The sequence below is a fragment of the Phycodurus eques genome, chromosome 1, assembly GCF_024500275.1.
Source record: "Phycodurus eques isolate BA_2022a chromosome 1, UOR_Pequ_1.1, whole genome shotgun sequence".
Lineage (NCBI taxonomy): Eukaryota > Metazoa > Chordata > Actinopteri > Syngnathiformes > Syngnathidae > Phycodurus > Phycodurus eques.
Window position 1 is genome coordinate 6,348,701 of NC_084525.1, and position 288,358 is coordinate 6,637,058.

A 288,358-nucleotide genomic window follows, 5' to 3' on the forward strand; every position below is an offset into this window, starting at 1 on the left:
CTGCAATTCAGGTTTCCTCCAGACAGAGCAATGTACTTCCTGCACCAGTCTTTTAGAAACATCATAGCACAACCACTGCCTTTTGGATGGAATTCTTGAATCCTCCCTCGCATCGCAATGAGTTCGATGCTGGTGCAAGCCATCTTGACAATCAAGCTCGGCAGCAGCGAACGAGCCATAAAAATGTGCAATACTGTAGGTAGGCTCACGTGTTAGGTGTGCAGAATTTATTTGACAACAGAGAAGCCTTCAGGGACAATCACGGAGGAGTTTTTGGAAAAAACTTTTCGTGGTTTTACTTTTCAATGTGTTTTTTATGAGCTGCAAAATACAAATTTTGTTTCGCAAATCTGCTTATTTCAAGCCTTGCAGTGGTTCGGAATCACTGCGTTAGCTCATCATGATCATGTCAGCGCAGAAATGTCAGGGATTCTTTTGTCTTTTGCAAACTAGAAGCTCTAGATCGATCATCAAGCAGATCTGTGCTCCTGATCTTTTTCCAGATGAAATAGAAACATGTAACCCAACCCAGTGGACTGCACTTCTCATTCAACTCAGCTTCTGATGTGTAACGCACGGAAGAGCTACGAGATGTAACATCCATTTGTTGTATGTTTGTGTGTTACTGCATACATGAGTAAAGGAAGGAAAAGTAGTCCCAGCAGAGCAGTACTTCAAGGGCAGATAGGGGAGAAGTGAAGGAGCAGGACAGAGGGCTGAGCTGGGGAGAATGAAAGCGAATGTTAAAGAAAAACATAAAACCAGTCACTTGCTTCCTAGTGAGACTTCCTTTGCTTTCGAGAGGCAGATGGTGGGAATACTGGGTGAATCTTAACATCCGTCTCATTATTTATTAACAGCTTAGAGGGATAAGCTGCAAGCACTGTACATAATAGACTGCAACGAGAACCATTGTTGCTCTTGTGGTTTTATCCTTTTCTTTACAATTTCAGTGTATGTGCGTGTAACATGACCGTCATATCAACAAGGAGTTCTTCTGAATGAGTTACAGAGAAAGGGCCATCACAGTGTCTTCATTCACATTCCGCCAGAGTCACTGTGCAGCTGAAAGCCATTTCACAGTGGAAGCGATGATCTGCCTCAAAGCAGGACTAAGGTGCTTTAAGAATGAGCCTAAACTAAAGAAAACCGAGGGCTACGGGTGGACTGAGAGAAGATGCGGCGTGACAATAGGGTGCGAGATTGAACATGCAAAGGGAAGTTGAGCCAGGAGCTGAACAAAGTTAAGAAAAATTACTTTTTGGGGGAGCTTTGGGGGTGGGGGTTCATATATTTGCATTCATCATAGGATTATTGTTGTTATTATTATTACTACCCATTACATTTTTTTTATTAACAGTTGCTTCTGAGCCTACCTTTATCGTCAATTCACAATTCACAGGAATCAGCGTTAGGGACCTAAATATTCCAAAATATTTGTATTTGCTAATGAATTTTGTACTATTTAAATAAATACAATACACAGTCAGCAGCAACACTGAACAAAAATATAAACCCAACATTTTTGTTTTTGCTCTCATTTTTCATGAGCTGGACTTAAAGCTCCTAAGACTTTTTTCTATGTACACAAAAGGCTTATTTCTCTCAATTATTGTTCACAAATCTGTCTAAATCTGTGTTAGTGAGCACTTTGAGGAGATATTCCATCCACCTGAGAGGTGTGCAATATTAAAATGCTGATTAGACAGCATGATTATTGTACAGGTGTGCCTTTGGCTGCAAACATTTTCGCCTTTGGAGACGGTTTATGTTAGAGAAATATAAACATTCACTTGACTGGGCAACAGCTCTGCAGGACGTTCCTGCAGTCAGCATGCCAACGGCACGCTCCCTCAAAACATGCGACATCTGGGGGATTGTATCGTGTGCGATAAAAGAGCAATAATCACCTGTGCAATAATCATGCTGCGTAATCAGCATCTTAAAATGCCACACTTCTGAGTGGGTAGATTATTCTGGCAAAGGAGAAGTGCTCACGAACACAGATTTAGATTTGTGAACAACATTTGAGAGAAATAGGCATTTTGAGTACATACAAAACATTTTAGATCATCTCATGGACAATGCGAGCAAAAACAAAAGTGTTGTGTTTATATTTTTGTTCAGTATAATTTACTAAGCCCTGATCACCACCATCATTCCAGCGGCCATCGAATCAATCCTGTGTTCTTCCATCACAGTCTGCTTTGGTGCTGCTACAAAAAAGGACAAACTCCGACTGCAACGGACAATCCAAAGTGCTGAAAAGATTGTCGGTACCCCCCTACCCACCCTTGAGGAATTGCACGCTGCCATAACTAAGACAAGAGTGGGCATAATCCTCTCGGACCCTACACATCCCAGTCACCAGCTCTTCCAGCGCCTTCCCTCAGCTAGGCGCTACCGATAAATGCAAACTAGAAATAGCAGACATTCCAACAACTTCTTCCTTCTTGCAATTAACTTCTTAAACAGCTAACCTACAATTCCATTGCAACATGCTGCCAATTTGTTTGTCTTGAGTTTGTTGTCACATTTCTGTCAGGCCAATTATACATACTCGTGCACTCGCTGTAGTAGTTTCGCCACGCTGCCCTATTTGCACATCTGTTGTTGACCAATACTGGGCACTCATGCCAGAGTAGCATCTGCCTCACTTGCACACTGACTGAGGGGTATCTGCAACATTTGCACAATCAACATTGTCCCAGATTATCGCGCTACTCGTCACTTTAAACTGCATACACTCCTTGAAGTCTCAGCGCCCTTTGCACAATGGTCATTGCACCGGACTATTGCTATATTAGTCATTCAAACTACTCTAATTGCTAGAGGACCCAGCATCTTCTTGCACAATTGTCAAAAAAAATAAAATAAAAAATTATACCGGCATTACCAGATAACTAGCAACCTTTTATTGCTCAGTGACTGTTTTTCCCAATGTCTTCATGTCTCAAAAGTGTTCTCTGTCAATTGACAGGTCTGTTGTCGTACTAGAGCGGCTCCCACTACCGGAGACAAATTCCCTGTGTTTTTTGGACATACTTGGCAAATAAAGATGATTCTGATTACACGCTAAGTAACCCTTTTGACAATATATAATAATGGGCTTTTTAGTATTTAATAGCATCCTCTCTTCCTTGTAGTAGATTGTATGAGGCTATTTACAATATTTGTTTCTGAGGACCTAGTCATCTCGTTGTGATATATAAAATACAGCTACCCCTTGCCTACAGTATTCACAGTTCACTATTCCCTGATTCACCTATTTGCATTTCCCCCCCTGCTGAACCAATCAAGATACTTTTTACAAGGTACAAGGTACTTTTATTGTCAATTTTGCAACATACGTAACACATACAGAGGATTGAAATCACAGTACTCAAGGCCCCTCGTGCTACAAAAGACAGTACAAGTAATAACATCAATATATTTTTTTACAAACTATAGTACATACAGTATAAAAAAATATTAATTGAATGTGTAAATATAAAAGGTTGGGTGACGTGTGCAACCTAGTCAAGGTCAGAGAACCAAGACAAATAAGATAAGAGACAAATGTATAAAGTAGATGACAAAACCCCAATGCTGCTAAAGTGGCTGGTGCGAGTCTGAGTCTGGTGTGATTATGGGCGTGTCTGTGTGTACGTGTATTGTGTGTATGTTCGTGGGTTTGTGAGTGTGTGTGCATCTACATGTTATTGGGGCGTCAGAGTTCAGAGTTCAGATGGGCAGAGGACAGAAGAGGCCGAGAATTTGAGTCGGCTAGTCCTGGCCCGCAGACTCCTGCCTGATGGCAGCATACTGAAGAGGCTATGTGAAGGATGGGTGGCATCCCCCGCTATGCGGAGGGCTTTGTGGCTGAGGCGGGTGCTGTAAATGTCCTGCGGGTGCCGTAAATGTCCTGCAGGGTGGGAAGAGAGGTGATCTTCTCAGCTGCCCTCACTATGCGATGGAGAGTCTTGCGGCAGGATGCGGCGCAGGCTCCGTACCACACAGTGATGCAGTTGGTCAAGAAGCTCTCTATGGTCCCTCTGTAGAACGAGCACATGGTGGGCTCTGGCTCTTCTCAGCTTGCGCAGGAAGTAGAGACGCTGGTGAGCTTTCTTGGCCATTGATGAGGTGTTGCTGGTCCAGGAGAGGTCCTTGGTGATGTGCACACCCAGAAACTTGGTGCTGTGCACCCTCTCCACCGCAGCACCGTTGATGTTCAGGGGAGCATGCTGGGAGTGCGCTCTCCTGAAGTCCAAAACAATCTCCTTGGTTTTTTTTCCACGTTCAGGGAGAGCTGTCCATGCACCACCGGCCCAGGCGCCTCACCTCACTCCTGTAGTCTGTCTCGTCCCCCGTTGCTGATGACCACATACAGCTCCAACCAAGTGGTTGGAGCTGTATGTCGGTGTGTAGTCATAGGTCAGCAGGGTGAAGAGGGGGCTCAACACACAACCTTGAGGGGCCCCGATGTTCAGAGTGATGGTGCTGGATGTGTTGCTGCTGACCCGTACTGCCTGTGGTCTCCCTGTCAGAAAGTCCAGCAGCCTGTTGGACATCAAAGTGCTGAGCCACAGCTGGTCCAGTATGTATATCAGTTGTTTAGGGATGATGGTATTGAATGCTTAGCTGAAGTCTATGAACAGCAATCTGACATATGAGTACTTAGAGTCCAGGTGTGTGAGGGCAGAGTGGAGGGCGGTGGAGACGGCGTTATCGGTTGATCGGTTGGACCGATATGCAAACTGGAAGGGGTCCAAGGAGGAGGAGAGGGAGGACTTGGCGTGGTGCATGACTAGCCACTCGAAGCACTTCATCAGGATGGGAGAGAGCGCTACCGGACAGTCGTCATTGAGGCAGCAGGGAGACGAATTCTTCGGGACCGGGATGATGGTGGTGGCTTTGAAGCACGTGGGGACAATACCCTGACTCAAGGAGGTGTTGAAGATGTCCGTGAAGACATCTGTGAGTCCAGCTGCACAGTCCCTCAGAACACGACAAGGTATGTTGTCAAAAAAAAAAGAGATCTTTTCACACTGTCCTGAGTCAGTGTCAGCACTTGGTCACCAGGAGGGGGTGGAGTTTTGTGTGCAGGGGTGCTGTTGTGTGCCTCAAAGCGAGAAAAGAAGTAATTCAGCTCATTTAGCAGGGAGGTGGAGCTGTCACAGTTTTGTGGTGAGGGTTTATAGTCCGTAATGGTCTGAATACTGCGTCCTGGTGTCACTGCTGTCACTGAAGCGGTGGGTGATCTTCCTGGAGTACTCCCTCTTGGCCTCCCTGAAGCCACGGCACAGATTGGCCGTGGCTGTCCTCAGGCCCTCCTCATCACCAGACCTTAAAGCCGCGTTGCGGACCTTCAGTAGTCTGGAGACCACCCCCGACAGCCAAGGCTTCTGATTGTCATGGACAGTGATGGACTTAGTGGTGGTGACATCATCCATGCACTTGCTGATGTAGGCAGTAACAGTCTCTGTGTACTCCTGTGATGGAGTTGTAGGTGGCAGCCTGTTTGAACATGGTCCAGGCGTCTTAGTTATTAATGCTAAAACCCATGATTTGAGATTAATTGACTTGAAGATGTAATTGTCATTGTGCAGTGGTAAAGTCGACGCGTCGACAAGTTGGCCCCACCCCTAGCGTGTACACAACTACACGCACAATTTTGGGGCATTTCTTTGTTAATCAAATTATCGGTGGTCCATTTCTTTTCAAGGGTAATGCTGTAAAATGAGTTAGAAATTATATTAATATTTAAATGCTATACAGAAGGGATTACTTTGTATACAATTATTTTCTCCGGCCTAAACTTCAATATGACTTCGCTGTTGAAAGTTCAATCTGCACAAAGAGTGACATAATGGCCTTCCGTCAGCCATCTTGATTTTGATGAGTGAAAAAGCTTCTGGCCCTTTCTTTCTCGCTCCGAACATAAACTTCGGTGACAAAAGCGCTGGCCACTACAGGGCACTGTGGCTGCACAGATTGCTGCATGAAGCCAGCTTTGTTTAGAAAAAAAGAATCTTTTTCAGCTGATACCGATCAGCTAAAAAATAAATTACGCCATCAGCCACGAATTTCCGATCATGTGATCGGATCAGGTCACCTCATCTATCCACTGTTGTGACTGGCAAATGAAAAATAAAGGAAGACCTGGGGGATAAGAAAGATAAGAAGAGGTGATGAAGAGACAATTTTGCAATCATGTTTTAGCTATAACGAGCTGTAATAAGAAAAAAAGGAATTGCATTGGGCTTTCCAAAGGCAAAACACTATCGAGGAGGTCGGAGTCTTAGTGAGAATGGCCTGATACATTTGAGTGCTAATACAACAGCCATGCTTGGCCGTGACACTCTCCTCACTGTGACATCTTCATTTCCGTATAATTGAATTAACCACAACTGGCCTCAGGTGCAGCATTCAGCAGGGCTGGGAATCCATTTAAATATTCAACAAATGCAATTAATCGCAATCTGGCTCACTCTTCATCTGTTGCTTCATCTGCACAAAATGGACGTGTTAAATACTGTTGTCGACATAGACAAGCATACTACAATAGGCCAACATAAGCACTATTTTCTCTAGCTTTGGCTCTCCTGGCTCACTGTTACAATTATGCGCTGTCTGATTTGTAAACACAACATGACCAAAATAAAATTAACTGAGGCTCAACATGGAAGAACATGAGTTCATCCTCTCAGACTGGCTCCCATGTGTGACAACCCTCCCCAACAATTTTCAGCTGCCGTTGAACTGCTAAATCGATAAAGTGTATCATTAACAGAGCACTGTATTTACTAATCAATACATTTCACCTACTTGCCCAAAGGGACTCACATGCACATACAAGTGTGTGCACACTGAAACACACCTTGATGCATTGTGAAGAGCAAAATCAGATTAATTCCACTCCATTCTCTCTCTCACACCTTCGTGATTTCATCCAAGGTGATCCTCAAGACCCTATCTCTTCAAACGAGTGCTTTAATATTCAGGAGCTTTACTTTTATTCTAATTTAGCTATGAGCTGTGGCTGACAGCTAACCTATTATCATCTACCATGAAAAAAAAATTGCATCAAACGCCACTGAAATATAAGAATGAGATAAAATATGACTCCTGTAAGTGACTCATTAGATGTTTTTGTAATTTCTTTACATCTTTTTCAAGATAAACACAGTGGTGCCTTGAGATAGGAGTTTAATTGGTTCCGTGACCACACTCGTAACTCAGAACATTTGTAACAACATGTAACTCTATTTTATGCTTAGTTGACGGTAAACTTCCTGAGGGAGTGGCGTTAAGCAGCTCGAAGCCTCTTTTTTTAAAGAATTGTTCTGTTGATCTGCCAAACATCTGCTTGTTGTGAAATGAATTGAGTTGAGTTCACTGCCACCACACACCACTCGTGTGGAAGATATTATATCTTTGTCATTGCTTTAAACATCACTTGTACAATATTTTATGACACTTCAGCGACTATTGTCACACTTTGTATGCTCAGGGGTTGCAAATGTGTCGGGCAAGGTACCCATGCACCTCCTGACCTGAAGTTATGCGCTTAAGATAACAGATGGAAACTCCTCATCCGGATAAAGGAAAACAGATCCCGGAAAACGTCAGCTCATTCTGGCAGGACCCACACTGAATGACCTCCAGTGCACTGTACCACTTAATGTAGAACTGTTATTTGCTTAATTTAACACAATTTAATGTATTTCTAATCATTGACTCCCACCACAAACTTATCAAGAAAAGAACTGGAAAAACACGTTTATCAAAAGTTTGCTTGCTAATCAGAGCAAAAAATCGGCCGAACAATGGCTCGTATCAAAAAATACTCAGAAGTCAGGTCACTTGTATTTTAAGACACCACTGTATAAGATACCCTATGGGGGGCACTACCCAGTGCAAACTGTAGGCTGGTCCCAAGCCTGGATAAATGCAGAGGGTTGCGTCAGGAAGGGCATTCGGCTTAAAAGTTTACCAAACAAATATGAGCGTTCATCCAAACAATTCCATACATGATCAGTCATGGCCCGGGTTGACAACGTCCGCCACCGGTGCCGTCAACCTTCAGGGCGCCGGTGGAAATTCAGCTACTGTGGGTCGAAGTCGAAGAAGAGGAGGTGGAAAGCGGATTCTTCGGCAGAAAGAGAAGAGGAAAGCACAGAGCCTAGAACTGAATGTGGGGACTTTGAATGTTGGGACTATGACAGGAAAATCTCAGGAGTTGATGAAACATGATGTTTAGGAGAAAGGTTGATATATTGTGTGTCCAGGAGACCAGGTGGAAAGGCAGTAAGGCTAGAAGTTTAGGGGCAGGGTTTAAATTATTTTACCATGGTGTAGATGGGAAGAGAAATTGAGTGGGGTTATTTTAAAGGAAGAGTTGGTTAAGAATGTCTTGGAGGTGAAAAGAGTATCAGATCGAGTGATGAGGCTGAAATTTGAAATTGTGTGGTTAGTGGCTATGTCCCACAGGTAGGATGTGACCTGGAGGTGAAAGAGAAATTGTGGAAGGAGCTAGACGAAGTAGTTCTGAGCATCCCAGACAGAGAGAGAGTCGTGATTGGTGCAGATTGTAATGGACATGTTGGCGAAGGAAATAGGAGTGATGAAGAAGTGATGGGTAAGTACGGCATTCAGGAAAGGAACTTGGAGGGACAGATGGTGGGAGACTTTGCAAAAAGGATGCAAATGGTTGTAATGAACACTTTTTTTCCAGATGAGGCAGGAACATAGGGTGGCGTACAAGAGCGGAGGTAGAAGCACGCAGGTGGATTACATCTTGTGCAGACGATGTAATCTGAAGGAGGTTACCGACTGTAAGGTAGGGGTAGGGGAGAGTGTGGCATGACAGCACAGAATGGTGGTGTGTAAGATGACTCTGGTGGTGGGGAGGAAGATTAGGAAGACAAAGACAAGGCAGAGCAGAGAACTATGTGGTGGAAGCTGAGACAGGACGAGTGTTCTGCAGCTTTTCGGGAAGAGGTGAGACAGTCTCTCGGTGGACAGGAGGAGCTTCCAGAAGACTGAACCACTGCCGCCGAGGTGATCAGAGAGGCAGGCAGGAGAGTACTTGGTGTATCTTCTGGCAGGAAAGGAGAGAAGGAGACTTGGTGGTGGAACCTCACAGTACAGGAAATCATACAAGGAAAAGGGTTAGCTAAGAAGTAGTGGGAAACTGAGAGGACCGAGGAGAAGCAAAAAGAATACATTGAGATGAGACATAGGGCAAAGGTAGAGGTCGCAAAGGCCAAACGGAAGGCATATGATGACACGTATGCCAGGTTGGACACTAAAGAAGGAGAAAAGGATCTCTCCAGGTTGGCCAGACAGAGGGATTGAGATGGGAAGGATGTGCAGCAGGTTAGGGTGATTAAGGATAGAGATGGAAATATGTTGATTGTTGCCAGTAGTGTGCTAGATAGATGGAAAGAATACTTCGAGGAGTTGATGAATGAGAGAAGGGAGAGTAGAAGAGGTAAGTGTGGTGGACCAGGAAGTGGCAATGATTAGTAAGGGGGAGGTTAGAAAGGCATTAAAGAGGATGAAAAATGGAAAAAAAATAAAAATGGAAAGGCAGTGGGCCTGATGACATTCCTGATGACGTCCCAAATTCATTGGAATTGGGGTTGTACAAAGACACAAAGTAGGTACTTCTGACATTCTCTGTACTTTTCCATCAACATCCTCAAGGCAAATAACGCATCTGTGGTACTCTTTCTAGGCATGAAACTATACTGTTGCTCGCAAATACTGACTTCTGTCCTGACTCTAGCCTCCACTACTCTTTCCCATAACTTCATTGTGTGGCTCATCAACTTTATTCCTCTATAGTTTCCACAGCTCTGCACATCACCTTTGTTCTTAAAAATGGGCACCAGCACACTTTTCCTCCATTCCTCAGGCATCTTCTCACGCACTAGAATTCTATTGAACAAGTTGGTCAAAAACTCCACAGCCATGTCTCCTAGATGCTTCCATACCTCCACAGGAAGTCTGGAGTGGCAGAGAAGTATGTTAGAATAATACAGGACATGTACGAGGGCAGCAGAACAGTGGTGCGGTGTGCTGTAGTTGTGACAGATGAATTTAAGATGGAGGTGGGACTGCATCAGGGATCAGCCCTGAACCCCTTCCTCTTTGCAGTGGTGATGGATGGGCTGACAGATGAGGTTAGACTGGAATCCCCGTGGACCAAGATGTTTGCAGATGACATTGTGATCTGCAGTGAAAGCAGGGAGCAGGTGGAGGAACAGTTAGAATGATGGAGGCATGCAGTGGAAAGCAGAGGAATGAAGATTAGCCGAAGTAAGACAGACTATATGTGCATGAATGAGAGGGGTGGTGGGGCAAGAGTGAGGCTTCAGGGAGAAGAGATAGCAAGGGTGGAGGACTTGAAATACTAGGGGTCAACCGTCCAGAGCAATGGTGAGTGTGGTCAAGAAGTGAAGAAATTAGTCCAAGCAGGTTTGAACGGGTTGAGGAAAGTGTCAGGTGTGTTACGTGACAGAAGAGTCTCTGCTAGGATGAAGGGCGAAGTTTATAAAACAGTGGTGAGGCCAGCCATGATGTACGGATTAGAGACAGTGGCACTGAAGAGACAACAGGAAGCAGAGCTGGAGGTGGTGGAAATTAAGATTTTGAGGTTCGCTATAGGAGTGACCAGGTTGGATAAAATTAAAATGAGCTCATCAGAGCGACAGCCAAGGTTTGATGTTTTGGAGACAAAGTTAGAGACAGCAGACTTCGATGGTTTGGACACGCCCAGAGGAGAAATAGTGAGTATATTGGTGGAAGGATGATGAGGATGGAACTGCCAGGCAAGAGAGCACGAGGAAGACCAAAGAGAAGGTTGATGGGTGTCGTGAGGGAAGACATGAGGGCAGTTGGTGTTCGAGAGGAGGATGCAGGAGATAGGCTTACATGGAAAAGGATGACGCGGTGTGGCAACCCCTAAAGGGACAAGCCGAAAGGAAAAGAAGACTTTATAAGAGACCTCTCCAGAATTTGTTATGCATTTCTCGTGCACACCATTGGATTTCACACGTGTACATAATGAAGTTCCCACTGATTCTTTACTGTTACAAACATGGTGTTTTTATGCAACTCGGGTGTTTACGAAGTGCTTTTCCTTGAGCGCACAACAACGCCAACGTATCCCAGCCAGGTGTTTTAGGACATCTGCAAGCTGCAACTCTTCTACTCCCACACACGCCTACTTATTTGCCCCGGGCTCAACCAAATCAATACATCATTAGCCAGGCTCGACTCAGCCCCCGCTTGCCTTACCTCCCTTACATTTCACACACTGTATCTCCCTTTAGCTCCTCTCTCATCTTCACCCCTTTGGCCTCTCCGCTCTCGCTTCAGCTGTCTGTCCTTTGAGTATTTCTCTAGACCCAACGTTGATGTGCTGTACTGTGTGAAAGAAGGCTAAAAATGGGAGGGTTAAGGGTTGTGTGTGTGTGTGTGCGCTGGGGTGATGTGTGTCATATCGGGTGTGCAGCGTTAGGGAGGGCAGGCATTGCAGGTACACGAGGAGAGAGCAGAGAAAGGATGTGTGAGGGGGATGGGAGCCTGTCTGGCTGAAATTAATGTATAATTGCTTGTGCCGGGTAAAGCCTCGGCAGGCGAGTGAGTGATAGCGGGGGCCGTCACATCAGCAACAATGCTCCCTCCGGATAGAGCTGAGCCTGGGGCACCGTGGGAGGCTGGCGGTGTCATTGTAAGGTGTCAGCAGGTAGTAGCATCACCACGCCCATCTTCTATTGCCGGGATTCTGGACCACGAGAGCCATAGGTTAGACATCAGAGATACGACTGACTACAGCAGGGGTTCTCAGAATTTTTACACCAAGTACCACCTAAAAAAGTACCTCACTCTACAAGTACCGCCATCATGACCAACACTGAAATACAGTAGCGTAGTAGGCAAGCTAATTCCTAAAAGGTATCGTTGATATTTTAGTCAAGCCACTGTAACATGCACAGTTTGAACATTAATACTGAACTTAAATACAGTAAAATAAAAGGCATTTGATTAAAATGGTTTGCTCATAATAGTGCAAATTGTGCCTAAATAAATGTTTATGTCATGCGCCATCTTGTAGTACTATGGTTGGAGCCTGGGTGGCGCTTTGCTCCATCTCACCGTCTCTCTCTCCCCTCACCTCTCTCGCTTTCCAGCACCTTCCTCGGCCGTGCACCTGTCACCCATCAGCCCTCGTTACCACCTGCATAAAAGCCTGCCAGATCCTAGAAACTCTCGCCAGAGTATTAAAGCTTCTCCAGCGGTACAACGACACCCCAGTCTCCACGTAAGCTATGCAAACCCTTGTCATCGTTCTGCCCTCCGTGCTTTTCCTTGTCCTCGGTGTTTCCTCCGTGTCCCTCGCCAATTGAATTACTGCCAGGCCAGCCGCCTGTCCTCGTCACTGCCTGCCACACATTCGCTGCCTCAACAACCCGCCAGCGTATCTCAAGGACCATCTGTATTTCCATTTTCTATAAACTGTCCATCACAACCTCCGCCTGCTCTTGGGTCCAGTAACCATCCGTCCGCGACACTTTAAAAAGAAACAGTTCTAAAAGATTAAATGAAAATGTATCCTGTAGTACTTCAAAGATAAATACAACTGAATTGTCCTCAAAAAAATGTACTGTACATTGTTTTTTAAGTCTAAGCCACTGTAACATTATGTACAATTTCAACATTTAATTCACTTGTGGTTAGGGATGGGAATTGGTACAAATTTAGTGACTCCGATTCCATTATTGATACTGCTAATCGATGCGATTCCCTTCGACTGTCTTATTGGTCCTAATTGGGTGAAGGGATAAAATAATACAAATGGGTTTGTTGGCTTTAACTCTGTAATATCTTAAACTTTGGACAGAAGATAAAGCGTATCCAGTATGCACTCGTAATACGAAATGTCCTTTCAGGGGGGGTGGGGGGGGGAGTAGGGAATTTATTTCTCAAAGTGTGTCAACATAAAGCTTTAATGGGGGTTTTGCATACCATACAAGATCTCTTAGGAAATTGTCCAGTTCCGCTTTTATTGGTCCAATATTTGGGTATTTAAAGGACCTATCTAATACTGTGAATATTGGCACATATTCCATCGTTCTGAACTTTAAAAAGACGTCCAAAAAAGACACAGTAATAATTTTAGGCCAGCCCACGCTGAGGTTGAAAACCTGGATGATTGACATATCAGCCTGCTGACATGACACCTTTCATCATCACAATGTGAGTATTAAAGCAGTCGAACTAGTAAACCATATAAATTAATTTATTCACTGCCTTGGACACTGCCAACCGTTAACTGCCACTGACGTATACTGTATGTCTGTCAATCCCTGTAGATGGTGGCCTTGCATTGCTTTGGATTTATGATCACCACAGCTTTTGAGTAGACGATAAAAGATTAGCTAATAAAACTCGGATTGTCATGTTAATTATGACTGAGGGAAATGCCAACACGTTGGAAGTCCAACAATTTTAAGCTCCTTATATTCCAACAGAGTATGCATATGCACGCATGTTATGAACAGAGTATGTGTCGTGGTAGGCAGTAGAATTTGTGTGCTGCAATCGTGAGAAACGATGATGCAGTTCCTGGAGTGAATGCCAGTATGTAAAAAAGTCAATGACGTTCAACTTGAGCCATGTGGTGATACAGTGTCGCTCGCGGCGCGTTTCTTATTTGTATATCTGTTAATAAATAATTATTTTACCATTAGAACTCCTTTCTCAGTTTTGCAGTTCTTATTTCATAGTTTGAGATGGCACAAACGTGAAAAAATACTGTACTGCCAAAATCACTGTTCTGCTTGTTTTCGCCGCTTTTTTGTTAGAAACTGGCGTTTTGGGTGAAACCAACCAATTTCTACTGCTGATTACTAAAGAATGAAAAAGGGTAGAAAGAATATTCTGGTGAAAGAAGAGTACTATTTCTTGGTGGGTTCAGTGCTTATATTGTCCCAAACAATATTCTGTGGGTGTTGAAAGATCAGTAACAAATGCTCTAAAATGGTTGACAATACCAACTGTTTTTCATATACTCCATCATCCTTTCTTTCCTATTTCGTACCACCCAGAATAACACAAGGACAGGTGAGGAAATGACTAATTAAAATGGGGTCTCAGTGCAGTCAAATGTAACCAGCATCCTCCAACAGCAAAAGCAAATGAGTAGATTAAGCAAATTGTCACGCTTACATAGCTAATGTATTATTTCATCTTCGTCAGGTTCATTCATCCCAATCTGCATCACCCCGGGAGCCGAAATTTGATGTGCATTGCTCACAAACCACACGTGGTATTGAGGCAGAGGAACATCAAATCCCACCTCACATAGTGTGGTTAATGCAGAAAAAAAGAGGGATGGGCATCACCAGGGAGGGTGCAGATGGAGGAGTCACCTTGAGGGAGAAGAGGGGGGAGAACACATCTACTCCATTTTATAGTTTTGCAGGTCATGTATTTGTACACAAATAATTGCTCTGAAGAGTTTGGATTCCATCAACTATCAAAATAACATATTCTTGTAAAACCCACAAATGTGCTGATGAAAAAGAAACACAAACAAAACTCAAATATAACCGGATGTGGCTTTTTCTTAGTTTCTAAAACCCAAAATATTGCTATAATAAAAAAGTTAAAGCCTCGCGAGACTGAAGTTTTTAAGTTCTATAGCGAGAGATTTGGAGGGGGGAAAATGTAATCAAGAAGAACATATAAATAATGGCGATGCTGTGTAATTAGATGTCTTCAAAACAATAACGGTCTGTTCATGTACTATACATTACTGTAGTGTACTTGGAAACCCTTGCGCTTGAGCAGGTTGACAATAAACAGCAGCGCCATCTACTGGTCAAGTACAGACACTGAATGCAGCCTTGGATTACGAGAAATTGGGCAAGAGAACTAGTTACTACGCATACTACTCATATGTCGTTGACGTTTTTCTGATTCCTTTGACAAGGGGAAAAGCTCATTTATTATTATTTTATACTTCATTTACCATAACGTGTGGTTGTGTTAATTCAAGATATATGAGTGACTGGACTCGAAGGTGTTTTATACAACTACAAAGAAGCTTAAAAATGTAAGCATGTGAAGCTCAAAATGCCTTCCCAAAGAATGTTTTATTTTGTGAGTTTTCAACAAAAACATATTTACCAGATGTTGTGTTGCGTGAAATACAACCCCAATTCCAATCAAGTTGGGACACTGTGTTAAACATAAATAAAAACAGATTTAAATTATTTGCAAATCATGTTCAACCTATATTTAATTGAATACACTACAAAGACAAGATATTTAATGTGCAAACAGATTAACTTGATTGTTTTTGGCAACTACTCAGTAACTTAGAATTTTATGGCTGCAACAGGTTCCAAAAAAGCTGGGACAGGTGGCAAAAAGGACTGAGAAAGTTGAGGAATGCTCATCAAACACCTGTTTGGAACATCCCACAGGTGAACAGGCTAATTGGGAACAGGTGGGTGCCATGATTGGGTAGAAAAGGAGCTTCCCAGTCATTCACAAGCAAAGATGGGGCGAGTTTCACCTCTTTGTGAACAAGTATGTGAGAAACTAGTCGAACAGTTTAAGGAGAATGTTCCTCAATGTACAATTGGAAGGAATTTAGGCATTTCATCATCATCATCATCATCGTCGTCGGCGGCGGCACGGTGTCCGACTGGTTACAGCGTCTGCCTCACAGTTCTGAGGAGCGGGGTTCAATCCTGTGTGGAGTTCGCATGTTCTCCCCGTGCCTGCTTGGGTATTCTCCGGGCTCTCCGGTTTCCTCCCACATCCCAAAAACATGCATGATAGGTTAATTGAAGACTCTAAATTGCCCGTAGGCGTGAATGTGAGTGCGGATGGTTGTTTGTTTGTATGTGCCCTGTGATTGGCTGGCAACCAGTTCAGGGTGTTCCCCGCCTCCTGTCTGATGATAACTGGGTTAGGCTCCAGCACTCCCGTGACCCTAGTGAGGATAAGCGGCTCACAAAATGAATGAATGGATGGATGGATCATCTACGGTCCATAATCTAATCAAAAGGTTCAGAGAATCTGGAGAAATCGCTGCATGTAAGCGGCAAGGCCGAAAACCAACATTGAATGACCGTGACCTTCGATCCCTCAGATGGCTCTGCATCAAAAACCGACATCAATGTGCAAAGGATATTACCGCATGGGCTCAGGAACACTTCAGAAAACTAATGTCAGTAAATACAGTTCGGCGCTACATCCGTAAGTGCAACTTGAAACTCTACTACCCAAAGCAAAAGCCATTTATCAACAACACCCAGAAACGCCCCCGGCTTCTCTGGGCCCGAGCTCATCTAAGATGGACTGATGCAAAGTGGGAAAGTTTTCTGTGGTCCCATGAGTCCACATTTCAAATTGTTTTGGGAAATTGTGGGCGTCGTGTCCTCCAGGCCAAAGAGGACAAGAACCATCCGGACTGTTATGGACACAAAGTTCAAAAGCCAGCATCTGTGATGGTATGGGGCTGTGTTAGTGCCAATGGCATGGGTAACTTACACATCTGTGAAGGCGCCATTAATGCTGAAAGGTACATACAGGTTTTGGAGAAACATATGCTGCCATCCAAGCAACGTCTTTTTCATGGACGCCCCTGCTTATTTCAGCAAGATAATGCCAAACCACATTCTGCATGTGTTACAACAGTGTGGCATCGTAAAAAGAGTGCGGGTACTAGACTGGCCTGCCTGCAGTCCAGACCTATTCTGTTATTATTTATGTTTAACACAACATCCCAACTTTATTGGAATTGGGGTTGTAAATTGGGTGGGGGGGTAAGTGCAAACATAATTTATTTTAGACTAATTTTAGTAATTTGAGTTGGCCTGATGTGAATCAATTTAGGCCACTTAGTGTACTTATTTTACTTTGGCTGTATTTGATGAAAATGGGTTTGGCTGACTCAATTATATCACATTACACGGAATTACTAAATTTGAGTTGGAGTTCCACAAATAAAATGGATGAAAAACCTGCCCAAAATTTATTTGTGTTCATACAATGAGTCATTTTTTTGAGTGTATAGAACACCACCGTTATATATGTTTCCCCTTGATTTGTCTCGAGAGCTTTCCAATTCCTGCTTTTTAACATTCGTTGCTACCTTAAATTACATAATCCGGCAAAGAATCTACAATGGTCTTCTTTAGACCAGAGGCTTCTATGACTCCCTGTAAGGCTGCGTGTGTGGCAGAGGGCGTGAGCAAATGACTGACATCTGTTCGGTCATGCCTCCTGTCCCTACAGTCTCTGACTGGCTATTCTTGTCACACTGTGACCTGTTTTTAAAATACTGACTGAAATACAATTTTAATAATAGTCTACTGTCTGGTCATAGAGACAGTTTTAATATATGACAAAAAGGTTCTTTTTCTACCTTTAACTTTTAAGTACAATAAATTTGAATTTAACCTTTTATAAATGTTTGCTGTCAAACATTCATTTAGTTTTTTTTTGTTATTGATTATTATTTTTTATTATTTCTTTCTTTTTTAAATTTTCCTTATATTCAAGCGCATTGTTAACGAATAAAACCTCTGCCTCGTCGACTCGGGCTTACTATGCTACTGTATTATAATGTTGGTCACTATGGTGGTAGTTGGAGAGCCAACTATTTTTGGAGGTGGTACTCGATGTAAAATGTTGGAGGACCATTGTGTTAGATTGTTGGTGTACTTAATGTTATGGCCGCTGGGGTAGCAAAAAAAAAAAATGCTAACTCTTCCACACGAGGGAGACCTGGCGACTTAGTGCGTCGTGTTTTAAAGACGAAGACGGCTGGATTTAATATTTAGTCATCCCAACGCACGTTACGTTATAGTCAACATAACTTTGTCATTGTTTTAACCCAAAAGTACATTACCGTACGCTGTCAGTCGTCTCGCGCCGGGCTAATATTAGCTCATGCTAACTTCCGGTGGATACGCGCGCCGCTAGGCAACGGAAGCCGACAAGCCGTTTGGACACACACTTCCTCATCCGAAGCTAAACCACACTTCGAGTAAAATGTACGCCTGCTGCGTGCTGGGTTGTACAAATAGCCGTTCTATCGCTGGCAAACTGAAATTTTACAGACTACCAACCGCATACCGACCGTTTCAGGCCAACCGGCGGTGTTTGTGGGTAGAAGTGCTCCAGAAAGTGAATGGCAGCGCGGAGGAGCTCAAAGAAAATGCTCGCATTTGTGGCGCTCATTTCATATCAGGTAAAGCTTATTAGTACAGTTTCTTGCTTATTAGTACACTTTCTTGCTCTTTTGTCGCCTAAAAAAAAAAAATGGTGGAAGATACCCACAGAATGCGCGTGTGTTTACAGGACAACCGTCCATGGATCAGGACAATCCCGACTTTGTGCCTTCTGTGTTTACAAACGTGAAGAACAGCCCGCGCCCCACGAACCCAAGCAGAAGGCAAGACAAGCCCAGTTGTTCATATAACATGTTGACAACGACCCGTTTTAGGCATATTGACTGAATGTAGCCGTGCTGACGTTATAGTTGTGACGTCTGAGCCGCTAGTGTCTTTCAGCTCGTGCTAAACTTACAAAACACAAGCTAACTGTTGTTACTGCATAACAGACACGTTATTATGTGCATTTTCACAAACATTACCGTGTCTCATAAAATACAAATTCTGCTCTATTAACGATATTCGGACAACACAAACAGGAATCATTGCAATTTTTCTACAAGATGAAAGAGGCATGAACGCATTGACGTGACATCAATCCATCGCCTGAAGCAGATTTATGATATAATATTAGATGCTGGCAGATAATATTAGATGCTGGCAGCACAGTAGACTATTTGTTAGCACGTCCGCATCACAGCTCGAGGTTCGTTGTTCGAATCACCGCTGGAGTTTGCATGTTCTCCCTTTGCTTGCATGGGTTTTCTTCTGGTACTCCGGCTTCCTTTCACATTCTAAAAATATGCATGTGATCTGACGTCAGGTTAATTGAAGAGTGACTGGTCCATACGTGGGAGTATGAATGGTGGTATGAAAAGTCTACACACCGCTGTTTAAGTGCCAGGTTTTTGTGATGTAAAAAAAAAAAAAAAAAAAGAAAGAGAAATTGAGACCAACATAGTTTCCTCAGTCTGAAAACCTGTTTGCACTAATGATGTGACCTTTAACCGGTTCATCTTATTGTGGGGGGAGTATTTTAGGGAAGGGAAGTAAAAATAAACAGCTGAGATAATGTGGTTGCACAAGTGTGCACACCCTCTTGAAACTGAGCATGGGGCTGTGTTCGGAATTAATTCGTTCAAACTCATGTTAAATGGGAGTCGGCACTCACCTGCCACCATTTAAAGTGCTTTTTAGTAACCCCTAATAAAGGCAAGCTGGTCAAGTTGGCTTTTCCTAACTTTTTTGTTTGTTTGTTTGTTTGTTTGTTTTTCTAACTGAAGCCTGAAGGATTTGTGCTAACACTGACTGCAATTCGGAACTATTCATAATTCTTTCGAACTCATTCAAGGCCCCAAGGTCCAGCTATGGTGTTCATTTGGTGATAAGCCGTAAAAATATACCTTTTGGAATTATGGCTAAAAAGTCACCCTTGGTTTCATCAGACCATAACACAGTTTCGCACATGGCTTTGGGAAATTACTAGTTTTTCCTTTTCCTTTGTGTTTTCTTTTCTTTGCCACCCTACCCATAGCCCAGACATATGAAGAGGGGTGATTGTTGTCACATGTACTAAGCAGCCTGTACTTGCTAGAAATTCCTACACTTCCTTCAGTGTTATTGTCGGCAACTTGTCAGCCTCCCTGACCACTTTTCATCTTGTCTTTTCATCAATTTTAGAGGGATGACCCGTTCTTGGTCATTTCACTGTTGTGTCATATTTTCTCCATTTGATGACGACTGTCTTCACAGTGTTCCTTGGTATACAGTTATTAGTTGTCTTTGAAATTCTTTTCTACCCTTCTCCTGACTTATAACCTTTAAAACAATTAGATTGTGGAAGTGCTCTGTGAATGCAGAAATGTCAAGAAAACCCTACTGGAACATAATCAGAGAACTTTCAATAGTGGAAAGTGTGTGCTGACTTTAACATGAGTTTGAATTCGTTAATTTTGAACAAAGCCCCACCCCCAGTTGTAAAAGGTTGTCCGCACTTGTGCAACCACATGATCTCCATTATGTTTATTCCCCCTTTTTAAAAGATTAAAACAAATCATTTTATAGCTAATAGGTCATATTAATGGGGTGTGTAAACTTTTTATATCCAATGTACTGTAATGTGACCAGTCAAGGCTGCACCCTGGCTCTCTTGCTGGGATAGACTCCAGCTCACCCAAATGAGGACAGGCGTTAAAAGGAAATGCGTGTTTGTTAAATGCTATTAACTGTTTTATATCAGCATGCACACTCATTTCATGGCGCAATTTGCAATTGTTCTTATCGTTGTGTTTAAGCATTACACATTTAGCCATTTTATACCTTCCATCAATTGTATACATGTACTATTAACATTAATAAAAAATGCTGTTTTACAATATTTTCAAAGGATTTTCAAAGGACGTAGAAAACGCCACTGGGGTCACCGAAAAAACGACAAGTCAGAGGGAACGCCGACCAAAGATGTTGCGTTCTCGGTGCAGCAGCCTTCAATGGAAACTGCTGAACGTGAACCTTCACAAGAGATGCAGACCACAGCTTGTGCAATGGTAGAATATCAAAATGACATTATTACAGCATTTGAAACTACTTGATAAAAAAGACATGCTTTGTTTTCAATCCTTTCTTTGTGTGTTTTGCAGGCAGAAGAAACTAAGCGTGACACTGAAATGAAAGAAACCCCGTCCACTCCTTTTGACAAAACGCCGTCACCCTTAGTGACCGCGGGTAAAATCAGTCCTGTGGTGCTCCTTAAGCACATCGTTGCTCCATCAGGCGCTTATATGTGTGAGTTGTGCAATGAAAGCTTCTCTACGGTCGGACAGCTTGTCCAACATAAATATCAGCATGAAAGACAAAGGTCTCCTAGTGATGAAGGTCAGGATAAGATCCCTGTCTGTGTTTTTGCGGAACGAGAAGAGCCTTCCTTTCCATGCAACATATGCGATCGAACTTTCACCGATCGCCATAGTTTGAAGCGCCACAAACTGCTCCATGTGAAAGACGGCAGGAAGTGCCAGAGGTGCGGCGTGCTGTTCTGTCGGCTTCACAAACGCACGCTGTTGGTGGCTCAGCCGGTGCCCGCAAGCGTCTCGAGCGACTCAGGCGAGTGCGACGAAGTTTGTCCTGTCATCGAATCGCGGTATGTGCTTGAACCGGGCGAGGTTGTGGAGCCTGTTGAAGACTTCGACACTTCTTGGAAATTTATCCCCCTGCTAAAACACTCTATTCGTAAAGTCAGTGAAGCCCAAGCACCGGCCTCAGACACGGAACTGGAAATAGTGCCTGAAACGCCACCACCGCCTCTCTCTCTTCCCATTTGTCCAGAAGCCAATCCCTCTGAAAACACAGCTCCCAAACCACAAAAAGTGGACAACTCTGAATCCCTCCCACGACCTTGTCTCTATCCACACCCAAAGCTTCCCCCGGCACTACGGATGTTTTCTCATCAGTGCCTCACCTCAGCATTTTTCGAGGTTCAAAGAAACTACGAATATATTTTTAGCAAGGGAACGGATGTCCCAAGTGAGAGCGCTGTCAAAAAGGAGCCACCTGAGACAGTGGCGGATCTCCCTCCAGATGTGCCAAACGATGAGCCGCAAGTAAAGGAACCAACTGCTTTTGACATGCAGATTGTGCTCTAAACCTAAACCTTTCCAAACTGAAATCGGAAACTGAAATATCTTTGGCAAATGTCACAATCCACTGCTGTTATATTTTAAAGCTGCTACTTGTTGAAATTTTGACCGACTGCCGATTTGTAACCACTTGGTCAAATCATTCTGCCTGTATGAACAAAGACTATATTTACCCCTTGGTAATACAAGGCATTAACCAGTTCTAATAAATCATTGTGAATGAAATTAGTTTTGCCCTCTTCTTTAGATGTATTTGATTATTTAGCGCAGAATGGCTAGTTTGGTTCTCTTCAATGCACTCCTAATCTGGAGTCATTGCATTTACGTTTTATTCCCACTGCATGTGAATGGGTTTTAGGGCTGCTACTAACCATTATTTTGATAATTGATTCATCTGCCGATTATTTTTTTCGGGCGAATCGGCTGAAAAGGCCGTTGTTTCATGTCCATCCCTTTATTCAACAACAGGACATTTCAAATCGGCAGCGCAGAACATGCACAAACAATTTGATTGTAACTTCAACTGTCAAAAAAGGGGCTAAAATGCTGATCAGTTTTCCAAAGTAAACGCAGATGTTTCTAAATGTCTTATTTTGATTTACCAATCAATTTGCTTTCATGTAGAACGACAGAAATCTGAGATTTTATGTTGAGACGCTGAAATTCTGAGGATTTGGACAATTTTAAGTCAAACAGAGTTTCAACGATTAGTCTATCAATATAGCCTTCAATTAATATAATAATTGATTAACCGTTGTTGATAATCGATTGAATTGTTGCACCTCTAGACAGTTCCATAATGACAACGAACGTGGTTTTCGAATAATAGTCATCAGCCTCTTACATCAGTTCAGGTTCTCATTGTAATTTGATTTGAGTAATCTGCTACAGGTGAAGATAAAATAAATCCTTGGGGACATTTAAAAATGAACATCAGTTATTTACTCGTTCATGAGTGACCAGTACACTGGTGGCTTGAGATATGAGTTGAATTCGTTCCGCAACTATGCTCGTATCTTGAAAAACGTATCTCATCATTTGCCAGTGCAACTGATGTTTTGTTTTTTTTTCTTTAGAAAATTTCAATTCAACATTATTGGACTATAGAAAACACTACTTAAACTTGTTGCCCGCATAACCTGCAAACACAACTGGACCTAATATACTGTCCTTGTTCTTCCGTGGCGTCAATTCACGGCGCATTCGAGTCTCCAACCGATAATTGTCCTTCCACAGCGAGGAACCCAATGTGAATAGACAGCGGCGGGATGTTGCGAAGTTTGCTGCCGCAATCTAGCGGTGAAGAGCTGAAGCGCGCGTACGTAAGAGCTATTCGTCATTAGTCGCGGTCACCGAACACCAGTGTGTACAGCTACGTCTTTATGGGATTGAAAACAATAATAATAATAACTTATTTGGTTAGAGTGTTAGTGATTACTACTCCAGCTTCCTCGCACGTTCATATTAGGGTCACCCGCGACCCTCGTGAGGATAAGCGCTATGGATGGATGATTATTGCATTGTGGTTGTGCCTCGCGACTGACTGGCGACCAGTTCAGGGAGTAGTGCGCCTTTCGCGCGAAGTCAGCTGGGATAGGCTCCAGCACCCCGCGACCCTAACCAGGATAAGCGGTGTTGACAATGGATGGATGGATGGATGGTTTCCTGACTCCTCTGGGCTTGGTGGCACGCTGTACGCATCATTTTGGTCGACACGAGTTAGGATGCCTGCGCGCGAGTTGTGATTGGCCAAGGACGCTGTCACTCGCTTCCCTGATTGGCCGTCACTTGCAGGCGAAGGTCGCCTACTGGCCGACGAGTCTTCCCGTGGCTGCGTGGACGGCTTGGTGCTGATGCTGCGTGTCGCCGAGTTCTAAGCATCATCTGGACTGAGTGAACACGAAAACACGCGTGGTAAAAGTGAGTGGAGACGGGCGGAAAAGCAGGAAGGAGCCCGCAGCTGCCGCTCGACAAACGGTAAGCTTCTTTCCAGTACACAAACTGACGAGCGCGCGGCGACCTATTAGCCACGGCCGGCGTGTGAGGGGCTCGGAGGGCGGTCGACGTTTACAAGCGAGAGCGTCAATCCCACCGAACGCTGGGAGCAAGGTTTGCTAGTTCTTCACCAGCTTCTTTCAAGAATTGTCACAACACGCTTCGGGCGCCGGCGTTGGACGTCACGCCAGTGTTTTGTGTTCGTGGAGGTCGCGGATCGAGCAGCTGTGACAACTCGTCCCCCCGGTGCACTGCATTGCGGAGCCACAGCATGCCCTGCTGCACACCACTGTGATGCGTTCAAGTAGCCTACTTTATAAAGCATGCACACAAATTTAGACCTATAGTTGCCCTATATCATATTTTACACATCATAACGCCACGGTTACCGCACCCATTTGTTCAAAATACAGATGCATCATTTAATGTGATTTATTATTATTATTATGATTATGTGTGTTGTCTCCTTAAGCAAACGACATGTTGTGGACGACTTGCATGAGCCGGACGAAAATATTCACAGATAACAACAGAGTTGAACTAATTGTGAAATTTGATTATTATTTTTTTTAATTAAATAACCTGAAATTGATTAGTCCATATCACCATAAGGTTCCTTTGAGACTTTACCATTTCACCCCCAAAAGTTGAAATCGTCCCTTGGACTGAATATTCATTGTGTTAAGTCAATGCATATTGGTCAAGTTCCCACACTTGGGGGGGGGGGGGAAAAATAAAATTAATAAGTGCAAGCAGACACATTGTACATGTAAATAATAAAATACGTGAGCTTGTTGACAGAGTGGGCATTTTATTTTATTTTTTAAACTAATGTAGCCATTTCATGAGCACATGTTGGACCTCCATTTAGCAACATGATTCAGTCAGCAATCTTACTGTGTATATTTCGAATTTATGTAAAGTTTTTCATCTCAATACACTATGACAGAGTGGACATGTTAAGCTTGACAACATCCAATTACATACACAAAATGATGTACAATTACAAAACCACTGTAAATATTTACTCTACAATTATCCACAGCCTATCTTTCATTGAAGAAAGACAAAATGCTTGACATTCCATGCGTTCCGTGCAAAATGCTCATGAAAATACAACGTACAAGCTCAGGATGACTCATTCTATCAAATAACTTGTGTACAATAAAACCATGAAATCATTTCACCACATTAGACACACTTTAGGTAGCAGAGCAATGTGTGTTTGAGTTCACTGCCACCACGCAGGGCTCATATCTCACATTTGTGCTCTGAAGTCAAAGCAAGAAACGCCGCACTGCAAATATGCGGGGTTTTACTGCAAAGTCTTTGAACATCTCTCTGCCATTTTAGACTGGCAGCAATGGGAGTTTTCAGCCGCCGCCAGTTCTTCCAGGAGCTCGCTCACGGCTGCCTGCTGCCGACAGCCCAACAGGGACTGGAGCAGGTGTGGCAGCTGCTGCTCATCTGCCTTCTGTGTCGCCTTCTCTGGATGTTAGGTAAGTATTCTTTTTTTTTTTTCTCTGGATGGTCACAGTCGCTTCTGATTCCTTTTACGTGGCAGGCTTACCCTCCATTTTGAAGCATTTGGCCACAGTGGCGGGAGGATTCTACGTCCTCTACTTGTTCTTTGAACTGCACATGATCTGGGTGGTCCTCCTTAGCCTCCTCTGCTACCTCTTCCTTTTTCTGTGTCGCCACTCGACCATGCGAGGCACCTTTCTCTCTATCACCGTGTTTATCTATCTGCTGCTGGGGTAAGAATGCCGTCCTTTGACATACTGTAGAGTCAACTATTCACATAAAGTTAGGGATATAAAGTACATCTTTTAGTAGTGAAACATTGAACAGTTGGATGTGCATTAAAAGGTTTGGAACAGGTCAAATTAAGTTCACCTGGAAAGTTTATAGTGCATTTAATGTTCATTCTGAAATTTGCCCCAAAAGCCAAATATCCCTAACTTTGTGTGAGTAGTGTATCTTTTGTTTGTTTGTTTCATTAAATTAAAGAAAGAAAAAAACAGACAAACAAAGTATGACAAACAAAGCAGACTCTAAATTGCACGTAGGTGTGAATTTGAGTGCGAATGGTTGTTTGTATGCGCGGTGCGATTGGCTGGCGACCAGTTCAGGGTGTACCCCGCCTCCCGGTCAACAGGCAGCTAAAATAGGCTCCAGCAAGCCCGTGACCCGAGTGAGGATAAACGGGATGGAAAATGGATGGATGGACGTTCACATGAAAACACACAATTTGAATGAAAAAGAGCAGAGAGACGAATAAATCTTCTATTTTCTGCCTTTTTTGTACAGGAAAAGATTTACATTCCCTATTTCCCTTTTTGTCTCTCTATTCAAATAAATCCACCAAAGTCTTCCAAATGATTTTTAACTTATGGTATGTTGCGAACCGTTATCCTAATTCACCATTTTATGATTATTTAATTCTCTTGATTTAATGAGCTTTTAGAATATATTGAGCTTGACTCTTTTATTTCTTTAAGTTGTTCTATAACTTTACACCTTTCACTCCTGTATTGTACTCCTTTCCATCATTTTGTACTCCTTTCCATAATATTATATATGACATATATAAAATATTATACGTTACTTTAAATTTGTCAAAGAGTGATGTATGACGCTCTTATAAATCCATCCATCCATTTTCCATACCACTTATCCCTCACTTAGCAAAGCAAAACAAAGCAAATTTATTTATATAGCGCATTTCATACACAACTCAATGTGCTTTAGATGATGAAAAGGTTTTTTTTTTTTTTTTTTTTTTTTTTTTAAAAACCAGGAAAAAAACAGCTTATAAACATTTAAAAGAAAGAGCAAAAACAATTAAAAGTACAATTAAAACAGCGTACAGTGCAAGAAATAGCCTTTAAAAGTGGAAATACTCTAAAAAGCATGAGAAAAAAGAATAGTTTTTAGGGTCGCAGTGTGCTGGAGCCTGTCCCAGGTGACTCTGGGTGAGAGGTGAGGTACACCCTGAACTAGTTTTCAGCCAATCGCAGGGCACATAGAAACAAACAACCAGTCGCACTCACATTCACAAGTTAGAGTCTTCACCCAACCTACTAGCATGTTTTTGGAATGTGGGAGGTAAACCCGCGGCGCGGTGGACGACTGGTTAGAGCGTCAGCCTCACAGTTCTGAGGACCCGGGTTCAATCCCCGTCCCCGCCTGTGTGGAGTTTGCATGTTCTCCCCGTGCCTGCGTGGCTTTTCTCCGGGCACTGCGGTTTCCTCCCACATCCCAAAAACATGCATTAATTGGAGACTCTAAATTGCCCGTAGGCGTGACTGTGAGTGCGAATGGATGTTTGTTTCTATGTGCCCTGCGATTGGCTGGCAACCAGTTCAGGGTGACAGCTGGGATAGGCTCCAGCACGCCCGCGACCCTAGTGAGGAGAAGCGGCTCAGAAAATGGATGGATGGATGGATGGGAGGTAAACCCACACAGGCACTGGGAGAACATGCAAACTCCACACAGGGGAGGCCGGATTTGAGCCCGGGTCCTCAGAACTGTGAGGCAGATGTGCTAACCAGTCGGTCACCGTTCAGCCCGCTCATGTAAATGTGATATCATGTCGGAAGTACATTATCGCCTCCTCTATGAGCCACTTCGTAAGCTTGAAAGCAGTAATGCACATTTGTTTCGTGTAAATTTGACTTCATGTAATAACGCCATGGTATGATTAGCAATATGAGCAAAGAGCATCTTGCTCAAACCATGCCTTGTTGTGCTCGATTTGACCAGAGAACTGCACATGATGGACACCACCAACTGGCACAAGATGAGAGGTAAGGCGTGCAGCCTTCTGTCCTTTCATGCGTTGATTATTCAAGGCTCGTTCCAAGCGTTGCTGCGGGTGCCCAGGTTCACAGATGGTGGTGGCCATGAAAGCCATCTCTCTGGCCTTCGATCTGGATAGAGGTGTCGTGACCGGCGTACCCTCTCCCATCGAATTCATGGGTTACATTTACTATGTGGGAACAGTCATCTTTGGTCCGTGGATCAGCTTCAGTAGCTACAAAGAGGCTTTAGAAGGACGTAAGATGGTATGTGTGATCCAATAACCACTCAGTAGAAATGGTGACGTTGCATTGGAATTTTTAAAAATTCAATCTTTTTTTTTTTTTTTATCCTCAGAGCTTTTCGTGGTTATTCAAAGTATCTTTTAGCTCGGTTAAAAGTCAGATTTGCCTCGTCCTCTCCAACTGTGTGGCGCCCTACCTCTTCCCCTATTTCATTCCCATCTACGGAGACAAGCTGCTAAGGAGGTGAGTGGACCACGGAGGCCAGATGTTGGCTTATGCTTTTGTTTGTAGTTTTAAATTATCACGTGTCTCTTTACCATTTTCTTTTCACAGCAAAAAGAGGAGAAAAATCAGGTAGCAAATTATCAATCAAGACAAACATTAACAGCATTGTGTGCTCCTTTTTGCTTTACCGTGTTTGTCTGATGTCTGATGCTTCTCTTTTGGTTTATTTCTGCGCAGAGGTTCACTGGCAAAGTAAGTATGATGTTGAATTGTGCATTTACAGTATACAATGCCTTACCCATGGCAACAACTGTACTTGTTGTATTCCATCCATCCGTCCATCCATCCATCCATCCTCTGCACTTGATGATCCTTTTCAAGGTCATGGTGAACATGAATCTATCCCAGCAGAGTTTGGGGCAAAATGCAGACTTCACCCTGGACTGGTCACCGGCCAATCACATGGAGTATTAAATTCCATGTCCATATGAGTCAACATCAAAGTCCAGTATTCATTCTACAGACACACTACTGTATTGATATTTTGACCCACTCTGGTATTGTGATCACTGCACTGAAGATTTTGAGGCCTACCGCACAAACGAGCGTCACAGCCGTCTGAACTTTTCACACAGTGTGCGGGGTTCAGCAACTCGTTTTTATGAGTGGCTGACAGTCGGCTGTGATTGAAATGTTCTCTCCTCTCTCTCTCCTTATTCTCACACATTGCCTCGTTGTGGCCACACACGTCATCGTTGACAATCCAGCCATGTTTTTGTGGTTCAATAAAAAATAATACAGGACAGTTTATTGTATGTGGAGCCTCAAAACCTGACATAGGGTCACATTTCCATTGTTCAGCGCGCCAGTAGATTTGCGGCGCTCAGTCACTTGGTGTGAAGCAAAGAGTCAGCAACTGTAATTTTTTTCGAGATGGTCCACTTCAGTCGTGTCTGTACGCTTTGGTTGTTGTGCGGTGGGCCTTACACGCCTCGCATTTTGCACGGTGTACAGCCTATATTCATCCTTTGTATGTATTGCATTGCCTTAACTACACATCGATGCAAGGATTGTCATGTCCTCCAGTTTTTTACACACATCAATTCTTATTATATTTGGTAATAATCCCACATTTGCACTTTTGGTTAGATAATAACCGTATTGCATTTGTTGTATACACTGTACAATGAATGACTCTTTATGGGAGATATTTGAGTCCAAGGAACTTGCCTGAATTGACAAGCAACGGCACTAAATGGTTTTAACTCAACTTAAAAAAATTAAATACGTCCTATCTCTTTTTTTTTGCACTAGGTGGTTGTTGGCTTATGAGAACACACTGTCTTTCCATTTAAGCAACTATTTTGTTGCGTATTTGAGTGAGACCACAGCCACTCTGGCTGGGGCAGGCTTCACAGAGGAGAAGGAAAACCTCAAATGGTTAGTAAATGAATAAATGAAAGCTTTCTCATGGGCAGCAGGGCTTGTATATGACTCACTTTAAAAGATGGGTGTATTGTAGGGATCTGACGGTGTCAAAGCCATTGAGCATCGCGTTCCCTCGCTCGATGGTGGAGGTGGTCACATCGTGGAATCTGCCCATGTCGTGCTTTCTACATACCTGTGAGTTAGAATGTTTCTACGGTGTGTGCGTTGAGATGCAAGTTGAATTCATTCCATGACTACGCTCGTAATTCAAAACACTCAAATCATTCTTCCATTGAAATGAATGGAAATGGCCTTAATCCAAAAACTCCTTTCCTTTTTAAAAAGGAAACTAGCACTCTATAATACTGTACTTTATACAAACACAGAACATGTCAGAACATAATTAAATAGAATATAAAGATTTGAACAATTTGTGCATCGTAATGAATTCATTGCTGCTCCTTCTGGTTTGTGCGATTTGGCCACCGGGCGGCAGTATGACAAACAGAGAAGCGTTTCACTCAGTTAGCGTAAGTGACTCAGCAATCTGCAGTAATATTTGTCGATTTTCACAGAGGATAAAGAACATATGTCTGTGAGTATTGTTATATGCCACATGGATGCTATTCATCAGCCTGTCTATGGCGTTTCCCATTATGTGTTAGCATTAAGCTAGCAGACGTAAAGGCAAAGTTATGTGGTTGTTTAAATGACATAATGTGTAATTCTCATTGTTTCATGTTAACATTGACAGTAAACTTGAACAGCATGAAGTGTCTTTTTTAAAGATTATTATTATTTTTTTTTTTACTATCTGCCAAACTGCTGCATGTTGTAAAGTGAGCTGAGTTCACTGCCACCATACAGCACACGTATCTCTCTTTTTTTTTTTTTTTTTTTTGTTTCAAATCAAAAGCATAAACTGGGTCCAAAAAAAAGTCTGGTCACTCTTATCTCGAGGCACCACTGCATTTCTGATTGCAAGCAACGCTAAAAATACAATAAAATAATAACACTATTATTTTACAGATGTATTTCAGAGTGCTCTCAAATTTGGGGCTTTCTCTGCCATCATGGTGACATATGCAGCCAGCGCCCTTCTGCACGTGAGTACTAAAGCAGTTAAACTGTGCTCTGAGTTGCAAGTTTACTTTTGGTTGTGTCTGGCAGGGTTTGAGTTTCCATCTGGGTGCCGTGCTCGTATCTCTTGGCTTCATCACCTACGTTGAGCACAGTGAGACTCAGTCTAACGTCTCCTTTTCACACTTGATTCTTTGGCACTTAACATTGTAGCAATGGCTTAATTGCACCCGTCATTACACTTTGTTTCTGTTTCTGTTTGTTTTTTGTTTCTTTGTTTATCTTTCACTGCTGGGAGGAAGCGTTTTATGTTAATGCATCGGCCCTGTTTTCTGTGTCAGTGCTGCGGAAGAGACTGGCGGCCATTTTAAACGCCTGTATTCTGTCCAAGAAATGTCAGGAGAACTGCACTCACCAGAACAAAAAGGTAATGCTTCCTTCTCTTTTTTTTTTTTTTTTTATTATTATCTCCATGGCTCTTTGTTTACTGTTGATTAACATTGTGCAGTTTTGCAGCCTTCTTGAGCTTCTTAGATAGGTGTGATTACAACCTTTTTTCACAGCCTTTTTCTGTAACCTTTGAGCCGGTTGCAGTTACACACTGCTGTGTCTCACCAATGACTACCTGCGTTGTCATCCGAGCTCAGAGCAGAGAGAATATACATTTAAACACTAACAGGTGCTGGCGTGAGGATATCATTCAACAAAACTGAAAAAAGTTTATGCCAAATCTGTTATGTCACATTATGTCTAAAGGTTTTTGAACTTATCACACTTAATTGATGGTCTCCTCAAAACCTTCCAATGACGAATATTACAGTATAGTGCAGTGGTGCCTTGAGATACAGTTGAATTTGTTTCTTGATCACGCGCATAACTAAAAACACTCATATCTGGAATCATCTTTCCCTATTGAAATAAATAGGACTTCCATTATTCAGTTCCTGCCACACCCCCCCAAAAATGTTGTAATGTGTATTTTAATGAGGAGAAATCTTGTACTTTATACAAACATACAGTAATGGCATAATTAAATATAAAAAAAAAAGCATCAGCCGGCACGGTGGATGACTGGTTAGCACATCTGCCTTACACTTCTGGGGATTGGGGTTCAAATCCCGGCCCCGCCTGTGTGGAGTTTGCATGTTCTCCACGTGCCTGGGTGGTTTACCATCCATAAAGAAAATGGATGGATGGATAAAAAGCATCAAACAAGTTTTTCACACTGAATCAGTTGAATGCCCATTGTGCTGCTCCTTATGGTGTGCCTGTCTTGGCCACCTGGGGGCAGTATAAGACAGACAGACGGATATACTGTCACAAATCAGGTGTGCTTGGGTGTCCTGAAAGGCGCTAGATCAATCATTTTCTTTACCGCTTATCCTCGGACGGGGGGGGGTACACCCTGAACTGATTGCCTGCCAATCGCAGGACACATAGAAACAAACAACCATTTGCACTCACATTCACACCTACGGGCAATTTAGAGTCTTCAATTAACTTACCATGCATGTTTTTGGGATGTGGGAGGAAACCGGAGTGCCCGGAGAAAACCCACCCTGGCACGGACGGGGAGAACATGCAAACTCCGCACAGGCGGGGCCGGGATTTGATCCCCGGTCCCCAGAACTGTGAGGCAGATGTGCTGACCCGTCGTGCACCGTGCCGGTGTAGATCAATCTAATCTATTATTATGATGATGATGATGATGACTGATGATGATTATTATTATTAACTCATCTCTCAGCACATCAGTATGGCACTACTCATTGCCAACTTTTGTGATTAAGGGCTATACAAATAAACTTGACTTATATTAGTCTTTCTACACAGAGGATAAAGAATATATGACTGTGAGTACTGTTATATTGTCTTCCTACATGTGTTGCTGCACCGTATGTGTCCAATCGTTGCTTGAAGGTTTCAAGCACCGCAAAATGGAGGTTCTTTAGTATTAGCATTAAGCAAGCGGACTAAGTTGTTTTGAATACACAACGTGTAATTCTTTGTTTTATTTAGTTTGACAGTTGTGTTTTAATTCTAGAGGAAACTCACATCTGCAGCGGTTAAAATGCAGCAGCCTCAACAGTCTGCCGGGCCCTGTCAAGTGATTATAATTTAGAGTTAGCGTGTCTGGCAGGATGCCTAGCAAAAAGCTGTTATGCGGGATTGGTTAGACAAATCCTAAGCAACAGGGAGGGAGAAGAATGATCCCTGCAAACTAGAAAAAGCTTCCTGCATGGACTTTACATACATTACATACATATAGATGCAATGCTCCGATATGATGCTTACTGTATTGCCTCGTCCTCTGCAGGCACTATGGGTGTACATGATCAACATAGCATTCAGTGCTCTGGCAATACTACATCTGACGTACCTGGGTTCTGTGTTCAATTCCAGTGTGGACTACATGGAGGAGGATGAGGTGAGCTTGTAATCTACAGTATTTGAGTGCATATCGTCACTGTCCTATGTCCAAATTTGCCCAATTTTATATTTTTTCACAAATCGATACTAATGCTCAGTCCCATTGTGGGTCTGTTATTTTTACAAATTAACATGGCGCCTTGAGATACAAGTTTAATCCGTTCCGTGACCATGCTTGTAACTCAAATCAATCGTATCTCATATCAAAGGGGGGAAACGTATATAATATCTGTTTGTCATAATTGTTGAGTTGAATATAATTTAAAACATTTGATCACACAAAAAAAAAAAAACTCGGCGAAAACACACGTTCCCATGCTTGCATGGGTTTTCTCCGGGTGCTCCGGCCTCCTCCCACATTCCAAAAACATTCATGTTAGCTTCACTGAACACTCTAAATTGTCCTTATTTATAAATGTGAGTGTGAATGGTTGTTGGTCTATACATGATCTTAGATTGACTTGCGGCCAGTCCAGGGTGTATGCTACCACGATGACAGAGTAGCTGCCATAAACAACTACGATCCCCACACAATTCAAACATCTCTCATCGCCTAACTATGTGTGAAGAAAAGTGGAAATAAGACAGAGACTGTTTCACTTAATGACGTGGAATATTTGACAGTTTGGCTTACTTTAGCTAAAAAAAAAAAAAGCATTGACTTTGCCCAACACTCGCCTCATTGCTAGATAGCAGTTAGCATGGTGGGAGTCATCAAAGTATCCTGGATTTCTGATGTGTATGTACCTTTAATAAAACACCATGGTAACAATCGACCGATGCACAATGAAAGATATTTATCTTATAAATCAGTATTACTAAAGAGTACTGAATTAAAATGTAAACTTTGAAAATGGAGGTATGTACTCTATGTATCATGCATTTTCTAACGTTGCTTATTGTTAAAGATTAACTTCTACGAAGTGCAGAGATGGTTAGAGTAGCCATAAATTGTACTCAATTATGCGTACTGTTAGTTTAGAATAATTTGTCTAAAGTAAAAATAGAAAGTAATCCCCCAAACAATTACTTGTGGGAGAGTAAGTATTCAATAAAAAAACAAAAAAACCTGAGTAACCGGTGATTAACGTCTATTTTTTTAATCAAAGCACAAGCATCAACGAGACAAAAATATAAAATGGGAATGTACAAATTCAGATATTGCCCAACAATAACACTTTAACTGAAACAGTAATAAATAATTAAAGTTTCTCGGAGAAACCAAAATGAAAAAAAAAAACAAAAACAAAAGTAGCGAGCACAATGTAACTGAGTAAAAGTAATGTTTCTTCTTAACAGAAATGCTGAAGTAGAAGTAAAATGTTGCATTAAAACTATTCAGAAAAGTACAGTCCATCCCCCAAAAAATACTCTGTCCCTCCCACCTGTATTGTTGCAGCCAAACACTGCACAGTAATTCATAATTTTTTTGACCTTGGCTATCAAATGTATCTATCAAATCACTCAATAAGCACCACAACATCAACATCCAACATGGCAGCCGTGTGTCCAGCAGTGCATGATGTCACTGGAAAACTACCAATAGAAAACAGTTTCGAATCCTTTTTTTTTGAGCTTCTGTTTTACGTCTCACCCCCCTACAGGATGACATCAGCCATCACACCGTTCAGAAGTGGTCAGAGCTGAGTTGGACGAGCCACTGGATCACGTTTGGATGCTGGATATTCTACCGCCTCGTTCTTTAGAATAGAGAAAGGAGCCAAAGAAGCAATAATGAGGGTTCTCTTCCCTGTGACTATAAGAGAAGCAGTCGATAGCCAGGTTGGTGCCACTTGGCCTCTGCTTCATCTGTCATCTTGACCTGCTGGGGACTCCTTTTGATATCCTCACCACTCTCCTTCCTCCTTTTCTATGGACGGCATCCTTTTTTCCCCCCGAGCTCTCGTGTTGTGACAGCAGTTACTGATGTCTCCCTGCGGGTCACAATCGATACCGATCAGCGTGACGGAGATCCTGGCTTTTCCTTTCTCGGGATTGAGCTGTTATCTCTGCGCCAGATGTGCTTTCCATTCATCTCAAGTGTTTCGTTATCATATTTTCCTTGATATGATTATGATAATAATGATGATGATGACGATAATGATGATGATTGACGGATATTGCACAATGTGCTTATGCTCAGTGGTTCCCAAGAACAGTGACCATATTTGGAAACTTTTTTTTTTTTTTTTGCAATGTCATTATATCACCAAGCATCGCTTTCAAGTGTGTTTAGACGGTGAGTTTAGATCTTAATGAAAAGAGCACAGATAATGTCCAAGTATTTATTTTATCTGTAAATTATTTTATGTTTTGCGCATTAGTTGAAAATTGTTGCCCTAGATTAGGGGTGCCAAAATACTTTTTGTTGCGGGCCACGTTGTAGTTACGATTTCCCTCAGAGGGCCGTTATGACTGTGAAACCATATAAATGATTAATCGCCTCATATTGTTGCATATACACAACAAATAGATGAATAGCCAATTCTGAAATCAGAAGTCAAGGATACTACGGTGTTCAGTTACTGTAAAAACAAAAAAAGGGGGATTGGTAACAAAAAATGCTTGCAGTATCTTAACATTATTTATTACATATGACAATTTAAAATGTTGGTGCAGATTTTAGCAGGAATCACAGGAGTTGAGGCACATGATTTGCTTTCGCGGGCCACATGCAATGATGTGGCGGGCCGGATCTGGCCCCCGGGCCTTGAGTTTGACACCAGTGCCCTTGATGATGTCCTCAAATTAATTTTTGAGCCCGAAAAGCCACACGTGTATAGGGGAGTTTGCAATTTCAAGAAAAGAATCACTTTTTGTCATATTGGTTAAAACGGTCATTTTGAATTGCGCCCTAGCATTGTTATCCCAGAAAAGCACCTTATTGGTCATTTCCAGTCTTCCCCCCAAAAAACAAAAAATTTTGTCATGTGGTTTTTAACAATAAAACAATGTTTCACTATCATATAGTATTTTATTTAATATATATATATATAAATCAATAACATAATTAAAGAATATAAAGAATTAATCTTTATTTGTATTGTGCTGCTCCTTCTGCTGTCTGCGTCTTGGCCACCAGGGGGCAGAGTAATACAGACATACATGGAGACAAAGGTGCTGTCACAACTCCTCAGCAGTAATATTAGTCGTTCTTCACAGAGGATAAATCATATATGCCTGTGAGTATTGTTATATGATCAGTCTATGTGTTGCTCCACTATTTGCATTGAAATATTTGTTGATGAAAGGGTTGGAACACCACGGTTATGGATGCTATCCGTCAGCCCGTCAATGGCGTTTTCCTTTACGTGTTAGCATTAAGCTAGCGGACTTAAAGGCCAAGCTACTGTATGCGGTGTGTGTTTTCTTGTGTGTTTTAAATATACAACTTGTAATTCTTTGTATTATGTTTAGTTTGACAGTCAACTTCAACTGGGAGTGGCATTTAACAGCTTGAAGCCTCTTTTTTGAAGAATTGCTCACGAATTCTATCTGCCAAATTGGTGCTTCTTGTGACTTGAGTTGAATCACTGCCACTGTACACCGCCCCTAAGTTTATGGTTGTCAAAGGAAAAAAATTGGCCTAATAACGGCACGTACCTCAAAATACTTCGAGTCACTTGTATCTCAAGGCACCACTGTACTACTGTCAATTCATAATGACTGTTTTAACAAATATGACAAAAAGTGTTTTTGGGGTTTTTTTTTGTGGGGGGGGGGGGGGGGGTGCAAACTCCCCTTTTCGTTCTTTATTACAGAAAAGTAAACCAAGCATAAATAGTTGGTAATTACATGGATGCTTGACAACAATTTGATTGAGTAATCATTTTCAGATGTAGTCATGTCTGTTATTTCCTTTCGGGATTTGTAGATTTAGAGAGTCAACCGGCAAATGTATTTTGTGCGGTGAAGGTACAGTGCCGTGAAAAAGTATTTGCTACCTTTTCAAAGTCTCATCTTTTGCATAGTTTCTCCACTTTAGTGTTTAAAATCATCAATCAAATGTAAACATCAGACAAAGATAACTCAAGTAAACATAAAATGCATTTTGGAATGGTTATTTTATTTATTTAGGAGGGGAAAAAATTAAAAGCTACCTGCCCCTGTGTGAAAAAGTTATTCCTCCCCGTAATCCTAGTAGTACTAGTTGAGCCGCCCTCAACAGCTACAACTGAAATCGTCCATTTTCTATTGCTGGCAATGAGTCTTTCACATCGCTGTGGAGATATTTTGGCCCACCCTTTCTTTGCAGAATATTTTTAATTCAGTGGAGGGTTTGGACGGAACATGGACGGCCTTTTTAAAATCATGCCACACCATTTCAATTGGATTCAAGTCTCCACAACAAAACCATGTTGTTTTTAAACTGTTCATTAGTTGACTTGCTGGTGTGTTTTGGATCATTGTCCTGCTGAAGTACCCAAGAGCGCTTCAGCTTGAGGTCACAAACTAATGTCTGAACATTGTCCTTCATGATTTTCTGGTAAAGAGCAGAATTCATGATTCTCTTGATCACAGCAAGTCATCCAGGTCCTGAAGTAGAAAAGCAGCCTCAGACCATCACATTACCACCACCATGTGTTAATGGTGGTACAATTTTTCTTTTTCTGAAATGCTGTGTCACATTTATGCCAGATGTAACGTGACACACGCCTTCCAAAAAGTTCAACTTTTGTCTCGTCAGTCCGTAGAATAATCTCCCAACTTCAACTTCATTTTGTCAGACAGGTTTTATTTACGTGATTTCTTGATTGATAAGGTCTGGCGATAATCAGACTTGGGTGTGATCAGTGTATATGAACTCACTTTTCCAAAAAAAACAATTATTAGCCTTATTTTGTTATATAACAACGAAGACCATTTCTTTTTCACATAGAGCCAAGTACAACCACAATTCCAATGATGTTGGGACGTTCTGTTAAACATAAATTAAAAACAGAATACAATGATTTGCAAATCATGTTCAACCTATATTTAATTGAATACACTACAAAGACAAGATATTTAATGTTCAAACTGATTAACTTCATTCTTTTTAGCAATAATCATTAACAACACGTTCCAAGAAAGCTGGGACAGGTGGCAAAAAAGACTGTGAAAGTTGAGGAATCAGAATCAGAATCATCTTTATTTGCCAAGTATGTCCAAAACACACAAGGAATTTGTCTCCGGTAGTTGGAGCCGCTCTAGTACAACAGACAGTCAATTTACAGAACACTTTGGAGACATAAAGACATTGACAAAAAACAATTGTCCAAAAAGATGCAGAGTCCTCTAGCACCAAGAGCAGTTCGAATGACTAATATTGCAATAGTCCGGTGCAATGACCATTGTGCAAAGGGCGCCGAGACTTCAAGGAGTGTATGCGGTTTAAAGTGACGAGTAGTGCGATCATCTGGGACAATGATGGTTGTGCAAATGTTACAGATACTCCTCAATCAGTGTGCAAATGGAGCAGATGCTACTCTGGCATGAGTGGCCAGTATATGCAAATAGTGCAGCATGGCGAGACAACTACAGTGAGTGCACGAGTAATACATAATTGGCCCCACAGAAATGTGACAACGAACTCAAGTCAAAAAATTGCCAGCTTGTTGTAATGGAATTATAGGTTAGGTGTTTAAGAAGTTGATCGCAAGGGGGAAGAAGAAGCTGTTGGAATGTCTACTAGTTCTAGTTTGCATTGATCGGTAGCGCCTACCTGAGGGAAGGAGCTGGAAGAGCTGGTGACCGGGGTGCGGAGGTTCCGAGAGGAATTTGCACGCCCTTGTCTTAGTTCTGGCAGCGTGCAAGTCCTCAATGGTGGGTAGGGGGGTACCGGCAATCCTTTCAGCAGTTTTGATTGTCCGTTGCAGTCGGAGTTTGTCCTTTTTTGTAGCAGCACCAAACCAGACTGTGATGGAAGAACACAGGACTGATTCGATGACCGCTGTGTAGAACTGTCTCAGCAGCTCCGGTGGCAGGCCGTGCTTTCTCAGAAGCCGCAGGAAGTACATCCTCTGCTGGGCCTTTTTGAGGACGGAGTTGATGTTGATCGCCCACTTCAGGTCCTGAGAGATTGTAATTCCCAGGAACTTGAAGGTCTCGACGGTTGACACAAGGCAGCTGGACAACGTGAGGGGCAGCTGTGGCGAAGGATGCCTCCTGAAGCCCACGATCATCTCTACCGTCTTGAGCGTGTTCAGCTCCAGCCGCTCCGCTTCCTGTCGATATGCAGACTCGTCACCGTCCTTGATGAGGCCGATGACAGTGGTGTCATCTGCAAACTTCAGGAGCTTGACAGTCGGGTTCGCTGAGGTGCAGTCGTTCGTGTAGAGAGAGAAGAGCAGCGGAGAGAGGACACAACCTTGGGGCGCCCCTGATGCTGCGTGTGGATGAGGTGGCCTCCCCCAGCCTGACCTGCTGTGTCCTGCCCGTCAGAAAGCTGTAAATCCACTGGCAGATGGCAGGTGAGACGCTGAGCTGGAGAAGCTTGGTTGAAAGGAGTTCAGGGATGATGGTGTTGAACGCTGAGCTGACGTCCACGAACAGGATCCTCGCGTAGGTCCCTGCACTGTCGAGGTGTTTCAGGATGAAGTGCAGTCCCATGTTGACTGCATCATCCGCAGACCTGTTCGCTTGGTAGGCAAACTGCAGGGGGTCCAGCAGGGGACCTGTGACACTCTTGAGGTGGTCCAGCACGAGACGTTCAAAGGACTTCATGACCACAGATGTCAAAGCGACAGGCCTGTAGTCATTCAGACCAGAGATTGCAGGTTTCTTGGGGACTGGAATGATGGTGGAGCGTTTGAAACAGGATGGAACTTCGCACATTTCCAAAGATCTGTTGAAGATCTGAGTGAAGACTGGAGCGAGCTGGTCCGCGCAGACTTTGAGGCAGGATGGGGACACATGGTCCGGGCCTGCCGCTTTGTTAATCTTCTGGTGTTTGAAGATGCGTCTCACATCCTGTTCATGGATGGTTAACACAGAAGTCAGAGGTGTGGTTGTGTTCGCGGGTGCGGCGTGTGGTGTGAAACTGTCCTTTTCAAATCTGCAATAGAAGGCTAGTGTGCTATTGTTCTTAGCTTGGGGGGATCGTCGCTTGTAATTAGTCAGCGATTAAAACACCTGCTCATCAAACACCTGTTTGGAACATCCCACACGTGAACAGGCTAATTGGGAACAGGTGGGTGCCATGATTGGGTAGAAAAGGAGCTTCCCTGAATTGCTCAGTCATTCACAAGCAATGATGGGGCGAGGTTCACCTCTTTGTGAACAAGTGTGTGAGAAAATAGTTGAACAGTTTAAGGACAATGTTCGTCAACGTACAATTGCAAGGAATTGAGGGATTTTGTCATCTACGGTCCATAATATCATCAAAAGGTTCAGAGAATCTGTAAAAATCACTGCATGTAAGCGGCAAGGCCGAAAACCAACATTGAATGCCCGTGACCTTCGATCCCTCAGGCGGCACTGCATCAAAAACCGACCTCAATGTGTAAAGGATATCACCACGTGGGCTCGGGAACGCTTCAGAAAACCAATGTCAGTAAATAGAGTTTGGCGCTACATCCGTAAGTATAACTTGAAACTCTACTATACAAAGCAAATACCATTTATCAACAACACCCAGAAACGCCGCCGGCGTCTCTGGGCCAGAGCTCATCTAAGATGGACTGATGAAAAGTGGCAAAGTGTTCTGTGGTCCGACGAGTCTACATTTCAAATTGTTTTTGGAAATTGTGGACGTCGTGTCCTCTGGGCCAAAGAGGAAAATAACTGTCCGGACTGTTATGGACGCAAAGTTTTTTCTTAATAAGTAAAATCACCATTTAAAAACTGCATTGACTTTGGTTATCTTTCTCTGATATTTACATTTATTTGTTGATCTTAAACATTTAAGTGGGGAAACTATGCAAAAAATATATAAGAATTTGAGAAGGGGGCAAATACCTTTTCAGGGCACTGTAAATGGTGTTTGTGTTCATGTGGAGATTTCGACAGTATGACAGTTAAATCATTGGGTATTGCACATGGTTGCGTAGGCAATAATGTTTAAACCCCAAGTTAAATTTCACTTTTATTTTTAACATTCTTTTGTAGTGCAAAAAAACAAACAAACGATTATTACCGTAAATAATTAAACTATTATTTATTCCATAAATTGATTATAATTCAGTTACTGGCTTGGTCCACATGTCAGAAAATATGGATAAATGTTGATCATTGTTTTCCAAAGTAAAATTAGATATTTGCAAATGTCTTATTTTGATGAAACATAAAGATAATCAGTCTGCTTTCATGGAGGGCTACAGAAATTACAGATTATTTATTGTTGAGAGGCTGAAATTAGAGTACAATTTGAAATTAATGGCTCTAAATGATTAATCGATTTTCAAAATAGTTGTGGATTAATTGTTTAATTGTTGCAGATCTAAACTACAGACACCGTGAGCATATAAACAGCAGTCTCACACACACATGTAAGAAATAGTTGTTTATTTGAATAATTATTTACAAGAAAAATGTATGGACTGTTAAACAGTCAATACTCAGAGGTTCCATTGGGAAGGAGTAACAAACGGCTCGTGTTCTAAGCAATGACTTATTGTTGTAGTTTTTTTTTTTGTTTTTTTTTTTCTTTTAACTCGAGTTCAAGCATCCAGCATGCCGGCTAGACAGTGTGGGCACAGATAAGGGTGGGAACGGGGCGAAGGTAGAGAGAGCTGGCAGTGAATAGAGATCAGTTAGATTTTTCTTCTCTCTGAGAGATGAACAAATATCTTGTTGGAAGGCCACCCAACAACCCGGTTGGCAGGCTCGTGGGGGTATCTCAGCTTAGCCCTGCCTGCCCCGAGGACCCCCATGTTTGCGACGGCAGGAGCCCAGCAGCGTCTCCAATGCCATCTTCACAAATGCCTGGAAGTTACTGCTTCTCTCCCTTCGGCTGTCCTGCGAGTGAACAAAACACAGACAGATAGCTTCACTGGGGACACAGCACGCCTCGTCTTCGCCTCATTTCCGCACTTGACTCGTGCAACATACAGTATAGCGTTTCATATTTATGCTTACCTCCTTGCTTCTTGTTGTCATCTCCTTTCTGATCACCTTTCTTCGGCTGCTCTTTAGGACTCTGAGGTTGCTGCAGAAGCAATATCAAAGATGTCATAGAATTTCAGGAAGAAAGAAAAAGAAATGACGTCGCAGATATGTAGTAACCATTTTCCCACCTTGGTAGTTGACTTCTTGTCCGACTTGTTACCTGAAAACATTGATCCTTCACATTAATAACACTGGACTAGCAGCTCATCTGATATCTGTCATGTGGTTGTTTGTGTTAATTAATGTATGTTTACTCACCTTTCGTTCCTGGCATTTTGGCTGTGCTCCAGAGCTTGTGCTGTTTTGTTCAGAATGCAGTGCTAAATGTGGTGTTCCACACGGTCATTTATGGCCAGCGCTGCTGAATGGCTCCGCCACCGGGGCCCCCTCGAGAAAGAACATCGCCAACAAGCAAAGAGCCCTGTCAGCTGAGTGGCACACCCTGCAGCTCTGCAGCGCTCTGCTGAGCCAGGCAAAAACTTTGGCGCTGACCTTGTCATACTGCCATTGTGAAGCCACTGGAACTGTGGCACCTATTGTTCGTGTCGAAATAGTACAGGAAATAGCAGAGATAGGTGGTTGGAGTCACACGACTTGACTCGAGTTGGACATAAATAGCCAATTTTAGCACTTGGGACTTGCTTGACTTAAACTTAAGAAAGACTCAACTCGTCTTCAACTTGGTATTCACGAGACACTCTCTGATTGGCTATTATCACCCTGCTTTGCCCAGTTGTAAAATAATAAATACAATTAAATTAGAGGGATTGGATGGGGCCAGAGAGGGATGATCAAAAACATCAGTTTAACATATTCACTGCCATTGACGGCTTTAGAAGTCAAATATCCATGTTAAGTGGGAAGGCTGGCAGTGAATGAGTTAATATGAAGTTGGAATTTTCAGTTAAAAACACTTTTGTATGACAAAAGTGTTTTTAACTGAAAATTCCAACTTTATACCTTTAATTATTTGCAATTATAAAACATTATATATGTATATAGCTGGTGGCACGTTGGACGACTGGTTAGAGCGTCATCCTCACAGTTCTGAGGACCCGGGTTCAATCCCCGGCCCCGCCTGTGTGGAGTTTGGATGTTCTCCCTGTGCCTTCGTGGGTTTTCTCCGGGCACTCCGGTTTCCTCCCACATCCCAAAAACATGCATTCATTGGAGACTCTAAATTGCCCATAGGTGTGAATGTGAGTGCGAATGGTTGTTTGTCTATATGTGCCCTGCGATTGGCTGGCAACCAGTTCAGGGTGTACCCCGCCTCCTGCCCGATGATTGCTGGGATAGGCTCCAGCACGCCCGCAACCCTAGTGAGGAGAAGCTGCTCATAAAATGGATGGATGGATGGATGTATATAGCTGTCTATATACACACACAAATATATTTATATATATGTCATATATGTGAAGACACTGATCATGCTAATAGTTTCTTACAAATATTATCAACAAAGATTTACCAAGAAAGGAAAATAAGACAACTATAGGAAAATAAGACGACTATCAATAGAAATATCTTTTCAGAAACGTCACACACAGCCGGGCCTTCTGCGCGCTCGTGTGTCACGTGACTTACCCGGAAACGCGACGATGGAGAAACGCTAAAGAAGGTGCGTCCTATTCCAATTGATTTCTTGCCATTCCGTTGCTGTAGCCATCCAAGTGAGTCTTTATCGATGCGTACATGACTGACAAGCAACGAGCCCCTCAGTTCCATTGAAGCCTTAAACGAGTTTAAATCGGTCCTGTGTGTGTAGCTCAGTCGCGTTAGCAGCGCGAAAGCTTCGAACCACAAAACGAAAACAACCCAAAACACAAACGGTGGCGTTTCACATGAGATGAAACTGTTTATCTGACTGTGTCAATGCTGCCAATGGTTAACAAAATGTTAGTATAGCATTATTATGGTTATGGCTTTGAGCGTGCCCGTTTGGTTGTCCACCATCTTCTGTCTTGTTGTGGAGGGAAGGTGACACAAGTAGGATAGAACGGCCATTTGACCTGTCCTAATGAATCAGTCAAATCCTTTATTTAACCAGAAAATAAAAACCCATAGAGACCGATGTCTCTTCTTCCAGGGTGATCAGAACAAGAAGGCAGAGCACCATGCATTTCATAACAATACAATGTATAAATAAAAGAATACAGTACAAGTATCCTTAAAAGTATATACAGGGTGATTGAAAAGTAACTAATTTTTTTAATTAATTTTTTTAATAAATACATATTTATTCATATGTTGGGATAGGCTCCAGCACGCCCGCGACCCTAGTGAGAAGAAGCGGCTCAGAAAATGGACGGATGAATAATACCATGTAGAAATTGTTTTTTAAAAAAATAATAAAAATAAAAATAAAAATGTCATTGAAGGACCGATGGCCAAAGTAAAATAGGCTTCTCTTTCTGGCCTTAGTTCGCATGGACGGCACTTTAAAACACACCCAAATGCTGAATCTGAGATTCTTGGAATTTTAAAGCCTCACAAATTTAGAGCAGATATAACACATGAAAGCTAATCAAGAATAGCCGTTTATATAAATCTATACCAGTGCTGCAGCCTCCGTGTAGGAAGTGAGGACCAACCAACTAAGAAGAGGACAGTTATGTGTCCTATATGCTGAGTTTGAAATAAATCTCAAAGATATATATGGTAGAGTGGGTTAAGTTTAGCTAGGGCAGTGGAACAAACAAATCTATGAACTGTGTCACCATAATCTAATTGCGACAGAAAGAGGGCGATAAACAGTTGTTTGTGGGAAGAAGGAGAAAAGCGTGATTTTACCCAATAAGAGAAACCAATGGTGAACTTGAATTTCTTGACTAATGCATTGACATGGTGTTTAAAATCTAGGTTGTTGTCCTGCTGGAGGCTGAGGTATTTTTGCATCTCAATAAACTCTACATGTTCTATTCTAAGTCAAAGCTTATCTTAAAGTGCACACTTGACTGTGACCTTTGTTACTTCTATTTAGTTGAAATGTGTGTTTGTGTAGGTCCTGCCCTGGCAGTGGCTTCCTCTTTGCCCAGTGTGCTTGTCTAATGGCAGCAGTTTGGCAGCAGGTTTTGGCAGTGGACGCAAGGTGAGACCAGAGCAGACTTTGCAAGTCTCGACCGATCTACGAATTTATCCTACAGAAAGCTGTGGGAGCATTTATTCCATATCCTTCATATCCATCTTTTAAGAGCCATGTATGGCAGGCGATTTTAACATTTAACTGGATATGTGTTGTAGATATCTGTATTTCAGTTTGCCTAGTTGAAAAGAACATTTCAGATATCCGTAAGTGCATTCTTCCTTTCCACAATTTGCATTTCAGGTATCTGCAACATCCTTTCACAAAGACAAATTATGTCGGTTTTTCCTTTCATGTGTTTTGGGTTTGTCATTACAGACATCTACAATTCAGCTCCAGATATATGCAACAATTCAAGCTATTTCAACTGGAGTTATAGATATCTACAATTCAGCTGATGATATCTGAATTGGATATCAGCAACTGAATTGTACATAGTCCCTTCCAAAAGTATTGGAATGACAAGGTGAATTCCTTTGTTTTTGTTGCATACTAAAGACATTTGGGTTTCAAATCAAAAGATGAATATGAGTCAAACGTTTCAAATTCCATCTTTTATTTCATGGGATTTACATCTAGATGTGTTTAATAACTCAGGACAGAGCACCTTTTGTTTGAAGACCCCCCCCCCCCCCCCCCACACACACACACTTTTAAAATGAACAAAAGTATTGGAACATCCATCCGTTCTCAATACCGCTAATCCTGTTCAGGGTCGCTGGAGCCAATCCCAGCTGACTTCAGGTGAAAGGCAAACGACACCCTGAACTGGTCGACCGTCAGCCGCAGGGCACATAGACTATTGGAACAGACGTTATTAAATTAACTTTAAGTGAATAACATTTAATATTTGGTGGCATAACCTTTACTTGCAATAGGGTTAGTCTGCAACACATTGACTTCACGACTATTGCATTCTTCCTTTGAAATGCTTCTCCGGGCATTTATTGGAGCCTCTTTCAGTTCTTGTTTGTTTTCAGGGGTTTCTCCCTTACGGCTCCTCTTCAGGAGGTAAAATGCATGGGTTTAAGGTCCGGTGATTGACTTGGCCAGTCTAAAGGCGTCTTTGTACTCCCGCTCTCGCGCGGCCGACGGCACCCGCATTGCATCACGTGACCGACGCATTGGTCCGTGCGGCCCCTATGTGTCACTTGACGCGCACACGGCAAAAATTCTTGCTGCGCGTAGAATGCCGTGGAGATCATCTCTCGTTATTGGTACATTTTTGTCACATGCTGTGATGACATACTCAGCGTTCCTTTTGGTGCCACAAACCACCTACGCCGCTGCCTTCTTGATCGATTTTGTAGCATAATTAAACGTATCATCTAGTCATCTAGGTCCATTTGTTCTAGCAGACACTGTTCCACGGTCGCCATTGTTTGTTGGTTTGTTCCTTATTACTAGGAAAGTAAAAACGGCTACCCGAAATGGCAATAAATGGCGTCCTAGCCGATACCAGCCGTAGCGACACCCCCAACTTGGAGGTGAATGCAGTACATTTTCAAAACTGCACGTGGGTTGCGCTAGAGTATAAAGGCAAACTGCGCGTGGGATGACCACAGTGACGTCAGTGTGGTCACTGCCCGCCTGATCATAAAGAAGCCTTACCTTTCCCCCCTGATGAAGTCCTTTGTTGTGTTGGCATTGTGTTTTTGGTCATTGTCTTGTTGTATGATGAGGCTTCTCCTGATTAGTTTGGATGTTTTTTTATGTAAATTGTCAGACAACATGGTTTTGTAGACTTCAGAATTAATTTTGCTGCTACCATCATCGGTTACATAATCTACAAAGACTAGTGAGCCTGTTCCAGAAGCAGCCACGCAAGCCCAAGCGATGACATTACCGCCACCATGCTTCACAGATTACCTTCTGTCGTTTGGACCATAAGCAGATCCTTTTTTTCTCCATACTTTGGCCTTTCCATGACTTTGGTAGAGGTTAATTAATCTTGGCCTCATCAGTCCATAAAACATTGTTCCAAAACTTTTGTGGCTCATCTTTGAGTTTTTCTTCACAGCTCTCACAATGTTTCTGTCATCAACTGCTGTTGATACCCTTGGCCAACCTGTTCGAAGCCTGTTGCTCAGTACACCAGTAGTTTTTTTTTCTTTTTCAGGACATTCCAAATTGTTGTATTGGCTATGCCCAATGTTTGTGCAATAGCTCTGATCGATTTTTCCCTTCTCTCAGCTTCAAAATAGTTTTTTTCTCCCATAGACAGCTCTCTTGTCTTCATGTTTGCTTAACAGCAAATGCAGTTTTCACAGTTGAAACCCAAACCCAAAAACAAGCACTATCTAATGTTTAGGCAATCAATCTAAAAGGCAACACCTGAGCAACTAGAAACACCCACCAGTCACATGTTCCAATACTTTTGCTCACTTGAAAAGAGGGTAGGTTCATACAAAAGGTACTCTCTCCTGAGTTAACACATCTAGATGTAAATACCATGAAATAAAAGCTTGAATTCTGAACTTTTGTCTCCTATTCATCTTTTGATCTTTTGATCTGCAACCCAAATGTTTTCAGTACACAACAAAAACAAAGGAATTGACCTTGCCGTTCCAATACCTTTTGGAGGGGACTGTATCTGTAATGAGAATCCCGAATGGCAAAAGTGATGTAATTTGTCCTAGGCGATATGGCGATGCAGATATCTGAAATTCAGTTTTGACTCGGCAAAACTAAATTACAGAAGTGCCTATCTGTCATTTTGACTAGTACCAATTACGTTACAGATACCTTGAATGAAACGTCCAAGTATTTAAAATGTAATTACGACTACTCAGACAAGTGTTGATATCTACAATGGTAATTCCAGATATCAAACTGAGCTGTTAAAAGTTGCATCTGCTTGCCATACTTGCGTGCTCTTTGTCCTCACAAGTAAGACAATTCCACGTGCTAGTAGAATGACTGTTATGCACTAGTAATTTTATTTATTTATTATTATTATTATTTTTATTTTTTATTTTTGTTTTACTATGACAGTTCTTCACATTAGTAGGACGACTGCACTTTACTAGTGAGGCAATTTAGGCAAAACTGTGCTAGTTGAACATTCACTTCTAGTGAAGCGCTACACGTTAACTGTTACAATTTTATAATGGCACACAGTTGTCAACAAGTCCTTATTTTTGCCTCACTAGTAACGTAGTTATACTTCTAGTAGGGGTTTAACATGCTAGTCTCGGTGTTAACTACTCCCCAATGACGTTTAGCATGATGTCGACTAGTCGTTGATAACGTTTTTGGGTTGAAGAGGAGGCAGAGTCTGCTGAATGAAATGAGTCCATCACCTTATTGACTTAATTTGTTGTCTATTTCTGAATGTGTCACTTTGGTAAGAGAACCAGTGAAGGGGCGAAAAAAAACAGCCTCAAGCAGAATTTTGAAAAACTTTTCGGCCCACACTATCAAAGTGAAAGGAGCGTGGAATTATTTCACAGCACACAAAGATGTATGCGATTATTTGCAAGCACTGCACATTCCTACCATGCAGAGCCCGCTGCTGTGGTGGGCCCAGAATGAGGACAGGTTTGGCCAAGTTGTGCTAAACGTCATAATGCTGTCTCAGCAGCAAGCACACTGAGTGAGAGGATTTCTTTCCATCTGGCTGGAAATAGCATACGGCGTATGAGCTGTTTGTGGTCAGAGAATATAGATAATTGCAAAGCTTTTTTATTTATTTATTTTTTTTTTATTTCAGTACTAAAAAAAAAATATCAATTATTTCATCAGTGACTCATTAACGTCGTGCAGCCCCTACCTACTAGTGCTGGTTGTCCTACTACTGAAGTGAAGACAAGAAGCATATTTTTACATTAAGCTGGATGTTAAGGATATCGAAAGTCATTTGAGCAGTTATTTTATATCCTTGACTTTCAGCTTAAGGTCCATACACTAGTATGCTCTTTGTCAGTTCAATGCACGAGTAGAACGACTGTGTCTTACTATTTGTTTTTTGTCCCCTCCACAGCTGTATGACAATTCTTCACACTAGTAGAACAACTTTAGCATACTAGTAGGACAACTACATGATACTAATAAGGCAAAACTGCGCTAGTTGACAACTGGGTGCTACTGGTACTACTAGTGACATTATAAAATTCTACTACTTAACTAGCCCTTCACTCGTAACAACATACACAACGCTTGCAACGACTACTGTATGACATTTCTGAGCCACAACTACTAGTGGGAATTTTGGTGGTGGTAGTAGGATCTAGGAGGCTACTACGGTGTGACACATGCCTAGTAGTGTTACTAGTGCAACACAGTAGTTTAATAGTAAGGTTAATTGCAGACTAGTAGACCAAAATTGGAATTAGTGGTGGATAACAAACATTACTAGTAAGGCAGTCATTCTACTAGTGTGAACAAAAATGTATTAGTAGATGGAACTTTAGCTGGATAGTAAGGATCTATAATAAATGCTCAAATGGCTTTGCATTGCTCAATGATCACCTTTTTTCTGAATCGCTGTGTATGTGTGTCCTTCCCTTTTCCCCCTGCCCCAGGTACAATGCTTACCGCACGCCCACCTTCCCACAGTTCCGAACTCAGTACATTCGCCGACGCAGCCAGCTGCTCAGAGAGAACGCCAAGTGTGGCTTTGAGCCGGGGCTGCGCAGGCAGTATCTGAGGCTGCGCAGTCAACTGCTGGCCCTGCGCTACGGGCCGTTGTCCGAGCAGAGCAGCTTCAGGGCCAGCAGTGTGCGCAGCTCCCGCACCACACTGGACCGCATGGAGGTCAGACCCAGAGAAATGTAGAACGGGATTGTTGTTCTGATTTGGAACAGGGTTTTTCCGGGGCTCAAATTCAGGCAGAGCTGTTACCAAGCTGATCATTAATAGAATTGAGTATGCCGCACCCCCTCACTGGCTCAATCAAACACTTTTTCTGTGAAGTATTTACATGTACTTTATTTTTCTTTATTGGTTCGGAATGCACTCGTTGCCCTCTAGCCTTGAAAAATACTCTTACTTTACATCCTTTTTGGGAGAAATCACTTGTTTAGCTGTTTGAAAGTCCATGACATTTAAATTAACATTGGAAAGGGTCTATAAGTGCACATTTGCAGTGTGAAAGAAAATCTGCCATTCGCGGGTCTTCGAAGATTTGAGGAGTTTTGTCACTGTGTGAATGTTGTTTGTTTTAATTGTTGAAACTTTGTATTTTAAGCTGCTGTCGTGGCCAGGCTTCCCTTAAAAAGAGATCCTTGTGTCTCAATGGGACCGACCTGGTTAATTAAAGGCAAAATAAGTCAATCAATAAATAAATTATATGCAGGAAAACTCCCTGTGAAAAAATGAAAAAAAAAACATCCATTGCGGAAGCCATCTTAAATTGGAATCAACCCTATTCATAAACCTTTGTTGCACATATACTGCATTTCAAATTCGAAAATAAATGACACAAATGTCATTTGGGAAACTTTTCAAGTAATCGATGGCCAGAGTACAATTCAAATGTTTTCAAACAAAGCTTCCAATGATAACAGGATTCTTTGGAAAGCAAAAAAAAATTCAAATGCACCGTTCCAAATTATTTTGCACAACAGAGTTTCAAGACATTTGACAGGTTTCAAGGAACTGCAAATAGTCATTTATTGAATTAGTAGCATTAGGTCATATTTACTGAAATCAAAAGCTATTTCAATCAAAAAAATCTTAACAAGTCAAGTTACAAGGACCCCTTATTTGATAGCAACCTGACAATTCTTACATCCATTGTCACATCTTCAGAATCCCTCCGAGCTTGCCTTTATGGAACTTGCTTTGTGCAACGTGTTCCCACAAAGTTGGCAGCATTAAATTGTCTAAAATGTCATAGTGAAAAATTGATGTCCAGGGGGAAATTTAACCCAACTGACAATACAGTGATACCTTGACTTATGAATACGGCAATTTGAGTATTTTGAGTTGTAATGGTAGCTTTTCTTATTTTTACTGTTTGTCGCGAACATTTTAGTTAAGAACAAGCTTCAGATGCGCAACAGCGTTAGTAAAGTGGAGAAAGTGTAATGGCCTCGCAATCTGTTAGACAAACTGTCAAGTACACTAATACAAAATGATAACCAACTCTAGCTCCTGATATCACTTACTCGGCCAACCCCCTTAAAGCCACCCATCCAACACATGAATACTACAGTACGTGCAGTAGTTACACTTTATAAAGCCAGTTTATATCTGTGTGTTTTAATACAATACAGGGCTTTTTTTTCTCAAGTGAAAACATGTTCACAAAAGTGGTGTGTTTTGGTGACTGACTGATTCATGACATTTTAATTAATTTAAGTGGTGAAATTTGATTTGATACCCGAGAAGCTGAGTCGCGAAGTTGGTCACGGAATGATGTAATTTCTCGTGTATAATGGGCACCCATGTATAATATGCACCCCAAAAAGTTTACCTCAAAATTCTGGAAAACTCTTCTACCTATGTGTAATGCATTTTTACAATGCATTATTTGGCATCTACCCATATAATCAAAACATGAAGTATTATCTGTATTTTGTTAGTTTTTTTTCAAATAATTATTCTGAAGTGAAGCACTTTATTAGAACACGTAATACTTTATTTTTATTTACTTGCTCTTATTTTGAAAGTTCACAGCCCTACTTTTATTTAGTAAGTGAGAAAACACACAGTTGTGCTCATGTTTGATTACCCAAGATTTATTAAATGGGTACAATTCTTTAAAGAAAACATGAAGGGCCAGGCAAAACAGAATTTTATTTTAATGATTTTCAAATTAAACGGTCAAGCATTTCAGAAAAGCATTATCATTAAACAAAACATAACCATAAAGAAATTAATGATGGTTGTTGTTCAGTCATCAGTCGTATTTAAAATAAATAAATAAAATCAATAAATAATAAAATAAATATTTCACAAATTCTGCCAGGGTATGTAAACCCCTGAGCACAACTGAACATATATGCAGTCATGCGGTACCCCTGTCATATTGGAATGAAAATGTAGGCTACACCTTTTTTATAACCACTAGGTGGCATATGAGAATGAAAGCATCAAAACTGGTGGAAAATTTCTTATTTGTACTTTGACAGCTCCTGCATTTGTCTCCCTTTCTTGTCATCCTGAGCAGGACTTTGAGGAGGACCCTCGTGCCCAAGGGGCTCGTGGCCACCGGCGGTCCGTCAGCAGAGGCTCCTACCAGTTGCAGGCCCAGATGAACAGAGCCGTCTACGATGAAAGGTAGTCCAACCACTAGTTTCATCTAGGGATTATGATTTTGAAAAATAATCTAATTGCCAATATTGCGATTTGAAAATTGCATTTTGGCGTATTGCGATACCACAAATGCAATTAATTGTTCATCCTCCATCTCATCAAGGATTGCGATCTCGTCTTAATTTTTGGTTTTTGGTTGCAGTGTTGCAAATGTTTCCTACAGTGGCTGAAAGTTGTGGGATGTGTAGCATGCTGCTGTACTGACATTCTAGCACTCGTTCAATTTTGCAGGCCTCCGGGCAGTTTGGTGCCGACCTCGGTGGCAGAAGCGAGTCGAGCCATGGCAGGGGACACAACTTTGAGTGAAAATTATGCTTTCGCTGGAATGCACCACATATTTGATCAACATGTTGATTCTGCAGGTAGGCACATTTTGTTGGTTTTGTGGGTGTTTCATGTTAAGCAAGGGCGATGTGGTATTTAAAAAAAAAAAAAAAAAACAGGATTTCTAAATTTATTTTTTTTACCATTTTTTTTCTCACCCACATCTGATTTCCTTTTTTTTTTATTTTTTTTTATTTTTTTTTTAAAACAAACAAACATTTTTATTTAATCATGTTCAAGACAGTGCAATTGGGGTGAAGTCATCATGTTTGTTTTTTCTTTTTTTTTTTTTTACATCCCAGAAACATTCAAAAAACCCAGTATCCCTATTCCCTGTAAACAAACCTCCCAGAGGAACAACCAGAGGTGTCTGTCTAATGTTGTGTTTCTAAGGGGAAGTGTCTGGGTTCCCGTGTTCTTCCGAGTTGCGCGCAGAGCAGCAGTTCTCCCAATTATCTGCGTGGTCCCACTATTCCCTTTGGTTGCAACAGCCTTTGAAGATACTTACAGACTGCCTCTTTGCGCACTCCTCGATGCTGCAAACCTGAACCGAATCCAAATGACTGAGGAAACTGTGCTTAAGCTAGCACCTCTCTGTGTGTGCCCATTATAGTAAACAAAAATGGGACTGACCAAAGCCCGACATTGAGCTTCTTCTTACTCCATTTTCTGCCCTTGTTGCAGTACCACGGTTGCAGTTTGCCAATGACGACAAGCACCTTCTCGCTTGCTGCTCGCTGGACGGCACCTTGTCCATCATGACCCTGTCCCCTCCTCCGGTCAGCGTGAAGCTGATTCTGAAAGGCCACGGAGGCCCTGTCACAGACTTTGCTTGGTCCCTCAGCAACGATGTCATCGTGTCGACATCGCTTGACGGGACCCTGCGGATCTGGAATACCGAGGATGGCCGGTGCATCCGAGAGGTTCAAGACCCAGAATCCAGCGAGCTACTCTGCTGCACTTTCCAGCCAATGAATAACAATCTTACTGTGGTGAGTCTTAACCTGATACATGTTTGAATCCTGTCAGTCAGTAAAATGTTGGTCTTGGTTTTCTCTCAGTCTACTTTTCTTTTGCATTCAATGCTTTGTGTTCTTTGTTTTGCCTTTGGAAGTAGATTGGTCTTTCATGCAAGAGTGTGTGTTTCGTACTCTCCAGGCACGTAAAAAACAAAATCTTCAAGGAGATTGTGACATGTCCACTGGGCCGGCAGTGTATTATGTGGGCTCCCTCTAGTGGTATGTGGTAGAATCACTGCCTAAGTACAGTTCAGTTGTATTTAACTTGTATAACTTAACAATACATTTGCATTCAATTATTACGAACAGTTTGATTTCAAACAGTTATTTAGGGAAAACATTTATTTAACTTTAATGTGCAATATATTTTAATTGAATTATTATTTTAGTTCCGTTTTATTATTTTCCTATATGTAAGCGCAGGGTTTATTTTTTAACTGTGCTTAATGTTATAGTGCCCAATATCAAATACAGTGGCACCTCTTTTTTTGTATGCCCTAGTTTTTGTACGATTAATTTTTCTCATGGAAATTTTGCCCCCCCAAATTAATGTCTGGAATGGCTTAATTGGATTGAGTTTTAGTCCGAATTTTTGGAACAAATTAATCACAAAACCAAGAGTCATGATCGTGGTCCGTGGAGGTGGCACAAGTATTCAAATTTTTTGAATTCCTGATTTTGTGGGTTTTATGAGCTGGAAGCCCAAATGACATAAAAATAAACAATTACTTTAAATTGTTTAAATTGTGTGCCCTGAATCTATAATCTATGAAAGTTTAACTTTTTGAATCGAATTACGGAAATAAACTTTTCCATGATATCAAATTATGTATTTATTTTATTTTTTTGGAAAGGGTCTGTAGTCTATCTTCTGGCAGGAAATGAGAGAAAGAGACTTGGTGGTGGAACCTCAAAGTACAGGAAATCATACAAGGAAAGAGGTTAGCTGAGAAGTGGTACACTGAGAGGACCGAGGAGAGGAGAAAGGAATACATTGATGCGACGTAGGGCAAAGATAGAGGTGGCAAAGGCCAAACAAGAGGCATATGATGACATGCATGCCATGTTGGATCAGAATCAGAAATCAGAATCAGAATCAGAATATACTAACTATATACTAACGAAGGAGAAAAGGATTTCTACAGGTTGGCCAGACAGAGGGAGAGAGATAGGAAGGATGTGCAGCAGGTTAAGGTGATTAACGATAGAGATGGAAGTGTGTTGACTGGTGCCAGTAGTGTGCTTTATAGATGGAAACAATTCTTTGAGGGGTAGATGAATGAGGAAAATGAGACAGAAGGAAGAGTAGAAGAGGCAGGTGTGGTGGACTATGACGTAGCAATTATTAGTAAGGGGGAATGCCTGTTGTACTAGAGCGGCTCCAACTACCGGAGACAAATTCCTTGTGTGTTTTGGACATACTTGGCAAATAAAGATGATTCTGATTTAGAAAGGCACGAAAGAAGATGAAAAATGGAAAGGCAGTTGGTCCTGATGGTGTGGAAGCATCTAGGAGAGGTGGCTATGGAGTATTTGACCAGCTTGTTCAACAGAGTTGGAGCGGGTGAGAAGATACCTGAGGAAAAGTGTACTGGTGACCATTTTTAAGAACACAGGTGATGTGCAGAGCTGTGGGAACTATAGAGGAATAAAGTTGATGAGCCACACAATGAAGTTATGGGAAAGAGTAGCGGAGGCTAGAATCAGGACAGAAGTGAGTATTTGCGAGCAACAGTACGGTTTCATTCCTAGAAAGAGTACCACAGATGCATTATTTGCCTTGAGGGTGTTGATGGAAAAGTACAGAGAAGGTCAGAAGGCGCTACATTGTGTCTTTGTGGATCTAGAGAAAGACAGAGTACCCAGAGAGGAACTGTAGTACTGCATGGGGAAGTCTGGAGTGGCAGAGAAGTATGTGAGTGAGGTGTGCTGTAGGTATGACAGAGGAGTTTAAGGTGGAGGTGGGACTGCATCAGGGATCAGCCCTGAGCCCCTTCCTGTTTGCAGTGGTGACGGATAGGCTGACAGATGAGGTTAGACTGGAATCCCCGTGGACCATGATGTTTGCAGATGACATTGAAATCTGCAGTGAAAGCAGGGAGCAGAACATATGTGCATGAATGAAAGGGGTGGAGGGGGAAGAGTGAGGCTACAGGGAGAAGGGATAGCAAGGGTGGAGGACTTGAAATACTTGGGGTCAACAGTTCAGAGCAATGGTGAGTGTGGTAAGGAAGTGAAGAAATTAGTCCAAGCAGGTTTGAACGGGTGGAGGAAGGTGTCAGGTGTGTTATGTGACAGAAGAGTCTCTGCTAGGATGAAGGGCAAAGTATATAAGACAGTGGTGAGGCCACCAGCCATGATGTACAGATTAGAGACAGTGGCACTGAAGAGACAACAGGAAGTAGAGCTGGAGGTGGCGGAAATTAAAATGTTGAGGTTCGCTCTCAGAGTGACCAGGTTGGATAAAATTAGAAATGAGCTCATCAGAGGGACAGCCAAGGTTAGATGTTTTGGAGACAAAGTTAGAGAGCGCAGACTTTGATGGTTTGGACACGTTCAGAGGAGAAATAGTGAGTATATTGGTGGAAGGATGAGGATGAAGCTGCCAGGCAAGAGAGGTAGAGGAAGACCAGAGAGAAGGTTGATAGATGTCGTGAGTGAAGACATGAGGGCAGTTGGTGTTCGAGAGGAGGATGCAGGAGATAGGCTTAAATTGAAAAGGATGGCACGCTGTGGCGACCCCTAACGGGACAAGCCGAAAGGAAAAGAAGGTCTGTAGTGTAAAATGTTTGACAACCACCCGTCTATTGAGTTTCTACACACAGTGGCCACAAGTTTCTTTGTTTGCAGTGCAGACCATGAAGAATTTCTCCCTGACTTGTGCACAACAGGTGGGCAACAGTAAGCACCACCTGCAGGTGGTAAACATCTCCACGGGCAAGAAGGTGAAGGGCGGCTCCAGCAAGCTGACGGGCCGCGTGCTGTCACTCTCCTTCGACTCTCCAGGGAGGATTCTCTGGGCGGGCGACGACAGGGGCAGCATCTTCTCCTTCCTCTTCGACATGGCCACAGGTACCATCGCAGCTATTACATAATCTCCGAGGTCCACCACACACCGAGCGACGCGGCCGAACGTGACTTAACCTGCTGCGCAGTGTGTGGGGTTCTGCTACTAGTTTTCATGAGTGGGTTAGGATGGGTTAAATTTGTTGCTGTTTGGAAATTCTGACATTGTTCATTCTAGCCACTATTTCAGCCATTTTCCACACCACTTAACCTGTCCAGGGGACGAGTTTACGGGCACTGGGTACAATTGCATCTCGAAAAAAACTAGTTGGTGCTGATGATGATAATGAGGATTTTGATTTTAATTATGTTGATGATCCTGTCAGCTTGTTCAGCAATCATTATTTTAAAATGCCTTCATCGATTAAGTTGGTGACATTTTTCTGAATTGTTGTGCAACTGCCAAGTCACCAGTCAGGGTACTTGGTTTGCCAAGTAACCAACTCACCTCGATGAAAGAATTCCTCCCGAATCAAAACGACCCACACCTGCGTAACACACACACACCCCCCACTACATGAACATACCCTATTATTGTCAGAACTGAAAGTATGACTGTATTCACGCCTCCTGTCAAGGAGAAACAATAATTTGGTTTGGGGTCATTGACCCCAAAAGGGGGGATATATCGTAGAATGAACAAATGTGAACCAACAGTCGAGAGAGAGAGGTCATTTTGACTTTGGTTGTGTCAATGTACAAAAACCTGCTTACACTAGTGGAACCTTTTCAGGGAATATCTCCCCTTGTGGGTTAGTATTCTAAATGATTCCAAGAAAGTGGGCTTCCGGGAACTGTTGTCCTGAGCGTGTATAAAAGTCTGTCTTGAGTAAAGAGCAGATCGCTACCCACAACCTTTGTGTTAATTCTTGAGCATTGGCCATTTGTTCATCCACGACAATTATTACGTGACTGCCCTGACTCAGGGAAGCTAACCAAAGCCAAGCGTCTGGTGGTCAGCGAAGGCAGCTCCATCTGCAACATTTCTGCTCGCTCCTGGATCAGCCGAGAGGCACGAGACCCTTCCCTGCTGGTCAACGCCTGCGTCAATAAACTGCTGCTCTACAGGTCTGTTTGCTTGGTGCACATAAGCGCATTGTAACACTGTTGTCATTCATTGTTTGGGATGGCTTCTTTGTCCCCTTTGAAGGGTGGTGGACAACGAAGGTGGGCTCCAGCTAAAGAGAAGCTTCCCCATCCAGCACGGCTCGCAGCTCGTTCACAGCATCTTCTGTCCCCTCATGTCTTTCAGACAGGGCGCATGTGTTGGTGAGTTGCCCTGCCATAGGATTGCAACACAGGTCCTCTGTGACCAAAAAATACCTTTCAGTACCCCTAAAACCTTGACTTTAGATTTGTATTTGTTAAAATACTGCAACATTTCTTAAAATAGTGTGATATAATATTCAGCACATATCGCCCACTCCCAGTGGTCACATTTAGTGAGTGAGAGGTCTTATATTCCCTCAAAAGTCAATGGGGCTAAACATTGCTGAAGACGTGGTGCCCTTTTTTATACAAAAGCAGGCATCTACATGATTGAAGCATTTGACCTAACTGCTAATTTTGCCAGTGGCATACCTCTCCTGTATAACTCTACATGAGAAAAGAGTGTGAGAAATTTTGGACGCATGCAGGGATGTTAAATTAAAGGTAGGGAGGAGTAATTAGTTTAGTATGATCCTGCCCGATGTAAGATTTGCATATCTGAATCTGCACTCTGACCTCGAACTACTATTAATTCTAAAATGTGTCGAAATTTTACTTCATCGTTTGACGCTCCAGTTTGTGTGCTTACTGTGTGCGTGTCACCGACCTCCCCCTTGCCCCTTCTTCTTAAAGCGGACACACATATGCCGCCACACATCGTGCGGCATAAAAGACGAGAAAACCCAGCAAGTTGGCTCCCAATCGCTCCCGTCTTTCACTGAACAGCCAGCATTAAGAACTGAATCTTTCGTGACCTGTTCGCTCCAAATAAGATGCAAAGCATGCTTGCTTCAAGCTGTTTGTCACTGCCAGCTGAAGTTTACTAGAAAATGGACACATAAAAGAAAAGAGAATTAAACGTTGTTTATTTAAACAGCGAAATGCCCAACCAAACCACGTCGTTTCATGTAATGAAAATCAGCTAGTTGAATGCCAACATAAAATGTGAAAAATTGGCATAGATGTTATGATCAATTTAAACCTTCAAACAGTTGCAGTGCTGCTTGAACACATGGAGCAGCAATCGGTACAAACAGAGCATACAACAATACTCCAAGGCATATATTCTTTGCCAAATAGTGAACAATTTATCCAGGCTTCAAGCTGTTTAATGCCACTCCGAGTTGAAGTTTACTGCCAAACTAAACCTAAAACAGAGAGAACTACACTTTGTGTATTCAAAAAGGCTGGAACAGATGAATGGCATTTCCATTCATTTCAATGGGCAAAGATGATTTGAGATACATGTTTTGAGTTAAGAGCGTGGTCACTGAGCGAATTAACCTATCTGATGGCACCACTGTATACTGTAAAACCCCATTTTAAAAAAAACAAAAAAAAAAACAATTGCATAATTATCATCAATACACCCTCAGTGTTTGGTTAATTTCTCTTCACACTTGAAATGGTCCTCCACAGTGACGGGCAGCGAGGATGCCTGCGTCTACTTCTTTGACGTTGAACGCAACACCAAGGCCATTGTGAACAAGTTGCAAGGTCACGGCGGCCCGGTCCTTGATGTTAGTTTCAACTGTGACGAGAGTATGCTGGCCTCTGCTGACTCCACGGGCATGGTCATCATCTGGAGGCGGGAGCAAAAGTAACGCAATAAAAGGCTTCCATGTACAACCTGCAGAAAGAAAATGCTACTGTTCCTTAACTGTTGTAAATTTGTTTTCACTGTAAAAGGCTGCTTTTTTGACTTTTGTCATTCTTGTCAAGTGCAATCACAACACCATGCTGTGTAGGAGGTGAGTTTTAGAGAAGTCAGGTGGGGTTAGAGTGTGCGAGGACGCTTTTGCGTTTTAAAACATTTCAGCGCTCGTTTCCCCAGGTTTGACAGTGAGCACCTGCAGAAATATTTCCAACACTGTCCTTCTGCTGTAACTGTCTATTTGGTTTATTCAGGCAATATGTATGTAGTCAAAAGACCTTATTTTCTTTTCATGTGTGCTATGCCCTATTTGTGTTTGAGACCATGAGCATTATGCACATTTTAAGTTTATTTGTGCTTATCTCTGCATGTGTGTGTATTTACTGGAGATGCTTAATGAAATGCCCTGGAAAAATAAACTACTGTAACTAACTGACTTTGCGTCAGCGGTGCCCCGGGTTCAAATCCGGCCTCGCCTGTGTGGAGTTTGCATGTTCTCCCAGTGCGTGCGTGCGTGGGTTTTCTCCGGGTACTCCGGTTTCCTCGAACATCCCAAAAACATGAATGGTAGGTTAATTGAAGACTCTAAATTGCTTGTAGGTTTGAATGTGAGTGCGAATGGTTATTTATATGTTTCCCGTGTGACCTGCGATTGGCTGGCGACCAGTTTACCCCCAGTTGAGGGGGTAACACCCCCCCCCCCCCCGACCCTTGCCCGAAGATAGCTGGGTTAGGCTCCAGCATGCCCGCGACCCTAATGAGGATAAGCGGTACGGAAAATGAATGTTCCTGATGCCCTATTTCCCTTCAAATTCTGGCATTTCATTTCACCATTGTTGCCACCCATTCAGGCCACACAAGTAGCCAGCTGCAGCTTTCACCCTACAATCTCAAAAATATGAGGAAACACGTGTTCCTTGAATGGTCTTTTTTGAAAATGAATTAAAACAAAAAAACAGGACTTGTGTCCTTAATGTGCAAACAAAAACACGCAACACTGTATGACAGGAACAATGGGGAAAGGACATTGATAGCATTGCATTCCTTGCCGCTCTGGCTGACTATATTAACTAAATATTTGATCTATTCTTATATTACAAAACAAAATAAATTCCATATCATGACCGTGTGATCGTAGAGTGTGAAATCATTCTGATACAAATAATTTTCCAAGTAGTCAATTTTTGCAATTATGTACTGTGTTACAAAACCACTGAAGAACACATTTACTCCCATTTACACAGTGTCCCTGAACGCACCTCGCATTCTCACACAGCTGCGTGGTGGCTGTGGCCGCACTGAATCGGTTGGCAAATCCAGCGTTTATCCACCGATATATGAAGACTCTTGTAAATAGTGTGTTCACACTGGTTTGGCCTTCCTGGTCCCGAGCAAAACCTGCCACTCTTGAATGAAAATGAGCTTTTTCGAAAACTGTTCTTCGACGCCAGAATGAGCATGATTCTCAATTACGTTCATCAGGCAGACATGAACTAAGTTCATTTCACATCCATACAAAATATGAACTAGTTCAGGAACAACACTGATTAGGGACACATGAAAAAGAAAAAATATACAACTACAATAATCCCTCGTTTATTGCGGGGGTTACGTTTCACAATCCCCCGCGATCAAAGAAAAAGCATGAAGTAGAGAAAATGTTATGCATAATACCAATTATAAAATATGCATGTGAGGGGCAGGCTTTGCCCACTTGCCGGCCTCGCATTCCACACCTTTGTATCTGAGAATGTGTGTGGCTTTAAAAAGCAAGGCCTGGCCTGTTGAGTGACGGGGGTGTCAGCGAATGAAAGTGTAGAGTTGGCTGTCGGTGCCTGAGGTGACTTGTACATTTTTATTTTGTTACCGTTTGTTCAATAACGTGATTGTGTCTATCCGTGACCACCTATGGAGGGATTGCAATTTGTTCTAACTAGCGGTGGTAGGCTGTATTAAATAAAATAACAACGTGGACTTAACCATAAACCAGTTCTGGTTTGCAGTAGACACATTGGAGTTTCTCTTCCTTTTTTAAAGTGTGAAATAATCCCAAACTATGGACATTACATTTACGCACTCTTTACTCCTGGTTTGCACTTACTGCTACGTGGGTATGCAGTAACATTTGTCGGTGTGGTAAAATGATCACTGCAAAATCCCGCGATACTTTATACAATAGTGTAAATTACAAAACCTAAAATCAGATATGTATGATTTTAAAATTTACAATGCACTGAGACGGCAAAAAGTGAACCGTGACATGGCGAGGGAGGACCGTGTACTCTTTTCGGCGTGCCCCTACTGTTCATCTATGCTACCATCCTGCAAATACAGATGATATATTTTTTATTTGTCTGTTTCCCGTGAAGTCTGCCCTGCAGTGGCGCAGCCGTCTCCTCTCCAAGGCAACAAAAAACTGGGAATGCATCAAAAGTAGATTCTTTATTGATGAGTGGGCAAAAGAGCCACCTCAGCTGAACTGTACAGATCATCTCGCAAAGCAATGCCAGACTTAAAAATCAATGACCTCAGTTCACTTTTCACTTGGACTTTCTATATCATCATCATCTATACAAGTTAGCACCCCCTTACCCCGACCCCTCCCACCCCCGCCTTGGATCTGAAATGTCGTGGAATACATGCTAACGCAGTGCAAGTGGCCACATTCAAGATTTACTGCACACATGTATCTATGACTAATGTACTGCAGGCCAGATATTTGCGTGGCACCAATCTTAATTTGGAGACTCGACAACTTGACTCGATGCAGCGGGTTTTCCATCTTGGAGACTTTGATCCAGACATTCAAATGGGAGGGAAAACATGAGCAGGCCTGTCAACATTCAGTATTCTTTCCCACAACGACTTCCACTGCGCTTTGTAATTCAGGATAACATGGTAAGAGCATAGCGTTACTTTAAAACATTCCCCATCATCACAGATCTGCAAATATTTGTATATTTTTTGATACAATGTACATAACCATGAACTATTTCATACTGGTCTCTTCCTCTATTCTTACGATTCACATATGTTTTGCATTTAATGTTAAAAATCAGATGCCCTTCATGGTTTTGGAATCCATTTGAAGAATCTTGTTTCATATGCGAGCCACACTATTACATTTCCTGTTGGATTTTTAAATTTGTTTTTATTATTATTATTTTTTTAAAAAAACATCATTTAGCCAGCTCATATTTTTCTGACTGATTTGCCCATGTAGGTGTTAGTGTAAGGCCTGATATACATAAAGACAACCAGGCTGTTTTTGTCCCGATTTTTCTCTCCTTCCGGACCAAGGATGACAAACACCAAACTATCATATGTTATATAAGAATATCCTGTGGTCTGAGGTGTGTTAAGAGTGAATCTGTCCCGAGAAAAGGGTCAGAAACGGGTCGGGCCAACGACGACCAAAAATCTTGGTGTGTGTAGGGAAAGTCGACTTCTCCCAAGTTTTGACTCTCTGAATCAAGAAGTGACCTGACGAAGGAACAAGGAAACGGACGGTAATAAAAACGACCATGTCCTATCTGTAGGGTTGGGCGATTAATGGTGGGGAGGGAAGGGGGGGGGAATAAATCACTATTTAGATTGATATTGAACTGATTTATAAACACGATTATGCATTGATTTTTAAATTGGGTATTTAATCAGCTACCAAACCTCAGCGTCATAGATAACTTAAGTAACAAGGTAAAACAATAATATTTTAAAATAATAACAATAAAAAAACAAAACAGAAAAATAAATACCTGCTGTTCCTGCGGATTGTGCCTTTGCCTCTCAGGGGCACACATGGAGATGCAGTTACTGTATATTAAGATAAAAAGACTAGAAGACGAGATCAGCAAATTTTATCATATATACCTGTGAGTATTGTTATCTTACCTGTTTGTATGTGTTACTACAGTGTTTGTGTGCGAATATTCATTATTTGAAGGTTTAATCCCTCCTGTGTTGTCCAATGCTAATTCTTGCTAGCCGGTAAATGGGGTTTTCCATTGAGTTCGAGCATTAAGTTGACAATCTTTGTAAAACGAACTATGTCTTGTATTTAAGTAGACAATGTGGTGTAATTCTTTTTGTTGTGTGTTTAGCTTTACAACACACTTCAAGTCGGGTGTCAATAAAAGGGGGCAGAATGACAAGCAACACAGGGTGCTTTCACAACGCACGAATTTGCGTACACACGCCGCGTCATTCAGGCGCAATCCTTGTTCTTCTCTTCGAATGTTTTGATTATTGCGAGAAGCAAAAATGGAAATCATGATTAATTTTCGGTTAATCGCCCAGCCCTACCTACCCGTATTACTCGGATAATGCCTCCAGCCATTATCTTAATTTGAAAGACAACCTCTAGCTCGCTCAGTATATTATAAAGGCTGCTTTCACGCACTCCGGGATTTTTTATTTTTTTTATTTATTTTTTTAGTTTGGGATTTTCCCATAAAAAATAGTCCCAGACCACCGTCATTCTATGTTTCTTCTCCTTCGTCCTTTTTGTTAGATCACGCTCAATTTCTGTCTTGGAGGACTAGATTCTAGATCATTGGTGGAACAGAATCTTTGTGTTTGTGGTGTACTGTGTTGAGATTATCGACACACACCACATGCAGTACAATCAAAACTGTTAAATGCCCGATTTTTTTGTTGTTGTTCTTTTTTTTTTTAATCTTGATGTGTGGGGTCCGTAACAGATAAACAATCTATTAAGATTTCAAAAATTCTCATGTGTGTACCAGGCTTAAGTATGACACGGTAGGGGCACCAAGATGGCAATATCAGAGCAGGTTTACCCTTGCACACCTACACACAAATGCAATATAAAAACACACAAGCAGGAATTTACATTCCTGTACAGTCTATACAATATGAAATCAAGTCATATTTCAAAATAGTGTCATCTGCTTAACATGTATTGTTTACAAATAAAGGAAAACAGGCATTTTTTCCCTATGATACAAAGAAATGTAATGCACCCTAAATGAAGTCCAAAAGAACTCAAGCATGTTAGGGTTCATAACTGCTGTTTAAACAGTCCCTACAGTATCCAAATTGTCACCTTCAATTAGCACGGAAAGGAGTCCCGCATGGTTGCTTCATCCCTTCAACTCGTCAAATTCTTTGTGATGTCTTTCAAGTCTGTAGCGTTCCGATCAAAACATTTTATCCTGCGATTCTAATGCTCAGTTTTGTGCCTTGTGTGACACAGACACTGATGTGTGTCACTCTGAAATAAGGCAACATGATATTAAAAATGGCATCTGTCTAATTTTCCAGGCTGAGCTTACCTATTAATCCATCATGAGGAATACAAACAATTCAAGTATGGGTGAGTGGGTTTCTTGCACCCTGTCCAAACCTCTGGCACAAATATCGACATTCTTTTTGAAATGGCACCGTGCCTGCGCTGGCTGGCTCCAAAGCACATTCTTCTGGTGAGGACCCCTCCTCACATGATGCAGTAGGCCTCATCCTGGGGCAGGTGTTGTTTAGTCCTCCAGTAGGTGGGCAGGTGGGCTCGCAGCACTTTTCTCAGATCCTCGTTGAGCAGGAGACAGAAGATGGGGTTGACTCCAGCCTGGGCGAAGCTCATCCACACGGTGACGGAGAGGTACTTCTGAGGCATGCTGCATGACTTGACGAACACCCTCCAGAAGCACGCCACGATGTAGGGAGCCCACAGGACCAGGAAGAGCAGGGTGATGGTGTAGAACATGCGGCCCAGCCTCCTCTCGGACCTCACCTCGTCCATCCCCAGCAGCCGCCGGTGTTGATTGTGTAGATTTTGCCTGATTCCCAGCAAAGTGGGCGGCATGGGGCCTCGGCCGAACCCCGCGATCCAGTTCGCCGCCGCCTGACCGGTGGCGCCGGGACCGTGGAAGGTCCAGTTCTGGCTGATGGCCGGCACCAGCTGGACCGGTTTCATCTTGCGGTGCCTGTACTCGAACAGCAGCAGTTTGGCATAGAAGCCGTGCGTGGCCAGGACCACCACAGCCAGCATGAGCATGAAGCCCAGGGTGTCGTTGGTCTTCAGGTAGCGGTGTTCAAAAATGCACTGATCCTCGTCCCGGATGAACTTGTACGTCCCCACGTCGAAGACGGGCGGGAAGGCCATGGCCACCGCCAAAGTCCAAACCATGCAAATGATGGCGGCGCAGGTCCAGATGGTCATGCGCTTGGCGTAGAACCTGTGGTGGGCAATGGCAAGGTAGCGGGTGACGGCCACGCAGAAGAGCATGAAGGCAGCGTGGAAACAAAAGAGCACGGCCATGAACGCCACCACTTTGCAGCTCAAGGCGCTGTAAGTCCACGCCGAGCTGTTATGCACCGACACCAGTACGAACGGAAAGCAGGCGGCCGAGCGCACCGCGTCGGCCAGGCACAGATCCAGCAGGAAGAAGTACGGCGCCTTGTGAAGCGTCCGGTCTCGTAAAACCAGCAGGGAGACCAAGAGGTTGCCCGCCAGGCTGACGCAGATGATCAAGCCCAAGAAGATCAGCTTGAAGTACGCCGACACGTCTGAGGCCGAGATTCCTCCGCTGGCGCCGCTGTTGCTGCTGCTGCTGCCTCCTCGGGCCAGGCCGCTCTGCGAGGCCAGCACCGCCAGCAAGCTGCCGGGCCCGTCCATGGCGAAGCTCTGGTTGGCCATTCTATCGGCCTCCTGCCTGCGCACGGGCGTGCCTGCCTGCCTGCCTATAAGCTCCACTGATCCTCTTACAGCCGTCGTCTGCTTTACAACGAGAGGCCTTTTCTACATGTCATCTCTCCTCTTTTGTCCACAAGCTCGCCACCTGTGAACACACAGATGCACATTTTCATGAAGGGCTGCGTGCGCATGTTAAGCATACCCCCCACCCCCCTCCCCGCGCCACCTTCCGCCTTCCCTTGCAAGAGACGGACCGCCGTGGAAATCTTCCCTGTTCCACTTAAGGCTGGGATCAGATCAGCAGCTCAACAGCATGCCAGCTTCTCTGCTCTCTCAGTAATTACCTATCCCGTTGCTAAGATACAACAGCTCGCATACTTTGTGCAAGTGTGGGTGTTTGAGTGTATGCACGGGGGTGTACGAGGGGTGGGGGCGGGGGTTGGTGGAGAAGAGACTGGGCATGTCCAACAAACCAAACTGTATGCTTTGTGTGTCAGTGGAGGACATCCCGACCCCCGCACCCCACCCCTTCCTGCACCACACGTAAATGTGCACAGCGAGTGTAATCATCACGACAGGGAGACGTTTTCATTAAATGTGCTCGTCAGGGTGGGCCTCGTCAATTTAGGCCACGCACAAAAGCAATAAGCTCATATGTTGATCCAACAAACAGCCCTTTGCCACCTTGACTAACATATTACAAGAGGCCTGCCTGCCTGGGCCTTGTGGATGGAGTGGAAAACACACAAACAGGTGTCACAAACCCTAGCTGTGTGTGCGTGCATACATATACGTGTGTGTGTGTGCGCGCGACACACAGATCAATCCCAACCTACCTTTCATTTCATCCTTTTGCAAAACAACAAAAACAAAAAAAAAACAAAAAAAGGGGGGGGAAGAGGCCGTCGCTTTGTCTCACCGTCGCTTGCACGGAGAGAAAAAGAAGAAGAGCACACAATGAAGCTTCATGCTCATGTTGTGCACAACACCTGTTATGCATAAATCCATCCAAAGGGAGAATCGGGGAACATATGATCCCAACTCCCACCCACCCCCCCCCCACCACCACCACCATCACCAGCCTACCCCCACCAGAGACTCAGCATCTGATCAGACAGCCACAAGATGATGAAGATGCTGCCCTCATTTAGGAGCGACGGGAACACGAAGAACAGGAAGAAGACAAAAAATAACCCTCGCCAGAAAACAGACATATATCCACGCGTTTCGTTTGGAGCGTCAGCCGTGTAAACAGAGTCGGTGCGGCATCACGTCGAAGGTGGCTCTCCAGAGGACGAACGGGGAGGGTGGGTGGGGAGAGAGAAGAGGGTGGGGGGGGGGGGGGAATCTTGTTGCGTTCATTTATCCAAATGATGTCAGATTTTCAACGCTTATAATAATAAAAATAAAATCAAATAAAAAAATAAAGCCACCTACAGACGGCGGAATACGGCCGCGCGGCCCCTATGAGCGGGTTTGACGTTGATTTGGGCGACTGGCACCGGAACAATCAGTCCATACACACGAGCGCCTCCATAAATCTCTTTCTCCATCTTTCAGTGGGGAGGGGGGAAGGGGGGGGGGGGGGGAGACGGTTCAAATGCAGCCTTTGTTTTGCTGTCCAGCGAAGGTGGACGGCTGCATGCAGGGAAGAAGAGTCCGATATGAATAAAAAAGAACCCCCTCCATGACGCCGTCGAAATCAAACAGATTCACGGCCCCGGCCGGCGACGTCGAAATGACGAAAACCGTCGAGGGAGGAAAAATAAAGAACGCAAGAAGAAGAAGAAGGAGAAGAAGGAGGAGGCCGCTGGATTTGAGCGAATTATTCCCGAATAATCCCAATTATGGCTGCTCGCTCGGACGCAGCTCGTGCATTTGCGGGTTCTCTCGGTTCTGTTCGGAGAGCGGAGAGATCGGGGAGGGGAGGGGAGGGGAGGGAGGAGAAGATGAGTGTTTTGGATACAGAGAACCCCCGCATATTTGCGGTTGGCCTATTCGCGGATTTAAACAACAACAAAATAAAACAAATGTGTCTGTCATTGCTGATGCAGTACATTTGCGCACAGGAACTGGGACACATCCTTCAGTTGTACATTTTGGAAGTGTGGAAACCCGATTTATGTCTCACGTGTACCCTGGGCAGAGGTGGGTAGAGTAGGCAAAAATTGTACTCAAATATAGACCAATGTCATACTTTCTGCATTGCGAGTCCACAGAACACAGACTTTCTATGCGTGCGCAGTGGTTACACACATCATGGCTGCGCTCATGCGTGCGAATAATCCAAATACAGGCCACTGTGAAAGTGAAAAGAAAGTTCCCATGTTGTAATGTTTGGGATAGTTCACGTCTTGAGTCTTCTGGTTAAGACAAAAAGACATACAACCCCAATTCCGATGAAGTTGGGACGTTGTGTTAAACATAAATAAAAACAGAATACAATGATTTGCAAATCATGTTCAACCTATATTTAATTAAATACACTACAAAGACAAGATAGTTAATGTTCAAACTGATAAACTTTATTGTTTTTAGCAAATAATCATGAACGTAGAATTTTATGGCTGCAACAGGTTCCAAAAAAGCTGGGACAGGGTCATGTTGACCACTGTGTTACATCACCTTTTCTTTTAACAACATTCAATAAACATTTGGGAACCGAGGACACTAATTGTTGAAGCTTCAGCTGTTCAACAGTCCGGGGTCTCCGTTGTCGTATTTTACGCTTCATAATGAGCCACACATTTTCAATGGGAGACAGGTCTGGACTGCAGGCATGCCAGTACCCACACTCTTTTACTACAAAGCCACACTGTTGTAACACGTGCAGAATGTGGTTTGGCATTGCGTTGGATAAAATAAGCAGGGGCATCCATGAAAAAGACGTTGCTTGGATGGCAGCATATGTTTCTCCAAAACCTGTATGTACCTTTCAGCATTAATGGTGCCTTCACAGATGTGTACGTTACCCATGCCATTGGCACTAACACAGCCCCGTACCATCACAGATGCTGGCTTTTGAACTTTGCGTCCATAAGTCCGGATGGTTCTTTTTCTCTTTGGCCCGAAGGACATGACGTCCACAATTTCCAAAAACAGTTTGAAATGTGGACTCGTCGGACAACAGAACACTTTCCCACTTTGCATCGGTCCATCTGAGATGAGCTCAGGCCCGGAGGAGCCGGCGGCATTTCTGGGTGTTGTTGATAAATGGCTTTTTCTTTGCATAGTAGAGTTTCAAGTTGCACTTACGGCTGTAGCGGCGAACTGTATTTCCTGACATTGGTTTTCTGAAGTGTTCCTGAGCCTATGCGGTGATATCCTTTACACATTGATGTCAGTTTTTGATGCAGTGCCGCCTGAGGGATCGAAGGTCACGGGCATTCAATGTTGGTTTTGGGCCTTCCCGCATACATGCAGTGATTTCTCCAGATTCTCTGAAACTTTTGATGATATTATGGACCGTAGATGAAGAAATCCGTTGAGGAACATATAGGTTGAACATGATTTGCAAATCATTGTATTCTGTTTTTATTTATGTTTAACACAATGTCCCAACTTCATTGCAATTGGGTTTGTACAAAAGCAGGATTGAAGTGGACGTAAGGAAACTGGGGTTGTATAATACAGTTTCAAACATGATCCCCAAGTACACCAAAAAATAAAATACCTGCACTTCACATGCATATTTTGTGTTGATACTATGCATAAAGCTTGAAAATATATGTACTGTAAATACGGGATAGGAAATTTGAGTAGATTTAGTTGAATAATAATACATTTACACATGTAAGAGGGTCATGCAAATGGTGGCAAAAGAATAATATTGGTGCATTTCCAATTTCTTCAGCCCCCGGTTTCATGTGTCATCTGGGGAGGTTTGTCCACTTAAACAATGAGTGTGCACCTCCCGTTGGCATGACACCACGGCTTCAGAGAGACACATGAGCCTCGCATGCATGTCGTTTTCTATTTGCACATCAAGCAAAGCTGAATGCTCTCTGGAGGCCAGTCGCTAAAAGCACCGATGTATCTTTAATGGTGCCAGACTCCCTGAAAAGCCTGTGCTGCACCGTCATGGTAGCACATGAAAATGTTTCTCCTCAGAGGATGGGGACAGTGTAGAACCAGAAGTCACTGCAAAAACTTCCATTACTTCCAAAATGTCAACATGCACTTTAGTGGTTATGGGTTTTAGATAAAAAAAATATGTACTTTGAAGACAATACTTTTGAGATTTTGAGAATAAAGGGTGTGTGTGTGTGATCAATAAATTCTGAGAATAAAGTTAACATTTTTTCGAGATTAAAGAGTCATTTTTTTCTAAAACAGAACGCATATCATGGCATTTTTTTTTTTTTTTTAGAAAAAAAGTGCTAATCTCACAGAATTGTGAAAATGTTTTTTCAACATAGTCATGTTTTTTTTTTTTTTTAAATAATGAATTGTGACGTATCAGTGTGGCTAATTTTCATAATATCGGCCCCCACAGAGGCCATTACTTGCCAGCAAGACTTGATGAAGATCCGCTATTTTCAAGGGATGGCTGCAGTACATTGAAGCACTACCATGTTAAGGACAAAAGGTAAGAAGAGCTGCAGCGTTAGCACAGAATAGCGTTAGAGTGCAGCATTTTATCAGCGCTATTCAACCAAATTAAGCGGGGGAGTAGAGAGTCAATATTTCGGCACTTGGTTCAAACAAACAAAAAAAAAAAAAAATCATGTGGTCACTGCAAATAACGCCTTGTTACATCACAGCAGTGTCAAACTGGGTGGGCGTGTCTGTAGCTCACTCAAAACGCCTTCAAATGTGTCAGAATCACTCGCAAAATGCTGGCTTTTTATGGGAGCGTTGCTCGCGTTATTGATCGAGTATATCACAATTATTTTCAACTACTAAGCCAGAGAGAGAGAACAATATTTACATTATACAACCCCAATTCCAATGAAGTTGGGACGTTGTGTTAAACATAAATAAAAACAGAATACAATGATTTGCAAATCATGTTTGACCTATATTTAATTGAATACACTACAAAGATAAGATATGTAATGTTCAAACTGATAAACCTTCTTGTTTTTGGCAACTACTCAGTAACTTAGAATTTTATGGCTGCAACAGGTTCCAAAAAAGCTGGGACAGGTAGCAAAAAGGACTGAGAAAGTTGAGGAATGCTCATCAAACACCTGTTCGGAACATCTCACAGGTGAACAGGCTAATTGGGAACAGGTGGGTGTCATGATTGGGTATAAAAGGAGCTTCCCTGAATTGCTCAGTCATTCACAAGCAAAGATGGGGCGAGGTTCACCTCTTTGTGAACAAGTGCGTGAACAAAATAGTTGAACAGTTTAAGGACAATGTTCCTTGCAAGCAATTTAGGGATTTCGTCATCTACGGTCCATAATATCATCAAAAGGTTCAGAGAATCTGGAGAAATCACTGCATGTAAGTAGCAAGGCCGAAAACAAGGCCCGTGACCTTCGATCCCTCACTGCATCAAAAACCGATGTGTTAATGTGTTAAGGATATCACCACACGGGCTCAGGAACACTTCAGAGAACCAATGTCAGTAAATACAGTTCAGCGCTACATCCGTAAGTGTAACTTGAAACTCTACTATGCAAAGCAAAATCCATTAATCAACAACACCCAGAAACGCCGCCGGCTTCTCTGGGCCCGAGCTCATCTAAGATGGACTGATGCAAAGTGGAAAAGTGTTCTGTGGGCCGACGAGTCCACATTTCAAATTGTTTTCGGAAATTGTGGACGTCGTGTCCTCCGAGCCAAAGAGGAAAAGAACCATCCGGACTGTTATGGACGCAAAGTTCAAAAGCCAGCATCTGTGATGGTAAGGGGCTGTGTTAGTGCCAATGGCATGGGTAACGTACACATCTGTGAAGGCACCATTAATGCTGAAAGGTACATGCAGGTTTTGGAGAAACATATGCTGCCATCCAAGCGACATCTTTTTCATGGACGCCCCTGCTTATTTCAGCAAGACAATGCCAAACCACATTCTGCACGTGTTACAACAGCGTGGCTTTCATTGAAAATGTGTGGCGCATTATGAAGCTTAAAATACGACAACGGAGACCCCGGACTGTTGAACAGCTGAAGCTGTACATCGAGCAAGAATGGGAAAGAATTCCACCTACAAAGCGTCAACAATTAGTGTCCTCGGTTCCCAAACGTTTATTGAATGTTGTTAAAAGAAAAGGTGATGTAACACTGTGGTAACCATGACACTGTCCCAGCTTTTTTGGAACGTGTTGCAGCCATAAAATTCTAAGTTCATGATTATTTGCTAAAAACAATAAAGTTTATCAGTTTGAACATTAAATATCTTGTCTTTGTAGTGTATTCAATTAAATATAGGTTGAACATGATTTGCAAATCATTGTATTCTGTTTTTATTTATGTTTAACACAAAGTCCCGACTTCATTGGAATTGGTGTTCTATCCTGTATCGTGTCATTGTCTCCACGGTTAGTGCGGACTGTGGTTTCTGGCGGAGCCGTTCACTGGGTACAAAGGCTAAATGAGTTTGAGGTTTCAGGAGACATTTAAGGCAATCATCCACCTGTGCATACAATGTGCCATCAACAGATGGAGGCTCTTGGTCAGAGGGAGCAGATGGATGAGGTTCAATCTGTTAACAATCAACAGTGAAACAGCAGTGACAGCTAGCAGAGGAGAAAAACAAAGGCCAGTAATTTATGTTGCACATTACAGGGAAAAACATTTTACCGCATACTAATACTTTTCACCAAGATGGAGCCCTTGCGGGCAAAACAGACATTAAAATGTCTGTCAAAGAAATGCGTTTTATGTTCTGTCCTCGATGTGTGTTATTGCACTGTGGGTTTTTAATACAGTCAATTAAGTCATATTGGCACATTAAAATATATACAATATATGAAAAAAAGGTGTTTCTCTTTTGGCCTAAACACAAGCAGAAGCACTTCGACTCCATTTGTAACCTAAATTCTATAAATTTGTTCCATGAAATTGTATCGATTGATTACTGATAGGCTATTCTCTTCATTCGGTCCCATTTCTCTTGGCGGCACTACTTCCAATATCTAATGTGAATATTAGATTTATTTGTCCATTTGTCCACAGATTTCAGCCTCCGTTTGTTGCCACGCCAATGTAATCTGCCCAGGGCCTTCACAATCGTGGCCTGCCAGATACTTGATGAGGCCGGCGGAGGCTAAAAGAGGGCATACAATACGCGCTGTCGAGGGGAGGATTTGGTGCACAGGTCTGGGTCTACAGTCCAGTGAAGAAGAGAGGTCTTGCCCCCAAGCTGAAGAGCTACCGGATGGGACACCGAAACTGTCAGACCGTGTGCACGGACATGGGACAGCGGCCAGCCTTCCCCGACGTCAGCCTCACGGCTCAGGTTGTAAACAGTTCCCCTTTTATAAAATGTGTTCCATAATGTACAGTTTCTTATCTGAACTCTTGAGTGTGGGCCGTGAAGGACAGCGGCTGCTAACTGGTGGTTGTAACATCAGCAAAGATGAAAGCGCGGAGCTTTTGAGTGTTGGCTAAAGTCAGGGAGACTGTGAGTGGAGTGCTTGGGCGTGTGTTGTCGCCGATGGCAGCGCTTGTCTGAATGTGCATTCGGTTACCGCTCGTCGTAATAAAGTAACTGAAGTGCATCAGCGACTGACCGCGTACAAGTACAAGCATCGCAGTATTTTATCTAAATGTTTTATGTTTTCATCATGTTATGAGATACATTATATTGATCGTGGGTGTGGCTCCATCGATGATGTATTTGGCACGTGCTGTTATAATGAGTGGTATAATGTAAGTTGAATTTCCCCTTGAGAAATGATAATGAGTTCTGTATCATAAAATAAATATTTAAATACATAGTTATAGATGGACTGAAATAGGCACTGTATCATGTGTTTGCACGAGTGACCTATAAAGAGATGACTAAGAATTCCGCAATCAACACTGATGTTGGGTCACTGAAGCTCTCATTGACTTTTTCAATCAAATAAACGTAAATAAACTCTCTGATTTGCACCCATTGGCTGTGTGGTTAACTCTCCACTAGATGGCACCGCATAGTGACGTTTCATAAGGTCAACAAGGGCACTGTGAGTTTGTGCTGCATTTGGAGGCCACTAAATCCTTCAGTGCACTTTGAATCAAATGCAAAACTAAGAACACTGTGCAAAAATCCATAAATGGAGTTGACCCAAATGAGCGCCACTCTTGCTTTGGACTACGTACTGTATGTTAGTCAGCCCATTTAAAGCTGCATAGCTTCGATGCGAGTGTTTTAGTGATGCGCTTCCATCTGAAATCTTTACTCCTGTTACAAAAATTGTCTGTGTCATTTGCATGGCTTTCTCTTTGTAAGAAATGTGAATTCCAGTGAACATGAAGAATCCGCGAGTGAGGGCAGCCGGCGCCCCTTTGTCACTTCTAATTGACATTATCGATTTCATACGATGACCATCTATTTTTGTCCCAGCTATTACTGGGAGTGTTCAGACAGACCGAGGGCTGCTGTGTCACGATGAGCTACGACGCCTCATAAGAAATGACGTGAAGTATAGCTCCGAGTGTAACTGATCCTCCTCGTTGGCCTTGCTTCACTCATCCATCCATCCATCCATCCATCCATTTTCTGAGCCGCTTCTCCTCACTAGAGTCGCGGGCGTGCTGGAGCCTATCCCAGATTTCATCGGGCAGGAGGCGGGGTACACCCTGAACTGGTTGCCAGCCAATCGCAGGGCACATACAAACAAACATCCATTCGCACGCACAGTCACAATATGTAAAGCGTTTACATATTGTGCAGAAATAATAATAATAATAATAATACAGGTTGTCTCAATAGTCACTATACACTTCATTTTAACACCGCTGATTTTTTTTTAGTCATTCTTTGTAGAGGATAAAGAATATATGACTGTGAGTACATGTGTTGCGACACTGTTTGTGTTCAAATTTCTGTTGCTTAAAGGGTTATAATACTCACACATGGATGCTAATAGTTTCATATGGCATTTCCCATTATGTGTGTGTGTGTGTGTGTGCATTAGCATTAAGCTAGCGTGTGTGTTTAGCATTAAGCTAGCGGGCTAATGGCTAAGCTAAGTGGTTGTTTAATTACACGATGTGTAATTCGCTTTGTTTTATGTTCAGTTTGACAATAAACTTCAACTGGGAGTGGCAATAAACAGCTTGAAGACTTTTTGGAAAAATTGCTCACTAAGGCTATCTGAAAAACCGCCGTTTGCTGTGAAACGAGACGTGTCACTGCCACCATACAGCGCTCGTATCTCAAGTTTGCGCTCGCAAGTCAAAGCCAAAAGAAAAACGCCCAAACAACGGCTCGTGTCTAGAAAAACTTGGAAGTCGGGTGAATCATACGTCAGGGCACCTCTATACTATATTATCTAATTTGATGGGTTGTGGGTAAATAAACTGAGAGATTTCTTCCTCTCAGGTTCTTTTGAGTTGATGGTGATATAATTCAAACATTTCGCCTCCTCGCTCACATTTAGAATTCAGTTACTTGGTCCCCTGCTGACTCATGTCATATTCAAGTCTTAAAATGTCATCGATCACATATTATGGCTCGCCAAAATGTGACATTGATGAAAGTGACTATGCTCTTGACTAGCAAGTTTCAGGCACGCGTGCCAGACTTGCGACACCACGCCATCTTGAAGGGAACATTTGGACATGCTTTCAACTCAAAGGCTGATCATGGGCCCGTCATGATAGATTTATCATGTACTTTCTGTTCCCGAGAGCCAACTTTATCCACTTGATCTTGTTGTGTGAGGCCAACATTGACAGGGTTATCAAATCATCAGACTTATGAGGTTGCCATACACCAGCATCTGAAACTCAAGCGAGGCAGGAGATCAACTGTTGCTGCTTTGGATAATTGAGATGTAATTGCACGTCCAGATGTAATACCAAGTGTGTTCGAAAATGACCTTGGATTTGGCAAAACGGCTCAACAACGCGGATAAATGGCGGAGACCGGGGCAAAGCACCCGTAGGAACTTTAAACCTCCACACTGTCTTTTGTTTTACACAAGAAGTCTTCAAGAGCTACCCAAGATGAACATATTTTTTACATATATCATAACATATTTGTATGAATGATAATTAATTCATTGTAACTCCTTCTGGTGTGTGTGACTTGGCCACCAGAGGGCAATATAATGCAGTAATAAAGACACAAATGAAGAAGAACTACTACGACTCAGTAAACTGCGGCAATATTAGTTATTTTTATAAAGAAAAAGTGAAGAAAAGTATAGAGAAATGTTTCCTGCATGTATTGTTGTATTGTCACTCTGCATGTGTTAATGCACCATTTGTGTTCAAAGGTCAAGGGTTTTAACACCGCAACTGTTGATGCTATTCGTTAGCCTGTGTAAGGTGTTTTGCATTGTCCATTAGCGATAAGATAGCGGAAGGCTAAGTCGTGTGTTTGTTCTAAATACACAACGTGTATCTCATGTAACTCTTGTCCTGTTTAGTTTGAGAATAACTTCGACCGCGAGTGGCATTTACCATCTTGAAGCGTCTTTTGTTTTTATTTTTTTTAGAAATTGTTCACTATCAGCCAAACTGCTGCTTGTTGTGGAGTTGTCAGTTGAGTTCACTGCCAGCATACAGCACTCGCATCTCAAATTTTTACTTGCAAGTCAAGGCAAAAATTCAGCTGAACGACGGCTCAAAATCGGATATGAAGGAACCTCTCCGTCGTTCCAATTCAGGATTCAACTGTCCTGAATATGTTGCCATTGTTATCTCATCCCAAATAATAATTGATCATTTATTGTTAATGACGAGCCCCTTGTGCTTATTTTGTTTTGTATGCAAACATGATGATGTTCTTACTTCTGTCGACTGTTCAATTGTCTCTTCTCGGCCAGATTTACAGCAAAACCTTCATCGTGTTTGTGTCGAGCACACATGGACACACTCCTGGGCGACAGTCGCGTATCATGGGTCTCTTGATACCCTGCAGGGAAATTCATCTGCCGCTAAAAAGAGAGCAGTACATAACTGGCAGGGAGATGGACAGAGATCCATTTTTCAGCCCTGTTTTCTGATGCGGTGAAAGGAGAATTTACAGGCTGATGGCATAGTGGGACTCAGCGTATCCAAGCAACCAGACAGTCCAGTTGCTTACTCAGGAAAATACAAGACATGCAGACCACTGAGTGAATATATCATACTTGTACAATTCCAAAGGGGAATATGATTTTTTTAAAATGTATTTATTATGGTTGTTGTTTTTAACACAAATGCTGCTTTTTAATGTTTAGTTTACCTCATTTAGTTACAACCCCAATTCCAATGAAGTTGGGACGTTGTGTTAAACATAAATAAAAACAGAATACAATGATTTGCAAATCATGTGCAACCTATATTTTATTGAATACACTACAAAGACAAGATATTTAATCTTCAAACGGATAAACTTTATTGTTTTTAGCAACTAATCATGAACTTAGAATTTTATGGCTGCAACACGTTCCAAAAAAGCTGGGACAGGGTCATGTTGACTACTGTGTTACATCACCTTTTCTTTTAACAACATTCAATAAACATTTGGGAACTGAGGTCACTAATTGTTGACGCTTTGTAGGTGGAAGTCTTTCCCATTCTTGAACTTAGAATGTGCAGCTTCAGCTGTTCAACAGTCCGGGGTCTCCGTTGTCGTATTTTACGCTTCATAATGCGCCACACATTTACAATGGGAGACAGGTCTGGACTGCAGGCAGGCCAGTCTAGTACCCGCACTCTTACACTCCAAAGCCACGCTGTTGTAACACGTGCAGAATGTGGTTTGGCATTGTCTTGCTGAAATAAGCAGGGGCATCCATGAAAAAGATGTCGCTTGGATGGCAGCGCATGTTTCTCCAAAACCTGTATGTACCGTTCAGAATTAATGGTGCCTTCACATATGTGTAAGTTACCCATGCCATTGGCACTAACACAGCCCCATACCATCACAGATGCTGGCTTTTGAACTTTGCGTCCATAACCGTTCGGCTGGCCCGGAGGACACGTTCACAAATTTGAAATGTGGACTCGTCGGACCATCGGAACACTTTTCCACTTTGCATCAGTCCATCTTCAAGCCGGCGGGTGTTGTTGATAAATGGCTTTTGGTTTGCATAGTAGAGTTTAAAGTTGCACTTATGGATGTAGCGCCGAACTGTATTTTCTGACATTGGTTTTCTGAAGTGTTCCTGAGCCCATGTGGTGATATCCTTTACACATTGATGTCAGTTTTTGATGCAGTGCCGCCTGGGGGATCGAAGGCCACGGGCACTCAATGTTGGCTTTCGGCCTTGCCGCTTACACGCAGTGATTTCTCCAGATTCTCTGAGCCTTTTGATGATATTATGGACCGTAGATGATGAAATCCCTAAATTCATTACAAGTGTACATTGAGGAACATTGTCCTAAAACTGTTCAAGTATTTTCTCACGTACTTGTTCACAAAGAGGTGAACCTCACCCCATCTTTGTTTGTGAATGACTGAGCAATTCAGAGAAGCTCCTTTTCTACCCAATCATGGCACCCACCTGTCCCCAATTAGCCTGTTCACCTGTGGGATGTTCCAAACAGGTGTTTGATGAGCATTCCTCAACTTTCTCAGTCTTTTTTGCCACCTGCCCCAGCTTTTTTGTAACGCATTATGGAGCGTAAAATAGGACAACGGAGACCCCGGACCGTTGAACACGTGAAGCTGTACATCGAGCAAGAATGGGAAAGAATTCCACCTACAAAGCTTCAACAATTAGTGTCCTCAGTTCCCAAACGTTTATTGAATGTTGTTAAAAGAAAAGGTAACACAGTGGTAAACATGACCATGTCCCAGCTTTTTTGGAACGTGTTGCAGCCATAAAATTCTAAGTTCATGATTATTTGCTAAAAACAAGGTTTATCAATTTGAACATTAATTATTTTGTCTTCGTCGTGTATTCAATTAAATATAGGTTGAACATGATTTGCAAATCATTGTATTCTGTTTTTATTTATGTTTAACACAACATCCCAACACCATTGGAATTGGGGTTGTATATTAGAGTCCAAACATTTGAAACAGTATGATGTAGTGCCGTTCTGCGCCACTACAAACTCCAACCACAATCGTAAACATTTTGTTACTCACCTCTGACAGTCAAAACTGAACATTACCACCGAAGGCAGATTTTTCGATATGTTCTCTTTGAAACATCTCTCTAACATTTGGATACTTATCAGATTGTTATTGCTAATTACTATACTGGCATTGTAACTTTTAACAAAGTTTGATTGAGTAAGTGCAAAATTAATACAAAATCTGCCCGAAAAACCAAATATCCCTGAGAAGTGTCATTCTACATATTTTGAATGAAGTCAACAAAGAATCGAGACGTATAACAGAAAATATTTTATTTCAAGCTGAAGTGCAGAAAAATGTCCAGTAAAACAGACACATTTGTAAAGCAATATATAAGACACAGTATGTTAGCTGCTCCAAGTCCATTCATGATACATGAATGATACTAATAATTATCATGGGGACCACTTGGACCTCAAGTGGACGTCAAGCATTTGTCAGAGGCTACGTTGCAATAGTCCCAACAACAAAAATAGCTACAATCAAGAAAACAGACAGCCTGTGCGGTTGAAAATTCCCATGAGTTTTGCAACCCTGGACAATATGTCCGTTTTGCTTCTATCGGAGATTCCATTCATAGCGCCTCCAGTGGAAAACTGTCAACAAATTGGTCCGTGAGAAGCTTTTTTATTCTCCCAGATATACACAGCTGGATTCAGAACTAGCCCTTTGATTTGGGTCATCCATTGTCTTTGACTCCATGCGTGCTGTCTCACACCTTCCATTTAAAACGGAAACAAATCCATTAGAATTCTGTCCACGATGGGCGGTGGGGGGACCAGATCTTCTAATTTAAGGTAGAAGATGCGCTGGAGGCCTTGAGTGCACAGTGTCCTGAGCTCGGGCAGCTTCCCGAGCAGACTGGACAAATAGTTGGCCCGTGAGGAGGGACAGCCCGACACGTGATCTTTCAGGCTGCCGATGAGCTGATTCTGCAAATCTTCCACATGTTTTGGCTCGTGGAGACCATATCGTTCTGAGACGAAAACAAACAAACGAACAAACATAAATATGTCAAAGAAGAGTGCTGTAAACAACCCTGTCAAATTTGAATGATAAAAAAATTCATACAAACGAATCAAGTATATAAAATGACGGTTCAAAATCAATCTGCTCTGTCCGCGCTCGAATGCTGTGGGCGTGTCCACTGAATGCGCTGACATCACACCCTAATCAACTGTCAATCAAATACCACACACCTCTCTTTATGCACACATTTGAGCCGTGAAAATATATCCACTTGCAGGCGTGTCAAACTCATGTCACAGGCCACGTTGGAGTTACAATTTCCATCAGGGGGCCATTATGACTGTGTCTCTTTGCAGTCCATGGGGTTGTGTTATATTTTTCTCAAACACCTGTTCTGTCAATCCTCTTGTTGCATAACTCTCTTGTACGGTGCCCAGCAGTGAAACCAGAGACCTCATAAGAACGGTTGCCCTGGCAAATTGAAGGTCTGCAGCCACCCCACATCCTCCAAACCCCTTTCCCTTTTGAAGGTGTCAGTGCGTTAGAGGCTCTTACCTGTGATAATGACTAGCGCCGTGAGGCAGGAGAAGGAGGAGATGTCGAGTTTAATGCGATGGAGGCTTCCAGAAAACTCCAAGATGGAGTCGATCCAGTCCCCAAAGCCTCTGACGCACTGACTCTTGTGAAGCACTTTCCCATTGCAAAAGACCAGCTTGTTCGTTTCTGGATTTGACCTTGGAAACAACAACAACAAATACTTTCAAGTCTCAAGTTCTTATATAGTGGGAAGGAGGACAAAAAAAAAAAAAAAAAAAAATCTGGAAAACTGAAATAGTCAAAAAAACGTTTCACGCTGTATCTCCACAATTGAGTACTATATAGTTCTTTCTTTGCATATTTCCAGCAATGGTCTTTAAACATGTGTAATGTATTTGGAAATAAATCTCTGAATTCACTTTATAGGGTCTTTAATTAAGCAGCCAAAAGGTGGGTGGCTCACCGGTATGCAAGACGCAGGATGAAGAGTTCGACAAAAGCAGACTCCAGAAGCAGCTCTTGATCTGGTGAGCAGAAGTCTGAGAAACCCGGGATGCTCTTGGCCCACTTGCTGATGACCTCCATGGAGGCCGTGAGCAGGTCGTACAAATCTTGGACGTCACTAGCGTCCTCTTTCTGGTCTGCGCGGACATCCGTTTCTTCGTACTAGAATCACAGACGTTGGAGATGTTCAAAAAGATGCCCCGTGTGAGCGTAAGAAAGCAAATAACGTGTTATTACTTTGGAATAATTCAGTTGTTCATCGCTGGGGTTTGAGTCGATCTGAGCCCTGACTAGCGACGCGATCATGCTCACTGGAGACACTGCGGGCGACGCTTCCTGGACTACTTTAGGCTTGGAGGGCAAGCGACCTCTTCGGCCCTTCAAGTTGTCTGTCCTCACAACTGGAAGTAGGGAGAGAAACGTCGTGTCAAAACATTAGGCACTCCATCACGATGTAATCTCGATCCAATAGACGTTTTCACCAACACGTCACGGGTGGTAAAAGCTCAAGCATTCTCATAGTAAACAGACCCTTAAATGACAATTTGACATTTGACAATGGCTTGAATCATCATTTTAGCCTTCTTCTCTGGCACCGGAGTGCGACATTTACTTTAGTTTAGTTTTAGTTTACATTTCAGCAGGCTAAATTAAGTCAAAAATAGACTTGGATTAAAAAATTCAGACATAGCTAACATAATCATTGAATGATAGGCTAATTGCGCTAACTGACTTTTCTGTTTTTTTCAGAATAATAGCACGGATGTGCTCTTTTGACGTGGTCGTCTACTAGCAGGCTCGATATTTGCCACAGAAAAATTGGCATTGTCAGCTTTGTGAGGGCAAAACATTTTATACAGCAGTTATACATTAGATGCGTATTTAGATGGGTAAACACACAAGCTCCACATTGAACTTTACCTTCCTTCACCATTCCTACAGCCATACACTTCTGGAAACGGCAGAACTGGCAGCGATTCCTCCTCCTCTTGTCCACAGGACAGTCCTTGTTGGCCAGGCAAACATACTTGCAATTCTTCTGTACTGTCCGCTAGCCAATAAAAAGAAACATTTATCTAAATGAAACTGCGAGCGGCAATCAACGGGCTGGTACTCCATGGGATTTATTGCATTGAAAGGTTTCTGCCAATAGGGTGCACAATATTGAAAATTCAAAATGTTCACAATTTAACGTCACCTTATCTGTCTATTGCAGTGTTTCCCAACCTTCATTGAGTCAAGGCACATATTTTTACGTCGGCAAAGCTTCACGGCATAGCGCCCAAAAAGAAAGTCACAAAACGGCTTGTGTTCGAAAAGCTTGTATCTCAAGTCACCGTTGTAATCAAATATTTACAAAAACGTGAGCAGTGTAGTCACTTTTCTAAGATATGTAATTACCTTGAAAAAGCCTTTGCATCCCTCGCAGGTGCGAACCCCGTAGTGTTGGCAGGAGGCGCTGTCCCCGCAGACGGCGCAAGAGCCCTCGTTCCCCCGCTGGCTTTTTAGTTTGAGTGGTAACCTCCCCTCCATGTGGTCAGGGCCATCTGGGCCACACGGCGGCTCCACGGCGAGCGAGGACGTGTCAGCGAGAGCGTCGTGGTGATGTTGTCCCAAAGGAGACGTATCCTCCACGGTCCCTGAACCAAATGGGAAGGACGATGGCTCATGCGGTCCAGAGATGTCCTCAGTCGCCCAGTATCCTGGACTGGGTGAGTAAGAGTTCCAGGCGGCAGCGTGCTGACTTTGGAAGCCGGGGGTCGAAGGAGTCGAGAGCGATGCGGAGCTGGCGAAATGTTTGTAGCCACAAGGCGAGACGGCCTCATCCGGGTAAGTGAACATGAAGGTGCTGGGGTAGCAGCCGTAAACCTGGAGGTCATCCAGCTTGAACTGGCACGAGTAGGCGTCACAGTCTCCCGCCTGAGTGCCCGCCACTGAGCCGATGCTTGGCAGGGACTGGGCACACAGGTGGTCCCACGGGGTGTCCAAATCCACCGGCAGCCTGGAGAACAAGTCCGAGCTCTGAGGCTCCAAGTTACCCAAGTTGTTGTCGAAGGAACCGTGCTGCAGGGGGTGTATGCAAGTCATGGCTACAAGACTGAGAAAAGACAATGACAAATGTTAGAACGTTGTTTGACTCAACAACAAAAGAAGGAAGTGGAGCGAGAGAGAGGGACAGAGGGATTTGAACCAGTCCTTCTGTATGCGTGCCACTGCTCAACGGACAAACTAACGACTGTTAGAAAACTGCAGTTGTTTATTCCAATTAAAATGTGCTTGCAGCCAATGCGAGTGACGTCATGCACGCCCTCATAACTGGTCGTTGGTCAGCAGGGACTTCAAACATGTTCCTCAATGCCAATACGAAGGCAGCTCTTCGTGTAATCTTTCATGAGAGAAAAATATTTCTTTATTATTATTATTGTTTGTTTAATGCCTGGATCGGACTACAGGACAAATTTCGCCTCTCCCGATGGCAGACTACTGCCATAAAACCCTGCTGTGTCTCAGTCATAACACTGGCCACACTAAACGACATATATTACGATATCACCTTATCCCGTCTTCTACAAACATTGACAACTCAAGCTGTCGGGGGGGGGAGGCGGGATCGGAAAATGTGTCAACGCTACCGGATTAAACAGTTACCATAGCGCCAGCAACGACAGTCGCCGAGGAAGAGCCGCTAGTTTTGAATATAAATATATATTTTTTAAAACGTGTGTGCTGTCATCCGCGCGTGCTCCGGAGAGGACGGTTTGGGCTGTCTATTCTTCAAGGAGAGCTTGAGGTAATTGCGAAGATACCTTTAATACTGCTAGCAAGCACGCAACATATGTTGCTAGTCACCTTATGTACGTAGCTAGCTAGCTAGCTAGCTACGTACATAATGTGACGCGCTCACGATAATTGACACACGTGACTTCAAAAGTGCAGGGACGCTGCTGCCATTAAATTCACCGGTTTTCCTTCAATTGTGTTGTGCCACTCATCCCTCTTTCCCTTCGCCAGATATCCCCGAAAATCGAACATGCTAGCCTTTTAATTTTGACATCATGTGGCGTGTTTAGTTGTTCCCGCCAGAATATGTCGGCGGCGAATCGGGCAGTTAACGGGGCTAAAAATCTTGTCTGATCCAGGAATTAGGTATTTTGTTCCGTGTCACTTGTTCAAGTCTTATCTGCTCATTAGGTTTTCGTCTCCAGCCCTGCTCCTTGTTCCAACCAATCAGCTCCCTCCAGGCACTCATGTCATGCCCAGGTGTGCCTCGTTGAAATTTGTTTGTATTTAGTTCCCTATATATATTTTTTTCATTTATTATTATTATTATTTTTTTTAAAGCCTCCATGGACGATGACATGACTATCACATAGCCGATCACGTTTGGATCTCGATTGCTCGATTGAGATCTTGGGGTCGTATAAGCGACATGAAGGAATGTGAACCACTCAGAACTGATGACGACGCAACAGATTCGGAGAAGCAGGATATTCCCCATCCGTTGCCTTATTAAATTGTTTGTCTCTGGCTACAAGAAGAATAGGTGGCGTATGCATTGTTTCTTGTGCTATTATAAGCACCACCCAGCACCCTGTAAAAAACGATTTGGGAGATAAATATAAACCATGAAAATCATCTAAAATCTGCAGTTCCACCCCCTCTGGCTGTGGAACGTAATCAGATATGTGAGGCAAACCCAATTCATGTAAGTGCATGTCGCCATAGCTATGGATTTGAGATACTCTTCACCCATATTATATGGTTTACATTCACCAAATTCAAGTGTGCAAATCGTTTATTGCGTAAATGCTGCTGGTTGTTTTTGTACAATGCGGCTTCAGTGTTCAAATATTCTCCATCTAATCCGAAAAAAAAAAAAAAAAAACATAAACAAGTTATGTGTATTTTTTTTCAGTTGTTTTCATTGGCTAATTTAGATTTTTATTTTATTTTGTATTTTGTATTTTTGTTGTTGTTAGTCAGCACACAATGTTAGAATGATTGAACCAGCTTTTGGCGTTCTAACATTGTCAGTCTAATTATGACAAAAAATTTAAGAAAATAAAATAAAAAATTATCCTAAGCAATCAAAAATCAGTTCATGTTCGCAAAACAGCACATTTTGATAGCAGGACCAGTGGTTTGTGTTTCTTAAAAGAAGGCTTTTTATTTTCTTTTTATTTTCTGTTGTGCCAAGTAATCGCGACTGGTATTGTCATATATATATATATATATATATATATATATAAACTTTTACTTCAGTACTTCTCACATTATGTACTTTATAATTTGACTTATCAGTACGTCAGGTATCTGTACTTCTGCAGCGTGACTACATTGCCACGGCTGACTGCTAGCCCGACTATTAAATATGACAGATAAAGCATTGCCATTATCGCTTCTTACCGTAACAGTAACAGCGTGCTCTCCGGCAACAGCAACACTTTGTCATCGTCCGCGTTCTTCCAACTGAACAATTCCCGCCCGCTCGTACAGGTTTTATCACTAGTGGGCGGGGGGGCCTCGGGGGAGACTCCGTGACGTCACCGACACTTTCCATACAAGGCGGGGGGAGGTGGGCGGAGCCACGTCCGGACTCTGCCCAATCACAGCGTGCCTTCCGGAGACTAGCCCTGCAAATGACGCATTACGGGATTCCGTTGACGCGCGTATAGAACAACCGCAGTATTATGGAAGCGTAACCCACGCCCGCGCGCGCGCACACACACACGCACGCACGCACACACACACACAGACACACACACTGCGATGATGAAAACGTGATAGTGATGAATAGAGTCTATATTAAGAGCAGGAAGACAGTCACTCACCCACTTGCCTCTCGACACCGCACATGGTAAAACCTCCCCTCCCCCCCAAAAAACAGGAAGTCACAAGCATGCATGTTTTTTCTCATGCATGCTTGTGACTTGTGACTTTTTCTCAGGACTATATTTTTGCATCTGAAAAGCAGCAGTAGCAGCACGGGCACATTATTAGAGGGGCCCCGTTTCCTCTCAAGATTTACACTTTACACATAAATAAAAATGTAGACTACTTACAAAATTGTCGAAATGAGGAGACCTGTAAAGGTTAGGGTGCATTTTTTTGGTTCATTGTGAAATTTCAAAAGCCCAACATCCCTGACTTTTTGCAAGTAGTGTATGTGTTTGGAACTGTAACGCTTACAACACACAATTTTGTATTGCGTCAGCTTGATGTCGATCTTAACGACTACAAACATTTTTGGTTCCGTTAACTCTGTCTGTTGGCTGATTCATTGTATTACAGGGAAATATTGCATAACATAAAATTCAATCATTCAATCATCACATCAATCAGAACAAGTTGTCCAGGTCCTGAAGGAGCAAAACAGCCCAAGACCATCACACTACTACCTGGGAAAGTTCACCACTGTTCCATGTTTTCTCCATGTGAGGATAATGGCTCTCCCTATGGTTCGCTGGCATCCTAAAGCTTGAGTAATGGCAGACCGAGAGATGTCCATTGAATATTTTTGAGAGAAAAGCTGTAGTCTAGCAAAAATATAGTTTTATTTTAATGAAAAAAAATTGTAAGATTACAAGAATAGTCTTTTAAAAAAATTTTTTTTAAAGGTTATAGCGTAACAAGAATACAGTTATATTTTAAATGAGAAAAAAAGTTGTAATCTGACTTGAATCGAGAGAGATATTTTTGAGGAGAAAAACGATACAAGAATAAAGTTTTCTAAATCTTAAAAAAAAAGTTATAATCTCACAAGTATATAACCGTGTATTTTCAAAATTAAAAAAAAACATATACTCATGAAATTATACAAAAATTTTTAGGGGACAAAAGATATAATATTTTGACAATAGAAGGAAGTAGTGTGAAACCATGGGGTATTACTGTGTTTATGTGTATGTATGTATATGTATAGCTACATATGTATATACATGTATGTACATGCATCTATTTGATTGATTGATTGATTGATTATTGTTGTACAACGTACTATAGGGAGGTTGATTGTAAAACTGAATTGCCCTTCTGGGGCTAATAAAGATATCTGCATCTGAATCTTGTAGGGTTATACTTTGAGATTATGTTTAAAAAAAAAAAAAAAAAAAAAATTCAATTCAATAATAATTCAAATTCAACGTTTACAAGATGCAGTCACGCGATGTGGGAGGCGGGCCGAAAGTCACGCGTATGCGTGTGTGTCACTACAGCGTCTATGGCATCACATGGAGGAACATTGATGAACAGATTAAAATGTGGGTGTGAAAAAAAAAAAACTTTTGCTTGAAGAACATTGAGTGCAGATGTTATCAGGCCAGCGCTGTGGCAAATGATTGACACCGCTTATCAACATCACAACTTCTCCCTCTTCTCCCTTATGTCGGCAGTCGCGCAGGCAGGAATGAAGTACCAAAACTTTGTTGCATTCGTAAAGTAGATTTTTTTTCCATATATCTATGAGGAAAAAGTCACAATCTTACAAGAATGTCATCATATTTTCACAGAAAAAAAGTCGTAATGTTACGAAAATATGGTCATATATCTCGGGAAAAGAGTTGTAATCTTACGAGAATATTGTCGCGTATTTATGAGAAACAAGTTGTAATCTTTAGAATGCAGTCATTTATTTTCTAGAACAAAGTTGTAGTCTAACAAGACTATACAAGACGTATCTTTAAAAAAAAAAAAGGCAAAATCTGCAGTAGTACAATTACTTTATTACATTACTTTAGTAGATTTTCCAGGTATCTGCAATTTACTTGAGTATTTATTTATTTTTGATAACTTTTACCCAGTGGCTTTGAAAACAGATATCGGCACTTTTTACTCCTAATTTATATATACATATTATCACATGTGCATTGGCGAGAGCGCCGCCCAGCACCTGTTGGTGCTCTGACAGGTTGCCATTTTTGGATCGAGAAGATGCTTGCCATTGTGGAGAAATCCCTCCGTCCAAACTTGAGGCATTTCTACAGGACACTCTCACATTTGGTTAAACCACACCTCGTAACTCGTCTCATCCCCTGACAACTAGATTTTGGCCTGTTTTACTGCCACTTCTCTCCTCCCACCACCATAAATATGACTTGACATGTACAGTGAAGTTAACCAGCGTTTGCCGTTCGACTTCTGTCCTGTCGGTGTCGGTAGTTTTTTTTTTACATTCCAGACCCCTGTGATAAACAAAAATCCGCAAAGCAGCTGCATACCTTTACCTTGTTATTGATATATATTTTAAAGGTTCGTACATATAATATCAATACAACATTTGCATGTGAGGTGCAGGTATTATTGCTGTCCACTTGGGGTCACCATTCTCGTGTTCCACACTGTAGTATCTGTGACTTTGAATATGTGTGGCTTTAAAAGACAAGTGCCTAGCCTGTTGAGCGACGTGGGTGTCGGCGAATGGGAGTGAAGGGTTCGCGGTTGTTGGCTCACTGTTAAGTGACTAAGAAGTGTTTGTTTTCTTACGGTTTGTTCAATTAAGCAATTGAAAGTGCACTGGCAATTGCGCCTTTCCTTGACCACCTGTGGAGGGAAGTTGTTCTAACTATCAGTGGCACTTGCATTTGCGTAAGCCAGTTCTGCTTTGCAGTAGACACATTCTCACTTTATTTTCTAGTCCTTAAGTGTAAAATCATCACAAACTTTGGACATTCTCTGTCTTTTATGCGCTCTTTCCTCCTGGCTGTCACTTAGTGTTACGTGAATCTGCATTAACATCACTCAGTGTGGAAAAATGTAAATGCCGTGATATAGCGAAAACTCCGCGATATAAAATGATTTACACAGGATTTTAAAATCTGCAATACATTGAGAAAGCAAAAAGTGAACCGCGAGACCCCCCTTAAAATTTGCACTCTTTTTTTATATTGCAGCCATATGCTAAAATCATTTAAGTTATTTTCCCCCCCCCTCATTAATGTACACACAGCACCCCATATGGACAGAAAAAAACCCCAAAACAGAATTGTTGAAATTTTTGCAGATTTATTAAAATAGAAAAACTGAAATATCATTATGGGGTGCTTGTGTGTACATTAATGAGGAAAAAAATGAACTTAAATGATTTTAACAAATGGCTGCAATATAACAAAGAGTGACAAATTCAAGGGGTCTGAAAACTGTCCATACCCAGCTCATAATGAATTGATTAGATACAATAAAGAACAATAATCATTATTATTGGCAGAAATAGAGGGACCCAATATCAAATTTTGGAGCCATGTGCCAGAGCTCCTCAACTCACTGCAGTACGAGATACAGGCGCCCTCTAGTGGTTGGGAACATTTAGCATCGTAGTTTGCATCAGTGGTACAGGCGAGATCTTGCAAAAAACAAAAGTAATACAATGAATAAATATTGGTGTGAACGGTCTCATGGTCTCTGTTAAATGACCCCTGCAAGTCTTGTGTTTTTTTTGTCCACATTCTTAAACCAAACATTAGGGAACAATTATGGTAATGTGGGAATTTAGTATAGTGTAATAACAGTGAATAGTTGTGGGTTGTATGTTCCCATTCATACAAAATAATGCCTCAATTCCTGTATTGAGGAAAAACGTGCTTGGTAACGCTTTCTTCTTCTTCTTATTATTATTTTTTTTGTGTGTTGTAACTTTTTGATTGTGTACTGTGGTCAAGTTTGGCTTCTTGGACAAAAGTATCATGCCACGTTTTGCATTATTTTGTCGCATTACAGTTTCTACTCCTCCCGAGAAGTACAAAAAAAAATAAAAATAAAAAATAATAATAATAATCACTGGACTTTGCTGCAATCTAAATTCTGACAGGCTAATTGGGACTGAACTAACAACATTTACTACAGGCGTAAAACAAAACATAAAAAAATACCATATATTCGCTTATAATAACATTTTATAAAAGACACCTTGTATGCATTTTTTTTTTCAGATTAGAATTTGTGTACAGTACAAGTTGGTAGTTTGTAATACTTCGCTACTTCCCACTGCTGTGCTTTACTAATATTGCAATAGTAAAATGCTCGTGTCATTCATTTTCAGTGGTAGGAAATATAGAAATTATGTACTTCCTTGCTTTACCAAAGTAGATCATTTTCAAGAATCTACACTTTACTTGAGTATTTAATTTTCTGATGACTTTTTACTTTTCCTCCCTATATTTGAAAACACATATGTTACGTTACACTCCTTGCTTTGTCATAATAATTTTAATCATTTTTTTTTTTTTTTTAACAAACTCCGTGAATGACGATACAATGTAAATAGAGGTAAAGCCAACGGTGGTTGAGATTTTGGGGTATTATGTATAATCGACAGTAAAACCTTTATTTATTGATTGATTTTACTTCTGTACTTAAGTACATTTCAGAATCTGTACTTTCTTCTCTTGAGGAGTTGAATCATTACTTCTGCTTTTACCAGCCTTTATTTTGATTTATTATTTTTCTTCCCTCACAAGTATCTATCTATATGAGTGTGAGTACTTAAACGTGTGTTCATTTCTTCTGACTTGGAAAGGCCACTCGGTTCTTCTTTGCCACACGGGGGCAAAGTCGAGGCGCCTGCCCCAAACTCTTCCAGACTTCAAGAAGAGCTGAGCCACTGATGGATTTCACGGAAATGGGATAATGGGATAGTCCGCTTCGACGACATCATAAACGCTCACGCCTTTTTTTTTTTTTTTTTTTTGCATATTAGAAGAAGTGAGGTTTGAGCGATCCACTTTCAAATGTTGCGAGGCGTTGAGTGGCCCAAGGGTTCCGGAGGCCGCCTCGCAGACAGGTGGTGATTTAAAAATACTCCTGTCGTCACTCGATTGACTTTCTTTTGGGCATTTTGGAAAAAGCTATGGGTTCTTGATTGGTGTAACACGTTTAATCTCTTCTACTGTGATGTTTGTTCTACAAATAACTTTTCCAAATAACTAAAAGATGAAACTTATATGCCAATTGAAAGGTCACAGAGCAGTTTTGTTAGCGCTTCGAGATAGACATTTTTACCATCCAGTCAAATAAAATCATTGATATCCCACATATGAATGGGTAAAATAATAATTGAAATAGCGGGGTGTAATTTCAATGTAAAACGTGGCGCTCACAATAAGGGGGTAATCCTCGTTCAGTCTTGTAAAAGTCTATTATGAATGCTGATGCAGTGTATGTTTCATTCTGGTCCATACACAAAAGATCAACTCATTTGGCTTTGAAACACATCAGGCGCCGGATTGAGAGCTGCGCAAAAGAGTGGAAGCCCTTTTTTTTCCTTTTCCTTCCCCTTTGAATACTAAACGCTCACAGGCTAACATGACGCTGTGGTTGTTCTCAGTCGGCTCCCGGTATCCATTTTCTGTTTTCTTGTCTCCCACGGAATACACTCAACGCTGTTTTAAACCTCCTAAAAGACGCCACAGGCACAAACTGAACAGAATCGGCACAAACAACTGATAAGCTTCCTATTGGCATTTCCTCATTGCCTTATCAACGTTTATGCGGCAGAATGACGGCAAACGCACAGTGAAAACATCACACTTCACAGTGTTCAACACCACAGCCCAAATGCAACTTTGAAGACTCTATTTTCAGGAAAGAATTTCAAACATACATACATGTGTCACTGCTCAGAATACAACCTTGTCAAACAGGACTCTAAAACATCGATGCGTTAGCTGCATTTGTCATTGCACGGGGTCATTCCCAGATGTCAAAACAATGGGGCAACCTAGTGCACTCTCCAACAGGTAACACATAATATAGTGTCCCATCTGGCATTAATTCATTTGTGTATATGATTTGTATATCTCTTCTTACCTTGTCATTTTTTTTTAATGTAGAATCTCATGTGATACGACATGGAATTTCTGATTGACCGTTAACATCTGCGATGTTATGCCGCCGCCCATCTGCGGTTGAAACAAACCTAGTGCACCTGGCCAATGGTCAACCGCTTACGTTCTACTCGTTGTAGAACCCCAGACACTGCGCGACCCTTTAGTCGCGTTCGGCCGCGTCACTGGTGTGCGGCGGGCTCGAGACCTTTGCGCAGCACCCTATTTCTCTGCAATCTTTATCGTATTGAGATCCTATATAACTGCTCACAGTACACAGTGGTTACGGAACGCATTCAGACCCCTTACATTTTTCACTCTTTTTATATTATATTTAAATATGAAATATTTTTATATTTAACTTATATTGCAGCCATTTGCTAAAATCATTTACGTTCATTTTTCTCTACATTAATGTACACACAGCACCCCATATTGACAGGGAACACAAAAACGGAATTGTTTACATTTTTGCAGATTTATTAAAAAAGAACAAGTGAAATATCACACAGCCATAAGTATTCAGACCCGTTGCTCAGTATTTAGTAGAAGCACCCTTTTGAGCTAATACACCCATGAGTCTTTATGGGAATGATGCAACAAGTTTTTCCACACCTGGATTTGGGGATCCTCTGCCATTCCTCCTGGCAGATCCTCTCCAGTTCTGTCAGGTCGGATGGTGAACGTTGGTGGACAGCCATTTTCAGGTCTTTCCATAGATGCTCAATTGGGTTTAAGTCAGGGCTCTGGCTGGGCCATTCAACAACAGTCACAGAGTTGTTCTGAAGCCACTCCTTCGTTATTTTAGCTGTGTGCTTACGGTCATTGTCTTTTTTGAAAGTGAACGTTCGGCCCAGTCTGAGGTTCCGAGGGTCTTCGTCCATGAAATCCCTACACTTGAGCGCATTCATCTTTCCTTCGATTGCAACCAGTCGTCCTGTCCCTGCAGCTGAAAAACACCCCCCACAGCATGATGCTGCCACCACCACGCTTCACTGTTGGGACTGTATTGGACAGGTGATGAGCAGTGCCTGGTTTTCTCCACACATGCCACTTAGAATTAAAGCCAACTATTTCTATCTTGGTCTCATCGGACCAGCAAATTTTATTTCTCACCATCTTGGAGTCCTTCAGGTGTTTTTTTTTTTTTTTTTAGCAAACTCCATGCAGGCTTCCATGTGTCTTGCAATGAGGAGAGGCTTCCGTCGGGCCACTCTGCCATCAAGCCCCGACTGGTGGAGGGCTGCAGTGATGGTTGACTTTCTAGGACTTTCTCCCATCTCCCGACTGCATCTCTGGAGCTCAGCCACAGCGATCTTTGGGTTCTTATTTTCCTTGTTCACCAAGGCTCATCTCCCCCTGGTCAGTTTGGCCGGACGGCCAGCTCAAGGAAGGCTTCTGGTCGTCCCAAACGGCTTCCATTTAAGGATTATGGAGGCCACTGTGCTCTGAGGAACCTTAAGTGCAGCAGAATCTTTTTTGTAACCTTTGCCAGATCTGTGCCTTGCCACAATTCTGTCTCTGAGCTCTTCAGGCAGTTCCTTTGACCTCATGATTCTCATTTGCTCTGACATGCACTGTGAGCGGTAAGGTCTTATTTAGACAGGGGTGTGGCTTTCCTAATCAGGTCCAATCAGTGTAATTGGAACACAGCTGGACTCCAATAAAGGTGTAGAAGCATCTCAAGCACGCTTAGAAGAAATGGACAGCACCCAAGTTCAATATATGACTGTAACAGCAAAAGGTCTGAATACTTATGGCTGTGTGATATTTCAGGTTTTCTTTTGAAATAAAACAGGAAAGAAAATCGCCAATTCCGTTTTTTTCCCTGTCAATATGGGATGTTGTGTGTACATTAATGAGGAAAAATGAACTTAAATGATTTTAACAAATGGCTGCAATATAAGAAAGTGAAAAATTTAAGGGGGGTCTGAAAACTTTCCGTACCCACTGTATATGTGCTTTTGAGTTTATGTCTCAAGAACATATTGTGGATTTGTGTGCAAATATTACACTGCAATGCTTGCAGTTATAATTAAGATGCAATTTTACTGATAGGTGTCAGTTTCCTGTGGACGGGACAAGCAATTGAGTGCAGATCCAGGGAACAATTTTGTCTAGTTAATTAAATTTGTCATCCTTTTTTGTGTGAATAAAAAAAAAAAAAACACCTAAGTCCATGCATTTTTTTCAAATGTGGTCTTCAAATCATCATGGTAGTACAAATTGACACATGTACAATTGACCTGTACAGTGAGAGCCCATTTTATAACTTGTAGTCATTGTCCAACCTTACCCAAACACTGTCCATTTAAAGAAAAGAAGAAAAAAAAACCTTAAGACTGATTTCTTTTGCGTGGGCCGAGGCAGCATCAAGGAAACGAAACAAGTGTTCAGCTAATTCATTACAGTTAAGAATTGGGTCACGGGTTGATGTGTAGGACTATTCGGGAATGAGAAACCGTTGGCAGCGAGGCACAGTGAGAGGAATATTCTAATTTTAAATAATTTCATTGGCTTCAATAACAACACAAAACCAAAAAAACATTGTGAGGATTTAATAAATTAAAACACCTGCTCGGGTGTTGTGAGAGCAAGCTTGTGTGGTAGTTAAGGATTTAATAAAAGCTTTTTTTTTTTGCATAATGTTGACATACTGGGGGCATCATGAGTTGAATATTGACTCCTTCAGCGCATTCAGAGCTCCTCTAGTGGAAGCAATGGGGCATTCAACCATCCCGCCCTCCCCCCACTTTAGCACGGAAACTTCATACTGAGCCATTTCAGTCATTCAGTGTCCTTCAGCTTCTCAGTGGTCTGCAGAGACAGCAGCCTGACAGGGCCTCACACAGTCACACCAACAGACACTCAGAGAAGAGGAGCTGCTGCCGTTCACACAAGGCTTCTGATTTCCCTCCACATCTCGTTGAGCTCTGGTGCAAACTGCGGCAGGCGGGCAGGCAGGCAGGCCGTCTCACTACGACGCGGATGGCGACCTGCAGCAAGAAAAGCTATTTTTCGGCGCTTCTCGCTGTTACATTCGCGATGCGTAGGAACACTGAACAAACATGCGCCATACCTGAGGTGGCGACAAACGCCTCATGACAAAATGTGCACGAAGAGAATGGCCAAACCGACGTTGAGCAGGATGACCATGCAGATCATGATGGTGTTGGGGCTCTTGAGAAGGAAAGAACATGTGAGTCCATAGAGTCATGACATTGGGAGAACACCTCCGAAATGCTCCTCTACAAACCAAGTGAGAATGTTCACGATATCTGCTTACTATAAGAGACAAGAGATAGCTTTATTTTTTTTAGATTCCTATATGATGTGTTTGAACTTATTTTTCAGGGCTTTAGGATCATAGTTTGTGGTATATTTATGACTTGCGGTTATTCTCTATATGCAAACGGGCTGGGTCCCGACCGTCGGCGAATAGTGGAAGTTTGTTGTCGTTTGTATGATTAGCACGAGTATGTGACGTTGTCTTTCAAGAAGGCCTAATGCGAGACTGCAACCGGCTTGAGGATGATTGATTTGCCAACTAAAATGATGCAAATAAATGACAAAACCGAACAGTGTGAAAAGTCTGAATACAACAACAGCGTGAGCATCTCCCGTCGTTACCTCCTGCTCCAAAGAATCTGCAGTAACTTCAGTATTTGAATTCAACATTGGTGCCTTCAGTCGGGCTTCTGTTTTGGGATCCACTTTCAAGACAGGTTTGGCACAGTTGGTTTTGGTTTCCACATGCTTGGCCACTGTCTTAGGTTCATAATTGGTGGCAGGCTTTGGGGATGGTGCAGGGCTGGCTTGTCGTTTTGGCGGCAGCTTTGTTTCCACTTTGATAGAAGGCCTGCTCGCCTCCCTCAACTGCTCTCGATCGTGAACTGTCGGAAGTCTTTGGGGCTTGAGATCATTGGCTTTAGAATTTGGAGTGGCAGCTCCCAGGGCCACTTTGGGGCTGGTGCCCAGCTTTTCCTCTTCATCCGGAGCAATAAAAGAGTTTTTTGCAGATTTGGATGCAGACGTGGTGTCTGGAGTATTCACCTCTGCATCAAATTTCTGCAAGGGTTTGATCTCCAAATCAGATCCCTGCTCGTTCTTGGTGCTGTGGCGACTTGGGGTTCGGGAGAGGCTGTGACCGCTGGCGCCCTCTGGTGCAGTTGGAATAGGAACAGGGAGTGAAGGTGTGGTGGGGCGACTACTGGGCCTGCTGTTGGGCTTACTGCTACCTTTACTGCCACTGCCTTTACTAGCTTTATCATCATTCCAGTTGCCAGGACCTAAAAGTTTGGGGTCCTCCTTGATGAAGATGCCTGGACTGGGGGAGGGGGTGCGACCCGGAGAGGATCCAGGCATGAGGCTGTCAAGTTCGTTCACGATCGGGCTTTCGGGCGGGGTAGGCAGGGGCTCCTCCTCGGCCAACAGTGGCTCATGCATGACTATATCAGTGCTCTCACTTCCCTCCCCAACTTCCGGCATTTGCCTCTTCTTCAGATACTCCGGACCTGTGCGGGATCAGTTGAATTAACAGGTTACAGAACCGCAATAGTCTAAAAGGCTACAGATTTATTAGAGCAAGGACAAACAAACTCAAGAACATTTTTTTCCCAAAAGCCTATACCACCCTAAGCTAACACTGACAGTCAAAACCCTGACCCTACTGTGCAATATTCAAATGTGTTTGAAACTATAATGTGCCATATTTAGTGGATCTGTGGAATATTCACATCAGACATCCCAGGGATCTTGCTGAATGGCAACAGTTTTGTAAAGAGGACTGGTCCAACTTTTATCCTGATCGTTGTGCACATCTAATCTGCAACTACAGGAAAACATTTGCTTGAGTTTATTTCTGCCAAAGGATGGTCAACCAATTCAAATCCAAGGTTTCACTCCTTTTTTCCCTCCCTCTCCCATGAATGTTTTTTTTTTTTTCATTTTCAATAAAAATATGACAATATATAATTGCTTGGGTGTTATAAGTCGAAGCAGGCTTCTGCTTTGATGGAAATCAGAACACATTTTGTGACCGATTTATGCAGAAACGTAAGAAATTCTAAAGGGTGCACATACTTTTTCCTCCCACTGATGGTATGTTTATGTAGTGGTTGTCGGAAGCCATCGCTGATAGCATTGTTAGCGAATGCTAATAATCTGTGCATTCAACAACACTGCAGCTCAATTTGGCTTTTGGCTTTGAGGTGATAGTGGTTCAATGTAGTTTTGGATAGTCAGATCCTCACCTACGAAGATGTCAGGTCTTGGGTGGACAGCTCACAAAAAAAAACATATTTGTTTTTGTAATTACACACTTAATGAGTGAGCAGACACTCGAGAGAATTACATTATTACAAATAAAATGTCACTTTTTAAAAAACGTCCACTCTAAACGACATCTGCCAGGGTGGAGAACTTTTACTCAATAAGGATTAATCTACGTCTGATTTATGACTAGGATTGGGCTCTGTAAGCTGTTATGTAAAAGGATTTCCACAGAAAGTGTGTATGAAAATACGATAGGAATTTAAATGACAAGTTCGACAAATTCCTGTTTTTCAATTTTAGTTTTGTAAGTAAAAGAATGTCACGTATTCAGACTGTCCGTGCGTGTTGTCCTCTGCTATATACAGATGGGCTTAGCAAGACATTTGTACAATCGGACTGAGAAAACAAAGACAGTTTTGCTTTTTTTTCCCTCTGTGTGAATTTTCTTATTTTTACACTGCCTCACTTTCACACAGTAGGAAAAAAAAAAAAAAACAAGACCTGAAAAAAAAGACACTGCCACTTTTGTATGGATGAATGTTGTGTGAGTTTCCAGACGGGCAATGAAACTGATATGATCTCTGAGTCCAAATAAGAAGTCTAAGTCCTTTTTTTAGACATTCAAATGCGACGACCTCGGCAGCGAGCCTCAGCAGACGATCCGCCAGGTCAAGCTACAGTTCAGCGATACGCTGCTAAAGCGGTGAGAAGTTTATTTGTCAGCTGCAAATGATACGTGAACTCATATTTGTGCTCACATTTGCGTTCCACCAGTGTGGACCTCTGTTTGCATTTTATTGATATGGTCGCATAGTGTGGTAGGGACATTCTACAGCGAAATGTCAAGCCAGGCTGACCGTTAGGTTTTCAAGTTAACCTTTCATTAATGAGTTAGGGTTTCAAAGTAGGATTATGGTTTTCAAAACATTTGGACAAATCTTTCAAGGCCCACAGAATATTACGTTCTACGACGATACAAGCACCAAACCTACCGAAAGAAAACCAGGTTTTGGAAAAAGATTTTGTTACACCTCCAACTATACAAACTATTTGACAGCAAAATGATTTATTTACAGATACGCATCTGTGAAACATGCCGGGAGCGACGCTGACTCCCTGCATGGCTCCAGTTTAACGTCTGTGGCTTTTTTACATGGTCTTCGTCATTCACGCCATGTTATCTTTTCTCATGATCGTGACACACTCCCTTGCACAGACAGTACAGTCGATACTCTGTTCGAGTGGCGCCTAAACTTGCTTTACTTCCAACGTGTTGGCCTTTCTCTCCCTCATAATAGACATAACAAGTCGAGATTGACACCTTCATTTTGATCTTCTACTCAAAAGCTGTGCTGATCTCAAATCTGAAGCGATGAAACGCCGCCATCTACAGGGATCTGTTAGTCATTAAAGTGGTTTACAAACCTGAATTTCACAGAAAAGCTGGGCAAAACCCTCCTCAATGCCTACATCCGGAGCAGTGAATGCGTTCATTAGGTTTTCAAGACAGGGTTAGGATTTCAAATCAGGGTTTCATACCATACAAGGGCGGCACGGTGGCCGACTGGTTAGAGCGTCAGCCTCACAGTCCTGAGGACCGGGGTTCAATCCCCGGCCCCGCCTGTGTGGAGTTTGCATGTTCTCCCCGTGCCTGCGTGGGTCTTCCCCGGGCACTCCGGTTTCCTCCCACATCCCAAAAACATGCATGAATTGGAGACTCTAAATTGCCCGCAGGCATGACTGTGAGTGCGAATGGTTGTCTGTTTCGATGTGCCCTGCGATTGGCTGGCAACCAGTGCAGGGTGTACCCCGCCTCCTGCCCGATGACAGCTGGGATAGGCTCCAGCACGCCCGCGGCCCTAGTGAGGAGAAGCGGCTCAGAAAATGGATGGATGGATGGGTTTCATACAAGGTCTCGGTTATGAATGAAGTTTTTTTGACAGTGTTGGGGTTGAAGATGATTGTTATTGTTTTTAATTTGGGTTTCAAGATGGGAAACCATGACATTCAAGACCATAACGTTAAAAGTATTGTTAGCATGATGATGCTGTCCTCTGACCTGGCTGGTAGAAGGAAGGCGAGAGCTCTTTGGCCACCAGCCTGGCGATGCTGGATTCGCCGTTGGAGGCTTGAGCGGCCTGATCGGCTCCGTCTGACTTGGCTTTAGCGTGGGCGGACCTGAAGGGGACACGTACGGCGTGTTAATGCAGTGTAGACTCAACAGCAACATAACATTCACTCTCTTACCAAGAAAGAGAGATGTTCCGCATTGCTGAGAACAAAAACGGACCTAAAGGAAGACACGACTATGCTCCCTAACTTACACTTGGGCAGCTGAATACTGACCATTCGAGGCTACTGGTGATTTGTGATGATGGATTCAGTTGACAAAGTGTAACTTCACACTGAGCTGAAAATAGCCTCCGAGGCTGTGTGTTGCTTGGTGAGTCCCACTGGAACAATTACATGCTCCTGAGGTTCCCTTTGAGATGAGAGTAGTTCCACCTGTCCACATGCACTCAGCAAGTCTTCGCTTCACCTACTGTTGAGAACTCAGTCACTTTTTATGTATGACCATAACCAAGAGCCATCTGTTCTTTTTTCCAAGCCAGTGTTAGAATAAATCCTAATCCCCAATAACACCCGTACAGGGCTCTATTTACATAGACGGTGCAACTGTGTTCAAGCGTAAAAACCGGCGTATCTTGATTGTCGTGCAAAGCTGCAAGCTAACCTGCCTCCTCGTAGAGTTAACGCCACACGCAGCGCTGGATTTACGACAGTCACAAAAATGAAACCTGCAGACTCGTTTCCCGACAGTGGACAGCAATTCAAAAGTATTTTTCTTTGTTATACAGGTCCATGACTCTTGATGTCAACATTGCACATCAATCACGAGAGTGGGCACGAGTTGTGTCCCATCCCGTTCATTGCTACCAACTGGTCAGCCATTGAGAGTGTGAAAAAAAGTCCTCAAGACGACAGGATGGCCGTAGGAAATTCAGAAGTGCAACGGGAAAGGCAGTGGCGGGCTGTGGATTTGGTACCTGCGCCTTCAGTGGGCACTCACTTGACTTGACAATACTGTGAACAATCAATATTATCATAATGATCGTAGTAATAGTTCAACAGTTTTTTTCTGACCAACCAATCAGAAAAATTATGACATTATTTTGGTCCGGCTCGGTTGCCCTCTGATTTTAAATCTGATTGGTTAAAGAAAAACAAACAGTCCCATTGGTAATAAAGATGAAGTTACACGAGCCAGCGTTAGTAATTCTGAAGGCCATGGTCAGATTAGAAAGGCATAGAAACAAAGTGAGGCTAAAATCTGATTGGACAACATTTTTTCTTTTTTTCTCTTTTTAAATCGACCAACATGCACTGGAACATTTTCAGCCAAGAGAAAGGCTGCAAAATGAAGAGAATAGACTGTTGGGAATCAGTTCGTACAATTCCATGGAAGATATGTGAGAATTTAGGTCAGTGCTCCTGATTGAGTTTAGACCAGCAGATAAGGCCTTTGGAGTGATTTAATTCCTGGGGCGGAAACTGTCCACTAAAATAAACATTATGCACATCTTGCTATACAGTATGTGAACTGTTCATACCCATTCATTCCTGAAACCTTGTTGTGTTTTTGTCATAGATATTCCTTTTTCTGTGCTACACTTCGACACTGACTTGGTTTTGAGGAGTGTTGTTTGCACTTACTGTACAACAGAGGGGTAACACACCAGCCTCCATTGTGGTGCTGGATATGTAACTTTGACATGTAATTTGGTTTCATGTTTTTGCAATGCATTTAATAGTATAGAAATGTCATGGTGTTATTTTATTCATTGTTGCCCAGGCCAACCCCTGCCCCCCCCCCCCCCCCCCCCCCCAAGCTTCAAGAGTGATAAAGTCACAATTCCTGCATGCAAGCGTTTTGAAGACTTTGTCAGGGTTACTATTCTTTGGGCAAATACCAAGTCAAACATATTCATACTATAGGATTATAAAGCACAGAAAGTAATCACAACTGAGAAAATGGAACCAGCGGACACCACAGCAATTATCAGACTCATGGAAAAATATCTTAATGATCTTATATTTTTCATTTGTTCTGGCTGCATCTGTTTTTGTTCACGTGATAATGTAATAATGTTCTGTGTTTAACATTTGGAATTTCCATACAGTCATCCAAATGGCTAGTCGTGACATCATAAAGCAGGGGCTTATTGTATGGATAAATATATATATATATATATATATATATATATATATATATCTACCAATTTATCAGTAACCTTTATTTTGGTGAGACAAAAGTGACAGCACAATGATTTCTTCAAGTCATCCATGGAAAAAATACTGACAGGCCAGTTAGTCAAATGTTCATCATATAAGCAAGTAAAGCGTTATCAAATGTAACACAGTAGTAAATTCAACATTTCCCTTGAGCTGGATGATTAATCGATTTAATCGATAAACCTTTTTTTGGGGGCATATTGATTTTTTTTCAGTGACTCAAAAAGCAAAATTGAACTTGGATTTTTGGGGATTCCAAAAAAATAAGGGATTTTATTTTCAGACTACATTGCCCAGCCCTATCTTCCTCTCTGAAATGAAGAGCGGAGAATATATGACACATAAAACTGAACGGCGATTTGTATTTTTATGTATATTACTTGAGTAAATGTGTTGGCCACGCCTCTTGTTACTGAAGCAGGTCTCACACTGGCTGGGATCACATCCAATTTCACGTTTCGCATTTTAGAAAACCTTCAAGTTCAAGCTAGCAACGCTCACCGCAGATTTTATTGGCTCCCATGTATCAACTGTATCTAGTTCGTGATTTCCTCCAAACAGAAGATTGTGTTTCATAGCTGAACAAATGGCAGCCAGTTCATGACGGCCAAGAGAGGGTGGCGACAGATGGCCTCCTCCCGCGCGCGCAGCCTTCTACCTCCGAGCCGACAGAGGCCAATGTTACAATTCGTTATTACAAACATTATGCGTCTGAACAATGTAAAGTGCCAATAAAACAATCAAAACCTACAGTGTGAGGATAATGACAATGTTAAGTGCCAATTGTCACATTTCACACTTTCAGAGTTCAAAGATTTTGAGGTACTGAGGATATTTGAAATACCAGCAATGGTCATTTGCGGCATCAGGATGATTGTTCTTATTATTGTGTTACTATTTTGCCCAATAGCAGAATTATTCCTGAGGACCTTCGCTCTGCTTTTTGTGTGAAACTTAATGATGCCTTTCTACCAGTGACAAAAGGGAGCTGTGGGCTACTGCACATCATTCACATCCTCCAAAGAGAAGCCGGTCACCATCAAAGTCTTCTTGCCAGCTGGTACATAAACACAAACAAACTCACACATAGTGAAGCGGCCAGAGTGTGCGCACAACACAGTTGTGCAAGGCATTATAAAAAAAAACAACAACAACAAAAAAAACACATTGCATTTCTTAAATAGACTGTCAAGTTGTCAAAATGCGGGAGAGCCTTCATCGTTACACATAAACAACGAGTTCCTTCGGGAGTTAAACAGCAAATGGCAGGGATGCTAAATTTCATTTACAGTACATCCACATTTGAACCTTATAAAGGCTGTGGTTTACTAAGAAGCCCTTTTTGTCCCAGAGGGAAATTCTGTTAAAAGTAACACAAGAACAAGTAACGCACACAACGAGATTGTAAAGATTATAAAGTACCAAGTAATCCAATCCTTAATTGAAAAAAGAACACGTGGATGGATGGATGGCATAAGCATTCATACAGTCACAACATTCTCGTTCGTTGCGCAGCTATCAAAATTGAAGATTGCGCATTCTTAAAACCGATTACACATGCTAACTATTCTGCAATCAGCCCAAAAGACATATCAATAGTAAAAATGCATGATTGAGGACCATAAAGCAAAGGATGAGAGATGACCAGTTCGTCACGGTGAGAGTGAATGACACATTAACTACGAATTACAAATATGCTTACAGTATTTTCCAACCATCTACGATACTACAATACTCTGTTTAAATATGAAAACAACCCGCTAAAACCCCTAAGGCATAGGTGTCAAACTCGGGGCCCGCGGGCCAGATGCGGCCGGCCACATCATTTTATGTGGCCCGCGAAAGAAAATCATGCTCGTCAACTTCCGTGATTTTTGCTCAAATCTGTACCCAAATTCCAAATTGTCATAATAATAAACAATAATGTTGAGATAATTGCATTTTTCTGTTACCAAACCTTTCTTCTACAGTAACTTAAACAATACTTGTACAGACTATTATCCGTGTCTTCTGATTTCAAAACTAGTTATCAACAAATTGGTGTCGCAGTGTTATAACCTTTTAAGCAACGGATTATTTGAACGCAAATGGTGGAGCAACACACGTAGCCAAATTATATTACAATACTCACTGGCACATTTCCTTTATCCTTTGTGAAAAACAAATAATATTACTGCAGCTTACGCAGCTTAGTTGCAACCGTTTCCATGTAGTAATTATGTCTGTAGGCATGTTCTTTGGGGTTCTTTTCATTTCCATTCATTTTTCTCGTTTTGATCTAGAACGTGGTCAGTGAAGGAATTCAACTTGTATCTCAAGGCGACACTGCACTATAATACACAATATAATACTACACTATACTGTACTGTACTGTACTGTATGGCTGCAGAAATCCACCACTTATTACATTACTGTATACGATACTAATGTATCATCATTCTGATTCTGATTCTACTGTAGGATAGCACACTAAAACATGCTATACCTGTACTACCCTACGAGTACCTACTATACGGACTGTACCATATACCATACTTCTATATCATATAAGAGACAGTATCGTGATACAATAGGCTACACTGTACTGCACTATGCAATATTGTATGGCTGCAGAACTCTACACGACTAATCCATACTGTGCTATACTATACCACACTATACTTATGTACACAAATGTAACGGCCTCTTCTCACGGCACGGGTGATCTCTTTTTTTTTTTTTGTCGTGCTGCCTGTTGATGGCGAGATCTTCCGTCATTGTGGCATGTGCCACTGGATCTGTGTGAAGGGTCCTTTTTAACTGTGTGCAGAGCGGGAGCGGGCACAGCGAACGCGAAAGAGTGACTTACTTTCTATAAAAAGATGACTACATGCTCTAGAACATACACTGACTAACTGTGTTTGGCAAATGAAATATTCTATATATTGAGTGTTCATTTCATCCGTTATTTCAGCATTGCTTTGAGGTTAAATGACAGTGAGTTGCAAAGCATCTAATTACCCAAGAGTAATTTCTCCTCCGCATCAGCATTCACAATTAAAACTTCCTAAAATAGAAAGATTCTTGAGATGATAACATATAATGTGACAAATTCATTTTGTTACCAAATATTACAACCCACTGATGGTTCACCAGCATACAAATTGCCTCGATCAGCAGTACCGCACAAGCTGGGCTGCACAAGTAAGGCTTTGTGGGGTACGTTTACACTCTACTCATTTGTTACCTGAGTACTTGCTGATGAGGTGTGTCATATTTATATCCATGGAACCATTTGACACCACAACTGACGCAAGATGGACCTAGTTCTGTGGCCTGTAATTGTTAGCAACAGACAAAGCTGACAGCGGGTGATGAAATGAGCAAGCGTTGACTGGAAAGTTGTGTGCCTATTTTCTGGCTCTTAAGCCAGTCGATTTTCTCACCAGGACAAGAAGCAGCTACGAAAGAAAGGGCCACTGCAGTTGAGCTTAAGAAAACAGTTTGGGTGTGTATCTGCGGCAAGGCAGCAAAATAGGGGGAGGGTGGGGGATAATCAGCTGTTGCATTCCCCTGTGATTGTGATACAGCAAGAGTGCGCCTGTCCTTATTTAGTCAGGGTTCCTCCGTGACAACAGGGCCCCTGAGTGTGCGTCATTTACACCCCGTCCTGACACACAACACCCCTCCAGACGCCTGTCTGCCAGCGCGTACAACAGAACAATGTCCACACAGCGTCTGACCGTCAGTGAAATAGTTACAGGACTGGGGAGGCCAAGTCTGGCTCTCCAAGCAGAGAGCATGTTGAACATGTATTTTTAACCCGCCACCACTGACACTAGATTAGAGGAAAGAATGAGGAAACCTGGAACAGATGCGTCATGCCAGTGTGTCTCGAATGCATAACTGTAAAGTGTACTGTAGTTGCCATTGCTGTTAACTGTGCTGGTTTAATTACTGAAGGGCAGTGTCAAAAGGATTTCAATTAAAGCAATTCATCGTCACGTGAAGATTCAGTAGCTGCTACTAATTATAAAGCTTAGCGCTGGTACCAACGTTGGTCGTCGGTACAGCTAAAATGGGTTAGTTCAAGTTCTTTGATTTTTGAAATTGGTGGTCATTGGTGACGTCCGGATGTCGCACTCGGTCGGTTCTCTGCAAGGGCGAAGCCAAAGTGGTGTTTGGAGGTGCGCAAATTGAGCAATGACACTAACACCCGAACCACAGCAGCCCCTACACCAGCTCTGTGTGACAGAAGTACAAATGCGAGTCAGCAGTCTCCAGACATTGTCGTCGGCTTTTAAAAGCAACAATCCAATCAAAACTCTTCCATAACTCTTGTATCGTGCTTATACTTGAAAGGAAATATTTGGATTTCTATGTGCTGAAACGATAGTCTGCAGTCTGTCAGGGGAACTCATGCTGCTGTAAACACCAGGATCATTTCAGGTGCAGAAGATGAAAAGACCTTGTACGGTCACAGATGGATTGTGGATAGTAATAATAATAATAATAATAAGGTATATTTCAAGAGTAACACAGATTTCGCTGCTCAAATTCCGAAGTTTTCATTCAAGCAAACTTCCAGTATTTCTTCAAGACATAACGGTACACAATTAATGAATTCTCTCTGAATGACTTCACAAAGCCTCATATAAGAAGCTCCCCCTACCCCCTCACGAAATTACACAATAAAACACAGAATATAGCTCTATTAAAACAAAAGCTATCTAATGCTTCCATTAAAGGTTCATTTTAAGTGTTTGAGGATGCCATGGCGGGAAAAAACAAGGAACCATTGTCTTTAGGCAAAGAGCAGGTACATGTTTTGGATGTGTCCCATGAAGGTCGATGGGTTCAATTTCTACCTCACGTGCACAAAATATCCCGTAGAGCTGCTAATGTGACACACCAGATGATCTACCACAAAAATCTCAAGTACAAGTATGCAGGCACTATTCATAGGAAGGACAGTATTCATAAGAAGAAGCAAAACAGGGAACCCTTGAACTGCAGATTTTGGGCTTTTTGTAGTCTCTCTGTAAGGCAGGCACTAGATGCCACCAAAACCCTGGCTAATAGGAAACTAGCAATTGGTGTCAAGGAGGTATGTTGAAGTGATAAATCTCGACTGTTTAAGATCTTTGCATGTCAGGCACGAGCTAAGTTTAGCGTCAGTTGTTCACGGAAGTTCGTCTTCATCACAAGTTTATGAGGTGTGTCACAAAAGATATATTTCAAATCCAAACTACAATTTGATCCCTTGGAAGTAACCCCCCCTGCAGTCTCATGCACGTTCCCATTCTTCTCAGCCAACAACCTCATGCACTCCTGGAAGTATCTTTCATGGCATCCACTGTTAACAAACAACATACAGTAGTTGTCATTATTGCTTGACAATTGTGTTTGTTTACATGTTTGTACTTACCTGGAAGCTGCAATCTCTGCCTTCTGCTTGCCGATGGCAGCGGCCCGCTGAGCGCCCTCCACGGACCTCTCCACCTTCTGCTTGATCTTTGTTCCCTTCAGTTGGATCACTCTCTTCTTCACGGCCTTCACCAGCATGTTGTTCACGTACTTGCCCTCTTCTTTGCCACCCTCAGCAAAGGTGGTGCACCCGTAGCCATGTCTTTGGTTGTTCAGCCACTCGCCTTCGTACTTGAGGCCACTGGACCTTTCGCTTATTCCATATCCTGAGCGCTTGTCATTCTTCCATTCGCCCATGTAGACTTCTGTGGTGGTGGCATCGATGTCTGCCTCAACAGGGGGGAAGTCTTCTGCTCCAGCCAGGCTCTCGTCCCCCATGCTGATGGTGGAGTTGGTTTCACTGGCGTTGGAGCTCAAAGCCGATTCCGTCCTCAGGAAACTTATCTTGCTCTTCTGGCTGGACAGCGAGGTGCTCGAGTCAGATTTCTTCAGCTTCCCCAGCAGAGCGCTCCTGCGAAACAGACCTTTCTTCTTGGGTTTCACTGCCTCTGGATCCACCTGGAGAGTGAGGGCGAAGCCTCCTCGAGATGGTCCCAGTTGGGCAGGGTCGGCAACAGGAGTCTCCTCACCGGACACGCTTGTGGTGGTGATGATAGGGATGTCTTGCTGCAGGACTGTGCCATTGCTATGCTCGCTGCGTAGGGAGGTCAGGGAAGTCCGGAGAGGAGAACGGACGACTGCTGCCATGCCATAGGGGACGCTCTGACGGACCCCATAGCCATGCCGCATCCCGCCCGTGAACTGACCCTGGAAAGTACCTGAAAAAATACAATTGGGATTTGTTCATTATGTCCTGCTGAATCCCGCTATGAAAGGAAAAGTTAGTTGCTTGAGCTTACACTGTATCGGAGGTCTAATAAACTAAGCTTCAATTAACCAAGTGAAAGAGTAGGAGTGAGAACCCTTTAAGTATTTTAACCAAATGATCTTTACCCCAACTGAAAGGGAGAGTTTTCAAAAAACAAACAAGTTTGCTGAAACTGTCAGTATAAACTGACAGTATTACATTAGTCGTAGAAACAACCATTCACACTTACATTCACACCTACGGACAATTTAGAGTCTTCAATCAACCTACCATGCATGTTTCTGGGATGTGGGAGGAAACCGGAGTGCCCGGAGAAAACCCAAGCAGGCACGGGGAGAACATTCAAACTCCTCACAGGCGAGGCCGGATTTGAACCCGGGTCCTCAGAACTGTGAGGCAGATTTGCTAAGCAGCCGTTCACTGTGCCGCCCATTAGTAAAATCATCTGTGGGGGGAAAAAAAAGAAAAAAAGAATCTTCTCTGGCCCCATCTTGTACATCTTGATATTTAATTGTATATTCCAAAAAATAAAACCTAAAACCAATAAACGTTGTTTGTAGCTAGGGGTATCCCGATCCAATCTTTGAGATCGGCAATCGGTCCGATGTCAGCAAAAAAACAAGTATCGGATCGGACTGGATCTAAAATCTTCGATTTTACCACAGTTAAACAAGCACTCTATTCCATATTCTGCTCCAGCACTTTTATCCAGCAGCACCCAGATGGCATGCGGAGCCCACGTGACCACAACAACAGTGCTAACATCGTAGCAAGGAGTAAGAGTCAACGTTGCTTGCTTAAAGTTGTTTTTTATGGACACTGCAGTTCAAGTTTATTTTGAAACTAAACACACATAACAAAGAATTACACCTACTGAATGTTCAAACACATCACAGACTTGGTTTCTTTCCTCGTTTTTTTGTGCACAAAAATCGCGAGCTCAAAGCTAACACACAACAAATGAAAAACACCATTGACGAGCTAACGAAAATTAGCATTGAACTCTCTGCACTCGTATCTCAAAATAATGAAGATTGGTACACAAACACTGTGTAAACATATTAACAGGCAATATAACAATACTCTCTGGCATATATTCTTTAAACTCTGGAAAAAGTCAAGAAGTTCAAAACTGTACAGACACACACGTGGAGAAAGCAAATGCATTCTTATTTTTAAAGTTGATTTTATTTAGCCCATTGGTTAATAATAAATGGATCAGTTTTTCTCATACCTAATGTCGTTGATTATTGTTCTGTTTGAGGAATATAATTTGATCAAGCCTTTTGTAACATTCCACACCGCAAAATAAGTAATGATTATGTATGATTATTGGTGATATCGGATCGGACCGATATCGGCGTTGGTCAAACCTCAAGGCTGCAATATCGGTATCGGATAGGAAGTGAAAAAGTTGGATCGGGACATCCCTAGTTATAGTGAAACTTTATTATACGAATAAGTCACGCAGCCAACGTAGCAGCATGGCTAACATCGGCTTGTTTATAGCGCACATTACGTACAGTGCACATCTCATGCACATAAGTGAGGGGCGTGGCCTCCTCCTTTACCTAATTGTTTTGGGTTTTTTGCATTTCGTAAAATCATTGCTTCTTTCAAATGTAAAAAAATGAACACCTTGTACCTGATTTTGAACTGTCATCTTTTGGTTTTACATGTACATTAATCAGAAGAGGCTCAGTAAGTAGCTCAATCATGGCTTCCTGTTACCGCTGTGCGAACCTGCGTTGTTCTCGTTGTATCACTTTGATAGGATATTGAATTAGTGGTAGCAACTACTGGACGTGTATTAGCTGCTGTTGTGTTTTCCAAGCCATTTGAACTACTGAAGATAATTACACATATTGTCCGCCACACATTCTCCTTTCAATTTTAACATACTCATGCAGACTTTAATATATTATCAGATCTTGAGATTAGGGCAGGTAAGAGCGCCGTTTTGACCATCTGAAGCCGTGTCAACGTTCATTCCCTCAAAATGAAATATGTGTGAAGTGTGCGATGGTTGACTTATTTATGCCAACTCATGAGAAGTCAACTGGTAGTTCGATCTCATACTAAAATGGACATGTGCGTGCATTATAGTGGTAGCAAGGCAGCTGGGAGGCCAGCAGGGCACGCAGGGGGGGCTTTGGGCTATTATTATATGCACACATTTGGTACCATCGCTCCCATCCCCCCAATGCAATGTCCACCAAGCCTGTCCTCACTCACAGCTGATGAGTCAGCTGTGGCACGAGGGGAACCACTGCTGCTGTTTTATTGTTGTCTCTGTTATTTCCCACAGTCACATCACTGCATCACGTCATATCAATTAAAGTTATGGAAATGATAACTCCTCGAAAATTATTGACAGCAAGATGATACAGTACTAGATGAACTTGGAATGTAGACGATTTCAATGCCATAGCTTACTACTTTTTTTTTTTTTTTTTTTTGTGGAATTTTCCAGGTTACTTGAAGCCCACTAAAATTAATTTCACAGCTTAGGCTACAGACCCTTGAAATATTATAGGTTAACATAATACATCGCAAGACTGACTTCTACGTGGATATGAGGATTTTACTATCCTGTGTACTTCGCACGTGATGTTTGAATCCATCCATTCCTTCACTACACGACTTATCCTATTGAGGGTCACAGGGACCCGGACCCTATCCCAGCTGACGACACCCTGGACTGGTCACCATTGACTCACAGGTAAGGCAAGGCAAGGCAAGGCAGCTTTATTTATATTGCGCATTTCATTCACAAATAAACTCCAAGTGCTTTTCACAGTTCACATACTGTATGGACACAGATAACCACTGACATTCACACCATCCCTGAGTGGGAACTGAATACACATTTTGGTATTTTGTTGTGATCATTGAGGACCCAGATCAGGGGTGTCCAAACTTTTTCTTCCATGGGCCACATACAGAAACATCCAAGGATGTAACGGTCACTTTGACATTTTTCACCTTTCATTCGTTTACAGTAGCATGCTAAAACCAAACCAAGTGTAGGTAAAGATATGCGCGGCATTGAGATGTTACTTTAATATGTCTTCATTTTCAAAGAAAAACAGCTCCGAAATGACGCAAAAAGTCATGGATTTTTCAGGATCGTGGGGTGGGCAGCGGCCCCTGTATCCCGCTCGAATAGATCTGGTCCTGTGCTGATCAGCGGCAGCAGGGTCACGTCTCCATATTCAGAACCAAAAAAAAGGGAGCCAACTGTACTAAGCTGACCTTCACTCAGAGCAGAAAAGGGAGTAACAATCGCGATTCACACCATTTTGCTGCCTTAACTGAATTATGTTGATTTATCGGAGCATTAGGAATAGAAAGTGTTACTGTATTTGACTTGTTTCTGCAAATCTAGAAAAGCCGAATAGCAAAGTTGCCCAAATCATTTTGAACATAAATGGTACCACAATACGGCCACAATAACAATACAAAATGCCGGGTGTGCTTGCAAAAAAATTAATTTGTGTGTAGATTCTCAGTCATCCATGTTATGGTAATCTGCAAAGGTTGAATCGATGAAACTGAACTCTTGTTTGTTGAATTTGTTTTTTTTTTTTTTTTTTTTTTGGGAAAACGTTCAAAATTATGCTCTTCGGTTAATGATATGAATGGCATTGAATGGAATGCCGAGCGGCATTGTGTTAATAGTTACTAAAAATTATGTTTTTATTGTTCATGTTAATTATTCCCTAGTAGTACTCGTAGACATTTAGAATATGCCGCAAAATAAATCATAAAATAAATAAACGCTGGATGCAAATGGCCCCCTGGACACCTCTGATCTAGAATCTTCCGCTGCACTGGAAGTAATGACGTTGCGATACATCTGCATCTCTTACCTCCATCGGCGTAAGTTTCAGTTCCATAGCCGTCCTGAAGTCCATTGTTCCACGTTCCCTCATATTTCGCCCCACTGCCGACACTTATCCGGATGCCGTACCTCCCCTTAAAGCCGTGCGTCCATTCTCCTCTGTAAATCCAGTGCCCTTTGGTTTCGACCCCCAGACCGTGACGTTTGCCCTGCGACCAGTAGCCCTCGTAGGTGTTCCCGCTGGGCCAGGTGTAGACCCCCACCACCTCGAAGCCATAGTTCCAGGATCCGGAGAACTCGCCCTGGCCTTTGGGGCCGGTGCAGATGCCGTGGCCGTGCGCCTTGCCGCCCTCCCAGCCTCCGCAGTACGCGCCACCGTCATCAAACTCAAACCGACCTCCGCTCATCTCGGCCCGGACGCACACCCGAGAGCGACGCTTTGGAGCCCGTAGCCTGGCTAAAGATTAAAACCCCCTTCAGACCTACTTTGCCTTCCCCTGACATCAAAACTGCCTGGAGATATCCTGGGTGCTCAACTTGAGTGGGCCTCCTCGTCTGAGCGTGTCCATGAAGATCTGGAAAGAAACCTCTTCTCTACTTGAACTGTTTCAAATTTAGACCCGAAGGCCGATGAAGGGAATTGTACTGAGTGAGTTTTGAGCTTGTTTCCTGACAAGCCGGAGGTGTTTCATGGCTTTCCAGGTGGCCACAGAGAAAAGCCCCTCTCCCCCTGTCCCTGCCACCCAGCAGTCTCCTGACTCGCCCTGCTAGGGGAAACATTTGAGCGCACCTAACAAGGCGACACTCTCTCGCACACACACACACACACACACACACACACGCACGCCATTCCAAAAATACGACCCAATCCTTACTCTGCTGCCTGCAAGGAGCCATGCCAGAGATTTCCTCTTTGGGACGGAGGTGCATGCGTTTGCGGACTTTGAGAGCACTTCTTGCCTCGTAGGCTGGTGAACATGTTTGAAATGTCGCACATCACAATTATCGTATTGGCCTTATTTACTGTTAGTCACACAACACACAACCGGTGTTGAGCAACACACTCTAGTGATGATGCGTGTCACCTGACTTATGCGTTTTCTGAGATATGAGAGCCCTTCAGCAGTCTTGTTTTGTTTTTGTTTTGTTTGCATTGACTTGCAAGCTTAAATATGAGATAGGAGAGCTGTACGGTGTCAGGCGACTCAACTCAGTAACATAAACAAACATACAATGGGAAACTTTATAGGCACACAGGCTAACAATTAGCATCTCTGTAGCGATGTTGTTCACCCATAAGCAGCAGATCTATGAACATGAACGTTGCGAGAATACATGTAGGCAGAGCATTTACCAATACTTCTTAATCCTTCACGAAGAACGGTTAATACTAGTGCCGTACTGATGAGCCGGAGGAGTTAGATATCCCAATGAACAGGGTAGCCGTCTGCCTGTCTTATACTGCCCCGAGTTGGCAAAGGTGTGAACACTAGAATCAGCAGTGCAATTGAAGGCGAAAGAGTGACAAAAACTGTTTATGAAATTTCTATGTTTTTATAAGCTATAATAATTTAGAGTGCACTTGCCGTCATTAAAAAGATTTTTAAAAAAATGTTTTGTTGGGTTTCTTTTTGGGAGGCTGGAATGGATTAATGGCATTTCCATTCATTTCAGTAAGGAAAGTGTTTTGAGTTACGAGCGTGGTCGATGAAACGGACTCAACTCGTATCTGAAAGCGCCACTGTATATTGTAAAGCCAACATTTTAAAATGATAATAACGTGGATATTTACAAGAAATTATTCCGATGGTAAATCTCATCGACAAGATTTTTATCATGTCGCTCCAACTGACACATTGTGGGGTGGGTTAACCCTACATGCACACCCACCCTGGACGCCACTCTCTTTACTCCCTCTGCTGGACAATATTAATTATTACCTTCTGGATTCACTGTTTTGAGTGAAACAGTATTTGGTAGATAAATATGGCAGTAAATGCACTTGGAAGTATGAATGAATAGTTTTCCCGAGAGACACCCAATTAGGTACACTTGCACAAAATAAGGTAAAAAAAATAATAATAATAATTGTATGTTGCATATATCAAATGCTCATAAAAGTGACACATACTGCACTCTATGATTAAAGGGCTTCATTTGAAAGTACACATTAGTCAAAGTTGGATTGAAATGTCAGTCTCTTTGAAAGTGAGTAAGATAGAGTACTAGTATTGCACTGTACTGTACTTCCTCTGCTGGACAATGTCAATAACTGCATCTGCACCCACTGCGTCTGTTTTTTTTTTTTTTTTTTTTTTTTTAGTGTGCGTCAATGACAAACATCAGAATCACAATCATCTTGATTGGCTCGACATGTTCAAACACAAATTTCACCGCAGCAATCGGGGTCACTTGCAGTAAGTACTGCAGTAAAAACAGACACTATCACAAAAATAGACATTTAGGACATACACACAAATTCAGTAATACCAAGTGATGTTCAACAACAGAATTGTGCAAAGGCTCCATTTTCAGAAATGGAGCCTTTATTTTTTGGTTGAATAAACCATATAATTTGATTTGTCCATCTCTACCATCAAGAGTATATTATTATTATTATTATTATTATTATTATATTTCATTTGTCAGACGCAAAGATATTGCTGAGTAAATTCTGTACAAATGTATAAATGAAGTAAAATTTGACTTGATCACTGACTTAATTTTAGTTTGACTAAAGCGTTGCGAATCAATTCTAACGTTAGAAATTGTGCTCAAGAGTGCTTGCTAGCTGTGATAGCTACACGCTAGCCACTCCAAGTAAATCATATATTATACATATATCAATATGATTTTTTTTTTTTAAACGAAAGGAAACATTTGATGTTGTCTTTTTTCTGATAGCATGAGCAACAGGGTTGCATTGGTTTCGAGTGAAACATTCTATTTTGGCTGGAACCTGAATTTTTTTTTTTTTAAATTAAAAAAATATATATATATATATATATATATATATATATATCCCCATGGTCAGAACAATTACCTATCTTGATGTCATTTCTGCTTAGTTATGTACTTCAGCTCATTTTGTACACTTCCTCAAACCCATTTTTGTCGCGGGCCACATTGTAGTTATGGCTTCCCTCGGAGGGCCGTTATGACTGTGAACCCATATAAAATATTGTCTCATATAATGACATATACACAACAAATTGATGTATATCTAGATTTTAAATCAGAAGCCAATAAAAAAAAAAAATGTTCGACTAGTATTACATTTATTCCAAAAAAAGGTGATTGTCACATCAAATGCTTGCAATATCTCAACATTGCGCAAGACACCAATGTGGGTATTTTCACAAGAAACATGAAGTCGGCACACATGATTTGCTTTGGCTTTCTTCGTTTTTTGTTAGATTATGTTTGATCACACGAGGCTTCTGTTTGAGTGGATTACATTCGAGAGAACAGAATCTTTGTGTGCGGTGTTCTGGCTTGAGAGCATCGCATCGCAAGCACGCCTGCACGCAACATGACCCAAAATGTTAAAATGCCTGATTTTTTTTTATTGGTATTTTGATCTTTTAAAATGTGAAAAAAAAAAATCCTTATATGTGTGTACCAGGCTGTTAGCAAACAAGGAATGGGCATTTGATTTGATTTGATTTGAGCAAGACGGCTATTCAGCCATAGTTTCAGCAAAGCTCCTCAAGCCCATGGTAACGGGTCAGCGACGGTTTGTGACCAGCTACTTGAGTCTTCTGTCTCTGATTGGATGTTTTTTGTGGTTAATAATTGAATTTGAGGTACGAGATGGGTCCAGAGAGAGATGACAACACATTATTTGACTTAATGTAACAAAATGTACTCAAGTCAATAAATGTACTTAATGCAATAAATTGCAAACTTGCTCCTTCAAGGTACCCTTGGAATTTCCTCTTCTTCTTCTTCTTTCAGCACCGTCCGGATGCCGCATGGCCGGCGATGCTTGCTCCAGCTCCCGACCCCACCTCCCTCCATCCTCTCGCGATGCCCCCCCCCCCCCCCCCCCCCCCACCCTAAGCCCCCACCACCCGCACACCTCTCCCTCCTCGCTCCTCTCCTCCACACGCTCAAAACGCTCTGTCATGGCGTCCTCCAACAATGTTACCCCCACCAACTGTGGCTGGTGGCCCATCTCCGCCATGGACGAGGACGGCAAAATCCCAGACGGGAACGAGTGTGAAGACCCCACGGCGGAGCCCAAAGGCGTCAACAAAGACAGGCTCGTTTTGTACCACTGGACGCAGTCTTTCGCCTCCCAGAAGGTAATAAAAAATGGAGGTACCTCTCGCTTGGTGCTATGCTACTGTGTGTTTGTGTTTGTTTTGCATTCTCTATGTGTGCACGCAATGTGTCTGTGCAGCTGCGAGGTTTTTTTTTTTTTTTTTTTTTTTTTGGAGCGCCGCTGCAGCAATAATAAGGGGCTCGTTCCCTCGACGCGTGGTCAATATAGACTCTGTAGCGTTGCATGCATCATCCACCTTTTGGGGATTTCTGGCTCTTGAGACGCCGCCAACCTCCGAAGCTCTGACACGTGACAGGCTGAATAATTGATTCACGTGACGCGCAAAACAAACCCCGCTCTGCAGCTGTGTCCTCACATATGTCAACATGCACACTATATGCATGTGCGTGCGCATACAGACTAGTGGTGCAAATTGTTACGTTTTGGCAAATCCGGGTGAGTGGGGCGTGCAGGCTACAAACTGCAAGCAATGAATATGGAAAGGATTTGCTGTAGCAGGCTCCCCCAAGCACGGAGGGCGCCCTGGGCTCTTGTGAAGTTGTTTTTTAATGAGAAGAATGAACATCATAAATGTTCGGATAAAATACATTTTGCAGTTAAGTTTCAGTGACTAAACAGAGGTGGGTAGGAACACACTTTACGCCTTTCATACTTTACGTTAAATTGTACTTTTCAGAATAGTTTTAAAGCAGCATTCTTTTTACTTGAGTATTTTTTGTTACGAAGAAACGCTACTTCTACTAGGTTATATTGAATTACATTCCGCTCGCTACTTTGATTTGTATCCATCTATTGTTGCTTGCGCGATCTATATGTCTTGATTTGTCAGAGACTTCTGCTGTTTTATTAGCCTTTTCCTTTAACCGCATTCTTCAACCTCACCCTATTCAACCATATTCTTCAAAAGGTTCAACCTTGGTTTCATCACATCATAACACATTTTTGGGGGGATATTTTGTCTCCGGTTGGGGAAGTGGTATTGCTGTCGTAGTGTGAGTACAGACGTCGGACAGTATCGATACCGATAATGGTAGCAGCGTCGGCGCATCCCTAATATCGATTGAATGTTTGTATAAAGACACGCGAGGCATATGTTGTGATGGAATCTGGGACGTCGCGGGTTGTCTGGTCCATTATAAACTGTACTCACTCGGCACATGCTTTCGGTGTGATTCGACTCATAATCCTGTCTCCGAAATAACCACAAGAGCTTTGCACCGGACACCAACCCAATGAATAAGGACAAAGGAGTCACTTATAAGACCTTTCTCAATGCCGAGAAACTGTCATCGTCATATGCAAGAGGATCCGTTACGAGTGTGCGTTGGACTCAGCGGGTTCCCAAGGGGAGTGCGACTCCACTTTGCCGGAAGAAGGCAAAAAGTGGGCATTCATCCTCCTCATAATTTAGTGATGTCAGGTGAATATGAAAAGGACAGAGGGGGAAAAGGCGCATTTACTTTAGATCAGTGCGGCAGCATCTGAAGGAGCACGTGAGGAGATTTACACCTTTTTAATATGCCTTCTGTTACCTGCATAGTGCGCCACGTCATGATGCCACAAACGTCTCGGTCAGTCGTGGACACCTTTTGTTGGCGTTGTAAAATGGAAATAATCCCTGCAGCGGGACCTCGCTATCAGCCCTCGACAGTACGTATATCTTGAAGGCATCGGTAGTCGTAAAGGTCATGATGCGGCTCAATGTTTCGTATGAGCGGGACAGCAGCTGCCATATGAGTCAGATCCGCTTTCTCTTCTTTGCTCTCTAAAATAGGGTCTTTCTTGTAGGGAATCAAATTGTTTTTTTCTGGACCAATAATAATACTACAAAAGTGAGTTTATTTATTTTTTACTGTGCCTCCCGAGCAGCTGAACCACTTGGCACAATAACCAGTGACTAACACAATTGCATAACAAAGTGTTGTTGCAAAAGTGGCTGATTTGTTAGAAACCTCACTTCATCCTCATTCAGTCCAATGCAAGCATTCATTCAGTCCATTTTCAATTGGCAATAAAAAAAATATTTTAAAAAATGAAAACGTTGCTGATTTATCTTGTTTGTTTTTCAGGCAGCTAACACGCTACCCTATCTTTACCAAAATTTCGAGTCATGTAAACCGAACCAAATAAACGCTCAAATCCAATTTTGTCCTGTGGCTCGTTTTTCCATGTTGTACTTGCGATCTGAGCCTAAAATGTAAATATGAAAATCAGGCGTTTTGACTATCAATTGTAAAAGGAAAGGTGGAATGATTTCACCGCAGGGGCCAGAAGCATCTGGCAGTGGAGAGGTAACCCAATTGTTTTTATTTGACATTGCACCAATAGTCCCAGATTGAATTCCAACGGATTATCAGTCAATACTGCCTTGTGTGTACTTTTATTTCATGACACTTTGTCATCGCCACGTTTGTCGCAGAGGCTACCGTGTTTTCCCTTCCGATCGGCATAATACAGAACACGGTGGCGACTTCGGCTTCAGCTCACGCCGGGCCCGCTTGGTGTTGCAGGTCCGCCTCGTCATCAACGAGAAGGGTCTGGTGTGCGAGGAGAGAGACGTGAGCTTGCCGCTGCAGGAGCACAAGGAGCCGTGGTTCATGAGGCTCAACCTGGGAGAGGAGGTGCCCGTCTTCCTCCACGGCGGCAACATCATCAGTGACTACAATCAGATTATAGACTATTTGGAGGCCAACTTTGTGGGAGGTAAGATTTCAGGGGGTTTTCGCACGCCATGACGAGAGACACCAAGAACGGTTCTGCGTGTTCCCAGGGAAGCTTACGTTGCTGAAGATGAATGGTCCAGTTCAAATCATCCGTCCCTGGGGACCCCTTAAGAAGAGAAATGTTTCCATAATCCTAACACAAAAACAAGAAAATAACTGTCATGTGAGACACCTAAATGGAATAAATGATATATGTAGATTATAACCGGGATTCTCAAACATTTTACACCGAGGACCACCTCAAAAAGGCCTTGCTGTTGATCAAAATGAAGGCGGTTTTTAATGGAAATTAATCATTGACTGACGTTTACAGCCACCAAGGAATATATGTGTCAAGTACGTTTTCCAACAGGTAGGCGTGGAAGAAGGTCTCGCCCAGCTCGACTGTGAAATTCAGCTTTGTAAACCACTGTAATGACTAACCTAGCCCCGTAGATGGCGGCAGAACGTCGCTTCGGATTTGAGAGCAGCACAGATTTTGAGTAGAATATAGAGATGGGGAGGTGAGTCTCGGCTGGTTGATTACGGGGGAGGCGAATGCCAAAACGTTGGGAGTCGGGCAAGTTGAGGCACCTCACACGTGGACAGAGAATGCATTTGTATGGTATAAATAGAGTATGTGTTACAGTAGGTAGGAGAAAGTGTGTGTCGGGATAAAGCCATGCTGTGAGTCAGCGTCGCTCACGGCACGTTTCATAGTTGGATATCTGCAAAAGAAATGGCTATCTTGCCATCAACAGCCGTTTCTCAGGCTTGTTTAGTTGTTTTCTAGTTTGAGTTGTCACTAAAGCAAAGCATATTCGCATCAAAGTCACTGTGCTGCCCGCTGTTTCTTTTCACAAAAAGCTCGTTTTCGCTCCGCTTTTTTTGGGTCGGAATCACGTTTGTGATGACATCGACTCATTTTCTACCGCTGATTACTAAAAAACGGAAAATGCTGGAAGCAAACCTTTTCTCTGGTGATAAAAGAGAGTCTTTGTGAGGTTCGGGTGCTTCTATTGTCACTGAACTAGCTTCTGTGGGTATTGAAAGATCAGTCAAAATGCACTCAAACAGCTGGCAATATAGCGACCTGTCCTTTGAAAACAGTTGCCAGTGAATGAGTTAACCGAAAGGTTTGACGTTCTAATGGATTCAACGCTGCTGTTTTCTACTTAAAAGTTCAATACAACTGCCGTACTTTACAAATGTACTGTACTGGATTAAAAAACAAACAAAAAAAACCCCACTTCATTCAGTTCAGTGATTCTTTGTGTACCACTAGAGGGAGCCCACGTCCCACACTTTGAGCATCCTTGGTTTTACGATGTTGAATTTTTTCACAATATTTAAAATCTAAGATACTTGACATGTATATCGTAATCATTACAATGAACAAAAATGAAGACTAGAAATACTTCCAAATGTGTTTCATAAATGCGTAGAATGTACTGTATGAGTTTTACTTTTTGACTTAAACTCATAAATAAATGTACCGTACTCTTCTACGATTTTCTAAATGCGCCGGCATATACTGTATAAATTGGAGTCTGGGTATTATTGTTTGTCTCTATGTGCCCTGTGATTGGCTGGCGACCAGTCCAGGGTGTACCTAGCCTCCCTCTCAAAGTCTGTTGCAATCGCCTCCAGCTGTCCCGTGACCCGAACGAGGACAAGTGGTATCGATAATGGATGGATAATAATATATGCACGCACACACTGAAGCGTCATAATTTTTGTGCTGCAGCGTGCGAGGGTGGCCTCGCGTACAGTATATTATTGTCCATTCAGCTATTACGTAATGTTCTGGGAGCCTCAGCTCAGTAAAGATGGGCCGATAGTCTTCAACTACAGTTAGCGGCCGTGCACGAAAAGTGTAAGAGACACTGAGGGAAGTCCGCTTGATCCGCCATACAAACACTGAGCAGAGACCTTTTCATTCATTTTAAAAGATTCACAACACTGTTACCTTTCTTAAAATGGCGCGTGACGTCAGATGTCTTGAGGTCGTCTCTTGAAGACGTCACTGACACGAGTTGGAACTCTGAACCGTACTGGTGATGTGGTGGACAGTTTTTAATATATCGCGCTCAAACAACACCCTCAGCTACTCTATACAGTTGTGCCTTGAGATACAAGTTGAATTTGTTCTGTGACCAAGTGTGTTTTGTAATATGAAAAATAATAATAATATTGCACTCGTACTAAATCATAGAGTAAATGTAAATAATTAAACCATATAGATTACTCATCTTTTTGGAGTTATGCCATGAGGAGTGATACCCGGCCACACCCTAGAAATGTGTACATAAACGCTGCTGAATCAAAGGTCGTGGCCATATTGGATGTGGCAAAGTGGAGTGATGGGTGAAGATGCCTGCCACCTTCATTTGCTTGGGGATGGACCAACTCTTCTCAATTTAATGCCAGCTCTCATGAGATTAAGACTCAAGAATGGCTTTTGATTGCATTTATTTTTTTTTTTTTTTTTTTTTGCTAGAACAAAAAAGCAGTCGTCGTTCCTATTTAACTAAATTGCCCCAAAGTTTGTTGTTAGCTTATAAATTGTGGTTAGAGCAGTTGTTTACCTGATTGTTTTTCTCTCGTTATTCAGAAAAGCCACGTCACGTACACTTCAGGATCTGGTTATTAGTGACAAATTAATTCTTAATTAATAACATTTATGAAAACATTTGGAAATACATAAATCGGTTTGCTCCAAAACGTGTGTTTACAGGTACCCATGTCTTTAACATTGTTACTGTGATGATAAATGTTGAAATATATGTTGGGGTGATCATTAACAAACAGATTGAAAATTCAAATGTAAACTTTTGTGGAGACCAATATTTGTTGAGGGGGGGCTAGGACAATAAAACTTTTCCATGAACACATAATACCAACTATTTTGGTGGAGGCTTGTCAAGTTTTTAGGGGGGCTGGAACCTCCTAAAATGGGCCTAGCGATGCCACTGGTAAGGGAGAGTGGTGGTCTGTAGTCATGTGTTAGTCCTGTGACTGACAGATGTTCAGTCCCCGCCTCTCACGCCAAGTCAGCTGGGAAGGGCAATGTGTCATTTCAAAGTGTTTCTTCTGTGTTCTATTCTTTTTCTCACCTGCAGACACGGTGGGTCAGCTGCTTCCCGCTCCAGACTCGCCCGTTCACGAGCGCGTGCAGCAGTACCGTCAGCTGCTGGACGGTCTTCCCATGGACGCCTACACACACGGCTGCATCCTCCATCCGGAGCTCACCAGCGACTCTATGATCCCAAAGTACGCCACTGCTGAAATACGTCGTAAGTGAAGCCAACCCGCTGCATCGGGCTGGGATCATTTGTGTGTCTTTTTATAGGGTTGTAAAGGGGCGCAAAATTACCGGTACATCTCTGGAAAGTTTACGGCAAATTTCCATGAGAAGTTAACCTGGTCATTTTTTTAATGTTCCGGATTGGAAATGTTCCACTAATTGAGGGCAATTTAATGGAAAGGTGTCAAATCCAAGCATAAATATAAAAATGTTGTTACAGTTTGTGATGAGCCAAACATCCAAGCAAAATACATAGCGCTGCTTGCCCACATGCGAGGGCATTACACTACCTTAGGCATGGTACACAAAGTTTTTTCCACCCTTCAAATATTTTGCATCGGCAACAGACTCCAAACAAAGAGGAAAAAAAAATCAGGCATTCAACCATTTTGTGGTGTGCTTCGGGAATCTCAACACAGCAGGCCACACACATAAGATTCTGTTGTACCGCCAATCTCACGGTCTTGCGTGATCACATGCGAGCTCACAAAACCCAAGAAGAAGAAACACTTCCGGATACCTGCCGATGTTTCCCGAGTGTTCCTGAAGGTTGCCGGAGCCTTGTAAAATGGCAATGTTCTCCAAAAACGACTTGCTTTGGAAAATACATCTTACCGTCTGAGGACCCAACTTTTATACATAAAATGACATCGGGTAAGACAGTTTTGTTTTCATTTATGGCCGCTTCCGTATTCATCGGTCTTGAGTGCATCTTTGATTGGCTACATTATGTTCCATGTCACCATTCTCGGTGTCATGAAGTTGGCTTTCCCCAGACACAAAAAGAGTTTTGGTCGCAAATATTGAACAAGTTCATTATTTAAGATTGTCGGCCCCGACCTGCTTCAGCCCCTTAAATTTGGACGAATCCACTCTTAACACACATCAGATCGAAGGACAATATTATAGGATGCGCTTGTAAGACTTAAGATTGTCTGGCGTTTGACATGCTTGGTCAGGAAGGGGAAGAATCGGCACAAAAACTGGCCAATTGTCTTTATGCGTGTCCCGGGCCTTAATCGCGTCATCCCGTCTTGGGGAAAGTTACAGTATGTGCAGTCCATGCTGTAATTTTATTTTGTTTTCAGTCATTGCTGAAAATCCTGCTTCACAAAGATGTTGGAAATGGAAGCAAGGTACTCAGTGCTGGCCCTGCGATTGGCTGACGACCAGTCCAGGGTGTACCCCGCATGTTCCCCAATTTCTGCCGGAATAGACTCCAGCTCACCTGTGAACCTGATGAGAATAAGCCCAATGAAGAATGGAGAGTTTTGAAGGTTTCATTGCCTATACGCCGACTAACCTGCATTTTAAGTCGGCCTGCTGATATTGTCTCTTCAAGACAACGGTCATTTTCTTGGAAGTCAGAGACTTTTTCTTCTTTCTGTGTGAACCAAAGGACCCATGCTACCGGTACCCGTGCGTTAATACTCCATCATGAGACGTAATAAGATCAAGCCACTCCAGTATTTGTTTGTTGTGCATCTGTGACACAGGACATTTGGTCAACGCCGCGACAGAGCTGATGAAGTTGGACCACGAGGAGCCCCAACTGACAGAACCATACCTGTCCAAGCAGAAGAAGCTCATGGTCAGTTCAGTGTCTAAAGGCTTTAATCTTTATTTATACATCTTCAAATAAAAGAAAACTAAATAAAATAGGAATGTGAAAATTCAGATTTTCCAGAACAATAACACAATCTAAAACATAATACATAAAATATTTATCAAATAAAGTCTTTCTAAAATAACAGATTAAGGCTAATTCAGCTTCTCTTTGTTTCTATTTGTGAAACAGCACAATACTGTAGGCTCACCGGGCAGATGACAAAATCCGGAAAAAGTGCAGTGGATATAAAAAGTATACACGCAGGCTAAAATAAACAACTGAAATAAACTTAAATGTGAATTGACTTGGACTTGATTCACCTTCTTGCCCAGGTCACCACTGCAAAATAGACGCTCGGTTTTAACTGGTCTTTCACTTGGTTAAATAAAGTTTAAATAAAAATAAATCTGGTTGCACAAGGATGCACTCCCTCTTACAACTGTCATATGGCTGTGTTCTGAAGTAACAGCTCACATTCAAACTCGAACAGAACGTACCGCAGAAGTTATTTTTAGAGTTACTTGTTGCCATAAAACAGTGCTAATGTTCCCATATGAACAGCCAAAACAGCAAAAACATCTGCAACTGACTGCAATGTGTTTTCTCAAGCTAAAAGTGGGCTGAACTTTCCATGTTTGGGCAGTTACAAAACTACACTGTATGTCAAAGCTGATGTTTTTCTGAGTTTGTATTGTAAACACCAGTCACACGGCTGTCACAAGTCACTTTGATTGGCCCGCGAAGCCCAATGAAGACTGCGTGCAAATACAATTTATCCAAAATTGGACTTGGGTAAATGTAACGGAGCAAATGTAGCATGTTCCTACCCACCTCTGCAGTAGCCTACAGTTGTAAATTATTTAACCTCATGACAAATCTTTTTTTTTTTTAAGTGGCCATCTATTTGTAAACTTGCATATCATCTGTAATTGTGAACCAACTGAATGCTTAACATGTCAAGTTAATGCTTGGCATTTCGCTATTCATGTTCAGCGTAGCATGTTGCTATTCATGTTATTTAGTTAATAGCCCTTTTCACCACCTTCTTCCAGGTGGCAAAAGCTGAAGCATTCGCCGACTTCACAACTAGTTAACAATGCCTTGTCATTTGACCAACGCAAAGCAATTGAGAGAACAGGCTAAATGGCTTGAATGATTTTAGCCTTTGTAGTTTGAATGTGTGACAGTATCAGTCGAAAAGGAGATGTTACGTGAGGTAAATTGATCGAACGGAGCCGGAATGGCTGCTGTAAGTTACATTTCAACAGGTACGTTGGATTAATGGGGCAGATGTGCTCTTTTGACATTGAAATGGAGAGCACGCTGTCGTCTCCTTGCAGGCTAGCTATTATATTTTGCTGAATTACTCTGAAAACCCAACTAAACATTTTGCACATACCTGTGAGGAAATGCTTTCCACAAACCCCATGATGGATGTTTGGTGCCAAGTCTGTCCCTCGAGGCGTGGCTAATACGTCTTGCCGTCTTCGCAGAACTATGTCCAGTATTTGCAACAGCCACTCGATTTATCCTCCTCACAAGCTCACCCACAAGTTCTGCTGGATTCCTTTATTTGTTTTAAAACAAAAACAAAAATAAATAAAACATACAGCCACCATTCGGCGCATATATCATCTGGTGGCGCAACGCCAAACAAGTCGCTGGCATCCTTTTTACATGTTTTCAAGCCGGCGGTGAATCGCTTTTTTGCCACTGTGAAGTAGCCTGGCTCCTATTGTTTGCAAACATTATGAAATCATCTGTTGAGGCTTGTTTGGTTTTGAAGTGACTTTCTATATTGTGTTTGGCAGGCAAAGATCTTGGACCACGATAATGTCAACTATCTGAAGAAAATCCTGGGAGAGTTAGCGATGGTTTTAGATCAAGTGGAGGCTGAACTGGAGAAAAGGAAACTGGAGTACCAAGGTAGGCCGGCATGATGCCTCTCTATCTCGATGACAAACATCAGCAGCAATACAGTAGTGCCATTTCCCCCTCACAGGTCAAAAGTGTGAGTTGTGGCTATGTGGACCTGACTTTACACTAGCTGATATCTGCCTGGGAGCCTTGCTGCACAGGCTCAAGTTCTTGGGACTTTCTAAGAAATACTGGGAGGACGGCAGTCGGCCCAACCTGCAGTCCTTTTTTCTGCGGGTGCAAAAACGCTACGCTTTCCGCAAAGTCCTGGGCGACATCCACACGACACTCCTCTCCGCGGTCCTGCCCAACGCCTTCCGCATGGTAAAAAAGAAGCCGCCGTCCTTCTTCGGGGCCTCCTTTCTAATGGGGTCCCTCGGGGGGATGGGCTATTTTGCCTACTGGTTTTTAAAAAAGAAATACATGTAGTAAATGCTCTCAGTGTGTTCAATGTCTGTGTATATGTGTGATGTTTGAACTTTTCTGTAACATTTGAGGACTGCAGGAAAACCATATTGGATATAGGAAACACCGATACTTACCCGGGCGAGTAAACATGTGAAGACATTCCATATTAAGACTTGATTGCACATTTTCTGGTAGTCGCGGCCTTCATCGAGCTCACTTGCTCTTGTGTTTGACGTATGTTGAAGGCATGCAACCGGTTCACTTATACAGAATACTGTACTTCATTCAAACGTGTGCAGTCAGAGGAGTTAAGTGCCATTGGCATGCCCACCACTTGTATAGTCATTACTCATAGCGGCTAAAACCACTCAACCACAGGAAAATGTATTACTTCTGACACCGCGCTGTTTTCGGTAGAAGAATCAGGGCCCGTGTCCAAAACAAAAAGCAATCAAGAAGAGTAATCTATTTCTAAAGCGTCGAAAAACCTTTAAAGTTCTCCTAAACTAAAACATGCTAGGAGTGGGGAAGAGGACTTTTCAAAAGCTTAGGAGTTGTCTTAAGCGCTTGACAAAATGGCTCCAAGATAAGGAAAATACAGCTATGACATTGCTATAATTTCCATCCATTTTCTGTACCGCTTATTTTCACTCGGGTCACGGGTTGCTATAATTTCAATTAAATCAATTGTAGTCAGTTATCATTGACTTTTTTTGTTGGAAAAAAAAATCTAATTTTTCTCAAAATATTTGACTTGACTTTATCCTAAAAAAAAAAAGACCTATAAATGAATTCTCTCTAAAAAAAAAAAAAAAGAAGAGAATTCTATTCAGATTATGACTTTAAATCTGTAAAAATAAGACTATCCTTGACAAAGTACAATTTGGCTTCATAAGAGTACAAAAGTTTAAAAACCTTGTGTAATTTTATTTACCACTTTGCTAAAAAAAATTCCAGCTATTTCCTTGAAAATATTGCTGAAAAAAAATACTGTACAACTTTAGCTATTTTATCTGATTTATGACTTGATCCTTGAAAATATACAACTTGATACTTATACAACCATTACTTTTTTCGTCCAAAACTACTTATATGCTAAAAATGAATCTAAAAAAAATTATTAATCTGTTTATTCTCCAATTTATTCTTGACAAAAATTTTACTAATCTCATAAAATTACCACTTATCCCTCCCCAAGAAATGCTACTATTCTTGAAAAAAAGGCTTTATTCTCAAAAGTATGAGTTCTGATTTTTTATGACCATTTTTGAAAAGTACTTTATTCTCATAAGCATGACATTATTTCATTGAAAAAATACAACTGTGCTAAAAAAAAAAAAAAGAATATTTTGAAAAGTATTCACAATACTATTCTCGTAACTCAATTTTTGTGTCGGAAAAACTTTTATTCTTGAAAAAATTCGACTATTGTAAGATTTCCTCTTCTTTCACTCCACAAATTGGCTTCAGTCTTGTAAAAAATATTACTTTATTCTGAAAAAAATACAACTATTTGAAAAGTTTTCTCTAAAATAATGTTTATTCTTGTCAGATTACCAACTTTTTTTCTCTAAAAAAAATTATTTTTGAAAAATATGACCAAAAAAAGTGACTATATTTTAAGTTTATTCTCTAAAATAGTTTTCTCAGATGACTGTTATCTGTCAAAAAATGACATTACCCTCAAATAAATTGTTTGATAATTTTTTTTTCTTAAAAAAGTGCTTCAGTCTTGTAATGACTTAGTTCTCATAGTTTGTTGTTTTTTTTTTTTTTACTCCTTCAAAATCCCAAGTCAAAGTATTAGCGCCAAACTGCAATTAGTCTGCAAGAACATTTCACATCGTTATGGATACGGGCCCATGTCCTTTAGTCTAAAGAGGAAAAGTGACGTGTAACTCAATTCAAGAAATTTCACCAAATACACCATACTAATTTCACCATACTCGCACTTGGTTGGTTTGAGCAGCAGAGATCGCACAGCACACTGTCCGCTGTCACCAAGCAGGAATTCAACAGTTGTAACATCCCGAAGCCACGACGACACCGAGGTACTTGGCAAATGTTGCATCCTCTTCCACGTGTGTCAAAGTGTTTGGATCCCCAGCAATAATGAGCAGGGAAAGGAGTGGACTTTGCTGCTCCTTGTTTTTTTCTTTTCTATTTGACTGGAACAGATAAATGGCATTTGCATTCATTTTAATGGGAAAAGAGGATCTGTGAAATGACTGTTTTGAGTTACGGGCGTCGTCATGAACGGAACAAATCGAACTCATATCTCAAAGCACCACTCTATACTGAATTAACGATATTACTTTACTCACAAATTGACTTACAGTCATGCTAAAAAATATTGGCTCTCCCTGGGGTGTCAATATTTTTTGAGAATGTATCGTCAATTATATATTATACATATATATTTATCCAAAAAAATCTTCTCAGTATTCCGGCATTTACCAAATACAAACTATTTTGGTAATTCTAATGGACCTACAACAGGAAGAGTTTAGTCCGATTTCATGTCAGATCATCAAGAAAAAACAAAAACACATTTTTATAGTCATGCTCAAAAATATTGGTAACCCTGGGGTGCCAATAATTTTTTAGCATGACTGTAGTGTGAAATGTGGCCATGTTCTGTTAAACACTTTACTATTATTCAGATGTATGAATGGCAATAGATGAAGTTAATCTTGTGGAAGAGCGTTTAATTTTTTCCGTATACGTCGCAGGCATTGATAAATGAACAGAGATGCATTATTTGTAGACTAATGTGGTTGGGAATCACTGCTCTTCGTGACCTCTGCATCCACTTTCTTTTCAACCGCACTGACAAACTTTAACCAACATTTGGATAGCCGTGCATCCTCGCTCTTGCACGAGGAGCAGTGATCTCATGGCACAAGTGTGGTAATTTAAAGACGTTAGAGGAGGTTTTGGCTTGTGAGCGAATGAACATTTGAGTGTGATTTAACTTAGTAGCAAAATTACAGCTGTGTTCAGTATATAAATAAAAATGCTCAGAATCCCTCCCAAAGTGAATTATGAGCAGTGCACATTCTATCCCAACTCAAAACATGGAAAAACATTCATGTTATTCCTTTACAGAAATGAAAAAAAGAATGACACAATTAGAAAATGTGAGCTTTTGCTCTCCTGTGAATCACTGATTTATTTAATTGAACAAGCACTGTTCCTCAAGGCTGAAGTTTTAACCTTTGAACTTGGAATTGCTATCTTTGTTTTGCTATGGAACTGACTGCAGTGTTCCCACTGCGTTCTGCTTGAGTGAACGGAACTAAAATCTATCATGAGGACACCGAGTCACTTTATAAAACACACTGGCTATTATTGTGAACACAATGTTGATATTTGCATCAAAGCCCTCTACTGATAAAGGGCAAATGAGGAGAGTGCAAGTGAACTTACATTATTATGATTTCCTGGTTGGATTGTGACTCGGCCTCTCGGCAAGGCCTGGAAACTCATGCATCATGCACACACAATCAAGAAATTCTATTTGTGATTGTGGCCGTTATATCTCACAATAGTATTTTTTTTATTTTTGTATATTTCTAAATATGCATTTATTTATTTATGGTATTTTTATGATGTTTGTTCATAAGCCTTAATTTATTCAGTTGCCATCAATGACAAATAAATACTAAAAGAAAAAGTCCTCATTGCTTTTTTTAAATGTATATTTCAGTGCATGCTGATGTATTTCAGCACATGCTGATGTCACCAGTGTTGAAAGCATACTTTGTCCCTGAGAGGGCAATGTTTTCAGCTATGAATTATTCTTTCATTATTCTATACATATGCAGTAATTGAGTGACGTCTCATTAACGAGGGGTTCGTCCAATTATTTGCTAAACGTCATGTTGCTTTACAACAGTCTCTTCAAATTCCACTTTTTATAGTGTTGAGCTGGGCATTTTTATAAACCACTATCATTGATGTTTATTAAAATTGCAAAAGATTCTGAACAATTTCATTTCATTCAAACGTTCAATACATTTTATTGGCACGTGCTTGTGTGGAACAGGAAATGATATTCGTCAGTCTGATCAAGCTCTGAAAGTGTCACACAAACATTATTGCACTACTTCACCCGACTTTACCTATTTACATTATTTATGCAAGCTATTCTCTATTGCCAATTCCCTTTTTTTATTTATTTCTTTTTTAACTCTTTCCGAAACACCCGAAGAAGGTGTCAAAGCCCTGTCTAATACAAAACCACAGAAAGTCAGGACACTGAAATGTGCTGCCACAATCTTGTCACCCAGCTTCCCATAACGTCACTATGCAATGACATTGACTATTTCCAAAATGTACCACGTGTAAGGGATATTAATGCTGGGATTGGGGATACTGGTTGACCACATGGTGTCCTTATACCATGTGACATGGATTTAACCAATGACAGTGCAGTGACTTCAAAGCGTTTCCGCACTTTTGTTTTCTACGGCTTGGACTTAGTACTGTGCTTCTCAAAGTGTGGTATGCGGCTCCATTTAGTGGCGAGCGCCTTGATCACTGCCCAAGTGCACTCCAGTTGTATTTAACTTTTAAGTTCCATACATTTGCATTTAATCCTTAAAAACTGTTTAAAAACGTTTGATTGAGGTATTTTTTTATTAACCTGATACCTTTATTAACCTTGATATAGTTCAATTAAAAAAACTTACTTTATCCTCATAAATTACAAATGTTCACGTAATAACGACTTTATTGTTGTTTAATTTTGATTTTCTTGTCAAATATTTCACATACTTTTTGTGGTATTCCGTCTTTAGACTCGGATAACTTGATTTCTTTTTTTCCTCGTAATATTTCCACTTAATTCCTGTAACGCTCGGGGTGCTGTTTTTTAACTCATTTTTTTCCCTTGTATTATGACTTTATGTATCATTAAGGTTTTTAACTTTTGAATTTAAATTTTGACATTCTTGGAAAATTAGGTCTTTTTCTTCTAATATTACCACTTTAGGAACACAACCGCTGTGTCATTTTCTTGATAAATATTTAGGCCTACTCCACCCTTGAATGTGTGTATGAATGGGTGAACGTGAGGCTTTTGTTAAGCGCTTTGGGAACAGTGATGGTGTAGCTAAAGCGCTATATAAGTGCAGTCCATTTAGCATTTGTATTTTAATATTGGTCATTGTAGTGGTACTTGAAGAGCCAATAATGTTTTTGGGTGGTCCATGGTGTAAAATGTTTGTGGACCACTGGTCTAATAGAACTTTTCTATAATTTGACAGGGTTTTGGCACCATCTTGAAGCATTTTGATGCCATTGAACTACATTGACGTGCACTTTAGCACTCAGGGTGCTATTTTACCAAAATCATCTTCTTTGTATGGATAATGTTTTAAGATGACTGACATAATAAAGTGTTTTGGAATCCTAGATTTGTAGGCAGACTTTCGCTTTTCGCGGCAGGGCTTGGTCCCTTTCCTCTGCCACTATTTGTAGTGTCATATTCAGTTATGATCAAGACGTAATGCTGTTTAAACAGCAATACCTAGTTTGTAGCTTTTATAAAAACAGAGAAGCTGCAATACATTGGTCAGGAAAAGCATACTTTCAAGCCGACTTGTAAACCTTTGCATTTGTACCACACTGACAGTGGAAAGTCTTCCTCTACGCAATGACCTCTGTGCTCAGAGGGAATAACTTAAAACGGCGTGTAGTGCAGCAATGCATAAGCGCAGCTAAGTGTGCTGTTTCCGTTCTTTGAGCTGGCGCTGCGGCGGAAGTCCCGGAGACAAAGGTTTAAGATACCAAAGGCGATACGTCAGGTACCACGCCAGCAGCCCGCTCGCAGTCCCCAGCACCTTGTGAGACAGGTCGTGGAAGTAAACCGAGGTGCAGATAAACATCCACACCCATATGATTACGATGAGGTTCAGCGCCACATACAGAAGGTTGAGGACCACCCTCGGTAGCGTGGACATTCTCGCCGTCTTCAGGGAGGCCATGGGCGCAGTTTCCTCCACGATGAAGAGGGCCGAGTAAGTCAGGATGAAGGAGTGTCCCGAGATATCGTAGCCGTGCCAGTGGTAGCCGGCGCTCCTGCACTCAGCTTTGGACGTGAACAGGCTGCTCCTCACGTCCATGGAGTCCGTTTGAAAACACTCTCCGGTCACGTCCTCGATGTAGAAGAAGGTCTCGGTGCACAAGTACCACACGACGGTGGCCACCGCCAGCGAGAGGAGCCGTCTGCCCAGGAAGACGGCGTTCCTGCTGAAGGCGGTGTTGGAGAGGAGGAGGAAGGGAGTCAGCAGCAGCAGAGTCCAACCCCATGACACTTTGACAAAATACCTGCAAGACAAACAAAGGGATGCTAGTAGTCATCCAGCCCTCGTCACTCGGGAGGCAAAAGTTTCATGCACATTTTTTTTTTTTACATCAAATAATGTCAGCTCAAAGGCCACCAACAGCAGCAGTCAAGGCTAGAAATCCTGACTGACATACAGTGGATATAAAAGGTCTACACACCCCTGTTTAGATGCCAGGTTTTTGTGAGTTAAAAAAAAAAACATACGCTTGTTTCTCAGTCAGCTTTGGCTTTAGGCTTGGAAGCACATACCTTGGGTCATGTCAAAAGTTTCCAACTAGACTTTACACGATTTGATCGGCTGATCGGTATCGGCCGATATTTAGCATTTTATGCTGATCGGCTTTAATGGCATAATTCGCCGATCCGATCAATGGCTCAGCAAAAGACATGTCTGTCACTATGCCTCACTGGCATAAATAGAGGAACAAAGATACATTATTTATTGTAAATATAATTTTTGAGCAATTAAGTACACAAGTATATACAGTGAATGAACAGGTCATTTAAATAGACACATTCCTCCAACTTGTGATCGGACCGGTGATCGGTTATCGTTTTTTTAAACTCGCTGATCGGCCCTAAAAATCCTGATCGTGTAAAATCTATTTGCAACGTGAAAAATTAACTGCGCTTGGAATGTATACAGTGTATATAAAAAGTATACATACCCCTGTGCAAAAGCCAGGTTTTTGCCATAAATCATTTCGAAACATTTCCCTCCCATTAATGTGACTTATAACCTGCACAACTTAACTGAAAAAAGAAATATGAGAAGGGATGTAACAAAATAATAATAATATGGCTGCAAAATAATAACTGGGGATGTAGGATTACCCAATCACATTCAAACTCATGCTTATGGAAATCAGCACAAACCTGCCACTAAGTGCCTCTGATTATCCTAAAAAATGTTTAGCTGTTATCATAGGCTTTTCCTGACCTTGTAGTAAGGTCTAAATGAAAAATACTACAACCCCAGACTATTGAGCACCAGAGTATGTTTGTTTATATAAATGTAAGTGTAATTATAATAATTATCAAATCAATATATACCACACCAAAGCACCAACTAATGATCATTTTCAGTCAGTTGAAAGTAGACACGTAGGAGGTTGTGTCCTGATCTCGGCAGGCTAACAACAAACTAGCCAGCTTTAGCTCCACTCACACGTTGAGGACATTTCTGCTGCTGCTGAAGTAAGTCTGCGGGACGAGCTGGAACTCTTTGAGAATGGAGCCCAACACTGAAATGAGCAAAAACATCCACGGGAATTTGTGTCTGACGGCTGGTATCCTCCACAGAGTCACCAAGTTGCACACGACGACGTCCACCGCCGCCATGTTAAAACCTACAACCGGGACGGACTTCTTCTGCGCCTTGTTTGACAAGACAACGGCGACATCGCGCTTCACTGCCCCCTGCTGGTAAGGAATTTAACGTGGTTTATTCACTGCACTGCACACTACTGCACCCCAGACATTAAATAAACGTAAAACCATGGGTGGACATTTTATTATTATTTTTTCCCCAAAGAGGCCACATGACAAACTGGAACGGTTGCCGAGGGCTACGCCAACATGCCACGCCAACATGCTAACTTTTTAATTTGATGTGTGTTTTTTTTCAGAAAAAACATGTCGTCTTGTTTTAATAAACCTCTGCTAAGTAATACACATTTTAAACAAAATTATAAGCACTCATTAAAATGACATACATGGGCATTAGCATGATATCATTATTTATTCCACATTCACACAAGGGTTAGGTTTTCACAAAGTTTCAAGCCTGGTCTAATGTTTCAAACAAGGGTTAGCATTTTAAATTAGTGTTAAGTTAGTTAAATTTGACCAATGGCTTCCAAGACAGGTTTCGGGCTTCAAATTAGGGTTTCAAACAAGTGTTGGGGTTTGACGTTTGGGTTGGTTGGAGGAAGTATAGGTATTTAAAATGAGGGAAGGCCTTTGATGGTTGTCTGAATGGTACTGGACATGCCAGAATGTTTTTGAATTGTCCAACTTAGAAAAACATGTCTGAGATTATTTAAAAAACATAAAATAGAAATAACAAATAGAAGTTGTCACACTGCAACCACATGTGTTTGAATTCCTCTGACAAAAAGCCTCATGATTCTGCTTTATTTTCATTTGCTCATTCAAACTGCATGTTGTCTTCCATGTGGCACAGTTACACAACCGAGAAAGCTTCGCTTCTGTTTTTTGTTGTTGTTGTTTTTTTATTTTTTTGGTTGCTCTAGTTTTTCAAACTCCAGAGCAGGCAGGAAGTGATTAATACATGAGGTGCTTGGCTTTCGTAACGTGGGAAGCGCAATGTCCTCAGTATGTGTAGGCAGTGTTGACAGCCAATATGGAATGTGTCTATGGTTGAGTTAAGGATACACTGACATCCGACTTACCTCGGGATTTATTTACACTAAATCAACAACAAAACATTCATTTCATTTTAAATGCTGCCAGATATTAACCATTTGCTTCATGATCTTTTCTTGTTTATGATAAGGCAACGGAAATGATCCAGATAAAGTACAGATTTTCCCTTTTAGAAAATGGTCAGAAAATAATTTCGAATCATGGTAATCCAAAAGCTCTGAAAAATACAATCTGAAAGGTACAGATCTGAAAAATAATAAATTGTTGATTTGGTCAAGCCTTTTTTTTTTTTTTTAAATGGTGCACTCCAACAAAATATTTATTTACACAATCAGTAGTTGAATGTAGAGCATTTTTGTTTCAATTTCAAAGCAGAAAAAAAACCAAAAAAACAATTTAGTTTTATATTTCTTGTACCGAAAGAGTTGACCCCTGAAGAGTTTCACAGTTCCAAACATTAGAATTCACTCAAAAGAAACACAGTCCAAGCTCGGGAAAAGAAGAACGTCACGTCGAGATACAATATGACATGGACGACATTAACGTCACTCCAAAAAGAAACCAACTCAATAAATAAATAAAACATAGAAAGAAAAGCAAACTACAAGGTTAAATAGAAAGTGGTCACAAAACACAAAATAAAACAAGTCAATGGTGGATGCTTCCAGATGTTAACAGCACATACAGCACATACATTGCACTGTATGGGATTTTTTGATGGACTTTTGAGTCCATGAAATGAGGAGGGGCAATCAAATAACAGTTTAAGGCCATTTCATTTGATTTTATGCTGTTACCAAAGAGCCTGAAGATAGAAAAAGTACAAACATGTCAGATGTGGAAAAGAAACACAGTGGTGCCTTGAGATACAAGTTGAATTCGTTCTGTGACCACACTGTGACCAAATTTGAAATGAAAGGAAATGCCATTAATCTGCTGCGGCCTCATAAAAACCCAAGAAAATTTTTTTGCTTTTTGTGCTTTTAAGAAGGAAATGGCACTCTCTAATATTGTACTTTATAGAAACATAGCGTAAAAACATAATTAAATACAACGTAAATAAAGTTTGTGCATCATGATTTGATGCTTCAATTTAATTCATTGTGTCGTTCCTTCTGGTGTGGGCACCTTGGCCACCAGGAGGCAGTATACAACAATCATGCAGACAAACAAAGAAGATTAATCAATAAGATTAGATAAGATAAGTTTTTCACAGAGGAGAAAAAAATATATACGCCTGTAAGTATTGTTATATTATCTGAGTGCATGAGTTGCTTCACTGTTTGTGTTCAAATATCTGTTTCCGAAAGGGTAATAACGCCGCCACTATTGATGCCAATCGTTACCACAGCTATGGCATTTTCCTTGATGTGTTAGCATTAGGCTAGCTGAGGCATTTCTCAGGCAAAGAAGTTGGTTGTTTGAGATACACAACTTGTAATTCTCTTTGTTTTATGTTTACTTCGACACTACATTTGATATGGGCGTGGCATTTAACAGCTTGAAGCCTCTTTCTTGAAGTTTTGTCCGCTTTCTGCCAAACTGCTGCTGATTGTGAAGTGAGTTGAGTTCACTGCTACCGTGCAGCGCGTGTATCTCAAGTTGGAAGGTCAAAGCCAAAAAAAAAAAAGACGCCCAGACGATGGTTCATATCTCCAAAAACTTGTAAGTCGGCTCACTCGTATCTCAAGGCGCCTTGGATATTGTGCTGAAAAAATAATTTAATGTCTGCCCATTAAACCAGTAAAAATCTGCAAGATTTGACAAAGAGCTCCATGGCCCCCTCTCTACCCTGTGTAGTCGCAACACTTAATGAGACAAAGTCAAAATGTGTTACACATCAAAAAATTCAAGATTTCGGGTGCCGTGTGTGTGAGCATTAGCAGCTGAGTAGCAAAGAAAAAGAGTGCCAGGAAATAACATTGTGCAAAGGTTTGGCCCTCCTGGCGCGTCACCCGCAGTATCTCTTGATGCGCTGCACTCCGGTCTTCACCGAGCAGCCGTCAGGCGAGGTTCCACGCGCAGCGCCCGCTGCTCATCTCCCCACGTTCGGCACATTGGTCGTGGCGAACGCCTGCACTCGTCTCATCTCCTGGAGGGACCATGACTTATGGGAATGCTTTGGAAAAGGAGAGGGACAAAAATGTCAGTCAAAAGTTGCACACACAATTAACTGCGTCTGAGAGGGTGACGAGCTAACCTGAAGATGGAAGTCCATAATGCAAGCAAGTGGACCGAACTAACAGTTCTGCACACAGAGATGCAAAAACAAACAATTAGAGCACAACCGAATGAGAGCAGCGCGCCACATACATTGGTGTCTCGAGATACAAGTGACCCAACGTATGAGTTTTTCAAAATACGAGCTTGATTAGGCTTTTGCTTTGAGCCAAACTTGAGATACAAGCGCTGTTTGGCGACAGTGAACTCAACTCGCTTTAAAACAAGCAGCAGTTTGGCAAATAGTGAAACAAATTTGCAAAAACGAGGCTTCAAGCTGTTTAATGCTCGTTGAAAATCTCAAACAACTGAACAACTTTGCTTTTAAGAACGCCCTCGCTATCGTAATGCTAACACATAACGAAAAATACCATTGACGGGGTAAAACTTAGCACTGATAGTGACTGTGTTAGAACCCTTTAAGCAATGGATATTTGAACACAAGCGGTGGAGCAACACAGATATAGATATTAACACTATTCCAATACTCACACACATCAATTCTTTATCCTCTGTGAAAAATAACAAACATTGCAGCATCTTACTGAGTCACAGTAGGTGTGAAACTCTTCTTCGTTTGTTTCTGCAAGACTGTATGATTCTGCCCCCGGTGGCCAAAGCGGGCACACCAGAAGGAGCAGCACAATGTTGTTGTTTTTAATTTCTTTTATTTTTTGGGAAAATAAAGAACACTATTATATTATACAGTGCAATTTTCCTTATTAAAAACACATTCCAATTTTGTTGTTTTTTTTAGGCGAGGGTGGAACAGATTTCTGGTATTTCCAATCATTTCAATGGCTGGAAAGATGATTGGAGATATGATATTTTTGAGTTACGAGCATGGTGACGGAATGATTTAAACTCGCACCTCAAGGCCCCACTGTATACTTTAAACATTTCCATCATGACGTCACACGTACTCTTTTTCTGGGTGGCAAAAGCTTGAGCATTCTCCGAGTCAACAACCCATTTCATATAATTTATCCTCCACACCCGGAGGCTTCGCTGGCTTAGTTGTTTATTTGTTTGTTTGTTTTTTTGGGGAAAAAAACCAAAACATTTGGGTCAATATTTAGCAGTGTAAGCACAAAAACAAGTTTTTGTCATCACTTTTAGATGCAGTCACTCGCGTTTTGCAACCCGGCGGTACCCTGGCACCTACTGTTTACAAACATCATGAAACGGTCTGCCGAGAAGCAACGCAAAGCAGAATAAGACGGGGCCGACTCACCGATGACGACTGATGATCGTGAGGTCGCTCGAGTTTGATGCGGATGTCTGTTCCCTTCCCTCGCTCACTTTTACCAGGTCCTGAATGATTGGTCAACCATTTATCATTCATTCATGCTGATTTACATACAGTATAATAATATATAGATATACTGATTTATATGCTCACATGCAGTGCATAAGAAACTAAATAATTTAACAAAATAAAATGTGGAAAAAGTGAAGCGCTGTGATACTTTCCGGAATGCACTGTATGGCATTTTTAAACTAACCAAGAAAACTTAGTGGAACAAGCAACAGAGCACAGAACAAGAATATCATTCATTTTGAGTGACACCAGTCAGTAATTTATTATTATTGCTGAGCCACATGCGAAACAGCACTTAAATGAATGGAAAAGAAAAAACAAATTGAGTTTTGTGTTAACGGTGACAAAGCAAAACGTTATTAGTATTAATGTTATTACACAATGACATAACTTAATTATATAATGTATTCCATTTACTATGTATTTTATGTTTTATTTTTTATATAAAAATGCATGAGATATTGTGACATTCAACATAAATTTTTGTATTTTCTGTTTTAAATAAAATAGCCAATAGCTTTTGAAATTCAACTTTTGAAAACATTTCAAAATGTAGTGTTATAGCGTGTGTTATTGTTTTTACAATTTTAAATGAAAAAAACAACAGTGTGACAAATTTTTATGAAACTTTTTTTTTTTATTAAATTAAAATAAAAGGTGTGTACCATTCAATAAATTTATTTTCAAATAAAAAAATATGCGATATCGTTCAACACTTGAACTTTCTTTCTCGTGCCATGTTTTCTTTTAATTTAATGTTAGAATATGTACTTTGGATACTTCTGGTCTTGGGTAGAGTTACAATGCTGCATCTTTGAAGGCGGGAAAAAAAACAACGTTAAAACCAGATCCATCTTTCCAGCAATTGAACAATACTGAATAGGGAATAGGAAGTGGCGATGCGGAGAGAGTAGGAAACAAAAGCCACACACACTACATCCTCCTTTAAAAAATGTTCCCTCATTTGGCTCACACGTGAGCTCACCTGGGGAGCTTCCCCGGCTGTTGGTGCTGGTGCTGCTCATGCTGTCGTCCAGCCACGTGCTGTACGTGAAAGAGTCCCGCTTGTGTGGCGTTCCGGCAGATGACAAACTCTCCTAAGAGAAAGCAGAACACAATCGGCATGCGTGTTGAAAGGAACACACATTGCAAAGTTTCATGAATGTTTAAAATTGGAAACATTCCATGGGAATGAAGAACAATTTATGGAAATAAACCAGGAATTTACAACATCGAAGCACAGGCCTTAATAGGGAGCCTAAACATACGGAGTTGACAAAAATACATTTTAGGATAACCCTGCCTAAAACAAGCAGATTCCATGTAAATATCATCCATCCATCCATCCATCCATCCATCCTTCCATCCATTTTCTGATCCGCTTCTCCTCACGAGGGTCGCGGGCGTGCCTAAGCCTATCCCAGCTGTCATCGGGCAGGAGGCGGGGTACACCCTGAACTGGTTGCCAGCCAATCGCAGGGCACATATAAACAAGCAACCATTCACACTCACATTCACACCTACGGGCAATTTAGAGTCTCCAATTCATGCATGTTTTTGGGATGTGGGAGGAAACCGGAGTGCCCGGGGAAAACCCACGCAGGCACGGGGAGAACATGCATGCACCGGCCCCCAGAACTGTGAGGCATATGTGCTAACCAGTCATCCACCGTGCCGGCCTCATGATGCACAAATTGTTTAATTCTTTACATTATATTCAATTATGTTACTACTATGTTTTTATAATGTACAATGTTATAGAGTGCTGTTTTCCATACTAAAAAAGACGACAAATTCTTGTTGTTGCTTTTTTTGAAAAAAAAAGCAACAACAAAAGCAGCTGAAATTAATTAACTAATTAACTAGTTTTTTTATTAATTAATTATTAATTAATTAATAAAAAACTTTTAATTTATTAATTAATTAATTAACTAGTTAATTAAATTACTTAACTAGTTAATTAATTTGAAATTAATTATTTTTTTTGAAAAAAAAAAGCAACAACAAAAGCAGCTGAAATTAATTAACTGCATTTCCATTCAGTACAGTTAATAGAGTTCCAGTTACGTGTTAATCTGTTGAAATGTCATGCTTTTTAATTGTGTACTATTTTTTTTAATTGATGTCTGATGATGACAAAACCAAATGTTCATGTTTATACTTGAGTGTGATACCCTTCCCAAATTCCCCAGCTTAACATCCTATGGAAATTTACCAGACACATTGCCGAACTCTTCCACCACTTTACAACCTTAGGAAGACGGTACTCACCATGCCTGTGCCGTAGGCTTCCGCCGCCTCGTTTTCCTCCACCACGCTGGCGAAACTGCTGGCGTTGGAGGAGGAGCGGGAAAGGTCGGCCTCGGGGATGGATGGAGCCCTGCCACACAGACAAGAACTACATTGCTGGGTTACACCACAGGAGCTCACCAATCTGTCAGGTTTTTTTCCTTTTTCAGCTGGCAATCGCAAATAAATAATTAAAAAAAAGAAAATGTGACTGATTATTATTATTATTTTTTTTTCATAATTCAATTTTTGGCTGGGATAAAAAATATAATGTTGAAAAACAGTGGATTTTAATACTTGATAGGTAAGGTTTACGTGACCCCGAAGTTTGGCAACGAACATTAGTAAAGTTTTGTGAGTTTGTTAGCCGCCACAATCAGTCGAGACCTGATCACCATCCATCAAATGATCCGTCAACCATAGTTTAGCAAGTCAGAGGCAAACTTGAAATGATCGATAAAGGTTTCCTTAATTTAAAGCAAGTACGTATTATTGTCTTTATTCACATGCTTAAAACACATCCAAATGCTCAACCCATCATGAGCTTTTTTTTACTCCTCCCACCTCCCTTCTCATGCAGTGGACATCTAATTACTGCACATGTGTAGACTTGATACAGGAAGACAGTAGCGATGAATTTGTGAGGGAAATGAAGCGGGGCTGCCAAAATCAAAATTTTCCACTATGAAACCGGATGTGCCTAACCTACAACAGCAAGAGCCAGCTGGCTGTATTTATGTTAAGTGAAGTCAAAAAAGACTATCTTCATTTTTTTAAAAATTATTATTATTATTTTTTTTTTTTATAAAAAACATTTTTTTTTCAGGAAATAGCTTTAGTTCTAATTCAAAAGTCAGGCGATACATTGTTGACATTACTGTGGAAAATGCACTTCCCTAGACATGTCCGTCATTTTAATGTCGAGGCCTTGGGGTTGTCGGCAGCTGCTGAATGTAACTAATAAAGTAACTTGTAATCTAACTTAGTTACTTTTCAAATCAAGAAATCAGTAACACAACAAAGTTACATTTTCAAGGAGTAATCGGTCAACGTACAGTAACTGTGGCAACATTGCGTCAGACATTAAAGATACGCGTTTGCTGCAGTCAGAATACATTTTTGAACATTTTCCTTCTGTTCGGTCTTATTTTTGCCCCACTTCTGTACTTTGACTGAATTTCTCGGACCACACACTCCAACTTGAAAGAAAAAAAAAACATGTCGTCTCATAGGCCACAAAGTGTGATTGGACAGAAAAACAGTGGTGAAAGCACATCACCATGTAACGCATGAAGCCAATTACAATAACCCTTTAAACAACATTTATCCTTGCTATAATATGACTGAGTCACTGATGGTGTAGTGGTGCACTCGCCTGACTTTGGTGCGGGCAGCGTGGGATCAGTTCCCACTCAGTGACGGTGTGAATGTGAGTGCGAATGGTTGTCCGTGTCTATGTGTGCCCTGTGACTGACTGGCGACCAGTTCAGGGTGTAGTCCGCCTTTCGCCAAAAGTCAGCTGGGATAGGCTCCAGCGCCCTGCGACCCTAACCAGGATAAGCGGTGTTGACAATGGATGGATGGATAATATGACTGATGGTTCATTGGTGGACCGAACTGATCTCACCGGTTAAAAGTTATTTATTTTTATACGTGACCAAACGTCTGGGTCATGTAAATGGATTAAATAATACAATCCAATTCAGTCCTGTGGCCCGTTTTTCAACTTCAGAATTTTGATCTTAGCCAAAAATTGGAAAAAGAAAACTTTTTTTCAGTTTTTTTTGGTTTTGTTTTGTTAGATTTAAAAAAAAACAAAAAACAATGAAATAGTGAGTCAATTTTTGGTTTTTCATTTGCCAGTTGAGAATGGAAACAGCACATAACCAACTTCAGGAGTCACACCTGTTCTTGGCAGTGGTGAGCGCCTCAGGGGAGCTCTGATTGGACGAGTTGTCCGATTTCTGATCTTGAGAAACGTGGCCGCTGTCGGGCGTCTTTTGGGTGTTTGGGGAATTCTCTCTGCTGCTCCACCAGACATACGGAGCGTTAACACTTCTGTGATTCTGTTCAAGCCAATATACATTTTTCAAATTGCACCTTTTCTCCTGTACTTCCTGAATGTTTTCAATTCCAATGGCACTACTTCGCCTGGAGCTGAAAGGACCAGACTTTTTCCTGGTGGGGCTTTTCCCTGGGGTAATCAAAGACTGCCAGGCAAAGAGAGAGAAATCACAGTTAGACTCATAAAACATACAATACTCACTATTATACACTTAAGTTACAAATATTTAAAGATCTGCTCATTACAAAAGAGAGTCTATAGTGATTTTGACTTTTTACTCAGTTTTTTTTTAAATCATAGGTCAATTCGCAGTGTGTAATGAGATGCAATACAGTGGCCAAACCCCCCAAAATCTGCTTTTGATAATATAATTGTTGATGTGCACAAATGCAATGCATCAGACTGAGAAGTCTTTCCAAAAAAATTCTATTTCCATCTCATGTCGCTAAATAAGGCAACCAAAATATTCGACAAATGTCAAATAATCTATATATTCTTTGGTAACAGCTCATATTGACTATCACTGAATTGTGTCGCTGTACTGAATGTTGTGGTCGGTCAGTGTTTTACATTGAATTTATGGGTTAGCTCCGCTATCTCAGCGCTCAATTGAATGGTGTCAGCAGTGTCCCTCACGAATGAAAGTCTAGATTTCTTTTGTTATACAATATATATATATATATATATATATATATATATATATATATATATGGTGTTGTTTTGCATACTGTATGTATGTGACGACAATATAAGGCAGGACATCAACTTGCATGATGCGTTGTGAGTCAGCTCGGCTTCCGCCCGACAGCGACGTGCAGCTTGTCGTTGCTGAATATTTACCTACTCTGTATAGTTTTCGTCTCAAATAAAGCTGCTTAATAAGCCAGAGCTGGCGACTATACATCACATTTGCACAAATTCGGATTCGAGTAGATGGAATTTTTGAAAGATATTTTTTTTTTCGAATAAATACTTTGTAGATTTGAATAAACAGCAGCCGATAAAGAAGTTATGCACAGCCAAAATCGAAAAAGGGTTTTGACATCTTGGATTTAGCTCCCCTTTAATCTTACATTTAGGGTCTTTCAAGAAACATATTTTTAACATAGCATCCTTTCATTACAACACAAACTTGACTAGATTAGGTTAATAAAACAAGACTTGGCATGAACATGACAAGGACTTGGTCATGGTGCAGCGGTGCCATGCAGACAGACAGAACAACAAGAGTTAGTAGAAAAATAGTTAGAATTAAACATGAACCTCTTCTACTGATCCTATTCCTATGGCACTGCTTCGACGTCCATATTTACTGGGACTTTTGCCTGGGACAAGCAATGACTGAGCCACGCAGGAACAGAGAGATGGAGAGGGAGAGAGAGAGAGAGAGACGGGGAGGGGGAGAGAGCAAGATGATGACAGCCAACAAGGAGGGTAAAAACATGAGATATATATGAAACATATGCAATTCCATGCAGGTCGTGTCGTTCAAACACAATACAAAGCGTGCACCGGCTTGCTTCCGAGTGGCGCGACACAGGCAGCTGGATGAGAGAAAGAAAAGGTGAGCCAGATAAGGGAATCTGTGACGATAAGAAGATGCAAAAAAAAACAAAATAGTGCAGCAGAGGACACAAAGTAGCAGTTATACTGTACATTCAGATCCACACCAAAGCAATGGTTTGCTCATAGCCCATCGCTATTGTTAGTTTGGCAACCTGGAAGTGATACACAGTGATGCATGTTTTATGTTTAACGTATGAGCCTTGGGGCCTCTGGTAAGATTTTTTTTTTTTTACTTTACTGTGATATTGTGATGGGTCTTTTTTTATGAATGCGCTGTACGGACAAAAGCTGTGGGATACACGATGGTGAATGGATGAACCAATTCCTAATCTTACCAAAACAGAATAATAGACTATTGCAGTTTGTGTAAACAAAACGGGCCCACATTTCACACTGATTAAGTACATTTGTAAAAAATACATTTCAGTATAAATATACATTTTGTGACATTTTTGTTTGGTGGTGTGCTGTGAGAATTTTATAATGTGCAATATTTGACCTGGCTCATTGAAGGTTGGGAAAACACTGTCATAATGTGACACACACACATGCAAAAACCATACAAACACACACCCCGCACCCACATAAGGGATGCCTTCATCAGAATGCACGTGTAAGTGTTAGAAAACTCTCAGGCGCACCGTTAACAAGGTGCACGACATCACCTCACGCTGCTGCGAGTCTCTGCTGCTGTGAGAGTCGAGTCGCACGGGTTTGCGGTGGCAGACAAATGTGCGAGTCTTGTAAAGCGAGAGCCGAGCCCCGCAATGCACACGGCTTCAGTCAAGCGAGTGCGCCACGCTTCTCTGTGAGACGTTAGTGCAGCAGGCAAGTGAGGCGGGAAGGCGCGAACTCGAGTAGTTGTACGGGAGAAAAGAGGGGCCGAAGCGCAGCTCCCCAAAGACCAGTAGGAGCGGGGCTGTACTTACTATCCCTGGGAATTTGGGGCTCTCTGCGGGTGTGCTGTGGTTAAAGCTTCCGCTGAGGCTAGCGGACACCGTGTGCGGCTTCTTGAAAGTAAGACCCATGGCGTCCATAGACTGGCTTCTGCTGCGTATCACCCGCTACGGAGAGAGACGAGGAGGAGGACATGCATTGAGATGGCGACGACGGGGGCCTCGGGGCTGAACGCTGCAGGCGGAAAGCCTGAGGTTAATTCACCCTGACATACAAGGAGGCAACCGCTACGTTTTAGGTAGCCCACATGACTCGTTGTTTAGTGAGATCGTAAAGGAAGCGAGGGGCCCGGTGTGCTGATATGCAGGTGTACAACATAGTGGAGAAGCAGACACATCTGAAGGTGAAAAGCACACATAGAGCACGGAAAGCTTGGGAGTAAAAAGGCAGGAAGGTGAGAGTGGCGTGCCGCAGCGGGACAGGGCGTCTTCCGTCATGAAAGAACATCTTTACAGCCACAGAGGAGACAGAAAGAAGTTTCATGTGTCATCTTGTATCACAGCGATCCCCAACCACTGGGCGTGGGACTGGTCTCAGTCACGTGAGACTGTAGTACACACATACACGCACACAAAATAAAATATTTAAACAAAAAGTAACCCAAAAACTGTGAGCGGGGCTCCTCACAGTTTTTGGGTGGGCATCCAGTGCAATTCATTCATTTTAATGGGAAAGATGATTTGAAAGTCAGAAAACTCAGATCTCAAGGCAGCACTGTATGCTTTGCAGGAAACCGGTCTGTGATGCACAAAAAAAAAAAAAAAAAAAAAAGGTTGGGGACCGCTGCAGTGTTGTAAAGGAATAGTTCCTCATACAAAGAAAGCCATTTTGTTAGTTTCATCTCAGTGAGAAGCAACTCAAAGCACATTTCCAAGCATGCCAAACTATTCCTCCGCTTGGTGTTTTGTTTTTTCCACCGAGGCAGCATCATTTCAAAAGGAAGTGAGGCTGTTTGTCGGAAGCCTCTGCTGCTGCCTCGTTAGTTACCTTGAAGGACTCAAAGAAGCCCCCTCCTCCTCCTCCGCCGCCGTTCTCCAGCTTGTCCTCTTCTCCCCCGACGCCCATCATGGCCTGGCTATTGACGTGGAGCTCCTCGTACAGCGTTTCTAACAAGGCCGACCGCGTTCGCTCCTAACGCATGCACACACACAGGCGCAACGGATACAGTATTGTCATTTCTATCTGAAAAGAAAAGAATGAGACGAAAATGAAATAAGACCCACCTCTAACTTGGCAAACTTTTCAGCTTTATAGCAGGCATATTCAGCATTGATGAGCTTAGTGAAAAGGAATTCATGGAAATCAAGGCCCTGCAAGGAAAAGCTTGATTAAACAAAACCATAAAAGCGGGATTTGGCAGTACAAGTTGTCACTTTTCTTACTTTTTTAAAGACAGCAGGGTTTGGGAGGGCGGGACCGAAGAAAGGTACGTCATCCCGAGCTGTCACTGACACCTGCGAGTTTAAATGTGACGTATTATGCATTTCCCCCCACAAATTAAACTAAACAAATTCCCAAGAACAAAAAATAACTAACCCTCTGTCAACGGGTCAGTTCAAAGAAGCTGGTTTTGCGGGGAGGCTGGCCTATCTCATGCAAATGAGCCACTGCTCACCCTGCCCTCTCCACTGCGCGGGGGGGGGTGCCAATGCGAATACAGTTTGTGTTACAATGACGACTACTGAGCATGAAAGCTATGTTTTAGGACAATGAACATTTTTGTTTTATTCTACAAACTACTGACAAGATACTGTAACATCCACATTCCAAATGATTAATCATACTATGTATTTGCAGAAAATGAAAAATGGTCCAAAAAATGAAAATGATTCAAATTTTTTTCTCTTTTTTTGGCCTTATTGTTTTCATGAGCTGTTTGTTTGAAACAGAGTCGGACACGGGTGACAAAGGACGGAATGTGGATATTTGAGAGGCTTTTGGCAATGGTTGCCAAATTCATTAGTTGCACTCATGCATTTCAGTGACAGAGACTCCCTACGCTCCGCTTTTAAGCCGTAGGAACATCCATCCAACCATTTTCTTTTACCGCTTATCCTCACAAGGGTCGCCGGCTGCCGGAGCCTCACCCAGCTATCTTTGGACGAGAGGCGGGGTACACCCTGAACCGGTCGCCAGCCAATCGCAGGGCACATATAAACAAACGATCATTCGCGCCCACGTTCATACCTACGGGCAATTTAGAGTTTCCAATTAACCTACCATGCATGTTTTTGCGATGTGGGAGGAAACCGGAGTGCCCAGAGAAACCCACCCAGGCACGGGCAGAACATGCAAACTCCACACAGGCGGGGCCGGGATTTGATCCCCGGTCCCCAGAACTGTGAGGCAGATGTGCTAACCAGTCGCCCACCGTGCCGGCCCGTAGAAACATATTAAACTATAAACATAGTTATTATTGTAAAACAGAATTTAAAACAAGATGAAGTTGAACAAGTATTTATTTACAGGAAGCACAATGCAATATGTGAAGAAGGTTGTTTACCTTGTAGAGAACATTGTCCGAACACGGGTTGACCACTTGGACCACAACGTAGGCGTGAAGGAAATTGGAGGCGATCATATCTGGCACAAAGGGAGTATTTTCTTCTTGAAATACAATGGCCACAATGTCGTTCCCTATATGCCTCTTTCTCTGCAACTGTAATGCAAGAGACACACAGCAAGAGGATGGACCATTTAACGTGGACCTTTATAGAAGAAACAAATTACAAAAGACCCGTGGCAGGCCGTGCATTTGATATGTCGGCCTTCATGGGGACATATCCGACTGAACACCACCATTATGTCATAATTATACCACCCATCAATTATACACAAAAACGCGATCAAATCTCATCATCTGGAGCAGTTCACAATCAAAATTAATCCAACAACCTCACAAAAACAGTTGAATAAAATATCTATAGTGTACGTCTTACTCACCAGAGATGCTGATGACAAATTTAAAGGTATTAATGTATTATTACGTAAGTGTGCAGATCGCTACAGTTGTTTTGCTAGTTGAGTGCGGTTTGCTCAGACCAACCAATCAGAGAACACAAAATGCAGTCATTACATACATACATACATAAAAAACAGTTAAGTGCAGCTTTTCGGGTTCAAAAACTATTTTGGTTTATTTTGGGAGACTGGAACAGATTGCATTTCCATTCCTTTCAATGGGGAAAGACAATTTGAGAGTTGTCAGATACGTATCTCAGGGCGCCCCTGTATATGGCAACATATAGAGGCTGGAATCTGATTGGAGAAAAGCTGTTGGGAATAAATTGATACCATTTCTTGGAACCAATAATAAAATTCAGGTTGTAAATGTAGGCCAGTGCTCCTTCTGATAGTGTTTAGGCCAGCGGAGAAATCGGTGAAACACCACCAGGGAGTGCTGCTTCCCTGATAAACCGCTTAATCTGCTGATTAATGCTTGTGTGTATTGATGACACAGAGCAGAGGCTGGAGGGAGTGGGGGCATGAGAGGGAGTCCCCCACATCGGGCCGCACAGAAAAACTAAAAAAACAAAACAAAACAAAAACACCAGAATTATTTGTTTCCATTACTAATATCCTATCTTTGTGACGTGGGATTTTCTTCAATGATGACAAGCAAAACAAAACGACGCAGAGAAAATCACTTCGGGAATGAGTGAGCACTGTTGCTGACATTGGATTTCAAGCTGACGGCCGTGTATGACCTTCTTTGAATACAAACCGTCCAGCTGACACCATAAGAAAATACTGCACAGGGAAATGACACGTCAGCCATACAAAGGTGTGTCAGTATCGTATTACAGTACCTGCTGTGTGTCCCCCTCGGTGTAAGGCAGCTTTGTGGACACGTGGAACATGACCTCTTTGTTGCCGTAGTTGCAGTAGATGGATTCTGTGCCAGTCTGGCCGTGAGTCACGTCCAAGCCTCCGCGGAATCTAACATACACACACACGCACGCACGCATGCATGCACACACGCACACACACCACACACACACACAACAAGAGTCTCTCACCAGCTACAAAAGCAGTAATTCTCAAACTTTTTACACCCAGTGCCACCAAAAAGATATTCTCCAAGTACCACGGTGACAACATTAAAATACAAAAGTTTAGTAGGCATAAGCCTGAGCACTGCATTTAAATATATTTAAAAAAATACAAATAAAAACTACTTAAGTAATGATTAAATTAAAATATATTGCAAATGCATACCTGAATAGATATTTAAAACAGTTCTTAAAGCTTAACTTCAAATGCATTGAACTTAAAAATGAAATACAACCGAACTGTACTTGGCAATGATTGTACTGTACTTTATCGTTGCCAGTTAAGTCGCATTGCCTAATCAGTGATGTCATTGATATCTTATCAGTTGTCCACTCGCTGTCCGTGCAAGTATATGCCTTCCGCCTCCAAACACAAGCTCACGCTCCCTGCCAGTCGCTCATCCAATCACATTCAGACACCATCGCGGCCTCGCAGACAACGCCTACGCGTCGTTATTTCCCAATATAACCAACTTGGCGATGCAGTATGTAATAATTTGTGTTTTCAAGTCATTGTTAGAGCCGTACCCTTTAAAGTTGTGCAGTTCAATTTTCTCTCCGAGGAACTCCAGGAATTCGACAAAGGCAGGACTCTCTTGGCTATTGCCAAATAACTCCTCCTCTGAAATCTGCAACAACAACAACAAAAAATAGGGTCATACTGTAAAATTTATATTTAATGCCTGCACACACAAGTGATGTCTGAAAAACACGGTGGGAGGTGACCATGAAATGAAGTTGCTTTTTGACATGTCTGCGGTGGCCTCCCTTAGTTCAACTGTGAATGTAGCAACGGGTTTTAGAAACGCTTCGAAAACAATCCAAACTCCTTGTTATCTGTACAATTTTACAGCATCATGTAAAAGTGGGCTCCTCCATAGCTTCTTCAGACTTGTCTCTCTTTTTTTATATTAAGGAGAGAACCCTATTGCATTTTGAAAGGTGTTTGTATATGATTGCAAAGTTGCTACATGTGAAAATTTAAAGTGGGGAAACTGGAAATTGTTTGACTAAAGATTGCATTGGAATTAAATCATTTAAGAATCTCCAGGAATCAACGTGAATCAACTGTTAACCTGCAGGTTAGTCTCTCGGAAATATCGCAGCATGAGCTTGTGTAAAACAACCAGTCATCAACACCATTGTCAAAAGTCAGATATGTTTTTGAAAAACATATATTATGGTTAATGGCAAGTCTGCTTCCGACAGAACAAAATATTGAATACGATACAGCTTGTATGAATTACTGGACATTTCCAATCACCACTCATTTTTATCCATTCACAACTCCATATTGATTTTTTCCCATTTGAAGTTACAAGTGCTCTTCCGCCCCCGACAGACTAAAGAAGCGGTCGTGAAGGATTACTGAAAGCTGCTGCGCTGACTGAACGCCTTAATTAAGAGGGAAGCATTGAACGTTGCTTGAGGAGATGGAAAATTTGAATTTAAAACGAGAGCCTCAATCACCCCTGCATTGAATGTAATTCATACAAACAAGTTGTGCTTAAACATTTTACAAGTACTATCTAAAAACCGCTACAAAAGTAACACTATCATGACCAATATTAAAATACAGTCGCGAAGTAGGCCCAAGTGTTCATTAAAAAAAACATTATGCAAAGATAGTGAATCTTTCACGTAACACTGGCGCGGTACGCATAACAGAGTGGTATAAACGATGCGTCGCCACAGCGACTTCTCAAAGCATAACAAATACATTTCTTTAACTGCGTTTTCAAAGCATACTTCCCCATATTGGCAGTTATTTTATAGCATTTTAACTGATCTTTCAAGACCCACAGAATTTTGTGTTCTGCGATAATCTAAACACCAAACCTAGCAAAAGACAGTAGACTCTTCTTTTTTTCAGAATACAATTTTGTTTCTAATGTTAGGTTGTTTTTGTCCAAAGCACCGGCTTCTCACCATGTGGCGGAAAAAGAAACACCAAATGGTGACACCAGGCGGAATGGTGACTTGACTTAAAACAACAAAAAACAGACTGATAAATGGATAACAATTATGAACGTCAGTGGGCTTTTAGCATGCCGTTCAAAATTCACTCCCTGAACATCATTTCTCATGATTGCGACACACACTTTCTACTACCTACCGCGACACATACTCTGCTTATACTACACCCATACATACTCTCTGCCTGCCCATTGAAAAACGCACTTGACATATATATACATTGGTGGCAGTAAACTCTTGGATTCCAACTGACGTCCATAAACGCTCATGGCAGTGAGTGAGTTCATTCAAATTCAAACTTTATCCCTCACCTGGCCAAACCTTTGATAAATAACCCCAAACTTGAAGTTGTTGCTTATGACATGCTCATCGAAGGTCACAATAAGTCGTGAGGCCTGTAAAAAGAGCATCAAGGGACGTGTGGGAATGGAAAAGGAATAAGCAGCAGCAGCATTAGCAATTAAAAAGTTATTAACTTACTTTAGGATAAAGCACTGGGAAAAAGCGGTCCACGTTGACTTCCTCACAAACAAGCTTGGGATAAATAAGTCGGACAGGTCAGATAAACTGTTGTGGCCGGCCTTGGGAAAAAATAAAAACAATAAAAATCTAAAAAAAACTCACCTTGGCCATTTGGACCACATTGGGAAACTCAGTCAGGCAGGAGATGGGGATGACATCGTGGTACGTTTTTTGTTTGGTCCTGGCCAGGTCATAAAACAATCCGCATATCAATATGATGCAACATTTCTCAGATGAGATCGAGAGGATCCGGTAGGAGCCATTATCAAACTTCCCCACCCTTCCCCTCTCGCTCGCTCCATCCCCACCCACTCACTGGCCTAAATAGTCCATCTGTTGCCCTACTGTGGAAATGACGGTTCTGTTGACACTCTTTCATGGTTTATGACTTTTGTGATAACACTCTGTTAGAGTGGGATGTGTTGATGCACTGAATACTGAACATTTTAGGCAGCTGATTCGACTTCTTCTGTTTTGACCGGTTGAACCCGGACTTCTCTGCAACGTGGATGTGTTACCTAAGCATTAGCCGGAGATGCTCCTGGTCACCAATCACGTCGTACTTTAAAGAGAACACCAGATGTCCGAGGGCGCTGTCTGCTGAATAGTAATTAAAGTGTTCCTGAGGGCACAGGCAAGGGTAAGGTTACAATATATCATGCTTGGATACACACACAGCGTACACATCCTCAGCGTGCACATCCAGATCCGATTTGTTCATATTATGCGCTCACAAGAACAGGTGGTGAGCCTTCATGTATCTTCACTTGAAGAAGTGCATGAAAAATGCACATTGAGGCCATTTGCTGCCAGACAATTGCTTATCCATGACATTACTGTAATGAGCACAAAGTGAAATTGATTGTGAAGTCCTCTCTGAGGGGAATTGTGCTCATTTGAACGCATTGAACAGTTTTTGAGTACGGTGCTGCCTCAAGATATGAGTTTCATTTGTTTTCGAGACCAAGCTCTAAACTCAAAATACTCATATGTCAAATCATCTTTCCCAATTGAAGTGAATGGAAATGCCATTAACCGTTCTGCCTCCAACTAAACACAATAAACACTTTTGTAATGTGTTTTTCAATAAGGAAAATAGAACTCTATAATTTTGTACTTAATTGAACATATAGTCATAACATAATTCAAGAGAATGTAAAGAATGATGCAGTTTGTGCATCATGATCAATTCATTGTGGCTCCGTCTGTGACTTGGCCACCGGGAGAGCTTCACTCAACGACTGTAAGTGACTCAGTAATCTGCACTAATATTAGTGGGGGGTTCTTCGCAGAGCATAAAGAATATAAGCCTGAGAGTATTGTTGTATTATCTGTCCACGTGTTTTTGCACCATATTCGTTCAAATATCTTTTCTTTAAAGTGAAAAACTCATACGTCGGGTCAGCCGTATCTAAAGGCACCACTGTAGTGTAAGCTTAAAACACGTTGTAAAACCACTCAAAATAACAATGATCATTTGAGGCTCATCATTATCTTGAAATAAACATCGGTTTTTTTTAAGGTAGAAAATGTCAATGTTACAAGATTTAATTTTATTTTTAAAAGGAACAAAAGAGAAGCACTGAATGTTAGAAGAGATTACAGTAAAACTTTCGGCATTGTCACCGATAACAAAAAGTGAGTGTTAGAGTTTTTTTCCCATTTCAATACTTTTAACTGTTACGCAAATGCTGAGCTCCAGTATATTGGATTGGTTGTAGCATGTTTGACAAACTCGAGATAAAGTGACCCTCCTTTTCCAAATTTGGACATCACTGCAATAAAAGGTCACAAACCTGATTCTTGGTTTGGTTGCATGAAGTGAAAAAGGTCAAGTGATAACAAAAGTGGCCTAATTCTGTCGTGAACACTGTGACAAACCTTTGCCAGAAAGTGTTTGCGGTAGAGTGTTGCCGTTGTGTTACATTCCAGCTTTGTGCGGGTGTCCGGGGACAAAGTCTGAAGTGGCTCCAATGAGTCCAGACTACTACCCAGCTCATGATTTGTTCCCTCAATCCAGTAACCGCCAAACTGCGGCAGAAGGATGAGAGGAAAGGGGCTTTTCCTTCCCAAAACCTGTCACAAAACGTTTTTGTTTAAAAATATGTATTTTTAATTTTTTTTAGCTAAGACACAAAATTATTGATGGCGTCTCAGGAATAAGGTAACACGAAAAAAAAAAACCAGAATCATACACGAGCAACAGATGGAAGTGCTGCACCCTACCTCGTGGACACTTGGGTAGGGAATGTAGTCCTCCTCGGTCTGAAAATAGAGCTTTGGTTCGTCATCAAAGATTCATATCAAGATGAACAAGAACATGAATCGTGAATTGATTATTCATTATTCATGTTGCTGCTGTTACTGAGAAACTTGTAAACTTGCAGGTTAATAATGTTTGCACTGGGGTCACATTTGACTAAATGATAATAAATTGGAGCAACTCTTTGTAAAATAACTACAAGACTTGATGTACTATTAATGTCACAGTCGCATTGTATGATTAATATCCCGCTGTCTGCGTGGAGAGTCATACCTTGAGTGGAGGTGGAAAGGTGCATCGCTGCTCATCCATCCTGTTCCCCTGCGAGATGTAGGAGAAAAAACAGATGGGCGACAAGTCATTTATCAACCTGAACTTAAACAGAAAAGTGACACCAGGAACAACATGACAAGGTGGTTTTCTCCAAGGGTGCACAGCGGGCAACAAAGCGCAAAAAAAAAAAAAAAAAAAAAAAAAAGTTAGGCAGGGACAGGTGGAAGCATACAGACAGAGAGCGGTTAAGGATGGTAAAGAGCGAACGTTTGGGTGACAGAAGAGTCAAGAGCGCATGGAGCGAGTGCGGGCAGTGAGGCTAGGGGCATTAAAAAGATGACGCCTCCACGCTGAAGCATCTGTTGGAAGTGGCAAAGAGAGAAGGCAGGAATGCACAGGCAACTGCTATAACATTGGGAAGGGCTACGTTAGAAAAACTGTCATGCAAATAGCAATGCTCAATTTAAAGATGGTCATCCCTCGTTTATTGCGGGGTTTACATTCCAGACCAACCCTGCGATAGACAAATTCCGGGAAGTAGCGACATTATCTTTTGCTTTAAAGCTTCATGCATAATACCAAATACAATAAGAACGTGACGTGCAGGTATTATTTTTGTCCAGTTGGGGTTGCCACCTTTACATTTATGCAGTATTACATCTGTGACTGAATGCGTGTGACCTTCAGAGTCAGCAAATGCCGTAGTTGGCTGGCGGTGAACTGACTAAATCGTTTGCCAGTGTGTGTTGAGTGATTCGACGTCAGGTGTGGCAAACGCCAGGTCGAGTGTGAATGTGTTTTTTGTTTTTGTTTTTAGTTTTTTGTTACCATTTGTTTAATAAAATGATTGAAAGTGCACCGGCAACTGTGTCTATCCTTGACTACCTGTGCCAAAAAGTGCAATTGGTTCTAACTAGTATCAGTAGGCTATATTAAATTAGCTAATGTTTACTTTACCATACAGGTGCAGTTGTAAGCCAGTTATGCTTTGCAATAGGCTCATTGCTCTTTATCTTATTTTATTAAATATGAAATTATCCCAAACATTGTACATCCTTTGTCTTTTACGCACTCTTTCCTCCTGGCTCACGCTTGCCGCTAGGTGAGTCTGCAGTAACAGTCCGTGTGCAAAAATGATCACCGCAAAACCCTACAATTTAGCGAACAATCCACGAGATAAGTTCAATAAAATTAAATTTAAAAAAACACAATGCTGGGAAGCCGTGAAAAGCGAGGGACCTCTGTAATGTGTTACTTGAGAAACTGCTTTTGGTATGATGCAGTTGTTGCTAAGATGTACGCAAGAAGTGTTATAGAAATCGAAATCAATATTTCTCAGTCTACTACACTGGGTTGAAAAAAAATAAAAATTTAAATTGTCTGTTTTTTTCAATTGATTTCAGACAATTTTGTATCGCTGAATCCGAAAATGACATCCGTTTATGCTGTTCGGGTCAGGTTTTTATGCCAAGTTGTTAAAAGTTTATTAATCAAATGTCACAAACTTTGCTGACTGTAAATTGAATAGTAGACATTGACAAAAGTAAGTACCAGTAAAATCATCTTTCAAAATTCAGATCAATAACCTCTAAAGCTACCTGTACAGGTAAACAAACACATGTGGCCTTAGTTCAAAAAGTTGACCTAAGCAAAACCAATGTGATCTTTGGATTCCGCACTTCCAAAACTCTCTAAATAAGCTACAAAAATCGTAGACGATAAATTTGTTGTTATGAATTGAAACTGATTGATTGACTGCTTGATTGTTATTATCATTATTTTCTTAGAATCTCATTGCATTAAGTTGTCTAAGCATTTCAATACACCTCTTCTTAAAGAGGCCCGCCTCTCTTAAATATATTCAGTTACGCCAGATATAAAAGATTACCACGCAAGTAGTTCATTGAATTATTTGATGATGAAATGTTTGCCGACATATGAATTGATGACGCACAGACGCGGCAAAATGTGAGCTCTATTTTAAAACTCTTTATTTGTCATGTTCCAGATTGCTCGATTAAAACAAACATAGCTTGGAAGCCTTCAGAGACCAGGGGAGGTCTTATGAAGTAAGATAAAAAAATAAAAATAAAAAAACTGACTGTGCAGTGACAAACAAGGTTAACAAAGCAATGTCATCTAAACTCAGGAACAACCGCAATTCAAGACGGAGTAGAGAGGAGGCACGCTGATGCCGAGTTAGTAGCTGGGATGATTAAGAAAATGTCGCAACGGGCGCATCCCCTTACCTGCATCTTTTCAATCATTTCAAATAACTCTGCAGTCTGGAGAGAGGAGAAGAAATGTTTTGAGCTCTTCGCTTGAGTGCTGAAGTTAATTTGCTTCTCGCACTGACGTCACGCCGACGGTGATCACTCGTGCCCAAATCAGCTCTGGCACTGCCAGGCTGGCGCTGCCTCGCTGTGTGTGCACTCAACATGCGCTCTACCATTTGGTCCATCGGGTAGTTTATGTGTTGAAATAATGAAAACAACAGATTAGACCAGTACCTCGATGATGTCAAAGATTACAGTGGTGCCTTGAGATGCATGTTCCCCATTGAAATGAATGGAAATGCCATGAATCTATTCCAGCCTACCAAGGAAAACACATACATATTTTTGGAATGTGTTTTTAACAATACAAACAGCACTCTAAAGTATTGTAATATGAAAACATAAAGTAACGACATAATACCATGTAAAGAATGAAACTACCTTGGCCTCATTTTTTTGCTTCAATTCAGTGGATATTGTGCGGCTCCTTCTTGTGTGGCCACGTGTGTATTTACAGGCATACTGATATACAGTACACTGAAATGTCACAACTAAGGTCAGTAAGCCACAGAGGATATTATCTGTCTGCATGTGCTGCTCCACCATTTGTGTTCACCGGTGCTATTTGGTAGCCCTTCTCTGGCATTTTGCATCGTCTGTTAGCATTAAGCTAAAAAGGACTTTTCTACTCGTATCTCAAGGCACCACTGTATTATTCAACTTTTACCAGATACATTCTCCAATCTACAATACATCCGGATGAATTTAGACCAGAGAGAGCCGTCCTTCGGCGTAGTAGCGTTTCCTGTTACGACTAACTCTTTGTGTGACGAACAACTAAGAAAAGTTCAGAGTGATGTTTATGTGAATGCCTTATTGATGACATTTGCCAAACAAGGCAAACCCGGCAAGTCTATCTGTCCAAATTTCCACATGCGTCTGCTGACCACTTTATGACAGCACTGCAGTCCATGTGGGGTGAAGGCAGGCCAGCTCAGCCCGTTAAAACGTTAGTGTACAGAGCGATTGTGTCCTAGCTTTCAGTGTGAGTACACCTAAAGTCCTCCACCATGTGCAAACAATAGTCTGCCACAAGCTCTGAAGGTAAATAGAAGCTGACGTGCACCATGTTAACGAGAGATCAGAGTAACAGCGCATACACTTCATCTGTAGGCTGAAGCATGAGCCCTAAAGTGTTTGCCGCTCATTTAGATTTGCCTTTAAACCTCCGAGAATGTCGCCATGCAAAATAAAACACCTGACTTCAACGCTAACATATCTTCAGCCTGAAATCAGATCAGCAAATGCCAGCTGAGACTGTCGCCAAATTTCAACGACTGCCATCTCTGTAGTTATGCTTGTGAATAAAAATACTTACATGCCTGGGTTTGTTCCAGTGAGCCCGAGTCACCAGTGCAGAAGAGATACTGGGATTTTTCGCCATATTTCTTCAAACAAGCTCAATGCTTCAAAGATGCTGCAATGAAAATCGACCTTTCTATGAGACCACGGCCGTTAACCAGTTCACCGGCTCCGTGACCACGCGTCACATCAAACATTCTTATAGATCCACACTCGAAGCAGCTTGTCGGTTAGTCAAAGTTGATCTGAGGTTGCAGGCAACGACAGCGGTGTCCCATCTGAGCTGCTTTTGGCACGGTGAGTCACACCACCTAACTGAAGTTAGAGCACTCACGCCTACATCTACTCCAGAGGTGGAGCTCCTCTCCTCGTAAAACCTCTGACATGATCAACTGCCCAGGTCTTAGGGCATCAGTTCCTGTTTAAACATTGGGAAGTCTATCCAACTACTTTTTCGCAACACCAAAGCATGTGCTATTAATACAGAACATTTGACAAAAGTGCCCCAAAAATATTTTTACCTGTGAAAGGTTATTCCCAATTCCATTGTTGTAGTAAATCAAGTAAGTAAATTGGAAGCAGGGATGCCAGTAATTTACAGTGCAATTGCCGTAATGTGATTTTGACAGTACAGTAGTGGATTTTGGGATTGCAGCATTGTCACCGTGATTTACGTAACAGCGCGCCTTTATTTTAACAGTATATCGCCGTACTATGGAGTGCATCATGTTGCATAATTTCACAGTATTATGGTATGTTATAACAGTATGTTACCATAATTTAACGGTAAGTGTTGGTAATTTATTTAACAGTATATTACTGTATTTTGGATGACTGTACGCGACAGTAGGATAATTGTGGGTTCTGGAAATTTTGCAGGATATGCCAGTATGTTACTGTTTTTCGTAAAAATAAGAATGATCTTTTATTGTCATGAACACATGCACCCAAAATTCTTTCTGCATTTAACCCATCACAGATGTGGACATAGCAAATTTGCCGGTACAATCTGACCCCATGCATGCAGCAGAATAACTCATGGCTTCCAGCGAGTATATCAGCTGATTACTGTACTGATGAAGTCAATTTGTGAGTAAATTATTTCAGTCATCATACATCATCACACAATCGCAGGCACACATAGACAAATTCACACGCACATTCAATCTAGAAGTGTTCAATGAACCTAACATGAATGTTTTCGGAATGTGGAAGGAACCCTGGAGAAAAAAAAGCCACACTTAAAATGTGAGATTCAAAGGTTAAACCTCAGTACTGTGAGGCAGATGTGCTAACGACTTAACCATCGTGTTGCCCTTATTAAACATCTCACACATTATTAGAATAGAAACAATGAACACTATTATCTGGTGGTGCCCTCGCTGCCCCTAAAATAGTATTGGATGGGGGGGGGGAAATATTGTTGCCATGGTGACGAGCCGTGTGTGCATGCGGCAGTAGTTTTAATAGACAAAACTGACGAAACGCATGTAAGTCAACCAAGCGGCTTTGTTTTCCGTCAATGTTATGATGAATTCCAGATTTAAAGATGCAATAAGAACAATAAATAGAAACTCATCTCTGACACTGAAGTGGCCAGTAGAGAGCAAGTGTGTGATCCTCAGTGCAGCAGACAAGACAGATCATTACGTGATGTAACATGACGCAAGGACACCTACACTGTCCTCCAGCTGCTGATGTGATGTTATTTTAGGTTCAGCTGTTCGTGCCATGTAATTCCAGCAGGCTTATTTGGGATCGTTCATTCCAAGGCAAACCGCAGGCAGGATCATCTTTGTCATCACACTAATTGCGTGTTTTATACCCGTTCGAATCTGCGTGGCAATCACGAACACGTAGCAATTAAACGAGTTCATCACCAGGAAGTGTGCATAACGAGGACCTCTGTGTAACATTCGAGCATGAATAAAGCAGCAACCATAAGAACCGCTGGGGTTAATTGCAGATTGACCTGGTTTGCCGTCGGCTCTGATTAAAGTGATGTTACAATCAATGCATTCCATTATCTGTTATTATTGCGGTCTTTCCGCATCATCGTCAAATAACTATATGTATGTTGCGGCGAGGTCAAATGTTCCATGTAACGGCGAATGGTTTTAGTTGATGGAGCGTCTCATTTGTTTTACCAGGGTGCGCTCATGGGGGAGCGTAAAAACATTTTGAAAACCACGTGCAATCATTTGATGAAGTTGACACGCATTGGAAAGCAATGCACGCAGCCATTTTGGAAAAAAAATGAAAAAAACGGGGAAAATAAAGATTTCATTTCAGCATAAGGGTCAGTCTAGAGGTTGACAAAAACAAACACATCTCAAATTTTGCTTCGTGTATTTAAAAAAAGCTCGCAAGTCACGGACACTCGTATCTCAAGTTGCCATTGTATTTCTATTTTATTGGTTATAGCCCCTCACTGGAGAAAACTCCACCAGCCGCTGCTGGGTTGGAAAACGTCGCATTAGAGGTGTACAACGGCTGCAGACAGTCAGTGGAGTCATGCCGAGGTTACCTGCATTCAAACCAATCGGGAGAAGAGAAAATGGAGGCTAAAATCATTGAGCCGCACAACTGTAGCAAGAAGGCAACTCAGCTTAGTACTACACAAATTAAACGGAACTATTACATGATAGCTCAGAAAATGTAGGCCAAATGATAAATACCTGGAACCAGTCTGTAGACTACAGACACAACCCCCCCCCAAATCTTTCCCCTAAAGTCAAATGAACTGTCAGAGGAGGCTACAGATGGTAAGAAGTGCATCAACAACATCGGGAATGTGGAACAACTAGATCCAAATTCTCTTTTAATCCCTCTCTCTTCCCGGCGCTCTCCTTAGATCAAGTCAGTCGTGTAAGCCCCTTTCCAAAGTTGGAGGGGCCTTACGAAACCAATCCAACACGAATGCGATCATATCCTCTTTTAATCACCACGAAGCTCAGCTCCTTTCACTCTCGGTGCTCCCAAAATATCCCTGGCAGCTTTCCCATGCCAGTCACTGGTTATTAATGATAAGATGTTCTGTCTAGCGAGAACGACGAGGAAATGGATCAGATACGAAGTGTGACGGTGGAAAAAAAACAAAACAAACGGATGATCCAAAAGTATATTTATATAAATCAATTATAGTCTAAATATTATATTATCATAAAGAAAAAAAAACGTGAAAAATGATTAGCTGCCTCATACTGATGGGAAAATTAATTAGCTAGTAGCTTAGAACTGCATATAAATAACACTTTATAACGCCAATATAAAGTGACTCATCGTCACTGAGTTTCAGGTTTGCTGACTTTGGAATACAGTGGTGCCTTAAGCCGTGAGTCTATTTCCAAATGTGACCACGCACGTAACTCACCTTTTGAAATGAATGGAAATGCCATTAATGAGCGGAAATTCCATTCATTATTCAACATTAAAAAATGATTTTAATAAAGAAAAATAGCACTCTTTAATATTGTGCTTTTTAATATCAGAAAGATAACAGAATTCAATGGAATGTAAATTAAACAGTTTATCCGTCGTGATTGAATGTAATATTAGTCATTTTTCATAGAGGATGAAGAATATATGCCTGTGAGTATTGTTGTATTATCCACCTACCTTTGTTTGTGTTCAAAGATGTCGCATCTAGAACCACAACTAACAATGTTAAACGTTAGCATTGTTTGATAGCATTAATCTGTAGAAGCAGACTTCCCTAAGGCAAAGCTATGTGATTGAAGTGCACGTGTAATTCTCTTTGTTTTATGTTTAGTTTGACAGTAAACGTAAGCATTCAACATTTTGAAGCCTTTTTTTTTTGATGAATTGTTCACTATTAGCCAAAGTGCTGCTAATTGTGAACGCAGATGAACTGAGTTCACTGCCACCATTCAGTGTTCGAATAAGTTTACGCGAACAAGTCCAAGCAACAACAACAACAACAAAAAATAATAAAAAATCAGACGAATGACAGCGCATACCTGAAAAAACTCTTAAGATTGGTTACTTGTATCTCAAGGCACCACTGCAGTTCAAAAGAAGACTATCGTGTTCTGTTTGCATGTAACGGCCACCTACCTTGTGGGTTGGCACGGCGCTGTACGGGAGCTTTGGCTGGAACAGCGGAGGCTCTAGTGCGGCACAAATTCTGGGCTCACTCCCATCGTGTTTCCTACAATGGGAATGAGATGCAAGAGAACACGCAGTAAGCAAACGGCGCTCACAATGAGGTCAACTAAGAGGATACTGGTCTCTGATTGCAGCTGTCAGAAACAACCAACGAGCTCACAAGGTCATTTGTTTTGTCGTACCGCGAGATAAAAAGTGTACATCGTGGGATTAACCCGGAAGTCAAATATAAATTATACAAAAGGAAAAATAGCTAATGCCAATGTGGTATTACATAAAATACAACTTAAACTAAATAATTGTGCATTGTTAACATTGTGCAATGTAATGATTGCTCCATAATTGGACCTACTATGCAGAAGTCAGCGGGTCAACGTGCAAACCTACGTACAAGGTATAACCTATATTTGTTTCACAAAACAGAACGTTGAAAATCATTTTTAAAATATAAAGTGTTGCTATTCCACAATTTAGTTTTTTGTTTTTTTTTAATATATAATTGTTTTTACAAGGCTAATAAAATATTTTACCAATAAATATTTTTAAAAAACAAGTTTCAAAAAAGAGTAAGCAACTACAGTTTGAAAGGTACAGAAGTCTTTATAATACCAAGATTTAGAACCAAAGTGATGGAAATGAGTATATAGTAGTGAAATGGGTAATGTTCTCGAACAACCTCAACAAAGAAACGAGTCAATTAATATATTTAAAAAGCTCATTTATCAAATGTATTAAATAATTATGAAATGGTTAAGATAGCAGTCTGTGACATAGGTTAAAAATCATTACGAAGACCTGGACGGATTTATTTGAATAGAGAGGCTAAAAGGGAAATTTAGACATGAAACGTTATTTTTCTGTAAGAATGGGCAGAAAATAAACTATTCTTCTCTCGGTTTCGTGTTTTCATGTGAACATGTCTATTTTTTTCTTCTATTTTATGAAATGAAATACAATTGAAAAAAAGTGTCCGTCCAATATTTGTTTGTCCATGTATGCAAAGAAATTATGAAATCAACATATAATCAGCATAAGATCTCGCGTTTTCCTGTCACCAGTGAGCATGCATGCATCCTTTGCTCTCTATTCAAGATGTACCGTGATGGCTCTGTCACCACAGAACCACCGATCGATACCCAGTGCTCCATTGACACTGACAAAAGGGCAGTTTGCACAAAGGGCTTTCAATTTGTTCCATTGATTCAGTCTGTCTCAAACACGCAACGCGGTCGATCAGCGCGGACCTGGAATCATCTCGTTGTTGAGTTCACGCACAGCAGGGAATTTTAATTACTGCCCGTGCGGGTCCGAGTAGTCAATAATAAACCGAATGTGCATAACAGGCATACAAAAGTGGACCGATGCTTCATGTACTGATACACACTCCTATGCACTTTCAATAACTCAATGAGCCACAATGGACATCCTATGGACGGGCTGAAACAAACAATTTAGTCTCATTAGAGAGTCTTTTTGAGACTGTTTGGAATGTAAATAAAACAAGTTGCTCCTCAGAAAGCAGGTGACGAAGGAGCATGAATCTTTAACATGCAGCAGGCTGTTGTCCAACAAGTGGAGGTTCTGCTTCACAAATATGAACTATGAACTGCTAAAACCCGTCGAAACACTCGGTTGATTAAAATAAAAGTGCAGTAGAACCTCTGTTTTCGTATGACTTCACTTTTGTTTTCTTTTTTTTTTTTTTCACATCAAGATTTTGTTAGTGTTCATACGTCCGCTCGATATTCTTACAAAACTCGTTAATTTTGCGGGATTAATGCGCGTTCATCTGAAGCATTTCGTAAATTGTATTTCGCAATGTAAAATCGGTTTCACAAATACCGGCAATAACAACCCTCCCAGTCCGCTCGGCAACATTGGCGTAACACATCCTCTCAAAAGTCACACCTTAAAATAAAAGCATGAACATTTTGGAACAGCTTGCGAACTATTTTTTCACATTCCCAAAATTCCACACTTTTCAAACTAAAATTCCCATGTTTTCCCCAAACTATTCCAAATACATAAAAATGTAGGAGGTCCTTCACATATTTTCCTCCTCCTTCAACAATTCGATGAGCTGCACACCATTTCAGTTCAGCATTCACACGCCATTTAGAAATTGCATTGTCTCGTCTGCAGTCTGCCGTATATGTGTGAGCTGTATCCAAAATCTTAGAAGGAGCGCTCACTGAGATGCCGAGCCGTTGTTTGTACACAACTGCCGAGTAACCACACGAAACTGAACATAATGTGAAAGGAATGAACTGTCAAGAAAAACATCCGCATTTGAAGATAGAGGATACTTACAGGGCACGGTGTCTGCATCTGTCGCGCATTTGAGACACACATCACGTGAAAAGTAAGGGACGAAATGTCCACTGTTGCGCAGCACAGATCCCGCACTCCACTCCGCACACACCTGCGTGCGCCGTTAGCACTGTGCAACCTCCTGCAGCTCAGCGCTAAGCCACAGCTTCATCCCAACAACACAACAAATTACATAAAACAGCATGGTCCCGGCATGGCGTCTGGATGCGCTGACGTCCTCTCTCTGTGTGTATGTTTTTTGTGTGTCTGTGTGTGAGAGAGTGAGTGAAGTGGAGCAGCCAAACTTACTCGCGGCGTGGAAAGCTCCCTGGGAAGTGTGCAAGATGACTCACTGCCTCTGTCTCCCCTCACCGCAATTCAGCTCCTCGCCGGCGCTCGCACTTCTCTCTCCTCCCTGTAGGCGTCACGGCCGCACCTTCCGCTCGATTCCGCCGTCCACCTGCCGGCCTCGCTCGCCTCGCCAGACCGATGCTCGCTGCCGGTCAAGTGAAGCATCTCCTCCTTCCCTCCCTCTCTCTTTTTTTCCCCCTCTGTGCCCTCCCACTCAGTCTCTCATGTGCGCATATGCATTCTTCTCTTGTCACTTGCTCCCTCTTTGTCTGCTCCCAGCGTGCGGTCCCCACGAGCATCCGTCCCAAGTCTTATAGCAGCGCCCCCCTCCCCGTGTTCCTTTCATGTATCAAGTCTACCGCTCACAGTTGGAAAAGCGAGCGTGCCCCATTCAACTGACGGAGGTCGCCTCTGCCAGTCAGCTAGGGCTGTTGCCGTGGCAACCGCATAAGCCAAATGATGATGGGAGGGCAAAACACCCACATGCATGTTTTCTAATATTGTGACTTGCACAATATGGTCATTATGAGGAAGCATGTGCGGAAGTTTTTTTAGTGGTTCTCAGACTGCGGGGCTCTGTAAAATAATTTGCAATTAATGAGCATCATGATATCATTTGTTAAAGTCCATAGTACTGTGGTGCCTTGAGTTAAGAGTTTAACACTTTATAAAAGGATACAGTAAGGGCATGATCATTTAGAATTAAATTATATATTTGAAAAAAGTCCGTTTTTGTCACACTTTGCATCAATTGAATGGCCATCGTGCCGCTTTTTCTGGTCTGCCCACCTTGGCCACCTGGGGGCAGTATTAGACCGACGGAAGTATTGTACGTGGAGAAGTCTCAACTTGGCTCAGCTCGACTCCTCAGTACGGCATTAATATTAGTCATTCTTCGCCGAGGGTAAAGAATATACGACTGTATATATGTGTGTGCACGTGTGCGAACACTTGAAGAGTGCTAACTGGGGATTACAACATAATATGCACCAGTGAAAACAACACGATAATCTGCTCACTCTCCAAAGCTTTGAAGCGAACAGTATTACAGGGTAGACAGAGTTAAACAGCCACATTAGCTACAATCTGTTTTGTATTTGGGATTATGTGAGGGAGGCTAAAATGCTGTTTTGGATGGTAATCCCTCGTTCACAAACATTTGCTGTGTGATTTTGGGTACGTAACGCTTGCAGCATTTTACACTTGTGCTTATTCATAAAACGTCTGTCATCTGATAAGAGAAGACAGATTTTGACCCGATGTGCTGCTTAAATTCTGATTTCCACACAGTGGCGTCGAAACACAAGGATCATGGCAAATCAATGGCACATGCATTTAAAAGGAGGCCCCTGTGAATTCAGACATGATGGGAAAATAATAATAATAACAATAATAATCAGCAAGAAAGCTCTTGTTTAATTTGAACAGATATTAGGGCAGGAATTAAGAGCATCCACCCTCAGTAAATCCCCTCCAGCTGGCCCCTCTGCCACAAATTCCACAATGCATTAGCCTTCTCAAATTGGGCTGTGGTCACTCCCCTCGCCTGCCCAACGCCCTTTAACCCCTGGGGATCGCTGCTGTCCTCTCACCAGGTCGCCTCACTTTCTCTTTCGCTACTTTTGTCAAGACACTAGAAAGCCAAATGCAGTCAAATCAAGTCAAAGATGCTGTGCTTCACGACAAGTAAATCAATCACGGGGGGCTGCACGTGTGACACCCAGCGACAAAGTCACCTGCAACGTCTTGGCCGACGTGCTGAAATCTAGATTCCGAGACAGCTGCAATCAACACACAGAACAAAGCCATAAAATGCCTCATGCTTATCTTGGCGTAAGGTCGCCGTAAGGTGAAAATAAACATTTCTTGCAAATTTGACACGCAACAAAGAAGAGTGCCGTTGGCAAGCAACCCTGACAAATTAGAATGATTAAAAAAGAAAGAAAGAAAGAAAGAAAGAAAGAAAGAAAGAAAGAAAGAAAGAAATGGCCAAGTATATCAAATGCACCTTGAAAATCAGTGAAACATCAAGCTTTATTTTCCGCTCCTGAACGTTATCAGCTGAACGCTTTGAATAGGCTGAAACCGCACGCTGCTCAACTTTCAACTGCCAATCAAATTCCACCATTTCGACCTGGAAAAATGGATGCCATTTCGTCGAGTATCTTTCTCATGCCGACACATAACGACATGTTTGAGCCGCTAAAATATATTCTCTTAAAGCCTCCATTAACTTGACTATACTGTATTACAACACCAAGTCTCGTGGGGCTCCTCCACACCGCGACAACAAGGCGCTCTAGCCCCTATCCTTATGCAATCTGCCGAGTCAGATTTAAAAAAAGAAATAAATAAAAATCTCCCTTCCTTGCTCTTCTGCCTTTCTCTGCGTGACATCGGCGCACTTCATGGCTAACGACAAGGTGCGCTGAAACAGCCACACCAGCGGACGATGCAAAGGGGTGTAGGCATAGCTAGCGAGCCAACTGCGTCGTATAACCGTTGACGCAAATGAAGGCACTCAAGTTCTTACATAGTAGTGGGGCGACTCATACAGGGGCCCAAGTGTATCAATAGGCCATGTATTAGCCAGGCCCTCCAAAAATCTAGAAAACCCTAAATGAGGAAAAACAGATTAAGGCTATATCACCGCAACTGAGTATTACATAGTTCTCAGTTTTTTGTACGTAGAAATCATCTTCAAACATGTATAATATATTTGGAAACAAATCGCTGAATTCACTTTACGGGGTCTTTAATGATCAACAGCAACTGTTTGAAGTGCTTCTGTTTACAAGATGTGGCCAAAAAGGCAGTATGATTTTAAAAAAGTAAAAAAGGATACTTAAACATGAGTGTGAAGACACACTTGCCCAGACAGTGTTTAAATCTGGGCTTCCATCAAAAGGACAGCTATAGCAGGTATTTATTTGTTATTCTTGTGCATGTTTATTCTTCCAGGCGACTTACAATATCAGCCCACTCATCTCTAACAATATGTCCGGATTTCCTTGGAAATAAATCCTCCACCACCTTCATCACCACCTTCACCGCCCCTGGGGAAACCACAGCCATGCACATGTGCCTCTTTAGTGTTTTGTTTTAAATCTCACAGGTGTACATGCATGCTGTCAGTCAGCGACACAAGACACATCCGAACATGTTGACAGAGCTCATGGATAAAAAAAATATATATAGCTGGAGTCATAGGACAACTCTGAAAAGAAAAGAAAAAGCAGAGAATAAAGTTGAAATTTTATGAGAATAAAACGCTTAAAAGTTGAAAGATACGGTTTTGAGTTGGCAATCATATATGTACAGAGAGAGAGAGCCAGCAATAGCTTAGCTATTTGATAGGGGATTTTTAAAGTCACTTCTTTTAATGTGTATTTTTCCCTTGTTAACTCATTTACTGCCGTGGATGTTTATATTCATCAACTGGAATCCAAGCGTTTACTGCCACCGACGTATATATTCATCAAGTACATTTTTCAACTGATAGGGTGTGGAAGAGGGTCTCGCCCAGCTTGTCTGGGAAATTCCGGTTCGAAAACCACTGTCATGGATAACAGATCGCTGTAGATGGCGGTGTTCCATCACTCGAAAAATTATCTAACAGCATTCTGGCTTTTAAAATGGTTTTGTTTTATTTGTTTGTTGTTGTTTTTTGTTGTTATTCTAGTGAAGAAGTAATGATATGTACATGTCGCCTGGACACAAGGGGTCATTGTTGTATAAGGACTGGTCACTTTACATGGAAAGTAGACAATCTGATCGGTATGATCGGCATCGGCCCATAATTAGCATTGTATGCTGATCGGCTGATCGGTTGGGACAAGTGGCAAAAAGGGCTGAGAAAGTTGAGGAATGCTCATCAAACACCTGTTTGGAACATCCCACAGGTGAACAGGCTGATTGGGAGCAGGTGGGTGCCATGATTGGGTATAAAAGGAGCTTCCCTGAATTGCTCAGTCATTCACAAGCAAAGATGGGGCGAGGTTCACCTCTTTGTGAGCAAGTGCGTGAGAAAATAGCCGCCGGCGTCTCCGGGCTCATCTAAGATGGACTGATGCAAAGTGGAAAAGTGTTCTGTGGTCCGACGTGTCCACATTTCAAATTCGGAAATTCCAAATTCCATAACAGTCCGGAACCATCCGGACTGTTATGGACGCAAAGTTCAAAAGCCAGCATCTGTGATGGTATGGGGCTGTGCCAATGGCATGGGTAACTTACACATCTGTGAAGGCACCATTAACACTGAAAGGTACATACAGGTTTTGGAGAAACATATGCTGCCATCCAAGCAATGTCTTTTTCATGGACACTACTGCTTATTTCAGCAAGACAACGCCAAACCACATTCTGCACATGACTTCATAGTAAAAGAGTGTGGCTACTAGACTGGCCTTCCTGCAGTCCAGACCTGTCTCCCATTGAAAATGTGTGGCGCATTATGAAGCGTAAAATACGACAACGGAGACCCCGGACTGTTGAGCAGCTGAAGCTGCACATCAAGCAAGAATGGGAAAGACTTCCACCTACAAAGCTTCAACAATTAGTGTCCTCAGTTCTCAAACGTTTATTGAATGTTGTTAAAAGAAAAGGTGATGTAACACAGTGGTAAACATGACCCTGTCCTGCCTTCTTTGGAACCTGTTGCAGCCATTAAATTCTAAGTTAATGATTATTTGCTGAAAACAATAAAGTTTATCAGTTTGAACATGAAATATCTTTTCTTTGTAGTGTTTTCGATTAAATATAGGTTGAACATGATTTGCAAATCATTGTATTCTGTTTTTATTTATGTTTAACACAACGTCCCAACTTCATTGGAATTGGGGTTGTAGTATTATGACTTCATTCTTGTGGTAAAAAATTCTCTGCCCTAATACATATTCAAAAATAAAAGCATGCATAAAAAATAAGCTTGAAAGACCTTTCCACAATCTTTTTTTCTAGAAGCAGAGGATGCTTCACTTGACAGTTGACGAGGAGTGACAGGGAGAGAAAAAAACAAACCCAACTGTCTGATAAAAATAACATGGAAATGTTTCCTTGCCTCGTCATCCTTCCAACAAGCTGCTGTCACGTGGGCTCTATGATTGTTGAAGACATCTTGTGCTCTATAGCTGGATGGCAGGTGGATGCGAGAGACGGTCTGAATCCGGGGGCGCGCTTGTGACTTTGGTTCCATATTTGGTCTGTCGGCAGGAGACGCACACAGCAGACGCTCTGCTCTGACCGCCCTTGATACTTTGCTCTCCGCCTTGACACATAGAAGAGCGCGCGCAGGCAAGCTGACACCCGGCTTTGCAGAAACACGTGTGTATGTGAAGACAGACAGACAGATTCGAATGTGATTCTGAGTAACATCTGATGGTATTTTAGCGAGCAGGAGAGTCTGCAGTGTTTCGTAAGTCACCGGAGGATGACTCATCGCAACCACGGCCGCTGCCTTCACAGTGGTGGAGCGTCAGGTGAGGGGCACACTGTGTAAGGTCGAGCCAAGCACAGCCGCGGGCTCTGACGGCATCTCAGCAGGTTGGAGTCTTCATCAAGATCTTTAACGACTCACTGAGTCACGCCATTGTACCCTCCTGCCTGAAGTTCTCCATCATCTTCCCAATACCCAAGCAGAACACCATCATCATATTAAATGACTATGGCCAAGTCACACTTCCACCAATAATCACTAAGGGCCATAATCTCCTGTTTGCGCATAGGTCTTTTTCATTTACACGTATTCTCCCATCCAGATTTCTGACAAACCGCGCTTCAACTGTGGATGAATGTGAAACCCCCAAAGAGTCTTGATTATTAATTGTAATAATAATAATAAAAAAAAGATGGATTCAACTATTTGAGGTCTAAAGAAGAACAACATGACATCATCCTGTTCCAGAGCTATATTCATTCGATGGCACACGTCCGGCGACACAAGAATCAAAAACAGGAGGTCAGAACATTCAGAGAGGTCCAGACTTCTTAAAAATAGTATGTAAAAAGTTAACAGCTGAATCGACTCATGGTGGAAAGCCCAATCGAGAGGAATCTGTATAACAGGAAATGAAGGCACTCAGCCCAACTATAGACTTCATAAAATGGATGAACTCTCCTTGTATGCTGCATTCAAGACTGCTGGGCACGGTAAGAAATATCCATGTTATACATTTAACAAATGACTGTCTTTAAATGTTTGCCTGGCATGTTTGTATGATATTTTGCAAAAGACCTTTTCATAATGTTGGTAAAGGCTTAAGTACTTCCGGGTCACCGAATGTGATGACAAAACTTGTTGCGTTTAGGTTTTGCACTGTCCTTCCTGAATATGTCTGCATTTTTTTCAGTTTCCTTAAAAAAAATGTTTTTAAATCCATCACAAACTGTGGGTGGGCGGGATAAACAGAGGTGTTGTTTTGACAACCTGCCATCCTGCTAACAGATAGCATGCTATTAATTTTACAATCAAACGAGCACATCCGAGCAACAGAAACGTCACTTAATAAGCCAGCACCTCAATGATCATGATAACTATGTCTAAATTTCCACCGCATCTATTTTTGAATCAATTTACCTGTTGAAATGCAAATTACAGCCAATCTTTTCGACTGACACGTCACGCATTCAAACTACAGCAGCAGAGGAGAAGGCTCAAATCAGCATTCAAGCTATTGATCCTGTTTTCTCAGTCACTCTGCATCTGTCAAATGACATAAACTGTATTTTATTAGTACGGCAACTCTTGAGCAAACGTGACGTCACGATGAAAAGATCCGTACAGTGCGCTGTATCGTTTGTAAAATCAAGTTATAAAATACAGCAAATAAAAAGGTACAGTATTTTTAAGGTGTACGGTATAAGGTGCATGTGTTCGTCTCTTTTTGAGAAACAACAAATAATATCTGTGAGGAAAAATAACATCCTCAGCTCGTTTCTGTTTCTTTTCTGACGGATGTCAAGAGAGCATCTGCCTTGAATTCATCTTTGCTAACAGCAAACAATCCCCCATGGATGACCACGGCTGCCCAACATGAAGGTCACTTCTACATAGCGCGGCGGCACCAGAGGCCAAATTGTTTGAAAGAATGAGTAGGGAGTTACACAATAGACAGCCGGCCACAATAATCCATCATGCTCCAGGGACAGCGAGGCAGAGTGCACTTTATGTACGTGTGTATGCGTGTGTGTGTGTGTGTGTGTGTGTGTGTGTGTGTGTGTGCGTGAGTGAGTGTGTGTGTGTGCGGTGGGGGGGGGGGTCTTACAAAACATCTTTTCCACACCAACCATTTTCTGCTATGTCCTCCCATCCGGGGATTTTAGCAAGACAGGATTACAACCAATTAGGTGACTTCCATGGAGATCGTTGGATCAATGGTTGGTCCACAACGACCATTGAACATTTAATCAAGTGCACAGTTTTAAAGCCGGGCAGTTCCTGACATTAAATACAGATTAGGTCAGATTAGAGCCTCTGAGCTCATAAAAACGTAGTAGCACTGCGTGACGCGGGGAAGTGCACACCGAAGGCTAGGCATTGTGCTCTCGGAGGATAAAACCTTAACTACCTCTGCAGTCTCATGAGAAATGGTCCAAAACTGATCACTGCGCTTATCCTCGCTAGGTTAAACTGGAGCCTATCCCATCTAATTTGGGGTGAGAATTGTACACCCTGAATTGATTGCTAGCCAATCACAGGGCAACTACAAGCAACAGTTCTCATACAATGCTATGCAATTATTACCTTTTTTAGGGGGTCAAACAGAACTGAAGTCTTTGTAAAAGGTGACTTGTTGTAGCTCTTGTATTGGATTAGATTTTGTTGGTGTACTTCATAAATTGACTTGAGTTATTATGGTTCCAATAATACAACACAAGCACAAGTACAATCATAGTCAAATGGTACAAATCCATGTCTAAAAACTCCATAAAACCCTCATTGGCAAGGCCCCACCCTATCGTGGATCTCTGCTCACCATGCATACCACCACCCGCACTCTGTGTTCGAGCGGTTTTATTAACCTCTTCGTTAACAAAGTTCACACTACTTTTGGTTGATCTGCTTTTCAAATTTCTGCCCGAAGACGACAAAGCAACAAAATAATGAAACTCACCTCATTCATCCCAACATCATCGTTTAAAAAGTTAGTGAGGGATACTGTATATGATCGCTGCACCTGTTTTTAGCCTGTTATGAACCTTTTATTCATTATATACTATGATGTAATGTCATGTATAATGTAAATATTTAACTAGTTGACATTGTACAGTTTGTTGTATGTGTATCTGTTTGTATGTATTGTATTTATTTATATGTGCTTTTATTTTTGCTTTGTTTTATTCTGCTGACTCCAGCCAGGTCGGCATAGCAAGTGAGAATCCGTTCTCAATTGCAAGTGAGAATCTGTTCTCAATTCCCTTTCCTAATAATAAAAATAAAGTTCAAACATTAAAAGGTTGTAATACTATTGGTTATACTGTGGGTGGGAATAGAATATTGGCACAACACAAGCTCTTTGGATGAGGACATCCATGACATAACATAAAAAGATAACTCCATATCGCTTTTGCGCAACAACAACATCATCAGTGTGTCCTTGAGTGCCCGACGAATTCAAACCCTAATATTAGCTTGAAACCTAAACCAAGACTTAAACTTGAATTTGAATTTTAAACCAAATCCCTGTCTTTAAAGCCTATCTCAGATGTTACGTTTGCCCCAGAACAACGTAACATGCGGGGTCACTGGTTGGGAAACAACAACAACAACAACAACAAAAAGTGCTAAAGCCCAGAACAAATAGCTTCTAATCTCAATTGAAAAACTAACGATAGGCCAAAACCCTAATTTGAAAGTCTAATTTGAAACCCTACCCTGGTTTTAAACCCTTACCCTTGTACCCTAACCACAGCTAGAAACCGTAGTTATGACTTCCCTCGGAGGGCCGTTATGAACCCGCATGAAGGAATTATCACCTCATAAAATTAGATATACGCAACAAATTGATGGACAACTAGTTGTGAAATCAGAAGCCTCTCAAAATCACATTGGAACACTGTTAGCAATTTTCGTTCGCTTTCGCAGGCCACGTAAAATGAGATGGCGGGCCGGACCAGTTTGAAACACTATCCCTGCACTGGAAACCCTAACCCTGTTTAAAAAAAAAAAATCATTCCAACTAATGCACCTATGCATACGTAGTCTGACATTAAAAAAAAAAAAAAAAAAAAAATATATATATATATATATATATATATATATGGAGTAAAATACTCAAAACGTCATTGAATGAATGAAGAGCTTGACGTACGAGCAGCCTATATGGTTGATTTGTAAAGGTGACCGCAACCTTTTTCTGAGGATTTAGCTTAGTTTCTCATTTCAAGCCACATCCTGTCTACCGATTATGAAGTTAAAATAGATTTGGGATTTTGCTGGGAGCATGTGGAAGGCTTTGCATGTAATGTAACCTCTGTGTCTGTCTGTGTCTGGGCTTAATGCTGCTTCACCAGGGCTGCAGGAAGGAAACGATCGTCTCTATTTGTTCATTTGCCGATGCGCCCTTCAACTGCCTGTGGAGAACTTTGGCTGCTCTATGCAATTGGACTTGTATCAGAATGTGGAAAACATACTACCCCCTATATACTTTATATACTGTATATACAGTGCAGTATAAATAGACTTGATCAAAATGCAGCCCTATGGGAGACACAAGCCAGTGCAAACTGTCCCAAACCCAGATAAATGCAGAGGCTTGCGTTGGGAAGGGCATCGGGCTTAAAACTTTGCAAAACCAATATGAGCGTTCATCCAAAGAATTCCATACCGCATCAGTCGTGGCCCGGGTTAACCTAGAGTGCGCGATGGAAATTCAGCGACTGTGTTTCAAAGACAAAGGAGAGGTGGAAAGCGTTTTTTTAGGGAAGAGGAAAACACAGACCCTAGAATTGAATGTGGGGACTTTGAATGTTGGCACTATGACAGGAAAAGCTGTTCACAAAGTTGGCTGACATGATGATTAAGGAGAAAGGTTGATATATTGTGTGTCCAGGAGAAAAGGTGGAAAGGCAGTTAGGCTATAAGTTTAGGGCAAGTGTTAAAATTATTTTACCATGGTGTAGATGAGAAGAGAAATGTTATTTTAAAAGAAGAGTTGGCTAAGAATGTCTTGGAGGAGAAAAGAGTATCAGATCGAGTGATGAGGCTGAAACTTGAAATTGGGTGATTAGTGGCTATGCCCCACAGGTAGGATGTGACCTGGAGGTGAAAGAGAAATTCCGGAAGGAGCTAGACGAAGTAGTTCTGAGCATCCCAGACAGAGAGAGAGAGCGAGAGAGTCGTGATTGTTGCAGATTGTAATGGACATGTTGGTGAAGGAAATAGGGGTGATGAAGAAGTGATGGGTAAGTTTGGCATCCAGGAAAGGAACTTGGAGGGACAGGTGTTGGTAGACTTTGCAAAAAGAATGGAAATAGCTGTAGTGAACACTTTCTTCCAGAAGAGGCAGGAAGATAGGGTGACCTACAAGAGCGGATATAGAAGCACGCAGGTGGATTACATCTTGTGCAGACGATGTAATCTGAAGGAGGTTACTGACTGTAAAGTAGTGGTAGAGGAGAGTGTGGCTAGACAGCATAGGATGGTGATGTGTAAGATGACTGGTGGTCATCAAAAAAAGACAAAGGCAGAGCAGAGAACCACGTGGAAGGAAGAGTGTTGGGCAGACGCTCTCGTCAGTGGACATGAGGGGCTTCCAGAAGACTGGGCCATGACAGCTAAGGAGATCAGAGAGACAGGCATAGAGTTCTTGGTGTAACTTCTGGTAGGAAAGGGGACAAGGAGACTTGGTGGTGGAACTACAAAGTACAAGGAAATGATACAAGGAAAGAGGTTAGCTAATAAGAAATGGACACTGAGAGGACTTAGGAGAGGAGAAAGGAAAACATGTAGATGCGGCATAGAGGTGGCAATGGCCAAACAAGAGGCATATAATGAAATGTATGCCAGGTTGGGAGGAGAAAAATTATATGCCTATAGGTTGGCCAGACAGAGGGATAGAGATGGGAAGGATGTGCAGCAGGTTAGGGTGATTAAGGATAGAGATTGTAATGTATTGCGTGGTGCCAGTAGTGTGCTTTATAAATGGAAACAATACTTTGAGGGGTTGATGAATGAGGAAATTGAGACAGAAGGAAGAGTAGAAGAGGCAGGTGTGGTGGACTATGAAGTAGCAATGATTCGTAAGGGGGAATTTAGAAAGGCACGAAAGAGGATGAAAAATGGAAAGGCAGTTGGTCCTGATGGAGGTATGGAAGCATCTAGGAGAGGAGGGTGTGAAGTATTTGACCAGCTTGTTCAACAGAATTCTAGCAGCTGTGGTACTGCATGCGTAAGTCTGGAGTGGCAGAGAAGTATGTTAGAATAATACAGGATATGTACGACGGCAGCAGAACAGCGGTGAGGTGTGCTGTAGGTGTGACAGACGAATTTAAGGTGGGGGTGGGACTGCATCAGGGATCAGCCCTGAGCCCCTTCCTGTTTGCAGTGGTGATGGACCGGCTGCCAGATGAGGTTAGACTGGATTCCCCTTGGACGATGATGTTTGCAGAGGACATCGTGAACTGCAGTGAAAGCAGGGAGGAGGTGGAGGAATCGTTAGTAAGGTGGAGGCATGCACTGGTAAGCAGAGGAATGAAGATTATCTTAAGTAAAACAGAATATATGTGTATGAATGAGAGGGGTGATGGGGGAAGAATGAGGCTCCAGGGAGAAGAGATAGCAAGGGTGGATGACTTTAAATACTTGGGGTCAAGCGTCCAGAGCAATGGTGAGTGTGGTCAGGAAGTGAAGAAACGAGTCCAAGCAGGTTGGAACGGGTGGAGGAAGGTGTCAGCTGTTTTATGTGATGGAAGAGTCTCTGCTAGGATGAAGGGCAAAGTATATAAGACAGTGGTGAGGCCACCAGCCATGATGTACGAATTAGAGACAGTGGCACTGAAGAGACAACAGGAAGCAGAGCTGGAGGTGGCGGAAATGAAGATGTGGAGGTTCGCTCTCGGAGTGACCAGGTTGGATACGATTAGAAATGAGCTCATCGGAGGGCCAGCCGAGGTTCGATGTTTTGGAGACAAAGTTAGAGAGAGCAGACTTCGATGGTTTGGACACGTTCAGAGGAGAAATAGTGAGCATATTGGTGGAAGGATGATGAGGATGGAGCTGCCAGGCAAGAGAGCACGAGGAAGACCAAAGAGAAGGTTGATGTTTTGTCGTGAGGGAAGACATGAGGGCAGTTGGTGTTCGAGAGGAGGATGCAGGAGAGAGGCTTATATAGAAAGGATGACTCGCTGTGGCGACCCCTAACTGGACTAGCTGAAAGGAAAAGAAGAACAAGAAGATAGACGAGATCAAACTTAAAAGATGACTTGATTACAGTACGGTACTTTCCATTTTGGGCCGCATTCTTTGCTTGTTTTAGCCTCCTCGATTCATTTTATTGTGTGTGGTGTACAAAATATATATTTTATGAACATATAGAAAAACATTTGAAATTGCCATTATTTTCATGTAATCTTCAGCAAAAATGCTATATCTAGATATATAAGGGACCAAACAAAGAAATCATTTCATTTGTTTTATGTTTTAAATTAAACAAAATGTGTTTCGACCAAATATCGGAATGGGCATCAACCATAAAAAAAACCGTATGGGTCAGGCCCTATTTGAAACCCGAATCTATATTTGACACCCCACGCCTTTACTTTCATGAATCTTCCTCACGCTTGGTGGTCATTCACATGTTTCAGCATGTGTTGGCCAACTTCATGAATCATAATTGACTGACATACCAACTACTACAGTCATCCCCAACCAGAAATGATCCAATTTCACTGAATCGCTTACTATTTATGATCTGCAAATAATGTATCTTTATCTACTGTATCTATGCCAGCCACTTATAGTGACGGGCATAACATTTTAATGCTCTGCCATTAAATGGCAGAAGGTACATAATTAACATGTGTGTTGACATTTTTGTTTGTTGGTGTGCCGTGAGGTTTTTTTTTTTTTTAATGTAAAGTACAGTATGTGCCCTGGCTCAGTAAAGGTTGGGAAACACTACCCTAAGACATCAATAACACGTCACTACGGAAACAGAACAACTCACCACGCACGCCTTGCCTTGGAGAAGGTCCTGTCCACCCTGGAAATAAACACACACATGTACAACTATTACAAACTAGCTTACACATATGACGCATGATGCGTTTAAAAAAAAGAAAAGACAAAAAAACTTGACCAGGTTTGAGGCATAATTAGAAGATTAGATGCCATATATTAAATGTCATACAGTTTCCTGCATTACCTGGTGCACCTAAGTGTGTTCCTGATCTGTCCTTTGCACATGTAACAGTGGCCCGACCTGGCGGGTTGGGATTGGGGGCCGAGATGGGGTGGGTCTGTGCCTGTGGGCCGGGTTACCCTGAAATAACTGCGGCCATCTGTTGAAGTGGTGTTTCCAGCGCCAAGTATGACAGGACTGCTGCTCCTTGTGTATTTTTTTTTTTTTTTAATCCACTCTGTAAACCGAAACCACTGACACAGTCTCCAATGGCCTCTGGCTGGCCCATTAAATCACTCACTCGCAACAGTGAGAGGTAACAGCTACTCTCAGACAATAGAGGGCGCTGTGTGCACAGATGGCACAGCTCAGTTGGGAACAAGGCCGCCCAAACCTTTTCTTCCAGGATGCAAGGGTCGCTTGAACGTTTTTCACCTGTGATCGATTTCACACGGTGAAACCGATCCATCACTTCAGTGTGGCTAAAGATTCACAACTGGTCAAAAGTTTGAGAACACCGCCAGTTTAGTTCATCCATCCATCCAGAGAGAGTGAAAGCAAATCAACCAACAAGTGTAGCCACACACATTTATGGGAACTTCCGCTACAGAATCGGGCAGAACTTTCTGGAGAATATCTGATTTCCATTGTAGAAGAACGCCACGAGTGTATTCTGCCCAAGGTGGCTACTTTAATGAGTCAAAAGTTTACAAGATATTTTTGTTTTTACATTGATTCTAGGATTTGATTTATTTTGAACTTGAAGTGTTTAACTTGAATGAGATATTGTACTGCATGAATTGCTATTTAAAAAAAAAAAAACTGGAAAAATTAGGATTTGGGGTCTAAAACCTTTGATGAGTACTGTATGTGAAACAATTATACATAAGTGTATATTAGACAGTATATACATATTAGCCCGCGGCCCTAGTGAGGAAAAGCGGCTCGGAAAATGGATGGATGGATATGCATATTAATAGAATCAGAATCATCTTTATTAGCCAAGTATGTCAAAAACACACAATGAATTTGTCTCCAGTAGTTGGAGCCGCTTTAGTACGACAACAGACAGCCATTTGACAGAAAATTCTTTTTTAGACGTAAAAACATTAAAACACAGTACTTAGAGTCACTGAGCTTAAAGTTATCAGTAATGTGGTAATGCAGATGATGCAGAGTCCTCCATCGATTTAGAGCAGTTTGACACGACTAATAGAGCACTAGTCTGGTACAGTAATCATTGTGCAAATAATATCTACAACCCCAATTCCAATGAATTTGGGGCGTTGTGTTAAACATAAATAAAACAGAATACAAATATTTGCAAATCATGTTCAACCTATATTTAAATGAATACACTAGAAAGACAAGATATTTAATGTTCAAACTGCAATACTTGATTGTTTTTAGCAAATAATCATTAACTTGGAATTTTATAGCTGCAAAACATTCCAGAAAAGCTGGGACAGGTGGCAAAAAAGACTGAGAAAGTTGAGGAATGCTCATCAAACACCTGTTTGGAACATTCCACAGGTGAACAGCCTTGTTGGGAACAGGTGGGTGCCATGATTGGGTAGAAAAGGAGCTTCCCTGAATTCCTCAGTCATTCAAAAGCAAAGATGGGTGCGAGGTTCACCTCTCTGTGAACAAGTGCGTGAGAAAATAGGAACAGTTTAAGGACAATGTTCCTCAACGTACAATTGCAAGGAATTTAGGGCTTTCGTCATCTACGGTCCATAATATCATCAAAAGTTTCAGCAATTCTGGAGAAATCACTGCATGCAAGCGGCAAGGCGGAAAACCAACATTGAATGCTCGTGACCTTCGATCCCTCAGGCGCCACTGCATCAAAAACTGACATCAATGTGTAAAGGATATCACCACATGGCCTCAGGGACACTTCAGAAAATCAATGTCAGTAAACACAGTTCGGCGCTACATCCGTAAGTGCAACGTGAAACTCTACTATGCAAAGCAAAAGCCATTTATCAACAACACCCAGAAACGCCGCCGGCTTCTCTGGGCCCGAGCTCATCTAAGATGGACTGATGCAAAGTGGGAAAGTGTTCTGTGGTCCGACGTGTCCACATTTCAAATTGTTTTTGGAAATTCTGGACGTCTTGTCCTGCGGGCCAAAGAGGAAAAGAACCACTTGGACTGTTATGGACACAAAGTTCAAAAGCCAGCATCTGTGATGGTATGGGGCTGCGCCAATGGCATGGGTAATTTACACATCTGTGAAGGCACCATTAATGCTGAAAGATACGTACAGTTTTTGGAGAAACATATGCTGCCATCCAAGCAACGTCTTTTTCATGGACGCCCCCGCCAAACCACATTCTGGGCGTGTTACAACAGCGTGGCTTCGTCGTAAAAGAGTGTGGGTACTAGACTGGCCTGCCTGCAGTCCAGACCGGTCTCCCATTGAAAATATGTGGCCCTTTATGAAGCGTAAAAAATGACAACGGAGACCCCGGACTGTTGAACAGCTGAAGCTGTACATCAAGCAAGAATGGGAAAAAACTCCACCTACAAAGCTTCAACAATTAGTGTCCTCGGTTCCCAAACATTTATTGAATGTTGTTAAAAGAAAAGGTGATGTGACACAGTGGTCAACATGACCCTGTCCCAGCTTTTTTGGAACATGTTGCAGCCATCAAATTCTAAGTTCATGATTATTTGCTAAAAACAATCAAGTTTATCAGTTTGAACATTAAATATCTTGTCTTTGTAGTGTATTCAATTAAATATAGGTTGAACATGATTTGCAAATCATTGTATTCTGTTTTTATTTATGTTTAACACAACGTCCCAACTTCATTGGAATTGGGCTTGTATATTAAAACAAACAGCCATTTGTCTTAAGTTGACCGATTTACCTGCTCATCACCAGATGCACCATAACGCCTAACCTGCTCCATTTAAGAACGACCGGTATTGCACTATTCATTGAGTCACACCTAAGCTCGCCGACGCTGCAAACACGTGGAACACGGAATGTTTAGTATGTCAGGAGTCAGGACGCGCACGGCATTGCACAAATATTCCACACGTACAATTGAATTAACATAGTTTTGCTGCCGAGCCTGACGACGGTGACGCACGACTGCTTTCCACCGTGCGGGTCCTCGGGAGTTCAAACTCAGCCACTCTACCTTTACCATGGCACAAAAATCACGCGAATGTGGTCGCAAATAAAAGCTCCTGGAAGAAGAGGAGCTTTGGTTTTCAGCTGAATCTCAGTATTTAACTTTCATGGGTGGGCTAAAAGTATGGCACCCCCAAACATTAAATGGAGGGGAAAAAATGTTAATCGTGGTCACAATATAGATATAACATGCCTAGCTCATGTTACACTTGAGACTATGTGAGCCCCCAGGATGCACATGTCATGGAAACAATGAGTCCCAGCCCTGGAACACTGCAATTTATCATCACCGAATATAGATACAGTAATTCTCCGCACATTTTTATGACAGATGTTACGCTATCTTTTATACTGTTTGGATAATATTTTTCCATTGCTCTTGCTCCCGCTCAATACATTATGTGTTTAGACGTGCCACAATAAAAGACTCTTTAGAACGATATAAAGTATTTTCTTCCAAAAGCGTTATGTATCGTTGATGTTATTTGATATAATGATATTAGAACATAATGAAGAATTGTACACATCTTACAAATTCTGTCTTTGTAATCAAACATATGAGCACAACTGTGTAATGTTCTCTCATTTCGTAAATAAAAGTAGGGCTTCATTTCACAATAAGAGCCAGTAAATAAAAAGCAAAAAGTTATACGTGTTCAAATAAAGTGCTCGACCGAAGAAAAATACAAAAGTTAGAATTTCCCTTTTTCCGTTGAGCATCTTGACACAACGGTGAAGTTCCAAACAATGCAGAATGATCGTACTTTCTGCATCGTACTTTCTGCATCCCTTCTCATTTTTGTCAGTCTCAGATGCGGGACGCACAACAAACGAGATCCATGAACATGCACACATACCGTAATACTAATTTGTTAGTATTACGGTTAGTATTACGCACTCCAAGCGAAAGAGAACTTTTCGAAGCAACTTTCAGTGCTCTCAGTGCTCAAGGGAGCGACCATTGTTGCTGAAGTTCACGTATTGGTTATTCGTCTACCGAGATGGATTTGAAGAGACAAACATTGCTAAATTTGTCAAATATTTTGATTCGATTAAAATGCAATTAATTGCCAGCCTGGTAATGTGGTATCGATGTCGGAGGATTAAAGCTTTTTTTTTTTTTCCTTCTCAGATGAAGTAATGACGTGCAGTATCAGCACAATACCTAAACCGGTATCGGTTTCCCGAGTTAAAATCTACATTGGAAACTTGTGCTAACCAGATGTCATCTTTTCTCTCGACAACTGCCCTTTTCGCGGCTTACAGAATGCTTTCTGCTGTTTTTTGTTTGTTTGTTTTTTAAAAATCTTTATTGTAACTAAGTACTTTTAAATGGCAGTAACTTGTAATGAATACAGTAATATATTATAGTGTAGAAGAAACTTGGCCAACACTGGCTTAGTATTCATGTAGTTTTTGAGGCTTTCTTGTTTCCTTTCACATTCTGTTAGATACTGTACATTATGAAACAAAGTCTTGGTGAAACAAAGACGAGTCTGTCTGATTTCTTATGATGGACAAAAGTAGGTTATAACAAATGTGCATGTGGTTCATGCGTCATATTTGCACAGTGCAAACAGTGTACGTTGCCTGCTTTTAGCTTGGAGGAAAAAAAAAGTAGATGGACTTGTTGAACTGGTTTAGTTGTGTCATGGGGGAAGAAAAATATTGCTTTTCATTCAATCGCTGCACTCTCATCAAGTGATCAAACACGAGCCGGTTTCCCTGGAAAGAGATATCGGAAAAGTCTCGGGCAGTGGTTCCCAAACTGGGGTCCCCGGTAATTCAATTGAGCTTAAGTGTTAATGTATAGCATCACCGTCACGGTGTTAGAACCCTTTAGGCAATGCCTATTTGAGCGCAAATGGTGCAGCAACAAACGTAGGCAGATAATATAGCAATACTTACAGGCAAATATTCTTTATCCTCTCTGAAAACAACTTAATATAATTGCACCTTACTGAGAACTGTCTCCATGTCCACTGAATCCAAGCAATGTGGCAAAAAACAGTTAAATTCTTTACATTCTATTTCATTATGTCAGCAGTTTTTTTTTTTTTTTTTATTTGTTTTATTAAATACTGTACCATATTATACAGTGCTATATTTCCTCACCATTTTTGTTCTTTTTGGGGGGGACATTGGAATGGATTAATGGTCTTTCCATTTATTCCAATTGGGAAGGATTTGAGATATGTGTGTTTCCAGTTACGGGCATGGTCACGCAACAAATTGAACTCCTACAGTATCTCAAAGCACCACGATAAATTTGAAGTTCACTTAAAATATGACCGTCTTCCCGTAATAAACTTTGACCGTAATATCCTAATAATATGACTTTATCTTGAGAATATTCATACTTCTGCTCCCAACAAAATACAGTATGTCTTTGTTCTTGTAAAGATTACTACTTCATTCTCACACTGCACCCTTTTCAAGAAAGAAACCACAAAAGTAGGAAACTTTTGAATCCGGTATATGCGTAACCTCGTTCCGCATTCGGCGAAACGGGTCTAAGCACTTCCTCCCTGTGCGGGTGAAAAGGCGCCGTAACAAAGCAATTGTAGGAACTTTAAACATCTATAATGTTTTTTTTTTGTTTTAGATGTCACCACAGAGCTACCAAAGATGATAATACTGTATTTGATATTTAGGCTTCATTTGTGTTTACATATGTCATATTCGTATCCATAAATAATATTCGTGGTTTGATTACATGATTGTTGGAAGCAGAACCTGCTCTAATTTTGTTGGTTTTCTGGCAGGTGTCTTCGGACAAAAGTTAAAGAACATGTCGCATTTAAGTTAAAGAACTTTTAACGTTCCGCATATAGCGTCGTCTTATGGAACATTCTCACTGTGTTGAATTGGTGTTGAGGTTAAGAGGGGATTCTTGAAAGGGTTGTCCCTGGACCCTAAAAGTTTGAGAAAGCCTGCTCTGAGGCATTGTGGAATTTGATGTAAGAGCAACTCTCAATGCTCTCTTTTTTTTTTTTTTTTTGCTCCACATCTCGAGCGAGCCGCGTTACGTGAGCAAGTCAGCAACATGGCTGTTTGCAAGTAGGTCATCAGGCAGGGTTGAGGAGTGCGCCCCGAATAAATCCATCTTAGAACAAACAAGTTGGTTGTTTGTCTTGCAATCCGCTGCACTGACATAGTCTGGAGGCGACATTCGACGTGAAATTGAAACAGTCCAAACGTAATCTGTGTGAGACAAATGCATCCTTGAGTCAATCATTTTTGAAGGCAACTCTATACGTTGTTTCAGATCCCTCACAACCATGAGAACTTCCAGAAATGTAAAGCATTCATATCTCGTCAGCGATGTTGACTTTTTTTCTGACTGTTGATTGGAGGTTTTTAATCACAACAAACATATGGACACTTATACTGAAATAGTGCGAGGATGCATTCATTAACTTTTTGGGGGATAACGACGCAAAACTTGTTGGCTGATTTTATTTTGGGTGTAAAGCTGCCTCCACGCTGAAAACGCATCTTCCTCTCAGATAGTCCGCTGTCATGGCCGCTTCGGAGCGCCTCGTTGTCCGCCGTGAATGGGCGCATGTCACAGAGAAAAGGCGGAGTAACAGGGAGGAATTTCAAAAGTCTGACTTCACAGCTAGCGTGTGGACGGGGGCGTGTCGTGGAGACAACCCAGTGAAATATATGATAGTCATATATAAGTATATGAAGCCTCATTTTAGATACTTGGCAATGTTTTTTGTTTTTTTTACTCGTTCAAATTTGGCATGGTTCTTAACAACACTCTTCTCTGTGATATGTCAAATGTATACGACGTCTTTATTTTCCCTTTAGAGCGACCCTAAATAGTCTATAGTCAAAATCCAAGTGTTTTGAGTGCATGAGACATGTTTGAATGAAAATAACCAAAGCAAACATGACAACGATTTGAATATTAGTGACTGAAAATACGTGAGAGTAGAATATAGCAAAACAAGCCAGAACTGTACAAGAGACTGAATGAGCCTTTTGACTGACGTGGGTGCCAAATAGCTGAGTGCTCTCATTTCGCCCCACTACAAGTTCTAGTACAGTATGCGAATGTGCGCACGCGCACGCACACACACGCACGCACACACACACACACACACACACACACACATCAAACAGCCTTCCATCAGCAGAATAACAACAAACAAACTCATTATGTGGCCATTCATGCGGCAAGGTGTCATATCTGATTGTCAATCTTGAGATGGTGTGTTCGTTCATATTGATATGAATTATAGAGCATTCAAACAGCTGCCTGTAATGATACAGTTGTATTTTTATACTTTTTATCCTATACTTTTATATTTAAGCGTAAACGTAAGCAGCGGTGGGAGGTAATGGCAAAATAGCCTTTTTCCAACTTTGGCAAATTACAACACGACGTATAAAGGATGTAAATTGAGAGCGCTAAAGTCAATCGCGCTTGAGATCTTGATTGATTGAGCTTTTGGGGTCCCTATCCATCGCCAGTTAACACAGTTTGTCGCCATATCTAAAAACGCACGTTAAAACTACGTTGCAGATCCAAAGCCGTTAATCAACAATACCCAGAAACGCCAAGGGCTTCTCTGGGTCCAAGTTCCTCTGAGATGGACTGACACGCAATGGAAAAGTGTGCAGTGGTCTGATGAGTCCACATTTCAAATTGGACGTTGTGTCCTCCGGGCCCAAGAGGAAAAGGACCATCTGGATTGTTATCAGCGCAAAGTTCAAAGGTCAGCACCTGTGGTGGGATGAGGGCGTGTTCGTGGCCATGGCATGGCATGGGTCACTTGCAAATCTGTGCAGGTACCATTAATGCTGAAGGGTACATACAGGTTTTGGAGCAACATATGCTGCCATCCAAGCAATGTCTTTTTCAGGGACGTCTCTGCTTATTTCAGCCAGACAATGCCCACATTCTGCATGTGTTACCACAGTGTGGCTGTGTATTAAAATAATGTCCAGTCCAGTCCAGACCTGTCTCCCATTGAAAATGTGTGGCACATTATGAAGCACATAATGCGACAACGGAGACCCCGCGCTGTTGAGCAACTGAAGTTGGACATCAAGCAAGAATAGGAAAGAATTCCACCTACAAAGCTTCAATAATTAGTGTCCTATTGAGTGTTGTCAAAAGGAAAGGTAATGTAATACAGTGGCAAAAGTGCCCCTGTCCCAGCTGTTTTGGAACATGTGGCAGGCATCAAATTCAAAATGAGAGAATATTTGCACAAAACAAAAAACAATAAAGTTCATCAAGGTACAAGGTACTTTTATTGTCAATTCTTCAATATGTGTAACACATACAGAGGTTTGGAAATGACGGTACTGTTTGAACATGAAATATCTTGTCCTTGTAGTGTATTCAATTGAACATAAATAGAGATGGATTTGCAAATCATTGTATTCTGATTTTATTTACATTTTATACAACATCCCAACTTCATTGGAATTGCTTTTTGTACCTTTGCAGAGGACATTTCAAAGTACGTACGTTTTTACCTTTAATCATGTACAGGAGTCGAATTAGTACGTCTACCTTTACCAGTCATTTTTTTAGTATATGTAATTCTAATTCAATACAGTGCGAGTATTTTTGCCACCTCGGGAAATAAATTAGCTGTCAGTGAAAATATATTGTGTAATATGAGTACGTAATGTGAGAAAATACACGTGGAACCAGTTGAACGGCTTTGAGTGTAAGAATTCTTTGCAGATCATCTTTTAAAGATGCGGTGATGCCCTTTACTGTGCCAAAAGCAAATCTACCCATCTTGTCTCGTGATGGACCCATTGCTGACATTTAAAACAAAGGATTATTTATAATAGAATAATATGTATTATAGAATGCCACCTAATTAAGCAGCATGAATAACGAAGATGGCATGATGATTGAATTTAGAGCAGTGACTCTCTATCGGAGGATGGCTTGAAAAACGTCAAAGTAATTATGCAAGGTGGACTGGCTGAGTAGGCATTGAAGAGCCCTCCAGTCGGCCTCCATCTCCTGTTTGTTTTGCCCCTGCCCTTGGGAAATGCACTCCAATGGCCTCCTGTCCTCAAGCAGGATCAAATCTCTCACAGCGACAGCCGCCCGTCTGTTCTTTCAAACAGCAGGCAGATACAAACATTGTGTTTTTGGAATATGAGTCAAGTTTTCCTGCGGAGTCTTTGTGAGCGTAACTGTGTTTACACTGTACCGTGTTGTAATCGTAACAGAGGAATCCAACAGGGGACAAATCAGGCAAAGGCAAACCTATTTAGGGCTGTACTTTCATAGTAGGCGCATCTGCAGTAGAGCGCAGAAACTGGAATACGGGTACATCTCAATCAATTAGAAGAAGGTAGAAAAGTCCCTTCATTTCCGAGCTCATTTCAGCTTCAGGTGAGGTGGCTCGGGCAAGGCTAAGGTTAGGATATTTGACTTGATTTCTTTATGTTTAGTTGGCTATGTATGACCATCCTTGCTATTTTACTTTTTCGCTCTTTAGAGATTCCCCCCATGACCATTCGAAGACCAACAGGTGCACGTTTCTGCGGCTAGTCGTCACAGGGTGGTGGACGCGGACCGTTTTCGTGACTGCTTCAAGCTCGCGCGTTAACACCGGTTCCACTGTTTCCTAAAATAAATCAATAAATCATCCACATTTATGGGAACGTATGTACGGTTTCACAGTTTTGAGATGACCACAATTAACGCAAGTTTCCTTGATTTACTACACAGTAATGTACAGTAAAATTAACCGTAAAATCTTTTTTTTTTTTCAATGTGAAGTGTCCTGTGCATTGATCTGATTGCATATTTAATAAATACAGTTTATAAGATTAATTTAAACTACCTTGAACGCGAGAAAAATAGCATTTGTTACATGTCCCCACTTCCTAAAATTAGACTTGACCAGAAAATATTATAATTTAAATCCTTTAGAAACATTTTGTTTTGTTTTACAAATCTCCTTATCCCAACTATAATTAGAGTTTACCTTCTTTAAAAACAAAGAATAATATAGGTTAAATTCACACTTGAAGCGTGTGCCTGGGTTTTCACTCAGTCCTGTCACCCTAACATATTACTACCCCCGCTGAATGTTTTGAAATATTCCACTTGTCACACGATCCACCGGAATTTGTGTCATTCAGATCCTAAAGTAAGCTCACTTATTTATTTTGATGTACATTTAATGATATTTCAAATGTGGGGTGGGCGGAGGGGGGTTAAAACCACAACTCAGTCCTGAATCATGCATCCCTCCATTTTCCTTTCCGCTTAGCCTCACGAGAGTCGCGGGCGTGCTGGAGCCTGTCCCAGCTAGCTTCGGGCGAGAGGCTGAGCCAATCGCAGGGCACGTATAAACACATAAGCGTTCACATCTACGGGCAAGATAGAGTCTTCAATGAACCTACCATGCATGTCTTTGTGATGTGGGTTGAAAGCGGAGTACCCGGAGAAAACCCACACAGGCACGGGGAGAACATGCAAACTCCATACAGGCGAGGCCGGGGATTGAGCCCCGGTCCTCAGAACTGTGAGGCAGTTTTGCTAAACAGTCGCCCAACGTGCCCCGCCAACCTAAATATTTTTTTATGTGATTTGTTTTTTCGTTCAAATATATTTTTTGGTTGTTGAATCAATGTAATGTCCTTAGTGTCAACATACTATTAGCCTAAATGCCACGTGGGTGTAGTTCACGCATTTTCTAATTCTTTACTAAAAAACCCACTCCTTTAAGTTTCAGTCCTGTTCCTCATGAGGAGATTCGGTACAATAAAAATAACATGGAAAGAAAAACAAAAAACATTTTTAATGTTAGGATGGGCCATTACAAATTTCAAGTAGTTTTTATTTTATTTTTTTTGTAGTGTATTGTCAGATTTAAAGTTGGAAAGAAAAGACAGATTTTCATTCCTACTCGGTGGAATTGCGATAAATCTAAAATCCTTTTTAGTTGCAACGGGTCTTATTTGACCTGGAAAATCCTTGATATCTATAAATATTTTTCATTTTTGTATATGTTGGCCCATGTTAGAAAAACATCTTTTATTGCTGTCAAATTTGTCCTTAACAGTAAGTAGGGGTTAAAAAAAAACCTTTTTTTTGTTATCTAAATGAGACAGAATTCTTCGTCTGTGTCGTCATGACGCCAATTAGCGTCACATTGTTCATGTCGCCTGATGGTGTTCCCTTCCCCGAGGCCACGGAACGAGCATTGAGCTCTTTTGAGGACAGCGCTCGTCCATCTATTTATTTCACCACCAAGTGTTCATGAGGGGACAACCAACAGAGAATATACTGTACACTGTGCTCATGCATGAATGTGACCAGACCGGCAGGCTTCGCATTGCATCGAAACTCATTTGAAAGTTGGGATTCAAATCAAATACAGTGAAAAACAAACTTTTTTCCCCCCCTGAAAAGTAGGAAGAAGTCCACAAACGGCCTTAGAAGCTGTGTATTATTCATGCTTTCCATTTTCAAAGTGCAATCAAAAATCTAAAAGTGATTGATTGTTTTGTTATTTGTTTTTTAATCCGGCACACAAATAAATATTTTAGGCTCATATGAAGTTATGAGATTTTTTATTATTTTTTTTTTTTTTTTTTTGAGATATGAGCCATCGTCCGGACGATTTTTTTTTTGCTTTGACTTTCGAGCCAAACTTTGAGATATGAGCACTCACTGTATGGTGGCAGTGAACTCAATTCGACTCGCTTCACAACAAGCAGCAGTTTGACAGATAGGAAGCAATCGTTTCGAAAAAGAGGCTTCAAGCTTTTTATTGGCTCTCCCAGTTGAAGCTTCCTGTCAAACAAAAGATAAAACCCAAAGAATTACATGTTGTGTACTTTAAACAATTACGTCGCTTCAGCTTCGGCTAACAAGTCTGTTTAACTTCATGCTAACAGTCGAAAACACGATAGACAGACTTACGAATAACATTTTGTCCTGGTGTAACCATTCAAGCAACATATATTTTAAAAACATATGTTGGAGCAACAAATGTAGACAGATAATTTAACAAATTCACAAGCATATATTCTTTGTCCTCTGCGAAGAACGACTAATATTACTTTGGCTTACTGAAGAGTGACCAGCTCCATGTGTATCCTTATGTCTGTGCTATACTGCCTCCAGGTGGCCAAGACACGCATTAGTAGGAGCAGCACAATGGCCATTTAATTGAAGCAAAAATTATGGCAAACACTGTTTCAATGATTTACATTCTATTTATTATGTAATCATTGTATGTTTTTATAAAGTACAACAATATAGAGTGCTATTTTAAACACATTATAAATATATTCTTTTTTGGGGGGAGACTGCAATGGATATATGGCATTTCGATTTATTTCAATGGAGAAATATGATTTGAGATACAAATGTTTTGAGTTGAACACCGCGCTGAAAATGATTCATCAGCCATATTGCATTAAGGACAAATGCGTTGAAGCGTTATTGTTTTCCACGTCATGCATCACATTTTACATGGTGATCAACATCAAGCATGTGTTTCTTGTGTTAGATTGAAAACAAATAATCTGCCAAATTTTTGTGTTGTTTTTTTTTTTTATTGCCACTTGAAAATGGAAAGAGATACACGGATCGTTCGTTTATCTATCAATATTTGCATTTAGCACATATTGTCACTATCCAATGAAAAGCTTTTGAATCCAAATTTTGCGATGATGGAAAAACTCTTTGTTTTTTGGATAAAAATAAGAAAGCAAACCAATTTGTTGATATGTTTTTCATTGGACAGTGAAATCCATGTTTGACCTATCGCTCAGATACATTCATATACGCTACATATGAACATATGCAGCACCCGTTTGCCCCCTAACCATGAAGCGTACGTAAAACCGCGAGTTGTAGAAGCTCGTGTCACACACCTGTTAAGGGAATTTCTTCGGAAAATGTCATGAGTAAAACTGAACTTTACAAGGAACGCCTCCAAATCAGGTAGTGGCGCCATTACTCCGCTAAATTCATCATGGGTTGAAGCATCGTCCAACCCGAACCATCATTGAGGAAAAAAAGCTGCAGTGATAAACACAATGGCAGTCCAAACATGGACACGCACACGCACGAGAATGTGCAATGTCATCAAGCCGGGAGCCAGCGCCACATCCCCAAAAACGTCCCTATCACACGCATCATGTGCTGTGAGGAGCTTCACCCGACTGAACGTGACCCTTACCCTCCATAGGCTCCAAACGTAAAACTCCTCTTTCTTTGCGGCATACCTGCTGACACACAACAGTGACCGAGTCCACGGAGGTCTGAATGGACTCGCGTCACTGACGCTGACTGAGCGCGCGCACGCGCGTGTGTGTGTGTGTGTGTGTGTGTGTGTCCCCACACGGCTGGCGTGCCCGGCCGGCCTCTTCCTTGCTTACACGCCTTCTTCACAAACAGGGGAGGGAAAGAGGATGAGAGGGGACGATGGGGGTGGGTGCTGACGATGCCAGTCACCCTGGGAACCAAAAGTGTGGTTTGTGGGGGGGGGGGGGGCTTTCTATACTTTCTCCCATTCAGGCGTTCCCTGCTGGCCTCAACAAAGTCAAAAGCACAGATTTAAATTCCAATATTTGTCCATGAAAATGGATTAATTGATTCCAAAAAAAAAAAAAAAGTTTATTCTTGTTCATTTACTCTTGTTTCTCTTGCTTGCACAGGTTCCAGTACAGTATGTGGATTTTTTTTTTCCCCCCCCTCCAATTTGATTTCAGTCTCAGGGTGGTCAAACACCCGGCCCACGGGCCAGAACCGGCTCATCGGGAGGTGGGGGGGGTCCAATCTGGAGAACGCGTTCAGTGCTATTTTTCAATGATAGTAACTGTTGCTCCTAATTTTGTCCACTGGAGCGCACTGACGACAGTTCAATGACGCTGATGCACCAAATGAAGTTTCAGGAGCACGCGCATATAAAATGGCGTGCCACTTTCGCACTGCAGTTCAATTATGTGTTGCATTGGCATTGGCCACGAAACCAAAGAGCTGAACTGCGAAAACATCAAACGCACGCAAACAGCCGCTTAAGGAGTGAGGGCCGTTTTTCCTCAATATTTAGACTTGCATGAGAATGAACACACTGCCTATTGCCCTTGTGTACTTTCTAAATATTTTCCAGATACCCGCGTGAACAAGGAGTGCACATAGAAGCGGATATTTGGAGAGTTTGCAGAGGAAGGGGGTGCCGTCCAAATATAAGTGCGCAAGTATTCAAAGGGCAATTGTGCTTTGAAGTAGGTGGAAAGAAGTGAGTCCTTATCTCGCCTTTTGATTTTTTCGAACGGAAGCTGAAGCCATGCAGCGTGTCATTATTTTGAACGATGACGTTTAGGACTTTGGAACATTGAATAAGACTGCTTGGTCATGGAGTGCTGCTGGCTAATTTGTGTGGGCAAATGAGACCACTTTCACATCCTGTGGACAAACTCGGTATTTAGACTCCACGGCGTTGAAGAGGCGGCTTGTTGCTCAAGCGTTCTCCTTCCCAAGAAGCCTTCAGGCACCCACAAAAACAATATCGCCTTTCACAGCGTCTCATTCGAGGGTCACCGTGTGATGGCGAATCATCAGTGGCGGGAAGATTTTTGTAATATGTTTCTTTTGAAGAAAAATAGCACTTTATAATATGTAGTAGTTCACTATAATGGCAGTGTTAATAAGATTGTAATGAACTTTTGCCACATTTTTTGCTTCAGTTCAATGGACATTGCGTTGCTCATTGCCGCCTGGTGGCAATATATTACGGACATACTGAAATACATGGTGTAGCGTATATCGGTCAAATAAAGATGTAATTCATTTAGGAGAAAATAATAAGCCGGAGGCGACGCTTGCGTTACCTCAGGTTTACCGTCATTTTCAGTTTGTTAAAATCAAACTAATGTCTCGAAAAGTGCACCACGCCACTTTTTATGTATAAAATTGAGGGGAAACGACGAGAAACCTTTTTATCAGTCTCGTAATCTGCAGGTTGCTGCACTTTATGAGATTTTGAGTTCGAGATGACAGAGGCTTACTTAAACTCGGAACACACACACAAAACACAACCAAGAGTTGCAAGTGGCACTCTGAAACACAGACAGCTAGATAGATAGATAGATAGATAGATAGATAGATAGATAGATAGATAGATAGATAGATAGATAGATAGATAGATAGATGCAGGGTAATGGCGCCCTCCTTTGGATACAGACCGTAACTACAGCGTGTGTCGATAAACAAGACATTGAAAGGAACTGATAAAGGGCTTCTAGTTTGCATGATGTATGTAGCACAATAGTCCATACAACAGTTCTTTTCAGTTCTGGTGTGTTTGTGTAATTGCAGACAAATTTTGGAATGATGCAAGCATAAATTTGAAAAACATGTTGGAAGCTTGGAGTGTAATTATATCTATTATCTATTCTATCCGCCGGCGTTTCTGGGTGTTGTTGAGAAATGGCTTTTGCTTTGCATAGTAGAGTTTCAAGTTGCACTGACGGATGTAGCGCCGAACTGTATTTACTGACATTTCTGAAGTGTTCCTGAGCCCACGTGGTGATATCCTTTACACATTGAGGTCGGTTTTTGATGCAGTGTCGCCTCAGGGATCGAAGGTCACGGGCATACAATGCTGGTTTTCGGCCTTGCCGCTTCCATGCGGCGATTTCTCCAGATTCTCTGAACCTTTTGATGACAATTTTGGACGGCAGATGATGAAATCTCTAAATTCCTTGCAATTGTACGTTGCGGAACATTGTCCTTAAACTGTTGGACTATTTTCTCACGCACTTGTTCACAAAGAGGTGAACCTCGCCCCATCTTTGCTTGTAAATGACTGAGCAATTCCGGGAAGCTCCTTTTATGCCCAATCATGGCACCCACCTGTTCCCAGGATCCTTGGCAATATATTATCACTAGCTGAAATCACAAACCAGTTAGGGAAACTTTATTTGACCAGTACTTTTGAGTGTTTAGTGTCACTTTTATGAAGAAGTGTCGCTTGGAAGCCAGGGAAGCAGGCCTGCTCACCTCAGGATGCTTGCCGCTTTCTGCTTCGGTTGTCCAGCGCTGTGAAGGGGGACGGCGGCCGATGGCAGAGGCACTGAGGCAGATGCTGGCGGCTGTGTTAGCTAGCTAGCTTCCTTGCTTTGAGAAAAGGAGGCAGAGGTCCCAGCCAGCGAGGATTTCCAGAGAGAGAAGCGACATCTTCTAGCTGCACCCAGCCATAACTCATTGCAGAGCTGTGGCACTAAACAGTCAAAGTACTCGTCGAATAAAGTTTCCCGAACTGGTTTATTACTTCAGATAGTGATCATCTATGTTCAAGGGTCCATTTCCCTGTATAAGATGCATATTTTTATACATTATTTTACACTACGAACACACAGCTTTTATTTTGGTACTTCCGTTTCATCGCTGTGTGGATTTACAGATTAGCGATATATTTAGCTTGACCTGAAACATTTAGATTTAACATTTAACATTTATATCACATCATTATATTTAAATGTATATTTAACATTTAGTTTAAGATTTATATTTATAGCTAAATTTAATATTTATATCTAGATTTAACATTTAGTTTTAAGATTTATATTTAAGATTTATATATATATATATTTAACATTTATATATATATTTTACATTTATATTTAAAATTAATATTTAGATATATGGTTAATATTTAAATATATATTTAGCATTTAGATTTGAGATTTAGGTGTAACATTTAATGTTTGGATTGAACTATAATGAGAAATATTGTTCTAAATGTGCAGAAAATGGACTCTCGAAAATTCACACAATTTTTTTTTAAACACTGTTTGTTATTTTCAGTGTGACCCACTTTACAAACGGCACGCCATATAAATAAGCATTTTCTTAAGCCTGTTCCAGCCTGATATTCTAGTTTGAATGAATTAAAAAATATAGATATATATTTTAAAAACTACTAGTACGAAAGAAAAAAAATCAGCCCAGCAACGGCTTGTATCTCAAAAAACTCACAAGTCGCGTAATTCGCGACTTGAGGTTCCACTGTATGAAACTTGTGCATGTGCGAGAACTGTTGCGCTTGCTGGAGGGCTTTCTTCCACACATCTGGCAGACAAAGAAGTCATTCAATCATTCGCTGCGGTCTTCATGGAAAACAACCTTTTGCTGTGATAATCCCTCGAGGGGAAATTAAACTTGCACTCTGCTGAGTTTTGTTTTGTTTTGTTTTGTTTTGTTTCGCATACAAGTAGGACAACGTGTTACCAGGGAGGCAAAGGTGCACTCCAGGTGAAAACAGTGCAACTCGTACTACTCGTGACATTATAAAGTTACACAAGTTAACTTCTAGTAGTACATCACCAACCACATATGATTCATTAAATTATTTAATCCAGCCCACTGAGCAGTTACATGATCAAGACTGCCGTAATTAAAAATTATTTGTTGCATTCATGTAGCAGTTTTTTCCCGAAATCGGTTCATTAAAATGTATATACTCTATTCATACAAGTTTTGTTCTCATTAATATCATTAAATAATGGAATTATGAATTTTAAAAAAGACAACAATTTTAGTATAATAAACTATTTCGCATATACAGTGGTACGTTGAGGTACGAGTTGAACTCGTCCAGTGACCGTGCTCATAATTCCAAACAAAAATCTCAAATCATCATTCCCCATTGAAATGAATGGAAATGCCATTAATGCGTCCCCATAAAAATCAACCAAAAATGTTGTAATGTGTTTTTGAATATGGAAACTCTCACTCTATAATAGCCTACTTTATAAAATCAGAGTAATGACATAATATAATAGCATGGACATTAAACAGTTTGTGCTAATAATTGAATGCATCAATTCAATTAATTGTGCTGCTCCTTCTGGTGTGTCCTTTCCACCGGGGGGCAGTATAATGCAGTTGACCCAAACGAGTATGTCATCACTACTGTCAGGGATTCTGCACCTGCAATAATTAATCATTTTTTGCAGAGGATAAAGACTACATGCCTGCAAGTAATGTCATGTTGTCTGTCTACATGTGTTGCGCCACCATTTGTGGCCGACTGACGGCCCGTATGTCAAAAAAAAAAAAAAAAAAAAAAGTCCAGTCACCTGTATCTCACGGCACCACTGTATATATGTTATATGTTCATTACATATTACACCAATCACCTTTTTCTTGGAATAGCTAATGAACGAGTAATTCATTTAATTTAATAATAAGTGCGACATCAAACGAGTAGGCGAGTTATGGGCCGTAACGGGAAAGGACACACAACTCAATGGACGACGGAACAAAGGCAGAACGTGAGAAAGAGAATACATTTCGAAGACTCATTCAAAAAGCATCAAAGAGAAGCTACACTTTGGCTCGAATAATCTGTTTGCAGCAGTTCGCCTGACGTAGACTCTGAGGAGGCACATGAATAATTCAACAGGGAGGGAAATGATGAATACCAGTTCTGTTAATAGAAGGGGGTGAGGGGGAGGGCGGGGGGTTTCACCATGAGATCTTATCCTTTTAACAAGTTCACAGAAAAAAGTGAGGAAAATTTTTTTCGTGTGGTTTGCAAATCCGCCTCATAGTTCTGGCGTAGACTGTTGTGTTTGTTGACGGCGTCAAAGTACTAGAACGACTCTAAAGATGAGTGAGATTTGTCGCAGAACAAATCGATTAACTGTAGCAACAAAGTTAAGTTGTAGCAACAAAAACAACCAAACAAAAACAGGGCTTCTCAAACTTTTTCGGGACAGGAGTCCCTCGTAATCTTAACGATGGACAATTTTCTAGAGAAAAAAAAACCTAACCCTTACAATAATATAAATATATTTTTTGAGGGGGGTGTAATGTTAAAATGTAAAAAAAAAAAGTAATAATAACAAAAAATACATAAATTAAAAACATCAGAATCTTCAAAAAAAATCTAAGATGTCTGTTGTCGGGGGGGGAATCATTATCTTGCAAGAATAAAGTCTTATTTTTGCAGGATCAAGTCTTAACATAATGACACCGAAGTCAAACTTCAACAAGGGAAGAAATCCATTTAAAAAAAATACAAGGTTATTCTCATAGTATTATATGTTTTATTATTTTAAAAAATAATAATAATGACGCCTTTATTCTCTGGAAAATAGGACCATATTCTCCCAAAAAAAACAACCACCAAAAAAAACACCTGCCTTCTACAACCTGGACAAGGTTGCACTCAAACTCATGAGATGTCAAAGTGGAGCATGAGGGAATAAGATTGCAGAGCATTACAGGGCCACACTGGCATCATCCTCGTGGCAACTGAGCCAAAAGGGGCTCGCCAGTGCGAGAGCAAAGCCCCTCAGGGGTGGCCCAGTGGTCTCACGTTAATAATCCATGACAAATCTGCCGTTGCATGTGTGCAATGTCGCTTGCTGCGGTTTTAAGGGTCCCGGTGGCGTGCTGTAATCCTTACATACTGCTCAGGTCAATTTGACCTGTTTTGACATTTGACAGCAATAATAATATCAAAAAGTGGAATTCTTCCACAGTGAAAAATGGTTTACTTACTGCTACTGCTACTTGTTGTGAAATGAATTCACTTCAGTCGACTGCCACCATGCAGTGCTCGTATCTCAAATTTTTGCTCGCAAGCTAAGGCAAAAAAAAAAAAAACATCACTCGGATCTCTAAAATTGTGTTAAATCGGATCACTCGTATTTCAAATCACCACTGTATATAGAGTATATAACATTCTGGGTCCAGGAAAGTATCTTTATGTCCACTTCAGCACAGAGTGCAAGAACCTTTGCCACGTCTGTCAGACTAAATCTTAACACATTAGTGGGAAGTCATAATTATAATATCATCTCCTCCGAAAATGACTGTGGCGCAAATGAGGCACAACGCGCTCACAAAGGACTTCTCTGTTTGACGCAAAAGGTCTGTGAGACGTGATTTCATCTAACCCCAGAGACGCAATTACTTGAACAATTCATACAAGAGGATTTCTCTTTTTTTCCATCCCTAATCATATCGTGCCTTTTCTGACATCATGTGACATCTGATTAATGAGTGCACAACAACTGCCTCGTGCCAGCACAATGGCAGAACCAATCCGTTGCTGACTCCAGGGCCCTTCTCCGTCACGCTCATTTCCCTCACAAAATGAATCGACGTGATACGTGCACATGGGTGTGAAACTCAAGGCATGGGGGCGAGATCCGGCCCGTCCATGTCATTTGGCCCACTAAAGCAAATCGAGTGTGGGTTTTTTTGTTTGTTTTTGTTTTGTTTTGTTAGTTTCATTTATGCAATAAATCTTCTTCTTCTTTTCCTTTCAGCTTGTGCTTCATTTCTGCGACCTCCGGCTACGCTTGCTCTTGTATTAGAATTATCATCGTAAACGTACGGCGGTGTTTTAGTTTGAGTTTAGGCCAGCAGACAACACCTGACTGGTCACAACCAGTGATTTTCACAGTCATCACGGCCTTCTGTGGGAAAGCATAACTACGACACGACCCGCGATGAAGATGTTGAAGCTTTGATACTACGGATGTACAGCTACACAAATAACACAACTGTTTTCTTACTCGGTTCCTGTCCGTGTAGATCACCGTGTTGCAGGGAATACTTCCATCATCCCCGGGCTGTAAAAGTAAAGGTCCCGTTACGTTTAATAATACAGGAGGCTGCCGTGAGGAGGGACTGACAATCCTCTTCGCCGCCAGCATAGCATCACTAGAGGCACTCAACCGAGACCGAAGAGAAATAAAAAGCGGGAGGCGGAAATGGAATGAAAAGATTAAGCAGGGAGCGTATGATGGGATGCGGGGAGGACTAAACCTTTTGAAAATGGAAAGAAAGAAGAAGCAAAGTACTGTGACAAGAGACAATCAGGATGGAGGCAGTGAACGATGAAGGCTTGTACGGGTAAAACTCAGTGACAGAAAGCTGGAAAGGTTTGTTGAGAAGTCAAATCTGGTCAATGATTTCAGAAGATGAGGTTTGTCTGGCTGTCGGTTGTCTTGACACGAGCACGTATACCGCGCGGCGAGCAGATGTGACCACTCGCTCCCGCAGCCATCCATCAAACAACGAGCGCCAGTCAGCCCAGTGGCTCCACACGCGAAGCGCCACTACAGAGGTGCCTTGAGACACAAGTTTAATTCATTCCTTGACCACGATCGTAACTCAAATTTTCTTTCCCCCATTAAAATCCCATTTATCCGGTCCAGCCTCGCAAAAAAAAAAAAAAAAAAAAAAAAATGTGTCATGTGTTTTTCAGTAAGAACAATTATATTAACTCGATTATATTGTACTTTATAAAAACATGCAATGATACGATGAAATAGAATGGAAAGAATAAAACTGTTTTTGCAAAAGTTTTTGTTTCAGTTTTATGGACATTGTGCTGCTCCTTCTGGTTTTACACGCCTTGGTCACCTGGGGGCAGTATAATTCCTACATCCTTATGTATAGACATGAAAAGACGGTCACAATTGCTCAGTAAGCTGCAGTAATATTCTTCATTTTTAACAGAGTATAAATAAAATATGCCTGTGAAATAAGAACAAGTTTTTTTGTTTTTTTTTTTACTCTACTGTCAACTTTTTAAAATGCTCTTGTTACTTTTTATGTAATGAGTCTTGTTTTAATTAGTTTTGACCAGAACTAAAACAAATATTCTTGGTAAGAGTTTGAATTTTTGCAGTGTAACTCAAATGTTTGCACGCAAGTCAGAGCAAAAAAAATCGGCCGAACAATGGCTCATGTCTTGAAAAACCCGTAATTCTGGTCACTCGTATCTCAAGGCACCGCTGTATTCTTAGAAAAATGTTAGCGGTGGCAGTATGTGGGTCCACTGAAGGTTTGACAGTATAGTACTCAATGTGCGTCGAAACGGGCCCACTGTTTAACTGTTTATTGATACTAACCCTGTATTGATAGTTGAATTAATAACACACAACAACAAGCACCGTTAGAGTTACAACTGCCGCTGCAAAGCACACATGACACAGGTCAGCATAAAACCGGGACATGTACCACATCCACATCATCACCAATAAACAGGTTTTGCAGCCCGGAAAATACGCAGCAACGACGGCAATGATGTAAGCGCTCGTTGGCAGAAACAGGTCACACAACTAATTAGTTACTTCATGCGCAGAGATGTGTTCATTATTAATATGGGCCCAAGCCAATTGTGAAAAATTTGCCTCTGAAACTACAGCAGGATTCCTGCACTGTGCACCAATTTCTCCAACCCAAAAACAGAAGCGACATGAAGTAGAGCAGCATGCAGAGAACGCTACCTTTGCTGCTGCTGTCTTCTGCCAGGCGGATGGTGAAGTGAATGAGTTTGTTGTGCGGAGTAGAGCGGCGATGGATGCTGCGCTGCTTAGCAACCACGCGACCAATGAGATAAACACAAGAAAAGTGCCCCGGCGCAAACGTCAAACCCACACGCACAACTCCCAAGGAAAGCAAAGCTCACCAGTGTCTGTCTGGTACACTCATGCAGGTATAGTATAAGGTATACAACTTTTTTTTTTTTTTTGGGGATATTGCAAAATTGATTTTAGTGTGGTTTTATACATTTAATAGTGAATTGAAATAGTTGGTCCAGTCCGTCTGTTCAAGAATAATAACGAAAGGTTGAGGGAGGTGTGAAGCCAACTGCATGCATTTACTTGTGCTGAATTTTACTCTTTCACTGTTTTGAAATTGGACCATGACTCTTCAAAGACCCATGGGAGCGTGTTGCTGTGGGAACTTGTGCAAAAATGGTGGGAACACAGACAGTTCTCAGGACTGTTTCAATCTTCCCTCTTGAACGCGGTTACCACTGTCCTATAAAAAAATTAAAAAATAAATAAATACAAATACTCATGACATGTACTTTAGTTTCAGGACCACCATTTTCCTTTAGTTACAGTAACACATTTGTAAATCGAAAATCCATGAACGAATGACATTTAATTTTTTTTTTTTATGATTATTATTTTTCTGTCAAATGTCAAAATGGGCCAAATTTGACACATTTTACAGTAAAATCCTGTTATTTTATTGAACCATACATTCATGAGATGCATTGCCACGGAGTACATTTGTATATTCGCATAGAAGGTAAGACTTGTACATTGTAAGTAAACATCTGAACAACCACCATTTGAGACTACTGAGGCAAGGTTAACCCCACAAGCAATGGTGCTCTTTGGTGTGGTCTACAAGAATCCAGTATTTTACTTTTTTTTTTTTTTTTTTCTGGAGTTGCTACCTAATCTCTAATGTATTTTCTGACCTAACCCATGCCAACGTTACATTACAACGCACAACTAGTGTCTGCTGTAGTAGACATTTGAACTTTGCCACGGGCAAGCCAAACTGGGTTACTTGACCGCATACACATACTGAAATGATTATTCACACATATTTCTATTCAATAAAAGCCATTTTCAACAGAGAAATATGACCTTCCACGCTGAACACTGTTACCACTGTCCTATAGAAAGCAGAAGGCTCATCAAATTAAGTTCCACGGACTACACTTGCACTCTTATGACTTTTTATCTCAAAAACACAAAACTATTTCAAGAAAAATATCTTGGGAACTTTTTCATTGTGAAACAAACATTTTTATGGAATCCAACTTTGCACTCGTAAGATTCCAATTTTATTGTGGTGCACGGTGGTGCATTGAGAGTTTCTTTCCGTGACCGCACACTTAACTTAAAACACTGACATGAATGGAAATGCAATGAAATAATCTCTCTCTCTCTCTCTCGCTGGATCTCACTCATATCTCAAGACAAAAAAAAAAGGCCACGTGACCGCTCGCATCTTGAAAAAGTCGAAAGTGAAAGCACTCCTATCTCAAGGCGCCACTGTATTCTCATTTCTTTCTTTAAAGTGTAGCCCGAATACTCCTTTGTAATTTCCCATGTGGTTTCCTCCATTTAAAAAAAAAAAAAAAAACAACAACAAAAAAAAATAAATTTGAAAGCGGTATACATCTACTTGAAAAAGTGAATTGCACATGCACTATTTACGTATACACGATTTCATTGACACAACTAAATATAAAAAGCTAATTGTGCGTTTTTGTTTTTCAATTAGTTTTAGCAGCCCAAGCAGCATACTATCCTCAGGCAGTTTTTAATCTACTTCTTCAGCCAAACTGGTCACTAAGTACAGTTTTGTGCCGCCTTCCGGTACCCAAACATATCAGCGTCGTGAAAGGCAATAAAGTTTCCAAAAATCTATCCGCTCATCGTATTTGGGCCATCTCCTCCAGAAACGGTGTTTTCATGCATCCTGTGCAGAGCTGGTCCATCCACAGCGGTGCCTCGTGCTGCAGAGGGGTGCGGCGTGGGTAGAAAGTGTGCGAGAGGTCGTAGTTCAAAAGACAACTGAGGGAGGCCATGTAGAGGTCGGAGAAGCGAGACAGGCGTCTGGAGAAGTACGTGGGGTTGTGGCACGTTCTGAAGATGCTGCCGAACTGGGGGTTGAACAGGTTCTTTGTCATCACCCTGGGAAACAACATTTAGGATGAAAGTCAAACAATTACGCAGAATGTTTGAGATTGCTCCTTGCCGATCAACAACGAAAAGTAATGCTCAAACATGGCAATGTTATCGTTAGTGTGTAACACAGCGGTACCTCGACTTGTGAGTTTTTCGAGATACGAGGGGTCGGTCGGTCGATTTATTTTTTTGCCTTGTGTTGTGAGCAATGACTTGCGTTACGGCCGCAAATTTCAGAACAAGCAGAAGTTTAGCAGAATTTTAAAAAAAAAAACAAATTAAAAAAAAAAAAAAAAAAAAAAAACTAAAAAGAGGCTTCAAATGCTTAAATTTTTTTTTTTTTTTTTTTTTAAATGTTTTTGGGGGCTCTCAAACAAATCAATAACATTTCCATTAATTTCAAAAGGGGAGACATGATTTGAGGTACAAGGAATTTGAGTTAAAAGCATGTTCACTGATTGAATCAAACTCATAAGTCAAGGCATGACTGCATAAGACAATACAGTACAAATACCATCCTCACATTCAAAAGGCTTTCCGTGAAGCTGTTGAACTGTCGCTTCAAAACAGATTCATTTCAACCGGAGTGTTACAAGTGAAGGGTCAAGCGTATTGTAATTCTTTATCCTTTGTGTATTTTTGAAGAATGGCAGATTAGCAAGGTAAACAACTAGTGACAGGTTAGACCAGCCTCGTGAATAAGAAGATCCTTCAATCTGCCACTTCAAGGGCGTTTGAGTGACATCATTCACCTGAGTTCTTCTCGCTCCTTCTGCCACTCGTCAAGCACCTGTTGAGAGTTCGGGTCACGGTGCATCTAGAGAATCAAGAAATAGTCAAAAGGTAGCCGAGCACATCTTTACAAGCCCTCGGCTTTTAGATAGACTTTACCTGTAATCGTTCCATCAGGCCGGTGAGGGCCTGGAGCCACGTGAGGCTGAGAGCGTAGCGGTCTGTGCTTACAACTTTGGTTTCATGCTCCAGTTCTGGTACAATGGCGCCTGTACGCCAGCCGTGTCGTAGCATCAGGTCCTGCCGCAAAGAGAAATTATTGTCTGATAGTAGAATGAGTATCTGCTCTATGGCACTAAAAGTTTGCACAAAAAAAGAAAAGAAAAGAAAAAACCTGAAAAGGAAACAACATACTGTAGCAAACAAAACTCCAACCACACCTACCACATCGTCCAGCAAGCACTGCCCTCTAGTGTTGTATTTTTGCTTTTGCTCATTAATTATAGCTTTCCACTATGCTACAAAGAGAAAAATCTTGGGACGCATCTTTGAATCCATTACTTAATCGATACAACCTCTTGCTTCTTCATCTTACAAAGACCTTTTGGACATTTCTGTGCCATTTGGAGAAGGTCCTTTTCTCTTCTTGGTGCACAATGTAAGGTCCCTAAAGGCAGGGTTTGATGACTTTGGTATAGGGAAAAAAACTAAATACTGACCTCAACTCTATCAAAAACCATAGGAGGAATTATCCACCAAACAAAGAGACAAATCACACTTTGTGTATTTAAAATAAACATAGTTTGGCCCTAGAAAAGGCTGCTTAGCTTATTGCTAAACGCCATTAATGATAATATAAATGCTAAGGATTAGCATCTACTGTATGTGGTGGTATTATAACCCTTTAAGCAATGGATATTTGAACACAAACGTGAAGAAACACTTATAGACAGACAATGTAACAATACTCAGGCATGTATCCTTAATCCTCTTTAAAAAAAAAAAAAAAAAAAACTAATATTGCAGCTTAGTGAGTCACTTACAGTGGTTGTGAAACTCTTGATTTCTGTCTACATGACTATGTTATACTGCCCCCAGTGGCCAAGTCACACACACCGGACGGAGCCGCAACAAATGAATCATGGAACAAATTAAACTCATACTGTATCCCAATGCACCACTGTATACATTTTTCAACAATCTTGTTTAATAGTGTGCCTTGGCTCCATAAAGGTTTGGAAACGCTGTGCTGAAGAAACATGCACTTATTGATGTTTGTTAGCGAGCACGGTAACACTCAGCATGGAGCCACTTTGTCCTGACACTCACAGCCAAGTCGCTATAAAGATGGTCTCCAAAGTAAAGAACCTTCGATCCTCGCCAGCCCGTCAACCTGAGAAAGTCAAACAAATTTCCCTGCAAGACAAGACAAACATGCCAGTGAGTCTGTGATTGATATGGAAACGACACTTCTGCTCTCCACCTCACCTGATGTCGACCACGCAATGTTTACACACACGGTCAAAGCACTGACCTGTTTGTAGATGTGCCCTTTGTCTAAACTGCTGATCTTTTCCCAGCGAAGGTCCCCATTTCCATCCAGGCGTCTGAAGGGTCTGCAATGCACAGTTTGAAAATTAACACTGCACTTAAATACATTAAAATTGAAAATTTACTTAATGATTCACATAAAATCCATTGCACATACGTTAAATAAATAATGTACCTAAACAAAGGTTTAAAAAAAATACTTCTTAAAGAATAAATGCTATTTTGTTTTTATTTGAAAGTTAAATACAGCTGATTGGTAGTGATTTGTCTCCTCCACATACCACTAGAGGGAGCCACACTAAGAATCATGAGCGACATTACTGAGCGGCTGTTTTCAAGCACACTACAGCAGCAGTGCCTAACCTTTTTAGCACCACAAACTGCTTTCACGTGAAGCAATTTTTGATTGGCACCTGTAGCGATAAGCCCATATTTTAAATACGACTCCTGATATTGGCGGCACGGTGAAAGACTGGTTAGAGTGTCTGGCTCACAGTCCTGAGGACCGGGGTTCAATCCCCGGCCCCGCCTGTGTGGAGTTTGCATGTTCTCCGCGTGCCTGAGTGGGTTTTCTCCGGGTACTCCAGTTTCCTCCCACATCCCCAAAACATGCATTGTAGGTTAATTGAAGTCTCAAAATTGCCCGTAGGTGTGACTGTGAGTGCGAATGGTTGTTTGTTTATGTGTGCCCTGCGATTGGCTGGCAACCAGTTCAGGGTGTACCCCGCCTCCTGCCCGATCATAGCTGGGTTAGGCTCCAACACTCCCGCGACCCTTGTGAGGGTAAGGGCCTCAGAAAATGGATGGATGGACTCCTGATATTGTCTCTTCAACGTAGCCCTCCTTTCCTTGGAAGTTGTGTCGTATCACTTGACCAAGCGGTTTAACGTGTACAGCGACACAGGTGGGTGTAGCCGTTGACTTCTTTCAGACTGTGATAATAAATAAAGGCTGTTTCGTTCACTCGCTCCGTGTGGATTGGTGGTTGGAGACCGCCGCACTACACAGGAAACGTTGGTACATACTTGACGCAGTCGGTGAAGAAGTGGGGTTTGTCCGCCTGCACGATGATGACGTCAAAGAAGTCTCGCCACTCTTTTCCCACCATGTGCGTCATGCCTTTGTCCCTACACATGGAAGAGAAACCGTCCCTTAACTCATTCACAACCAGCCTTCCCAGTTAACATGGATATTTGACTTCTAAAGCTGTCAATGGCAGTGAATGTGTTAATTAATATTTGTGAGGCCAAAACCTGAGATACTAAAACACTTACACAAAGCTGAAGGGACTGTTGGTGATGAGGAAAAGTTTCTTCCCATGACTGACGAGTCGGTGCAAAACAGCATCTGTCTCCTCTCCTCTCAGAATGAACTTGTCTAGGCACAAAGAACAGAACTCACAGACAAATGCTTGCGTTGTCCAGACTTGAAAATCTTACCAAGATCTTGCATGATCCACTTGTACATGAAGCCTTTGAGGTGAACCATGCCAATTGCTTCCTGAAAGTGACAATGGGAAAATGTTCTTTAGGTCAGTCACTGCTGGTCAAGCTTAGAAAAAGCTGCATAGACTTCGTTGTGTTTCCCTCCAAGGCGGAAACCCTTGTCAGTCAAGCCCAAGAGTTGTTATTCTTTGCCCAAGCAGGTTCTTTCACTCAGCTGATTCCTGTGCTTCCAGCTGAGGAATGTGAAAGCACTGATTTTCTATACCTCGCAGTAGGAGCCAGAGCTCTGCAAACATGAGGTGCGGGAGGCTCAGACCTTGACCCATACCGTGACTATCTGCTGAAGCTAGGACACCCACCGTTGAGGAGGTGCAGTGGTGACTCGACGGAACTCAAAAGACTCGTTTCGCAAATCATATTTCCCCACAGAAATGCCATTAATCTGGTATCTGACAAGCACAAAAAAATTAATCAATCTAGAAAAATAGCACTATGATATTGAAATTCATAACAACATAATACATAACAGTAATGACGTAAGCAAATTGAATGTTAAGAAAATAAAGAGTCTTTGCCACAGTTTTTGCTTCAGTTCAATGGACATTGCGCTGCTCCTTCTGATGTGTCCACCTCGACCACCTGGGGGCAGTTCAATAAAATAGAGGCATACAGGAGTTTCACAATTGACTCAGTGAGGTGGCGTAATATTGGTAATTTTTTGCCAAGGGTAAAGACGATATGCCTGTGAGTATCGTCTACCATTTGTGCTCAAATATCAGTTACTTAAACGGTTATAACACTGCGACACCGATGCTATATGTTAGCCCCTTTGCGGCGTTTTGCATTATTTGTTATCATTTAACTTAGCAGACTTTACTAAGGCAAAGCTATGTGGTTGTTATAAATACACAAGGTGCAATTCTCTTTTACTTACGTTTGACAGTAAACCTGAACTGACAGTGGCAATAAGCAACTTGAAGCCTCTTTTTTGGAAGAATTGTTTACCATCTACCAAACTGCTACTTGCTGTAAAAGTGAGTCGAGTCTACTGCCACCACACAGCAATCACACGTCCAATTTTTGCTCGCAAGTCAAAGCAAAAAAATACAAACTGGACACCGACTACTTTACATTGTAGCTTTTTCATTTCTTCAGTGTTGCCCTATAAAAAAAGTTAAAATAAAATCGACAAAAAATATGAGGGGTCTACAATATTCACTTTTGTTAGATACTGTATCATTGAGATCCAATAATTGAAATGACTATGGGTCTAATGACCACTCATCCCATGTTTCAAACAAACAGAAGCTGCTCAATGATGATTATTGGGTAGCAACAAGAACAAACCTTTGAAACTGCAAGTGATAGTGCACTGACAAAATAATCTATACTGCCTTTCACCCTCTCCCCCCTGATCATCTTTGTTCAGCTACACTTTCTGGTCCAAAGTTTTACTAAACATCTACAATTGATCCAGCTAAAAGCAAATGTACGTTTTGCTTTATATTTGGTGAAAAATGGCAACGCGATTGAATAGAAATTGTGCCACTGCGAATGGGAGATGCTGTTTTCCTTTCCATCAACTTAGCTTGTAAAAAAAATAATAATAATAATCATCATATCTGCACATGTAAGCTCATAAAAATGCATCAAGACATAATTCATTTAATAACTTACACAGGTTTACGGTCTATACTTGAATACTAACTGTCGTACTTACTGAGACATCTTTGGAGAGGTGTACTGGATCATAATCAATGTCATTGGTGATGAAAAAATCATTTGCCACAGCCAAGAGAGTCATCTCAGGGATGGAGAAGATGTCCATGAACTGTTTCACCTTAGGGCCCTGTTACAAAGCACAACATTTAGTATAAGCTTTCAATATTCCCAACAAGATTTAATTGAGACTTATTTTTCATTCTACTGCAAACCGGGGAGGCTGGGCTGAGGACTATGTGAGTGAAGTGGTTTTAAAAAAGGATTAGAACATCAAGAGGCTCCTCGAAAGGATTCACATTCCAAACATCCATCAGCGTGAGCTTCCCCCTAATGAGCGAATGGGACAAATAAAGCTGTGTAACGTCCAACAGACTGGACGCAAGGGAGAGAATAAGCTGATCGAAAACAACTATTATGTGGACACAATCCCTGCATTCCTGCTGCTTTATGACGACACCGGCGCAAACGAGATTACAAAATACACCATGATCGCTTATGTAAGAAAATGACATGGGCAGTTGGATATTTAATAAAAAATTTTTTTTTTTTTTTTTTTTCATCATCACGACATCAGAGTTTGGGATATTGACATTGAAAGGAATGAGAGTTCCATTAATCTGTTCCACCCCTTTTCTCCCCCCAAAAAGCATAGCACTATATTTTATTTTTTTAAAAACACAGTCATGGCCTAGTTAAATAGAATATATAATATATACATTGGGATATATATGGAGCCGGTCAAAATTTGTCAGTCAGCCGCAGTAATAGTAGTCACTCTTTGCAGATGATAAAGACTATATCGCTCACATTGGGCTGAAACCACCTCTCTCTGAATTTGGTCAATTTCATATTTTCTCACAACTCAGCATTATTGCTCGGTCCCAATGTGGGTACACAATGTAATTTTTCTCCAATTATTGACCCTTCTTAAGTGTTGAAAATGTCCCAAGTTGTTCTAGTATGTGGGTTGAAATAATGGCTCTATGGTGCCCCAGAAATGTAAAATATGACTTAAAATAGTCCACACATCCCTGAGTTCCAGACGCTTTTCTTCCAAGGCCTGAAATCAGGTCATTGGAATTTCTCGAGCTTATCTAAATCACGAGCGAAGATCTCCGTCTACCTCTCCGCTCCCAAGCCAGCGCTGTCAGCATAACAAACACGTGTTCTCTCTACACGGGTCTTCTACACAGAGGCACTCAATCAAAGGAAAGGGGGTGGTCTTAGCCAAATATGGTCAAAGCAGACACATAACTGGGTCAAACAGAAGTAACTGTCAGAGGGGCCCTTTTCTGGACACTTGTATGACAAAATCATGGATGTTTACTATGTACAAAATGGCTGCTTGTTGTCAAATGAGTTGAGTTTAGTGTCACCACACAGTACTTGTGTCTCAAATTTTTGCTCACAAGTCAGCGTAAAAATCAACCGAACGACATCTCATATCTTGAAAAACAGGTCACTCATCTCTCAAGGAATGTTCTATTCTAACCTTTCCATAGAATCCACTATCCTGCTGCAGTGGGATATGGTAAGTTCCGCCGTAGAGCTTGAGGACTTCCTCGTCAGGCACTGGCTTGAGACCCCTGTCATTAAATATGAAAATTGAAAACACAGGGTGTGACATCTTAGGCTTTGCAGTCTTTGTAAGTATATCATTACTTTGCCCATGGCTCGTCAAATGACATTGGAGCAGTGTTGTAAAATTGTCCGCCGGCCGTTTCCTTTTTTTGCGGCTCATCAATTGACTAAAGTGTCGCCTGACAAGACGTTTTTTTTCAGGCCCTGAATGTAGTTCAGAGTCAGTTTGAGAGGCTTTATGGCTGTCACACTGGTCCAACACATAGTACAATTTATGCTATCAATGGCAAGTTTCTCGAAACAGGATCGGTTCTTGACAAACCATGCAGTAGAAGGTCTGTTATACAGTACCACCACTGATGGAGGTGTGAAGGCCATAAAGCCACTCAAACTGCCGTTAAGCTGCAGTCGAGACAGAAAAACTTCTTGTCAGGTGACAATTTTGTCAATTGATGAGCCACAAAAAAAGGAACCGTATAATGACTTTTGGAATACTCTGCAAATATTGGCAATAATTTTTCACCTGTATACTGTTCCTGATTGAATGTAATGGAAGGCATCTATCTTCATCAGGAGACCCTACAGGGGAGAAGTAATTTAACCTAAAGATGCTGCTGCTGCTGCTGCTTCAAGGAAATACAAGAGCTTTTCTTTCAGCAATGTAAGATGATTTACCTTTTGGATATCATAGTGCAGCCCCCGAGCTGCAAAGTTGGGAATGTAATCATAGCTGAGGATTTCCTCGGGGTACTGTGGAGCAGGAGCGCAAAACAAAAATGTGTGTTTGTGAGATTATGTTGCCAAAATCTCATCTCCATACTGGCACAAACCTTGAAGTGCTCAATGAGAAAGTCCCTCGCTGTGTTGTAAATCATTGTGTTGAGCGCATTAGAATACAAAGCCAGCGTGTAGTCGTAGTCAAAGCCGTAGATGTCCACTTCGGCCAAGCTGACCTCGTTGTTGGCGTAGATGGCCGACGAGTTGAGGGACTTGCACGCGCCGGGTGGAATTAGTTCTGACGGTGCAAAGTTGTTATTTCAGAAACCTGGCCTACTGAGAGCTGGCCCTTAGCCTGTAACATTTGACCCAGACAGACATGCTTGCAAGGGAGGTGGAAAATTTCCCGTAAAATTCCCACAGGAATTTAAGATGAGGAAGTTTAGAAATATTCCAAACTAGAAACTTTCCATTGGAATTATGGGAACTAACTGGGAACTGAGGGTAATTTGACAGAAAGGTATCATATTCAAGCATAAATATAAACATTTAGTTTTGTCATAAGCAGACATCCATGCAAAAATAGATTTCTCTCCTTGCCTACATGCGAGGGCATTACAGTACCTTATTTGCTCCGTTTTTGTTTGTTTGTTTTCACGTCAATTGAGTGGCAGCGTGTCTGCAGCTTGTTCCTAATGCAAATTGTAGGCTGGCAACACAAAGAAAAATATTTAACTTTAGTGCTTGCGTAACAAGGTACCACCCACCGGATTTCCTTGAACTATGGTTGTTTTCATCAGGATTATGCGGAAATATATTTTGCACGACTATACTTAAGTTCCCTTTAAGAGCTCGCCTTCAATTTTGAAAATGCATGGTTCGTTGCTGTTTATTCCCATTAATTCCAACTGAAAATTTCCAAAAGGGTGAACGCTATGGAATATTTTTAGAGTCAAATATTCGATCGATCATCCTATTGATTATTGAAGTATTCTGATAAAAAAAATTAATGTGACTTGTTATATCAATTACATGTAAATGTGAGGGGCAGGTATTATTTTTGTCCACTTGGGTTAGCCAACCTCACGTTCTACTGTAGTATCTGTGACTTTTGGGTGTGTACAGCTTCAAAAGGCTCGGCCTGGCGGGTGACGTGGGCATCAGCAAACAAGAGTGTAGAGTGCTTGTAAACTGGCTAACCCGTTAGCCAGTTTGGCTGGTGAATTACTCGGTGCGAGTTGTGGCCATTGGCAGCTCGTGAATTAATGTGCTTCTTAAGTTTTTTGTTTTCTTACCGTTTGTTCAATTAAGCGATTGAAGTTTCACCGGCAGCTGTGTCTATTTCTGAACAATTGCAGGGGCATTACAATTCATTGTGATGGTAGGTTATTTTAAATTAGCTTTTTTTTTTTTTTTTTTATTGAATTATTAGTCACTGAAGACTGAACTAACACAAGGAGAAAAGCGGCAGCGCATTGAAAACAAGCAGTTTTAACGACACAAAAATGTTGAAACCTCTGAAGGAAATAGGAAGCCAAAATCAGTCTGCGGAGGATCCAAGATTACTTCAATTTGGAGAGCCTGGCAGAATCTCAGGAAGTTGCATAATGTGTACTTCTCAACTGATTTCATCTATGCAATGTCCAGCTAAACAGGATACCAACGGCGTGTTCTAGATATTGTTGTATTTATCACAGAGAGGGGACGCAAAATCCTTCAGATAGACAGTCAGCGTGGGTTTCAAGCGCGCTGTTGTATTTGCACAGTAACACAGATTAAATGAAGAGTTTACACACTGCCCCTGAGAGATAATGATAGTGTGGCTGGGGGGTGCACTGGGGGGGAGGCAGCTGGCCATGCACCCACCAGCTTTGGCTTCAGTTCCCTGGAGCTACACTACAGTCAAAATGTCAGAGTCAAAGTTTCACTGAGTATTTACATTATCATTAGTACTATAATATCTGTTGATTTATTTAGTTGAAGTTGTTCTACAGGTGTGCAAAAAATGCATACATGTTACAGAAATAGCCTACGACTTGCATGTAGTCACGCATTAGTAGTGGGTGGAAAACCATTAGTGCATTTATCCAATATCCTTTATATTGTGCTTATTTGGAAAAAAAAAGTATAATCAGACACAGTCATTCTACTAGTACGGACAATGAGAGTACTTACTAGTAACACTATTCAGCACAATAGTTGAAAAACTGTCTTACTAGTAGCATTTCTCCCCACTACTGTATACATTTTGTGCGCACTTGCAGCACAACTTTGGCATACTCGTAGGAGAACTACTGAACGTTACTAGTGAGTCAAAACCGTGCACGAGTTGACATCTGCGACTAGTACTACTAGTGAAGAACTACAATGCCATGAGAGGTTCCAGTAAGATGCCGTTGTCAACTCGGGCAGTTTTGCCTCACGAGTAACGTGTGGTTGTCCTATTAGAATGCCAAAGTTGCTCTACTAGTATGCAGAAATATCCTACTAGTTACTAGTGCATGTAGTCTCGCACTAATAGCACTAATAAAAAGCTGCTTGAGCATTTACTCAATATCCTTGACATACAGCTTAGTGGAGAATGATACTAGTAAGACAATCATTCTACTATTGTGCGGAACTGTCTTACCAGTAGGGAGAAAGAGTGTACTAGTACTAAGCTAGATTTCAAGGATATTGAATAAATGCTCAAACGCCTTTCCATCCACTAGTATGCCCTTTGTCCGTACCAGAGGTGGATAGTAACGCACTCCATTTACTCACTTACATTTACTCACGTAATATTTTCCATAAACTGTACTTGTCAGAGTACTTTAAATGCGTATTTTTACTTGAGTATTTATGTGATGAAGGATCGATACTTTTACTCCGTTACAATGATCGACATGCAGTTCGGTACTTTTATTTATTCATTCTCGCTTGTGCGCGTCTATTTTTAGACTCCATCTTCGACTTCCGCATAGGCTGCCCATTGCGCCAATCAAACGGGATCACTGATGTCATTTGACTCCAATTCACCAACCATACGACACAAGGCAGTCACATGACCGCACATATAGCCTTCGCGAGCCGATCAAAATGAAGTTACTCTTGACTTGAGGAGTTTTTCATTGAGTACTTTCTTACTCTTACTCAAGTCAATATTTGGATGACTACTTTTTAGTTTTACTTGAGTCGTCATATTCTAAAGTAACAGTACTCTTACTACAGTACTTGGCTACTCTACCTACCTCTGGTCCTTCCTCGTAAAACACTTCCGTGCACGAGTGTTTTACTAGTAAAGTTTGTTGCACTTGTATGAGATTTCTGCACACTTTTATTTATATATACACACAATTTTATTGTGTTTATATATATATATATATATATATATATACACACACTCACACAATATCCTATATACACACAATTTTATTTCATGAGTGGTATTACTAACATAATGTTGTCAACTAGCGGACACCAGCAACATTTTCCTACTAGTTTGCCAAAGTTTTCCAGCTCGTGTGCACAAATTTCACAGTGTAGTGGTAAAAGTTTGCTACTAAAACAAGAGTAAGAGTTCAATTAGTGCAGTGAATGTTCTTACTAGTGAGGATGATTATCTGGTTATCAAGAACAGTTAGAAAGGGGGGGAGGGGGGCGAGTTCTGAGAAGTAAACTAAACAAACGGTTCTGGTTTTAGGTTTCAGGTTTTAGACACTGAATCCAAACCCCACGCGAGAGCTTCGAGTGGCAAGAGCACAGTAACAGGCGAAGGTTATTTCGAGAGATGATCCACGATTAGATTTATGTCAACTAGTTTGGCATTCTACTGACCGTGGACCAGTCGTCTCAGGTCGGAGTAACGAGCCCACATGTAGGATTTCTGGTCCACGGGAGCAGTGGCGGTGGTGGACGCCCGTCTCCTCGCGCCAGTCACACCGGGCGCGCCCGCCGGCTCCTCGGCTCGCTGTCCGGCGTGGGTGGGGGTGGTGTCCCTGAGGGGCGGCTCGCTGCGCGGCTGAACGTCGCCAACGCTCGCCCCCCCGGAGGGGCCGGAGCAGCCACTTCGTTCTTTTGTCCCGTCGTGGCCGCGTAAGGTGACGCAGCACGCGCCGTTGACTTTGGGGGATCGTTTTCGGCTTCCTCCGCTCCAGAGCGTGCGGGTCAGCGACGTGGCCGCGAGCTTCAACGACATTGGTGCGGACGTAAACAATCGCTTAAGCCGATTGCGCGAGAACATCAACAAGCAAAGCACACGTACTGATCCCTGTTTTCAGTACAAGCACACCCCTTAAATGCAAAACGGGGCGGGGCGTCTGTTCTAGCAGCCAATGAGGGATATTTACCCAGAAGCGGGAGTAACCACCTACAAATACTTTGTTACTAGCCTGAAGTAGATTTTTCAGCAGTATTTTTCAGAACAGTATCTGTACTCTACGGAGTATTTATTTTCTTACAACTTGTACTCCTTACATTTAACAACAGATACCTGTGCTTTTTACTCCTTTGTCAAAATAACAGTGTTACTTTTTAAATCTCGTCAGAGGTTGAAAAAATATATTAGTGGTTCTCATAGTTTTTAAAACAAAAACCACCTAAAAAAATTACTTCATGTCCTTCGATAAAGTTAAAATGTAAAATGTACTGTACCTGAGAACAGTAAATATGAAAAGTAAAAAAGACTGTACTGAATTTAAAAAAAAAAAAAAAAAAGTGTAAACAGGCTGTATGCATAGTTATAAGCTTCATTCTACGTTTGTAATATGTTTGATTCAATTTCATGTTTTCAATATTGCAAATTTTATTTAATTCAGTGATATGTTTGTGTAAAAACTAAAGGGGGAGTACCAGTGTCCCACTTGTGGTACTCTTACTGCCCTTACTGCCCTTTGAGAATCACTACGATATCCATCCATCCATCCATCCATCCATCTTCTGAGCCGCTTCTCCTCACTAGGGTCGCGGGCGTGCTGGAGCCTATCCCAGCTGTCATCGGGCAGGAGGCGGGGTACACCCTGAACTGGTTGCCAGCCAATCGCAGGGCACATACAAGCAGACAACCATTCGCACTCACAGTCACACCTACGGGCAATTTAGAGTCTCCAATTTATGCATGTTTTTGGGATGTGGGAGGAAACTGGAGTGCCCGGAGAAAACCCACGAAGGCACGGGGAGAACATGCAAACTCCACACAGGCGGGGCCGGGGATTGAACCCAGGTCCTCAGAACTGTGAGGCTGACGCTCTAACCAGTCGGCCACCGTGCCGCCTCACTACGATATAATTTACTAAATATGCTCAAGTACAGTACAAATACCTTAAAGATATCCATTATTTTAACAGACTACACATAAAGTAATGCGAGGACAGGAGCCCGAAACAAAGCAAAGCAAGCCGAAGCTGCAGCAGCAGGGAGTTGATGGGGGCGATTTATTTGAAAAGATTTACAATCCATTTAAAATAACAGATGTAACCTATATGTATGTAATTCGTCTTCTCCGTGTTGAAGGAGTTTCCGCTCCCTTGAGCGACTCACTATTGCCACAAAATCAACCATGGCTGACAGCGTCTCTAAAATCTTCTCTCATGGAGAACCTGCGCTACAAAACGGTACAAAGAAGAAAAGCGCTACAAAACGCTGTCGGCTATCTAGCAGAAGCATTTTTACAATGTTCAAAATTTTATTTAGGGGCCACTAGGAGTGTGGGTGAGGGCCGCATATGGCCCGCTGGCCACCAGTTGCCTATCCCTGAGCTAGACAAATAGATAGTAATCATGAATTCCAAGGAGGATACAGACACAATTTCTTCTGGTTGAAACATCATACAGTAATATCGGTTGTAGATGTGTTTGTTAGTTGTACTCTTGTGCTACTTGGCAACAGTTTGTGACGCTAGCGAACAATTCTTGACCTTCGCTTCTGGGGTCAATCCTACCGTTTTCTTACAGCAGTGGCAGTTTCTGGTATGTGCAACATTTACAGCTACACAGGGCTGCATTTGTATTATATGAAATGGTTTTCTATTGGGATCATGACTTGTGTATCATTGGCGATTGTATGGAGAATTTGTGCTCCCTCGTGGAGATGCAAGAAGAGATGGAGGGTGTGGGGGTCGGTAATTTTTGGGGAATGACGGGAAATTTTGTTATTTATCCTCAACGAGAGGAAAAGGTCAAAATCACCAGGTGCACAATTTCAAAAGGAAAGATGAGGAGAAACAAGCAAATGATATATGTTTATGTATAAAGAAGACTTTCTTCTCAATGACTACAGAATGTTATTTTATGCCACATTTATACAAATAATCCACTTTTTCTACAGTGTTGGTTTCGTTTATTCTGGTTTGCAGAATGAAAGGAACTGGCATACCTATAAATCGTATCCGGGAGTGTGTGCATGACATGTACTTGAGCAATTTATACAGAAAGCAGACCACATAAATACAGTTTTAAAATATGTACACAAACGAAATGTAATTTCACCATTTGAATGAAATAGATGAAGTAATCCATTTATAACCTTCTAAAGTATGAACATTCTCATCAAATATTTTCACCTTTTAACTACGGACAGCAGTTTGATACAATTGAGTCCCTCCTTGAAACAAATATCTTTACATTGGACCTAAAATGCTTCCAATGTCTTTGTTCTGAATTTTGTGCAATCAACCACGATCATAACAGATTAAAAATATATAAATAGAGATAATTCATTTAATCAGTCATTGCCTTGACAGCAACAATGCGCCCAATGCTGAGTGGTGAAAAGTGAAAATATTCAATCCCACTATATTCAGTGACAGCGCTCACCGTTTCCGACATCGTGGGCATTGGGGTGGTGACAAGAGGTGTTGAATAATTACATTGAAAGACGCTACTCTAAATCTGCAAGTGCAACAATAACAAAGACTGTTGGGTTCATGTGCTTATGTCAGGCAAGGTCATTTACCACCTGCGTAGATGAGTGCTGATGTGACAACAAATGTGGTGAACTTGAACTTGCTTGCTGTTTTGCCACTATATGGACAATAATATCAGCCTAAAAGCTTCCAGAATCTTAATTTGATTATTTTCCCAAGTCATTCAACCCTAGTGCAATGATGGCAGCGGTGCAGTAGTTTAAGAAAAACAAACAATCCCACTGGTGAAAGTTTTGATATGTACCAATCTCACCAGTCACATAGCAGTTATTTTATGTTCTAGTGGAGCATGTGGTATTAATTTCACACTGGGTTTAAAAGGAAGAAAGGACACAAAAGATTAATAAGCTCCAGTGACACGCTGAAAGAAAACAAAGGAACAAACTGTAGTCTAAAACAGCAGACAAGATCAAAACAAAAGGCACAGAAACACGTTTTCAAACAAATCAACAGGAGGTGGCCTCTCTGACCATTGCCAGGCGTTACATTTAAGTCCTTGAACTAAATTTTAGTTCTAACAGCCGTTTTAAAAAAAAAACCTTCCCATGTGAATAAATGTGATGATCATCATCATTTAATGTATGCCTACCTATTGAGTTTTACTGCATTATATCATCCTTTCTGTGCGGTACAAGGCTTGTGCTCTTTGAGCTTGAGCCAATAAAGTAACATTTATGTTTTTGTTTTCTTCCACGTATTTACCATTTTAAAAGTAATACAAGCTGTACTACTGCGCTGCACTAAACTTTGGACAAAACTTGCCAGCTTGAGAACTGTCAGCAGCTTGTTCAGCATAATGATGAGAAAATAACGGATGTCGTTATTTTGATGACAGATAGAAAGATACAGTATCTGTAGTTCAGGTTTGCCTAGTCAAAACTGAAATACAGACATCTGCGACATAATATTGACAAATGATGTCACATCTGACATTCATGTGTTTGTCATTCCAGAGATCTACAATTCAGTTGCAGAGATCTGCTAGCGACATACAGAGATCTGCAACTGAATATCGACTATTTAAAAGTTGATTGAAGATGTCTGAAAAGGGACATGTAAATATCTTGAATTGACATGAATTCAACATTTCTTCAACTAGAATCACGACTAGTCGGAATCAAATTGTAAATATCTGAAACTGTAGTTACAGGTACCTACAATTCTGTTGCAGGTATATGTAATTATCATATCAAAAAACTTCCTTTTGACTACGCAAAAATGAATTACAGATCCAGTATCTGATATCTGCAACACATATCCAGTCGAGCTGTTAAATGTCAAGAGGGCTTGGCATAGTCATAGCGGATGGAAATGAAGGTACTTATCCTAGATTGTGACATCACTTCTACTTTGAATGCACACAAAACGACATCTTGGCTGCTCAGAGGCGGGTGAAAAGGCAGATGTGAGACTATACAGTCAAAATAGGAGTAGAGAAAAGAGCACATTTGCTCAACTGAGCTGTACGAAGAGAGTCAAGAAAGAGGAGATACTTCATGACTGCGAGAAACGAGCTTTTACCAGAAACAGTGCATTTTAGATTCCTCCTGAAAAGCAGACTGTCTGTGTAAGATGCACATCTAACATTTTCCTCATCATGTATAACAAATACTGTTGGTGTTGTTTTTACCTGAGTTGGCTAACTTATGGCTCTCTATATTCAAGAATGAGTGTTTGCTGACAACTAGTTAAAAGATGTGTAGGTCAGGCCACAGCTGCGTGACCAAACACATTTTTAAAATGTGACTGTAACGCTTGTACAGTGAAGGAGCCCCAAGACAAATAACAAGCTAGCAACTCGTAGGAGAACAATAGTGTCAGTAAGGCTGCATTGCTCTGTAAAACACATTAACTGTGGGCAGGGGGGGGTCACAAGGATGAGCTAAAGGCAAGATTGCAGAGACACAAGTCTCATCAAGAGATTTTGTCTTGCATGGAAGGACAGTAAACACAGTAGATTAATGGAATAAATACTGCCAATGGTAACTCACAACACACAGCCTTAATAAACAAGACCAGATGGAAGTTGGAACCACGTAGGACAAGACACAGTCAATGACTTCACATAATAATAACAACAAGCAGCACATGTTTCTCGTCATCCTTCTCCAGGCTGCATGCAAGCGAGTCGGATGAGAGCTGTATTTTACTTTTTAAAAATCCATCTTTGTGGAAGAGTGGGGAATGCAGTAGCACATCTGGGATGAACAGGATGTCTCGAGTCAGGTGGGGATGAGGGAACCAGGGAGTCAACATGAAGACGGGTCCTTGTGGAGAAGAGAGGGTTTGGAGTAATGGAGTGTTTCAGCGCTATAGAGACAGGATGAAACACACATCAAAAAATTTAAAAAAATGAAAACATGGTTAGCAATTAGCCCTTTGTCATAAAATACTCATTTGATTAACTCACATATAGTAATCTAATGAGTAGACCTGTAACCATAGTTGATAGTTACCCAAAGATAAGGTACAATTCGTATCTCGAATTCTGACCCACAGTTCGATACGCAGTTCGGAGGAGGCTTACTTAAGAAAGGCTTTCTTTTTTTTTAATGAACTTAAAGGTCCCATATTTTGGCAATTTAGACCTCCATTGAGAGTCTCTAACATGGACTTAGTATAAATGTGTCAATTTCATTTTTAAAAAACACCTTGGTTTTGTCATACGAGTGTCCACAAAAGGCCCCTCTCACAACTCTGGTCTGTTTGACCCAGTTTTGTATTCACTCTGTCCATATTTGGCCTTTCTTCTGATTGGTTGCCTCCTTGTAGAAGACCCACTTGTGAGAGCACGCGTGTTTGTTATGTTGACAGCGCTGGCTCGGGAGGGACAGGGAAGGCGGAGATCTTCGCTAGTGACGTAGATAAGCTTGAAAAATTTGAAAATTCTGCCACTCGGCAGAAAAACGTTTGGAACTCAGGAATGCATGGACAATTTTAATCCATATTTCACGTTTACTGAGGCACCAAAGAGACAATATTACATCCAAAATACTAAAAAAAAAAGTTTGTTTGGCAAAAATATGGCACCTTTAAAATAATAATAATATTAATCATATTACATTTGGTAGCACAAATTCAATACTATTATTAGTAGAGCCCTACTAATGAAGAAGAATACACTGCAATCCAAATTATCATGGAAATTATATTTTCTGATTGCTGAGAGCTGAAAATGGTCATGAGGGTGGGGGCAGTTCACATCCAAACAGCAACGCTGGGAGGCTATTGTGACATCCTCCAAAGACATTTAAGCAGAAACTGTCCAAGAAATCACTAGTTCAGTGGTGCAATCAATAAAGGGTCCGATGCTAAAATGTAATTTGATGTGTTAAATTTTTTTTAATTGAAACAGCTTGTGGAACAAATATATTCAAATCTCAGCTCAATCAACCTCAGTAATTTTAAATCCAAGCTGAGAACAAGCAAAACCTAATGAACTTCACACGCACCCTGTCACTCACATACATGTTGTTGAACATACTTTTTATTTTTTTTAACTAAAATGTTACTTCTTTGTATACCCTTAATGTTTAATTAATTTTATTTTTTTTCTTTTGTATGTATTTTTTCTACAAATGTATAATAAGGTGAGATGATCTTATCAACCCTATCTGTATTTTCTGATCTGACTGGCACAATCTCTCGCTGTGATACTGGGTATGTGAATAGATTTTTTATTTTTTTTGTATTTGTGCAAATAAATACATAAGTAAATACGACCTCCTAATGTTGTGAATTACATAAATCACCATTTTCAGCTCTTTACAACCTATAAAATGTCTTAAAACTGCATTGAGTGAAATAATTTAGAATAGTGCATTTTAAATTTTTTATTGTTAAAAAAATACTGTTATCATTGGGAGATTTTATTAAAAACATTTGAATTATACTAACCATACCGATCTATTATATAACTTATACTAACAGACTGATATACTATACTAACAGTATACAGTGACTTTTTAAATAATGCTGTCATACACATCGACTATTTAGTAAAATCAGAGAAAAACATAATTTACGCAACCATTTGGAACGCAGTGTGCTTTTCAGTAAGTACAGAGAGATCATTTGATTATTTTAATTTCTAATACAGATAACTGCTCTAGTACAATTTTACTTGCTGGCTACTTTACGTCATCGCCTGCGACCTGATCTCGAATGCGAGCTGCGTGCCCTGCCGGAGGGGGGCGCCGCCTCTGCTTTGCTACCAGAGCGCTTACTGGCATTCACATGCAACTCTGACGAACGCCTGGAATCTCTACAGATGCCAGAAATCTTGCTTCTCCCTGCTGGATCGCCACCATGGAGAGATGTGGCTGTCCGGGTCTCCGGATATTTAGCATTCAAATGAGCCAAAAGCACGTCTGACTGAGAAGCAGCTGATGGATGTGCAGATTTAGACCTTTGAGGCAACGGTTGCTTTTTTCGCACAGAATTATCTAGGTTGGGCTTTTCTTTAGGCAATGCTTCGAGCGTGTTAGGATAAACATGCAAAGCTTTAGGTGGGGTTAGATTCTCCACAGCAAACAATGACGACTTTGGTCTGGAAGAGGATGCGGGTACGACACGAGTTGTGATGAATGTGTCCTGGCGCGCGGGGACAGAAGCTCTCCGGCCTGATGCGGCCTTTCTTGTGTTTGTTTGAACCAGCGATTCACTGCTCATAGAGCTGACGGAGCTCTTACGCCTGCGAGAGTAACCGGCACTTAGCTCTGAATGAGAAACATCACTGACACTCTGACTTCGAACGAATGTGGCGTCGCGGGGGAGGAGGCCCTTGCTTGTCTGGATGCAAGGAGTGAGCAGGGTTCTTACGGGGCTTGTGTGGAGGCTTCGTGTGAGAGCTCGCAAGTGGTGCGTGGCCATGGCAGGAACGCTGCTCCCGAGAACGGGACTAGCGCGCGGGCTGCTCCTCGCGGGGAGACGCGCCGGACTGTTTCTGGGACTCCGTGGCGCTCGTCCTGACTTGGTGGCCAGTTCCTTGGCTCTGGAACGGCGAGGGCTGCTGTTCAAGCTGTGAGGAGACAGCGGGGCCTCCAGATCCTCCAAGTGCTGAGTGAGAGCCAGTTTCTGCTGGATGGCCATGCGCAGCAAGGAATTGAGTGTCTTCTTCTCGTCCTCGGCAGCTGCCAGCTGCCTCTGCATTTCATCCAGCTGGGTGACGTACTGGTCGCACCTGAGAGACGCACACACAATGAAAAGATGCAACATGCACAAGCAGCACAAAGCCTTTTTAGATTAGCCATTAATCTAGCAGTTATTATTCAGTCATTAATTTAAAAAACTGGTTGAATGTTATAAGGTTAACACAGTAGAACCTACAGTAAGTGATTGTCATCAAGCCGTGTATCATTAATTCAAAAATCATAACATTAAAGTGACTGGCTATTTTGTCATCTGTTTTTTTAATTTAATACAACAAAGAAAAAAGTTAGATTTTTCACATTTCCGTTTTTGGCTCAGATCACAAATGCAAAATTAGGCCACTGGACTTAATTCAATTTTAATATTTAATTGGTCAGATTTACGTGACCCAGAAGTTTGGTAACAAGAATTACTGGAGATATGTTAGCTGCCACAGTCATGGACAATTATGAGTTGTCTTTTTTTCAACTGAGAGCTACTTCTTTGCTACTGATTGACATGAAGGGCTATCAATTTGAAACGCCCTTCTAAAATAACAAATCTGCTCAACAATTATTTAACAAAGTAGGAAACTCATAACTATCAATATGCAACACATTTCTATAAATCTCTGCAAGTGCTTACATTTTTAAATGAATCACTTAACCGCATTTCTAAGAAATCAGAATATCCAATCACTGGCGAGCTATTATTAGAACAGGCTATTACGTATGTGGCCGTGGCACCATGTTGGTGACCCCTGGGTTAAAGGAACAAAACATGATCAGCAGTATTTTCCAGGTATATATTTTTAAGGAAACCTTTTCTGTGAACCTGTATTTTACTTTAACAAAATGTAACCCACTACATTACTTTTTTTTTTTTTTTTTTTTAGGGGGAACCAACCCCGAAAATACTTCGACGGTTTGCCCGCAAAAAGCGGGGATCCACTGTACTGTGGTCTCAGTTAAATGGTAAAATAGAAATAACGCTACCCATTCACAAGAGGGCGCCACAAATCTTTTTAACAAGCATAAGGCTCGTGCTAAAATGTTGTACTCTATCTGTTTCCAGAGACCTTGACCACTGATTGTGCTCCACTCCCTCTTAGGTATAATCAAATAGACATTGACATAGACTCATGTAAATTGGGTCCAAGAATGATTGAGGAGATTTACACTTCCCATCTCCACCAATTTATGACAACAACATGCCATTGGATTACCAGAAGAGATTAGTGATAATATTTTGAAGTATTCTGCTTTTATTGTGGTAACATTCCAACGCAGTTCCTCCCTCACAGGAGGTCTCTGCCCCGCAAAGGAGGCCTGGCTCGGAGGGACAACTCTGCACACGGCAGAGCATGTGGTTTGTAATCTTCACATGAACCAGTGGATTGTCCACACACAGGCGTAACAAGCATTGTAAGCCTATTACACAAGTGGTGCAAAACGCTGTACCACAACCACAGGACCATAGCTAAGCAAGAAAAACACTAGCGAGGCAGTCACGGCAGATGTAATATTGTTATTAAAGCCTTAATTCAATAAGAGATTCTTACCGACTAGCAAACATGACCCGGAGTGAAGAGAATGTGGCAGCATCTTCTTTCAATGCTTTCAGTTCATTGCGTAGTTTCATCATAGTTTCTGACACCATGCTCTTCTCTGTCTCATACTTGGTTTTTAAATTGGACAAAGCCAACTCAGCAGTCTATTAGGGGGGAAAAATGCACAATCATATGTTACCATTGTAATTCCAAAGAACATAGAACAGAAAATAAAAAGTGGCACATATATTAATGGTCGGCACGCTGGGCGGCTGGTTAGCACATCTGCCTCACGGTTCTGGGGACTGGGCCCCACCTGTGTGGAGTTTGCATGTTCTCCCCGTGCCTGGGTGGGTTTTCTCCGGGCACTCTGGTTTCCTCCCACATCCCAAAAACATCTGTGGTAGGTTGATTGAAAACTCTAAATTGCCCGTTGGTGTGAATGTGGGTGCGAATGGTTGTTTGTTTCTATGTGCCCTGCGATTGGCTGGGATAGGCTCAAGCAGCCAGCGACCCTACCGGAGAAGCGGTAAAGAAAATGGATGGATGGATATATTAATTGTTTGTTTGGTTATACTGTGCAACGGTAGGGCAGGTTGGAACAAATGGAATAAGGTGCCAACAGAAGTGACGTCAGCCCCAAGTGTGCATGTTTTTAGGTCCAGGTTAAAAACTTTTTTCCCTTGCTTTTTAGAGCATTTCCACTTTTAAATGATATTTCTTGCACTGTACGCTATTTTAATTGTATTTTGTATTTATTTTTGTCTTTGTTTTTAATGTTTATAAGCTGTATTTTCCCTTTTGTTTTAAAATGCTTTTAATCTTGTAAAGCGCATTGAGTTACCTTGTGTATGAAATGTGCTATATAAATAAATTTGCTGTGCTTTGCTTTAGGCTATCTGCCCCTTCAAGAAACTCTCTGACATTTTCAGTCGCATTAAGACCGGCATTTTACCTTTCTTCAATGAAGGCTGAAACAATGGCTAGTTGCAAAGTAAATAGTTTTACTTCTGTTTCATCATTTTCATCATACTATGTACGTAGTCGAAGTTTTCAAGCTTAACATGTCCACACAAATATTAACTGATGGAAAAACACTTCAGAAATTCAGCATATTTACACAGCTCGCAAACTGAATCGTGGTGTGAAAGTCCACCATGTGCTCATAAACATTAGCCAAAATTGTCCACCCTGTCACCAACCTCACACATTTTAATGTTTGCATGTACATTATCTGCTTGCAGTTATTTTCTAAATAAATAAGTAAATAAACAAATAAAGCACGAGAGCTTGACTAATATGCATTTATAACATCTACTTAATACCATATATATGACATTCAATGACAAAAAAAAAATCTGATTTTGGGGGGTGAAATGGCAAAGTCTCAAAGTCACTTTAAAGTAATATTGACTCTGGCTTTGTTTGCTGTGTTTTACCTGTTTGTTGGCCTTAAGAACAGTTCTGAGAGTAGCAATCTGTTCTCTCTTGGTGCTAAGAAGGGACTTAAGCTTTAGTACTTCCTCCAGCAGGCTTTCAGCATCCCTCTCCATCTCCACACTGCTACTTAGCCCCGAGTAAGGCATAGCACCGCGCTGACGACAGAGATCCACTGCCACCTGAGGTAATAAGTACAGAGTGTTCCGAGAGCATTAAAATGAATCTCGGACAACAAACAAATCCCAAACAAAACAAGTGCTGTATGGTTTAACTGTGAAAAACAACAGGTTACTTGTATTTCAAACATTGTTTTGCAGTAATGTTCAATATCCAGTCGAAGCCGCATCAACGATTAACCCTGGTAAATCCCTTCCATTCAAACTCACGCAGAGCCACGTGTCAACAAGGAATTGGATTTGTGCAGACATGAGCTACTCAGCTCCATTTAACAGTCTGAGCTGAGCATTAGCAGTAGGACACTTGTGAAGGCGTAACCACTTTCACTCAGAACAAAAGCCCTCCTTTCATTGGGAATGCATGTCAACGTAGAGGGGAGTTATAAAGTAGAGTTTGATCTTAAAAAATAAATAAATAAATCATGGCGGTGTACCGGCAATGAGTGTGCCCAGGTGTGTGACCAAAGATTGCTCGTAAGTCACACTTTCTGTCTCTGATTGGTTGATTTTCTTCGAGCGTGGCGGTTACTTGTATATCAAATTAGAGGCACAAGCTGGGGGCAAAGAAGGCTGATGAAAAATTGCAAACAGCCCTTTAAGTATCAGGAAAGCAGCAGAAGGACTATTTGAAATACTGTGTCTTATGGGCCATCTTACCCTGAGGTGTTTGATCTGGCATCTGATGACTGCTACCAAGTTGCGGACATTGGAGGGGTCCCTGAAATCTAGGTTAGAAGATCCGGGGCAACTAGGAGAGTCTACAGAGGCTCCTGAACTGTCCACCTCCCCCATAAACTGTAAAGCCGCAGCTTTGGAAATGAACGTGTCATTGGCTCGTGGCTTCTTCTGAGAGTTCGGCGGGGTGGAGATATGAAGCGGCCTTCTCGCACCAGTTCCACCGTGTGCCCTGGCGCTTTCACGGTAATAGTCCAGGGTGACACGTTTAGGTGTCAAGTTGTTGCACACGCAGATGTGGTGATAGAGGTTGGACAGCTCCTCAGAAAAGGCCAGCAGCTCTTCCTGAGCCACACTCAGATGGCCTTCGGAATCGCTGGCCACTTTGCGCGTGGCTCCGATCTCAACCTCCAGTTCACTGATCCGCTCCTGGTCCTGCCTGCTGGACTTGATGCATTGGCGAATCTTGTCAGCCAGTTCCTGGGCCTCTGATCGCCAACGGTCCTTCTCATGCTTGTATCGTTGCTCCAGGCTGTTGTAGCGAGTGTCCGCCTGAAACAGTTCATCCCGTAGCTTCAGAAGCTCTTCATTGGCTGAGCGCATACGTGCCTCCAGCACTTCTTTGCTCTTTATGTCCACCTCGTAGTCGAAGGCAACTTCAGTACCGTCCACATTTTTGGCCCCCTCCTCGTCTGCCTCATGGTTGTGCTGTTGGGTGCTCTGCACAGCCTCTAGCTGTTGGGTGAGAGATCCAACTTTGTCCTCGTGCTGACTCAGTGCTTGCTTGGACATCACCAGCTGCATCTGCAATTCCTCCACCTTGCTGATGAGACTTGACTTTTCTCTTTCTGCCTGTGTACAGCAAACAAAAAAGGGTAAGCATAAATATCAACAATTTGCTGTATGACCAGTTTAGGACTCGTTATTTACTGGTGTACTAATTCCTGTTATTCAAACTGAAATTTATGCCGGAATGAGACTAAAGATGTCCAAATTTGTCATATAAAATGATGCAGTGGAAGTATAGAAAATGACTAATTATATAAACAGATTATATATAGAAAATGACTAATTATATAAAAAGTACGTATATGTATTTTGATGACAAATGCACTGAACTTGCACTCCAGCAATTCATTCAAAGCATCAGTTCTAAGCGGAAACCACTACTGGCCGTTAGTCATTTTCAACAGGACAAAAGACGAGGCTTCTGTGTCACACACATTAACCTCAACCACCTTTTACACTTGCATGCATTTTTAATGTGAAACAGTGGCTGACCCCATTCAGCTCCGCACTCTAAACATCTGCTAGTTTGGCCCTTGTTCACCCAACCCCCAATTGAAGTGCTTCATTAATGATAGATTTCCTTCAAGCTGAGAGGGATAGTAACTCCGGACATTCAAAATATTATTGAGCATCTGATATTTACTCAGTACAATGGAATTAGGTGGTGTATTATATTATTTCTGGCCAACATAGGAATTACTGCATGTGGTGCCAGACGCCATTTCCAAACAGCGTCTCACTCGCTCACCCTTTTTCACTAACGCACAGCGGATGTGGTCTAAATCAGGAAGTACAATATTGTTGCCACTTTAAAGGCAACATTTAGCAAGACAAGAGATGCCTATTAAATAACTAAAAATAAACTGCACTTTCAGTTCATATTCTCCTTACCTAGGCATTTCGTGTTGAAGGAAACATGCTGTCCTGATAGCATTTACAGTATATGTGGGTAAAAGATTACACTAAGCACTGAGCAGCCACAATATTATGATTATATGCACAATATAATGTTAGCCAGTAAAAGAGTGTCAATCAAGTAAACATTATCTTTTAAAGGTAGAATATTTGGCGGCACGGTGGCCGACTGGTTCGAGCGTCAGCCTCACAGTTCTGAGGTGCGGCGTTCAATCGCCGTCCCCGCCTGTGTGGAGTTTGCATGTTCTCCCCGTGCCTGCGTGGGTTTTCTCCGGGCACTCCGGTTTCCTCCCACATCCCAAAAACATGCATTAATTGGAGACTCTAAATTGCCCGTAGGCATGACTGTGAGTGCGAATGGTTGTTTGTTTCTATGTGCCCTGTGATTGGCTGGCAACCAGTTCAGGGTGTACCCCGCCTCCTGCCCGATGATTGCTGGGATAGGCTCCAGCACGTCCGCGACCCTAGTGAGGAGAAGCGGCTCAGAAAATGGATGGATGGAGGTAGAATATTTGATACATCTCTTTTAGTGGACATCATTATACTTTGATCAATGTGTATTACTATTAATATTCCAATCAGTATTTAATCATTTTACCTTTATTTATCCAGGTAAAGCAAATGAGAACAAATTCTCATTTGCAATGCTGACCTAGCGGTACACAGGAGAGTAAAATCATATAGTAAAATATAGCTAAATAAAGCAGAATAAAAGCAAACACAAATACATCCATCCATCCATTTTCTGTACCATTTTATCCTCACAAGAACCAAGTGTAAAATGTGATATAGTTAAGTATTTACTTAATACATTTCAATACACCATAGCATATTGAATAAAAGGTTCATAACAGGCTGAAAATAGGTGCAGTGATTACGTATAGTAGCTGTCATTAACTTTTAAAATTATTTTATTGGGATGAATAATGTGAGTTTTATTATTTGTTGCAGTATTCCAGTCATTAGAAGCATAAAATTGAAAAGACCAACCAAATGTAGTGTGGACTTAGGCAACGGAAAGGTTAATAAAACTGCCGGAACGGAGCGTGCAGGTTTGTGGTATGCATGGTGAGCAGTAAACGAAGCTGGGGTGGGGTCTTGTCAATGAACATTTTATACATAAACATGGACCAGAGAATTTGTCTGTGTGAGTGGGCCAGTTAACCAGGGAGTACAGTTCCGGTGGTATATGGTGTCTATCTTGAGAGTTATTGAAGCTGATCTGTATGGTACATCTCAATAATCTAGGATTGGTAAGATAGCAATTTAGCAGAACATGTTAGTGAAGATTTGTTTCAGTAGAGAGCCTACGCTGCTTTTAACTTTCGAGACAGTTGATGTGTGTTTCAAATGTAAATAGCCAGATTCCTATTTGTAGCAAGTGACAAATTGAACAGCAGAACTATTAAGTGGCAAAATATTGCAAGAGTGCTCTATTTATGGAAGGTTGATGTTGAAGATCCTTCATTTAGTTTTGCTCGTTCAGTGAGGCCTGTCGTCAGAAAATAGCCTTTTGAATGTCAGTAAAACTCTGAACGTAGACAAGGCAGTGTGGAGGGAGGAGGTTGAAGTATAAGTAATTGTGTCGACTCGTCGGCATGCAAATGGGCAAGAAAGTTACTGATAGCATGGGTTACATTGTTGATGTGAACATTGAGAAGTGGGGAATATAAATAATATATGGACATTTAATTAATTACCGTACTGTACAACCACAGCATTAAGCAAATCGGCATCCTGAGCATGAAATGCATCTCAAGGTCATAATAATATGGTTTGGCCATGTCTGTTTCCTTACCTGTAGGAGTTGCTGCTTAAGTTTCTGGCTGTCTGAAAAGTGGAGCTCACTCAAGAGGTCCGACACAAGCCCAGAGGCTGGAGCACGCAGGAATATGTCACTGTTCCGTGGAGTGGAGTAACGTTGCATGACACCATTGCTCTTGGAGCCTCCCATGTGAGCAGGGTGAGTCGAATCAGAGGCGTTGCTAACACCACTGTCCTGGTTATTTCCCTGAACGTCACCCTCTCTGGTCCGACCCTCCTCCTGGCTGTCATCGAGCTGGTCCAAGTGGAGCTCCAGGTTGCCCACAGAGTCAAAGGGGTTCAGGGTCATGGCAGAAAGTTCCCGACGAAGACAGTTTTTCTGCTCCCTCTCCTCTTTCAAGGACTCCAAGACCTCATCCAACTGTCGCTCTGCAATCTCACGCAGCCTGGCGGCCTCCTCCATCTGAGCCCGCAGCTCCTCCTGCTCCTCGTTCTTTTGGTTCAGCTCAAGCTTTAATGATTCAAACTCCACCTGAAACCAAAATAGTGTTTTAACATGTTACAAGAGTATTAAGGTCCCAACATGAAGAACACCATGTGGGATTCTGGAACTGTTAATGCTGCACTCTGGGCAATAAGGGACTTTCATGTCTTTTCTGTTCAAACTGTTCGTTACCTTAAAAGAGGACAGACACAGTATTGATGTTGTGCTTTCCTAAAAAGATGAAGAAAATGCATGAATGGATTTTTGAGAATCTTTATTGGAGGATTTACAGTGTTTTCAGGTCTCATTTTAAATCTTATTTAAGTTGTGACTTTTTACACTAAAGATAACCAGTTTAGCCGGCACGGTGAACGACTGGTTAGCACATCTGCCTCACAGTTCTGGGGAGTGGGGTTCAAATCCCGGCCCCGCCTTTGTGGAGTTTGCATGTTCTCCCCGTGCCTGGGTGGGTTTTCTCCGAGCACTCCGGTTTCCTCCCACATCCCAAAAACATGCATGGTAGGTTAATTGAAGACTCTAAATTGCCCGTAGGTGTGAATGTGGGTGAGAATGGTTGTTTGTTTCAATGTGCGCTACGATTGGCTGGCGACCGGTTCAGGGTGTACCCCGCCTCCCGCCCGAAGATAGCTGGGATAGGCTCCAGCAGCCCGCGACCCTAGTGAGGATAAGCAGTAAAGAAAATGGATGGATGGATAAGCAGTTTAATGTTTTTGCATTTTGTTACTTTGCTCTACTGAAAATAAACTGAACTGTGACATTTAAACTAAGGTATGTACCAAACTTTGGTTTCTGACATAGTTTTACACCCTTACCAGTTCAGGTAGGTTTTCTTCTTGCGTCATGCTGGACATAATGATAGTATTGTGGTTGTCATAGTGCTCAATAGTGCTAATACTGAAGCTAATTATTTACCCCTTTTGTTCTAACCTGGAAGTAACTTCCAGCGAATAACTGGTCCGGCCGGTGTCCCTAACACACAATGAGCCTTTAGCTGGTTGTGTCGTTTTGTCAACAAACCATGTGCTGTACAGATAGAGAAACATGATATGAGCAAAATATTTTTGCTTTACAATTATGTGGGGCAGCACAACATCACAGTATGAAAGCAACCAATACACAGTATAATGATGTACATTTAAATTGATATATCTACATGTGTATTAGGGGTGGAACAGTTCACAAAATGCATGGTTTGGTTCGTATCTCGGTTTTGTGATGAGGGTTTTCAGTTTAGGTCAGTACGTTGACTCTTAAGAAAATTAAATGTCTTATATATTTTGTATTATTATTTTGTTTTTATGGCTGCATGGTGGACGACTGGTTAGACCGTCTGCCTCACAGTTCTGAGGACCGGGGTTCAATCCCCGGACCCGCCTGTATGGAGTTTACATGTTCTCCCCGTGCCTGCGTGGGTTTTCTCCGGGCACTCCTGTTTCCTCCCACATCCTAAAAACATGCGTGGTAGGCTAATTGACAACTCAAAATTGCCCATAGGTGTGGATGTGAGTGCGAAAGGTTGTTTAGTCATATGTGCTCTGCCATTGGCAGGCAACCAGTTCAGGGTGTACCCCGCCTCCTGCCCGATGATAGCTGGGATAGGCTCCAGCATGCCTGCGACCCAAGTGAGGAGAAGCGGCTCAGAAAATGGATGGGATGGATGGATTATCTTTTTGTTAATCAGAAATATATCTTTGTTCGTCTAACTATGACAGCAGCATGTTGTGCAGGCAGAACAATTAAATGCTCTTCCATTAGATGGCAAAAGGTAAAATGAAGCTATATATCCACCCGTTGCTAGTCTTACAACAGAATAAGTTGGCTTCCTGCAAATATATCAGCTTTGTGTTCAACTAAACAAGCCCAGATTTCACAGAGGCTACTTTCACACTGCAGGGCATGATGCCCAAATTTTTTTGTCAAATACGATCTTTTTATGTAGTCGTTCACGTTACAAAAACAAATGCGGCTTCTATTGTGGACGGAACACGCCAGTGACGCTACAAGCATGCGCACAAAACTGAACGTCACATTACGCATGCACACAACTGCGAGGCAGCGTGTTTAAGGATGGAAATTTGGCCCCTTGGCAGAGGCCTCATCATCACGCATTTGTGGTGATTTCAAGGATTTCGTGCAACCGAAGCCAACATTTTCTTAAATTTATCAGTTCTAAAGCATCTTTTTTTCACCATGGTTTGTTTTCTGCTGCTTTGTCCGCCGTTGCTGTTTTGTGCCGTTCCTGTTTTGTCGAACAACTGTGACATTACCGAACAGTCACTACTTCTCTCAGTGCTTCAGGAAGCTACATTAACATTAGTCTTTTTCGCAGAGGATAAAGAATATATGTCTTCGAGTATTGTGATATTTTCTGTCAAAATGTGTTGCTCCACCATTTGTATTCAAATATGCGTTGCTTAAAGGGTTGTAAAACTGCAACACCGACGTGTTATAGTGCTACAGTGTTTTGGATTGTGTGTAAGTATTAAGCTAGCGGGGGCATTCCTAAGGCAAAGTTGTTTAGTTGTTTTAAATACACAATCTGTAAACATGTATCTTTTTTATGTTTAGAGTGACAGTAAACTTCAACTGTGTCATCAAACATTTTGAAGCCTCTTTTTTGAAATATTGTTCAATATTTGCCAATGTGCTACTTATTGTAAAGTGAGATGAGATGAGTTGTCTGCCACCATACAGCGCTCTCATCTCAATTTTGCGCTTGCAAGTCAGAGCAAATAAATTGTCTGAACGACGGCTCATATCTCAAAAAGTTGTAAGTTGGGTCATTTGTATCTCAAGGCACCACCGGACTGTACAATACATTAATAATTGCGTGAGGGAAAAGATTTACACTAAGACAACAAAGTTATATGTACTGTATTTATACAGTACACTGCATGGTGTAAATGGTATATTTACTGTAGGTGATAACTGACCTGGTTTTCCTTGAGCACAGACACTTGTTTTTGAAGAGATATGTTCTCTTCTTCGAGCTCACCATTGTCCTGCAACTGGCGCAGCTCACGCACTTTAAATTCCTTCATTTCATCTCTCAAGTGCCCTTTCTCTGCCTCCAGACACTCACAGTCCTGTGTAACACAGGCCATACTCAAATCAATTCCAAGTAGGACTAGGTAATACAAGAGTATTATTCTTATTTTTAAACAGTACCTTCTTTAGCTGAGTTGAGACAACCCCAAGTCTGTCAATCTCTGCGTTGGAATTGCCCAAAGCAAGTCGTGCTTGCTTTAGTTCTCCCTGGACTTCTTCCAAGCGGGTTGCCATGGCAGCCTCCTTAGATGCCGTCTCCTGTAGCAGACTTTCCTCTCGGCACTCTCCATCAGCGACTGCACGCTTCTGGCTACTCACAGAATCTGCAAACGCCTTTGAATAAACAATAATGCTATCTTTAAGGCATATTGCAAAGCTAACATTCAACAAGGCAAGTCATACATGCTTCTTCAGGCTGAAGTTGATGGAAGAATATAAGGAAGCCAAATTTAAAACAAAATCTATACAATCTAAGACCTCTCATTCACTATATATGTGTTAGATATATTGTAGAAGTTATCATTTATTTGCTTAGCTTGCATTAGTATTATGGACAATGTTTAGAAAGAAAGATGTCTCGCCTTCAAGAAGATGACTCAGCAGGAATCATCTGAGAGAAGGACGTGGCCGGGACGTGGCAGGTGCCATGTTTTCACCTTGAAACCCTACCCTTAGTGTGTTGTGTCTTGTAGCTTAGTACGTTATGTCTTGTAAACTTAGAAACCTCCCTATTTTCAAATAAATGCAGGAGCGACGGGAGAGATTGTTCAGAGCGTGTTGAGAGGCTGTAATCTGAACAATCTCCCATGCGCCCTCCTCATGAGAAAAAGAAACCAGCGTCTTCATTCCTTTTGTGTCTATTTTTTATAATGTTGGGCAAGATAAATCCAACAATATGACAGTCCAAAGTGGGACATACGGGCTCAATATTATATCACAATTGCTTTGTCTTTTACATACACACACATACAGTGTGCATATACATACAGTGTGCGTGTGTACATCATACACACACATACAATGTGCATATACATAGTGTGTGTGTGTGTGTGTGTGTGTGTGTGTGTGTGTGTGTGTGAGACATATCGATATATATATAATTCAAACACAGAACACAAAAAACTAAGAAATAAAAAAATCCCACTAAAAACAAAGAAAGTGGTAAAACTTGTTAAAATATTATCCCTTTACTATTACCTAAGATAATCCATCAAAAACTGCAAGCCAAAATACATACAATGTCAATGACTTTATGTCCCCAAAGTGTTCTGTAAATTGACTGTCTGTTGTACTAGAGCGGCTCCAACTACCGGAGAACATACTTGGAAAATAAAGATGATTCTGATTCTGATTTACTGTATACTCGGGGCTCCAGACTGCCCCTGAACAGTCATATTTTCCCCTAAAATTTGAGACAGCACAAGCAAATCTTTCATCTACTCATGCATGTAGGACCAGTAAATTGGCCGTTTATTTTTGTTTTAGTTTTTTATCATTTAGGAATATGTATGAAACGCGAAATTTGCTAATACTGACACTAGTTAAAGTAGTTTCTGCATTTCTTATTAAAGTATATATCAGGAATACAGTGAAAATGTGAATACTTACTTTTAAGTCAATTTAGAGTATGCCCGCCTAAATATTCTACTTGGGCGTTGCGTTAGGGCCCACTGTGCTCCTAGTAAAAACAAGTTAGTCCTGAAACTAGAATTAAGGCATCTTGGGAAAATACTTTTTATAGACCCCGGGGACAAAGAATCTCTTGACAGTCATCACCTGGTTGGCAATGATACATAATATCAAATGCCACATAAATGGCACTAGGTTATTTTGCCATAAGTAGTGAACATAACACAATACTTATCAGTTACTGAGGCTAAAAGAACAACAGGGTTACATGAAATTAGTAATGTTAAGTGCGCTTAACTGAACACTGTGGCGTTGTTATGTATATAATGACGCTAACTGAAAACATATGAGCCCTCGCGACGTTATCAAAGCCCTGCCAAAGCCGAAACACATTATCAGCCTGGATATCAGGTCTGGTCTTGGCAGATTTTAAAAATACTGCAGATTGAATTCTTTAGCAAATCACATTTTTAAAACATAAAGAGCTTTGCTTATGTCATCATCTCGGAGTGTTTTTTTGGACTATCCAGAATAAAGCTAATTTGATGCTTAATGTTATCAAAACCTGTCGAAAATGGGCAGAATAATTTTGGTAAATATTTTGCTCACAAACTGGATGCTGGATCCTGTGGCGGCCAATCATCAGCACCAGCAGGCCTCTCTTATTAATGTTCTCAGCATCATATAACCCCAGTTCCAATGAAGTTGGGACGTTATGTTAAACATAAATAAAAACAGAATACAATGATTTGCAAATCATGATCAACCGATATTTGATTGACTACACTACAAAGACAAGATATTTAATGTTCAAACTGATAAACCTTATTGTTTTTCGCAAATAATCATTAACTTAGAATTTTATGGCTGCAACACATCCCAAAAAAGCTGGGACAGGTGGCAAAAAAGACTGAGAAAGTTGATGAATGCTCATCAAACACCTGTTTGGAACATCCCACACGTGAACAGGTGGGTGCCATGATTGGATGTAAGAGGAGCTTACCTGAATTGCGCAGTCATTCACAAGCAAAGATTGGGCGAGGTTCACCTCTTTGTGAACAAGTGCGTGAGAAAATAGTTGAACAGTTTAAGAAGAAGAAGAAGAAGAAGAATCACCTTTTATTGTCATGAACATGCAAGCATGCACACGAATGTTCTCTGCATTTTACCCATCACAGTGGACACATACACATGTTGGACAATGTTCCTCAACGTACAATTGCATGGAATTTAGGGATTTCATCATCTACGGTCCATAATATCATCAAAAGGTTTAGAGAATCTGGAGAAATCACTGCATGGAAGCGGCAAGGCCGAAAACCAACATTGAATGCCTGTGACCTTCGATCCCTCAGGCGGCACTGCATCAAAAACTGACATCAATGTCTAAAGGATATCACCACATGGGGTCAAGAACACTTCAGAAAGCCAATGTCAGTAAATGCAGTTCGGTGCTACATCCGTAAGTGCAACTTGAACCTCTACTATGCAAAGCAAAAGTCATTTATCAACAATACCCAGAAACGCCGCCGGACAGATGGACTGATGCAAAGTGGAAAAGTGTTCTGTGGTCCGACGAGTCCACATTTCAAATTGTTTTTGGAAATTGTGGACGTCGCGTCCTCCGGGCCAAAGAGGAAAAGAACCATCTGGACTGGTATGGACGCAAAGTTCAAAAGCCAGCATCTGTGATGGTATGGGGCCGTGTTAGTGCCAATGGCATGGGTAACTTACACATCTGTGAAGGCACCATTAATGCTGAAAGGTACGTACGGGTTTTGGAGAAACATATGCTGCCATCCAAGCAATATCTTTTTCATAAAAAAGATTTTTTTTAAAAATGTGGGGCGCATTATGAAGCGTAAAATACGACAACGGAGACCCCGGACTGTTGAACAGTTGAAGCTGTACATCAAGCAAGAATGGGAAAAGAATTCCACCTACAAAGCTTCAACAATTAGTGTCCTCAGTTCCCAAAAGTTTATTGAATGTTGTTAAAGAAAAGGTGATGTAACACATGGTAAACATGACCTTGTCCCAGCTTTTTTGAAGAAGAAGAAGAATCACCATCTTTTATTGTCATGAACATGCATGCACACGAAATTTGTTCTCTGCATTTAACCCATCACAGTGAACACATACACATTAGTGGAACACACTGGAGCAGGGGGCAGCTGAAGCGCCCGAGGAGCATTTCTGGGTATCAGTGTCTTACTCAAGGACACCACAGCCGTGAGTCTGGGGGATTTTGGCGGATGGTCCAGTCGGACTCTTGAACCAAAGGTCCCCCACGGTGGCAGGTGATGATCTTAACCATTGGGCCACGGCTGCCTCTTTTGGAATGTGTTGCAGCCATAAAATTCTAAGTTAATGATTATTTGCTAAAAAAAGTATCAGTTTGAACATTAAATATATTGTCTTTTTAGTGTATTCAATTAAATATAGGTTGAACATGATTTGTAAATCATTGTATTCTGTTTTTATTTATGTTTAACACAACGTTCTAACTTCATTGGAATTGGGGTTGTATTTGAAGAGCGAAAATTAATGTTGCTAAGTCGATATGCATCTGTAACAGCGCCTCTTAGCAATGGAGTATTCAACACGTGATTGTTCTGGCTATATTTAAAAACCTAGCAAATCATGAGGCAGGTCCTCGGCCAATTGAGCAACAGAAAATCTCTGACATCACAAAATGTACATTTTGGACCATAACATACATTGTGACATGTAAATTGATAATAACTGTGGCTGCTAGGGAAGTCCCAATCACATTCTTTTTAGGGCATCCAAGTCCGAGTCACTTGATTTTCCTGCCGAAACCGAGTCACGATACCTCAGCAAAGAGACCACAAATAAACTGTCTCAATTGTCTTCATTTTTGTTTTTAATTTGAAAGAAGATATCCCACGGCTGGCAAAATATGAGTTAAAGACCACCTGCATGTTGCTCAGGATAAGGCTTATAATATATTTTTTTTTCTACAGTGCTTTTTGTTTGCTTTTCCCGGGGGAAGAACAGCAGTATACCAAATATCCATCCATCCATTTTCTGAGCCGCTTCTCCTCACTAGGGTCGCGGGTATATCAGATAATGGTGTCTAAAAACAAATCAATTCTCTTTGTAGTGGAAATATAACAAGAGGCCTCAGGCGCTCCTACCTCTTTGAGGTGCTGCAACTCCGCTTTGAGGGCTTCATGCTCCTCTTCTAACTGCTGATTTTTGACCTTGAGAGCCGAACTCTCCTCTAGCACTACTAGGCCGTAGCGGGCGGCCTGCAGCTTCTCCTCTGTGGCCTCCTGGAGCTCCAGAGTCAGACGGACCACCTCTGCTCTCAGGTCTCCGCCCTCCATCCCAGCATCCCCGTCAGGTGTCAGCGCTGCACCTCCCGTGTCCGTATTTGACTCAAGCATGCTTGCCTCGCTTCCGACTTGTCTTCCAGTGTGCTCCTCTGCCCTCCTTTAGAGTCTCGCTCTCATTACTCCACCCTAATAAAAATTAAAAAAATAATAAATACAAATCAGAAGACAAATGTCTGAGTAAACAACTTAGAGCCAATGAACACAAAAGAAAACTGGGTGTCCCCCAAAGTCTGAACACAAAGGAAATATCATTAACTATATTTTCTTACTGCCGCAGATCAAATACATAAATGTCACGTCGAGGACTGATTTCTGCAGACCTAATTAAAAATGTTCTGCTAACGCCCCTGCTTTCATTACCAACGTGGCAAGTGGCTCCCATCTTTCGAACGTTTTCTACAAAAACAACAACATGGAATGAGCACTACAAACGCCTCGGGTGTTCCATTTGCACTGTTTAAGTCAAATGTTTAGGGCAAGTGACTTCGTTTGGAACGTCACGATAATTTTGACACATCAACTTGGAGATTCCCTTGGAATTTCAGCTTGTTTGTGCTTATTGGTGGATATTTTTCACTGAAACTTGTCAGCCAATCAGTGAAGGGCACAGCAGATGAGACGCAAAAAAGATATACTGTATGCTGAGAAATAATGAAGTTATACAGTTTTACTCTCATTTGAAGGTGTTTTTGGCCAAATGCTCTGTAGGGAATATCACACAAAAACCTTCCCCAAAAAGGCAAATAATTTTTTTCACCCTCAGACAAAAAAAATTAATTCCTCCAAAACGGAACCAATCATCTGAATTTCCAAATTCTTGGTGTGTTGTACTCAGGTTGAAGTGGCCATCCCAACCAGACTTAGCATTTTTGACAGACTGTCATTATTGGGAAATCCTGTCACATTGTTATTATAAGAGCCCCAATTACAGTTGACTTTACCTTTATTTACGTCTTCTTTTTTTACAATGTGTTGTCATCTGAGGAGGATCAGAAAAGTCAATTTTGCCTATTTTGCCAAAGTAAGGGACAGAAGTACAGATATCTGTTTTCAAATGTATAAAATCACAAGTAAAAATTCATTTAGTGGTCACTTTAATGACTTGACGATACTGCATCATTTGCACCATGGCTGTGCTATCAGTAGCTATTACCACACTACTACCTTAGATTGTGTTTATGTCCTAAATGTTTATTTTGTTATAGTAGCTTGTTCGCTATAGGACTAGGACTTTAACACAGCCAGTTGTAACTCCAGCAAGAGGTTGACCGCCATACTTTGTAGCACAGTAATAAGCGGTTTTCAGGCCATCACAAAATAATAAGACGTACACGAACGTTTGTGTGCTGCTCGGGTGGGGCAGACGGTCAGCATTTACTCACATCCTGTTTCACCGAACATGGAAAGGCCAGCTGCCGGTTGTCCGGTGCGCGATACCGTCTCGTGTATCCGGTAGCATCTGTTTCCCCCTCGGCCACTACTCAGCTTATCAAATGGCTGCTACCGTGAGTACAGTACGCAGCGGACCAGACTACTTAGAGCAGTGGACCTTTTTTAGACACACTAAGCTCCGCTGACGGTCCGAACGTCTTCGGACGGGAATAGAAGGTGAAAAGACCGACACTGAACGCACGCGGGTCGGACAGCTAGCAAGTGGAAGTTAGCTTTAGCCATTACGCGACAAAATTAATTCACGCGTTCTTCCAAAATACGCTGGTGACATCCATTTCTAAATGTAGAAAAAAAAACAAATAAAAATAATAACGACTCTGGTTGGGGGGGCGCCCCTACGTCACTCTCATCCCGCTACGACAAGCTAATTAGTTAAGCAGACAACATCAGCCAAACGGGATGTTACAAACCTTCTCGGGGTTTTTTGTTTTTTTTTAATCAAAAGATGTGAGCCGGTGGAAGCCGTGACTGAGCGTTCGCTCTCGGGGAGCTGTCAACGGGAGCGTAGTCTACTCGGAGGCCCGGAGCTACTGTGGGTCCGCTTACCTCCCGCAGTCTTTTTTTCGCCGGGTTGTAGTGGAATCGCCCCGCGAGGTCGAGCAGACAGCCGAGTACTGTTGTGCTCGCTGTGCTCAATGTGCTGTGCACTCGCTGTCCTCCTGTTGTGTCAAATGCGCGCCGAAACGTCAAAGCGCAACTGCGCTCTCTATCGTTCCATCGGGGAAATGCACCTTCCCAGTGACAGGCAAAAAAAAAAAAAAAAGAGCATGTGTATTGGATTTATTTCTACGGAGTCCGTATTATTTCCTATCTAAGAATCTTAAAACTGATTGATGGCAATATATAGCATCCATGTTTTGAAATATGTGTATTCAGTACATGGTCTGATTTAATGCTAAAATGTTCTCGTGTATACTCTATTTCAATATGTTAGTTATTATTTATCTTGCTGGATTGAAAACACGTGTTTTCTTGATGTTCAGAATGAGTGAAGTGAACTGGTTATTTATTTGCATTTTTATATCCCCATGTTTTCAGAATCAGAATTGCACTCATTTTGGTTGTGAGGTATTTCGGAATTATTTATAGAATATTAGTCTCACATGTTGAGGTTTTGGTGGGCTTCAGGATTTTCAGATTTCAATTGGGTCCTGACTGCAGGTTCGCCATTCAAGTTAGGACCGCCACTGTCTCCAAACAGAAAGAAATGACGTCGCTTTGCCACATCTAATATGGCGGCGATATTTTACGTAGGATTCTGCCCGAGGCGGAGTCTAGATATTTTTTATCGCTACGGTGAGAATATTAAATATGGTAAAACTTAAAACTATTAATGTATTGAACTTATTTATTTAACTATATGTGATTATTGGTTCTAAATAGCGACATGAAATACACTTCCGATTGAGGGCCTCTCGACTTCCTCTATACTTCCGGGTGTGCGCGAAATGTTTCCACTCGTTTCGCTGCTGCTTTCACAAGTTCCGAGTGCGGTGCATATTTTTTAATATTTACACAATGAGGATAGTCACCTGGAATATAAATGGTATACGGACTTTCAGATGGGGAATAAAAAAGACACTCGATTCACTGGACGCGGATATTATATGTGTGCAGGAGACCAAAGTGACAAGTAAGTGGTTTAATGAATGGAGAACACGCGGGCTCGTTAAAATAGGTCATCTCACTTTGTTTTTATTTCAACTCTAACTCGAATCGCCCATAGGAGACCTGCTTGATGAGAGGACTGCCATCATTGACGGCTACAACTCCTATTTCAGTTTCAGTCGAGGACGCAGTGGCTACTCAGGTTTTTATTTATTTATTTACTTATTTATTTTAATCCTCACTTTGTCACCGTCTTGTATTGATTTCTCGGTCAACAATTTTTGTCTGCAAAATAAACAAAAAGGAACACCTGAACTTGACTTATTAGATGGTCAACCCCTCCTTGTAATTGCAATGTATATATAGGTGTCGCCACTTATTGTAAGGACAGTGCCACACCGTTTGCTGCTGAGGAGGGTCTCACTGGTCTGTTGACCAATCGTGAGGGAGCCATTGGTTGCTATGGTAACCAGTCCGCGTTTACCGACGAGGAGCTGCAGCTTTTGGATAACGAGGGGCGAGCCGTCATCACGCAACACAGAGTCCAGTAAGAACAGCTCCTCGATTGCACGAACTGGGAGTTTATATGTATGTTTCTATTTACTGTCGTCGTTATTTATTTTTATTTTTTTGTCCTTATAGGTGTTCGGACAAAGTACAAACTGTTTGTGTCATGAATGTTTACTGTCCACGAGCTGACCCGGAAAAGCCAGAGCGCAAACAGTTCAAACTGCAGTTCTACAAGCTGCTTCAAGGTCGAGCGGAGGCTATGCTGAAGAAGGGGAGGTGAGAGGGCATCCATCGGGTTAAACTGGCACCAACTCCACATTTCTCATTTCCAGTCCTTTCTTTTCCAGCTCTGTAATTGTTTTAGGGGATGTTAATACCTCTCATCGACCAATCGACCACTGTGACCCAAATGAAATTGTAAGTAAATGAAACTGAGCCTTTATTGAGCCAGGGCACACATTTTTAATTAGAAAAAATATTATATATATAATATATATATAATAATTATTATATATAATTTATATATATATTATATATATATAAACTTTTTTTTTTTTTCATTAGAAAAATGTCACGCTCATCACTAAACAAAAATGTATAGATGATCTCATCTCAATTTACTCACAAATTTACGTATTGCGAAATCTGGGCCCGTTTTACTGCCCACAAAGCTATTATTCTGTTCTATGAAGGGCAACCATTGAATTCAGAGTTCACTTGTACCTTCTGCTGTATCTGAAGCGCATTTAATTCCTCTGCCTGTTACTATAATTGATTAAGGATCAAATATACATTATTTCTACGACATAAATATTTTTTTGGATTAGATAAATTCCCGTAGTACACCTGATGATTTCTCACAGCACATTGATGGGCAAATGGTTGGGAATTATTGGTTTAGATATTGACCTTAGTTGCACCATATATTGTTTATCAGCAAAACTTGAGGATAATATTTCCAAAAATACAAGATTTTCATTTCAGACATTTACAATTTTTTTTTTCCCAATAGTAATTCTAAATACAGCGTTCCCCATCCTTTATTTGCTGAAAAAAAAACCTCTGTTCACTGGTTTTGTCCTAAGGCCAAAGCCCTGCCTAATAGTAGTCCGTGTCCGCCATCTTGTGGCATTTTCAAACCCATTTGCTTCAGGGCAGGGCTCGGTCCCTATAACCCTGTAAAATTAGAATAGTAAACTGAACAGTAGCTTGGCGCCTCATTCTCTTTCACAATAAAAGCCTTGCCCCAAACAGACACCTCCCTGGTTGGCAAATAAATGTGTATATACTGTGTATTTACATTTCCAGTATTTACACATATTTACATATTTATTTTTACAGTGCATATTTTGTATATATTTAATGGTGAGGGGAAAATGATGCGACTCTCTAAATATTGCATAATAGTCTTAAAAATGTTTTATTGTACAGATAAAAACATTGTCCCGATAAAAACATTGTCCCCTCAATAATTAATTCGGTCCATGACCATACTCGTACCTCAAAACCATCATAACGCAAAATCATTTTACCCATTGAAATGAATGGAAATGCCATTAATCTGGTTCAGCATCACAAAAAAACATTTTTGTAATGTTCTTGGCTGTTGCTTGACCAATTTTGCATTTATTTATTTTGTCTTGAGATACAAGCAATATTTGAGATGTGAGTGCGCTTCGGACGCTAGATGACAGCAGCAAACTTCGCAACATCTGACCATGAGTGAAAATTTTCTTATGAAAAAACACCGAAAAACGAGTTTTGGGACCGCTGCAATGGATTAATTGCATTTCCATTTATCTCATTCAGGAAAGATTATTGGCGATACAAGTGTTTTTTCTTTAGCCCATTTATGGCGTTTTTCATTGTTCGTTAGCATTAAAGGTGCCATATTTTACCAAACCAAATTTTACTAGTATTTGTGATCTAATACTGGCTCAAGGGTGCCTCTGTAAACGTAATATATGAATTAAAATTGTCCACGCATTCCTGAGTTCCAGATGTTTAGCTGCCGAGAGGCCTGAAATCAGGTCATTCGAAGTACTTGAGCTTATCTACGTCACTAGCGAAGATCACCTTCCCTTTCCGCTCCTGAGCCAGCGCCGTCAACATAAACACGTGTGCTTTCAAAAGTGGGTCTTCTACACGGAGGAAACCAATTAGAGGAGCCAAATATAAATAAAGTGGATAAAAAATTGGGTCAAACAGAAGTAGCTGTCAGAGGGGTCTTTTCTGGACACGTATGACAAAACCAAAGCGTTTTTTTCATGAATTTATTTATTTAAATATTTTCTTAATGAAATTGGCACTTATACCAAATCGATGTTAGAGAGTCACTCTATGGAGGTCTAAGTAGGCAAAATGTGGGACCTTTAAGCTCAGTAGACTTTGCTAAGACAAAGCTATGTTATTTTAAATACACAACGTAATTGTCTTTGCGGCAGTAAACTTTACAACAACATTAAATAGCTTAATGTCTTTTTTGAAGACTATTTGCCAAACTGCTCCTTGTTGTGAAGTGAGTTGAGTTCACCGCCACCATGCAGTGCTTCGTATCTCAAATTTATATTGTATTCCTCTCATTCCTCAGGATGACTTTGAGGACAACCCTGGTAGAAAATGGCTGAACGGCTTTTTAAGGGACGAAAAAGCGTCGGCAGATTTCAGCCACAGTGGAAAGTTTGTTGACACATTTCGCTATTTCCACCCGACTCGCGCCTGCGCCTTCACATGTTGGTCCACTCTCACGGGGGCTCGCCGTACCAACTACGGCACACGCATCGACTACATCTTCGCTGACAATCAGCTAGCGGAGGAGCAGTTTGTGGCGGCCGACATCATGCCAGAAGTGGAGGGCTCGGATCACTGTCCCGTGTGGGGGGTGCTCCGGTGCTCTCTGCTGCCCAGTTCCAAGCCCCCCCCTCTCGCTACATGCTACCTGCCAGAGTTTGCTGGCAAGCAGCAGAAACTCTCACGCTTTCTGGTTAAGGTGGACCAAAAGTCATGTCGGACTGAGGAGGCACTACCTGGATCTCAGGAAGAAGGAGAAAGGAGAGAGAATATAAATCTATCAGGTACAAAGCGAACCATGAGTACAGAGTCTGTTCACCAGACAGGCAAAAAGGCCAAGACAATTAAGACTTCTTCAAAGCCACAAGGGAACCTTCTTGCCTTTTTTAAACCTAAAAATGAAAAATCACTTGGCTTCTCACCGAATTCCCTCAAAGGGTCCCCGGTAAAGGGTGAGCCTATTGAGCTTACACCGGCTGTTGCATCACAGCTTTGCAGCACAACGCAAGAGGGACAGTGGGAGGCACCGGCTGAACATTTGAGTGCCCACCCATCCAACCCACGTGGGAACAAAGGAGCATCTTTACACTTTTGGAAGTCAGTCCTTCACGGGCCGCCCCCGCCGCCCACCTGCAAGCTCCACGGAGAGCCTTGTGTGCTGCGAACTGTCAAGAAGGAGGGACCAAACGTGGGCCGGCAGTTCTTTGTGTGCGCCCGCCCTCAAGGGCATGCTGCCAACCCAGAGGCTCGGTGTAACTTCTTTGCATGGGTTGACAGAGGCAAGTGACCCCCCAAAAACAGTCTCCAAATGTTTCACTGCTGCTCTACTGTGAAATTGCTTTTATTTGGTTGAATAAAATTGTGTTTTATAACAATTTAGGTTTCATTGTTCATCAGCAGAGGTGGAAAGAAGTACTCACGCTCTGTACTTGAGTACAAGTAGTCTTGTGTGAATAAATAAAAAAGTGTAGTGTAGATACTGTTTCAGTAAAGATTTTCTAAATGTGTGATTTGAAAAGTGGGCGTGACGAAGTTGCGATGTTAATTCATCCCGCAATTTAATTGCTTTTATTGAAATGCTTTGCGAGTTCAGTGTTTCTGACATGCTTTCATAAAATAATTGCAATTTCTTTTATTTAAAAGTGTTAAATGTTCTGTGGTAATACACTATTAAAAATATTATGCATTGAAAGATATGTTTTCAGTTCGAGAAAATGTTAAGTCTTAATTGATTGAATACAGCGGTTGTGTGCTCATAGTTACAAACTTAGGGAGTAAGAGTCAAAAAGTAATAAAAAAACAGATATGTACAAATTTCTAAAAATAAATAAATAATCAAGAGCAGTAACAATTATTTGTACTTAGTTACATCCTACTACTGTTCATCAGAAATCGTGGTGATTATGTTGCTTGTTTTTGGGTGCTAATGCATGCTGTGGCACTTCACACTTAAAGCACAGTACGTTTGGTTCAAGTTTAGTAATGACAACTGCCACCTTGAATGATAAAATGACTACAAATAATCCACAAAGTCAAAAATGCCAAAAAGAACATTACAAAAAAAATCAAAAGAATCATATGAGTAATGTGCTCCTTCCACAATAGAAATTAAACAGAACACATTGAAATGATTGGTGTGTGGGGGCAGATGGAAATGTCAGTCAAAAATAAGCATTGTTATCTTTGTAAAGGCATAATTTTACACACAGCTCAATAATGGCCCTCATTAGACTGTGCTTGTGTACCCAATGAAGTGGCTGGAGAGTTAATGAAAAAGATCCTAAGTATAAGGGGCAACTGGATCGTTGATATAATAATGTATTGGGCCAGGAAAGCCTGTTTAAATGGAAAGCTGTTTCCGCAAATAATAATTTAAAAAAAACCAGAAATACAAATTTATTTTAATTCATTAAAATAGCTTTCGGTATGTTTTTATTTATTTTTTACTGGCAGAAACGCACTTCCATATAATGTTCATGTTGCCTACAACAGTACTCAGTTTCCTCTAGATGGCACTGTAGCGAGCTGCAGACACAATTTGCCCCAGCACCTTTATTAAGTAAGAAAGGCTCTACCAGCTGCAGCAAGTAATGCATGTCGTGGGAGAGCAGCCAGCAGTGTATCTGCAGTTTGTCACAGTTCTCAGGTTCAATGTCTACGTTTTGCATTGCTTGTATGTAGACTGAAAGGAAAAGTGGATCTAAGCATGCACTAAATTTGATTAAAATCCACAAAACTCCGATTTTTCCCCTTGGAGGTAATCCTCCTGGAATATAATGCACTTTCCCAGCCTTCTCTGCCACACCTTCTTGTACTCCTGGAAGTATTCTTCTGGGATCCTCCGCAACTCCATCGTGACGGCCATCTTGGTGTTGTCTAACTGTTTTACAATTTGAGTAGATTGTAATCACTCTCCAGGTAGTCAATGACAGACGCAGCCGCCAGTGCACTTTAAATCACTTTATTGAACAAAGGCGTAATAATCAAATTTATTCACGAGCTGCCGATGGCCACAACTCACGGCGAGTAACTCGGCACGGAGCCAACTCTACACTCTCATTCGCTGACGCCCACGTCACTCGACAAGGCACGCCACACCTTTTAAAGCCACACACATTCAAAGTCACAAATATTGGAGTGGCCAAATGGACAAAAATACTGCCTGCACCTCGCATGCATATTTTGTATTGGTATTCCGCAAAATCAATTTCTATGAGACTTCTCAAATGATTGATGGGGTGATGAGTATAATTAATCAATTGTCAAACTATTAGATATTAGATATAGTGTGTGGCGTGGGCCATAAAGCTTTAAAATATACATAGATGATAAAATAAATATATGCTTGCTACATTGCATATTCTCATCTGTAATGGGGGGTTCTGGACCATAACCTCTGCTGTAAAAGAGGGACAACTGTATATCTTTTGTGACACCAGTCCTGGAATTTGTCTGACATACCTCATTCGTTCTATTTGATTGGAGGCCAAATCCAGTAATAGTTTTCCAGCTTTTTAGCTATGCTGTCGCAATATTAGGAAGACAAAAGACAATTGTATGCTCTCATGAACCATAATACGGCATATGTGAGGTTTTGTCTGATATAGAAAAATACTGGTCATCTTACCCTCCATGGGTTTATTAAGTTAATTACATGTACTGGAATAGTTGATGTCGTGTTAAAAAAAGGCCAATCTGCCATCAGTGTCTTCTCTCTCAGAATGTTTCCAATTTTATTGACTATGCGCGGGAATATATTGTGTTGCTATGCAAATATACAAGCGAATGTGATTAAAGGAGGCCATCAATTGAACTCTAACTATATCAGTCCAAAATCGTAGGTTTCATGGTAATAGGTGTTTTAACGGACTTGTTGTGGGTGCACAAGTTCCAGTGAAGGATTAGTGGCATGCTGAGATAAAGAAAGTGGGCGTTTCTTGGGCGTGCAGAAAAAACTCCCACATGTCACTATCGTTAAACTATCAGTCAACGGAAATCTCACCGCCAATGAAAGTCATTCTTGCTGAGTCAAATTCTCTTGTGCAGACGGCGTTGAATAGTACAGTGTATCCAAACCTTTATTGAGTTGAGGCACCTATTTTACATTTGAAAAATCTCATGTCACACCACCAAACAGAAATGTTATATACAGGTATACTGAAATAATGAAGATCTTGTTTCAATGTACTCACAAATGTATTCACTCAGCGAGTGAGTGCCGTGACGTATTCTGTTGTATGAATGGCAACAGGTGGATACACCATTCAGTAACAAGAACAACTTCCACTGACTTCCACTGACGTTTATATGTATTGGAATATATAGCGTTACCGTGAAGGGATTCCATTTATATCATGATATGACTTTTAGGCCACATCACCCAGCCCTCCGTCTCCATTTGAACAGTTAGTCTATAACAAAAATATGAAAAATAACTTTTTTACATCCGATCCTGCATTTATGTACAATCAACAAGCACATTAGTGCAAAGTTGAAAGATTTTTGTTCAAAAAAAATACACAGAGTATTACATATAACTACATATTTATATATGTACAGGTATGATAAGAAGCGCTCACATTGATGTGGTGGATATTACTTTATTGAACCACATCTTCAGCAATTATCTTCAAGCCTGTATAATGTTTACCATATTTAGAAACCAATCTCACAATTCACTTTACAGGGTCTTTAAGTGTTTTGCCTGTCAACATACATCGCAAGCATAGATAGACAAACACATATGCATTATTCATAATAAAAAAATAGACATTTTTGGGCCAATGAAGTGAGATTGGATAAGTGCCCCCCCACACACACACCTGCTGACCCTTCACAGCACACTGATGCCAAACAGTGGTTTGCAATCATTGGTAGATAAAGTATTTAAATTCTGCCAATCCTCCTTTCGTGTCTGGTCAGGGACTTAAATGACTCGCGCAATGTTTCCACTCGTAAGCACAATCACATGCTCGCGGCCTTAAGAAAAGCACTTATCTACCTTATCGACTTAACCAATATAGCATCGCTGTGACTTCCAATCTCCGTGCGTATCCACTCATGCTGCAACAAAGCAGACCTCAGGTAACACCCGCTTTGCCCCTCCTCTCTGCTTGCATAAGCAGCAATGGCATGGGAATGTGTCTCCACTTTCACTCGTATGTACTGCTTGTCTCTACCTGCGGTTGAGCAAGGGGTTAACTCTGGGTGTTCTCCTTCCGCCCTCACGCCCTCCCAGCCCTTAATCTCTCTCGCTCTCTCCTCCCACCACTCCCAAGGAGCTGTGGAGGGAGGAAAGCATTCTAATTCTACACAGCAATAGCGTGAGAACAGAGTGAAGGAGCATACTGATTCTTTTCAGTCCAATTCCAGGATATTTGCAGTATTTGTGGAGAGAAGGCCAGCCGTGTTCTTTCACTCCTGGGTAAGTGGCTTCCTATGTGAGAAGTGTGTGTTGTACCTTTTGAAGAAGAGAGCGGAGGTAGTAACTGTCAATAGTGCGCCGCTCTTGCATCAGACAGCACCATGCGGTAAGCGGTGCTGAAAAGATTCCAAGATTATTCCACTATTTCAATTACTCTTATCCAGATCATTTCATGTATCTTCCATTTGAAGATTACAAAATGTCAATGTATGCTTGTTGAACTGATCTATTAAGACTTGTTTTTGTAGTTTTTTAAAGCACTTTTTATACTGTTTACAGTGCTTAACCCTCCTATTTTTAGGGTCAGTTTGACCCCATTCAAAGTTTAACATCTCTAAATATATGATTAACGTTTTTTTTGTTTGATTACCATTATTATACTGTATGTTTTCAATGTCCTTGGCATGTTTTATGCATTGGTGTTCTTTGGGATAAATTTGACCCCAGGCTCTTTTAGCTGTAAAGTAAAAAAAAAAAAAAAAATCAGAAATATCAACAATTTACACACATTTGTTTTCTTTTCTTTTTTCAGGGGGTGATATTGAGGTCACTATTACATACGATTTAATATTATTCAAAAAGCTTGAGGGCCCCAACATAATCAAAACTGTAGTACTGCGAGAACTACTAATAGTTCACAGTGAACGGGTAGACTTATAATGTCATCAAAATGCTTCCAGATTAGTGGTCAGCATTGTCCAATACATGAAATCAGCTTTTGAGTTCTTCATAACACCGTCAATTGCAAAAGATTTACTGGCGATGACAAATTTAGAGGGGAGGGGCGAGTGTGGGAACAGTTAGAAAGACTCGGATGTGACCCACTGGTTCATTATGGCAGGAGTGTACAAATCAAGGGGTGAAGTAACAAGCCGCTAACACTGTAACGGCAATATTTCGTGCAACCATGTCTCCTCGCACATTCCATGTCTTTTCCCTTTGTTGTACACTTTGATGACAGACAAACCACGGCGGGTAAATTGCTTACGCATCCACAGCAATCCCTGATACAATGCAAGAATGTACTTTTTCATAAGGTTATACAAGAGTCCCTCATTTATTGTAGGGGTTTACGTTCTTGAAGCACATGCGATCGACCAAAATCTACAAAGCAGCGACCGCATATTTATTTTATTATCTCCATATACAGTGAGACCTCGATAGAATGGACTAATATGGGCCAGGGGGGGGGGGGGGGGGGGGGGTTGTCCAATATAGCCGATTGTCTGTTACATTGAAGCACTTTTTTTTAGGCCATATGCACCCATTTTACTGTACTGTATAACATTACTGTTTTGCAGGGTTTTTTTCATGTATTTTGAAAATTGTTTTTCCAATATAGTACAAAGTTATGTAAAGAAATATAAATAAAGCTTGAAAATGTTTGAAAGTTTCACATTTTATCCAAACTTACCACGTCAGTGTGCTTGGTCATGGTGACATTGTTGAGGTACAGTACTCATGGGCGATTCGCTTTCATGAGCCGGGAGGAATTAGTGTGCTTCTTGGTTCCAAATCCATTGCCAAAGGTGAATGGCTTGACAAAAAATTTTTACTGTACCAAAAAGTTCCAGACTCCAAAGAGTACTCCTCAGGCTTAATGCCGCAGCAATGCCGCTCTCTCTCTCTGCTCTATGTACAACGGACAATAGATAACCATCGTTACATGGCCCCTAATTCAATGTGGCCACCTCGTAGGTACGGGAGGATCTTGTATTATTGTATATCTGTGATCCGGAAATACAGTCCCATTCTCTGCCATTCTGGAACTAATAGACTTTAACAACAGCAGTTTAAGTGACAAATGGAAACTTGGACGCATTGTTCAGTCCCGACGGTGAGTTTTATCCGATATCCATTATATCAGGGTCCAGTTTATCGGGGTTCCACTGTATATTTCGTAGTTTTATACAGAATAACAATACAAATAATGCATGTGAGGAGCAGGTATTATTTTTGTTCACTTGGAGTTGCCATACTCACCTTCTACACTGTAGTATCTGTGATTTTGAATGTGTGTGGCTTTAAAAGACGGGGCCTGGCCTGTTGAGTGACGTTGGAGTCAGCAAATGAGAGTGGAGAGTTGTCCGTGTTGGCTTAGGATAGCGCTACTCCACTTTGGCACAGTAAAACTGTTCCGGCATAAAAGGGATACCGATCCTTCCTTCTGCTTCACCTAACAGCCGAACAAGACTGAAAAAAAAAAAAGAAAAAATATATTGCTAGCTATTAAGTGGCTAACCATTAGCTAGTCTAGGTGTTGAGTTACTCAGTGTCTGTTGTACTATAGGGAGCTTGTGAATGACTGTGCTTACTACGCGTTTTTCTTTCTTACCATTCCGTTGCCAGTTCCAAAATCCCCGTTTAATATGAAACCGCAAAAAGTGAACCGCAATATGGTGAGGCGTGACTGTATGTTCCTTTCTGATGTTCTGATGATGTATAGGTTATATTATATTTTGAAAATTGTCTCTAAAGAAAACAATCTATCTTATTACCCAAAGCCTGGATACATTCCAGCAAATGCATATCAGCATATCATCTGTTCTTTTTTCATTCAGATGCTCAGCACAATTCAGTGTATCACTTTTAAAACAAAAGACAGTAACTCGGCTGATTTATTATTATTATTTTTTTAATGATAAAGCAGCATTCACACAAGAAGCCTTTCAGTGCTTTGGCCCACTTTGAAGCTCATTCTACGTCAGCAGTCCTCTTGTATGACATGTGTGGGGGTGGGGGGGAAAGACTGTGGAATGTCAGACAGTGTTAAATGAATGTGTCCTCTGGGGCCACATGTGAGAGTCCCGAGGCCGTCTCGATGACAGGCAGAAAGGGGAAGTATCTCATGACCCGGTGGCACGAGCGCAGACCTAAACTCTTCCTACAAGTACTCGCACCACCTTTGTCATTTGACTCAGCAGCACAGTCAGCTCGTTGACAGCGTGCATGTCTCGAGACTGCTCAACTCAAGTCACATCTTTTTTGTTATTGCTCGTGCGCATTAGTTGCCATTTCTTCAAGTAAGTGTAACTGCTAATCAGTGTTGCTTTGCTCTGTACAATATATAAAAGTCTACACACCCCTGTTCAAATGCCAGGTTTTTGTGATATAAAAGAAAGAAGACTTAGATAAATCATTTAAAAACTTTTTTCCCCCCACCATTATTGTGACCTGTAACCTGTAAAATGCAATTAAATTGAGGGGGGAGGGAAATTAAAAGTAAAAATAAACAAACAAAAATAATGACATTGCAAGTTACAAGTTATACACCCTCTTATATCCGGGAATGTGTCTGTATTCAGAATTAACCAATCCCATTCAAATGAATTTGAAATGAGAGTCAGCGCACACCTGCCAACATTTAAAGTACCTCTGAAAACCTCCAAATAAATTTAAGATGTTCTAGTAGGCATTTCTTGACATTTGGTTTTGCTTTCTAGCATGCTCTGGGGCTGTTTTTCTTCAGCTGGATCTGGGCCCTAACACAAGGTTATAAGGAAATACAGTATGAACAGTTCGAAATAACAGTCAGGGTTAGCAATGACATTTCAGGCTTCTGCTTAATCTACTCGAAAGCAAAAAAAAAAGCCAGTAAAAAACTACTAAAAGTGCTAAACATGCTTCAGGGTGGACATAGCTGAGCAGCCATTGTACTGCGAACAAAAAAAGGTTGGTGTGAAACCTCAACATGGAACCATTACTGCCATATAAGGGTATTCACAGCCCTAAGCACTTATCGATACTGTACAGTATTTCCTAAACGTTACATGCTTGAAAATGCTTTTGAATGTTCAAATATGTCTACTGCAGGGTTAAAAAAAAAAGGCAGGATTTTAACCATAACCCACCATGCATAGATAATGCCTGTATCTATATGGGATTACAGGAAGTGTTCTAAATTAAATGCGTCTGCTTTTTTCCACTTCCAGCTTGACGAGGATTTCAGGATTTTCATCAGTTCAGCAAATCCACCTTCTCACTGAATCAAAATGGAGCTTCAGAAGATGAACGGACACAGTCGAGAAGACGGGTGAGACTTTTTTAAGACACGGTAAAACAATTGGAGAGGTTATTTTGTTTGCTATCCTATCAGGAAATAGCCCCGGACACATGAAACCATTTAAAACAACTCATACGCAACTGTAATACAACAACGAAACAAAAGCAAACTCTTGCTCCAAAAGATAAATGATTTTATCGATTCTTCGACAACAAATTCTCTCTATTCTCCACTCCTACTTCTCTCGTTAGAAAATGAAATTCCTCCCCCCAAAAAATGAAATGATTTTACTGGTACATCATATGATAAGATAAAAGCACAATACTTTCTTCCTACTATGGGAAAGAAAAAGATTTGTGGACACGGCCTCAGGCAAACAATCAAGCCTTGGACGTTTCTGGTCACACGCTGCATGCATTCTTGACAGTTTGGCCAAGACTACGCCTAAAAGACGGTATTCATCCTAATGTCACTCCGGTTTGTTAACTGGAAAATCTCAAGACATTTTATATACACGGGATACGCGGGTTGTTGTTTTTTTCTGCCGTTCAGTGGAAGAGCATGTAATGCTGGTCAACAAATTTAGCAAATAAAATTAACCAATTCGGCTAGCCGAGCAGCATAAAACAGCAATATTAGCTGGCCAAATAACAATCTCAACTCGACAATCCGGCTAACGGTAGTCAGGTGAGCTAGCCACCCAAGTTGGCTTCCAAACAACATTTGAAGCGCATTTTTTTTTGTCAATTCTCTTTTTATTACAATTTTATACGGTTCACATGTTGATTGACACAACATTTCACCATTCCCATCTATTCATCCCTAAATTACAATTGAAATGTATACCTAAGACTCTTATTAATACTACAGAGATCCTTCCATCTTATTATAATTATACTAAAGCATTTGGACAGAATTGCCCAAGGCTTAGTAATAATAGTGATTCTAAGATAATATATGAATACAATGTAAGAATAATGAAGTAATACTGACTAACAGCAGAAGTGTGCAAAATTATGGCATCAAAGTTGTACATTATATTTTTTGTTTGTTTGTTATACTCCATCAAACAATATAGGACCACAACATTTTATTCTCACCACATTTCCTTCCAACTGCCTCACATCATTTGCATAAATCCTGGTTGCTAAATAATTAAATGTAGGAGAGAAGTTATCCGAATTTTTTTTTATGGAGGCAACCGGATGTCATTGGTGTGTAATCATTAGATGACTATGACCTGGATGACTGAGAATCAACTAAAGATGTAGAAGGGTAGTTGCTCACAAAGAAAAAGAACAACCCACGTCAAACATAACCTCATTGATAAAGGTCATAAAAGCTTTTTCATGGGTCCGCTTACAAGCTGCAGTTTTGATTAATAGCGCCTATCTTTTCATGAGCGACATGTCCTTTATTTGCATTGTAGCTTTGATGGGCTGGATGCCATGACCGAACATGAGGAATTTCTCCCTCATAAAGCTGGTGCCAAAAGAGAAACCCACTTCACAGATGTGAGTTCTTTTTACTTTCTCACTCGAATACTTTTCACCTTGCCTGTCACTCACTGACTCATCTTTCTTTCCGGTGTCCACTTGCTGCAGTTCGAAGGGAAGACTTCATTCGGGATGTCCGTTTTTAACCTCAGTAACGCCATAATGGGAAGCGGAATTCTGGGATTGGCCTACGCCATGTCCAACACTGGAATCCTTCTTTTTATGTGAGTATGGACAGCAAACAAGCAGTTTGGTCTTTTCTCTTGAGTTTAGTTTGTTACTCTGCACTTTGGTGACGCTTGTGAAGACCATCAACCACTGTCCCCTTTGCTCATCTACTCAGATCTTTAGGGAGTTACTCTATATTATGGTGTAAATGTGGTTCCCAGTTAACATTAGAAATGACACGGAGCTTTGAGTTCTAATGAGGTTAGCAGAAAAGATGCACGACGCGTGGGTGTGTTCACACATGCTTAACAAAAGTTGATATAGATATTTCCATTGATGGTGTAGGTGGACAATACACAAGTTTTGCACCATGTAGCCTGATCTGTCTGGCTGCACCTCCCAACAATTTTGTTGAACAATGAGCTATAATAGACACACACAAACAGACATTCACATTCACATACATACACACTGCTTCCTTAAACCAGGTTTAAGAAGTTAAATATAGCCCGTAGTGATCAGCTCCAAGACACGCCTCGCTGGATCAGTCGTGTGCTATCTCATGGTGAGGAGGGTGGGAGAGTAATCAGCAAGGATGTATCGTACGCTTGTTGTTGAATAGCAGTGCTCTCTTATTTGGACATACAGTATGTCAACACATTTTCCCACGTGTTTGGTATATTTTGTTTTTGCATGGTGGTGGTAGAATTCATTCTTTTGGGGCTGTTTTTCTTCAGCTGGAGCCTTAGTCGAGGTAGAGGGAATTATGAACATTTCCAAATAGCAGTCAATGTTAATACAAAACAGTCAGGATTCTCCTAAAAAGCGCCTCCTGCCCGATGATAGCTGGGATAGGCTCCAGCACTCCCGTGACCCTTGTGAGGATAAAGCGGTACAGAACATGGATGGATGGATATCTTCGACATATAAACAGCTCTAGGTCACAAATAAAAGTATTTGCTTTTCTGTGTTTCAGAATCCTGCTGATTTTCATTGCTATTCTGTCTGCATATTCAATCCACCTACTGCTGAGAAGTGCGGGAGTTGTTGGTAAGAGGAGTTACGCTCAGCACATTTAACACTATTATTGTACAAGAGAGGGGTCCCTGTGGGTCATTTGCGGCCCGCAGTTTTTTAGCACCCCACGGCACACAGTATACTAAAATGCACAACTGACACGGACCATGTCGTTTGCCTGCATTTTACTACTCACTTTCTATACTAGGGTGGCAAGGCAGCAGAAGAGAAGAAATTCCTTCTTATCGCTCATTTCCTTGTTTTCCAGCAATAACTGATTAGTAAAATAGCAATGTTTTCATTCATAACGCCCTGAAAAATAATGATAATTCTGTTACAGCAGCACGAATTGTGAATTGTAATTGTTTCTTCCACTTTTTTGCCCTGTGTCGAGGTCAGCTTAGAGAAGACAGGTTGCTCTTGTTGCGGTTCTGACTGTCGGGACTGCTCAGTACAGGGGGAATTTATTCTTGTGGGGTACGGTTGCTAAATAGTGGTAGCTAAAGTCACACCAAGCAGCAGATGGTGACTCCGTGCACAGTGCCTCGCTTAAAACTGTTTCGTCTAAAAATTAAACAAAGAGAATTACTCATGTACAGTATTTAACCAAAGCACATAACGTACTAAAGTCCGTTAGCTTAATCCTCACGCACAATGCAAAACGCCATAGATGGGCTAACGAAACTAGCATCGGTCTTGCAGTAGTTATCCTTTATGGTGTAACTACACAGATGTCAAACTCAAGGCCCGCCACATCCTTTTATGTGGCCTACAAAAGCAAATGTGCCACAATGCTGTAGAGTTGTTTGTCTATTTAAAAATTTTTAAAAAGTTGATTTCGTAAGACCCAGGATGAATTAATGTTCATTTCTGTTCATTTTGATGGGAAAATAACATTTGAGTGTTCTGAGTTATGAGCGTGGTCATGGAATGAATTAAACTCATAAATCAAGGCAACACTGTATATACAAAACAAAATATAACTGCTCAGCCTGTTTTAACCTAAACTGATGGATTGGTTTTAGCATGTTAAATAAATTAAAGGTGAATAATGTCAGTGGCCCTAATGTCCTTCCATTTTTCTGTATGCAGAAGAAAAAAGTTTGCACACCCCTGCTTTACAGTCTACTTTCGTGGCTGCATTGCTAAGGTTTGGGTCTTTTCAGGCATCCGAGCGTATGAGCAGCTTGGGAACAGAGCATTCGGTCCACTGGGAAAAATTCTGGCGGGGAGCATCATCACAGTACACAACATTGGAGGTAGAATTCTGTTATTTGTAGTCTTTCAGTTTGAAAAAGGAAGGATTGCTCTGAGCATATTTGCTTTTTCTCAGCAATGTCCAGCTATCTCTTCATTGTGAAGTCTGAGCTGCCGCTGGTTATTCAGGCTTTTCTTGGCAAACATGAAAACACGGGGTGAGTGTCAAACATCATGATTTGAATTCACTGACAGCTTCATAGATTAGTGCACTGATTTTTATTTGTATATTGTCTCAGAGAATGGTTCTTGACTGGAAACTACTTGATCATCATTGTTAGCGCTGCCATCATCCTTCCTCTTGCACTCATGAAACAACTTGGTATGATTTTACATCCTGTCATTGCACCCCCCCCCCCCCATTCACTTTCTCACTTGTACATTTGTGGTCAGAACTTGCTCTTGGACATAATGTAGATTTTGTTTGTGATCATCAACATCATCAATGTTGATTTTCATTTCTATTTGTGTTTTTCCACTTCAGGTTATCTGGGATATACAAGTGGCTTCTCTCTTTCTTGCATGGTGTTTTTCCTCATTTCGGTGAGTCTGTTGAAAATAAATGACATTTTACACTTCAGTCCAACATCTGACCCAATGAGTGTGCACTCCCCATTCCCCTCCAGGTGATCTATAAGAAATTCAACATCGATTGTCCCCTGGAGGACAGTCATCACAACATAAGCCTCATTGCTGACAACTACACAATCACAGAAGATGATGAAGACTTTTGTGATGCCAAGCTCTTCACTATCAACTCACAGGTAAGACCAAAATGGTTCTCTCATCCATCTGTCTCTCTTCTTCAGTTGTCACTGCAAGTTTTTATTTTCCAGTCAGATTAGCAGACTCTAAGCAAACACAAATCAAAGTAGATGCTGCTATAGAAAAACAGAGTTGGGCTAACCAGTCACTAACCGTTGGCATAATTGGCTTTTAGACGGCATACACCATCCCAATTCTGGCCTTTGCATTTGTCTGCCACCCTGAGGTGCTGCCCATCTACACAGAGCTACGAGAGTAAGTAATGCTTTATATAGTGGAACCTTGGTTTTCGTACGCCCCACTATTCGTATGATTTGGTCATTGTCCATTTTTTTTTTTTGTGACGTTTTGTCCCAGTTTTCATTCATCCACTCAGTTTTCGGATAAAGTTACGGGCCCACACGAACTATTCAAGTGTGCGCGTGTAACATTGTGAGGTATTGTTGAGTGAGTGTCACTCCGCGCGTTAATTTGAACATTTCTCAAGTTTTTATGTGACTCTTGCGACCGCTAACTAATCTACCATTTGGCCAAAGAATCTCTTAATTGAGATTAAGTACAGAAAAATAAAACCAGTAACACCGACAAACAAGACGTATTGAGTGACGTCAATCATCAAGTAGATTACCATGACACATCACATGAGTTAATGTTGGCGTCAACTGCTCGAGTACGAGCTAAGCTAGTTTGTCTCAGCAACTGTCGGAAAGTGGTGAAGACATTTCGTAGAGTTGAACCACAGTTATGAGCGCATTTGCTCATCTCAGAGCCGTTTTCTTACCGCTGCAGCTGCGGCAAGTGGGTGAACTGACCTCTTTTTCTACTTTTTTTGCTCCAGATGAAGGCACAGACATTAAAGAGATGGACATGGTTTTGTTGTTAGCGTTGTTTTTAGCATTAGCCTTTCTAGCCCACAAATGCCTGGAATGCCTTCTTCTTCTTGATTTGTTTTGCCAGTCGGCATGAGGTTTAAAAGCACACTACCGACACCTACATGACTTCAGCGAAAGAGTGTTTTTCAAGTTCACGTAAACACTGGAACAAAATATACACTATTTGAACTGTAAACTTTTGTGCATCATTAATTAGTCGCACCTGTACTTTATGCAGCCACCCACAGAGAAAGGCCAAAATAATAATAAAATGCAACTGATTGTTGTCTTGTTTCCACTAGTCCCACCAAGAAGCGTATGCAGAATGTTGCCAACATTTCCATCTTGGCCATGTTCATCATGTACCTGCTAACAGCTCTTTTTGGATACCTCACCTTCTATGGTAAGACTCAAAGATCACCTTGTTCGGATGCTGTTCAAATGAATGACCTGCTTGTTGTTCACCTTAAAGCTACATATACATTTGGCAGTGTGATGAATGAGGGGCATGACTGAGCAGGATGTCAAAGGTTGTTTGCTTTTTTTCTCTCTAGGTGCCGTGGAGTCTGAACTGTTGCACACCTACAGCCGAGTGGACCCCCTGGACGTGCTGATCCTTTGTGTGCGCCTGGCCGTGCTCGTGGCTGTCACTCTGACTGTGCCCGTGGTTCTCTTCCCAGTAAGAGATGGGTCATCCAATCAAATATCATTAGAAGATAGCATTTTAGTTTGTGAAATTGAAGTGTTCGTCATAACAATTTCTTCAACTCTAGCGTTTTGGACCATAGACAACGCACACAAAACCACACACACAAAAAAGTGTCCCGTCATTTTAAGGAAAAAGTCTGAGCGTGGACTATTGTCCATCCAAATTATAGTTAAACGAAGAGCTGAACTAAGTATAGAGAATACTGATATTGAGCCATGAGGATGTGGCACACTCAATGCTTCAGGAGGGATTCATGATGATGATCCTGACGCCAACCAGAGGCTTTGAAATACGTATTGCGTAGCTCTTTTTCAACCGGTAATCTCTATTTTAATATTCACCACACCACTCTTGATTTGTTTGTCTTACAACCCCCAGTCAGCTTATTATTCTAGTGCCCCTCAACACCTTACATTTTTGTGCTGCACACTGTCTCATTTAATTAAGTCTTCTAACCCATCGACAGAGTCGAGGGAATACCCGTGGAATCATTGTGAGTGGCAACACCTTGTCACGATTCAGGAGCATACAGTAGCAGAGGTGTCTGCTCTCTAAGAATGTTCTTGAAGCAGATCTCCCTCCAGCTAAGGGCCAAAAAAAAAAAAAAAAAAAAAACAACAACTGTATTATAGTTTATTGAAATGAATTAGGTTGAGCCGGCACGGTGGCCGATTGGTTAGCACACAGTTCTGGGGACCGGCCGCGCCTGTGTGGAGTTTGCATGTTCTCCACGTGTGTGTGTGGGTTTTCTCCGGACACTCCGATTTCCTCCCACATCCCAAAAACATGCGTGGTAGGTTGATTGAAGACTCTAAATTGCCCGTAGGTGTGACTGTGAGTGCGAATGGTTGTTTGTTTCTATGTGCCCTGCGATTGGCTGGGTGTACCCCGCCTCCCGCCCGAAGATAGCTGGGATAGGCTCCAGCAGCCCGCGACAATAGTGAGAATAAGCGGTGAAGAAAATGGATGGATGAATTAGGGTGACACTTAAAAAAAGCCCCACCACTGGTAAGCCTCGGAGGTGAATGATGTGGCTGGAGAGCTGGTCAACGTTCCAGTGAGCACGGTTGGGGCCATAATACGTAAGCGGAAAGCCAATCATACCACCATAAATTTGCCTCGATGAATTTCTGAGCTTATTTGTTCGGCTTTCTTTGTATGTATGTATTACTTGGGTATTTCCCAACATCTGGTGAAATCTTCATGTCAATAGCGCCTTTGGAAATATATTTAATGAGAAAAATGGTGACGTGTTAAATACTTATTTTAATATGTGTGAATATGTCGTGACTATGTTTGAATGTATTTACAGTTTGCGTGTGGTCTCTGCCTCAATAGCAATGTGGGTTTTATATTACATATCTTCTCCTTGTTAAAGCATTTTGGGAAACACATTCACCGGCAAACCTAAAGCAGTGTTTCTCTCAAACTAACATATGAAACAAACAGACTAAACCAATTAGTCAATTTGGGCCAATTAAAAGTTCTGATGTCTGATCCCTGGATGCGCGCAAAATTGGACTCTTTTGTCATAGAGTTATAGTTAAACGAAGGAGGAGGCAAGGCAACAAGCACATGCGTACCTTGAGTCAAAAGTTTCCAACGTGGATAAATCACTGCTTTTAGAACGTACAGAATAAACGCGCTTCATGTCTTTGGGAATGTTCAGCACAATTGACATGATTGCCTTTCATTGGGTTCGTTTTTTGTCATACACAGAACAATGTGTCTGTTTCTGTCGCCAGTGGGTGACTGAAACCCACCTCGTGTGTGTTTTTGTTGTAAATTATCTCTGGACAAGTCACCAAGGAAGAACGGTAAAAAGAAACGCAGCTGAATTGTGCAACCCATCTCATGACATACATTCTCTTTCCTTCCTTTCCGCTGCAGATCCGCCGGGCCATACTACAGATCTTGTGCCCTGACAAGCCTTTCCACTGGGCCAGACACATTTCCATCGCGTTGTTTCTCCTCATTTTGGTCAACGTGCTGGTCATCTTCGTGCCCTCCATCCGTGACATTTTTGGCCTCATCGGTACGTGTTTGCACGCCGTTTTCGCATCTGCTCGGCCTCAATGAATTGCCTCTCCTAATTCCTCTACAGGAGCCACATCAGCCCCCAGCCTCATCTTCATCCTGCCCGGAATCTTCTACATACGAATCGTTCCCACAGAGCAAGAACCTTTTCTGTCCAGACCCAAAATTCAGGTAGCACTCATCTCCACTCTACGCAATTGCTGTTATGCTCATTTCATGCAGCACGATTCTCTCCTCTTCAACTCCTGTAGGCTACATGCTTTGCTGCATTGGGATTCATCTTCATGGTCGTGAGTTTGTCATTTATCTGCATCGACTGGGTGAACGGAGAGAAACGAAGCGGCGGTGGACACTAGTTGCTCGCTGAGGTCCCAGCAAAAACGGAATGTGAACTGAAGCCCTCGCCGCGATAAATTACCCCATATTGTTCTTCAGGCGGGCAGTCAGTACATGCTGGCCTTGAAAAAAATAACCTAAAAAAAAAAGAAATGTGACACATCAAAGGTCGTGCGATGGAGGAGAGAGAACACAGACACACACTGTGACTGAATTCACCCTTTGCTATGGTCCGAGATATGCTACTTTTCTAATCCCGCAAAGGGAATTCAGAAAAAATAGCAACAGCGTGACTCACATGAGTATGCCATTGAGGGTATTCATGGGCAAGATCTGTGGAAAAACTGTCTGTCACTGCCAAAGTTCTCGTTACCTACTTCCCATCTCGTTTTTTGCAATATACAGTACAGTGGTGCGTTGAGATACGAGTGACCCGGATTGAGTTTTTCAAGACACAAACCGTCGATACGAAAGTACAATTGTTCGCTTTTTCTTGCCAGCGCAAACTTGAGATAGGTGCGCTGTATGGCACTCAGCTCAACTCACTTCACAATAAGCAGCAATTTGACAAATAGTTAAAAATGTATCCCAAAAAATGGCTTGAAGCTGTTCAATCCCGTGCCCAGTTGAAGTTTACTGTCAAACTAAACATAAAACATAGAAAATTACACCTTGTGTTTTTGAAAACAACCAAACAAAGAACGGCCCTCCTAGCTTGATGCTAACATACAATGGAAATCGTTATTGACATGCTAACGATTAGCATTTGTAGTCGAGGTTTTAGAACTCTTTAATACAGATATTTGAACAAAAATGGTGATGCAAAACGTAGACAGATAATATAGCAATACTCACAGGCATATATTCTTTATATATTTATATAAGTATTTATATACTCTTTAAACATGACTACAGCATCTTACTGAGTAACTGTCAGTAGCTGTGAAACTATTCTTTGTTTTTGTCTCCATGCCTGTATTATACTGCCTCCTGGTGGCCAAGGTGGGCACACCAGAAGGAACAACACAATGAATTGCAACATTAAAACATGATGCAAGGTGTTTAATTATGATAATGATTTACATTTTATTTAGGTTATTAATCTATGTTTTGAAAGTACCCCTTTTTGGGGGGAGGCACCACTGTCCTGTAAAATGTCCATACCCGGGCAAATCGTTTTCTCGTCATCAAAATGAATTCAACATTTCATTTGGTGTGTTTCCATTTGAGAGTATGGTTTCTTGGTGGTGAAGTATTGTGTGTTGCATGGTTTACTTTCACCTAAAATAAGAAGGATGAAGGTTAGTGCCACGCCGAGGCTTTTAACAAAAATACACATTTTATTGACTTCAACAATAAGTTTAACATTTTAGTGACGTGCTCTGACAGTTTGTGGAGGTGAGGATATTGTGTTTAAAAAAACAAAAACAAAAAAATGATGCAATTTGTGGGCTTTTGCTGCTATAAAAGAAAGTCAATTGTATCTGTCGTTGCAAACCAAAGAATGCAGTTACTGTATCTTATTAAGCCATAGAGCAGGGGTGTCAAACTCCTTTTAATTTGATCTCAAGTGGACCGGACCAGTATATTTGTGGCCTAATAAGCTATAAATGATGACTATTCCAATTGTTTTTATTTTAGTGCAAAAAAAAAAAATGACAAGTACATTGTAAAAATGTTCATATTTATTGATTATTATCTGCTTTCAAATAATCTCCTAAAAGCAATCTGAAACAAAAATGAGTGCAATTTCAACAGTATAAATGAGTCTTTTCATTGACACGTAAAACCTATAGCTCACAGTGGATCTGTTGACCGTACGTATGTATCTTTTATAAAACAACTTAGAATCAACAATCTTGACACTTTTTATTTACATAAATTTCAATATCCATCTGGAAATCTTGACAACCTCAAGTGGCTCGTCACACTATAAAAACTAAAGTGGCAACTAATGCTGTCTTGTAAATGTATATATAAACATACAAGTTGTGGCAGTGAATGAACAAAACAAAGATTTCCACCAAACCAACGTCTTTTGGAACTGAAGCTGTGGATTGACATTTTGCAATATTCATTGTCTTATGTACGCTATATTTCTACAGTATAGGTATTGATAGTCACAGAAATAAATACTTTTATTGAAAAATTGCACTTTGCAGCCAGATTGGACCGCCTGATGGGCCAGTTTTGGCCCACGGGACATACATTTCAACCCCCTGCCATAGACTCTAATACATAGCTGAGAAGCGCAACCTAATTGTGTTAAGGTATTAGGAGAAACTATTCATCATGACAATCAATGGTATGTGAAACTTAAATTAAGTCTTTTTTTGTGTGTCTGTTTTTAAATTAATGTTGACTAAAAGCTACAGTATGTTTAATTTGTTTATTCTTCCTGTACATTTTTAAATTAATTTGAATTGTGTCTGTCAATAAAATATGTTTCATTTGTACCTCGTCTGAGCTCTGAGAATAGAAGAGAATGAATTAAAGAAATTGCAAGTGGCACACTCCACCTTGCTGCACGTTTGAGAGAGAAAACAAAGTAAGATGGGGGGGTTAGAGAAGTGTATCTGTGCATTTCCTGCTATGAGTTGAAGTGTGTCGAACAGAGAAGAGACTACTTCCTCTCCTGCGGTCGTGCGTCAGCCGGCGCTGAGAAGACGCCACCGCGTTTGGGGCGCGCACAAGCGTTCGTGGTGCACCATGAGCCGGGCGTCGACAACCAAGACGGAGAACGTGCGGAGCTCCCTGCTGAGTCTCCAGGAGAGTGAGGCCTTAGAGAAGCTGCTTGGCAGAAGGTGTGCTGTAAGTTGCCACTTCGGATCTGTGTGTGTGCGTGCGCGTCTATTCAAGCCATACCTCGTTTATCGAGTTACAGTACATATTTGAAGAAAATACCATATGCTAGTGTAGTCCTAGAAACCCTAACTTTGGCATCCATAATGTTGAAACACTAACACAGGCTTGAAATCCTACTTTGAAACGTTAACCCTGGCTTTACATCCTACTTTAAAACCGTAACCTAGTCTCAAAACTCGTAACACAGGCTTGAAAGTCTACTTTAAGACGCTAACCCTGGCTTAAACCCTATTTTGAAACCCTAACCATGGCTTAAAACCCACTTTGAAACCCTAAACCAGGTTTAAAACCCTAACACAGGCTTCAAAACCTGCTTTGAAACCCTAATTCTGTCTTTTGAATACCCAAGAGAAACCCTAACCCTAAACCCCAACTCTGACTGTCAACCTTACTTTGACACTTTAAAAAGCCTAACCCTGCTTGAAATCCCTCATTTGAAACCCTGACCCAAGGTCAAAACCCTAATACAGGCTTGAACCCCTACTTTGAAACCCTAACCCAGGTAAAAACCTAACTCAGGCTTGAAACCCTACTTAAAAACCCTAACCCTGGTGTAAATACGCAACTTGAAACCCTAATCCCGAAACCCAACTCTGGCTTCAAACCCTACTTTGTAACTTTATCCTGGACTCGCCCAAATTCGAAACCCTAACCCAGGTTTAAAACCCGAACTCTGGCTGAAAAACATAACCCCGGGGCGAAGCCGTTATTTAAAAAAGCTGAATTGAAACCATAACCCTGTCTTGAAAACCCCTAATTTGTAACCCAACCCCTTGTTTCTAACCCTTAACCTGGCTTGAAACCTTCATTTGAAACTCGAACCCTTGTTTGAAACCCTCATCGCTTATTTTCAAGACCTCTTTAAAGTCACATTCTGTATCTCCTGGAGCAAGTTGACAGGAATATACTGTACGCTGCTTGCATGAAATCATCGAAAAGGAGGTAGTTGCAACAGGAAATGGCGCCTGAAGCATTTCTTCCTCTGGTGTCAGAATTAGACACAGGCTCTTGTGCTGCTGCAGACGTCTGTTTTTCATCTGCGAAGCGAAGCTCTCAATGCTGATTAGAAAACCTCGGAAAGCATGAAAGGAAAACAGGAACTCACAAGTCAAAGTATATCTGCAGAGCTTCCTCGAATGTTGTGTTTGTGTCTATGTGTGTGTGCAGTCCACGGCTACTGCAGTTGCACAGTTGTTCATGGCCCTGCCTCACAACCCTTCCACGTGGAGCCTGCAGCACACTGGAGTGGTCTGCCTCATTAAAGACAACCCCCAGCGCTCCTACTTCTTTCGCATGTACGATTTGAAGGTAACAGGAAGTCGCACACCAAGGTCTTGCTGAAGCCACGCAAGAAGCCTCACACCACATGACAATGAAATACAAATCGGACTTAAATCGCCAATTTTAGGACTTGCTTGGCTAAAATGTAAAAGCGACTTGACTTAGACTTGAATTACATGCCAAGTCTTGCCTGTTTACATTTGAAAATCTGCATTGTCAAGATAGCTTGCCGTAGGGGTTGAACAGATTAGTCAACTAATTGACAACTAATTGACTATTTTGCTACTCCTTTCGACATTTGAAGCTTGAAGTTGACAAATCACTAATCCCGTGATTTTGGCATCTCGCCTTCCAATAGGCCAGTGTACAGAAAACCCTCGACTTGGACTATAACGCACTGTGGCAATTACAGCAATTGTGTGGGTTGATTAGTTACACCTCAGCGTTACAGTGAAAGTGCGTATGATATCTCCGAGTATATAAATACTGAACAGTAGAGGGCCAATTATTGATCCATGTGGAACCCCGCAAGTGACATTATCCCCGTCTTACAACACGCTACGCTATGGAGCACAAGATGAGACCGCCCAGCTTGTTAAAAAGAAACATGCCACTAATTTAAAAACTTACTTACTGGTCAATTGTATTTTTAATCTCCTTTATTTTCTATGCCTGTCTGTCGAAATATGTATTTATGTGAAACCAGTCCGTGGGGCAAGAAAGGTTCGGGACTGTTGTGTAAAAAAATATCAGTGGCGTCAATTAATTAATCAACTTCAACTAGGCTTGATCACATCATAAAAGACCATCAACAAATCTTTAGCTGTCCAAAACCTAGTGTGCCATTAGTTTTCTTTTTGAAATAATAATTATTTTCTGTGTAGAGTGAACAAATCTGGCAACCTGGCACGATGCTATGATGTAAATTACAGAACCACCTCATGAAGCAAGTACAGTGGTACCTCGACTTACGAGTGACCCAATTTCTGAGTTTTTTTTAGCTACAAGTCATCGCTCTACTGATTTTTTTGTGTGTCTTGATTTGCAAGCAAACATTTTAGTTAGGAGCGCTAACTAGTAGCAGCAAACTTGACAACAAGCGGCAGAGTGAACAATTCTGCAAAAAAGTGTCTGAGTGCTTGCTTCAAGCTATTTATTCCCATTTCCAGTTGAGGTGTAAACATAAAAGTGACAAGTTCAATGGTAACACAATCACAACGCCATAGACAGACTAACGAAATTGGCATTGATGGTGCGGTAGTTACAAACCTTTCAGCAAAAAAAAAAAAAAAAAAAAAAAAAAACCTTCAAGCAGCAGATATCTGAACACAAGTATTGCAGCAACATACGTAGACAGACAATATAATATAATAATAATAATAATATATATTTATAATAATATTTATTTACTCTCCACAGGCTGGGAGGCAGCTGTGGGAGCAAGAACTCTACAACCAAATCGTTTACTCCGCATCGCCACAGTTGTACTTTCACACCTTTGCTGCCGATGTAAGCGTGCCCTCATTTGACATTTCGACACTCTCTGTGCGGTAATGTCGTGTTTCACAAATGTTTGCTATTCCGCCTGAGCCGTGCAGGACTGTCAAGTTGGACTGAATTTTGCTCAGCAGCAGGAAGCAGAAGCCTTCAGAAATGCTGTCGTGGGGAAAATCAACCAAAGAAGCAACCGCCAAGGTACTGCTATGATTTCTGGCCATTCAATGAGTTGTTTTTCGATGCTCAATACAAGAGTTGTAGTCAACATTCGAACCCTAACCGCAGACAGAAGAGTAAAACGATGCAAAATAAAAGCGAATACAAATAAATACATATACAATCCACTGTACAATGTGATGCACACAAAACTACAAACAAAAAACAACTAAACAATATAATAATATTTACAGTCATAAATAACCAGACAAAATCTTCTCCAATCAAAATACTAATTTCCCTTCACAGAATGTATCTGTGTACAAAAGAAAAAGAAAAAACTAAAACTTTGCATTCAACTTTGCCAAAATGCGTTCCAAGCAGTTTAACCTTAGTGACTTTTTTAAAAGAGCAAAAATATGCTCAACTTCCTCTTCGTGGAGTCTGTTTCACGCTGCACTGTAATTGGCCAGTCTGTGTTTGCAGGTAAACAGCACTCCCTGCTGGCTAATGGTATAAATGTGTTGTGCATAAAAGTACACAGTATGTACATTACTGTATATAATAAGTACTAGTCACAAAAGGTTAGTGATGTTGGGTTTTCAGGATGAACCTAAAATGCACTAGAACCTTTACATGTATTTGATCCATGAGTGGATCAATACATTTTCTGGGGGGAAAAAAATGTGAATTGAATCTTTATTATACTGTTCCCATTTCGACATGATGAGGACCGAGTTGACTCGTAACAATTGATCGTTATTACAAGGCTTCAAAGTGGACATGGCCACTGAGCTTAAGTGTATCATCGCCACGTTGCAACAGAGGGACTGGAAGAGTCCACAGAAAGACAGACGTGGACGTCCCTTGGACTTTTTTCTTGGAACAAACATGAATTTTGCTGTGCAGCTCCTTCCGTATGAGAGAGCAACAAGTTGTGCAAAATGTAGCGAAACATTGAATTAGAGACACGCCAAAGAAGTTGTCCACCTGTAAAGATTAAAGTGCATTGAGGGGCCTCCTGAAATTTCACCCGAAAGTCGAACACGGCTAACTTTTTGTGAGTGGTGTTCACACAATATATACTGTATACAGTTTTTGCTTTGTTTTTTTGTTTTTCACAACGTGAACTGGGTTTTTAATCACTTCCGTGTTTACATTTTCGTGTAGAAAGAGGATCCCTTCCTCCTGTCCCACCAGACAAAAGTATGTAACTTCTTCACCTCTCTACAAGGGTTACCTCGATTGATATGCATCAATAAATCAACAGCAACCCTTCATGTACTGTCCTCCAAACGCAGCGTCCGGTAGCCGTAGTTCTTTTCACAAGGCCTCTGCCGATATCCCGAGCCCCGATATCGCTCCACGTTACCGCTTGATGCGCTCCGCTTCCTCACTGCGGGCTGGCAAAGGGAAGAAGGACAAGAAAGACAAGAAAAAGGGCCTCTCTAAAGCAGACATCGGCGCCCCCAGTGGATTTAAGTAAGTCAACTTTAGAATGTTTGGCTTTTGGCATTTTATGTCCTATCTTTACACAGGCCCGAAATGTACATTTTGCTGGAGACGTGTTAAAACTTACTTTGTCGAATCGAGTGCCGCAAATAGTTGTCATCTCTTAAAACCCATAACATTTGTTCATTTACTCCTTCCTGCCAGACACGTTAGTCATGTCGGGTTTGACCCCAACAATCTGGACCCCGACCTGTGCAACCTTCTCTCCCAAGCCGGCATCGGAGAGGACGAGATGAGGGATGAGCAGACCTCCCAGCTGGTCTATAACATCATCGAGCGCTCAGGAGGCATGGAGGCGGTCAAAAGGGAGGTGCACAGAGGAGGTCAGACGTGATCATTGCTCCCTTACAGTTTGTGCCTGAAAGGGGACTTTTCATGGCCAATTGACTTTCCAGACGCTCTATGGTGGCAGTTTGGTAGAAAGTAAACAATTCTTCCAAAACGAGACTTCAAGCTATTTAATGCCACTCCCAGATAAGGTTGACCTTCAAACTAAACAAAACAAACCATTGCATGTGTACATGCATTTAAAACAACCACCCAACTTTGTCTTCTACTAGCTTAATGCTAACAAACAATGCAAAACACCACAGACGGGCTAACAAATAGCATCTACATTGGGTACGGAAAGTATTCAGACCCCCTTCAATTTGTCACTCTTTTTTAAATTGCAGCCATTCGCTAAAATCTCCCCCCCCCCCCCCCCCCCCCTCATTAATGTACACACAGCACCCCATATTGACGGGAATTGTTGACATTTTTGCAGATTTATTAAAAAAGAAAAACTGAAATATCACACAGTATTCAGACCCTTGGCTCAGGATTTAGGAGAAGCACCCTTTGGAGCTAATACAGCCATGAGTCTTTTTGGGAAGGATGCAACAAGTTTTTCACACCTGGATTTGGGGATCCTGTGCCATTCCTCCTTGTAGATCCTCTCCAGTTTTGTCAGGCCACTGTGCTCATAGGAACCTTAAGTGCAGCAGAATTTTTTTTTTTTTTGTAACCTTTGCCAGATCTGTGCCTTGCCACAATTCTGTCTCTGAGCTCTTCAGGCAGTTCCTTTGACCTCATGATTCTCATTTGCGCTGACATGCACTGTGAGCTGTAAGGTCTTATATCGACAGGCGTGTGGCTTTCCTTATCAAGTCCAATCAGTATAATCAAACTCAGCTGGACTCTAATGAAGGTGTAGAACCATCTCTAGGATGATCAGAAGAAATGGATAGCATCCGTGTTAAACATATGAGTGTCACAGCAAAGGGTCTGAATACTTATGGCTGCGTGATATTTGAGTTTTTCTTTTTTAATAAATCCGCAAAAATGTCAACAATTACGTTTTGATTCTGTCAATATGGGGTGCTTGTGTGTACATTAATGAGGAAGAAAATGAACTTCAATGATTTTAACCAAAGGCTGCAATATAACAAAGAGTGCAAAATGTAAGGGGGTCTGAAAACATTCCGTACCCACTGTATGTGGCAATGGTTTAAGGTTTTAAGGGACAGATATTTGAACACAAACAAAGGCTCAGCACATGTAGACAGACAATATCACAATGCTCACAGGCATATATTCTTTGTAAACGATTAGTATAACTGCAGCTTACTGAGTCACAGCAGTGAAACTCTTCGTGTCTGCACGACTATTATACTGCGGCAGTAAAACAGCGTTGAATGTTTACTTGGGTTATCTTTGTCTGATATTTCAATTTGTTTGATGGTCTTGAATATTAAAATGGGGAAACTAGGCAAAATATCAGAATTTTGAGAATTGCTTTTTCACGGTCTGGTGAAAAAAGATATTCTACCATTTCTTTTGGTAGGTTCGGCGGTCATATTGTCACAGAACCCTATATTCTGTGGGCCGGTCAAAATGTGGAGAACGGCCGCCGGTGAACGACTTAACGCGCATGGTGTTGTTCTGTGTTGTAGCTGCTGGGCCTCCACCGCCTCCACCGGGCAGACAGGGGCCTCTGCCTCCTGTGCCGGGCTCGGCCAACTCGGTCCCGACACCTCCGCGAGGACGTTCCGGCCCCCTCCCTCCCATTCCGGTGCATTCGCAGCGAGCGCCGCGAGGAGCCGTCCCGCCGCCGCCCCCGTCCAACCGAGGCTGCCCGCCGCCGGCTCAAGGCCCGCCGCCGCCGTCCTCCAAATCCTCTCCCGTGCCGTCTTCAGGCTCTGCTCACAATGCGCCTCCTCCGGTGCCGCCGCCGCACCATCAACGCACTGCCGGTTTCCTACCTCCGACCGCCCCGTGCCCGCCCAGCAGAGGGGTTTGCGGAGATCCGGCGCCACCTCCGCCGCCGCTGCCCCCTCCGCCTCTCCAGCTCCCGTCAGACCCCCGCACACCTCCTCCTGCTCCCTTTGGCAGCCAACCACCACCCGCTGCTTCATCTTTGACTCGAGCAGACACCAGAGGCGCTCTGCTGGATCAGATCCGACTGGGGAAGAAGCTCAGAAATGTAAAACCTCATTTTTCTCTTTCATGAATGATGCATTCAACCCCGAATCCTTGTTTACGCCCATAAACAGAGCTCGAAAATATATCCTTTACTTTAAAACCTTCATTTAAAAAATTACATCTGGCTTGACTTGAAGCCCAACCCTTGTTTGTAAACCTAACCCAGGCTTGAAAACCTTCATCACTGTTCCCCTCTCTTGAACTCAGAGAGTAATTGCTTTCTAATGCCGTAATGACTGTAGTTTGCGCGTGTGTGACGTGTGCGGTGCGTGTGCTGCAGGTGTCCGAGTGTCAGGATCAAATGGCGAGCCCACCGGCAGAGTCGTCCGAGGGCATCGTTGGCGCGCTCATGATGGTCATGCACAAGCGGAGTAAAGTCATCCATTCGTCAGGTATACGCTTCGCTTATCCCAGCCCGGTTTCCACTAAGAGCGGGAAAAACAAAGACCGACGTGTGTTGGTGTTCTCTTGCAGATGAAAGCGAAGAAGAGGGTGCAGCTGATGAAGATGACGACGACGAATGGGATGACTGACATTCAGTCGACATTTGTGTGGGTTTGCGACATTGTTTTGAGGCAGAGTTTAGAATTGCACATACCTCAATACTTTTTGGAAAAATAAGAAATAAAAAAAACTTTAAAAAATATATACTTCTTGGAATGTCAAGAGTTTCCCTACAATAAACTATGTCTGGACGATCAAGAAACAAAAACAGAGCCGACATCAGTCCACTTATTTATAACAATACACTGTACATTAAAAAAATGTTTAACTTATTGATAACATCTGTGCAAACATCCCACATTTACCGCCACCACTGACAAAGTGCATCACCATTCGGCACGTCTTCACCACTCACATACTCGGGGGGGGGGGGGGGGTTTGGGGTCAGGACAGCACAGGACTGGAGGGGCAACATCCAGATGACTTATCTTAACAGTATATTAATATTTTACACCTTACAGACATCATTACACAGCAAGGCTGGAGAAGCGCAACAAACGACATCCAGAAGCATGCAAACATTGATGAAATGTCATCGTATCCTCATACAATACAACAGTATTCCACTTGCCATATATATTATATTCACAATCAATATATTACATTTGTTTTCAACATACTCAAAATTAGCACACTCGTGGTTTTGCCGGTTGACACCTTCCTGTGGCACCCGGGTTACATGACAGTCAGCCATGTTGAAAAACATTGCTTTTCCTCGCACCGCTGGGTTTCAGTGTCAAGCCGTCTGAAGATAAAACTATGGTGCATACTTGGTTATACACTATTCACAAAACGTTAGGGATATTCATTCAGCTTTCTGGTAAAATTACAGGATTAACCTAAAACGCAAACGTATTGGTCCATTCATGGATTAAATATCTGTTGTGAATTTTGCCGTTCAGGTCCTTCTTGAGCAAAAAGTAATGAAACACTCAACAGTGGGAAACGTACATTTAAAAGTTTAGTAAAGGTCAAATTAAAGGGCGAGTTGAAATTTTATTTCATTTTTTTAAATCACTTCTTTCATAAACTGTCAGTACGAACGTGACAGTAGTTCACGAGTCAGTGGAAAACATCAGCCCTCTTGTCCTGCAATTATTCGCCATTATCAATGTGACAAGATTTCCTAAAAGTGATATTCTGTCAAAATCTGTCTGGTTGAAATGGCCACGCAGCACGGTGGACGACTGGTCAGTATGTCTGCTTCAGAGTTCTGGGCACCCGGGTTCAAATCCGGCCTCATCTGTGTGGAGTTTGCACGTTCTCTCCCCCCCCCCGGGCCTGCGTGGGTTTTTTCCGGGTACTCCACCTCAAAAACATTGCATGGTAGGTTAATTGAATAAAATTCCCGTAGGTGTGAATGTGAGTGCGGATGGTTGTTCAGGGTGTACCACGCCTCTCGCCCAGGGTGAGCTGGGATAGGCTCCGGCACGCCCGCGACCCTAGCGAGGATAAGCGGTAGGGAAAATGGATGGAATGGCCACTTGAACCAGAGTACCAAGAATTTGGAAAATCGAATGATGGCTTCTGGGGAGAAACTGGGTTTTTTGTATCAGACAGACAAAAATGGCTTTTGGGGGGATTTTGTGTGATATCGCATGGAGAAAATGTGGTCAGAAAAAAACCTTCAGATTAGGGCACCACCAATAAGCTCGTACAGGCGAAATTCCGACGGGTTCTCCAATTCGACGTGTCAAAATTAACTTGACATTTCACCATAAAAAGTCCGCTAAAATAGCGCAAATGGAAATGTTTCCTGGATTTATTTTCGAGGCATTCAAAGTGCTCATTCCATGTTTTTTTTTGTTTTTGTTTTTGAAAATTCCACAAAGATGGCGACCACGCTGCTACTAATACGATTTTTAAGAAACAACTGTGCCCAAGGAAAAACAAACAAGCAGAGAGAGAGAGAGAGAGAGAGAGAGAGAGACAAGCCATGACTGACGAGTTGTCAATCATTTGCCATGCAATTGCGGGCACATACATAGTGGGCACATTCCCGCAGCCTGGCGCTGACCTCTTAGGAAAGTCCACCCCCAGGTTTGCTCACAACTGCTCATAAGATGAGCAAACAGAAGCAGCGCAAAGGGGCCATTAGCAACATTTCTTCTTGACATTTAAGTCAATCACCTCTATTTGAATTTTAATTGTTTTACATTCCAAAAAAAAACACAACTTCAAACGATAACATTTAGTGTTATAAGTAACACTACTATTACGAATAAGTCATGCTACCAAAATGGCACCCGCGGCTAACGTCGGCTTGTTTAGTTAGCATAGCTAACGCTGCCATTTTCTCAAAGCTGGATATATGTTCTCTGTGATTATTTATCACGACTACGCACTTTTATACTCGCATGCGATTATGAGTGGCCATGTTTGAGAATCGTGCTCGCGCACGTCAGTGATAGCCGCCACTTCGGTTGGACTCGAGGGTGTGTGTGGGGGCCGGATTAGTGAAGTAATAATAATAAAATAAAAAAGTGCATTTTAGGTTCATTCTGAATTTTCACAAAAAGCCCAATATCCCTAACCTTTGGTGAGTCATTTATGTCATAGTAGTCATGTGGTTGTGTGAGGGATATACTGTGGTTGGTCTGGGAGGCAAATGAATTCGAAAAAAAAACGACTTCAGTTGTGACTATGACCTGAACTTGAAAGCGTAACAAACAACAACTACACTGGAACCATTGGAATGCGCTCATCAGTGGGGTGTGCTATCCACAAAATGTACCCACTCGGTAGAAGACAAAACCACCAGTGTGGTGCTTGAATGGCATGACAGCGTTGACTGTCAAACCAATGGAGGAGATGCACAAACATGCATGAAAAACACCAATGAAAGTCCAGGCGGGCAGAATTCAGAGGGCTCGAGCGCCCTAACCGAGCCCTTGCTCGTGGCCCTCCGTGTGCCGCCGGCTGTTGCGCTTGCGCTGTTGTTGCTGTTTCGGACTGGACTGCTCCCAGTAGGACTGGCAGTACTGGTTGATCAGTCTGATCTCAGGTGGGAAAGGTGTGGAAGCAAGGGACGATCGCGCGTTCTGAGTCTTGGGCTCTTCCTCTTCGTCGTCATCTCGAGCGCTGAGAGCCAAAACGATGTCGCGATCGAGGATGCGCAGCGCCACACGGGCCACCGTGTGTTTGAAGTTGTTCTCTGTGGCCAGGCAGTGATACAGCCCCGCGTCTGATCCGTTTAGGGACTTGAGAAGGATGCCGTGGTTGGTCTTCAGGACATCTCCGACGCGGCTCAGCTGAAGATTTAAACAGCGAGAAAGAGATGCTCTTAGACAGGCCTGTCCAAACTTTTTCTTCCATACACAGTGGTGCCTTGAGATACAAGTGACCCGACTTACGAGTTTTCCCGGATACGAGCCGCCGATTTTTTGCATTGACTTGCGAGCGCACACTTTAGATATGGGCGTTGTAAGGTGGCACTCAATTCAATTCAACTCATTTCACAGTAAGCAGCAGTTTGCCAAATAGTGAACAATTACAGTAAGCACGAAAGAACCTCTATGCGGTTTATTGCCACTCCCATTTCAAGTTTACTGTTAAACTAAACAAAAAGAGAATTACACCCTGTGTATTTAAAGCAATCACATAGCTTAGCCTTTACGTCTGCTAGCTTAATGCTAACGCTAACACATAATGGCAAACACCATAGGAGGTGTTAGCATCAACCATTTAAGCACAGGATATTGGAACACAAATGTTGGAGCAACGCACGTAGACATAGTATACGGCAACAATAGTCACCGGCATATATTCTTTATCCTCTGCGTAAAATGACTAATATTACTGCTGAGGAGTTGAGGTCTCCTCTGCCTCCATGTATATCCATATGTCTGTATTATAATGCCACCAAGTGGCCAAGACACACACAACAGAAGGAGCAGCGCAATGTCCACTGAAGTGACAAAAAATAGTTTCATTTTTTCCCCATTCTATTTGATTATGTCATTACTCTATGTTTTTATACAGAAATGTATATACAGTAAAACGCATAATAGTTTGAGAGTGCTATTTTTGGGGACATACCGTATATGGAGAAGGAAGCAGTGACTCGGCGTGTCACATCAATTATGACGAAGACATATGTCGGACAGGTTTACGCACCTGACACTTGATCAGAGTATATGTATGCTCTGTCCCGGTCCCAAGCAATGAGGGAAGTATTCATTTCAACGCAAGTTCCTCACCACTTTCCTTTTGCCATCCCTCTGGAAAAGCCACTTGATGGTTGCCTGAGGAGAGCGAGGCTGACACTCCAAAAAGGTGCTGCTACCTTTCACCCCGAACTGCACAGTTTCTCGCAGACGTTTCTCCACTGTAAGCGCACACAAACGGCATCAGTAACAATAAATGCTTTCTTCAAGATAAGAGGTATTTTTGGATTCGTTGATATTATTATTCTTATATTATAACAGGCATGTTTTTGGGACTGTGGGAGGAAGCCAGAGTAACCGGAGAAACCCCACGCAAGCACGGCTCGGATGAAATTTGTATTTTAAAAATTAAAATGTCCTAACATAACATTCAACTTGTGTATTTATTTTTTTCTTGTACTGTTCAATTTTTAAAAAAAATAGGAATGTGATATGTTTTATTATCTTTTTTTCCAATTTTAAATTACAAATCTGACAAATTTGCAGTTTATTTTTGAAAATAATTAAAAAGTGCAATATCATGCAACATTCAACTTTGTATTTTTTTATTCTCTTTTTTAAAATAAAAATAGCCAATATGTTGTAAAATTCAACTTTCAAAAACTATTTTATTAAAAACTAAATATATATCTTGTAACATTTACAATATGTATAGTTTTCTTTTTTATTTAAAAAAAAATGCTTATCACATTCAACTTTTGCATTTAAAAAAAATCCTGTAGCATTCAACTTTAAAAAAAGATTTAAAGAAACCTGTGTGATCTTGTAACGTGATTGTTTTTCTGATTTTAAATAACAATATAATTGATAAATTTGTATTAAACTGTTTTAGGAGGGAAATATTAAATTCTAATTATTAAATGTATTATTTCATAAATAATTGAAGTGTGATATATTAAAGCACTCAACTTTTTAAAAAAATTAAATACAAACTAATCTGATATATGTTGTAACATTCAACTTTTGTATTCTCTTTTCTTAATGGATTCAACTTTAAAAGTAGTGTGATAACATAATTCATAATCCCCCCCCCCCCGAATATGTATATAAAGTAGTGCAACAAATTTTCTTTAAACTCTAAAATAATTACATTTAAGTGTAATATCTTGTAACGTCCTTTTTTTTTTTTTTACATTTTTCATTTGAAAAAAAAAAGTGTGATATCTTTTAACATTTTAAGTTTTTTTTTTGTTAATGTGGGCCATGCTTTTAATTTATGATGAAATACTGTTCAAAAATTGCCATTGAAATTTCACCTTCGATGTATTTAATACCAAAAAAAAAACAAAAAACAACAACAACAAAAAAACTGCAGCCAACCTTTGGCGTTAAAGCCTCGACACTGCCTGAGAGGATCGCCATGCTTCACGTCCTGTCTTCTGCTCCTCCTGCGACAGAGACGACAAAACCGCCGTAAGTTTGGTTGTCGGGATTTTGTCAGCAATGTGCACGGCACCTCTTGGTGGAGGGAGTGAAGGCCGAGCAGCTCTCCCCGTCCCAGGCGCAGTAAGGGTCCCGGGCCAGGCAGCAGTCGGAGCAGGCCCTGCCGTACACGCCGCAGCGGTGCAGCGAAACCTGGGTCAAGCCCGCGTCGGACGACACGTACAGCTGTTGCTGCAAGACGTGAGCGAAAGCATCCAAGAGGTGAGTCGCAATGTGCGCGCAGAGATGTGAAGCACTGTGACGCTTGCTTACTCTTTTCGATGAGATCTTCATCGTTTTGACAGGGGCTCTGCTCTGTGTAAGATTTTTAAAAAGACATTCGGACAAAGCATAAACATTAAGGTTGACTTGCGCTTGTGACAAAAAGGTTAAGAAAAGACATACCCGGAAAACCTCCACTTCCTCGAGCGTTAGCTCCTCCATGCTGGTGGGGTCTTTGGGCAAAACTATGACTTTCTGGATGGTGCCGCAATCTGAGGCAAGTCAAGAGTCGTGGTCAGAATAACAGCAGAGTGTGAAGCTCCTACCCCTTAGACAATGGCGCTTGCGATACGAGTTTAATTTGTTCCGTGACCACGCTTATAACTCAAAAAACTCTCATCTGAAATCATGACTAATCATCTAATGCGAAGCTCCAGTATGTGGTTGATTTAAACACAAAAAGGTGTCATTCGCTTTGTTTAGTTTGACAGTAAACTTGAACCGGAAGGTGCATTAAACGGCTTGAGGCCTCTTTTTCTTTTTTCTTTTTTTCTTTTTTCCTTCACTAACTGCCAAACTGCTCCTTATTGTCAAAAGAGTATGCGTTCATTGCCAGCACTCAGATAGCCTGCTTGACTTACTTGACGTCACATCCACTTTCCCAATTGAAAGTAATCAAAATACTATTAAAATACTATGAATCCATTTCTGACCATCACAATGTTTTTGTTACGCGTTTTGAATTCAGAAAAAGATGGTAACCCTCTTTTGCACGAGCCGAGGGTTATCATACCCAAAATGTTAAGCAACATGCCTGTGAATGCTTTCAATCATCCAGGTCATTTCACTTTCAGGGCATTGAATCAATGGCAACTGGACTGTTCATTACGCTAATGCGCCCTAACTAAGCCTTGTTGCATGAACTGATGAAGCCTGCTCGGATGAGAGGCGAAACGTCTTCCAAGACAAACAGAACAGTCCAGTTGCGATCGATTCAATGCCCTGAGAAAGCGTAGTGGCGGTGCAATCAGAGAATGGTTGGGCTTCTGCCCCCCCGAACGACATGCGACATCATGGTGAAAAGATGACTAAATGTCCATTACTTGGTAGAAAACCGAATGTCGTACAGCTTCCTGAAACGTATTGTGCTGCAGTGCTACCGTGTCTTCCCATCACGCAAAAGTGTGTCAGTCGCAGCCTCACCTGTGCCCAGAAAGAGCACCTCGTAGCGTCCATCCACCGCATCCACCTGATCCACCACCAGGGCTGTGAAGCGGTAGTCCACGCCAGTCCTCACCACCAGGGGGCGACGGTGGATGGGATACACAGGGTGGAACATGAGGGGATGGGCCCGGATGAAATTGACAGCCTCGTCAGAGAAGCTCTTGGAGGAGTGGATACCAGGGGTGAAGGTTCCTCCTGGGCACTGCGTGGCAAAGAAGAGGTGCGTATGAGTCCTTTGTTTTTGCGTCCGTGTACCTCAGAGGAGCCAAGATGGCTGAGACGAACCGTTCCCGGTCTTGGATACGGAATCTTGCCGTTGTACTCTGTCCATTGGTAATTGTGGCCGTGCTTGTGGGCGAACGGCCCGTTAAAGACGTTGCGGATGTCGGCCATGGAGTAGACACAGACGGCCGAGCCCTTGAACACAGAGCTGAACACAATACAAATAATGGACAGTAGGTAAAACGAGTCTGCTGAATCGGAATTAGAAAAATATATGTATACATTTTAAACAGGCAGTAAAAAAAATAAAATAAATAAAAAAAAAAAACTACAATATAAACAATGCCATGTACTGCTGGTCAGAAGAGGAGGAGGCAAAGGTTTAAAAAAATAAATAAAATAAATTTAATCCGACCCCTTTAACATCAACCAAGATCAGATATCCACCAAGAATTGCAATCTGAAATACATCCATACAGAAATACAGCATTAAATCTCTGGGAACAATTGAGATGAAAAAACACAGGACTTTTTCGACCCATTTTTGAAAAGTTGAATAGAATAAAGAAAATGCATTGTTTAAAAAAAAAAAAAAAAAAAAAACAGCCTTTGAAAACAAACTATGTATTTCAGATTCCAAGATGAAAGGCGAGACCAAATTGGGATGCACTACGCGCCTACTGCCGCAAGTTTTAAGTTTTGACTACCAAATGAAAAAGGAAACAACGAAATGATACACAAATTCTACATACATCTGAAATGAAAAGCGAAATCAAGCACAGCACTGCTGTCGGAATGTAAAAATGTGAATTTATGAGGCTGCTGACCCTGCGGTAGTGAAGAGAGCGAACACCATCGGGTTCCTTTCGTCCTGCGTCGGCTGAATGAATACATCACCTGCGAGGCCAAGCGTGCACAAATCAATAATAGAGAAGTTGCCGTTAAAACGCAATCACGCTTCTCGTCGTCTCCGCCTCACGTAGTTCATCAAATCGCGTCTCCACTCCGTCGTCGCCGATCACCGAGCAGATAAGACGAGCTTTAAGGAACGTCGTCCAGCGGTTCACCAGAGATTTCTGACCCCCTTCGTCATTCTAGACACAAAAGAAATGAGGCCGTAGTTCATTGTGTCCAGTAACGCATTTCAGGTTACAAGATTAAGAGCATACAGTGGTGCCTTGACTTAAGAGCGTGGTCACGGAATTAATGAAACTCGAGAATCGTCATCGCAAATATCTTTCCCCATTCAAATGAATGAAAATGCTGGCAATCCGTTCCAGCCCCACAAAAAACAGCACACAAATTTGCTGGAACACATTTTTAATAAGCACAATAGTGCTCTACAGTATTGTACTTAATAAAAATCGACAGTAATAACATAATAAAATATAAAGAATTAAACAGTTTATGCATCAATGCCCATTGACATTGTGCTGCTCCTTCTGGTAGGCACACCTTGCCCACTAGAAGGCACTATAATAGAAACATGCAAAATCCACAAAGAAGACTGTCGCAACAAAGATCAGTAAGCTGCAGTAATATTAGTTGTTCTTCGCAGAGGATAAAGACTATGCCTGTAAGTATTTTCATAGTCAATCTAAATGTGTTGCTGTATTGATTGTTCAAATATTAATTGCTTTAAAAAAGAAATTAGAACTACCGTGACAGTCACGCTAGTAAATCAAATGTTTGCTCCCAACTCAAGACGTGACAGCTCGTATCACAAAAATGTTGGATGTCCGCTCACTCGTAAGTCGAGGCAGCGCTGTATTTGTACTCTTGACTCACCAGACACACTCTCCCCACCCTGGCTAAGACATTGGGGCTTGCGCCACCGCTCGAGTCTAAACTCTTCTCGCGGAAAAAAAAATAGAGCTTGTCGTCGTTCCTCTCCGCACTGTCGGGGATCTGCTGGATCTGAACAAACACCGGCTCTGGAGGAGGAAAAAATCAGGTAAGCAGGGAGAACGATTGAGACGAGCACCTGTTGAGTAACGAGACAGGAAGCATAACCTGTAATTGACAACATTTACGTCCACATACCCTCCATTACTCACCGTTGAGCCACCTGGAATCGTATTGCTCCGTCCGGATGGCGCTTCTCCCGCCCATGGTCCTAAATAGAGCTGCATCTGTGCTCATGAAGTCGATATGGACCCCTGCATACAGGTTACCATCTACAGTGGAACATATACAGAAGAAGGAAAAAAACATTTAAAAAAATGAAATAAAAAAAACACAACATATTTTGTCTTATATTTTTATGCTGTTGATCATGAAAGGATCGTACTAATAAGAACTGCAACGTTCTCCTCTTTGGGATCATAGGAACATTTTCCCTTGCCGGAGTCCACATACCCGGGAACCAGCCGAAACAGGTAGTCCTGCGGAGACAGATTACAGTAGGCCTAAAAATAGATAGCTTTAACGTCACAAGGGAGCACAGGAAAATCATAAACAAATCAGTGTCCCAGTTTGGACTCTTGAAATATTTAGCAGCGGGACAATGTTTCCAGGTCCGCTGCTCACAGATTTTATCCACGAATGCCGTTCGAGGGTTAAAGGGGGGCTGTAAATGTGCTCACCTCTGCCCTCCAGCCTCTGTTGATGAACGTGCAGATGGGCTGGTAAGCCCCCGTTCCACAAGTGTAGAGGTGGGTGCGGTTCCACGGCTCGATCAAGCGCACAAAGTTGGCGCATTCGCCCTGGACAACGAGGAATTCAAACATGGTCTTTACGCGCTCTCGATTTTGAAAGCAAAGAATGTAAATAACATGATCCCACCTGTCTTCCCTTTCCTGTCATCTGGCATTCCCCTTTTCTCTTTGGAGATGCTGGCCAATGGATCTGGTTTGAACACACATACTGACTTATTAGAGAGTGGGCATATATTATCATTTATTACATGGTGTTGGGAAGAAAAGAAAAAAAACACAATAAACCAACAACGAAATTGGATGTCAAATCACAATCACAATATTAGTGGAAAAAAATTGCAATTTGACTATTTTACTACAGCAATTAATGTTAAAGCTACCAGGACTACTTCCAGTTTTAGGAACATCGGATCAATGCGAAAGGTTTCATGATGCCTGGGCAAAGGGAGGAGAAAAAAAAAAGAAAAAAGAAAATGTGTTTTTGTTTGGAACATCTGGTTTCAGTCGCTCACTGAATTGTTCTTCGTTTCTTTTTGCGTACATTTATTTTGTTTGTTTTTGGGCTTGAGCCCCCCATTACATAACTGCCATGATCTCATAGTAATCATGACAGCACACAATCCACGTTTAACTGTAAATTAGATCAGTTTGGGTCACTTGTGAACAGAAGTCATGTAGCAACACTGAAAAAGAATGTTAAAGTGTTCTGCTTTTGGAACAAAAACACTTTGCGGAGGAAGGAATGCAGTTTGCACATGAACACCAACAATGAACAATTTCATACCCAAATAATGAACTGTAATCGTGACTACAGGGGGGTTTTGTGTGATGTCAAAGAATTTGTTTCTATCTTGAATGGAGCAAACCATTGTAGGAGCTTTAACATTATCCGTTTGATCTTAAAAGTGCCTGAAGCCACACACATTTAAGTGACTACACTGCTGCCAAAATAATAATTATAATTTAGTCATTTAGTTTAGTTTATATAAGCGGTACAGAAAATGGAGGGATGGATGGAGTTTATTTTATTTTATATCATTTGGTTTAAAAATAGGGATACGCAACTGTGTAGATTCTGAATGGGAATCTGCAAAGGTTGTATCCATGCAACTGGACTTTTCTTGTTTGTTAAATTTATTTAATGTAGGAATTTCCTTCTTGTTTTCTGAAAAACATTTTAAATATGACTTTCAGACAACTATGCAACTAGGCTAACAAAGCAGTTGAATTTGTTCCGTGACTAAGCTCGTAACTCAAAACACTTGAATCTAGAAGCATCTCTCCCCATTGAAATGAATGGAAATGCCATTAATCTGTTCCAGCATAATCTAAGGAACATCTTCTTTTCCTTGAGGGGTCGCCACAGCGCGACATCCTTTTCCATGTAAGCCTATCTCCTGCATCCTCCTCTCTAACACCAACTGCCCTCATGTCTTCCCTCACGACGTCCATCAACCTTCTCTTTGGTCTTCCTCAAGCTCTCTTGTCTGGCAGCTAGATACTCAGAACCCTTCTACCAATATACTCTCTCTCTCTCTCTCTCTCTCTCTCTCTCTCTCTCTCTCTCTCTCTCTCTCTCTCTCTCTCTCCTCTGGACGTGTCCAAACCATCAAAGTCTGCTCTCTTTAACTTTGTCTCCAAAACATCGAACCTTGGTCGCCTCCTTGATAAACTCAATTCGAATCCTATCCAACCTGGTCACTCCGAGAGCGAATCTCAACATCTTCATTTCCGCCACCTCCAGCTCTGCTTCCTGTTGTCTCTTCAGTGCCACTGTCTCTAATCCGTCCATCATGGCTGGCCTCACCACTGTTTTCATATACTTTGCCCTTCATCCAAGCAGAGACTCTTCTGTCACATAACACACCTGACACCTTCCTCCACCCGTTCCAAAATGCTTTTCTTCACTTCCTTACCACACTCACCATTGCTCTGGACGGTTGAAGTATTTAAAGTCCTCCATCCTTGCTATCTCATCTCCCTGTAGCCTCACTATTCCCCCTCCGCCCCTCAGTCGTGCAAATATATTCTGTCTTACTTCGGCCAATCTTCATTCCTCTCCTTTCAAGTGCATGCCTCCACTTTTCTAACAGTTCCTCCACCTGCTCCCTGCTTTCACTGCAGATCACGTCAGCGGCGAACATCATGGTCTACGGGGACTCCAGTCTAACCTCATCTGGCAGCCTATCCATCACCACTACAAACAGGAAGGGGCTCAGGGCTGATCCCTGATGCAGTCCCACCTCAACCTTAAACTCCTCGACCACACCTACAGCACACCGCACCGCTGTTCTTCCTGCCATCATCCATGTCCTGCACTACTCTAACATACTTCTCTGCTACTCCAGATTTCTGCATGTTTAAAAAAAAAAAATCCTGCTCCCTCCCTCTCCCGCAGAGATCGATCCCACTCCCTCCCATTCACAAGTGTTAAAATAAAAACCAAATCCTGAGTGTTTTAAAAAAAAAAAAAAAAAACAACATCCCAACAAATCCTGAGTCTTTTAAAAATAAAAGAATATATCAGACCAATCCCCAGTGTTTCCAAAAGATCCCACTTGCACAGAGCTTGATCTGAAAAGAAATATGCAGTACATTTCTGCCTAATCACTATAATAAATACATTGCATTACCGGAATGATCAAGAAACAAACAAAATTAACAAAAGACGGATTAGTCCCTTAGTTTAGCAATGTTTAGCTTGATGCTGAGGGCAAATGTTTAAATATCAATTTGATTAAAATAAAATAACATAAGTGCATTATGATTTCACTCCTGTCATGGACGCACAGGAGCCGGTGGGAATCCCGAAAAATGTCAGCCTCTACTGCGTTGGCCTTTTCTCCCCTTTTTTAGTGTTCAACCTAACATACATGTCATCATATGCCTCGTTTGGCCTTTGCCACCTCTACCTTCCCCCTACACTGCATCCCTGTATTGCTTTCTCCTCTCCTTAGTCCTTTCAGAGTCCCATTTCTTATTAGCTAACCTTGTACTTCCTTGTACTTTGTGGTTCCGCCACCAAGTCTCCTACCCTTTCCAACCGGAAGATACACCAAGTACTCCACTGCCTGTCTCTCTGCTCATCTTGGCTGTAGTTGTCCAGTCTTCTGGATGCCCCTCCTGTCCACCAAGAGCCTGTCTCACCTCTTCTTGAAAAGCCACATAACACCGTTTCTTTCTCAGCTTTCACCACATGGTTCTCTGCTCTGCCTTTGTCTTCCTAATCTTCCTCCCCACCACCAGAGTCATCTTACACATCACCATCCTTTGCTGTCTAGCCACACTCTCCCCTACCTTACACTCAGTAACCTCCTTCAGATTACATCGTCTGCACAAGATGTTATCCACCTGCGTTCTTCTACCTCCACTCTTGTAAGCCACCCTATGTCCCTGCCTCTTCCGGAAAAAGGTTTTCACTACAGCCATTTCCATCTTTTTTGCAAAGTCTACCACCATCTGTCCCTCCAAGTTCTTTTCCTGGATGCTGAATTTACCCATCACTTCTTCATCACCCCCGTTTCCTTCACCAACATGTCCATTACAATCCGCACCAATCACGACTCTCTCTCTGTCTGGAATGTTCAGAGCTACTTCCAGAATTTCCCTTTCACCTCGAGGTCACATCCTACCTGTGGGGCATAGCCACTAAATACATTATACACTCTCAATTTCAAGTTTCGGCCTCATTGCTCAATCTGACACTCATTTCCCCACCAAGACATTCTTAGCTAACTCTTTAAAATAACCCCTACTCCAGTTCTCTTCCCATCCACACCTTGGTAAAATTATTTAAACCCTGCCCCTAAACTTCTAGACTTAAGCCTTCCCACCTGCTCTCCTGGACACACAATATATTAACCTTTCTGCTAATCATTATGTCAACCAACTCCTGAGCTTTTCCTGTCATAGTCCCAACATTCAAAGTCTCAACATTCTTTCCTCTTCTCATTCTGCCTAAGAAGAACCCGCTTTACACATCTCCTTCGTCTTCGACCCATAGTAGCTGAATTTACACCGGCACCCTGTAGGTTAACGGCGCTGGTATTGGACGTTTTTAACCCAGGCCACGACCAATCCGTTTTTTAATTCTTTGGATGATTTTTAATAAGGAAATTAGCACACTATAATATTGTAATTTATAAAACCATATTGTAATAACTTGATTCAATTGTGCATCAGGATTTATTCATTGTCTCCTTTTAGTGTGCATGAAACGGCCACCAGAGGACAGTATACTACAGTCATACAGATACAATCGAAGAAGAGTTTCACAACTACTGTAAGCGACTCAGTAAACTGTAGTAATTTTAGTTGTTTTTCGCAGAGGACCAAAAAATATATGCCTGTGAGTACTGTGATATTTTCTGTCTACATGTGTGGCTCCACCTTTTGGGTTCAAATGTTTGTTACTTAAAGGATTATAACACCGCAACTATCAATCAACTTTTAGCCTATCAACGACCGTTTTCCATTACATGTTATCACTAAGCTTGCAGACTTTAATGCTAACTTAGGCGGTTATTTTAACTACAAGTGTGATTGTCTTTGTTTTATGTTTAGTTGACAGTAAACTTCAGCTGGGAGTGGCAATAAACAGGTTGAAGCCTCTTTTTTTTTTTGAAGAATTGAAGAATCTGCCAAACTGCTGCTTGCTGTGAAGAGTGTTGAATTCACTGCCACCGTACAGCGCTCTTATCACAATTTTTTGCTTGCAAGACAAAGGAAAAAAATACTCAGAACCACTCCTCTTAACAAAAAAAAACTCGGACCACGGCTCACTCGTATCTCAAGACGGCACTTTACTTAAGAGATGTCGCAGTTCAACTTAAATCTAGGTGTCGGTAGCAAGCTTTAAAACTGTTTCCAACTGTCAAAAAAATGAAGTGGTTGGGGGTGGGGGGGCAATCTCGCATCACCACACAGGGCGCTATTCAGTGTAGGACCACCACTGACGCTGAACACACAATAATAAATCAATCAATTGAATCTGTGTGTGTGTGTGTGTGTGTTTGCGCGTGCGTGTATGCGTACTATTAGTGGCTCCTTGTTGACGTTGTGCATATCCAGAGCCACCAGGTACTCCCTGCTGCCCAGGTACAGGCGCCCCTGGTCCTGATCCATCAGGAGGATTCGGTAGTCACTGGTGTTGAAGGAGAAACTGAAGGGTCGTGCTGCCCTAGTGTCCATCAGCTCTGTGAAAGAAGTGTTGCCGTTACTTGCTTCTACTTCATTTAAAAATACATTATCGACATTAAAATTTGTCATTTTATTTCTTTAGCTCAACTTACAGCTGTAAAGTGTAGCTTATTTTAACCTTACTGTTATACGTTGTGTTTTGTACACTAACGATAGTTCATGGGTCAGTGTGACCCACTGTAAGTATAAACCATTCAAAAATATAATAAAATAACAAATAATGTATTTTTTCTATCCATCCATCCATTTTCTACCGCTAATCCGAGGCCGGGTCGCGGGGGCAGTAGCTTTAGCAGGGACGGCCAGAATTCCCTCTCCCTAGCCACTTCATCCAGCTTTTCCAGGGGGATCCCGAGGCGTTCTCAGGCCAGCCGAGAGACGTACCGGTGGGACAGTTAACCCTAACCCTCACCAGGGAGGCGTCCGGGAGGCATCTGAATCAGATGCCCCAGC

The 288,358-nt window shown here is 41.6% G+C and overlaps 15 protein-coding genes across 31 annotated transcripts in view; 7 read left to right on the plus strand and 8 right to left on the minus strand.

The window, feature by feature from the left end:
- The first annotated feature begins 18,009 nt into the window (after positions 1-18,009).
- Positions 18,010-22,039, plus strand: LOC133399491 (uncharacterized). Its single transcript, XM_061671078.1, has 4 exons — positions 18,010-18,262; positions 18,373-18,466; positions 20,572-20,731; positions 20,825-22,039. The coding sequence occupies exons 1-4, from the start codon at positions 18,064-18,066 to the stop codon at positions 21,824-21,826; spliced, it is 1,455 nt and encodes a 484-aa protein (XP_061527062.1). The 5' UTR covers positions 18,010-18,063; the 3' UTR covers positions 21,827-22,039.
- Positions 22,040-23,645: 1,606 nt separating this feature from the next.
- On the plus strand, positions 23,646-36,736 carry LOC133399582 (protein-serine O-palmitoleoyltransferase porcupine-like). Its single transcript, XM_061671188.1, has 15 exons — positions 23,646-23,797; positions 25,169-25,314; positions 25,380-25,572; positions 27,581-27,624; positions 27,701-27,882; positions 27,974-28,104; positions 28,195-28,215; positions 28,324-28,338; positions 29,401-29,526; positions 29,609-29,709; positions 30,544-30,620; positions 30,685-30,748; positions 30,936-31,021; positions 32,912-33,022; positions 34,629-36,736. The coding sequence occupies exons 2-15, from the start codon at positions 25,179-25,181 to the stop codon at positions 34,728-34,730; spliced, it is 1,389 nt and encodes a 462-aa protein (XP_061527172.1). The 5' UTR covers positions 23,646-23,797; positions 25,169-25,178; the 3' UTR covers positions 34,731-36,736.
- Positions 36,737-43,487: 6,751 nt separating this feature from the next.
- wdr13 (WD repeat domain 13) lies at positions 43,488-60,161 on the plus strand. Of its 4 annotated transcripts, none has more exons than XM_061671326.1 (11): positions 43,488-43,729; positions 44,971-44,994; positions 45,113-45,199; positions 49,717-49,948; positions 52,308-52,417; positions 52,685-52,815; positions 53,462-53,769; positions 56,688-56,868; positions 57,789-57,930; positions 58,013-58,131; positions 59,491-60,161. In XM_061671326.1, exons 3-11 carry the CDS (start codon positions 45,159-45,161, stop codon positions 59,673-59,675), a joined length of 1,449 nt encoding a protein of 482 aa, XP_061527310.1. In that variant the 5' UTR covers positions 43,488-43,729; positions 44,971-44,994; positions 45,113-45,158; the 3' UTR covers positions 59,676-60,161. The 4 variants fall into 4 exon arrangements, with proteins under 4 accessions (XP_061527310.1, XP_061527480.1, XP_061527396.1 ...); XM_061671587.1 differs by having other exon boundaries at positions 43,703-43,729; positions 45,092-45,199; XM_061671496.1 differs by lacking the exon at positions 44,971-44,994 and having other exon boundaries at positions 43,488-43,781.
- A 2,188-nt stretch (positions 60,162-62,349) lies between these two features.
- Positions 62,350-68,258, minus strand: gpr173 (G protein-coupled receptor 173). Its single transcript, XM_061674573.1, has 2 exons — positions 67,214-68,258; positions 62,350-66,522 (listed from the first exon to the last, which is right to left on the minus strand). The coding sequence occupies exon 2, from the start codon at positions 66,378-66,380 to the stop codon at positions 65,181-65,183; it is 1,200 nt and encodes a 399-aa protein (XP_061530557.1). The 5' UTR covers positions 66,381-66,522; positions 67,214-68,258; the 3' UTR covers positions 62,350-65,180.
- An 11,554-nt stretch (positions 68,259-79,812) lies between these two features.
- LOC133399799 (probable nuclear hormone receptor HR38) lies at positions 79,813-86,043 on the minus strand. Its single transcript, XM_061671726.1, has 7 exons — positions 85,975-86,043; positions 82,969-83,665; positions 82,489-82,618; positions 81,805-81,968; positions 81,527-81,729; positions 81,082-81,260; positions 79,813-80,533 (listed from the first exon to the last, which is right to left on the minus strand). Exons 2-7 carry the CDS (start codon positions 83,653-83,655, stop codon positions 80,283-80,285), a joined length of 1,614 nt encoding a protein of 537 aa, XP_061527710.1. The 5' UTR covers positions 83,656-83,665; positions 85,975-86,043; the 3' UTR covers positions 79,813-80,282.
- Positions 86,044-94,943: 8,900 nt separating this feature from the next.
- Positions 94,944-112,826, minus strand: jph2 (junctophilin 2). Its single transcript, XM_061671857.1, has 6 exons — positions 112,098-112,826; positions 107,359-108,175; positions 99,718-99,836; positions 96,015-96,898; positions 95,464-95,564; positions 94,944-95,380 (listed from the first exon to the last, which is right to left on the minus strand). Exons 1-5 carry the CDS (start codon positions 112,474-112,476, stop codon positions 95,484-95,486), a joined length of 2,280 nt encoding a protein of 759 aa, XP_061527841.1. The 5' UTR covers positions 112,477-112,826; the 3' UTR covers positions 94,944-95,380; positions 95,464-95,483.
- A 3,343-nt stretch (positions 112,827-116,169) lies between these two features.
- On the plus strand, positions 116,170-127,766 carry gdap1l1 (ganglioside induced differentiation associated protein 1-like 1). The gene is made up of 6 exons (XM_061671993.1): positions 116,170-116,376; positions 118,868-119,060; positions 122,182-122,355; positions 123,863-123,957; positions 125,787-125,901; positions 125,978-127,766. The coding sequence occupies exons 1-6, from the start codon at positions 116,197-116,199 to the stop codon at positions 126,319-126,321; spliced, it is 1,101 nt and encodes a 366-aa protein (XP_061527977.1). The 5' UTR covers positions 116,170-116,196; the 3' UTR covers positions 126,322-127,766.
- A 1,249-nt stretch (positions 127,767-129,015) lies between these two features.
- On the minus strand, positions 129,016-134,006 carry fitm2 (fat storage inducing transmembrane protein 2). The gene is made up of 2 exons (XM_061674586.1): positions 133,821-134,006; positions 129,016-132,633 (listed from the first exon to the last, which is right to left on the minus strand). Exons 1-2 carry the CDS (start codon positions 133,991-133,993, stop codon positions 132,024-132,026), a joined length of 783 nt encoding a protein of 260 aa, XP_061530570.1. The 5' UTR covers positions 133,994-134,006; the 3' UTR covers positions 129,016-132,023.
- Positions 134,007-134,272: 266 nt separating this feature from the next.
- Positions 134,273-191,729, minus strand: rap1gapa (RAP1 GTPase activating protein a). Of its 11 annotated transcripts, none has more exons than XM_061674688.1 (26): positions 191,651-191,729; positions 178,136-178,171; positions 162,261-162,354; positions 156,795-156,830; positions 154,546-154,593; positions 154,236-154,274; positions 153,891-154,085; positions 152,528-152,631; positions 152,112-152,190; positions 151,968-152,021; positions 151,799-151,882; positions 150,039-150,139; positions 149,268-149,397; positions 147,962-148,117; positions 146,841-146,912; positions 146,682-146,768; positions 146,446-146,589; positions 145,431-145,565; positions 144,199-144,276; positions 142,971-143,080; positions 142,776-142,895; positions 140,853-140,961; positions 139,567-139,678; positions 138,495-138,574; positions 137,241-137,288; positions 134,273-137,159 (listed from the first exon to the last, which is right to left on the minus strand). In XM_061674688.1, the coding sequence occupies exons 1-25, from the start codon at positions 191,692-191,694 to the stop codon at positions 137,280-137,282; spliced, it is 2,256 nt and encodes a 751-aa protein (XP_061530672.1). In that variant the 5' UTR covers positions 191,695-191,729; the 3' UTR covers positions 134,273-137,159; positions 137,241-137,279. The 11 variants fall into 11 exon arrangements, with proteins under 11 accessions (XP_061530672.1, XP_061530653.1, XP_061530682.1 ...); XM_061674669.1 differs by having other exon boundaries at positions 140,853-140,979; XM_061674698.1 differs by lacking the exon at positions 156,795-156,830 and having other exon boundaries at positions 140,853-140,979.
- Positions 191,730-201,457: 9,728 nt separating this feature from the next.
- nt5dc2 (5'-nucleotidase domain containing 2) lies at positions 201,458-214,947 on the minus strand. The gene is made up of 14 exons (XM_061674601.1): positions 214,505-214,947; positions 210,802-210,986; positions 210,647-210,721; positions 210,495-210,550; positions 209,883-209,976; positions 208,389-208,517; positions 206,663-206,723; positions 206,498-206,600; positions 206,249-206,350; positions 205,207-205,288; positions 205,002-205,088; positions 203,832-203,972; positions 203,693-203,757; positions 201,458-202,946 (listed from the first exon to the last, which is right to left on the minus strand). The coding sequence occupies exons 1-14, from the start codon at positions 214,908-214,910 to the stop codon at positions 202,685-202,687; spliced, it is 1,848 nt and encodes a 615-aa protein (XP_061530585.1). The 5' UTR covers positions 214,911-214,947; the 3' UTR covers positions 201,458-202,684.
- Positions 214,948-216,980: 2,033 nt separating this feature from the next.
- zgc:162200 (uncharacterized protein LOC558638 homolog) lies at positions 216,981-240,689 on the minus strand. Of its 2 annotated transcripts, none has more exons than XM_061674613.1 (10): positions 240,570-240,689; positions 238,371-238,697; positions 233,701-233,913; positions 233,466-233,618; positions 230,062-230,559; positions 226,542-227,411; positions 225,708-225,887; positions 224,281-224,432; positions 222,411-222,771; positions 216,981-219,899 (listed from the first exon to the last, which is right to left on the minus strand). In XM_061674613.1, the coding sequence occupies exons 2-10, from the start codon at positions 238,620-238,622 to the stop codon at positions 219,894-219,896; spliced, it is 2,685 nt and encodes an 894-aa protein (XP_061530597.1). In that variant the 5' UTR covers positions 238,623-238,697; positions 240,570-240,689; the 3' UTR covers positions 216,981-219,893. The 2 variants fall into 2 exon arrangements, with proteins under 2 accessions (XP_061530597.1, XP_061530607.1); XM_061674623.1 differs by lacking the exon at positions 240,570-240,689 and adding an exon at positions 239,954-240,210.
- Positions 240,690-241,470: 781 nt separating this feature from the next.
- On the plus strand, positions 241,471-246,188 carry apex2 (APEX nuclease (apurinic/apyrimidinic endonuclease) 2). The gene is made up of 6 exons (XM_061672120.1): positions 241,471-241,656; positions 241,750-241,833; positions 241,998-242,178; positions 242,274-242,417; positions 242,489-242,558; positions 244,732-246,188. The coding sequence occupies exons 1-6, from the start codon at positions 241,542-241,544 to the stop codon at positions 245,716-245,718; spliced, it is 1,581 nt and encodes a 526-aa protein (XP_061528104.1). The 5' UTR covers positions 241,471-241,541; the 3' UTR covers positions 245,719-246,188.
- Positions 246,189-249,641: 3,453 nt separating this feature from the next.
- LOC133401592 (sodium-coupled neutral amino acid transporter 3-like) lies at positions 249,642-264,937 on the plus strand. The gene is made up of 16 exons (XM_061674772.1): positions 249,642-249,855; positions 253,788-253,888; positions 255,288-255,372; positions 255,463-255,578; positions 256,499-256,572; positions 257,706-257,798; positions 257,873-257,954; positions 258,036-258,118; positions 258,281-258,339; positions 258,423-258,560; positions 258,737-258,816; positions 259,736-259,836; positions 259,988-260,112; positions 262,033-262,177; positions 262,247-262,350; positions 262,431-264,937. The coding sequence occupies exons 2-16, from the start codon at positions 253,848-253,850 to the stop codon at positions 262,533-262,535; spliced, it is 1,431 nt and encodes a 476-aa protein (XP_061530756.1). The 5' UTR covers positions 249,642-249,855; positions 253,788-253,847; the 3' UTR covers positions 262,536-264,937.
- A 180-nt stretch (positions 264,938-265,117) lies between these two features.
- Positions 265,118-273,177, plus strand: wasb (WASP actin nucleation promoting factor b). Of its 3 annotated transcripts, none has more exons than XM_061674746.1 (10): positions 265,118-265,326; positions 266,548-266,688; positions 268,081-268,170; positions 268,260-268,356; positions 269,485-269,520; positions 269,616-269,796; positions 269,971-270,149; positions 271,761-272,290; positions 272,570-272,681; positions 272,764-273,177. In XM_061674746.1, exons 1-10 carry the CDS (start codon positions 265,225-265,227, stop codon positions 272,820-272,822), a joined length of 1,527 nt encoding a protein of 508 aa, XP_061530730.1. In that variant the 5' UTR covers positions 265,118-265,224; the 3' UTR covers positions 272,823-273,177. The 3 variants fall into 3 exon arrangements, with proteins under 3 accessions (XP_061530730.1, XP_061530739.1, XP_061530747.1); XM_061674755.1 differs by having other exon boundaries at positions 268,293-268,356; XM_061674763.1 differs by having other exon boundaries at positions 265,230-265,319.
- The window catches only part of LOC133401568 (semaphorin-3F-like), a 33,520-nt gene continuing 18,173 nt past the window's right edge, over positions 273,012-288,358 (minus strand). Inside the window, exons 3-18 of the mRNA XM_061674734.1 lie at positions 287,741-287,901; positions 282,834-282,896; positions 282,635-282,754; positions 282,340-282,433; positions 282,107-282,226; positions 281,838-281,983; positions 281,029-281,143; positions 280,877-280,946; positions 280,113-280,257; positions 279,807-280,029; positions 278,787-278,875; positions 278,655-278,696; positions 278,416-278,573; positions 278,280-278,347; positions 276,993-277,120; positions 273,012-276,044 (exon numbers count right to left, since the gene is read on the minus strand). Coding sequence (XP_061530718.1) covers positions 275,673-276,044; positions 276,993-277,120; positions 278,280-278,347; positions 278,416-278,573; positions 278,655-278,696; positions 278,787-278,875; positions 279,807-280,029; positions 280,113-280,257; positions 280,877-280,946; positions 281,029-281,143; positions 281,838-281,983; positions 282,107-282,226; positions 282,340-282,433; positions 282,635-282,754; positions 282,834-282,896; positions 287,741-287,901 — 2,114 coding nt within the window. The 3' untranslated portion in view covers positions 273,012-275,672. The remainder of the gene's footprint in view (positions 276,045-276,992; positions 277,121-278,279; positions 278,348-278,415; positions 278,574-278,654; positions 278,697-278,786; positions 278,876-279,806; positions 280,030-280,112; positions 280,258-280,876; positions 280,947-281,028; positions 281,144-281,837; positions 281,984-282,106; positions 282,227-282,339; positions 282,434-282,634; positions 282,755-282,833; positions 282,897-287,740; positions 287,902-288,358) is intronic.

Coding starts and splice junctions, on each gene's coding strand:
- LOC133399491 (XM_061671078.1), top strand. CDS start 18,064: ATGTACGCCTGCTGCGTGCTGGGTTGTACAAATAGCCGTTCTATCGCT. Junction 18,263..18,372: donor TGGCGCTCATTTCATATCAG/GTAAAGCTTATT, acceptor GTGTGTTTACAG/GACAACCGTCCATGGATCAG. Junction 18,467..20,571: donor CCCACGAACCCAAGCAGAAG/GCAAGACAAGCC, acceptor ATATTTTCAAAG/GATTTTCAAAGGACGTAGAA.
- LOC133399582 (XM_061671188.1), top strand. CDS start 25,179: ATGGGAGTTTTCAGCCGCCGCCAGTTCTTCCAGGAGCTCGCTCACGGC. Junction 27,625..27,700: donor CAACTGGCACAAGATGAGAG/GTAAGGCGTGCA, acceptor GCGGGTGCCCAG/GTTCACAGATGGTGGTGGCC. Junction 28,105..28,194: donor GGAGACAAGCTGCTAAGGAG/GTGAGTGGACCA, acceptor TTCTTTTCACAG/CAAAAAGAGGAGAAAAATCA.
- wdr13 (XM_061671496.1), top strand. CDS start 45,159: ATGGCAGCAGTTTGGCAGCAGGTTTTGGCAGTGGACGCAAG. Junction 49,949..52,307: donor CCACACTGGACCGCATGGAG/GTCAGACCCAGA, acceptor CATCCTGAGCAG/GACTTTGAGGAGGACCCTCG. Junction 57,931..58,012: donor AATAAACTGCTGCTCTACAG/GTCTGTTTGCTT, acceptor TCCCCTTTGAAG/GGTGGTGGACAACGAAGGTG.
- gpr173 (XM_061674573.1), bottom strand. CDS start 66,380: ATGGCCAACCAGAGCTTCGCCATGGACGGGCCCGGCAGCTTGCTGGCG.
- LOC133399799 (XM_061671726.1), bottom strand. CDS start 83,655: ATGACTTGCATACACCCCCTGCAGCACGGTTCCTTCGACAACAACTTG. Junction 81,730..81,804: donor AACAACTGAATTATTCCAAA/GTAATAACACGT, acceptor CTGTGATTCTAG/TACGAAGAAACGGATGTCCG. Junction 80,534..81,081: donor GGCGCTAGTCATTATCACAG/GTAAGAGCCTCT, acceptor TTTTCGTCTCAG/AACGATATGGTCTCCACGAG.
- jph2 (XM_061671857.1), bottom strand. CDS start 112,476: ATGAGCGGAGGTCGGTTTGAGTTTGATGACGGTGGCGCGTACTGCGGA. Junction 96,899..99,717: donor GCCTTCCTTCTACCAGCCAG/GTCAGAGGACAG, acceptor GATCCCGCACAG/GTCCGGAGTATCTGAAGAAG. Junction 95,565..96,014: donor CAGATTCTTTGGAGCAGGAG/GTAACGACGGGA, acceptor TTCCTTCTCAAG/AGCCCCAACACCATCATGAT.
- gdap1l1 (XM_061671993.1), top strand. CDS start 116,197: ATGGCGTCCTCCAACAATGTTACCCCCACCAACTGTGGCTGGTGGCCC. Junction 119,061..122,181: donor GGAGGCCAACTTTGTGGGAG/GTAAGATTTCAG, acceptor TCTCACCTGCAG/ACACGGTGGGTCAGCTGCTT. Junction 123,958..125,786: donor CCAAGCAGAAGAAGCTCATG/GTCAGTTCAGTG, acceptor TGTGTTTGGCAG/GCAAAGATCTTGGACCACGA.
- fitm2 (XM_061674586.1), bottom strand. CDS start 133,993: ATGGCGGCGGTGGACGTCGTCGTGTGCAACTTGGTGACTCTGTGGAGG. Junction 132,634..133,820: donor AGCAGAAATGTCCTCAACGT/GTGAGTGGAGCT, acceptor TTTGTCTTGCAG/GTATTTTGTCAAAGTGTCAT.
- rap1gapa (XM_061674634.1), bottom strand. CDS start 191,694: ATGCCGCAAAGAAAGAGGAGTTTTACGTTTGGAGCCTATGGAGG. Junction 150,140..151,798: donor TTTATCAAAGGTTTGGCCAG/GTGAGGGATAAA, acceptor TTGTTGTTGCAG/ATTTCAGAGGAGGAGTTATT. Junction 144,277..145,430: donor GCCCCAAATTCCCAGGGATA/GTAAGTACAGCC, acceptor TGCGTGGCTCAG/TCATTGCTTGTCCCAGGCAA.
- nt5dc2 (XM_061674601.1), bottom strand. CDS start 214,910: ATGTTCTCGCGCAATCGGCTTAAGCGATTGTTTACGTCCGCACCAATG. Junction 205,289..206,248: donor TTCTTCACCGACTGCGTCAA/GTATGTACCAAC, acceptor TGTGCATTGCAG/ACCCTTCAGACGCCTGGATG. Junction 203,973..205,001: donor ATCTTTATAGCGACTTGGCT/GTGAGTGTCAGG, acceptor TCTTTGCGGCAG/GACCTGATGCTACGACACGG.
- zgc:162200 (XM_061674613.1), bottom strand. CDS start 238,622: ATGCTTGAGTCAAATACGGACACGGGAGGTGCAGCGCTGACACCTGAC. Junction 227,412..230,061: donor TTAAGCAGCAACTCCTACAG/GTAAGGAAACAG, acceptor TGCTGTACACAG/GCAGAAAGAGAAAAGTCAAG. Junction 225,888..226,541: donor GCCAGATCAAACACCTCAGG/GTAAGATGGCCC, acceptor TTATTACCTCAG/GTGGCAGTGGATCTCTGTCG.
- apex2 (XM_061672120.1), top strand. CDS start 241,542: ATGAGGATAGTCACCTGGAATATAAATGGTATACGGACTTTCAGATGG. Junction 241,657..241,749: donor GCAGGAGACCAAAGTGACAA/GTAAGTGGTTTA, acceptor AATCGCCCATAG/GAGACCTGCTTGATGAGAGG. Junction 242,179..242,273: donor ATCACGCAACACAGAGTCCA/GTAAGAACAGCT, acceptor TTGTCCTTATAG/GTGTTCGGACAAAGTACAAA.
- LOC133401592 (XM_061674772.1), top strand. CDS start 253,848: ATGGAGCTTCAGAAGATGAACGGACACAGTCGAGAAGACGG. Junction 256,573..257,705: donor GAGAAGTGCGGGAGTTGTTG/GTAAGAGGAGTT, acceptor GGGTCTTTTCAG/GCATCCGAGCGTATGAGCAG. Junction 260,113..262,032: donor TGCCCGTGGTTCTCTTCCCA/GTAAGAGATGGG, acceptor TTTCCGCTGCAG/ATCCGCCGGGCCATACTACA.
- wasb (XM_061674746.1), top strand. CDS start 265,225: ATGAGCCGGGCGTCGACAACCAAGACGGAGAACGTGCGGAGCTCCCTG. Junction 269,521..269,615: donor TCCTGTCCCACCAGACAAAA/GTATGTAACTTC, acceptor CTCCAAACGCAG/CGTCCGGTAGCCGTAGTTCT. Junction 270,150..271,760: donor AAGGGAGGTGCACAGAGGAG/GTCAGACGTGAT, acceptor TCTGTGTTGTAG/CTGCTGGGCCTCCACCGCCT.